This window comes from Mauremys mutica, chromosome 9 (assembly GCF_020497125.1).
Source record: "Mauremys mutica isolate MM-2020 ecotype Southern chromosome 9, ASM2049712v1, whole genome shotgun sequence".
Classification (NCBI taxonomy): Eukaryota; Metazoa; Chordata; order Testudines; family Geoemydidae; genus Mauremys; species Mauremys mutica.
In genome coordinates this window covers 74,369,615-74,657,972 of record NC_059080.1, presented here as the reverse complement: position 1 = coordinate 74,657,972, position 288,358 = coordinate 74,369,615, and the positions used below count along the sequence as shown (strand labels likewise).

General features: G+C 41.4%; 1 long non-coding RNA gene across 3 annotated transcripts; it reads right to left on the bottom strand.

The window, feature by feature from the left end:
* Positions 1 to 101,883: 101,883 nt before the first annotated feature.
* LOC123377759 lies at positions 101,884 to 281,314 on the bottom strand. 3 transcript variants are annotated; one of them, XR_006582316.1, is made up of 4 exons: positions 280,796 to 281,314; positions 169,968 to 170,083; positions 140,726 to 140,810; positions 139,757 to 139,880 (listed from the first exon to the last, which is right to left on the bottom strand). It is a non-coding gene; the product is annotated as an uncharacterized LOC123377759 (long non-coding RNA). The 3 variants fall into 3 exon arrangements; XR_006582314.1 differs by lacking the exons at positions 139,757 to 139,880; positions 140,726 to 140,810 and adding an exon at positions 101,884 to 103,129; XR_006582315.1 differs by lacking the exons at positions 139,757 to 139,880; positions 140,726 to 140,810 and adding an exon at positions 101,884 to 103,126.
* Positions 281,315 to 288,358: the final 7,044 nt, after the last annotated feature.

The following is a 288,358-nucleotide window of genomic DNA, read 5'->3' as shown; positions in this document are numbered from 1 at the left end:
ACGGAGCCCGGAGGGGCTTTCACCCCCCACTTCCCCCGACCATTCCCCTCCTTCCCCCATTGGACCCCTCCCCAAATCCCTGCCCTGGACCTGCCCCAACCCCGCCCCTCACTGCCCCATTGGATCCCTCCCCAACTCCCCGCCCTGGCCCCACCTCTTCCCCAAGCATGTGGCATTCCTCCTCCCTCCCAGGTTTGCACACGAGCCATGGCCGGGGCTGGGAGCACAGCACGGAGGCTGCTCCAGCCCTGCAGCCTGCAGGGCAGCGCAGAGCAGGCAGGGCCTGGGTGGGGGGCGGAGACACATGTGGGGCAGACACGCTCCTGCCAGGAGGGGCCCGGCTGCCTGGTTCGCCCCCTGCCCGGGGGGGGGGTCCCCGAGTTCCCTGCAGCCGGAGCGGGGCTGCCCGGGGTGAGTGTCCCGGGCGGGGCAGAGTGGAGCAGCCTCTGCTGTGGGGCTGGTGCAATGAAGCCCGGGAGCGGCTGGGCCGGGAGCTGCAAGAGGGGTCCGGAGCGTGGCTCGGCTGCACAGCTCGGGGCCCAGGAGCGAGGGGATGGGGGAGCTGGGAGTGTATTGGGGGTCAGAGCTGAGAGTTGGGTGGAGACGGGGCTGTGCCACTGCCGCCTGGTGGCGGGGGGCGCTCTGGCTTTTTTTTTTTTTTGCTCCTCCCCCCCCCACGTCCCGATATTTCATGTTTGTCATCTGGTCACCCTACAAAATGGGTGAGGCAATATCTTTTATTGGACCAACTTCTGTTGGAGAGAGAGAAACTTTTGAGCCACCCAGAGCTCTTCGCTCTGGGTGGCTCAAAAGCTTGTGTCTCTCATGAATAGAAGTTGGTCCAGTAAAAGATATTGCCTTGTCTCTCTATGCAGATGAAACTCACTCTAACAGATGGGAGAAGAGAGCTCTAGAGCTTCAGGCCACAGTGGTTACGTTATCAATCCTAAATAGGCACATGGGTCAAGTTACAGCATTTCCACCAGCACTCACCTTCACCTCCTCCCAGGGCAAAAGGAAACAAAGTTAAATGCTCAGAATTACTAAACCAAATAAATTCACCCAAATAGCCTTAAACAACAATTAGAGTTACTGATGGACATCCTCAGTGAAGGAGACCATAAAACAGAATAAGCCTGACTATCCCAAATGCCTTTGAAGGTCATAAGGCAAAAGATGGTCCTGAAGTACATTGAGCCTTGACTAACTATCCTTTAAGAGCAATACTGATATGGGGAAAGGAAGCTGTTTGCCAACAAACTCACTGCTTCTGGATGTGGGGGGGAGAATACTATGATGACCCTTCAGGTCACTTCTGGGTACCTTAATAACCCTCCATCCCCTGAGCTGGAGGAAAGGATCTAGCCAGGAGAGGGACTTACCCAGCTCAACATCTAGCTAGTTCAGCGATCCCTGGAGTGCAGACAAAGAAAGCAACATCTTGAAGCTGGGTAGTGAGCCAGAGGCTGTCAGAGCACAGGAGCAGCAGCTGTGGGAGCTGGCTGTGGGAGGGAAGGCCAGATAGCAAGAGGTCTGAGTAATGGGACTGAAAGCCAAGAGCTGAGCAGGGAAGCAACCTGTTGCTGGCAACTGGTCAAAAATTGCAAGAGCTTCAGGATACAGTGTGGTAACTGGTAAGCAGGAGAAATGGCACAACTGCACATGCAACATCAGGAGGACAATGCAGACAGGCCCTCTACAAGTCCATGGAAGAGAGAGCTGGTGGATTTACAGGCCAATGTTAATTGCCTCAGAGAGAAGGTGGGCTGGAGGGGAAATCTCTCGTGCACTAGGCCTGAGGAGCATCATCTTTATATCCCCGTATCCTTTAAATATCCCTGAGTTTGGAACTACTGGACTGATCAATGGTCCAAGTGTGACAGTAATTGTACCTAGAGTATTTGATTTATTTCTAGAAACTTAGTTCTGTTACTTCCTCTCAACGTCACAGTGCGAATGAGAACCCATCAGTCTAGACCCTTGTGTTTGGAGCATATCTAGTGCTTGCTGTCCCCAGTTCATGCTACCAGACATCTAGTAGGGACTGTACTACATCAGTGCTCTGCAGTGGGTTCAGTTACAGAGATACTCTTCTGGATTGTGTCATTCAAACTCTTCCTATGTTTGAGGCGTGCATACCACAGCCCTCTATGGATAAAAATTCAGACCTTCCCAATTGTTGTAATTATGTTACCCTCTAATAGCGGACTCTCAGAGGATAAAAATTCTAATACTCCAACGGCTAACAGATTCTCCTTTTGTTTAAGAGATAGTGGCAGATATCTTGGAAACGGTCCCAAATTCCACCTCCACTGATGATCCTGAAATCTATTTAGCCTTGTTGATTAGCTGAGTTGGCCAATGATGCCCATCACCATATAAAACTTCTGACATTCACTTCATTGAGCCAAATAGCATTCCACAACAACATTTTAAACCATATAATTCACAATATTAACTCAACTCCCACAACTATTTATAACTCACAATTTATGCTATTCAAAAATGGACAGTAAATAAGGTTAGAGAACTGGACTCAGATAAACACAAGGGTGAGGAAAAAGAACGAAGAGTGAGAGCCTGATTTAAATTAACCTTCAGTAATAATCTCCCTTTGGATACCATTTGTCAGCATTTACCAGCAAGGTGAAGTGACTTGTGCAAGGTTACCCAGCAGGCCAGAGACCAAGTTGCGAACAGAACCCAGTTTAGTGCTGTATCCACTAGACCACATTGCCACTTTTGCCTTAAAGATTTAAATGAACAACAGTCAATATCAATTTTTTTTTCTTATGGCCTAATCTTGGCCCTGAGTACGCTGGCTGTTTGCTGGGATCTCACAGGATCTAGAGAATAGGAATCTTTGTTCCTCGGGATGAAAAAACAAAAGCAAAGCTGCTCCCAGGCCACTACTATAATCTCAGAGCACTGATATGCTCTCACTCATGGATGAGGAATGCTGGTCAATCCACATGACCATGTAATGGCCGGGCTATGCCCCATTTCTTCCTAACATAGGTCTGCCCGCAAAGCAGAGAGCCAAGCAGAGGTCCACTAAAAGCAGGGCATAATGAATCTCTGCCTATTCTCTTTGCAGGGGGGGATAGCTCAGTGGTTTGAGCATTAGCTTGTTAAACCCAGGGTTGTAAATTCAATCCTTGAGGGGGCCACTTAGGGATCTAGGGCAAAAATTGGCCCTGCTAGTGAAGGCAGGGGGCTGGACTTGATGATCTTTGGAGGTCCCTTCCAGTTCTAGGAGATTGGTATATCTCCAATTATAAAAAAGATCCTGAACCACATTCCATAATTGTCTGGCAACTGCTGAGGAAGAGGTAATACTGGGCCCACACTGCAATAGTTAGTACTAATGGATTATAGAGTATCACAGAACACACTCAACAAATGCAGCTAGTTCAATCTTTCAGGCTTTCCTGGCATTCTTTTTTTAAACTTTATTTTACATGCATTCATAATTTTAATTTAATGGTTCAATTAACACAAACATGTGCCTTTTTTGAACAGCTTGCTGTTTTCTTTTCAGGAATAATATAAATGTCAGTTATTGTTCAATTCATTTTACAATAAGTTCTCAAGTTAAAATATTGCAGATAGTCCTCTCGGTCTTATAAATTGCAGTGAACATTACTAAGCCTCTAAAAAGGAATAAAACTGAATAATACCCAGAAATATCTTGTGCAATAATCATGCATTATAGAGATTGTAATCTAATAAGCAAAATAGAATTCTTGATAACCACACATGGCTGAGCAAACTCGCTAAACATGCATATCATATCATTCAAGTCCGACAGTTCTTGTATTTTCCTGCTGCTTCTTGGTAACACCCATCTATCTTTCAGTGATATTGTACTTCTAATCAAGCTACACAATCCCACCATCCACAGTTCTAACAAAAAGCAGTGCTTCTAAAGTTGTGACACCCAATATTAATTCATTGGTTTCATTATCATATTCTGCAATGTAACTAATTACATGTTGACACCTACAGTCAGTGTGGGTGCATTTTATGTATGGTGAGGAAGGCTCTGGACAATAGCTTTCAAATACAATAGACTAACTATCAGTATGAGCAATGGATATAAATACTTAATTTCCTCATGACCACAATGATATTTGACAGATGGATAATGTTGTGCCAATATACAGGGTTGCTAAAGCACACAATGCATGGTTTGAGGAGATAAGAGGAAAGCTGGCATCCCTGGTGATGAAATTTGGAGACTGGGATCCCTCTACACATTTTTCCCCAGCATCCCTCCATGATCTGCTTATGGATAATTCATTAGTATTTATCTTTCTACTGTTTACAATTCAGATGAACAAATACCAGATCAAGCACTCTGGGAATTTACAAACATGTTCTAGTTCAACATAGCAGAAACATGGGAAGTGTGTGTGTGTCGGGGGGGCGGGGGGGAAATAAAGAGGATGAGGCATGAAGAAATTTAAGATGTTACACATATAGTTTCTATGGCAATCTCAGGGGATGACAGATGCCTTTAGCAAGTAGGGTTTCAGATTAAAAGGGTCCAAACAGGGTTAGGAGTAACAGTGCTCTGGTTTCCAACCCTAGTAGAATAGTAGTCTTCTGCTGATTGACATTAGGTAGTCAATACACAGTGGAGAGATATTGGCTGGCTTTAAGGATCAATCATATTCCAAAGGATTATACAAAATCCAGAGAGGGCATAGCCAATTTAAGTTAAAACGTGGGATTTAGCTAAGTGGGGTGATATTACAATTATTTGTGGGTTTACACTTCTAACTGCAGCTGTAGTGTAATGACAGGTATGAAGAGCGAGAGCACTGGGTAAAATCCTGGCTCCACAGATAAAGGACAAGACACCCATTGACTTCTGTGGGACCAGGATTTCACCAGGCATTCATACACTATGCACTCAAAGGCCATTTACAATGTTTAATTAACAAAAAATCCTTATATATAAAAAATAGACATGATATATCGTAAACCACCTCTATACTCAGGGAAGAAATTGCAATACCCTGAAGCGTAAATTCTCTGCCAAAATAGCAACCTCAAGGTTCTTTTATGAACTTTAATTTAAACACATATTTAACATGGAAAATATATAGAGAGAATATTGTAGTTCTTGATTCAGTCAGTGTTTCAGGTTTAAAGATGAATTAATGCTTTTGTTTAGCTTCTCTTCCAGCATGTACCTTTGCAGTAGTGTATGTGTCACACTATAATGAAACCAAGATCATTTCTAGAGACTGAAGTGATTTGTTGCAGATGAGATATAGCTGTATTCTTAAAGTCTCACAACCATTAAAGAATAATCAGAATATTAAGAAAATCTAAATTACAAAATCAAAATAGCTAAAAGCTTAGAAGCAAAAGAAAAACCAATACCAATAAGAAAAAGTAAAATATTCAACTTTTTCTATTGGTTAAGTGTATGGATGCTTGTCATTGTCCATAAATTTGCAGCTAATTTTCAGTTTATTTTAAATCAATTCGGGGAAGAAGTGTAGTGTGAAAAATCAAAATGCATGAATAGTTTTTAAAATAAGTAACAGATAAAAGCATTTCATAATGAAGTGGAATTAAACAGATTCTCTTCTCAGCTCTGAGCAGTTATTTCCAATATTCCTTTAATTGATGTACAGTATATCAGGATAAAATAGGAAGAACACTATAATTTTTTTCTGATATATTTCAAATGTCATAACATACTCCGATATTTTTGATGAAAAATATCGGATTATGGCTCTTAGTCTCAAAGATTTGTTTTAACTTCTGAAGATAAAAGGCCATATTATGTTGCACCCTAGCTTGCTTGCAGCTAATGTAATGTTTCCCTTTGATTTGTTGAGACTGTTAGGTTCACTGAAATCATGAGGACTAGAACCTTAAATTTCATTTAAAAAAACAAAAACAAAAACACTTCATAACCTCCAGATATCATGAGACTCCCAATGAAGTTATGATTTGGCAGCACTGCCCCGTGGACATTAAGATCTGCCAAGACAAAACAGGTCCTGTGTGGGTCCAAATCATAGATCAGCTTGCTATCCTCAGGGCTGTTCAAGCCAGCTTGGAGGTCCACAATATGGGATTAAGAATATTACATTCACTTCAGGATTTGGCAAAAGCTGTATTATAACAGAGCCTAATTCAAAGTACTACCCCCTTTAGATTTCCAGAGTCTACATTAAGCGTGAGGATTCAGCTTACCTCTCCAATACCTGGATACAGTCAGACCTCAGTTTCTTCTCTACAGTGTCTCAGTCACCCTACACTGGTCCACATTGTCCTTCTGGTACTGGGACAGTTTGGATGATTTTTACCTCCAGCCAAAGCAAGAGTCCTCCCATTCTGTGACGAACAGTCCAAATGAAAAACAACAAAGATCTTCTCACCTTCGCAAAGTCCTTCTCCACCTCTGAGCCACGGCCTTCTGTCCGGGGTCTCAATATTCTCCCCTTTTGGCAGTGGCTTATAACAGTCCTTTCCCTTTAGTCACATGGGTACCAGCTCACACATCCCACTTCAAGTGGCACATCTTAGTTAAGGAGGAGTCATTGGCTACCCTCTACTCCCCTGTTCTGTCCCTGTTTAGAGGAACAGCCATTTCTTCCAGTCTGAATGTACCGCTCCACTCACCAGCGAGTGGCCATTTTCTGAGTCCATCCCAAACAGGAACCCAGCAATCCCTGACTCTCTCCAAGAGTCACTTTTTATATAATTCTGCTATCACATGAGCGTTCCTAGTCATGTGACCCCTTCAGCTACATGCACTGTGAGGAACCTAGGCAAAAGGTGAGAGATGGCCCAGACTCCCATGTGAAGGGCCAGAGCACCCTGTGCCAAGGAAGAGTGAGTTCACAAAGAATGTTCCAGGGAGGGCCCATTTGGAGCATATATGAAAAAACACAATGTGTTTTTGTGTATTTCTCCAGGTAATTTGCTTGTCAAAAAACTTCATTAGGATTTCAGAGCACAACCCATCCCGCTTTGATCAATTATAATAAAATTTAAAAACAGAAGAAAACGTGTTCTCGTTTTCTTGCTTATGACATTAAGAGAGGCTATATATGGAACCACTTTCTTTCAATACAGTGTAACAACTATTTTCTCTGTACAGTACATGTCATTCCCTAAACACCTGTGTCCAAACACTTGGAATATAGCTTGTGTCATTCTACTGTCATTGTTTTAATGGTATTCCACCATTCCTTGGTGTCTGAGAATTAGCCTGTTTTCACAGAATGCCTGACTTATTTTAAATGTCTCAAATCAGTTATTTAATACAGCAATCATTTGAAATTTCCTGTTGTGTATGGAGAAACTCGGGGCCAGATTTTTAAAAGGTATTTAAGTGCCTAACTCCCACTGGGTCTCAGTCCCTATTATATGTAAATACATTATTATACAGGTCAGCAGTATTCTAAAAATATTCCAAAATTCTGACTACTCAGAGTAGAAAGTTTGTAGAAATGTTAACAGTGAAAGTGATTCGTTCCATAAGGTACATGTCTGAGCACTCCTTTTCCAGCACATTCCAACTTCTGATTACATTTTATTGTAGTGACACAATCTATTTTTATTCTAGCTTTTTACAAAGTTGGTTCCACTGAAGACCAATAACTTTATCATAAAGCAAAACAGGATTTACCAGAACTGCAATGTTATCTCATCCTTGTCATCACAACAGAAGAGTTATAAGCAAATAATCTTGCAGTTCTATCGACTCTGAACCACTATAGACTGTAATAATTGCATTTTTAATAAGTACAGGGTTCTGCCAAGTTTCTGCTCACTGCAAACTCTTCCTGTAATTTGCTGCATAAGCAGATGTATATATTCCAAATTATTACAGGGGAAAATGGGGGGAGGAAGCACATGGAAAATAGATGCATAAATATTTTAATGTAAATATATATACATACACACACACACAAACACATGATGGTAAAAGATGCAAGTAGTAAGAGCTGTGATATCTCAGAAAAAAAAAAATCTTCCTAACAAACAAGGTCACCTAAAGAAAGCTTAATTAATATTAATAGAAAGAACGTTCAAGGAAAAGAATTATATAAATATGCTGTTTTTCACTGGCACAGGAGAAAGTCTTGTCCTCTAGGAAAGTGACTATTATTTGATTGGGCTACAAGGTAAGCACACACAGGCAGAATAATTGTTTATAGGACTTCAGAGTAGTTTATGGCTTGATTCTGCACCACCTAATAGGATCTTTGACACTGACTGCAACACGTACATACCTGGGCCCTTGCAAAGTAGCAGATTGTAAGCTTCCATATGCCTTTCATTTCACTAGATGTTCTGTAGGCAATAATTTACCATTTACTGCTTAGACGTAAATGTTCAAAATCCTAAAACAAAACAACCTGGGACATTTTAGCACACACTTTGTGACTGAGGGGCTTGGTAAGATCTGAGTAGTACAACCCTGTCTTGACACACTTCCCTATTTGTATCTACACTGGTTATATTACACCTCTCTTCTATTGGGCATCCATCATACACAAGTCAGAAATGGCCTAGTGCAAACTTTGAACTCTACGCAAACCACATGGGCAATTAATGCAAAAACCTCCCCTATCCCTCAAGGCCATAGAGCTCAGACAGCAAGACCTCTGTGTGAGTTTTTCTGTAACATGGCCTTAACCTATAGAAGTGACCATTCCAATTAGTGTGGCTTGTGCCCTCCATCCCTCATACAGCCTACTTTATCCATATGGCCCAAGGGACTTATGGATTTTTGCAGAAGGGGAAGGTGGCCAAGCAGAGAGGAAGGAATATCCCACTTAGCCCTTTTTTACCTCTCCACAGGTCCTACTGGGGGCAGATGTGGTGGAATACAGGCCATTAATGTTCTTTGGGGTCAAGAAAGGCTCAGAGTTGTGGATAATTTGGATAAGCAAACACAGCAGAGAGACATGTTTCTCAGACATTCATTTGGATTTCTAGTGAATTCACTCTGGTCAGTCTCATGTTTTAGTCCTTACTTTCCATTGAAACATAAGAAATTGAGATTTACTGACATTAATGTTCATGCAAATAACATGTTAAAATTGCATATACAAGTATTTACAGAAATCAAATTTTAAAAAAGTCTCACACTGAAATATTTGCATTGGAAGCGCTTACATGCTCTTCCAGCCAGGGAAACACAGTAAGCTCTCTGATTAGGAATATGAATTATTGAATACTTGCAAACTGTTATGAGCAACCCATCCAAAGGATACAAATTCTCAACAACATAATTTGATGAAACAGGATGATATGATAGTGGATAGTTCATGAGCTGAAATTCAGTGCAAATTCTTCTTCATCCTAGCAATCACCCACATACTTAGTCACTTACGTATGTTCAAAAGTCAACCTAAGACATAGGAAACAAAAGTGTGGGCACTCAGCAAGACAGCAAGGCTTAGAAAGGCATCAGACAGAGACACAAAAGAATAAACACGAGTTTGAAAAAAAAAGATGAAAAGCACCTTGCAAAGTCAGAAGATGCTAATAGGAGTAATAAATTGCTCATATTGTAAGACAAAAAGACAGAAAGAGTTGTACTTAAAATGAAATGGAGAACAATGTGGGGACATGCAACAAAAGTCATCTTTAGAGAAGACAGGGTGTTCAATAATTTGCTAAAAACTCACCAGGGTCAGAATAAGGAGGAAGATACAGACATCACTATGAGTTTTCTTTACATGGGGAGTCCTGCTAGCCAAGGCATGATATTTCACTGAAAGCTACTCCATGCTGTTGCCTCTGAACACAATTAAAATTACTCCTGGCAGCTGCCAGCCACAGAATTCCTGAATGCAAGTTCATGACCCCAGCTGACCAAAAGAAAGATAACCTGGTTTTACCGAGGAAGAATTAATGTCATTTTTGTCACTATGTGTTTGGATAGTTTCTCTTCCTTTTTATAGTTCCTCCTCTGAGTTTTTAAAACGAATAATATTTAATGGATTCTAGACTTTCTTCCAAATGTCTGACCAAGTACTAGAGGGAGTGTATTTCTATCCCTAACAATCAGATCTTCTCATAGAGATATTGTCAGGAGTGCAAGTAGGGCAGTACCCTCCAATATACAGTACTGGCAAGAGATTTTTAGCAGGTATGGGGTACCGGAAAGACTTGGGGCTAGCCCTCCGTTGAGAGGGTGGGTGGGTCTGCGCTCTGCTCTTTAAAGGAGCAGTATACAGCCAGGGAGGGCATTCATTCTTTAAATGGCTTTAACAGCACAATACATATGCTAACAAATTTAAACAAAGACTTTATTTACATCTGTTAGCATATGTATTGTGCTGTTACCTTGGTCAGGAGTCCTCAAGAGGGAAGGGTTTAAACAGTGTTTTTGATTCTGTTTCTCCCCATTGGTCTGAATTATCCATGACATCCATAGTGCATCACATCAAATCCAAATCATTAGAGGAATGCCTCTGCTTGCACTGACCAGAGGATATTTGGATTCTGATGTCAGCTGTTTTTCAGCCTTACAGGAATCAGGTGTTGTCGCCAGTGTACACAGAATTCTTCTTTGCAGGTAAACTGGTCTGACATGGATTTTGTTATCTGGAACTGGAGCAGCAAAACAAAGAAAACAAACGTCTCATTTTCCAGCTTTGTGGGTGAGAGAATTATAAGTGAAGATTATAATGCCAGATTATAATTATAATGCTTTTGCGAACAGGGGCTGCTAACAGGGAGTTTCGCAAGGGAGTTCTCCAGGTGAACGAGGAGCTAATACAGCATCTGTGGGGTAAGTGACTGTCTGTAGTGTGTGTTTGTTTGTGTTTGGGGGTTACTTGCTGTGTGCTGAGCTTGTGTTTGTCAGTCTGTTTGTTTGTTTGGTTGTTTGAGGGACCGTGTGCTCTGGCTGGCAGTTGGAGGCAGGTTTGAAAGCTCGAAGCCTCTGGTAATTGGCTGAGCCTTAATCAGTGGGCGGGGCATTCACTCAGGCCAGGGCTTTATAAAGCCGCGCACAAGCGAACAGGGGCTGCTAACAGGGAGTTTCGCAAGGGAGTTTAGAAGGGGAGTGGGAAGAGAGTGGGAGCCCCTCGCCAGCCCTAACCCCTTCCCCGTGGCCCCCCCCTAAAACCTATAAAACGAACCACATTCCAAAACTACTTTCCGTAAACCACCCTTTCACTAACTAGGAGACAATGCAGGCAGAAGCCCAGCAGCAGAGTGGGGGCTATCCAGTTTATTGCGCTGACTGTCGCATGTATGATTACCTGCCCTGTGGGCGGGTGGCGTATGTGTGCAGTCGGTGCAAGGAGCTCCTGGCCCTCAGAGACCATGTACGGACTTTGGAGGCCAGGGTGGCGGAACTGGAGGAGTTGAGAGAGGCAGAGAGGTATGTTGATGAGGCTTTCCGGGACACTGTAGAATTGTCCCACCTCCGCTTAGACAGCTCCTGTGCTGTTGAGGAGGAAGAAGGGCCCAGGGAAGTAGAGCTGTCGATGGGAGCAGAGGGAAACCTTCCCGTAGTTGGGACCCTCCTTCCAGATGGTGCTGGGGTTGCCTCTCGCACTGAGGTTGCCTCTCCGGGGGAGGGAACTCCAGTTTCTAGGAAAAGGCAGGTGTTAGTAATGGGAGATTCAATTATTAGAAATATAGATAGCTGGGTCTGTGATGACCGGGAGAACCGTATGGTGACTTGCCTGCCTGGTGCGAAGGTTGCGGATCTCTCGAGGCATCTAGATAGACTTATGTGTAGTGCTGGGGAGGAGCCTGTGGTTGTGGTACATGTAGGTACCAATGACATAGGGAAGGGTAGGAGAGATGTCCTGGAAGCCAAATTTAGGCTGCTAGGGAAGAGACTGAAATCCAGGACCTCTATGGTGGCATTTTCAGAAATGCTCCCAGTTCCACGCGCAGGGCCAGGTAGGCAGGCAGAGCTTCAGAGTCTCAATGCGTGGATGAGACGATGGTGTAGAAAGGAGGGGTTCACATTCATTAGGAACTGGGGAAACTTCTGGGATGGGAGGAGCCTATACAGGAGAGATGGGCTCCACCTAAACCAAAGTGGAACCAGACTGCTGGCACTAAACATTAAAAAGGTTGTAGAGCAGTTTTTAAACTAGGAGATGGGGGAAAGCCGACTGCTGCAGAGGAGCGTGTGGATCGGACACAGACTTCTCTTAGGGGAGAGTCTGATGATAGAGAATCTCCAGGTTATAGTCAGGAGCAGAGGAATGAGAAGTATAATGTAAGGGCCGGATCAGATGATAAACAGTCACATAAAAAGGAATCTGGCACATCAGAAAAAGGCAGGCTAATAAACAGGGACAAGTTTTTAAAGTGCTTGTACACAAATGCCAGAAGTCTAAATAATAAGATGGGTGAACTAGAGTGCCTTGTGATAAAGGAGGATATAGATATAATAGGCATCACAGAAACCTGGTGGACTGAGAGCAATCAATGGGACACAATCATTCCGGGGTACAAAATATATCGGAAGGACAGAACAGGCCGTGCGGGGGGAGGAGTGGCACTATATGTTAAAGAAAGTGTAGATTCAAATGAAGTAAAAATCTTAAGCGAATCCACAGGTTCCATAGAGTCTCTATGGATAGAAATTTCATGCTCTAGTAAAAATATAACAGTAGGGATCTATTATCGACCACCTGACCAGGACAGTAATAGTGATGATGAAATGCTAAGGGAAATTAGAGAGGCTATCAAAATTAAGAACCCAATAATAGTGGGGGATTTCAATTATCCCCATATTGACTGGGAACATTTCACTTCAGGACGAAATGCAGAGATAAAATTTCTCGATACTTTAAATGACTGCTTCATGGAGCAGCTGGTACGGGAACCCACAAGGGGAGAGGCGACTCTAGATTTAATCCTGAGTGGAGCGCAGGAGCTGGTCCAAAAGGTAACTATAGCAGGACCGCTTGGAAATAGTGACCATAATACAATAGCATTCAACATCCCTGTAGTGGGAAGAACATTTCAACTGCCCAACACTGTGGCCTTTAATGTCAAAAGGGGGAACTATACAAAAATGAGGGGGTTAGTTAGACAAAAGTTAAAAGGTACAGTGACTAAAGTGAAATCCCTCCAAGTTGCGTGGGCCCTTTTTAAAGACACCATAATAGAGGCCCAACTTCAATGTATACCCCAAATTAAGAAAAACAGTAAAAGAACTAAAAAAGAGCCACCGTGGCTTAACAACCATGTAAGAGAAGCACTGAGAGATAAAAAGACTTCCTTTAAAAAATGGAAGTCAAATCCTAGTGAGGCAAATAGAAAGGAGCACAAACACTGCCAACTTAAGTGCAAGAGTGTAATAAGAAAAGCCAAAGAGGAGTTTGAAGAACGGCTAGCCAAAAACTCCAAAGGTAATAACAAAATGTTTTTTAAGTACATCAGAAGCAGGAAGCCTGCTAAACAACCAGTGGGGCCCCTTGACGATGAAAATACAAAAGGAGCGCTTAAAGATGATAAAGTCATTGCGGAGAAACTAAATGGATTCTTTGCTTCAGTCTTCACGGCTGCGGATGTTAGGGAGATTCCCAAACCTGAGCTGGCTTTTGTAGGTGACAAATCTGAGGAACTGTCACAGATTGAAGTATCACTAGAGGAGGTTTTGGAATTAATTGATAAACTCAACATTAACAAGTCACCAGGACCAGATGGCATTCACCCAAGAGTTCTGAAAGAACTCAAATGTGAAGTTGCAGAACTATTAACTAAGGTTTGTAACCTGTCCTTTAAATCGGCTTCGGTACCCAATGACTGGAAGTTAGCTAATGTAACGCCAATATTTAAAAAGGGCTCTAGGGGTGATCCCGGCAATTACAGACCGGTAAGTCTAACGTCGGTACCGGGCAAATTAGTTGAAACAATAGTAAAGAATAAAATTGTCAGACAGAGAGAAAAACAAACTCTTGAGCAATAGTCAACATGGTTTCTGTAAAGGGAAATCGTGTCTTACTAATCTATTAGAGTTCTTTGAAGGGGTCAACAAACATGTGGACAAGGGGGATCCGGTGGACATAGTGTATTTAGATTTCCAGAAAGCCTTTGACAAGGTCCCTCACCAAAGGCTCTTACGTAAATTAAGCTGTCATGGGATTAAAGGAAAGGTCCTTTCATGGATTGAGAACTGGTTAAAGGACAGGGAACAAAGGGTAGGAATTAATGGTAAATTCTCAGAATGGAGAGGGGTAACTAGTGGTGTTCCCCAAGGGTCAGTCCTAGGACCAATCCTATTCAATTTATTCATAAATGATCTGGAGAAAGGGGTAAACAGTGAGGTGGCAAAGTTTGCAGATGATACTAAACTACTCAAGATAGTTAAGACCAAAGCAGACTGTGAAGAACTTCAAAAAGATCTCACAAAACTAAGTGATTGGGCAACAAAATGGCAAATGAAATTTAATGTGGATAAATGTAAAGTAATGCACTTTGGAAAAAATAACCCCAACTATACATACAACATGATGGGGGCTAATTTAGCTACAACGAGTCAGGAAAAAGATCTTGGAGTTATCGTGGATAGTTCTCTGAAGATGTCCACGCAGTGTGCAGAGGCGGTCAAAAAAGCAAACAGAATGTTAGGAATCATTAAAAAGGGGATAGAGAATAAGACTGAGAATATATTATTGCCCTTATATAAATCCATGGTACGCCCATATCTCGAATACTGTGTACAGATGTGGTCTCCTCACCTCAAAAAAGATATTCTAGCACTAGAAAAGGTTCAGAAAAGAGCAACTAAAATGATTAGGGGTTTAGAGAGGGTCCCATGAGAGGAAAGATTGAAGAGGCTGGGACTCTTCAGCTTGGAAAAGAGAAGACTAAGGGGGGACATGATAGAGGTATATAAAATCATGAGTGATGTTGAGAAAGTGGATAAGGAAAAGTTATTTACTTATTCCCATAATACAAGAACTAGGGGTCACCAAATGAAATTAATAGGCAGCAGGTTTAAAACAAATAAAAGGAAGTTCTTCTTCACGCAGCACACAGTCAACTTGTGGAACTCCTTACCTGAGGAGGTTGTGAAGGCTAGGACTATAACAATGTTTAAAAGGGGACTGGATAAATTCATGGTGGCTGTCCATAAATGGCTATTAGCCAGGATGGGTAAGAATGGTGTCCCTAGCCTCTGTTCATCAGAGGATGGAGATGGATGGCAGGAGAGAGAGCACTGGATCATTGCCTGTTAGGTTCACTCCCTCAGGGGCACCTGGCATTGGCCACTGTCGGTAGACAGATACTGGGCTAGATGGACCTTTGGTCTGACCCGGTACGGCCTTTCTTATGTTCTTATGACACTGATGGCCTTAAACCAGCTGCCTCAAGAAACTGCCAAGAACTTTGCTGAAAATATGTTCCTCATCTAAGAGCTTGTCTACACTGGCACTTTACAGCACTGCAACCATCACACTCAGGGGTGTGAAAAAACACCACCCTGAGCACTGCAAGTTTCAGCACGGTGAAGTACTAGTGTAGACAGTGCACCAGCACTAGGAGCCACATTCCCAGCACTGGGAGCTACTCTTCTCATTAATGTTTCTAGCAAAGACATGCCCTTAGCAGCAGAATTAAGACTTATCACACATCTGCCCACCTTTATTTGAATGAAGCTTCATTTCTGATCTGACAGATCAGGGATTGTCAGTTTCATCCAGAACAATTTACAAACTTGGAACTTAATCCTGCAAATCCTTAATTGTTTGATCAATCCCATTGAAGACAATGGGACTATTTGCATGACTATGGACCACTTTTGTGGACTGGTATGAGTCTGTTCCTATAAAGGAAGTTGAATCCTTCATTGAAATGCAATGTTTGGGTACAATACCATAAAGTAGTTTAGGATACAGTTGTATTTAAAATAGGTCTTTTAATAAGTCATACATATGCTGAAATGGCTCCTCACCCGACTCCCATATTCCATATTAACAGATCGAATACTAGATATTTGGGGGGGAAAGTGAGCACTTAAGCATGTTAATGTTTGTATATACAAAAGGTGGGTGTCAGAGGGGATGGGGAGAGCATGGAGTCCCCGGGCTTGGGAGGGGAGAAGTCACATGGTGGGTCAAGGGGGGGGGCACATGCCCCCCTCTTGTGTCCCTCCCATGAGTGAAGTACCCACAAGAAATGATTTCTACTTACACCACTGGATATTGTTAAGATTAATGTAGAAATGCTCCAAGGAAGAAACCTTATGGAGAAAGTGATCAAGGATGTATATTATATAAACACACCTTCTTCTTGTAATATAAATTGTGGATGTATCATAGACCTTCTTTGTCTTTTGCCTGGATGAATGTGATCTTAGTTTCATTGATTTTTACAGACTATATTGCATCTTACAGACTTAAACTTCACAGAAAAGGGTCAGTTTTGATTAATTTCTCATTTTGAAAAAAATTGGAAGTGAGTTTTAAAATTGTCAAAACACCTCATTTCAGTTTTTTTAAACAAAAAATGGTTTGTCTTTCAAAAACACCTTTTGTTCTGAATTTTAAGCCAATTATAGTAAAAAAGATTAAAGAAAAATATCAAAATCCTAGACAAAGTACTTGGATTGACCCATACCCTTCCTTACCCCAGACTTTTAGTTCTCAAAAAATTTCAAGATTGACTTTTCATCTTGATTTGGGATGAGAACATTTCCCGCCCCCCAAATCATTTTTTTCCTCCAGATATGGGGAAAAAAAACAAAAAACATGTCCCATCCAGCTCATCCCCACTTTCACAAAAAAAGAACAGGCTGCATCATCTTTTAGGGTATTGCAAACCTACTCCCCCACAATATAGTCAATGAAAAACATACCTCCTCCACATTTTCCCTCTCTCCACTCCCTTTGGTGCAATCTATACTGGTGGGGGAATTCTGCACCACTGTGCGTGCACAGAAATCATGTCCCTTGCAGATCTCTTTGCTTACCTGCCAAAACATGACTTTCTGACACAGAAGCCGCAAGAGCAGTCACATGCCCCCCTCCCCCACAGCAGTGCAGGCGCTTCATTTTGGGTACCCAGAGCAGCCAGAAGAGGTAAACCACTGCGGGGGAGGAAGGTGGGGCTGGGGATGCCCCAGCTGGTGTCTCCTACCCTGTGCCAGGTTCAGCTGCTAGTCCCTACTGGGCTGGGGAGGACAAGACTTCCTCTTCCATTGCAATGAGCAGTTGGGGCTGGGTCAGACCCACCACCCAAAACCTCCCCTCGCTGCAGGAAGTGCTGCACCCCACCCCCATTGCTCCTCAGCCACAGGGGAAGGGGTTGCCCTACAAGGACCTGCCCCTGACTGCCTAACCCCAATGCACTCAACCCCCCACCCTAATGAGCCCCATCCAGCTGCTCCTGGACCTTCACCCCCCAACCCCAACACCCAGATTGCCCCACAAGCCCCCCAGATCCCTCCCACCATGCTGAGACCCCACCACCTTCACCTGGACTTCCCCTGCAGAATTCTATTGCCCTTATATCTGGAGCCCCAAGTCTCTGTGCAGCCAGATCCCCCTCGCACCTTCATTTTTGCCCCCTTAGCACCTTCATTGCAGACCTATGTAAAAATCAAGGACAAGCTGAGCCAGCATGTTCACAAAATCTGAATGCATACGTATCTTTTTGTCAAAAGGCAATTGCATGTGTTCCCTTTTGATGATAGTATTTAGTGAAAGTTTAATAAGTGCTGCTCTACATCTTCGTTCCGGGCTCAGTGAACAATTAACAACCTTTACTGCAATTATAATGTAGTTTGTTAATTCGTGTGTTTTTAAACATCTACCTCATCTGTGTTCAGAAACATTAACGCTCTGGTGTTAAAAGTACGCCTTTCAGGAGTTAGTTAATCCTGTGCTAAATCTGAAAAGTCAACTCAACAATTTAGAAAGAGTCAAAAGGAGGACATGTATAATTTCTGTTATAGTTTATTTAAACACATTTCTCTAAATTGTTAAGTGGCCCTTCCTGGACAATGTAGATAATTAGGTTATATTTTCCCCTTCATTTCATAGCATCTCCGCTTGCATACAATGTACCTGGGAGAACAAGCTGAGGGGAAAATACCATAGTGTAGTAATTAGGGACAATAGCAATGCAGAGTTGTGAACCACATCAGGAACATTAACATGTACACAGTGAAAGGTTTCCACTAGAAAACAACTAGCTAATGACTATTGAAGAGACTTGCCTAGAGTCATACTATTTCTTGTAGAGGTGCAGACTAAAGCACCCAAGGATGAACTGGTACCATTTACTTCAATAGGACTGCTTGTAGAGTAAGATACTGCTCAACAGTAGTAAGTATCTCAACATCTAGCCCTTTTCAAGCATCATTACAAATATTCATTCTTTTAGCCAATGCATAAATTCTGAAGGAATAATTAGACATACTGAAAAAATGAGAGGCATCCTTAATTTCAGTAGGTATGATCTGAATAACAGAGAAAGTGCTCCAGCTTCAAATTACCCCTCATCTATAAGCTCTCTCCATGGAACTTTCAATTAGTATTTTATTCAAATGGCACAGATGCTCAGTTATGGTGATTGGGGCCGGAGTTGGACCTAGAAAGATAAAAAGCTAAATATAGGTGGGGTTTTTTGTTCCAAAGAAACAACTCTGTTCCATTGTTTTGTGATTGTACAAGTTATAGCATAAGGCAAGACTTGGCAGTGTAAAGAAACTGGTATGTAGCATGGCATTTCTGAGCAACACATTTCATAATTTTACTGACATGGGAATAATAATTTGGAGACAATGGGATAATCGAATACAGCTCAGAAGAAATGTCTTGATAATTAATGAGTTAATTTTTAATACAGTCTATCAGAAATTGCACTGCCAGATTTTACATAGATTTCTTGGTGTGCAGTTGTTTTAACCACTATAAGCTCTCTTCTCTGAGCTGGAATGGACCTGTAGTCTCAAAAGCCCAATAGAAGAACAAATTGAAGACCTAATCCAAACCCACTGAAGTACTCCTGTTGGCTTCAGTGGTGTTTGGATCAAGCTCTAAATGGTCATCTAACTTTATAAAACTGTTATTTACATGTTTTGATTGAGTGTGAGACTAGCAAGCAAGCACATTAGTGTGTCATTTTAGAGTTCAAAAAAGTGTGTCAATACAAATCATTCAGTTATTACTCTGGTTATTGTTAATAGTCTTGTTTGTCTAATCAATACCATTTCATCGGGAAACATTTTTAAAAGCTCCTAAGACACCCATTGACTTTCAACAAAACTATAACCAGCTTTGGAAAGGTATTGCTGTATTAATCTAGATGAAATAAATGAGCCAAAGATGTTAACATAACCCAGTCACTGTCCAACATTAAACAGTGTTACACAAGGTCTGCGGTTTGGTATACAGAGACTTCAGCCTGCTTAGTACCATGGCAAACAACTATTAAAAATTCTTTTATCTTTTTATTAGAACATTTGAAATGTAAAGTACCAGATAAGACTTTCATTTTAACATCCTTTGTTCTTTCCCTTTAGCTGGAGAGTTTATAAAAAAGGAAAAAACAAAACCATGTTTGACAGTCTCTTAGATGGTATCAAAGATAACTAACTTTGCTCTTCCTCAAAAGGACAGTTGAGATAGGCTGGAGATGTTATTGCTGTTGTTGTTGTTTGAGTCCGATAATTCCCTTTCATCCCAGGTAGTGTTTGGGATTCAGCTGGAGCCACAGAGCTGGTGATGTCATCTGGGTCCATCTCTCTGGTCAGGACACCTCTCAGGACCAGAATGAAGGCAGCCCAAGATCCGAGCAGACAATGGGGGTAGCAGACATGATGGTCTACCAATTAGCCCTAGTTTCCAACACACCAAATTTTGGCTCACTGATTTATTTTAACTCACAACTTTTCTTATTTACCAAGCATGCTCTTTACACAGTCCTTGAGTTCTATCAATAGCCCTTTTCGTTTGGACTAATTCAGTCCTTTTCCAATCAACATTTATTATAGATTATTGGGGCATCTTACAAACATAACTGCAAAATATAAAGGTGAGCTCACAATTAGAGTAAATTTGTAGGCCCGATTACAATACTCTTTTAGGAGCGTAAAGATGCAGATAGAGGCCTAGGGGAATTGTTTCACAAGTATCTGCATCTTCAGGTGCCTAAATACCTTTACAAATCCACCATCTAGGGCAAGACATCGTTAACAAATACTTCCCAGGTACCTTGGAACTTTTGGGGAGTGGGGGTGGGGGGAGGCAAAGCACTTAGATCATGTGGGGGCAGGCACTATGGAAAATCCAGAGAGAGAGAGGGGAAGTGGCAAGAATAGGGGATCTACCGCTATACGAACACTAGGAAATGGCAAACTGAAAAATAACAGTTTTGCATCCACATTGGTATGTTTTGTGTATACAGCTTACAAACATTTTTGAAAAATGTATCCCTCAATGTTGAGGGTAGCTGTGCTAAGGTTTGAGTAAAATTCAGATTGTGTGGATGTGTTATTGAACTTTTCGAAGTTCACTTGTCAGAAGAATTAACTTAGAAAACAGTTATACAATCAGTCCCATTGATGGCCAACCCCCATTGCCTCTAATGGGAGATTTACCTGAGTAAGGACAGCAAGATTGGGCATTCAGTATGTTAAACAATTTAAGAAAGATTTCACGATGTGGGATACTATAGTATCCATAGACTCTGGTATGTTGTACTCACTATGCCAAACAAAACAGGCCACTCTTTCAACTGGTCAGTGTTCTTGTTAAGAACTTGGTCAATATCTTGGCAAATTCTGATAATTAGGCTAGGATAGTATTTTAGTTCACATAGATCAAAGGCTCTATTTTGTCATCTTTAATACTGTATACTAAACAGTACTAGAGAGGGCTGGGGAAGATTCTTTGCTACCCCATCTGCCATGTCAGAGAACTGCAGCTATAGGAACTTCAGGGCATTGCAGCAATACCTGTAGGTATCATCAGATATAGTTGTTGTAAAAAAAGGTAGAAACAAACATACAAAACCCTAACAGACAAGGTCAGGGTTGTTTTGTTCACTTAAATAAGTCAAACTACTTTAAAAGTCTGAGTGGATTTGTTTAGGGATGGATGGTCTTTACAATTTCCATATACACCAATCTACTTCCTAGCACCTTCACAGTTAGGCCCAATTTCCATTATAGTCCCTAAATTCAACCCCTAGCCCCCCCCCTTTGCCCCCAATAAGTTGGCATAGGAAATGCTTTTCTAGTTACTCTCAGGTTACACTCTTTTTGTTTGTTTATAAAGGCCGAAGGCAATCGGTGAAAAGTTTCCCTTTGTAAATCTGGAACACCATGAGATATCATAATTCAAAGCGGAGACATGGTTAGCTATAGAAAAGCAGGTCCAGACTGAGTCTTTCCCATCCAACTTTGAGAGAATAGGAAACCTCTCTGGCAAGTTAATATAGTCTAGCAGAAGCTGCTCTCGGCTTTGGGATGTTAGAAAACAAACGGAGTTGGATTAGTGGACACAGCTGTGAGGTGTCCAAACATGCACAGTACATCTACTACGTAGGTCTGCCATTTATCATATCATACCACCTCCACATGTGTTATCTGTATTATATGTGTATACAAATGCACATTAAAAGAGGCAGTTGTGGCTTGCAGCAAATACACTTAATGACAAAAAGAGTTGGACTTCTCTAAACTCAGCATTACATTCCCATTCCCAGACATTAATGAGGTGGAAAATTAAAAGAGATAACAGTATGTGAAATTTGCTCTTTCCAAGCACTAAAGTGCCTTAGTTTACTAGTCTGGTTCTAAGATTCTCCTGGCCAGAGTTTATCATGCACCTGGTTTAAGTTCTTTTAAATTGTGAAGGTATAAAATGATCAGATATTTTCCCCTTGATTGCATCTCGGCTCAAACTTGTTTTGCTCATCTGTGAAGATACAGGGGATGATTTTATTGTGTTAGAATAATTTCCATGGTGAGATATGGTGTGTGCAGGGGCGGGGGAGGAAGAGCATGAGAAAGGGGGATGATGCTGATGCCATTCTTACGATACTCTATTCTAGTAGTGCTAGGTCACCTTGTTAATGAGAAGATGCAGCAAAATAAATCCAAGGCCAACTAGAGCATAGAATTTGTGGGTGGTTGTTTTTACCTGCTGCACATTTGAAACTAGATTTGCAATAGGTCCTGAGGCAAAGATCAGGAAACGGCAGCATGTATGTTTAAATTTTACATCAGCAACCCATAAGAAATGGTCATCTGCAATTGCATATTTAAAGACCTGATCTTACAGTGATTTCACAGAGGCAAACCAATGGGGTTTCAGACTTCAGGGGCCCCTGTGTGAGTCATTTGTATATTAGAACAAGACTCATAAGTTGCAAACAGGTGATGAATAAATACACACTGACATAATTAACTAGCAATAAATGCACCTTTTTCTTAGTTTGTTGTCAGTTGTCTTGACCTGAAAGAATTGAAGTGTACAAAATGACCCATACCCTGATCTAAAGCCCATTGAAGTAAATGGAATGATTCCCATTGATTTCAGTGGGCTTCAGATGTTGATCAATATAGTGATGTGGTTTCATGTCTAAAACCAAATAATCTTCCAGCAGAAATGAATGGATTAAAGGAAAAGATCTGCATTACTATAAAATATGCTGTTATTGCATGAATGATACTAACAGAGGACAAATCTTTTGACAACTAATTTTAAAATAGATTCCAGAACTTAAGAGACTGTCCCAACCAAAAGAATATATTTTGCAGAACAAAAAAAATTGACACCTCTAAGTGATATGCATACAAGTCAACAGATCCATCTCTTTTCTACCTACAATTAATTTTTTCCATTATGAATTATATTTCTACCTTCAGTATCACCATTAACAAGTTAATAGCTTCCACTAGATACTACTCATTCACCACACTTTGTATGGGGGAAAATTGTGATCTGATACAACAGCATTTTTTATTTATTTATTTTTTAGGGCCAGAATTTCATATCGTTATCCATTTCAAATAGTAACTTACACCACAAAAAAATCCCATTGATTTCAGTGAGACCACTCACAGAATTAGCCCCTTAACTGATATATTGATGTATCTAGTATGCAGGTAATTGGGGACAAAAAAAATAATCTTAGGGTTTTATATTGTCACCCATCACCAGTCTCTAAACGTCTTCCACATAAAAATCAATAGTAAAGTCCCTAGGGAACTTCAGCATTTCTATCACTTCTCTTTTCAGGGTAAAATTCTGCTTGGGGTGAGGTTTTGCATTTGTTAGTAGGGGTTTGGGGATAGAAAGGAGATTGAATATTGAGAGTGACATTCTAATGAAAAACAGAAAATAACAGCACAGAAATCAGAGCTAGACAGATACAGACAAGAATGTCACCAGTTAAGACCAACATGCACTTTTAGGTGTTGTTTTTTTTTTACTTTTAGAACTCTGAATAAGGTTTCTAATGGAAATTCTTGCAGAATTATGGCTAACATTGGACTGTTGGATGCCCTTACTATTATGTGCTTAGATTCCACAAACAGCATCACCACAGTATTTTTAGTACTTCCTTCTTAAAAGGGAGCACTTCAGATTTGACAATTACTCCTTTTAAAACAGTAAAACAAATCTTTGGTTCCCTACATCCCTTCGTTTACTTGCTGTTTAAGAGGCCACAAGCAGTAACAGGAACCATTATATATAGTCTGCATTATATAATCTCCTACGTAATCGTAGAGTGCTTTAAAGCCCTTTGGGATTCTTTTCTTTGTTTTGTTGTTGGTTTTGTTCCTTTGTGCTTTACTTTGGGTTTTCTTTTGCACATTGCTTAATGACTATTTTGGCTGAATACTGGCTTATCACTACTAAAGCATTCCCCTCCTCCCCCCCCCCAATCACTTTTAAGTCCACATGATCTGACCTCCTGCATAATTCAGGCCATAGATTTTCACCTAGAAATTCCTGCAACAAGCCCAAATGTATTAGGCTCAGTTCTGTACATGGTTATGCTTGTGCACAAGGATGGGAAGAGGGTTTAAGAGGCCTGTGTAAATGGTAGGGACAAGTATCTCACAGAGGACATGAGCCTATGAAGAGATGGGGCCTAGCAACAGTGTAATAATCCCAGTTACCACTATTAGGCCACATGGGTACATGGTCTGCAGATTAGGATACATATCCAGTCGCCACAAATCAGCTACTGAATACAGTACACGCCCATCAGAAGTTAATGTTAGCTGGCAGATGGTGGAAATGTACAATGCAAAGCATATCCCACACAGCACGGTACCAAAAAGTTTCCCCAGATCATCCTCTTTAGTCAGCAGCATTTCTGCGTCAGAGCGTGCATGGGAAGAGGTACCAGCTCTCATATTCTGTGCCAGCCAGGATAAGGATTAGTGCTTATCTTCTGAAGTGACAATGCCTTCCCGTTTAGGTTTTCCTTTGCAATTATAATTAATCCATTTATAACAAATGTTTCTTCTTCCTCTTATTTGATGTTATTTTTCTTAAATCTATAAAGTAACTCTTTGAAAAAGACAATTACCTGGCAACTATATCTTCGCTTTCAACTCCCAATCTCTAGTCCCAGGGACAATGCAGGAAAACAAAGACATGCCAAACACAAAGAGTCATTAAAAAAATCCTCGCCAATTAAAAGAGAACCAGGGTGGAGGAATAGTGCTGGCAATTTGTAGTACATCCTACCAAGATGTTGTCTATCCTTTTGATAATATATTAAAATAAAAAGTCAATGATTCAACTGTAAAAAGCCTTCAAGACAATTTTTTTAAACTCATCACTGCTTTTAACTCACTACACTCAACTCATTACAAACACATGAGGTTTCAATTCTTGCTGTTCTCTAAATTCTGTAGTAGGTGGGACCTGGTCCAATGCCCATGTAAGTCAGTGGGAATTTTTCCATTGACTTTTTGGGGAGTTGGCTCAGGGCCCTATCCTACATGTCCTTGTTTTCTTATTCTGCAAATTCTGGACTCCTGTCCATACCCTGAGTAAGCAGGTTTTATACAGCATGTGAGGAACCGGAAGACAAATAGGGGAGAGGTTTGGAATCAACAGTCTTCCCATGATTCTGCAGCAGGACAGAGGACGCTGGTTCCAGCCTCCCTGAACTTCCTTTATGCAAATGTACCCAACTCTGCAGTCCCAACCCTCTCCTTCTATCACTCATAGGAAGAGCTGTGTTCCACAGTGGTTCTAGGCCAAACAGGGTAAAGTCTGAAATCCCTGCGCACATCCTCTCCATGGCCTGTTTTTCCACAGAGCAGAACTACACCAACTCTACTGCACTTGGGCCTATCTGTTTCTGGGATGGCTGATGCAAGAAAAAGTGCATCTGCAATGTCTCTCAGATATGCATTTCCTGTCTTTGTAACTGACCTGTTTGACTGCTTTCAAATATACATGATAGGTCCAGATGTTCTAATGCTCTTCAATATTTGTCAGCCTAGGAGCTGAATCATGGGAACAGCAGTGGTTAAGTCAGATCCAAAAATATTACTTCAGCTACTGTGTGTGTTAAATTTTTGCTATTTGAAAACAGTACAATTCTAAAAAGCATGCGACATTTTTCATTGACATTGTATACCTTCCAAAAGCCCTGCAGACACAATACAACTTATGGCACAGTTGCTATTTTTTTTCCCTTCCGAGCAATCATGATCTCAGTGGAAGTGACACTAAGAGATGCTGCCACCTAAATTGTATCTCTGGAGACAAAGATTTAATGGAACCAATTCAATTTACCTTTGCCACAATGAAAACACTATTAAAAGTAACTAAAGTGTATTCATAATAGTAGCTGCTTTTCAAATGTAAAATCCTCAGTGTTTTATTCCTCAAAATAAGCAAAGCAATCACGAACGCTTAGTCCTCACAATTTTTGCTAAATTGAGCTGTGAATTAACAGGACTGCCACTCTGACTTTACAGGTTTGTGGAAGAGAAACCTTCACTGTACACAAGTAAGGCAGGGCAAACAACTTGATTCAGACCCAATCTTTGTAACTGTGACCGCAGTAACCAAAGGTTATTTCGTAATCGCTGTTTCCACTGTAGCCGAATAGGGCACATGGCACAGGAGTGCCTCAGTAAATTTCCAAGCATATAAAATTAGGTTTGGTCACTAAGAAGCAATCAGCAAACCAAGAGAAAAATAATCCTCATAACGGCCACACTTCCTTGGCATGAAGAAGACTGGATGCAACTAATGTCAAGGTTATTTTATGGGGGGAAAAGGAGGACCACCATCCATTTTGTCTGTCTGCAGGGTGCTATGTCTGGTCTGCAATGGAATGATCCATAACGATGCAAATGGAAGGTTCAGAGATTTTAGCAGCAAGACACTTAATAGGCTGTACTCAGGGGCAGCTCTATAAATTACGGCACCCCAAGCAGGGCGGCGCGCTGTGCCGCCCTTCCCCGGTCCCGCGGCCGGGGCAGAAGTGTCTGCGGCGGGTGCGCTGGTTCGCGGCTCCGGTGGAGCATCCGCAGGCATGCCTGCGGGAGCTCCGTCCAAGCCGCGGGACCAGCGCACCCGCCGCAGTCATGCCTGCGGGAGCTCAAGCGGAGCCGCGGGAAGAGGGGACCCTCCGCAGTCATGCCTGCGGCAGGTCCGCTCGTCCCGGGCTCCGGTGGACCTCCCGCAGGCATGACTGCGGAAGGTCCGCCGGAGCCAAATGCCGCCCTGCCCGGACAATGCCGCCCCACGTGCCTGCTTGGCGCGCTGGGGTCTGGAGCCGGCCCTGGCTGTACTGCACACATGCAAGTTTGCTCCAGTTTATAATTTGCGCAAATCTGAACATATTTTCATGGAGAGAGCAAAAAAGGATCTCTGTCTACAGTATTATTTCCCCTGCTGCCTTTCAAGTGTCCATTCCAAATCGTTGACACACCAGAATACTTCAGTAGCAAAAAGGGGCTAACAGTTTCTATTTTTCCCCTGAATCTGATCTCAAGAACTATGTTTTTTTTTGTTGAAACACATGTTAAGAAGAAATATAAATAAACCACAGCCCTATTCCAAGAATAAATATGGATAAAACTTTAGCCTGAACAGTTAAAATTTGGCAAAGTTATAAGGAATTGAAAATTTATGCTTATAACGGCAAGCATTAGACAACCTTAACTTTGGCATGACTACTAGCCCCCATTATAGAATAATACACTCTCTTATCTATTCAGAACTGGTGAAAAATCCCAATATTTCACATTTATGAAAAACTTCTGGTGAAAATCTTCATTTGGCTTTAACCCTCATCATGCTCTCTGAAACCTGACTGTATTGTGTGTGTGTTTTCTTCACTAAAATGTGTTGTGATGTGCAGGACAGGATGACTTATCAGACCTGGTGAACAAAATGAAGAGCTGGTATGTTAAATAAAGTTACTATAGTTCCCTTCAAAACTTGCTAAATGAACCAGTCACCACTGCAATACTAACTAAAGACAAAAAAGTTGCAAATTCATAAATATTGTCATTGCTTTTCTTTAGCAGAGCAGCAAACACGGAAGGTAAAATCCTAGTGCTACTGAAGTAATTTGCCATTGACTTCTGGGAGGCCAGTATTTTACCATAAGAAGCATACAATGTGTTTTGTTTTCCTTCAGTTTGCAGCTTTGTAGCATCTTTTCCTAGTAGTTATAACACAAATACAAGCAAACTGGAACAGACAGCATGAAAAATCTTTTGACAAGACCATACTAATATAACCCTCCTGCCAGGTGCCATCAGCAGCAGAAAGTGCCAGGTTCAATTTTCCAGGGGGTTCCTTAAAGGCTTAACTAAACTAAATTAACCTCAGAGTCTCCATCCAGAAACCTGTGAAGCCACACACACGCCACACACACACAAAATCCTGGGTGCCATTGATTGGCATTACTTACTTCCCCACTTGCAAGCACTGCATCCAAGATTTGAAACAAATAACTTTATGGGGGCAGGGGGAGGAGAAGCATTGAGGAGAAGACCCAGAGTGTCTTAACAGTAGTCCCAACGTCAATCCTTCTTCGGCCATTGTGTCTGAAGTGTTCTGGCCACTTCCCTCCTCCGCACTCAAAGTTCGCTGTTCTGGGTTGGGGAAATTCCAGGATTGTAGCAGATCAGTGCTGCCTGGGGATTACACTACCTGACCTAGCTGCAGTGAGGTCAGCTTCAATTGCTAGGTAGGGAGGCCCACATTAGAGTCCCTTGAGTAGACTGCTGCTTTCTCCGTGGCTTCAACCCAAGGTGCTTTGCTCTGGCACTACCCTGCACCATCCATCTCCTTGAAGGTACCACTGCTACTCTAACCCATCTGTCACCTCAGAGAAGCTGGTGCCACCACTACCACTTTGCACCACCTTGGAGCTTCTGCTGCTCCTCAACACTACCCAGCACCACCTTGAAACTGCCATGGTCTTGGAACTGCCAAGAACCCGGGTTGCCCACTGCTCAGCACTCCCAACTTAGCGAAGAGTAGTGTCTTCCGCCTCATAAATGCAATCCTCACAAAAAGCAAAGGATCTTTCTTTCAACTCTCAGTTCCATCCAGGCTTCCTCAACCAACTGTGCCTGACAACAGTATTGGTCAGGTTGGCAGCTGGCACACTCAATGTCAACATCTCATCCTCATTGTTCCCCAACAAAGTCAATTGCATTTAATTGCCCCAAATACAAAATGTAGTTGAATTTTAACCAAAATACCCCAAACCATCACATAAAACAAATACAAATGAGGCCTGGCCAACAGATGCCAGCAGAGAGCTCCCTCACCAGTGGAGCTGCAGCTGACATGCTGTTCCTAAGCAGCTCTGGGCCCTCTTCTCCTACTTTACCAACAGGTGACAGCATTGAGCTGCATTCCCAGGCTTCAGAACCTTCACTAATTGCTTCCAGTCTGTTGACTCTAATGTCAAAGGCTGATGATCGGAGTTATGGTCTGGGCCCATTTGCCATCACAGGAGGCAAGGCACATTTTATGCTTTTAGGAAAATAAAAAAAATGGACACTAAAGCAGGAAAAGGAAAAATAAAGGATAAGAAAAATATTAGTGTACATAACTCTGTGGCCAAGGTTTGCAGCTCAGAGGGGAAGGTGCCTCATGCTCTAGTCTATGCCATCTTTGAGGTCCCTCAGATTCTGGGGCCAGTCAGACTGGTTAGATGTTCTTGTGACATGAGGAAACCCAGTGTTTCCAGCTCCACCTGTCTAGTGCCACATTTATTTCTCCAAATCAGAGATTAGTACAGTCCTGGGGAGGTTAGAGCAGCCTCCAGCCTTCTCTAATTTATACCTGGTTACCCATGGCCCCATGAAGCTATTCCTATAGCCAGGAATAGCTGGAGAACAGAGGTGCCATGGGCACGCCCACTCTTTCCTGGTTGTACTCCCATAGTTGTGGCTCAATGAAATCCAGAGATTCCATTTCACCAGGGAATTCCCAGGTTACTGGTTAAACAAGCCCTCCAAAGCAATGAGATCTGCCATCTAGAATATGGCTCTTAGTATTTTTCTATATGTAAATATCAGAGTGGCTTTGAATAAGATTCATGATTTTGCATATGTAAAATTTTTGCTTTCCACAAATTGCAAATGCTTGTGCAAATCAAGTACAGTAAAACCCTTATTTTATGAGCTAATGGGAGATTGAGTGTTGACTGAAGTCACATTCAGCAGCAGCAAGATGACTTACACAGTAGAGAAACAGTTCATATAACCAATCAATCAGAAGATCAATGTTCATTTTAAAAAAGGAGGGGTGCAGGAGGGTGTTCTACTGCAGTAAACTGTATAGAGAAAAAAAATTTTATATAGTGATGGTCAGCAAAGCAAAATCTCAGTTCTGTATCCCCCAGCTTTGCAAAGCTCAATGAAAACTTGGGCTTGGAACAAAGTTTTGCAGTGGGTTCCTATTTCTGTAATAGTTTAAAACCCTGGATCTGAACAGCCCCAAATATTCAAGTGTTGGACATAGAGATCTACACCCAAATTTAACATCTCATGTTTCTGTCTACTTGTGGGGCACCCCCTTCACAAGCTCAGTGCCAGGCTCTGACTGACTCCTTGGGGCTACACACACTACCTCACTGGAGCAACACACAAATTGCTTTCTCTCTGAAGGAGCTAACATCCACAGCAGCCAAACTACAGTTGTAATGCAACGTGAGACTCTCCTGGCTGCTAAAGTACATCTTTTAAGTATTTCACACTCTGTTGCCTTGTCTTCATTTGTGTACTGCTCCACATCACTACATAGTTAGGAGTCTCCTCTCAGGGAAAAATCCTGAAGCTGCATTGTTTACACACATTCTGAAACAAAAGCCACAGAGAAAATAAGACAACCTCCTCCTGTGGTCTTGATAATCTAAAATTCCCAGTGCCATCTTCTGGTATTTTATCTTCCCTTCCACTCCCTCTGGCTCCTGTTCCATTTTCAGATCTCCCTCCCGCTCTCCGTGGCACAGTGAGGAACATGAACATAAATATAGACCCAAAGCCAAATAACTCTCCAGGAGCCATCCTGCATTTATTGGTAGGGAGGAAGAGTACTGCAAACAGATAGGCTCCATCTGCTTTGGAACCCCAGCTCATCCTTCCAATAGGCCAACTATGAAATGCAAAACAATATGGGTGACGTTTTTAAAGGCTAACACAATGCGTGTTTGCATGCACAAACTGGGTAACAGCATGTACAATGATCCATGCAAATAGCTGACATGCATGGAAGTGTTGTTTGCAGCAAGCAGACATGGAGAACTGAAGACAGTAATTACATTTTGCACTGATCTTTGAAAGTTTTTGACTGTGTTAATTTCTGGAGGACTAAAAAGGTGTTTTTGCAACATTCAACAATATTTCCACTCTACACAGTGTTACATGCATCCCACACAAGAAAGTAATATTTTGCAATATAATTCAACATTATTGAAGCAGCTAGCAGTCACATAACTTTCCATCTGGCCTGTGGAATAATACCAGGAACTCATCCTACAAATCTTGAATCTTATGTCCAGGCCATTTAATAGGGATGAATATGGCCCATTATATCTAAAGGCAGGTTTCTGAGAACTGAATGCAGACTCCTGAAGCAGTCTGTTTCAGCCTGTTCTATCAGTGTCTTTTGTTCTCAGATGTGCCCAAGAATCTTTTGAGAAAGAATCCTGGCTGCAACAGTGCTTCAAAGGAAGAATTGCAGGATCTACACGGAGTGCATCTGCACAGTTCACAAAACAGCCACAATTAAGAGACTGGGAAGGTTCTAAGTTACACTACTGGGCAAGAAAATATGTGATATAAAATAAAGGATGATAGTAGGTGCAAGAGTTGGTATGGCATCAACACTTCCTGTGGTGCCAATACACTCGAGGCCTCCTCTTCCAATTTAGATGCATTGGCAGCAAAGCCAGGTCCCCAGTGTTAGACATTGTATAACACTTGCCAATACACTGATAAAAATGTTAATGTTATAATTATCAAAAGCCTTAGTAGTAGGCTAAGGAGAGCAGGTGGTTCATATTGGAAAGCCCACATCCAGTATTTAGCATTGTGAAGACTGATGTAGTCAACGATTTAATTTTTTTTTTAAATAAAGTGCTTGATACTCAGCTCTCAGCGACATTTGGATTCTCAACTGAATTCTGCTGTCAGCGGATCCTGCAGGAGTTGTGCATGCCAGTTTTTAAGTCAGTGGAGTGGTCTAAAGCAGCTGGGACCATGGCAAGATTTGGCACTGTCTCTCCATGAAAACTAACATACATGCATATTTCGGCTACATTTTGGCTCTCAGAAGTTAAACAAAATTCTTTGCTCTCAGGGTTAGATACAGAGTTGGCTTTAGGGATAAGCCAAGGACACTATCCCACGAGTCCCCGAGAAAGGAGATTAAAGAACAAAAAAACAAAACAAAAAACTACTATTGCAAATACTCCTAGGCACATTTCTTCCTGTTGTCTTAACTGCTCATGGCTCTGTCACCCATCTGAGTGGTACTTCTCTCAAAAAAGAAAGAAAGGACTTTTTAGACCCCACCTGGGGAGTCAACCTTTCCTATCCTTCCACACCCTCAAAAAGGCCAAGGAATATTCCATTCTTATCCTGAGCCACCCTCTGTGGGAGGAGGAAGTCTGATGTGCCTCGGTCCCTTCCTGAAATTTTGGGGGATGGCCTAATTAATGTTGCCAATTCTAGCAATTTTATCATTAGTCTCACCATAATTAATGTTTTACTTAGAACCCCAGCTCCTGGAGACAATTACTTGAGAAAATTAGCTTTCATTTTAAATAATTTTTTAGCCCTCATGTTCATAGAGAAAAGCTTGAAAATGGGACTCAAGTGCACGACAAAGGCTTAAAAAAATAGAAGGACAATAACCCCCCCATATTATTAATTTTGAAATCCCACAATTTATAAACTAATCTCATGGTTTTGGGGGTCTGGCTTGTGATTTTTGAATGTTTGGGGTTGGCAAGTTTTGGACTCTGAGTATCTACATGGCCTGCTCTCCATGCTGTTTCTCGAAGTAGGCCAACACCCTGCATCTTAGAGACGCCTTCAGGGAGCATCCCCCCTTGAAGCAAGACTGAAATTCTCCTGAACCTACTGCTGTACACTGGCCCTTAAAATGCAGCAATTTTCAGTTTAACAAATATAATGAACTCAACAGATGTTCTCAGCTGGTGCTCATGTTATTTGCACATTCAGTTTTGGCCACCCCTGTGTCTGCTGCTGTCTGTGCTGTAACAGCTGAAGCCAAATGACAGCATCCTGTTTTTCTGAAGAGGTCTCCAAGACAAGTTGGAGAGACCTTCCCATTAGGTTCAGAGAAGTAGGCTAAGGAGAGCAGTAAAGATGCCTCACATCGGAAGAGTCCAAATCAGTTCTCACTATGGTGGCATGTGTGCATTATAAAGTGAGGGGTCGGGGTTTTTTTTTTTTTTTAATACAAGACTGTGTGGGGAAAAAAGCAACATGCTAACAGGGAGTCAGCGGGGTGATTTTTTTAAAAATGGATTTGCTTGTTCAAATCCATGTTAAATGCAGATGTTAGCACTGCATTGTTTCCACCACTCTCTCCCATTTCCAAAACAAGATTCTTCAGCTACACTCACTTTCCAAGACCACCATTCAAGCACTATCACCTGCTTTGGGCCAGACCCTTGTGCTACTTTAGGAGATTCTAAAGTATTTCCTTGGTGTTTCTCATCTTCCTCCTTGGCAATGCTATTAAACACAAGGGGGCGGGCACAGGGAAGGAAGTCCAAATTAACCAGGATATGAAAGTAGAACCAGTTAGGAATTTTCCTCATCCCCACCACCAGATGCATTCTCTTAACCAGGCTGTCTGTCTGTTTCTCCTCTGGGCCCCGCCATTGATTTTGCCCTCTAAATGTCATATTAGCAATGACATTCCTAGGTGCCCTACTCTCTCCCTGGGCTGACATTTGAGCAGCAGATCACACTACTGGTCATATGTTTTCAAAACCAGTGTCAGTAAATTGCCAAGCAGCAGACTTCTCACTGCAATGTATTGGTACATGTGGCTGCTTATTTAGAAACCAGCTCTTTGTCTGTAAAATGTGACTCTGATAATTTGCATTCTAGATTATCTCCTTTGCATTTCTCAGTGCCCTTTAGGACGGATTCAGATCCTACATCCCACAGTACTTTATACCTGACTAATTCAATTAACTTTTATTAAGGTACTTCTGATTTGCCCCAGTTTAAGTGAAATCAGAATTATCCCCTCTGTGGGACTAATTCAGTCATGATTGTGTTTTATATCCACTTTGTACTGGTATAAATGACTTTGTGAGTGCAGAGCTCTGATGAAGTGGGTTCTGAGTCTTCCCAGCATCCTTTCACCTAGACACTACCACCGTGCATTTTCAGAATTAGATCATTCTCCAGTGCCTTGCAGCTTGTATAGACATTTACAGCTGTGCAAAGTGTAAGGAAAATGCCACCAAATCAGAATGGTAGTATATTTTACCCTGAGTTTGCAGAGGTGTAAGTAGCCACACAAGGTACAGTGCAGTGGAGAATCAGGCTCGATCCCCTTTACAAGCTCAGTGATTTTTTGAATTAGTTACATCCTCTACACGTGCCTAGTGGTTTTTTGTGGCTGAGATTACAAGAGTATATACCACGGCAAGCAGCGTTCTGAAATATTACCCTCCCTCCAACAGTGGTAAATTATTTCATTCTTAGCAAGTTGTTTCTGCACTAAGGAGGAGTAATGTCCATGTTTGTTTAGGGGCAGGAGGGGGGAATTAAAAAGAGGCAGAATGGCTCTTTGGTGTGGTCCATCACTAGTCTTCTCAAATTGCTAACCCGCATTGATACTGTGCTTTTTGATATATTGGTTTGCTAGAAATTACTTGGGGAGAGTGGAAAGTGCAGCAGTAGTAACAATTAAAAAGACAGCACAGCGCTGAAGATTGGGTTTACAGCCCATGGAAGTGTAAACAAAGAACAGACCAGCTATCTGTCCAGTGATTTTACCATTTCCATTTGCGTTTGGGACTGAGTTTGCAATATGGAGACAGTGAAATGAAATTTTACTAGCACATGGAACATGTAGAATGCCCAAGGTCATCACCTTTTCTACTAGGCCTCCACACACAAGCCAGATGAATCCTGTTCTAAGATAGGCTGACCTCTCGTCCTCAGGAGGAAACACCAGGTGAATACGTATTTATGGCTTTCCAGCAAATCACAAAGCAACTCCAGGGATGCGCTGTGGGAACACTAGGCTCCTCAGGCTTCATTCCAAATCACCACAATGTCTGCCAATGACAAAATGGAAACGACAGGCAAATAATTCTTCATTGGTAGTTTAGCTTCCTTTTCAGTCATTACTAATACTTCCTAATTCTTATGTAATTCAAGTTATTGGTCACAATTTTGATTTGATCTTTCTGCAGCCATTTTTAAACCACCATTAGAACAGACTACCGGTAATTGACCTTCAACACTGAAGGCTATTTTTAAGCAGCACTGCCTACAGAGACCAATAGGGAGTTCTGCTTGAAAAGAGCTAGGTCAACATGATGAAGCTTCCGCTGATGCCCCTGTATCCCATCCACCACCCTTCTTTAATCGGGAGCAGATAAGGAGTTCTCTGCGGCTCAGGAACAAGGGATAAAGTTGTAGTTTGCCCAGGCACATGCTAGCAGTGTCTAGAAGCGACACAACTTACTTTGCAGCAGAAATTGGCACTTGGCTCATCCTTCATGTATGGAAATGCAAGGAAAGTAAGAAAGTGGGTAAAAGTAAAAAATCCAAAGAGAAAATGGATATAGTGTTTGCTTCTAATTGTAGCAAAATGTAACCCAGTCTGATTCTCTGCACAGTCTGTGCAAGACAGACAGTGGTGTAAGAAAACACACATTACTGCAGGAAAAAGCCCTATGTTTTCTAAGTTACTAGATGCATTCCACACAAGCGACAAGAACCCCCAACCCCCTCTCCTGCATCTGACAGTGGAAATGCCTGTATCACGGACATATTAACATGGCTGAGGAGCAGAAGAAGCCTACAGAGAACCTATATGAACAGAAGGGGAAGTGTATTCTAAGGCCTGGACCACACTAGGACTTTAATTCGAATTAACCGTGCACCCGTCCACTCCAGGAAGCCATTTAATTCAACCTAGAGGGCTCTTTAGTTCGAATTCGGTACTCCACCCCGATGAGGGGAGTAGCGCTAAATTCGACATGGCTATGTCGAATTAGGCTAGGTGTGGATGCAAATCGAACTTACTAGCTCCGGGAGCTATCCCACACTGCACCACTCTGTTGACGCTCTGGACAGCAGTCCGAGCTTGGATGCTCTGACCAGCCACACAGGAAAAGTCCCGGTAAAATTTGAATTCCTTTTCCTGTCTGGACAGTTAGAATCTCATTTCGTGGTTGGACATCGGGGCGAGCTCAGCAGCACCGGCAGCGATGCAGAGCTCTCCAGCAGAGGAGTTCATGTAATCTCTGAATAGAAAGAGGGACCCAGCATAGACTGACCGGGAACTCTTGGATCTGATTGGTGTGTGGGGCGAGGAGTCTGAGCTTTCGGAGCTGCGCTCCAAAAAACGGAATGCAAAGACCTACGAGAAGGTCTCCAAAGCCATGAGAGACAGAGGATACAGCCGGGATACAACGCAGCATCGCGTGAAAATCAAGGACCCCAGACAAGGCTACCAAAAAAATCAAAGCGGCAAACGGACGCTATGGAGACTGCCACCACTGCCCCACCAGTGACCATGGACTCTGACGATGGGACAGTGTCGACGGCCAGTTCCTCGGTGATGTTCGCGGACGGGGAAGATGAGGAAGGGTTTGTGGACGACGAGGCAGGCGACAGCGCTTACAACGCTGGTTTCCCCGACAGCCAGGATCTCTTCATCACCGTCACGGAGATCCCCTACCAACCGTCCCCGGCCATTAACCCGGATCCTGAATCAGGGGAAGGAGCAGTCGGTAAGTGCTTTAACCATGTAAACTTTTATTCTTAATATAACAGGAATCTGAAGTATGTGAAAAGGAGGTCTCTCTATATATGGGGATAGAACAGAAATCCTCCTGGGAGATCTCCACGAAGCTCTCCTGGAGGTAATCAAAAAGCCTCCACAGGAGGTTCCTGGGGAGAGCTGCCTTATTGGGTGCTCTGTGGTAGCACAGTTTTCCGCGCAAGGCTTTCATGAGCTACTCAGGGAGCATTGCCTCCCCGAGCATGGCTGCATAGGGCCCTGGTTTGTGCTGGCTTTCACACAGCATGCGCTCTCTATCTCCTTCAGTGACTGTCCTCAGGGTGATCTCGTTCGGAGACTCCTGCATCTAATTAGGGGAATTACTGTAATGTTACGCCTGGTCCAAAGTATTTATAAAAAGCGTAACGGAAAGCTAAAGATTCAAATGGACGCTCATGGAGGGAGTGGGGACTGAGGACGCAAGGTATCCCACAGTTCCTGCAGTCTCCGAAAAGCATTTGCATTCTTGGCTGAGCTCCAAATGCTTCTAGGGTCAAAAACAGTGTCCGCGGTGGATCAGGGCATAGCTAGGCAATTTATGCAGCCCCCCACCCGCCCCCAGAAGTGAAAGGGAAAACAATCCTCTCTTGACTCTTTTACATGTCACCCTATCTTTACTGAATGCTGCAGATAGACACGATGGTGCAGCACTCAACACCAACATCCTTGCTCCCCCCACGCTATGGATGGCTGATGGTACAAAATGACTGGTACCCGTCCTCATCATCAGCCTATTGGCACATGGGGCAGTGCAAAAGGACGGGTAACCATGCCGACTAGCATCGGTAAGGTCAATCAAGGGCGCCTGGTCCTAATTTTTCGTGGTAGATGGTACAGTATGGCTGATAACCATCGTCATCATAGCAACAGGGGGCTGAGCTTCATCAGCCCCCACCCTTCATGTGTAAAGAAAAGATTCAATTGCCCCTGGACTAGCAGCAGGATGCTGGGCTCCTCTCCTCCACACTCCTTAATGTCCTATCTGGACTATCATAGCAACTGGAGGCTGCCTTCCACTCATTTCTCACTAACAAGTCACTGTGTCTTATTCCTGCATTCTTTATTACTTCATCACACAAGTGGGGGGACAATGCTATGGTAGACCAGGAAGGCTGGGGGAAGAATGCAATGAACAGGTGGGGTTGTTGCAGGAGCACCCCCTGTGAATAGCATACAGCTCATAATCTATGCAGGATCTGACACAGAGCAGCTGTGCTCTCTGGTTCTCTGATACAGTGGTTCTCTAGTACACTTGCCCATATTCTAGGGAGGACTGATTCTATTTTTAGATACCAAAAAGGAGGGATTGACTCAGGGAGTCATTCCCAATTTTGGCTTTTGCGCCCCTGGCTAAGAGCAGCCAGGGGCACTTATGACAGCAGCAAATGGTGCAGTGCAAAAGGACTGGTAACCATGCCCATCTTATTACCAATTTATGGTATAGTAGATGGTACAATATGGCTGATAACCATCTCTGCTATCATGCAAAAGCAAAAGCATGCTGCTGTGTAGCGCTGCTGGACCGCCTCTGTCAGCGGCATCTAGTACACATACGGTGACAGGCACAAAAGGCAAAACAGGCTCCATGGTTTCCACGCTGTGGCGTCTGCCAGGGCAATCCAGGGAAAACGGGCTTGAAATGATTGTCTGCTGTAGCTTTTCCGGAGGAAGAGATGACTGACGACATTTACCCAGAACCACCCGCGAAAATGGTTTTTGCCCCATCAGGCACTGGGATCTCAACCCAGAATTCACAGAGACAAACTAGACTGTGTTCATTCTTCGCAAAAATTTATCTTTGCAAGGAATTCACTCCCTTTTTCCCATCACACAGCTTCGACTGTCTCCAGACCTGCCACAGCATCCCCCTCACAGAGGCTGGCAAAGATTAGGCGGTGAAAGAAAAAGACAGGGGACGAGATGTTCGCTGAACTTATGGGGTGCTCCCGAGACGAGGCGGACCAGCAGAGCCAGTGGAGGGAGACCCTCTCTCTGTACCAGCGCTCACACAGCGAAGGGGAGGAGAGGTGGCGTGAGGAAGACAAGCAGGCGACTCAAACGCTGCTTGGACTAATGAGGGAGCAAACGGACATGCTCCTGCGCCTTGTGCATGTTCTGCAGGACCTCAGGCAGGAGGACAGAGCCCCCCTGCAGTGTATCTGCAACCACCCTCCCCCGCCACAAAGTCCCATACCCCCCTCACCCAAAATAACCAGAAGGAGGGGTTTTGAGAAGTCCTTTCCTTCCCGCCTCACCCAAGCCCCCATCCCAGTTTCATCCCCTAACTGTCTAGTTGATAATAAAAAATACTTTTCTGTTAATTACTGTTTCCGTCATGTTCTTTTAGAGGAGACTGTGTTTGAAGGGAGGGAAGGGGGTTGGTAATTTGACAGGACAATCACCTTTACCAGGGTACAGACATGGGGGCAGGATCAGCAGCAGGTCACACACACACTGCTGTCAGTACGCACCCTGGTCGGTATGGGAGGTGGTTTGCAGGTTCTGTGTGGGTGGGGGGGTACGTGACTTTGTAGCGGGGGAGGGGGGTTACAGATCTCATGCAACGGTCCCTGTCCTGGACCACAGAGCCACGCAGCAGAGGAATCTGTATCCGTCCTCCCCCGCCAAAAGGCCACATAGCCCCCCGCACACAGAGTCCCAAAAAGGAGGGATGGCAGGCTCCGTTGAAACATCCAGTCCGGCACTGCAGACCGCTCTGGGAGCGGGAGCCTGTCATTCCTCAAGTTTACAGGCGGTCTTTACATCACTGCACACCCTACCCAGCACAGTCCGTGTCCCGGTTTCAACCCTGTAACGCAAAGTCATCAATAAAGAAACCTTTGTAAAGTTACAGTGGAACATGTATTTTATTTTTAAACGTGTGTTGGAAGTTGGGGAAGCGGGGTGGGCGGGGTATGTAACTGCAGATGCTAGTCAACAGTCACTTGGTAAAGAAACAGGGGCAGGTTCAGCTTCTCTGTAAAGAAACTGAACAGTCACAGGTCACGCTGCTCGCTGGTACTTGAAGAGTTCCTTGTCGCTGTGCAAGGCGCCTGCACAGAGCTTCACGAGCCAGGGCATTAGCGGGTAGGCTGGGTCCCTGACGATCACTATAGGCATCTGCACATCCCCAAGACTTATTTTGTGGTCCGGGAAGAAACTACCTTCCTGCAGGCATCTAAACAGACCACAGTTCCTGAAAACATGCACGTCATGAACTTTGCCTGGCCACCCGACGTTGATGTTGGTAAAACGTCCCCCATGGTCCACCAGTGCTCGCAGCACCATTGAAAAGTAGCCCTATTTCTCAGCAGCTGACTGTGGAAGAGGTGGACGATAAGGTGCGAGGAGTTGACAACGGCCATAACTGCAGCGGGATCCGTGCTCAAAGTGCTGTGGCGCCCGCACTGTCACTGAGCAGAAAAGTGCACGAACAGATTGCCCGCAGGCGCTTTCAGGGAGGGAGGGAGGGCGTGATTGACGGTTCAGTGATGACAGTTACCCAAAACCACCCTCGACACAATTTTTCCCCCCAGCATGTATTGGGGGGAAATCCCAGAATTCCAATGGGCAGCGGGGAGTGCGGGAACTGTGGGATAGCTTCCCACAGTGCACCGCTTCCAAAGTCGACGCTGGCCCCATTACTGTGGACTCGCACAGTCGAACTAGTGTATTTAGTGTGGATACACAACTTCGACTTCATACTGTCGATTCCACAAATTTGAATTAAGTTGATTCGAAATAGTCTTGTAGTGTAGACATACCCTACGACATACAAAAGGTCTTACTGCAGCAGCTAACTGTAAGATCCAACCATCTCACTTGGTCGTAATCAGCAGAAAAATCAGATAGCAAAATACATGTCCTTCTTTCTGAATCGAAGGTTCAGAGACACCTAGTTTATTAAGTTGGTTCAATCAATCACTAATTAAAAAGGAACTCCTGCTCAACAGTGCGCGCACACCACACACACACCAATTCTACACTCAACACCAGAGAGATACAGTATAAAATCATGGCTTCATTTAATGTAATCAGAGATTTGCCAATGGCTTCTGTGGGACCAAGATTTCAACTCTAGTTCCTAAAATGCATATGCATAGCAGGAACAGAATACAGCAAAGAGTGGTATGGCAGATTCCTGTATGTTAACAACTAGCTTCCAGCAAATCACATTGAGTCAGCCTTCCTTTCTCCAGTGCCAGATGGCACAGGCCTTGGTGAGATATTTCTGGACCTATTGGTTCCATTTCCCATGTGACAACCACAGAGCCATTCTTTCACATTTTGTTCAGATGAGTAAGCGTGTGAAGTACTGGGCCCTAAATGAGACACAGAGATATCTGCATTCAGTGTTCTTTAGAACATTACGCACATTGTTGGGAGAAGAGACCAACTGCTGTTGTACTTACAAGGTGATAAAATGAACTGATTGCAAAGCAGCAAACATTCTTTACAAAAAAAAAAGTTTAAGAGGTTTCTGAAAGTTCTTTTCAGGCATATTAGTCACCAATTCAATACTATGTCTACTACTATTAGTGACAGTTTCACACACCCCTCATGTAATACACACTGAACAAGACAAAGAATGAAATATAGTTTATACTGCTGTTATTATAGATTGAAAATACTGCCTTATCCCATGGGGCATCAACTCTGCCAACCCAACATTCATAGGCCATATAGTACCTTTCTCTTCCACGAACACTGGGTGTGGAATCTGATGTACAGAAGTCCATACGGTTAGTCTCTCAGTTTGTATTGGGAGCTGCATAAGTATGGGTTTTGTAGAATTACCAAAGAAAGCTGTGCATGATATAGGAAAACACCTACATGCTGCAAAGAGAAATTTTACACAGTGCAACACAATCAGCAATAAATAGAATAATTAGCTCCAGTGTGGTGGCCTTTGCTTGCTAAAGAAAAAGAAAAAAAAATCAGAGCCAAACAGAATAATCTTCTGTTTTACTCTTCTTATCCTCTTCCCCCCAGCCAGACCCAATTCCTTTCATTGTATTGTCCCCTCATTCAGTTAAAAGGTCAAGCTATTACAGTGACAGAGAGCAAGATGTGTATACCAAAATGTTTTTGAGTTACTTAGGCATGTCCCAAATCCTCAGGCCCTCACTCAATACCTAATCAGAGAACTCCCACTGAAATCAAAGTTGTAGTTGAATATTTGAGTGTCTCACTTGATTTTTCCACCCAATGTAACAAATATAATTGTGGCTGCCCTCAGCTCAACATACCTGTAGGAATACCACTCACTGGCTAGTGATTCCCCATCCTGGCCAGGCATTCAATAACAGTCTCTTCAACTCTGGCAGTCACAGTCCACAGGGACTCCAAACCACAGGCAGTTGGTCTCTTCTCCCAACTCAGTCCTTCGGCCAGGTTGCTTATAGCCCTGCCCTGTGCTGTGCTCAGTAATCCTTACCCCTTTGCATAAGGAGAGCTTTAATCCCCTTCCTTGGAAGCAGGTAGGGGAGTTCCAGCCCAGGGACCCTGTACTAAGCAGCTAAGGTCAGGTCAGATCCCTCAGACTCACTACTGCTTCCCTGGGCCCCTTGCTACCATTTTCAAATCCCTCTCAAAGATCAGCTCATGCCACTGCTGTACCCTTACAAGTTCCAGCTGCTCGCACAGATTCCATTTTGCAGCTACTGTAGAATGCTCCTTAGGCTCCCTGAGAGTAGCTCCCCTCCCTCCCTCTCAGCTGCAACCTTTTATCCCAACTGTTGCTGGTCAGATAATTAGCCAAAGTAGCTGCTCTGTGGGTGGCTGTTGTAGAGTAGGTTCTATAAACTCCATCACAATACCATACGCTGAAATGGTTACCACCAATATTAGAACATGACTGTGGCTCAGTAATATCATTAAATTGAGTACTACTCGCTTTGGCCTGGATTCAGGTAAGCAAAGCCCATGCTTAAATGCTTTGCTGAATTAGGGCCTCAGCAAACAGTCCCACTGAAGTCAATGAGACTGCCTGTAGAGTAAACTGGGTGCTAGCAGAGACTGGGTCAGAGACATTACATCTCAAATGAAGGGGAGTTTTTAAATAAAGAAAAGTCTCTAGCTTAGATAGTAATGGGTGAGAAATTCCTAAACTATCAGTGACAAAGAAGGTGGCTGACAGACTGATGACAAATATCACCCAAAATTCAAGCCCTACCAAACACTGAGTTTTTAAAATGACTATTTTTATTTTTATCTGCCTGGATCTGCTTATCTGCCTGGATTCTGATATTTCCACACCAACCAAATCAAAATCAATAAGTTTGTTCTTGCAAGATTTCCAGATGAATTTTGCCAATCCCCTCTGAAACCTGGATAGAGTTGTCACCTTTGGGGGAAAAAAAGGGTGGAGTAAGATGGCAGAATCTGACCCAAGGTAGCCAGTGGAAAGCATGATTATTTCTTAAAGCAAAGAAACAAATAGAGAGATATGTAAGCTTTCTACAAAGGTATGTCCTTTCTACAAAAACAGAAGCAGTGAAGGAACAAGTTAGCAGATTTGCAGACACATACAGTATTTAAAAAGAAATATGATGCAATTGAGGTCATGGAAACTTGGCTTGTTCAGGAAACTGGCTAAGATACTAAATTGCAGAATATAAAGCCAAAAAAGAAAGACTCAGCAGGATTGTAGGAGGATGTTGCAAAACTGGGATTTTACATCTAAAGAAGACATTGCATATTGTAATTTCTGGGTGAAATGCCCAGTAGTCTGTAACATTGGCATTAAGGTAAAAGATGTGCCAAATGTTGGGCAGTTATAACAGCACCAGGACAGAGAGGGAAGGCAAGAGGATTGATTCTCTATGATGCCCAGTCTCAATTCCCATTGAGTCTCCCCAAATTCTGCAATGTCCTGAATGCTTCCCAAGAAGTGTTAATTGCCCTCTACTGTCCCACTTAGGCATAGAGAAGTGAAGTGTCTTGTCCAGTATCACCCAACAGGTCTACAGCAGATCCACGAATAGAACCCAGGTCTTCTAAGCCCCAGTCCTGTACCTGTTCCACTGTACCATGCTGCATCCTCTAGTATAGAGGCTGATAATCTGATCAAAATCAGAGTCACCTTATCCACAAACAAGAATGAAAATTTCTCACAGCCTGAAATATTTGGCTCTGAAAAACAAGGCTGCCCATTGCTTAGAAAGGGTCTGCTGACTGCAACTTCACATTTACTATAGTGGCAGGGGCGGCTCTACAAATTTGGCCGCCCCAAGCAGTCATGCCCGGGAGGCGCCCCCGAGCCGCGGGAGCAGCGGACCTCCCGCGGGCATGACTGCGGAGGGTCCGCTGGTCGCGCGGCTCGGCTGGACCTCCCGCAGCTGCGGGCGGTTCGCTGGTCCGGCGGCTCCGGTTGAGCTGCCACAGGCATGCCTGCGGGAGGTCCAGCCGAGCCGCGGGACCAGCGAACCGTCCGCAGTCATGCCTGCGGGTGGTCCACTGGAGCCGCCGGCCGAGCGTCCCCTCCGCAGTCATGCCTGTGGCAGGTCCGCTGCTCCCGGGGCTCCAGTGGACCTCCCGCAGGCATGACTGCGGCAGGTCCGCCGGCCCAGCCTGCCACCCCCCTGGGAAAGGGCCGCCCCAGGCGGGTGCTTGCCCTGCTGGGCTCTGGAGCCGGCCCTGTATAGTGGAGAGGCCATCACCTGCACTTTGGTTCAGGCTGCACATAGGATAGCAGTCAGTGGAACAGCCATTCCATAAGACTTCAAAAAGGTGTTATGCTACAGCACATCAGGCTCTAACCATCACACCCAACGCCAATGCTCTAGTTGTCTCCCTTCCTGAACAATCCATCAAAAGAAAGCATTTATATATACTACAGAGACCAGTGATTGTGACAAAGTAGAGAAATATTTAAGTGTGCTTGCCTGGACAATGGAAGACAAAATATTGGGACATTCTCTGCTCATATAAATGAGTAAAACTCAACTGAAGTCAATGAAACAGCCCATTTACACCAGCAGGGTATATGGTCCATTAGGTCCTACCAGGCCACTAATAAAATAGCCCATCCCACGCACAACTGGACTAACCAATGTTTGGAGTAGTACTTTGCAGTTTCTTTTTACAGTGACATATGGCATCCAGGAATCCATTTCTATGAGAGACTCGAAAATCCATTTCAAAGTGTTCTTGTTCTTTTCTTCCAGCGGAATTAACAAATGTAGAACATATTTTACCTGCCTGGCACTAATATATATCGCATTAACTAAACTTTTCAATCACACATTGGAGTCTGGCCAGCTCTAACTCCAATTCTCCAAGTGTAGCTGGCCCCCAGTTCTCAAGAACTCTGTCTTTCAGAAAGTGGCTGCAGTTTCCTCAGTCTTGTGTAGGGCAAGACACCCAGGAAAATCACTGACTTGTTAGACACTTAAAATAAAACAAAATGAAACTCTAGGAAAAACAATTTAGGAAAGCAGAGCATATGGGAATCCAGTTTTAGCTCTGGTGTGAGCCTCAAAATTAATAGTGGTAGAGCATCACAGGAGCTGAAGAACATCCTGTGCCCTCTGCTCCCTCCTCTGGCCCCTCATCTGCATTTCATTGCCAGGATATCCGGAGAACAGAGCTTCCTGTGACAGAGCAGATGCACACTCCAGAAAAGTAAGCCTTGCTGAATGCTGGAGTTTGACTTTGCAAAGTCACAAAATAAAGAAGGAATGTGACTTGTTGGATTGACTATTGGTTGCAGGGAAAGAAAATGAAGGAAAGCACAGAGAGAATTCATTCAGGCTGGAAAACTCAGTATCATCTGAGCCACTCACTTGTTTGTATTTTGCAAGGAGAAATCGTATATGGCAAGTGCAGTGACAGCGATCTGGAGTTCAGCCTCAGGTTTTCCAGTGCTTATAAACACCACAAATGTTCTGCCTCAGACAGGAACTTCTCTCTTGTGGAGCTTGGAAAGAGGAGGAAAGCTCTGGCCCACTGAAGAACAAGAATTGAAGGATGTTGGGCAGTGGAACTCAGGAGTAGCCAGTCTTCCTGTGCTCCCATCAGTCCCTAGCTTGCCTGCACTGATTGTGCATAAGTGGATTCTCACTAGTGATTTTCTGGATGATTTGTTGGGGACTGAATGGGCGTTAGAAGTGTCAGCTTTGTTCCATTCATAGAAAAAATGGAAATGAGAGTTGGAAAGAACATTAAAGAGGAATAAAGAATCACTAAAATATAGAAGATCTTCAGGCACTTATACACTATGCTGAAATACAGAGTAAAATCTTAACTCTGTTGAAGACAACTATAAAACTATCTTGCAATCAATGTGCCAGAATTTCACCCACAGTCAGTCTGAAAACCTTTGTGTACAGTTAGTGTTGAAATCCTTTATTTCCCCAGACTTTTCCCTGAGTTTGCACATGGCAAGTGATTTGTGGTATCAGATGACAAGCAGAATAATGATTTCTTTCGCAGAATCATAATTTTTCACACAATAAATAAATGAACAAAATGCACTCTCTAAATCAGTTCTAAAAATGAAGGCAAGAATAATATTTAGGTGTCTAAAAACTGAGGACTGATATTACCTTGCCCTTGAAAAGCCATTCACAATAGGTAATACTTTGCTTATTATTATCAGCAAATGTGATCTAAAGTACCTTCTGAAGAATGGAATAGCAATAGGCAAAAAGATAATACATAAATTGAGTATTTTCTGAATTTGAAGAAACTAGATATTTGCTAATGACAGGGCTCAACATAATATACAGGCAAGAAATATTAGATAATAATTCCTAAAGAAAAATTATGGAGTGAAAAGTAGTGATTAAACAATCACTTATTAAATTTTAATGTAATTAATATTTAGCTATCTGAAAATTTATAGTATTGTATTTAATATTTTCACTTTTTTTGTTGCATCAGGTGGCCTGCTCTCAATGTCCATTGTACTATAAGGCTAGATTTTCAGAAGTGTGCAGATTTTCGGAACAGCACAGCATGTTGGATACTGAGCACTTTTGAATAACTGATTATGAGTGTCACAATGCGATGCTAAACCTTTGTGAATGCTAAACCCTTTTGAAAATCTGGCCCTTGTGTATGTGCCTAAAAAGGAACAGAGCTTTTCTGATAATCTGGCCCCAATTGTGGACGCTGAATACTTTTGAAAATTGGATCTTGAGCTCTTTTGAAAAAAATCTAGCCTATAGCGAGAAAGAAGTGGGTATTCACCCACAAAAGCTCATGCTCCAAAACATCTGTTAGTCTATAAGGTGCCACAGGACTCTTTGCTGCTTTTATAGGGAGAAACTGTTAGTTTTAACACCTGCAGGGCCATAATTCCATAGACTTCCATGTTAACAGTGTAACCGCAGTATGTAGCACCCAAGTATCAATCTCACTATGGCATCATCCCCATCCTTGTCCAATTATGAATACAATAGTTCAATGATGATAGTTAGCAGTTATGAGTGAGGTTTAGGACCAGTTTTACAATGGTACACCTCTACCTCGATATAACACTGTCCTCAGGCGCCAAAAAATCTTACCGTATTATAGGTGAAACTGCGTTATATCGAACTTGCTTTGATCCACCAGAGTGTGCAGACCCGTCCACCCGGAGCACTGCTTTACTGCGTTATATCCAAATTTGTGTTATATCAGGTCACGTTATATCGAGGTGTATTTAGCAGCAGAAAATGCAGCTAGGCACCTAGGGTTTGCCGCTCCGGTCGCCCTGTAGGGGGCAGCAGTGCGGAGGAGGGGAGCGCCCTGCAGCAAACTGGGCAGGCTGTTCTTCCCTCTCCGCCGACTGGAACGGAGCGGAGCCCTCCCGGCAGGCGGCACAGTGATTGGGACCGCGGGACAAGCGCCCCGCTGAAGCCCTGGACGCCCCCCTGCTCTCTCTCTCCCCTGCTCCCTCCCCTTCCTCCCCGCTAGACTGGGTGCGCACTCCACTGCACGTCTGCAGCACAGGGAATCCCCCTGCAGCCCGGCTCCGGCTGCCCGGCAGGGTTTTTTTGTTGTTTTTTTCCCCTTGCTTTGCTGCTCCGGCCATGCCCCAGGCTTTTTTGTTTTGTTTTGTTTTGTTTCCCTGCTTTGGCTCCAGCCGTGCTGCAGGTCCCTCCCCCCCCCTCCCCCGCTGCTTTGGCCGCACCACAGGTTTTTTGTTTGGTTGGTTTTTTCCCCTCCTTCTTTGCCGCTCCGGCCGCGCCATAAGTTTTTTTGTTTTGTTTTCTTTGCTGCTTCGGCCGCACTGCAGGTGTCCCCCACCTCGACTTTGTTGCTCCGGCCGCGCCACAGGTTTTTTTGTTTTGTTTTTTTCCCCTCCTGCTTTTCCGCTTCGCGCCCCCCCCCCTTTTTTTTTTTTTGCTTGGGGCGGCAAAAAAGCCAGAGCCGGCCCTGCTGACTTGGTATATCTTATAGAAGAAGCATCACCATTTAGGGGTGGATCTGCTCCATTTCTCAGCAGTTTGTTCTGAATCTGGTATTCTCAGCTGTGACTCACTGAGGCATGGTGACATGGCCCTTTGGCACTTTTGATAGTATTACCCATAACCCTTTAAAACAGATGAACAATTGCCTACCCAGGTATGAGAACAGTACTCTGATATACACAAGAATATGCGTCTGATCCAGTTTTCCACTGCGTTCAGTGAGAGTTTTTCCATTGACTATAGTGGGATCTGGGTCAATTCCAATATGTTTGCAACTTTGCGGCTCTTGAATAGAAGGCATGAAAGTTGTAGCAGGTGGTTTGTCACAGAGGAGTCTATGATCCTTCCACGGAGAATGTCAAAACTGATCAAGAGTATGCAGTTAATGGGTGGTATTTTTCTGCTGATGCCATGTGCTATTTGCCACCTACACTGTAAATTAATTGGATTACTTGTTTTATTTCTTTAGACTTAACATTTTTTAAGAAGTCCATACCAAAAAAAAAAAACCTCTGAGCACTTTGATTAGATTTACAAGAACCAGCCACAATAATATTAGCAACATACAAATAAATTGAGTCTGCCAATTAGTTAGTGCTAATGATGTGACTCCCTTATTTTCATGGTACTGGATGATCTTGATTCAGGTTTTTCAACCTATTAGGCAAGTTAAGATTTAAATTAACTATTTGATCATCGTCATATTACAGCACTGGGCTTGATGTTTCACTGTTACACCTGTTTTATGGTGCTGAAACTCCATTGATTTCAATGGAGTAGCAGCAGGTCTGTGATGTGTCTAGGCCTTCAAATGCAGTATCCCCCTGTGATGGGTTCGGTCACAGAGACCCCCTTGGGACTATCACCTGATGTGCTGAAATTACTTTTGAGCCCGTTTTCCATGCCAGCTTGGGACTCCAGAACCCTGTCTTGTTGAGCCAGACACACTAGCCTGCTGCAACACAGACCCAGGGCTGAACCATGCCCCCAAAGCTGCAGGCTTTAACTGAAAACCACTCAGCAGGTTACCTATTTCCAGCACCCAGACACCCAGTTCCCAATGGGATCCAAACGCCAAATAAATCAATTTTACTTTGTATAAAGCTTATATAAGGTAAATTCATAAATTGTCCGCCCTCTATAACACTGATAGAGAGATATGCACAGCTGTTTGCTCCCCCTGGTATTAATCACTTACTCTGGGTTTATTAATAAACAAAAGTGATTGTATTAAGTATAACAAGTAGGATTTAAGTGGTTTCAAGTAATAACAGACAGAACAAAGCAAATCACAAAAGCAAAATAAAACAAACTTGCAAGTCGAAGCCTAATACATTAAGAAACTGCTTACAGGTAATATCTCACTCTCAAAGATGTTCCAACAAGCTTCTTTCACAGACTAGACCCCTTCCTAGTCTGGGCCCAATCCTTTCCCCGGTACAGTCTTTGTTAGATCCAGCAGACATCTCAGGTGGTAAACAGGGCTTTTCTCTTGGCTGACAGCCCCCTTTTTCCTGCTTCACCCCCTTTTATAGCTTTGGCACAAAGCAGGAGTCTTTTTATCTGTGCTTGCCCCCACCCCCGCTTCATCAATGGAAAAGTACAAGGATTAAGATGGACTCCAGCATCATGTGACATGGTCACATGTCACTGTAAGACCCCTAGTCTCCATTCTTCCTGGGTTGGCCCACATGTACCCAGGAAGGTTTGCAAATAAACAAAGCCATTTACAACCAATTGTCCTAGTCAATGGGAGCCATCAAACTTCCAAATCCCATTAATGGCCCACTTTTTGCATAATTACAATAGGACCGCAGAGTTATGCTTTATATTTTTAGCTTCAGATACAAGAATGATACATGCATACAAATAGGAGGAATATACTCAGTAGATTATAAGCTTTGTAATGATACCTTACAATAGACCTTTTGTATAAAGCATATTCTAGTTACATCATATTTACACTCATAAGCATATTTCCATAAAACATACGGAGTGCAACGTCACAGTGTAAATCAAAGTGAAGTGAGTAGAGCTACTGATTTATAGAACATGACGCTCTGGCCCAATATTTTTATTTAAATAAATTGATCAGGTGAGTTTAGTTATGAGTTGTTAATGCATTAATATTGCAAAAGCCTTTTACCAATCCAGAGCTAGTTTTTATATGGATTTAGGACTCGTACTGTGATTATTTTATTTATTTATTTATTTAGGAGGAGCAAACGGTATTTGTAGTCTGTCAGTGATCTATTCTTTCATGGTTCCCTTTTTCTATATATCTTTCTTATTGCTTCAGTGTGATATTGTATTATGTTATTTTTCTATTCTGTGAGTCAGATCTTCTGCAGGTATGAATTAGGGTAGCTCCATTGATTTGCATGGAGCTATACTGATCTACACCGCCTGAGGATCTGGCACTTTTTACCCCTTTTCACCTTGAGTGGCTTGTCAAAGTTTAGGGGACGTTCTAGTTGGGAGTAGAAATTGATGATGGAATTTGGTGTTTTCTTTGATGCAGTCTTGTTTGTTTACAAGGAATTTACAAAGTCCTGCTTCTGTAAAGGCAAGAGGAACCAAAAGCAAAAAGAGCAGTTTCTTAGCTTACAGATCCAAGCTTCTTTCAGCTAGCTTCCTGACCCAGAAGCTTCCTCTAGGCTTCTCCCAGTGTCACACTATGCTTACACACTGCTTCTTCACTCCCCCCACCCCGGGTCCTTCTCTGTTTCTTACCTTCACCCTAGCTTGTCTTTTTCACTTTCTTGCACATACATCCACCCCAGTCAGAACAATAATGAGTCAAACGCTACACACACATGCTAGGTTCTGAGGAAACACTATTTGGCCTTGTTTTAGGCATGGCCCCTTCACTGTCTCTCACAGCAACTTAACAGAAGATAGCATCCACACATCAATTCCAATAAGATTTTAACTCCTACCTATAAAAGGTATAACTCAGCTCATAACAGGTGCTATATATATTTTTAAGTGGAGTCATAGATGTGCTACTCATTTGTAGCCAGTTTCAACCAGCCTTTCTATATAGTATTTTAAGACTCTGTCTTTAATAATTATGACATGATTAAAACACCTTAAGGTTTATATCTGAGTGTTCAGATACAGAACATGTTATTGGACATGCTTTGTGGCTGAAGAGATTGTCCTGTGAAGCTGAGAATATTTTTCAATTCCAGGAGGAACTATTGCCTGATTATATGGGTTTACTCCCAGACCTCTTCATGTTTCATGTATTTCTTACATTAACTGCTTCTTTCTCAAGAGTTCTGACCTCCTCCTCAGTCAAAGGTTCCTTGAGTAATGGAAATGGATAAAAAGGTATCTTTAGAAAAAAAAATACCACAGCAAATGGTATTGTAACAGGAAAATAAGATTTTGCAGTAGCATAGACAGAGGATTAAGATGATAGAGAGTTTAAAATGCTAACAGGAATTCGATGAGCAAATAGGAGAAGAAGGGCTGGAAAAATATTTGGCTACTGTGGACGGTTTATAAATTGAAGATCACTTGGTGAAAGTAGCAGCTGATAATGAAATGGAAAATGGAAGTGTCCCAGAAGTGCTGGAATCTAACATTAAAATAGAATGAAATAGTTTTCAGCAGAGCATCTAAGAACATTTCTCTCTCATTACACTATTAATTCAAATCGGAAAATATAAACATTGTATCTCACAGACTGAATCTAACATTTGTCAAGTTTGCAGTGGAAACTTCAATGTGTAGTGCTTCAGTATTAGCACAAGAGTTAATAAAAATAGAATAAACATAGGGCCAGATTCTGAAAGCCTTACTCACACTGAGTAGTATTTTAGGGTATGGCTACACTTGCAGCTGTATAGTGCTGAGAGTTAAATCTGTCTTCGTACAGCTGAGTAGGGAAAGCGCTGCAGTCTGACCACACTGACAGCTACCAGCGCACTGTCGTGGCCACATTTGCAGCATCTGCAGCGGCATTGGGAGCAGTGCATTATGGGCAGCTATCCCAGCGTTCAAGTGGCTGCAACGTGCTTTTCAAAAGGGGGGGTGGGGTGGAGTGTGACAGGGAGCATGGGGGAGAGACAGAGTGGATTTTTGGAGCTGACACTGTGTCAGCTCCCTGCCTTGCAAGTTCCGACCCCCTTCCCCACCCCTCTCTCACTCACTGAAAGCAAACAGCTTTTTTTCCCTCACAGACCAGATAAGCAGCCGCTCCGAAATGGACCCCCACCCCCACCCCGCCACTTCTCTCCTCAAGCAAACACTAGCTGTTGGCATTCTAAAGGGAGCCCCCCTGCCTGCCTAGTCACAGCAAACAGTAGCTGTATTTTTTTTTTTAGATAAGCAGCTCCAGGAGCCCGGAGTTGACAACAAAACAAAGAGAGGCATCGCAACAAAACAAAGAGAGTAATCTTTACTTAAAAGCATAATGGGAAGGTTCCGGAGGTCAGTTACAGCATACTAAGATTATTCCCTGTTTACACTGGCACCCCAGCACTGCAGCAGCAGCGCTATTCTCTTCATCTCCATGAGAGGAATAGAGTACAAGCAGCGCTGTAGCTACGGAGATACAGTGCTGTATGTGCCTTGCCAGTGTGGACGGGGAGTGAGTTACAGCGCCATAAAGCCACGACCAGCGCTGTAACTCTCAAGTGTGTAGCCAAGGCCTTAGTCCTTGAGCAGTCCCATCAATTAAAGTCCTACTTGCTGAAAATAAGGGTATCAGGAGCTAGCACTTAGTTTTGCTTTCCTGAAGACTACATGACCAGACTAGCAATCTATTTTAAATGCAACATTTATTTTAATTTTACTCCACACAAACTCTGGTAATTAAACTTGACTTCATTTTTTATTTAATGTTCTCAATCACCTATTAGTTTTTGCATCTCAATTTGCAATTTTCTCTCTCAAAGCATGTTTGTGAACATGTAAAATGGAATACGAGTGCTGTTTAGCGTTTCACATATTGCTTTAAGAATAGATCTGTTGCACTGTCTGGAGTGGTTCATGATTGTGAGTGTCAACCTCAGAGCAGACTGTAAAAAGCATGGCAGAGACCCCCAATGGGTGGTATATTCTATTATTAGATTTCACCAACCAGTAACAAATGTGAACTCCTAGATCACTATAAATGGTCTTACCATGGAGTCACAGACAGTCCCTTTGGGCACTCCAGTCTATCTTGCCACCCAGGCAAGTTGGACTTGGTGATAAATGGTCACTTACACCAAAAAAATCACAAAATATTCAGGTTGCCTCCAGTCCCAAGAGACCAGTCACTTACCCTGATCAATTTGTACCTCAGATCAAAGACAACACCTGTAGCCAATCCAGTAATTAACTAAAGGTTTATTAACTAGGAAAAGGAAATGAGAGTTATTTACAGGTTAAAGCAGGCAACATATATGCACAAATGAGTTCAGTCTGTGGTTCCAAAAGGTAACAGAGGTATAGTGATCTGTCAGCACTGAATGCCTTTCCAGGTCGGCCCCGGGGATCTCTGCTTTTTTTTTTTATTTCTTAGCTCCAGCCATTGCAAGACTCCAAACAGCAAAGAGATAAAAACCCTTCATGTTAGCTAGTTTTATATCCTTCTTCCAACATTCAAACTGATGGGATGAGGCCTTCTGCATGTACTGCTCCATGAGTGGATGGGGCAATCAGCAAAGCTTTTGCCCTACAATGGCTCACTTAATTTTTGATAATCCTCTTGGATGGGCAGTGGGGAGTCACTCTTCCCATCTGAATTCACAAGTTCAGAGCAGGTATTTTTACAATAATAAAACAAAAATATATATTTTACCTTGTAGCATGGAATACAGACATTACAAGTGAGATTAATGCATGCAATGACTTACAAGCATTTCATAGAGTCTAAACACTAAATACATTCTTAGAAGTCTAATAGCTATTTTGAACAAAACTAACACACAGGTGAGCTAGTTTGGTTTCCAGCTATGAGTTTGACCGTTCATAGCTAATGCCTTTGGCCTTGGCCAGAGCTGGCTTTTGATTTACTAGTGTCACAAGGTCCAAGAATGATTTTGGACTAATTTTCCACTTTCAACTCTCCAAGTGGAATACTGTAAAGAACAAAAAGCCCATGAACCATGGTAGTCAAAAATAATTGTTACATAAGTATTCTTTGCATTCTTCTGTGTGTGATGTTTGTGTGTACCCTCCTCCCACAAAAAGAATACAAAGATACTCATTTAATAGAAATAAAAAGTTGAAATGAACTGACACATGCTTTGCCTCTTGGTTTTCTCTCCTGTACCACCTGTCCCTTGATCCCCATGCACCCCTGAACACATGCACTAATTAAAATTTGAACCCTGGACTAATCAGTGAGAGATTTCCCAAGTAAGAAATACAACATGAAAAGAAGCACGTGCACATGAATGAAACACAAAGAATAAGCAATGATTTGGGGGTCAGATGCCTTAGAACAGAGGAGCAAAGATTATGAGTGAATATGTAGGTAGGAAGAAGAAAGGATAGCTGGAATATGAATGGCAGGAGAATATTATGCGGGGGCTGGGATGAGTGGATTAGCTCAGTGGTCAACAGAACAAATAGACAAAAGATTATTGCGAAGTTGGTTTGTAACAGTTTCTGAAAGCTGTTGGAGATGATGATTGATGGTTACCTTTGCCCTTTGAAAAGTGAAATATCTTTCCTGTTTGCGGGTGATATTTAAATAAGTGGTTCTCTCTTTACAAAACCAGTTAGACATGTGGCTCGGGATGATTACATGACTGTTGTTTAGCTTTTTCACATATCACTTTAAGAACAAGTCCAGGAATTATTTTTCTCCTTATTTTCTCTTTTAAGTCTCCAAGTAGAACACTGTAAGGACCAACAATGCACATGAGTCATGGTAGTGAGGAAGACTGTTCTGTAGATACTACATGGAAAAAGAAATGTTATGGTGTAATAAGTTACTAGTCAAAATGCAAACTGTTACATTTGGAACACTGCAAAGGTATGTCAAATAAGTCAAAAGCAGTGCAGAAAAGAGATTATTCCAATATCTCATGATACCAGCAGCTCTTATTGACAGAAAGACCACAAAATTGTATTGTTAAACTGAAGTCACAGGAAAAGTGTTAATTCTTTAAAGAAACTGTAGTGCAGGCTGAGCTATAAAATGTTAGGATAACAGTCAGTCATATATTTCCCTAGCAGTTATATATGTAGTCCTAAAACTAAACTACTGAAAACAGTGATGCAATAATAATAAAGGCAATGCAGCATAAGCCCTAGACATGCCAGATATATGAATAGGAGTATCTTCCATAAAAGGACATATGAACCTAAGTTAGCTGAGAAAAGATTAATAGAAGTTTCCAATGTCCAGCAAGGAGGCTACCATGCAGATAATTAATCTCACCCTAAACAGCTGTAGTTTGATTCCCCAGCAACACCCGGGGGGGGGGGGGGGGGAAAACACAATTATGGTAATTTGGACCAAGTTTCCGCAGCTTCATGTAACAGCAAAGATTATCCCTATTAGTATTTCTCATTAGAAAGAAAGAAATGGACAGGGAGAAAAACGGAAGAGCTGTCTACAAACAGCCAAATCAACAGGAAATATTGATAGAGCTCCTGCTTTTGTACTGTCAGCTTACCATGATAAGTGGGTACTTTTTTATATTGGAGGCAATATTGGGAAAAGAGTCACTGTGCAAGGTTTGAGTGGGAGTTCTGTTGGAGGAGAAGGCATTTGTAGAGGCTGGACTTAGGTGGGAAGGCTAAGACAGAAACAGAGGCAGCAGTGGTAGTGACTGAAGCAGTGGAAGACACAATGAAGATGACTGGATGTGGAAGCTGTGGTATGTACATATGAGGAGAGATTAAAGAGGCTAGGACTCTTCAGCTTGGAAAAGAGGAGACTAAGGGGGGATATGATAGAGGTATAAAATCATGAGTGATGTGGAGAAAGTGGATAAGGAAAAGTTATTTACTTATTCCCATAATTCAAGAACCAGGGATCACCAAATGAAATTAATAGGCAGCAGGTTTAAAACAAATACAAGGAAGTTCTTCTTCACACAGCGCACAGTCAACTTGTGGAACTCCTTACTTGAGGAGGTTGTGAAGGCTAGGACTATAACAGCGTTTAAAAGAGAACTGGATAAATTCATGGTGGTTAAGTCCATTAATGGCTATTAGCCAGGATGGGTAAGGAATGGTGTTCCTAGCCTCTGTTTGTCGGAGGGTGGAGATGGATGGCAGGAGAGAGATTACTTCATCATTGCCTGTTGGGTCCACTCCCTCTGGGGCACCTGGCATTGGCCACTGTCAGTAGACAGGATACTGGGCTGGATGGACCTTTGGTCTGACCCAGTACGGCCGTTCTTATGTACATGATCCTGGAGGGGGTACCTGAAAAGAGTTTTGACTGCATGAAGTGTCACCTGACAGAGCTAATGGAAGAAAAGATCAGAAGACTGGAGATGCAGGTGGAAATTCTGGTTGAGTTTAGAAGGGGGTTCGAGCAGATGATGGAGCAAAGGCATAAGGATGCTGAAGGGAAAAGCTCAGACTTGCAGATGGAAGCAGGACTCTGAGGGGAGACTGCTGGGTGAGTAAAGTGGACAGTGGAAGCATCTGACTAAGAGAACCAGGTAGAGGAAAAGACGGGCTAGTGAAGGAGAAATAGAGCTCAGGAACAGGTTTGCAGAGTTGGAAAATGAAGAACAGGCACAGCAGGTGGTCACTGAAGGTGGGAGAGAGGAAGAGTCAATGGAGATAACACCAAATATGAGCCCCAGGAGGATACAGGATAGGTTGCAGAGGTTTGCAAGGGAAAATATGAATCAAGGGGACTTTCAGCCAGATGGAACTGGGGACAGACCGGAGAATCACACCATCATCAGGAAAAGGCAGGTCTACATGATTGGGAACTCCTTACTGAGAACAATAGAAAGGCCTGTAACCAGAGCTAATTCAGAGAACAGAAGGGTGTGATGTCTGCGAGGTGGTAAGATACGGGATGTGGACCTGAGGCTGAAGAGGATCCTAATGGGAGCGGGAAAGAATCCACTGATTGTCCTTCATGTGGGAACAAATGATATGGCTAGATTCTCGCTGGAACGTATCAAGGGGAAGATGCTCAAGGAAATCAAGGCTCAGGTGATCTTCAGTGGGATTCTGCCTGTTCCTAGAGAAGGGCAACAAAGATGTGACAAGATTATGATGATCAATACATGGCTCAGGCAGTGGTGCTATAAGGAGGGCTTTAGGATTTTTGGCCACTGGGAGGCATTCATGGACAGAGGACTGTTCTCTCGGGATGGACTTCATCTGAGTAGGGAGGGAAATAGATGTCTAGGATGGAGGCTGGCACAACTGATTAAGAGGGATTTAAACTAAGAATTTGGAGGAGATGGCTTGGAGATGTCCAGGTAATCTCCACAATGGAATTTAACATTGAGAGGGAAGAAAACGAAGTAAGAAAGAATATAGCCATGGGCAGGAGAATGGACATAAGGAGGAAGGATAGCGTAGATACCACTCTTATAGGTGATACTGGCGGTAGAATGTCTGTGCCTAATTGGGTAAAGAACGTGAGCGAAGCCAAACAGCAAAAATTAAGATGTTTGTACACCAATGTGAGGAGCCTGGGTTACAAAATGGAGGAACTAGAGTTACTGGTGCAGGAAGTGAAACCAGATATTATAGGGATAACAGAAACATGGTGAAATAGTAGTCATGACTGGAGTACAGGTATTGAAGGGTATGTGCTGTTTAGGAAAGACAGAAGTAAAGACAAAGGTGGTGGAGTAGCATTGTATATCAATGATGAGGTAGACTGTAAAGAAATAAGAAGTGATGGAATGGCTAAGACAGAGTCTGTCTGGGCAAAAATTACATTGGGGAAGAAAGCTACTAAAGCCTCCCCTGGGATAAACCTCCCCTGGGATAGTGCTTGGGGTGGGCTATAGACCACCGGGATCTGATTTGGATATGGATAGAGACCTCTTTAATGTTTTTAATGAAGTAAATACTAATGGGAATTGTGTGATCATGGGAGACTTTAACTTCCCAGATAAAGACTGGAGGACAAGTGCTAGTAATAATAATAGGGCTCAGATTTTCCTGGGTGAAAAAGCTGATGGATTCCTTCACCAAGTAGTTGCTGAACCAACAAAAGGGGATGCCATTTTAGATTTGGTTTATGGTGAGTAGTGAGGACCTCATAGAAGAAATAGTTGTAGGGGACAACCTTGGTTCGAGCGATCATGAGCTAATTCAGTTAAAAGTAAATGGAAGGATAATCAAAAATAGATCTGTGACTAGGGTTTTTGATTTCCAAAGGGCTAACTTTAAAAAAATTAAGGAAATTAGTTAGGGAAGTGGATTGGACTGAACAACTTGTGGATGTAAAGACAGAAGAGGCCTGGAATTACTTCAAGTCAAAGTTGCAGAAACGATCAGAATCCTGCATCCCAAGAAAAGGGAAAAAATTCATAGGCAGGAGTTGTAGACCAAGCTGGATGAGCAAGCATCTCAGAGAGGTGATTAAGAAAAAGCAGAAAGCCTACAAGGAGTGGAAGATGGGAGGGATCAGCAAGGAAAGCTATCTTATTGAAATCAGAACATGTAAGAATAAAGTGAGAAAGGCCAAAAGCCATGTAGATTTGGACCTTGCAAAGGGAATTAAAACCAACAGTAAAAGGTTCTATAGCCATATAAATAAAGAAGAAAAAGAAAGAAGAAGTCGGACCACTAAACACTGAGGATGGAGTGGAGGTTAAGGATAATCTAGGCATGGCCCAATATCTAAACAAATACTTTGCCTCAGTCTTTAATGAGGCTAATGAGGAGCTTAGGGATAATGGCAGGATGACAAATGGGAATGAAGATATGGAGGTAGCTATTACTACATCCGAGGTAGAAACCATACTCGAACAGCTTAATGGGACTAAATTGGGGGGCCCAGATAATCTTCATCCAAGAATATTAAATTGCAAGCCCATTAGCAAGGATTTTTAATGAATCCATAAAATCAGGGATTGTACTGTATGACTGGAGAACTGCTAACATAGTTCCTATTTTTAAGAAAGGGAAAAAAAGTGATCCGGGTAACTACAGGCCTGTCAGTTTGACATGTGTAGTATGCAAGGTCTTGGAAAAAATTTTGAAGGAGAAAGTAGTTAAGGACATTGAGATTACAACATGGTTTTACAAAAGGTAGATCATGCCAAACCAACCTGATATCCTTCTTTGAGAAGGTAACAGATTTTTTAGATAAAGGAAATGGATCTAATTTACCTCAAATGCAATGGATCTAATTTACCTCAATTTCAGTAAGGCATTTGATATGGTTCCACATGGGAAATTACACTGGTCTACAATTTTTGAGAAGTCATCTGCTTCAGAGATAAAATGTGCTATTTATTATGTATTTTGATGTGCCGAATTCAAATATGACAATTAAAACAACTGATTGGCTACTGTTTCTAAGATATTTAAGTTTTTACATTTTATGTCTATGTATATTGTGTAGATAGTAGAGTTTTAATCATAAATTGTAAACCTAGGTTTTTCATGTGTTTTTGGTTGCTTTACATGATAATATTTCACCTATCCTGTTTATGTAACACTTTAAAAATCAGTAAAAGGGTTATATAACTAAAATTTATTATGAAACAAAAGGCAAAAAACTATTATGTACATAGTTTAGTCCTATTCAGTGTCTACTCGGCACTTCTTGGCTTGTCTCTTGTATTCATTAAATGGAGCATCTCTTGTCACTGTCCAGCAATAGTCTGCAAGCATTGATGGGCTCCATTTGCCCTGATAGCGTTTCTCCATTGTTGCAATGTCCTGGTGAAATCGCTCGCCGTGCTCGTCGCTCACTGCTCCGCAGTTCGGTGGAAAAAAAATCTAGATGAGAGTGCAAAAAATGTATCTTTAGTGACATGTTGCAGCCAAGGCTTTTGTATGCCTTGAGGAGGTTTTCCACCAACAACCTGTAGTTGTCTGCCTTGTTGTTTCCGAGAAAATTTATTGGCGCTAACTGGAAGGCTTTCCATGCCGTCTTTTCCTTGCCACGCAATGCATGGTCAAATGCATCATCTCGAAGATGTTCACGAATCTGAGGACCAACAAAGACACCTTCCTTTATCTTAGCTTCACTTAACCTTGGAAATTTTCCACGGAGGTACTTGAAAGCTGCTTGTGTTTTGTCAATGGCCTTGACAAAGTTCTTCATCAGACCCAGCTTGATGTGTAAGGGTGGTAACAAAATCTTCCTTGATTCAACAAGTGGTGGATGCTGAACACTTTTCCTCCGAGGGTCCAATGACTGTCGGAGTGGCCAATCTTTCTTGATGTAGTGGGAATCTCTTGCACGACTATCCCATTCGCAGAGAAAACAGCAGTACTTTGTGTATCCAGTCTGCAGACCAAGCAAGAGAGCAACAACCTTCAAATCGCCACAAAGCTCCCACTGATGTTGGTCATAGTTTATGCACCTCAAAATTTGTTTCATGTTGTCATAGGTTTCCTTCATATGGACTGCATGACCAACTGGAATTGATGGCAAAACATTGCCATTATGCAGTAAAACAGCTTTAAGACTCGTCTTCGATGAATCAATGAACAGTCTCCACTCATCTGGATCGTGAACGATGTTGAGGGCTGCCATCACACCATCGATGTTGTTGCAGGCTACAAGATCACCTTCCATGAAGAAGAATGGGACAAGATCCTTTTGACGGTCACGGAACATGGAAACCCTAATATCGCCTGCCAGGAGATTCCACTGCTGTAGTCTGGAGCCCAACAGCTCTGCCTTACTCTTGGTTAGTTCCAAATCCCTGACAAGGTCATTCAGTTCACCTTGTGTTATGAGGTGTGGTTCAGAGGAGGAGGATGGGAGAAAATGTGGGTCCTGTGACATTGATGGTTCAGGACCAGAAGTTTCATCCTCTTCCTCTTCCTCGTCTGACTCAAGTGAGAATGATTCTGGTGCATCAGGAACCGGCAGTCCTTCTCCATGGGGTACTGGACGTATAGCTGATGGAATGTTTGGATAATGCACAGTCCGCTTTTTCTTCTTCGACACACCTTTCCCAACTGGAGGCACCATGCAGAAGTAACAATTGCTGGTATGATCTGTTGGCTCTCTCCAAATCATTGGCACTGCAAAAGGCATAGATTTCCTTTTCCTGTTCAACCACTGGTGAAGATTTGTTGCACAAGTGTTGCAGCATATGTGTGGGGCCCACCTCTTGTCCTGATCTCCAATTTTGCAGCCAAAATAAAGGTGATAGGCTTTCTTAACCATAGTAGTTATACTGCGCTTTTGTGATGCAAAATTCACTTCACCACAAACATAGCAAAAGTTAGCTGCACTGTTCACACAAGTACGAGGCATCTCTGCTCACTTTGGCTAAACAGAAATGTGTCCCTTTGCAAAATCAAACACTGACAAATAAGAGAGCACGACACTGTTTGATTTCTAGAGCTGATATAGGGCAATTTGTTCAGCAGAGTGATGTAAGCTTTGTTATGATTGCATCATCCATGACTTCTAGGAATAACATGAAGCAATTCATATCATGCATGACGCAATACCAGCTTCAGATTGCATCATTCATTGTTTTGCCTAAAAAGCAAATACTGTCCAAACCCAGTCATAGATTTATTCATAGATCCAGTCAAAGATGTATTTTAATCATTTCTGGTTTAAATTGAGATTCCTTCCCTTTATAACTCACTTATCCTTTGCTATTCCCAAGTCAAGGGTCATATATACTGACCCAATAGCATATCTTGAAAACTAGAGCCAATCAACAATTTTAAGCATCATTTTCATTCTCAGTGACCCAGAATTAGTAAAGTTTGACTACATTTATTTCATAATCATTTTGCCTGTAGAGCAGTGGTATTAGTTAAATTGGAGAAGATGGGATCAATATGAAAATTAAAAGGTGGATAAGGAACTGGTTAAAGGAGAGACTACAACAGGTCATACTGAAAGGTAAACCGTCAGACTGGAGGCAGGTTACTAGTGGAGTTCCTCAGGGATCGGTTTTGGGACCAATCTCTTTATTACTGACCTTGGCACAAAAAGTGAGAGTGTGCTAATAAAGTCTGCAGATGACACAAAGATGGGAGGCATTGCCAATACAGAGAAGGACCAGGATATCGTACAGGAAGATCTGGATAACCTTGTAAACTGAGGTAATAGTAATAGGATGAAATTTAATAGTGAAAAGTGCAAGGTCATGCATTTAGGGATTAATAACAAGAATTTTTGTTATAAACTGCAGACTCATCAGTTAGAGGTAACAGAAGGAGGAGAAGGACCTCAGAGTATTGGTTGATCACAGAATGACTATGAGCTGCCAATGTGATATGGCCGTGAAAAAAGCTAATGCAGTCTTGGGATGCATTAGGCAAGGTATTTCCAGTAGAGATAAGGAGGTGTTAGTGCCGTTATACAAGGCACTGGTGAGACCTCATCTGGAATACTGTGTGCAGTTCTGATCTCCCATGTTTAAGAAGGATGAATTCAAACTGGAACAGGTACAGAGAAGGGCTACTAGGGTGATCCGAGGAATGGAAAACCTGTCTTATGAAAGGAGACTCAAAGAGTTCGGCTTGTTTAGCCTAACCAAAAGAAGGCTGAGGGGAGATATGATTGCTCCCTATAAATATATCAGAGGGATAAATACAAGGGAGGGAGAGGAATTATTTAAGTTCAGTACCAATGTGGAGACAAGAACAAATGATATAAACTGGCCTTCAGGAAGTTTAGACTTGAAATTAGACAAAGATTTCTAACCATCAGAGAAGTGAAGTTCTGGAACAGCCTTTCAAGGGGAGCAATGGGGGCAAAAGACATATCTGGCTTCAAGACTAAGCTTGATAAGTTTATGGAGAGGATGGTATGATGGGATAGCCTAATTTTGGCAATTAATTGATCTTTGATTATTAGCGGTAAATATGCCCATGGCCTGTGATTGGATGTTAGATGGGGGTGGGATCTGAGTTACTACAGAGAATTCTTTCCTGGGTGTTTGGCTGGTGAGTTTTGCCGACATGATCAGGGTTTAGCTGATCGCCATATTTGGGATCGGGAAGGAATTTTCCTCCAGGGCAGACTGGCAGAGGCCCTTTTCACCTTCCTCTGCAGTGTGGGGCATGGGTCACTTGCTGGAGGATTCTCTGCACCTTGAAGTCTTTAAACTATGATTTGAGGACTTCAGTGGCTCAGACATAGGTTAGGGGTTTGTTGTGGGAGTGGGTGGGTGAGATTCTGTGGCCTGCGTTGGTCCCTTCTGACCTTAAAGTGTATGACTCTATGATGTAACCCCTTTGGGGTTTAGAGAGCATGGCCCCTTTAAAAAAAATTTCTAGGGGGGAGGGGGAGAGTGAGAAAAAAAAGAGGGAAACTTCAGGGCGTGGCTTTGGAGCTTAGAGGGAGATAGCAAGTGTAACTTTAGCGCCCTCGTGGCCAAGATGGAGTCTGCTCTGCAGGCAGCTCTGGCCAGGAGACGGCGCGCGCAGGAATGCAGCAGGAGAAATCCCTTCCACCCCAGGGGCTCCTGTTCCAAACCCCCCAGAGTGAACACCCACACCCACAGGAAAAGTACAATGGATATAAGAAAGGGAGATATTTATTTACAGAGGGATGAGAGGAGAAATACAACAAGGGGAAATATAGGGGGAGCAGTAGAACAGGGTTGCATTTAAACCAAGGCCCCATGGGCCCAGTGGTAGCACAGTCTGGAAGGGCAGGCACTGAGCAGTGTGTCTGCACACAGAGTTCAGGAGTCCTGAGCAAAGTTCCAGTCCAGTGGTGAGTCTTGGGTGCTCCTGGTCATCTTTGGCACCAGTGAACTTTCCCCCAACAAACCCCTCCGGTGCCCTCTTCTGCCGCTCTCTGCAAAGCCCCACAGAGCGACCACTTCCTCACTTAACTATTTAGCAACCTCCCTCCTCATTCCCAATGCAGAGTCACAAGCCCCAGTACTCACAGCCCCATGCAGCTTTGGGCAGCCGTAATCCTGGGTCCAGATCTGGCTTGTCCTTCTCTGGCGATTCCTCCCTGGCACAATGCTCCTCCTGGCTTCTGTCCTGGGGTGTCCCCGATGGGCCGCCCTGCCCTTCCCAGGCTCCAGGCAGGTTCTCTGCTGCTTCCTTTGCTGCTGCCTCTCAATCCCACCGAGCTCCAGAGCCACCCCCTGGAGTTTCCCTCTTTTTTCCTCACTCTCCCCCTCTCCACTAGGAAAAAGATTTAAAGGGGCCATGCTCTCTAAACCCCAAAGGGGTTACATAATATGGAAGAATGTTAAGAGTGGACAGGGCATCAGAAAATTAATTACCACCATCCAATTTTGCTGCTATTAATGTAAGTTTTACTAGCTACAATTTGTTTCATGTTGAGTATTAAAAGAGGCAGCAGATACCAACATGCTTTCCCAGGCACCCTGTGAACCAAAAAACTTTTTGTGGGCAATTGAATATACCAGCCTGCAACTATGGTGACAATTCTACAAAATCAATCAGTACAACTCCCCATCCAAAACTTCAGCAGTACTGTGAAGAGTAATTATCCATACAGATACAGCTTATACCTAGATGCCAGTTATCCCTTTTTTTTTTCTTTTGTAATTATTTTAATCGTCCAAATTTCACTTCTGACCATAATCAAGGCACTTTATTTTGCTTCTGCCACCCTGCAACATTGCAATACTTTTGCTGCTCCCTTCCTTTGTAAAGTTCCTGAAATGTTGTTTTATCAGATTCTTAATAAAACCTAAGCATATCAGTAATTGGCATCCTCTCAAATTAAGGAAAACATGAAGAAGAGATTTTCAGCTGATTCATACTGGCCTAGACTCTGGTTTAACAACTGGACTACCTAGGCCTGAGTAGTCCTATTGACTTAAATTAGACTACACATTTGAAGTTAGGCAAGAGCGTACGTACTGTGCTGAATGATGGGCCTCATTCCTCTTTGATCAAACCAAGTGGATAAAAACAGCGGGGGAGAGGAAATCTATATCGGAAATATTTTGACCATCCCTATCTGTCAGAGCACTGAGCATATTAACATTCAGTAGGCCAGATCCTGAGCTTTATTGAATTCAATGGAACTATGTTGATGTAGGTTAGCTGAGAGTCTGGCTTTTTCCTTTATAGTGAATAGGTATTTTATAATTCCTTTGGAATTCTATTGTAAATTGCATCAATAACTCATCTTCTGCTGGGGTTAGTACAGGCAGCTGTGGTGTAAGAGGTTCACACAGCTCTGCCAGGGCATCTCATTAGTCATTTCTGACTGTTCTTCCTAGTACTTGAACTCTTTGCAGAAGAGGCTGGTAGTTATTTCAAACTGCCAATTGTGCCACAGGGTCTTGAGATATTATAGAAAGTGTCAAATACTCACTTTGAAAATCTTGATACTGGCTAATCTTGCAATTGTGACCTAGGACACGGTTTGGATCCAGAGATGAAAAACATTAAAGCACATACAGTACCTTTAACTTCTCATGACTTAGAATCATTTTAAGAATGGAAAGAACTTAGACTAATTTTGTTGCAGTCAAATTAAAGTTATTAGCCAAGGAGCCAAATCACTTTTCCTCATATGAATTGTCTGAGTGCAGGATTAGATCCTAAAAGGAAAATAAAATCTTATCTCTGCTATTTAATTGCCACTCTTCCATACATTTGGTGATATTTGGAAACCTATTATATATACTCAGCAGACCAGCATCTCATGTAAGAAATTTTGCTTCACAGAATGAAAGTAATTAATATGGAAATTACCAGAGTAAGCACCAATCAGCTTCAGACATGTTTAATTGCAGGTGTTAATAACAAACTATATTATTTTGATTTATATTCTCATTGCATAAAAGGGAGTGCCTATCCTTTATTTCTTGAGATATTTTAAAAACACAATAATACAAAGACTGCACCAGTAACCTCCCTTTGTCCAGTAATAAACATATGTACAAATCCAGATCATGAAATATATTTAAGATCTTTGCAATCTCCCACCAAGATCACCTCAACTGCCTCAGAGCTAGGGAAAGTAAACAGGCCATAAGGCATCCCCTGAAGTTAGATATGTTAGGCCTAGTTCATACTGGGTTGGGGAGAGGCTCTAAAAGTGTCATGGTTAAGGAAGAAGAAAGAAAGGGCAGTAACTGGCCAGATTGTCAATGTTAAATTATCTTGATTGTGATGTTAGTTACCTTGTAACTCCACTGAAGTCAAGGGTGTTAGTTGGGGGAGAGATAGCTCAGTGGTTTGAGCATTGTCCTGCTAAACCCAGGGTTATAAATTCAATCCTTGAAGGGGCCATTTAGGGACCTGTCTGGGGATTGATCCTGCTTTGAACAAGGGTTGGACTAGATGACCTCCTGAGGTCCCTTCCAACCCTAATATTCTACATTAAACTGGTGTGAGAGCAAAAACAGACCAATAATTTTTTAATGTATGGTATGTATACCAATTGCTACAGAGTTCTACCCCCTATCTTCAGCTAAATTTGATACCTAGCCTGACATCAATCACCCACTGTCAACAGTTTATGCAGTTAGTATTACCCACCAAAAACTGCAGGGGAATAATGTATAATCTGTAAACGCTTCCCTTTGCTCAGAATCCATTCCCTGTTGTGTGGAGCTTCTATCTAACTTCCAAGAGTTTGAGCAGCAATTTCATTTTATTTCTGACAATGAGCTAAGATATTACAGTTATGGTTTCAAACGCAAAGAAAAAAAGGCCATCAAGAATGGCCCAGTCCTCACAGAGAGGGTTTTGTCCTTGTTTTGTTTTTTAGTGGCAGACAATTTTCTAGTTTATTGATTTTTTTTCCTTCTGGAAAGAGCTAAGGGTTACACACATACACACACACACACATACACACACACACACACACACACACCCCCGAGAGAACATGCCTAAAAAGGCTTAACCACAACAGCTGGATGCAGTGGAGGTGCCAAGTTTGGGCATTACGTTTAGTACCATTATTCTCAGACTTCAGGGGCTAGTAGACTTTCTGGCTGCATTGGAGATAAATATTTCACAGAACAAGGCAGCACGGGAAAAGTGATTGCAAAACACTGGCTTTGCTATCTATATGCAGTGTGTGGGCAGAGGTATTTTTTCTTTCTTTTTCTTTTTACATTATTATTATTATTATTATTATAAATCCCTGCAATTACTCTACAAAAATCAGTAAGGAGCCTGAACACAAAGTGTGGGTGTGGCGGGGGGAGAAATCCAGACTCATAAAAGTCAGAGGTAGAAGAAAGTTAAGATGGGTGAGGTAATATCTTTTATTGGACCATCTTCTGTTGGTGAGAGAGGCAAGTTTTCAAACTTATGCAGAAAGAGTTTTGTGAAGCTCAAAAACTTGTCTTTCTCACCAACAGAAGCTGGTTAAATAAAAGATATTACCTCATCCACCTTGTCTCTGTAATATCCTGGGACCAACGCAGCTACATCATCACTGGATAGAAGAGACCTATTAGGTTATCCACTCCATCTGCCAATGCAAGATAGCTTTATGCTGTACATTTACAGCCGCTCCCCGGGTTACACAAACCCGATTTATGCAAATCTGCACTTATGGAAAAAGTTCCATAAGCTAGAAAGTTTTTTGTTTGTTTGTTTGTTTTTTGTGTAATGGTCTGGTATACATTCCTGACTTACGCAACTTTCAAGTTACGCAAGGCATTCCAGAATGGAACACTTGCATAAGTCGGGGAGCGTCTGTACTAGTGTTGTGCCCAGTCTTGTCTTAAATGTTGCAAGCAGTATGGCATCCACCAAGGATTCTATTCAAAGAATAACTGTGTTTCCTTTAAGTTCTGTAATGTCTAATTTAAATTTCATTGGGCAACAGGGCATATTAGGCATCACAACACATTTTAATTTTATTACGTTGCACTGACAACAAAATCTGGTAATTTTAACCCTCAGGAAGAGAGCTAATTCTCAGGTGTATGTAAAATGGGATCTGGCTAATTTACAGTTTATGTTGGCCACTGTGTTTAGTTTGGCCTTGTCTGCTCTAGATAGTTGTACTGCTTTGACTATAGTGGTACAACCCCCTCCCTCCCAGTGCGGATGCCGTTATATCAGCGTAAAGGGGTTTTACACCAGCATAGCTTTTCCTCTATAGGAGGAGTGACAATGATAAAATTTTCAAGCACAGACCAGGTCTTAGAGAAGGAAGTAAATTTCTGTCTGTGGGGGATGAAGATAGATTTGGATTCTAGGCTGGGCCTAATCCTACTCATTCCTTACTCAGAGCCCAATTCTAATTTACAGGACAACCTTTTTTACACCACTACAGTGGTGTAAACAGGCCACAAGGCAGTTGTATGTGTTTTTTGGAAGTTTTTAAATTTAAAAAAGTAAACATGTATTGAATCATTATGAACATTTTAACTTAAAATTTTCATCTACAAAAACTAAGAATGCTTTTTAAGCTTTGAAAAAGATGGGGCATTATTATTAATTATTCCAAAAGGAAAGAAAATGACACTGTTGACACATATATGGAAAAGGTCACTTTTTATTAAAAGTCTTTTTGTTAAAAAAAAAGTCCAGTTCTAAGACTGGGACTTCTGCTCTTGTTGGTAAATATCCTGATTTAAGCAGATCTGACTTTCCATGTTATGTCTGAGTTACTACAGAAGCAAACAAAAAAATAAACAAAATCAAGAAATACGGGTATGGTGCCTCAAATATGGAACATATTTCATTATTTCAGTTCTAGGAAGCCAGTACGTGAAAGACAGGAAACTAGCTGTTTTGTAAGGCAGTTCTGGAATGTGCATCTCAGAATTAGCCCCTCTAATTCCACTAGAATTATATTTTGTCTACTTTAAAAGTTAAATTCCAGTAGCAGTTTAAAAAAGTAATAGATACCAACCACTGTATCAATATCGTTCTTTCCTTCAAACACTCCATTCAGACTAGAATATCGACTTTTATACTGGTTCCCAAAGAGCTCTAAGTTATGGTGTAAAATGGCATTTTCTTTAATAAGAGCAGAATTTTTTTCAGGCTGTCCCTTAAATTTTTAAAACGATCACTTTGAACATTCTTACCTGAATGAGCCCCTTCAAGCATTTCCATTTATCCTCTAATTTTTAGCAGTCGTGGAGTATAAGTGTCCAATTTAGCATCACATTTCCGTTCCATGGATTTAATAGCACTTAGTTCGGTACTTATGAAAATTTCATAGGTAGAACCAATCTCTCACAGGTTCCCCAGGGTAGAAATTACAGGGTGTGGGAGAATATGAAGCCACTGAGGGAGAACTTCCTGGAGAGACCTCCCCACCTCTTTTTCCACAGTATATTAACAATAATTTCTGCAGTGCTATAAATATGCTTGGGACTTTACTGACAAAGCTAAGTGGAGAAAGTAACATCTTACAATCTAAAAGCTCAGTCCTGGAAACTCTCACTACCATGAGTAACTCTACTGTTAACAGTGTTATTTACGACAGAATCACACTGTCCAGTAGTAAGTATTTGCAAGACTGGACCATTAATTATGAAGATGAGATACAAAGGAAGAGGATGCCTTTTCCACAGCCATGTAATCATTACATTCCCCAGCATCCAGCAAAGTAACTATTTTTATTTTTCCGATTCTTAATTTAATCCTATCACTGATAGTTCTATCCAAAGCCCCATGTTCCCCACACAAAACTGGTCCTAAATTTTATGGCAGGGTCGCTGGTTTCTGTGGCAACTTCATTTGCATTATAAAGGAAGCTTTTTAGTATAAATGTGAAAATGAATAATGCAATCAGTACATGTTATTTATTTCGAAGTTACCTGTCCTCACAGTTTTAGTTTGATATGTGCTGCAGCTTTTTTCTCTTGACAAAACATAGCAATCTTGCAGAAATTGTTAGCGGAAAGGAAGCTAAATATTTTGGCAGATGGTCCCTTACCACGCAAAAAACATGAGCTTGTAAATCAGCCATCTTTTCCCACAACCTTGACAACATAACAGGAGTAATATATACCAGATACCCATCCAGTGTAAATTGATTTCTGTGGAGCCACACTACACTCATTTATAACAGCTGAGGATCTGGTCTACAGCATTTAGTCTAATAAGAAGACAATATTTCAGAGACTATATTATAGAATATAGGAATTTCTAAATTGAATCAAACCATTGAGCCATCTCAACCTGTATCCTTTCTCCAACAGTTCCTAATATCCAGTCCTCAAAGAAAAGTATAATAATTTATGTAGTGGACAGTTATGGAATAAATTGCCCATAGAAAACATTTCCTTCTAACCTCTGTCAGTTATTGGTTGGCTTGTGCACAGAAGCATGAACATTTATATCTCTTATATTTTTAATCCTAGCTAATATAACTACATATGTAAAGGATTTAGTGGGCAAGCAACTCAACATGACCCCCAACCCCCTGTCAGGCTTACAAGATCCGTGAATGTATAACTAGAGAAATAAATAGGAGTAGAGCATATGTATATGGCATTGGTGAAGCAATTTACAGGAATACTGTGTTCAGTTCTAGTGTCCACACTTTAAAAACAAGCCATCAAAATATTCAGAGAAGTTCAGGAAGTGCTAAATGATTCAAGGTCTGTAAAATCTGCATTAGAGTGACAGACTTAACAAAACCAGTATATTTAGCTTATCCAAGAAAGGTTAAGATCATAGCCTATAAGTACTTATCTTGGGAGAAGATTTATGATAGCAAGAGAGCTCTTTAGTCTAGTATACAAAGGCATAACAAGATCCAACAGCTGGAAGTTGAAGCTAAACAAATTCAAACTGAAAATAAGGTGTAATTTTTTAACAGTGAGCGTCATTAATCAGTGCAACAACTTACCAAGGAAAGTGATGGATCCTCCATCACTTCAAGTTTATAAATCAAGACCGGATATTTTTCTAGAAGATACGCTAGATATTTTTCTAGTTCAGTCTGATGTTTTGGAGAAAGATACAAGAATCTATAGCCAGTGTTATGCAAGCAGTCAGCTTAAAAGATCTCAATGATCTCTTCGGACTTTAAAATACATGAATCTATCTAAGGTATAAATAATTTCCTATCAGTTTTAATTTTAACTGAATTTCCTTAAATTCTAGTATTATGAGAAAGGAAAATTAGTAGTGTCCAATTTATCTTCTCCATATCTGTCATTATTTTGAATATCTCTAAATATTCCATCTCTAAATATAACATTCTCCTTTCAGTCACTCCTCCTATGGAAATCTCTCTATAACTTGAATCAGTTTAATCACCCTTCTCTTTGTTATATCATTTCTGGGAAGGGTGACGATGCTCCAGATGGGGGTTATCTATTGATGTAATGACCTAAATGTTCAGTAATATTTTCTATCCCATTTTTGTGCATCCTAAGGAGCTCCAGGAGCTCCAGGAGACTTCTGTCCCTCTGGCACAAGACATCACTCTGCTGGCATACGGTTCTCCACACAGCTCCTTAACACAGGCTGTTCTAAAAAGTCCTTCCCTTACCTGAGCATATCCATCTCTTGAGCATTTTCCAAACCTACTTTTGAAGTACTCACACGTCGGTTAAATAAAAACAAAATTTCTTCTTAAATATGATAAAATGCAATACAGAGAATTATTTTCATGCCAGGCTTAATCTATGAAGTGTCAGCCATTTTTGCTATAGGGTGGGTTTTTTTTTTTAAAGTCACAATTTCTTTTAGGGTAGGAAATATTCCCTCTCCTTGTACTCAAAAACTGTTTAAAATCTTTCCCTCTCCCCGCCCCCCCCCTCCCCCGGAAACGTCAAAATATAGCACACCTTCAGGCAGAGACCAAGCAGAGAAAATTCCAGCCCAAAGGAGAAAAGTTTCAAAAAACTTCCAGACAGAAATCAGGGGCTTATAATAGAAACTGTTATATATCGTTTATTGTGTTCGGTTCCGGTTATTATATATCTCTGATCCAACTTTTACTCTATTCTGCTGAGGTTATTATGCCAGTCATCACCAGAGTAGCTGAGCACCTCACAGTAGTGCATTGAGCAGTGTGATTGACATCTATCACATGCAGTTTGTTCTTTCCATTATAGCGGATTATGACCAGTTCCCATTATTTTTAATTTAGTTTTGTGGTCATCACTGTAAGAATGAGAATGTGCAGAGAAGAGTCACAAAAATTATTTGAGGGCTGGAAAAAATACCTTACAGTGGGAGATTTAAAGAAGTCAGTCTGTTTACTTTATCAAAAAGAAGATCAAGAGGTGACTTGATCAAGGTAAACAAGTACATTCACAGGGAGAAAATACCAGGTATTAAAGGATCTTAGAAAAAAGACATAATAGCAGGAGCCAATGGCTGAAGTTAAATCCAGACAAATTCAAAATTAGAAACGAGGCATACATTTTTAACAGTGAGAGTGGTTAACTATTGGAACCAAGTACCAAAGGAAGTGATGAATTCTCCATCTCTTGATGTCTTCAGATCAAGAGTGGATTACTTTCTGGAAGATATGATTTAGTCAAACACCAGGCTCAATACAGAGGAAACAAAATGAAATTCTATGGACCTGAGTTATAAAAGATGTCGGACTAAATGATCTAATAGTTCTTCCTGGCCTTCAAATCTATGAAATATGAACACACCCCTTCTCATAACAGGTAAGATAATTCAACTTCCACCTTCTTAAAATGTTACAAAAAGATCTACCAGAACCTGCAAGGAGAAGCTTTTTAATAGTACCAAGCGGGGTATCAGAGGGTAGCCATGTTAGTCTGTATCCACAAAAACAATGAGGAGACCACTGGCACCTTAAAGACTAACAGATTTATTTGGGCATAAGCTTTCATGGGTAAAAAACCCCCACTTCTTCAGATCCATGCATCTGAAGAAGTCCGTTTTTTACCCACAAAAGCTTATGCTCAAATAAATCTGTTAGACTTTAAGGTGCCATTGGACTACTCAAAGCTTTTTAATAGGCACACAATCCCAACCCAATCTGCACAAGCATTTTGTTCAACTTATCCATGTTTTTTCTTTCAGATGTGCTAAAATTACTAGTTTTGGTTCAGTATTCAGGCCTTTCCCAAAGGAAAATGTAAAAACAAACCAAAGCAATAATTAAACAAAATAATACATTTTATGTGTGTTTCATGTGTCTGTGAGTGCCGCGGTGTTGTTGATTTATGTTGTTGATTCCCCATCTCTTTTCTTTCTTGCACTTCAAATAACAACCAGAAAGTTAAAGAATGTACAAACACCATACCCTTAGTCTGCATTTTACAGCTTTCTGGCAGAAGATCAAAGAATGGAAGCATAAGAGCTTTAGATAAGGCTTAAAAATATGAGGCTTGCACTAAAGGCGTGAGAATTGACAAGTCTGTTTGTAGTAGAAATAACTTTAATAACAACCATTGCATCCATGGAAACAAGGCCTCAGGTCTAGTTTGAATCTGAGAGTCAGAGAGAACAGCAACGTTTAAAGGTTTTATAAATGTATATAGAATCTGAAATATCATGATCCACACACATTGTATTATATAAGTACACTGCAGTATACCTTCCAGTATAGAATATATAAACAAAGTTTGGGAAAAGTCAAGCAAACTAATTATTAGCAATTACTTAACATTTTAAAAAGAAAAGATCAGCATGAGTTCCCTGGGTTGAGTAACATACAAGTCACATGATATTAAACAGAAAGGCTAGCTTAGTATTTTTCTAAAGGCAAATAGAAAAATAAACTCTTAAAAGCAATTGCCTTATAAACAAAACATGAGCCTGCACAGTACCGACCCTGCCCAGACATCTGTCACTTAACAGATGTCACCCTAATAACTCACCCATTCGACTCTGCTCTCCAATCAGCAAGAACAATGGATTTGCTCTGATGGATTTGCAGGGTGATTTCTGGGAAAAGATGCTGGTGTCTGACTGCTATACATAATCACTATTTAGTTATGGCATGATTTTTCCTAAAAGGTTTTCCCTTCTAAAGATTTCACATTTTGCCATAAAGAATTATAGTATTTGACAAAATTAAATTTCCCCATTTTCTCCCATCTAAAATGGACAGTAAATCCCTTCCATTTCTCTTACTCCTGCCCACCATTTTTCTGTTGTGGGTATTTGTTGTTGTAAATAATTTATTGGAGGCAGTCACAATACTGGTATCCATCTTTAATTCCTGTAAATCAAGACATTTCCCCAATACTATATTAAGAGGAAGGAACAAACTGTCAACAATAAGTCATTGCTATAACTTTTCTAATAACAATATGTGTATTCACTCTAACCCATAACTTATAACTCACTGACACTGCAGTGTGCCCTTACCTTGACTATCCAATATCTACTGTCTTATTGCTTATGTAGGAGAATAGTTTGTACAATCAACCTTTGGGCCCAATTCTTCCCTCCTTATTTGCACCTACCCTGTGACTAGCTTTATAGTAATACACTAGTCCACATTAATAAGGAAGGCAAAATAGCCCCATTTAATTTTAAAATGTAAATATTTTTCTGTAATTAAGTTATACAACATATTACTTATTTCTTAATAATAAGATTTGCCAATTTAATTAGTCTTTTGTTTGAAAAGTGTAATTGTTTGGCTAGTAATCCCATCATTTCAGCATAAAACAAAATAAATCTGCGAGAACACATTTTTTATAAACCAAGGACAATAATCCAGGATTCAGCTGTGATTAATTACCTCTAAAACAAATACCTTTTACTGCACGTTATATAAAGAAACCCTTTATTCTTGTTGGTGCAAATTTGAAACAAGAGGGTATTTATAAATGAAGTGTCGGTTATTTTCTGTGTTCACTTGCTATTGTTTTGTTTTTGAGTAACAACATTCACCCCTACAGCCTGGCTTGACTTTCTCTTTGATCTTGCTGCAGAAGCATAACCAAGGCTGCTAATTAGGAAGGGCAGGGAGTGGGGGGCAGTGGCACTGTTAAATAACCATGTGCTTATGTCCTCCCAGTGTGTCATTGTGAAATGAATGTCATAGCACCATTTTTACACTGTGATTTTACTGCAGGATCAAGCAGGTGGAGTAATGAAGGCAACGAGGAAGCAATTGTTGTTTAACAAAGGAGAAAGGAAAACTATGAGAGACACGGAGCATTCGCTGCATTACATACTTGTACGTATGATATACAGTTGAATCCTTTCCCTGCATCAAGTCCAAGTGAATGAATTCACTGGAGAAAGGTTCTGTGTTGATGGAAGGAAGGAGATAGCAACCTTCCCCCCCCCCCAACTATTTGGAGCAGCAGCCCAGCTGCTCTGCTACTCCAGCCTCAGCTGCTGTTCCTCTTCCCCTCTCCCAGACACGAGGGGAGCAGGGAAGAGATTGCTTGGTGTAGCCGTACCATCATGGATCCACCAGTCACGCCTGCTAAAATCCCCGTGCTCAGCCAGCGCTCCTGTGCAGCACAGATTCCTAGTACAAGGGGAAAACAGACTCTCCTGCACAGACTTCGTTTATCTTGCACTCCCCCACCACGCAGATATTGGAATCACCCTAGTTCAGTGCTTAGCAGCCCTTCCACAGATGCAGGGTCCAAATCTGCCCCGAGTGAAATGTTATTTCTTTTCCTCAAAGCAAAGTGTGTGTGTGTGAGAGAGAGATTTGCCTACAAGCAGAGCTTCACAACAGTGGGAGAGGACCTACCTCTGAAACATCCCATCCTCTTTACACCAAAGTGCTGGCATCGAGTGCCTGCAGCTAGAGGTGGCACTGGCAGCTGTGTGATTCTGTGGGGCAGTCAGAAAGGCTCTCGGAGGGGAAGGCCAATATTTCCACTCCCATTGGAGAGCAGTTATATCAAAACCAAATCCCTTTAAACTCATATTGAACACAGCTGCAGATAAAGCAAAAGCCAGAGGTCTCATTTTACCCCTTTCTCCGTAGTTACTGTTTCTCATCTGATTCCTATGCTCATCAGGATAGGAAGTGATAATTTCTGTGAAAAGCAGTAATTAACACCTATCTGGTGGGCTTTAATAGCTACACTGTAAGGGGATAGGCAGTGGAATTCACTTATATTGGAGTGACGCTTCACAATAAAAAGGCTGAAGCTTTAGTAGAAGAAGAGTGAAAGCTCATTCAAATATAATGAAGCAATATGGTGCTTGTCTTCCATTCTGGAGAAGGCCTTCTGCACCATTCAAGCCTGAGTAACCAGGGGCTCCATAATGGGTCTGAATCGGGTGGATAGCAGTAACCACTAGGAAAAAAGGAGGTGATGAATTCACATGTATGCAAATCAACTGGTCCAAAACCCAAACGTAGCAGGCATGAAAGGGGCTATGCTGCTATCTACCTATGGGTTGCGGATTCTGATTCCATCCTGCCCTATTCTGGCAGAGGTCCCAGAAAAAATCCATTTGTTAATAATCTGGGTAGGGGGATCAGGGAGCGGACTGAATTTCACCCTAATGGTGAAGTTTCACTATAACTGAGATTATAAGTAGTCCCCTTTATCCTGGATTTGAATTTTTTTTCCGACATGAAAGTCCTTTACAGCAATATATAGTGGGACTTAGAATTTAATCATCTTCAGATTGCTCAGGTGCCAAAAGCATGAGAGAAAAGATTTCCAGGAGTGTGGTTTTGGGTACATATCTTACGTAAATCACAGATTAACATATATCAGCAATTCACAATAAACAATGTCCTGTTATGCAGCAATAATTTTTCAGAGTTTTGCCAATGGTTGAGCAAAAGCTACTCATGCTACAATAGTGAGTCTTTCCATTCATAGTTTGAAAGGTGCCATAGTTTAAGAGGTGTTCTGAAACCTGGAAAAATATATGATTTGTAGAATGAAAAGAGTTGTTGTCTACAAAGAATATATTTTATATTTTGTAATTCTAATACACAAGTAAGCACTAGGAAAACTTGTATGGTGTGTTACACGAGGAAGATAAGTTGTGTCCACCTAACTTCCCTTGCTCACCCCTTACCCAGAACTTCAAATAGATATTAGTAATGATTTTGTGGGGACTTCTGTCCAACCCACGGGGAAGGTGAGAGTCTGGGCAGTACATTTCATTTTTTAATTGCACCATGCTGGCACTGGCCTATTGGTTTTACATTGCCAACAATAAGTGAAAGGCCCATTTAGTGTTTACTCCCAACAGGGGCTGTCCAGTTATTTTCTAGGTTTCCTCCATTAGCGGTTAGTGTACTGGCAGCTGGGTTAACTCTTTGCAGTTTCTGTGGAGCTCTACATCACAGAAATCAGGAGGGTATCATGGCAAACACTGTTTGTGCTTTCTACTGAACTTAATAAAAGAACATTATGTAAAATTCTACCTTTGCCATTTCAACAAAATTGCAGCTGAAAATTGGCTCTTAAAGGACAACCTCTCTTCAATGAGGCTGCTTTTTTTTGTGATTACAAACAGAGGCCTATATTTTAACTGAAGAATTCCACTCAGACGCTGTTTGCACTGTAATACGCTACAAAACCATTGAACCCAACACTCAGTGCTAGTCAAACATCAGAAAAAAGTACTAATCTAACATATCACTGCACAAATTTCACTGCGTTTATCTAATATAATTGCTATGAATGGTCACAGAATGGAAAATGGGCAGTGCATTCACTCTCACATCCCTTTAAGGGTGCAGCATTGGACACTGGGAGGGAGGGGCAGGAATAGGCTTATTCTGCACTCCCTGTCCTCCATGTATATCCACTTCAGAATCTGACCTGCAGTGAGGAGATTGAACATTGTCATCTGAATGAATGAAAGATTTCGTCACATACTTTTGGAGTTGGTTATGTTTATCACGTACGCCTCCAAGGGCTTAGGCAGACAGGCACTGTGTTCATATGGGTTCTCATTTTTGCTTCTCTTAATATTAAAGGACAAACATCATTCTTCTGGCTCATATTCCCAGGTTCTCCAATAGTACTGAGAATGTTCTGAACAAATTATTGTTCTTGATGTTTCCTCTCTGAAGGCCAGAATCTTAGTCTTCGTAAATTAACAATTCTCTTTTCACCCTGAGAGCTGACTGGCAAAGCTCTGGTATTGTTTTAAAGAAATTCAGAGACTGGTTTATACATTAAAAGGATGGGTCTATAGAACTATTTAAAATGGATTTATTTTTCTAACAAAAAATATGCCAAGAATCAAATCTCCTCAGGAGCAGACTCTCCCCAAGGTCCAACCATCCTTCAAATCCTCCATCTGGTAAGATGGGCAGACTTCTGTTTGCTTTTAATTTTCATTTCATTGTTGATGCCTGCCATTCAAATATTTCAAGATGCACATATAATGAAAGATGCTAGAGTTAGGATAACTAATGAATAAGATACAGTTGTGATGGGACTCTCTTCCCAGGAACTCCTAGAGTTACTTAAAATATTTTCTTGATACTGCCAGTCTGACTTTTCAACAGTTTTTCAAAGCAAAACCAAGTTGTTGGGAACTCTGGTATGTCACTGATTTTTTTGAAGTAGAACTCCCCAGTGATTTCAATGTGCAGCTCTGCTTAAAAACTGATGGCACAATATGATGTAGGATTTTGATTTTTCTCCTGGTATATAGTCTTGATTAATTGAGAAGAGTCAAGTTCTGTTCTCACTTACATTAGTGCAATACCACTGGTTTCAGGTGGGGTTGTAGTGGTGTCACTGGAAATAAAATTTTGCCCTGAAAGTTTAAATTAAGGGGGATAGGAGTTGAAAAAAGAATTAAACCTCACCTTTTCCCACCCGCTTTTATTCATTGTCTTCGTCAAATCAGGCCAATTCTGCCCTTAGCTATTCCCATGCAATCCCATTGACTTCACTGGAGTTGTATGCATGTACCTGAGGGCAGAATATGGCCCATTATTAGTTTTCAAATTTCTGTAATCCTATAACTAAATTGAAGTGTGAAGGAATAGGAAGCCCAGTTACAAAAAAGGGGAAGAGGTGCCAATGTCTGATATTTCCCTACAGTCTATTGTCTAAGTGGGCTTTTTTCTGTTCTAGTTTTAAATAATTCAAGCAAAGAAACTTCCACCATTTCCCTTGGGAAACTAACAAATGGGACTAAGCCAAAATGCTCCTTTGCTCATTTTCTTCCATTTCTGCTAGTTGCAAATTCTTGGATCACTCTAAGAACATTTCTCTCCTTGCTTTCTCTTTGTACCTTTCGAACACTTCCTGAGCCTGATTCTGACTTTGCTTACACCGCTGTAAACCAGGCGTAACAACAAGAATCAGTGGAGTCCCAGCAGTGTAAGCTGATGTAAGTGATAGCACAACTAGACCTTTTAGTTATTTTAATGATTCTTTATGCAAGCCCAGATCTCTCTTGCCATGTGCAGATCTCCCCACTTCTGCAACAAAGGGAAGATGGTCAGCCACTTCAGCGACATCTTCGCCTGTCTCCCACCAGCCTTCTTTGGACATGAAGAACATTCCACAGATCCATGTCCACACAGGAAGAAAGACAAGGCAGAAATCACACAGGACATGGGCAGAAGCAGATGGGCCATGAGTGAGAATGTGGTAATACAATATGGGGACATATTATCTATTCTGTAGAGGTCATGGAGGCAGGAGCCCCTAAAGCTGCTGAGGGCCAGACACAGGTGCAGAGGCACAATAGCCCGTGACTCTATATGGATCCCCCACAGACACATGCACTTCCAGAAGGAACTGCTAGGCGTATGCATGGGCTCAGTGGTCCATTTTACATGTGGATGTTTTTCTCAGGGGACACTTACTCCTGGGATCTACACTGAAGCCCCAGTGAAGTGTTCATTGCCAAGATTTCTTCCTCCATAATTCCCTTCTGTGGGTTTTACTGCAGGAGGGGATGATCTAGGCCATAGCAAATTAATCCTGTAATAAATACTGCTCTTATTATCAATAGATCTAGATAGTGACAATGTAGCAAACATTAATGTTAGGGCATTTATCAATAGACCATTAGCAGGATTCTGTTCTGACTTATACCAGTGCAAATCCGGAGTAATTCCATTTAGACTTCAGTTGAGTTGCTCTGAATTTGCAGAAAAGAAAATGAGAGTAGAATCCAGCCCAGTATTTATAAAGGCTGCTATGCATGACAGCTTCACTTTAAGGAAGGGGAATACTTAAAAGAAGTATAAGAAGATATAAGTGTCAGACCATAGCATGAGAGACAGACAGCACAGAGAGGACTGAATAATACAAATAAGCAGCGAAAAGCATATTAAAGAAGGGATTTCAACGTTACTGACTTCCATTTCCATATTAAACTCTTTTCTTTTATAAAAGAAACAATACTGGGAGAATGATGAATTCCTGACTAATTTATTTTTGGCAGAGTTAAAAATGAAATGACAGTAGCACTTTATATACCACCAAAAAGAGAATCAATGCACAGCTACTCTCCAGCTTCCCTTTTTTACCTGCCACCCTCCCAGTTTTAATTGCTATGGTATGTTTTCATGCTTGAATCTGGAGATTAAAGGGCAGATTCTGACCTCTGTTGTACTGAGGTAACTACAGAGCAACTCCAGTAAAATCAATGTGGTTACTCTGAATTTACAGCAGTGTAATTGAGGGCAGCATTTGGCCTTAGTTAATTCTTACATTCTGGATTTTGCTAGGTAAATTTTGAAGTGAACACAGTAGCAGACTATGGAGCTTTATTAGTAAATGATAGTAGCCTGATTTACCAAGTACAATGAGCTAGATCCTCAGCAGATCTAAACTGGAATCATTCCATTGAACTCACTGGAACTACGCCGATTTAGACAAACAGCATCTGACCCACTATGCACAGAGGGATTCCATGCACCAAGTTCTGCTCTAATGCCAGCATAAATCCCAGGTAACTCTCATTAAGTTGATAGATTTAATCAGATGATGCTTCTGTTACAGCCAGTAGAATTTGGCCCCATTAGATCAAATTTCACCCAAATCCTAGCTCTTCTTTTCCCAGTTTCAAGTCAATAGCTTTGTTAGATATAAAACTGCTTTGGAAAACATTTATATAATTTCATGGTACACCAGAGCCTACTGTACAATCCTATACACTGAACAAAATCCTTGCATTTTCCATCAGAGGTTGTGAATGTCAAGTGTTGCAGATGGGGATAATAAAAGGTTGCAATAGTGTCAGAAGTGCCAGGATTTCTTGTTGACTGGCCCATTGTAGAGCTTCTCTAATCCAGATCTGGGAAGGGAGAGGAGGAATCAATCAGATGGTTTCCTACAGCTCTGGAATAAACAGTTCAGATGCTCTGTCTTCCTTGTCAATGTTGTAGGGTTCTTTGAGATATTTGCTGTCTCCAGTCAGAGCTATGAATCAGTGAAGGAATGTGTTTTTTCCATTGCATATTTGTTTAAATAGCATTATCACATGAAGCCATATTAAGTTTCAACTTGACTCATTCGCTAAGGATCCCTGTGAGATACAAGGATGTGCCCTACTGTATGTAAATAGTCACTGACAAATGAAATCTCTATAAAGGCTGAGACACAAACTGACAAAAGCAAAGAAATACAAAGTTAGTACTATCACTGCAACCTGTAATCATACTCAGCTGAGAACAACAGGATGAAATAATGTCAACCTTCACCTTGAATTACAGTCAATTTACAAGTTTGCTTCACATCAAGATTAAGCATACTTTGTCATTGTGATTTCCCATAGGTATTTTTAAAGACAGTTTAACCATCTTTTCAAGGTGCAGCTCTGTAATGGAATAGTTGGGGCGTACACGTGCAAATGCTCCTCTTCTGCCCTTTCACGTCACTAGGGTCCCAATCCCATTAATTGGGTCCCTGTGCCACCTATTCTATTGCATCGCTTTTCAGTTTCAGGGCCTTATCTGGGGAATTGCAGCCACTCCTACAATTTTTGAATAATGAGTTGTTTTCCCGACTCCGAGGGCCAGAGCTGGTATAGCTCCATTAAAATCCATGGAGCTACATGAATTTATTCCGGCTGAGAATCTAGCCTTGTCAGTCTCTACATTAAAACTAATCATGAGAAGTTAAAATGACTCACATGTAATTGTTTGGACTCCTATCTAATCAGAAAAGAAAAACATTACTTCAGGGTTCAGTCTGGTGCCAGATTTCAGACTGAAGCCAAATTTTATGATTGAGTTATAAGTGCCTGGAAAATAGGCTGCCTAATGGACATGGTGCCACACTGTTAATTAGTGCATTGTAAATGGGAGCATTGTAACAGATAGCCAGAATATCCATTCCAGTGGATATTAGCCATACTGGCTGCCTCACTAGGATCCAAGCTTCATTTGGCGCAAGATATATATATATATATTGTCTCATCTCCCTTGGATTTATGCTAAAGCTCAAGCCATCCACTGAACAGTCATTCTAGTTATCATCAGTTACTCTGCCTAAAAATCTACTCTATCTGCTGACACTTTTTGAACTTGTAGCTAAAATAAGAAATAATGCTGGCAAACCCCTTAAATGCTCCTCAGTTGCTAAATATTTGACTTTCCAGAGTTGCTAGTTGGTTTGTTATTTATTTTCATAATGTCCTCTTCATTAAAAAAAACAACATATTTCTAATCCCCCCCACCCCCAGGAAAATATATATAAATCCAAAAATGATACTAATTTAATCAGAATCTATCACCACTTCAGTTGGACTACAATTGGTTCCAACTGCCTGAGCAATACAAAATAAATAATCCTGGCAATTAGATTTGAAGGTTCTACCAACTGGAGTACCAATATTCCTCCTTGTATCCAATGCTCAAGCCATTCCAGGGACTAATAAAATCTTTCTGAGGAGGCCAACAACTAGCTTCCAAGACAACAGTAATGGAATGCTACTTGCTGTAATTTTGATTAAACAGACAATGGGTAAGGAGTAGAAAAAGGAAGCATATCTGGCTTGTGCTTTTGTATAAAGCAACTGTCAAATGCTGAACACAGAAATGTTTCCTCCTAAACTGTAAAATTCCAAAAGCATTCAATTGATTTCAGTTTGATTCAATCTATTTTTAATTGTAAGTGACTGAAAAAGGTTATAGCATGTTCACATATGGAGATATAGTATTTACACTTTCAACATTAATTCAGGCTGCAGCAAAACCAAGGAAAATATTCATTGAACAGTAAAGGTCACCAGATAACCAATATAGGTAAAATTGTTGTGCTGTATTCTACATGTCCTGTGGGTACAGTCCATCTTGTTGTCACACTACTTTTTGTAAAATGGTCTGATAACCGTTGTAACACTCTCACTGAGAAGCAGCATGCTGTACTAGAGTAGGTACACATTTTAAGATCTTAATTCTAGTCCTACTTTTCAAGCATCCCAGATTTTGTGAAATGCTTCCTTTTCCTGCAGTCACGCTAGCAAGGCAATGCTCCATGGATGAGAGAAACAGACTCTTTGCCTTAGGCAAAGTTGTTCTGGGCTGAGAGACAAGAGGCCATGAGACTGGAGCATACCTCTTCCACTACCTAGTGTTTATATTTCTGTGCACATTAAAACATTTATTATTAAGCATGGCCTCACAGCTGAAGACAGAGGCAGTATCTATCACCTAATCTTACAAATGAGTGATTGCACAAGGTGACTTCTGGCATAACTGGAAATAGAACCAAGGTACTTGACTAACCTATTGCTAACTATTGCTCTAACCAGTAGACCACACTCCTCCTCCAAGAACAGAACTCAGGAATCCTGATCCCCAATCTTCCACTACCATCTAGAAAATAGCTGGGTGACTCATTGGCAAAGTGTATGTCATGTCCCCCTCTTGGGTGCTTGCTGGCCCACAGAGAGGCTAACCTTTATTCCTTTAGCTCAAGTGGTAGATGTCTAAGTTAGGAATGTGAAAGTCTTGGATGCAAAGCCGAGGACTGACCGGCATAGGGAATACCTGTGTTTGCATGCAGTACAATTTGTGTTTTGCCAGTTTTCTTTTTACAACTCATTTATTTAAAAACAGTTTTTATAGTTAAAAACCATTATAATGTCAATTATGGCATGAAGTGCAACAAAGCATAGGGTGTTCCCCATTTCAGTCATTTGTCACACGTTTCAGTTGCTTCCTTCACACATTGGCAGGTTTGAAGAATGAGAGGTATGGTTCTACTCCTGGGTCTGCCACTGTCCTTGGAGAAATCAGAACCTCTATCAGTCTGTTCCACCATTGTACCGCTTACCTCCATTGGGGGTGGGATTGGAGGGTTAATTAATGTCTATATTGATGCACATATAAATGTTAAGGCTTATACCTCTTTTGCACTACAGTTCTAAGCACAAAGGGACACCTTCTGCTCTCAGTTATACTGGTGTAACTATGGAGTACAGATCTAATGAAGTCAATAAAGTTACTCTGGATTTGCAGTGCTGTTAGCAAGTCAGCTAGAGCAGAGCGAGCATGGGTACGTCTCCATAAACTGCAAACTAAACCCACAGCTTCAGTGTAGATGTACCCTAAGATGCCCACAGGTATCAATTCTAGAGATGGTTTTTATGCTAGGAACTTGATAAGAACATAAGAATGGCCATACTGGGTCAAACCAAAGCTCCATCTAGCCCAGTATCCTGTCTTCCAACAGTGGCCAATGCCAGGTGCCCCAGAGGGAATAACCAGAACAGGTAATCATCAAGTGATCCATTCCAACTCATTCTGCAGAAACCCAGAGAGATTGCAATGATTTTTTGTCACCACTGAGTCTGACCAAATCTGAACCAGTAAGTTCTAGATGAAAGGCTCCATTATCCCACTACTGAATCCTTAAGCCATGCAGTCCCCTTTACTACATATTTACCAGCATGGCAAAACCTGCCAGGACCTTTGTGCTCCTACTTGCTCCTCTTAAAAGTGAGTGTTTGTTTGTCTGAAGACCTTATACTACTGATACATTGACTGATGGAGGATTTTCCACTTCCTGGATGATGGTAGTGGTTTATCATTTAAATCTGAAATATATGAGGCTTAAGATATGTCACCTATTTCCCCCTCTACTGAAGGATCAAATGTAAAAGTCATATCAATAAAAGCAACTGACAGTCAGAAAGCATCTTAAGAAGGTTTTCTCTATATATCAACAAGCTTATATGTTCTCTCTCTCTACTAGCCCATAGACAAGCCCTTTACATATATGAATCTGCTGGTAATCTCTCCAGAAGGCAATATGCTTGTATAGTGCATTTAGCCAAAGAGAGGGAATAAAGCAGAGGCAGTCAACATAGATAAACAACTACTATATTGCATTCCCTGCACACACATACTTGATAAACATTACTGCTGGTCATAGCTATCCAGTGTGTAAACAATGTGCTATGAGACTGAAGAAACCAGCTGGAATCCCTACTAGGCAGGGAAGGAAAAGCACTTCTTCTAAAATTTTCATAATGTTCTGTAACACTAGGTTGGGCTGCAGAGGTTATGATGCAGTTACATGGTAACATGTAACTATCACAGCCCCACAATATGTGTAAAGATTATCTCTAAAAGGAGTCTTATTAGATTTTTCTTGTATGGGTGAAAGAAAACTAATTCATTCCCTGAAAAAAAGACCTTTCAGAGATGCAGCACTTGACAAACAGAGGCATGTTGAAAAATAGTGTTGTAATAAATTAAAAGCAATTGGAATCTGAGGATCTCATTTGAATTTAGTCTCAGGCACTCATTTTTTCACCAAATCGTGTTTTGAAGATCTTCAGGAACACATAATACAGTCCAGAAAGTTACTGTTAAGGAGACAGAAATCTGGACATCCTTTACATTCTCAGTTTGTTTATCCTACAACAAAGCTCCAAACCTAATAAGCACTAATTAGACATGCAGGAAAGATATGGTCCTCATTTTGAAATAAGAAGTATATACATTCACCTGCACATGCAAAACTATCCCCAGCTGCCCTAGCCATTGCTCTTTCCTTAGGAAATTGGCCTCCTCCACACTTCCTTCTAAGCATGCACATTTATTCTTAAAGAAAAAGCATTACAGAGAATGTATTTAAAACAATAAAAGAAGCTAACAAGCTCACCAGAGATCACCTCCAAATCCAACATAGGGCCCTGTTAGATGTCAGTCCTTCATATCTACAAGTGGGTTTTCCCTGTGGTTACAAGTTCACATCCGTCTTTAGATCAGGAACCAGAACAAAGGCCGTGAGTCAGTTTAATTTGGGCTATTTATCCCAAAGTCCTTTCTTTGTCCGTTGATCTCTGGAGAATCTCAACTGAACCAGAATCTGTGAGCCTCCACCACTGGGAGAGGAGGGGGTACCTCTCTGGAGATGTTACAATAAGCTGAGTGATTTGCTGGAATCATCCCCTATTGTTTTCACTTCCTGGGGGAGCTGTGGTAACCTTATCCCCATGGAGTGCTTATAGTCCATCCACAATGATACACAGATTATTTGTACACTTAATACAATATTATCTCCCAAAGATATTGAAAGAAGTTGCCTTGTCTGTCATACTTCAACCCTCATGCAGGTTAATTATTAAAATTACGCTAATCTCAGAGGCAGGACAGATGACATTCAGTCTTGGACCAGGTGCAGGTTTGAAGTCTGATCAGTCTCATGACCCATCAGATGCTTTATATCATCAGAAAGAATCACCTTTCTTAGATTATAAGGGCATTCGCTGGATTATGAGATATTTAATTTTACAGCTGTCACACTGTTATGTATACATGGAAAGTCATAGCATATACTTAAGAGGTTTGAAACATTTATATTTATTTATTTATTAAGTCCTGTATAGCTGCATACAGGCTAGTGACATTCTTAGCTTTCCAGGTGGAGGAATGTGAACAAGGGTAAAGATAAGCTTTTTAGAGATTTTAAATATTTACCAGTACAAATTTCTGAGGCTAGTAGATAGTAACTAAGGCACCATGGCTCTAACTGTGGAGGAATACAAAAGATATTAGTACTAATAACAATTGTAAAATTTAAAGGAAAAAACAACTAAAGTAACTTTTCTCTAAAATGTGGCATAAACAAAATACAAGGTGGTGTAGGGTGTTATGAAGGTTTCATTGACATGAATTTGGAATAGCAACATTACTCATCTGTGTGTATCTGTACATAATTCTTATATTAATTATTCCTTATCATTAGGATAAATGCTTCTTAAAATAGTTATTTTTCTAAAACAATTATTGCCTATTAATGTGAAATTATCTTATCATTCTCTATTTTTTTCTTAAGCCAAATTTCCATTAGAAGAAACAGACATGGGCAAAAGAGTTTTTTTTAAGCACAGTTAGACCTCTTGCTGGGTTTTGTGGTAATTGCTGGAGCTTCCTTCATTATCAGTTTGGACTTTAATAACAAATGAAGACAAGTGTAGAGCCTATTTGGTTTGAGCTAATTACTAGCCATTCCCCGTTCAGTTTATGTTCAGAGGAGTGCAATAATCATGACACAGTGCGTTAGCTCTCTCACTGCCAGAGACTACCATAGTGACTGCTAATTGGGAGGGCAGATTCTGGTGAGGAATAGTATTTCACTATACTAGTTTAGCACAGTATTAGTGGTATCTGCTCATGAAGAAACTTTCACCGCTATTTTTCCATGCAGTGCTTGGTATTTAACTGAAAAGTGCTAGAAAGAGAACTGTCCTTTTTATGTGGAGGGGTTTAGGAAACTAAATTTTTTCCACTTTATTGCAGATGCAAGTGACATAGCTCTGAGCTGCTTGCAGTTTAACAGTGTTTGTAATTAACATTTCAGCTGCAGTTAATTAAAAAAAAATTGACCAGAAAACGAAGAGCTGATGAGGATGAAACAAATGGATCAAGTCACCTGGAAAGAAAACACTGTAGTGTCAGTTTTGTTTATTAATATATATATACAGTAGAAGTATAACACCACAACTAATCCAACATATTGCATTTCAGCAAAACCTGTAAATTAGAGTACATATGCTTATACTCTATTGTAGGGCTATTTAGTGGTGCTAAGCAATTTGATCCTGATCCAAAGCTCACTGAAATCAACACAGTACTAGCACATACACTGGCAGGGGTGAACAAAAATGTGGAAAGTAATTTATACTAATTCTTTCCACCAAGTCCCAAAGAGTTGTGATGGGGGAAGCTATTCCTGCCTAAATACTCCAACACAAAGGGCCTCACAAGACTCAGTTGTGTCACTTCTTTCCTACAATATGCACAGAGGTAGGAAGTACTCTGATATGACATGTGCTGCCATGCTAGTAACACACCACCGATACACAGCCCTTTCCATGTGATATCTCAGAGCACATAGGACAATGGAACCTGAAAGAAGAACACCTGTCCTTGAGGTGAGCCTTGGTTGACTGACTGAGGTTAGATGAAAGAGAGAAGTACTTCAGTGAAATAGCGAGTGCCATCACCTCACCCTCATTTGAGGGCATTTGATCCTGGTAGTTAATACAGTGAACAGCCAGGGCTCCTGTAGGACTCATTATTTAGACACTAAAGTCACTAAAAGTGCCTTCTTCCATGGCTATCAAGAAGACTTCTTTCATTTTTTCAGATGTAGAGCTAGCCATAGTAGTTAATACTTTTGCCATCTTCAGGCTTCATCACTGTAATTCTCTCTACCTGAGCCTAAAAAAAATCACCAAGAAGTAATAGCTGGTGCTTAATGTAGTGGCTTATCTCTTCAGCAGGTAAGCTCAAGATAGTACGTTATTGCCAGTGCTCCTTGATCCGATCCACTTTGCAGTTCTGATATTGATCTCTAAAGCTCTTAAAGAGATACAGTCATTCTAGCTCAAGGAGCACCTCTTTTTCTGAATAGAGCTGGGTGAGAAATAGTTTTGAAAAAATTTCCCATCCCAAATCGGGACAAAAGTCAAAATATTGGAAAATTTTGTACAGTGACGAACTAAAAAAATTTCAGTTTGGGTCAATTCAAAATATTTTGTTTTGATAATTTCTAACTGCTTCACTTCACTTGACTTTTTTTAAACTATAACTATATCAAATTTCAAAACAAAAATGTGTTTTGATCCAGGAAACTGGAATTTTTAATTTGGAAAATGATTTGGTGTTGACAAATTGACATTTTTCAACAGGAAAATGGTTCACTGAAAAATCCCTGACCCACTCTACTTCCAAGACCTATCACCATGGCAGCTCTCCTCATCCCACGCACTATGACTAACAGGGTCCAGGTTTAAAACTTGATGGAGGTGGCTCTAAAATTTATCAATAGAAGCCCGTGGCTTTAGAACACTCTCCCAAAATAGACCAGGAACAGTCCTTCCCTCCCCATACTGAACAACAAATACTCAATACTTCAAAAAAGAGTTCCTCAGAGAACCAGAACAGCAGAAATTCTGCAGTGTGCTCTGAAGTAGAATGATTGAGCAAAAAGATTAGAACGGAGAAGTATCCCTTCTATATAGTTCCTGCTGTTTTCCATAATTCATTTTTCCAGAACTTAGATAGCACATAGGGGGCTTGTCTACACAGTGGGGTAATGTGCGCTATGGGGGTGTGATTTCTAAAGAGTATTAATGAGTTGCACATTAATTGGTCCATGTAGATCCTGCTGGTACACACTAAAAGTTCCAATGTTGGCTTTAATGTACCATGTTGTATCACACCTCTGTCGTGCATGTACTACCTCAAAGAAGACTAGGAAACTTCTATTGTTCATCAGCAGGGTCTACACAGGCCATTTCATGTGCAAGACATTAGTGCACTTTACAAATCACAGCCCTGTAGTGTGCTTTACCCTGCAACAAAACACCACTGTAGCTCTACCGTGTAGAGGCACTGCAAATGTAGGTAGGTAAGTAGAGAGAGACTTACAGCATTTGCAGGCCCCAGAGTGCCATCACAGATTGACATTTCTGTTCCTGATGTCCTCTGCCTGTTTACAAGTGGAAGTCCTCTCCAATCAGAAATCAGACATCCAGTCCTGCTGTCACATTAGTGAACAAAATCCAAGTATGAGACACATAAAAACATTTTATTTGTTCCTTACACTTTTAGTTGTTTGCTCACCTGCATTTGTAAAAAGATATCCAAAAGTTGTATGAAAGCAGTCGTTGCTGGCGTATCAGCAGTTTCTTTGCCACCCAATAACACTGGAGAAATGTGATATCTCCATGTTAAAAAGTGCATTAATGTTTTGCTAATGATGGTAGCATCTGGTACATGCAATATGATTGCATTCAGATCCAATAATATGTAGAATTTTGGGTGCCAGAACAACAGTTTCCTATCATTCACGTTCCCTTTGTTTTATCGCTTATACCTGGATAAAGTGCTGGGTTCTTCCGTTGCATGTTTATTTTTAGGACTTCTTTTGGAGAAAGTGGACTTCTTACCCAGAGGCCTATCATTCTTCATTTGTTGTAACAGCTGGGATCATTGACATGTTCATTAATTTGTAACATAAAAGCAAAGGCAAGTGAAACCACTAATTACCATATGTGTTACAGGTATGCCAAACAAGTGGCATTTCTATGCTCTGCAACAAAACACCACTGTAGCTTAATATCTTAAATAGGTCTCTTTGTTTGATACCGCTGACTTGCGCCATGCAGTCACATTGTATGACTTCAGGGATAGCACAGCAGGAGAGGTACCTAATAACAAATGAATCATCAGAGCTCTTCTGAGCTCTGAAGCCTCCATTTTCCTAATTTACATTTCAAAAGAGTATATGGTGGTGAAAAAGTAAAGAAATCACTTGCTATTGCTAGATAAGTGCTTCTCCAAGCAGGAAACTCAATGCCAATTCTGAAAAGTGTTCTGATTGTAATTTTCTTTCTGTGTTAGGACAGGCACAAAAGACATTTAAAGCTTCAGCATTAAAAGCTGTCCAGCATTTCTGCAATCTTTGACAGTTAAAGCACCAAGTGGAATAGCAGGTTGATGGGCTCAACTGCCCTGAATCCTTAGCCCAAAACTAGGTGCCCTATAAATAAATGCTGGCTGGCTACAGTACAGTTAATAGAAGAGAATAAAGTGGATTCCACGAACCTTTAAAAATGACTTTGTCACAAAGAGCATTCTTTTACAAATCCCATCTGCTGAAACTTCTCCATAGAAGTTAAAGGGTACAGCAACTTTTAAGTGGACCTTCAGGTTACAGCCATATTCACCAAACCTGGCAGAGGGAGGTGTAATTCACACTTTCCCATCCCCACCTAGTCCCTTAGACAAGAAGTTCACTCACCTTGATGGGGGAAGGGTAAGGAATATTATAGTCCCCTGTTCTCTTAAGGGGTTACCACCACATGGGGACCTTTAAAATCCATAGCAGCCCCATCAATGGAGGTCCCTGAGGGGGCTACGCTGGCTGTGTCTCCACCCTGGACATTGCTTCCCATTTGGGGGGCTATACAGACTCTCCTCAGTTGAGGGAAGGGGAGGTTGAGGCCATTATGCATGGCCTCAAGTTTCCCCTGACAGATTTTCTGCTAGTGGGTGCCACCACATGGGATTATACCAGTGGAAGCCAGCATAGATCTTTGATTGACTGTAGCCCTATAATTTTTCAGTTTGCATTGAGATGCTGGGGAAATTGCAGCATTCCTATTTTGCATTTTTTTTAAAATGAGAATTGATAAGCCTCATAATTTTGAGCTTTTAAATATTCCCTCTTTGAAGCTGCCATTGATGCCACCTCTCTTCTCCATAAAATGCCAGTGTACTATTACATATTTTTATTATCACTGAAGCTCCAGTTGGGGTGGGGGGGGCACAGGAACTGCCAAGGAATCTCATTACAGAACAAATGGTAATGCTTCCCAGCAGATAACTAGCATTCATTATGTTACCTCATTCTCGTGACAATGTCTGTAACGAGAATGGGGAATTGCAAAACATGAATTCATTCCCATGATGATGACAGGGATACAAATTGAAAGTGGTACAACTTTAAACCATTGCCATTAAATGTTAAGGCTCTCAACTTGTGCTGATTCTCAAATCATGTGCACGCCCAGGCTAAACTTTCTCATCGCTGAATTATAAAACCCAGTAGCCCCTGGCCTGAGTGACCTCTCTATCACCAGTTTGATGACTATTTGGGAGAGAGATAATTAATCTTTGAACCCAGTACTGGCCCTCGCACCTCCAAGTATAAAGGCAAGCAGTCCAAGGCTGCCTCTGTCCTGTGAAGCTATGTTATCTGTTCATCCAAACCCATGCATGTGGTGAAGCAATTATGAGCATAATTTAGTAACCATAATTGAAGTCACCAAGTAATTCAAAGATTAATTGCCATGTAATTTGAAGGTTTTAGATCTCAGTGCCTAGATAGTTTCTCTGTGACTATATGTTGCTAATGTAGAAGGTGATATTAAAATAAAAACAATATAAAAAATTGCCATGTTCAAAGTAAACCTCTTGTTAAAAACAAGTCCATCTGCTACTTTGTTACATAATTTACAATATAAGCCATTTCACAGACCTAGTGAATCAAGTGAGACAGCTTATTTCAACACTGAAGAATTCCTCTTGAACTACAGTAAGAACTTCACTAGATAGGAGGCATGTACTAACATTATCAACACACTCATATCAAACACAGTATGGAACAGCCTGGGTGTTCAGAAGCTGGGAAGGTCATAGCTCACAGATACCTCTTGGGTGTCCTGGTATTAAGGTCTGACACAGATTGCAAGAAGCTCAAACATTAGTTTATAGTTCGTATGGAATCAATAGCAGTTTAAGTACAATTAAGAGGTCCAAGCCAGAGTCTCTAGAAACAGGGTTTATAACTTTGCCGCAAGCAGAATTCTGAAAGAGACACTATCCTGTTCCTAACATTCCAAGATCAAGGAAACATGGCAACCTGAACTACCACCCCAAGATAACAATGTACAATAGTGTTATTATTGCTAGCTAATGTGGCTTAAACATTTCGGTCATCATTGTTTCCAAGGAAACAACGGCTAACCTCTCTCAGGTGATAAAGTCATAGCAAGAACAGCTTTATTTCCTCACCACACTGGCTCTGGAGTCACCGAAATGAGCAGGTATTTCTAGAAATCCTGACTTACATTTGAAAGCGTGCCTGTTGATTTTGTGAACCAGAGATGGCCTATTCTCAATTTTAGTGTTCGTCGCCTTCTAACATTGCTGCCTAAAAGATTTTGCACGAAGCAGAGCAAGAGCCCCAGAAGCTTGTGACCTAGAGGTCATGCCCAAGCCTGAACACAAAGTACTCAGGTGTTTGGTAACGGACTGTGATTAAAGTGACTAAAGTGATTGTAACCGACAAAGTATGATGAAGTTCTTTTTGTGATTAGATGTTGTCTTCAGATTAGGGATGAGCATCACCTGAAGGGATTTATGTTGTAAAACAAGAAGGCTGGAATCCCACAGGTTTTTGGCTAGTAGGATGCTGTACTTTTCTCCTCTCATTCCCCATAATTTTTGTCCCTACCTGTGATTTACACTATACAGTCTCCAAAATCCTATTTTCACTAAGTCCACTCCGTGAAATTAGTTGGGGGTAAATTTAGAAACAAAAGGCCAGACTCAAAGCCCCTTACTTAGTTTTTACTCAGCCAAAGGCCTAGTGTGGGGCAAATCTGGTTTCTGTTACTCTGGTGTAAAACTAGACCAACAGCACTAAGAACAATGGGATTATAGTGGATTTACATGAGGATAATCAAGATCAGAACTTAGTCAAATGAATCATTTTGGGATTTGGCTATTGACTTAAATAAAAATTATGCCTGACTAAGTACTGAGAGGACTCTATCATGCTGATTAGGCATCATTCCCAATTTGGGATAGTGCAGAGCTTCTTACAGCCCTCAGATGCACAGGAGAAGTGTACCCAGAGATATATCTGTGATTAATGTGCATAAATCTTGTCAAGTACTGTTAGGCCTCAATCTTCCAGAAGTTGTAAGAAGCAAGTACAGTTGAATCCTGCAAGCATAAGCATAATCTAGCTAGTAAGCTTTATAGACTAAAAAGGAAACTCTGTAAAGGTAGATACAGACTTGTGGTTACTGTGCTCTGCAACCAAACACCTCTTTAAGCTGATTCGAGCATTTTTTAGTCTAGAAAATTAACCACTATTAGCCGCATAGAAAAGAGATGAGCTGAGCACAGGTGCACAGTTCATAAGATCAAGGCAACCACAAATACCACACTGAAACATTTGGCCACCTTCATTGGTTGACCTGTTTTGAAACACGGACAGCAAATACCGTATAAATAAGATGCAGAGGCGCAAGTGTGTGTGTGTTGACCTAAAAGAGATCACTCTTTGTCAGGCTCACATACACCCCCTGAACTAAAGGGACTTGCGCTTCACTGATTATCTGTGCCTGGCCAGTGCAGGAAATGGTCAACTGAAGGTAATGTATCTTTGGAAGAATGCAGGGTAAGATTTTGGACTGAAAAGGTCTGGTTATGCTCGAGCTGGTTAATCTTAAGTCTGTATTAATACTATAGTTTAAGTATATTAGTAAATTGTTTAAGTTGTTTAAAAATAGTAATAGTCAATAGTTAATCAATATATAGTAACTGTATATGTTTTGTGCCTTGCTGGAAGCAGGTACAGCGCTGGTCAAGGTAGTAGTTTATAAATCATAGTGGCTTTACAAGTTGCTGTGCCTGTCTTCAGTATAAGTTACCATCAAGTTTATCGTAAAAGTTTATAAGTTGTTAAATAAGTTAATAGGTAGGTTAAAATTAGGAAACTATAATTGGTTAATGTATCAGTATTGCATATGAATTTGTGTTGGTTGGGGATGGTTACAGTACATGTGAAGTCGCTAGGCACATTCTGTCTGTGTTACCTTTATAGTCATAAGTCATTAAAAACCTTTCTTGAGGAATAATTAGTTGTTCAGTTTCTCTTTTGCGGACACTACTCAACCTCATTACATCTGTGTTGGGTGGTGGGAAGTAGCGATCACCTAGAGCCCCATTAGGGTCCTGATGTGTGCCTCCTTCTTCCATTAATCTCCACAATACCCTTAAAATAGCACAGCATGCACACCCCTCCTTGGTCAGCTAGCTCTGCCTTTTCCAGGGTAGCTAGCACCCATGGGGTCACTAGTGAGGAGCAACACTTTTCAGCAGGTGAGGACAAAGACAGCAATCAGGGCACAAAGGACGGGGTTTCACTGCATTCTCCCATCCTTTCCTGTGCATCCATGCAGAGATCTGGATCTAAGTAATGACTTCAGGATTTGGCCCCATTAAAAACAAACAAACAAACAAAGAAACAAATTTTCTTCACACAGCATGTAGTCAGCCTGGAATTCACTGCCCCAAGATGGAGCTGACTGGATGTGGCTATTAGAAAGGACTGGATATTTTAATAAATAAAAATAACATTTGTAGTTATGTAAATAAGTTTAAACAAATCTCATGCTGCAAGACACACACATATAACATTGCATCGATCCGGAGGAAATCCCCTCCCCTGAATCATAATTGGCTAAGGAAGGTGAATTATGGAAGGTTTCACCTTGCTCTGGAACATCAAGTATTGGCCAATGACAGAGACAGGATGCTGGAGCTGATGAACCAACAGTCTGATTCATTAGGACAAATGCAATCTCTGTTCCACCTCAGTCACTGGAGATCACTGTACCACAGTGACTATTCTAAGGTAAGTACATACACATTATTTGTAAATCATATGGATTTGGGGTTGGGACTGTTTTGAATCTGCAGTTTGATGCTTTTTAACTCAGCATTAGATTTACCAATTCACTTTGCCCCAAGGTTACAGCTGATGGAAGGGAACTGCTTTCAAGTGATTTATTAGCCTGTTACTGATACACCTATAGTACCATGAGGGTACGCCCACTGCATTCATGCAGTGTTTGAGATGATCCATTCTTCTTATGATTGTACTATTGTCTAGAAACCCACAGGGGAAAAATGACTTTTAATGGTTTTACGTGCAAAATATTGCAATTTTTAACAGTTAATAAAATATGAGCCCCATTTATTTAGTTTCAACATTTCTTTGGACCTCCAAAGTCTCTTTCTCATATCAAAAGTTGGTCTCTGTTGTCTGTTATATTGTTCACAAATACTGTGACATGAGGCTGAGTTCATTATAATCAAGCTGCCTGGTGTAAGTTCAAGGCAATAGGTAGCTAAAAAATTTAAACTACCTGGTTCTACCTGTACAGTATGTTAATTGCAGCTAATGATACTGGAATACCAGGAAATGGATCTTGAGGAAAGCCCAAATGAGCCTTTATTTTAGGGATTTAGGAGCCTTAGGGCAGAGTGAGCAAACGGCATTCTCCCTATGTGCTAAAGAGTACAAGGATACCCTCTGAGAGGGATCAGGCAGTGTGCAGGTGACATCAGTGACCACTGATGGGAAGGGAAGTCACCATAACTCTCAAGAATCCCAACCCACTTCTTCTTAGCATAAGTGCAACGTGCTTCAGGTGGCAGGATTCATCACTGAATTTCGTCTGCTGGTTGGATCATCAGCTTGCCCAGCCTGGGCTGGGTACAGATAGGGACAACCCACTAGCCAATTGGTGTCTCTGCTCTATCTGCATAGGGTGCTCTACTGTCTCTCACTAACTGTGAATTAAGACAGCAACTTTACTGCGTTTTAGCTATTGTTTTCCATCTCAACACTTTCAAATGAAATCTAGGGAAGTGGCCCATTTCATTTCCTGCTTGGCACTGCCTGAGTTTCTCATAACACAGAGTAACTGAATAAATTAATCTTCAGATAAAGGTACAGATCACAGCATGCTCCCTGGTTTAAGCCTATATTATAGTCTCAAGAGAAATGATAGCAGTAATGAATAATGTCAATTCAATTTGAAGTTGCAGTTGAAGTAAATGGATTGTTAATGAAATGTTGCTATTTGTCTTTTTTTTTGCATTGCTTAAGTCGATAAAGATAAGTATTTTAGACTATGAGAAGAGAGATTTGGCCTGTTAGGTTGGGAATCTAATTAAAAGGTTTTTCTCATCATAGATTGCAATTGTGAAAACACAATTAGTTAGGAACAACTATAATTCAAACCATCCTGGAGGAAAAGAGGGAATGTTTATTTGTTTGTCAATAGACTATTGTATAGAATTACCACACACAAAAAAATCAAAGCTGCACTAAGAAAAATGGCAAGCCTTTTTGTTTAGATAGTGGTTTGAGATTCAAGAGTGAACCCAAGTACAGCAAACTACAGTTTGAGCATCTCATTCAGAGCATCCCAACTTACGAAGCTTTTCACTGTCCCAATGGATTTTTATTTCTCTGCTAGTCAGGGATTCCTCCAAGCCCGGGGAATCCTCAACTAGCTGGGTAAGACAACTGTACAATCCTCTTGTGCCACCAGCACAGCACAAAGTGGCCATGGCGGGGATCAGAATCTGTGTGTAGTGGCAAGGAGCTGCTGTCCCTGTGGGAACCATGCTTTTTCCCCCTGGGGTATGGGGGTGGGATTTTCAGAAGCTTTCAGTATTAGCCTAATTCTGCTCCTCACTGAGATTAAATTCCATTGGCTTCAGTGGAAGCAGAGTTATGCCAACACTGAGCATTTTTGAAACTCCCATCCATAACCTTCCTATTGTATTAAAATATTAGGAGGTTGTGTGCATAATAGAAACTGCAAAACAAACTCAGATAGACTCAGAGGGCCAAGCAGCATGGTCCATTGAAAAGTAGTAGGAACCTGTGAAGAAATTAATGGAAGATTGACCAATTCTCACCAAGTTTCCACCTAAGGGATAACAGTTTAGCAGCTTAGCCTTTACCGGAAATACAAGAAAACAGCACACTCTACGAGCTACATATTTTGTGTTCACATTCCACTTGCCAAGGCTACACTACCCAAAGCAGATTAGCATCATGAAAGATTCTCATACTCCAAATAAAGCGAACTGGAGAAGTGGGTGGTACTCTGTATTCCTTTCCATTCTAGTTGAGTTCAAATGTATGCAGTTTCGATGAATTATTAAATATAAGAGTTTATTAGTAGTGGCTGAACAATTGTTTTCTGAGGCAGAACCACAATACAATGCATTGTGGAAATGGAAATTTTATGCTAATCACCAAAGGCAGAGTGAAAAAGATTGAGCCTGCATAATTTCTCATTGCTAAAACTGTTAGCCAGCTGTTAATGTCAATGATCCTTTTACAGACAGCGTTACTTTAGGCATCAGATCTAAATTTGCAACAGACCACTACCTCAAAATAAACTTAAAATCAATCTCACCTCTGAATGTTCTTTTCCCAGCATGAACTTAAACAAACATGATATGGCTGTGAAAGTGTATCTAATGGCCTTTTTCCATTTCTAATTATGATAGGCCAAGTTTACCACTGCTATTCAACTTCAGCAAAACATTCCTTCATTAAAAAGTCCTAATAATTTCAATGGTTCAGCTCATAGAGGAAGGTGCTAAGGAACGTGGATAGGAATGGCTGAATCTGGCCTTCTGTTTCTATAAGCTACAAAACTATACATTTGTAACTATTTTCAGAGGCGAGAAGCAACGTAAAATCCATCTTACTCATTACTAGAGCTGGGTGAGCACTTCATAACAAATCATTTCTTCAGTTAATTTCACCTTTTGTCTGTTCTCAAATCATCTGCAAGCATTTTCTCAAAAGGTATTTCTTCAAATTAATTTGCTGTGTAATTTCAGTGAATAATTTTTGGTCTGCAGATAGTTACAAGTGTTCACAACACATGAGGTAATAGTTAACTGATTTAGGTATGATTGATTCCTCCTCAATGTAGTTTCTAAAAAAGAGTCAGTCTCCCTTGTCCATTGCAATTACACTAACCATGCTTCTTCAGCAGTTATGTTTCCAAATGTTAAGATGTGTCTGCTACCTACTTGCCTGTAGTTAAAGACCAAACACTACAGTTTATGTGAAGCCACTTCCACCTCAGTTAGGTCTTCGAAGTCTAACTAGACCTTGAAGTTGTGTGATTTTACTTATGTGATTTCTTGTGAGGAAATGAGAAATAACAGCTTGTGGGGGGCCAATATACACAAGACTAAATGAGTTGTTTTGGTCTTCTATTATTTAGATGCCTACTCGTCCATGAAGGATCTAAATTTGAAAAACAAAAACAAAGCTTGGCTAGTGTTCAGAGTAAGTGATTTTAATAACTGGCATCTTCTGCCAGCGGTAGCCAACAGTCCAGACAGATTCTGGAATGGAACGAAGCTAAATATAAGCCTTTGGTGCCAGCTACCAGAAACCAGACCACTGAAAACAATAAAGATAATCAGCAGTTTGTTTAGAAACCTCATGCTCATGCCTGGCCATGAAAGATATAGCAAGGAGCAAATATTTCAAAGCAAAACCCCACAGCTATTTAGCAGCAGCAACTGAATCATACAACTGCCTATTAATTACTTGAACTTATCAGAACAGATAACCAAAGAAACAACTATGGAAAAGAGCTTAAAAAATTCAACATTACACAGGACACCTGTTCTTTTTCACCCTTTGTCATCATCTAGGATGCTTAAAATAAAATAAAAAAAGTCTCCAAATCTTTCATGGCTAAAATATATGTGGGCAATGACAGTTTCCATTTACATATAGCTGCAGCTGCCATACAGATTTTGCCATTCAAAACCCCAAATAGAAATATCACTCTATGGTGCCTTTGTTAGTTGCAAAGTTACAGGAGCCTGCAATACTGCCCCCTCAATTACAGTATTCATCATCTCACAGCTCCACCTGCTTCATTGATCCTATCACAAGCAATTGATTGATTTGCCATTTCACAACTTCAGCATCTAAATCTGCCAAAGTGCATTGTTTGAAAGTCTGTATTAACCATCAGCCTTTCCTTGTAACTCCTTGTCCTATTACATGGCCATCACAACTTTTAATTGCTTCCCCACCCATGCTTCTCTCAATCATTTTCTGAATCCTGTATTCTTCACCTATTTTTTAGCCTCCCCCTCCCCATTCCTAGATCATCTACCCTTTGGTCCCCACATACTTTTTTTCCATCCAAAATGTCTTTTTCTCCCGTCCCACCACTTCATTATTAGTAATTCTTCAACTTCTCCATACACTCATAAATCCTGCTCTTATCTCCACTTCTTCCTCCATACACTTCTCTTTGTCTCTGGTGTTACAATCTTCATACCACAATCCACCTCCTACTCCCAACCCAACCTTCATCCTTCCTTATCAGCCTTCTTTGGGCGACTGTTCTTCCTATCCCATGCCTTTATCCTTCCCTGAAATGCATTCCATCTATTCTTCTCTCACTCTTCATCCACGTGGCCATTTAAATGTGGTCACAGTCCCATTGTGACTAGACACCTCTCTATGTAGCTGGCCTTCTCCTGCCACCAGCACACAGAGGATGGTTTCCTGGAAAATTGTCTCTTTTAGGCAGATATGCAATATGAAAGTGTTGTGATGCCACAGTCATCATGTCATAACATGAGAGTGCCATGTGACATAATGTTGCTGGCATACAATGTTGCCAAACTCAACTAGTCCTTAGTGAAAACATTTCTATGTAATTTTGTTGGGACAGCGACCCATTTCAGATCTAAAAATGCAGGACAAATACAGTATTTGGCTCAAACTCTACTTTCATTTTCAACAGCATCCCTAAAACAAGAATATAAGACATAAGGATGGAAAGAACTTCCTGGGTCATCGAGTTGGTCACTTGTCACAGGTAACCCCATCATAACTCCTATTGGAAGACTGCTCCATAATCTCACTCCTCTGATGATTTTTAATCTTCATCTAATTATCAGCCTAAATGTATTCATGGCCAGTTTTTACCCATTTGTTCTTGCGCCAACTTTGTCCTTTAGCTTAAATAGCTCTTCATCCTCTCTGGTGCTCACCCCTGTGAACGTATTCATAGACAGCAATAATATCCCCTCTCAACCTTCATTTTCCCAAACTAAACAATTAAAGACCTTTTACAGTCCTCTCACAGATAGGCTCCTTAGTCCTCTGATCATCCTCTTAGCCCTTTTTTGCATCTGTTCCAGTCCAAATTCATCTTTCAAGTTAACTCTCACCTTTGGATGTCCGTGTGAATCTTGCTTTATATGGGCCAGATTCCAATACTCTTACTTTACATGTGGCCCATTAATGTCAGTGGGCCTGCATGTGGAGTGAGGTGATACTCAAGGTGAATAAAGTAATTGGAGTTTGGCCCAAGGGATGTGTAGTGTAAGTTCTTCAGGGCAGAGATAGTTCAGTACACAAGTATTAAGACAGAGTCAAGTACATGCTCAGCACTAAACAAATTATAAGCAGTAACAGCAACAACTATTGCGATCTTATGTAGCTGTCAGCAAAAACGTTGCTCTGTCAATACAATTAGTGGGCAAAAATAACAAGTTGTTCAAAAGAACAGAAATTATGGCCAATAATTTAAAAATTTAAAAATTCTAATAATTTTATGTGCTCAACATAGGACAGCATAAAAGGAACCTGATTTTCTGATGGCTGTTCTTCAGCACTTTCTGAAAATCAGGTCCCTTTATGATACCTTAGGTTGCACTCCAAAACTTGAGGCACCCAAATCAACAGTCACTTATGTTTCACCCTGGAAGGATAACTTAAATTAATAAGTAACTCAGATGAGCAGAGTTATCATGTTATTTCCTTTTATTAAATACTGTCCCTTTAAATCTGCATTTCCAAAGTATCACAAAGACTTTTTAAGTGTACACGCCCTATTAAAGACAATGAGATTTGAGCAGCTAAAAACTAACACAACTTTTGAAATTTTTAGTAAAATTCTAAACCTACAAGTTAAAAATCAAGCTGGCAACTATTTTTAGCCCCCTTCCCCCCGTTTCAGGTTTGGTCAGTATAAAATATTCTTAATCTTTGGAAATTATTCTTAACTATTTTTAACAGATTTCTGTTGTCTCTTATATCTTTTCATTTCCTTTCATTTAAATATTTATCTCAATTTCAAGATTTAATAAGGATGACCAAGATTAGGGGTAAGGCTCAATAAGGTTTACTAAATAAAATCTTTAATTTTAAAATAAAATCTTTAATTTTAAAATATTTTTTTTTAAGGCTTAGCACATCTTAGGTACAGTCTGACACCCAGTATCATAATTAAAGAGTACGGAAGTGCTCACATTATTGTGAAGACACCCCTCTGTTAACACCCATGCCATATTAATGCAGGTATTTCATATCTTCAGGCTATCTACAAAGAAAATATTGTCCACAAAATCAGTTACATATGACACCTTAATTTCCTTTATAGAGTCTAAATGAATACTTTGATTAAGAATTAAAAACTACAACATCAAGGATTATTTTACAATGGACAATATAAAATGTATTGGCTTTGGCACAGAATTTTTTATTAAAAGCTGTTTTATAATTAGTTTTATAGCAAACCAAAAAAAAATCATTGCTTTCATATAATTAGTCTGTCTTTTATACTTCAGTGATGGAGAGTTTTGTCAAACCATAATAAGATCAAAATAGACTTTTCTCGTCCTTTGCCTTGAAGTAGTGATTTTAAATCGAGAACTTAGAATTTCGTATCTGTTGAGATTTCTTGCTGCTCGTTTACCTATCTTCTTTGCCACCCATTTCTCTTACAGTACCTGGAGCTCCAGGCTACTCATCAATCCAATTATAAGTCTGTCAGAAAATAAAATATACAGACTGTTGCACCACTCAGCTTACTCTTGTAACTGCTTCTTATTCAAATGCATTAGATACTATTCGCATTGCTAAGCCTTGAAGACCCTAAACTGCTGTTCATTTAGTAAATTCCTCTAGGTTGCAAAGTAACTGTTACTGAAACATAAACATTTCTGCTATTTCCTTTTTTCATGTAAGCAGCGTTGCTTTCCAGAGCTAATGTATTTTTAAGTCAGTGAAATCTGAATTGGCAGTCGGACTGTTTCCCCCCCAGAATTAGCGATCTGCAACAGAACCAATAATGTCTCTTCAGTTCATGGACAAGAGTTTAATCTAACAATTACTTTAAACAAGGCTAGGGCTAATCCACAAATTTTGGATTCACCTGGGTAATGAATACCCACTATTACTGCCATCAAATACCAAATAAGGATCCAGGTGCTGATAGCCATCATCTGGAAAGCCAGTGAGAGAGACTGCAGATGGATGGACTCAGAGGCTGGAGTGGTGGGAGGTAATTCGGAAGAAGCAGCTAGAGAGCTCTGCATCCAGTAAAATGGTTCCTGATCAGGTTATCTCCAAAGCAAGCTGCTCTCAGCCCTCTTCCTGATCGTGCTGTCTCTGGAAGAAGTAGATGGTCACTGGCTATTTTTCAGTACTTCTTTTTCCTGTGATCCTGCTGGTTCCAGGAGAGAGAACCACATTAGCAAATCTGAAGTAAGGACCAGCAGCCTCCCCTATATATTTCTATTGCAGCAAAATCTAGGGGTGGACACTACTTGAAAAGTACAAAACCTTGTTAGTTTTCTGTGTGTGTGTCTGTGATTGATCATGCCTGAGCACCAATCTGTTAAAACAAGTGAGCCAGATTTTCAGTTGGGTCTGTATAATTGTCCAGGTACTAGGCATAGGCTTAAATTATGCATTCATAGGGCGGGCGGGGAATCAGACACATGCCCAAACATGTAGATAGAAAGGGGTCTGACTGTGCAGGTCAGGCACAAATACCTGACTTGTGTGCATTTGATAAGCATATGCAAATGTTTGAACACAACTGCTAATTAATATCTAACTCTGATCATCTGACCCACAAACCTACAATGATATAATTCCTGCAAGCTTGATGTCTATTGGCAGTTTCCATGTTTAATATGATGTTTAATTTCATCCATTCTATTATCTTGAATGCTGTGAGAAAATGAGCCCCTTAGATTAGCTTCCCCTGATGCTTTTAGTGACCATATACGTCTTATGTGGCAAATCTTGATTAGCATTTTCCCATTCATTTTTATAGAACCTTACTGAGTTTGTTTGCCATAATCAGTTAAACAAGAAACTCTAGTGTAATTCAATAAAATGTGCTTAGGAATATGTTGGCCGACAATGGGGAAAGGGAAAGATACATAGGAACCTGTTTGTCTTAACTATTACTTCAGAAAAAACTGGGGCTAAAGTGTTGATCTAAGAAGATCTTCCAGCTGCCCTCATTACTGTGCTTTTTCAAAAGAATAACTTGTGTTCTATCATGTCATAAGAATGAGTTATGATCTGTTAAAATCCATTCTATTCCCGTTGTGGCACCTGTGTAGTTCCATTTTATTTTAAATGGAAAGAGCAAATTATTCCATGAAATGAAAAAATTGTTGTTAAATGGGTTGAGGTTTTTTGGCATTCAAAAACAGAATACACCCCACAGACTGCAAAATTATTTTGTTGAATGCTTATTCAGAGCAATAGTCCTGCAAAACTCCTTTAGAAAAGAGAAAGAAAATAGACACTCTTTCATTGCAGCTGTATGATGGTTTGTTTTCTATTTATAGTGCCTCTTCATGTTCCCGTTTTTGGAATCTACAGTACTTCTGTGGCTTGGAGTATTTGAAAAACATTATTATAACTTAAGAGTAGGTCAGCAGTTTCTTGAATACTCCCTACTTTGAGGTTTAGAACTTTGGCAATATTTGTAGATACATATTTATTTATTTATTTGCGCTTGAACATCACAGTTTCTCAGGAAGTGAGAAATAAAGTTTGATCATAACAGATGCTGCTTTATTTCTTGGAAGAAAGATCAAAAAAGGGCAATATAGGTTTTTCATGCTCTTCTCTGGCTAAAACGGCTGAATGGGTTGTCTATATTCCAAAGCTGCAGAGGTGAATGTTCAATTTCAGCAGCCACAGAATATCTAATTAGTGGTATTCCATGCTGTTCCCTTCTCTAAGGCAGAGTTAACAGGCCAAATCGTGTGGTCAGCTACACTCATACAATTTCATTGATTTCTATAGGGTTGCAGGAGCATAACTAGAAGGAGAAATTTGTGTCTTTGATTCAGGGCCGCCCAGAGGATTCCGGGGGCCCGGGGTCTTTGGCGGTGGGGGGCCCTTCCGTTCCGGGACCCGCCGCCAAAGTGCCCCGAAGACCCACGGCGGGAGCCCCCCACTGCCGAATTACCGCCGAAGCGGGACCCGCCGCTGAAGTGCAGCCCAGTCTTCAGCGGTAATTCGGCAGGGGTGGGGGGTCCCCGCCGCGGGTCTTCGGGGCACTTCGGCGGCGGGTCCCGGAACGGGGCCCCCGCCACCGAAGACCGGGCTGCGCTTCGGCGGCGGGTCCCGCTTCCCCCTCGCCCCGGCCCCAGCCTCTTACCACCGGCTCCCTCCTCACCCGGAGCCTCAGCGCCTCGCCGGAACAGCCGCAGCGTGTGGCCGGCGAGGCCTGAGCTCCGCCCCGCTCAGAGCCGCGTGGGGAGGGAGCGGGGCTCAGCCTGGAGCTCCCAGCCCCGCCCCCTGACCACGCGGCTCTGAGCGGGGCGGGGCTCAGGGGCCCCGGCGGAGACTCGGCGCTTGATGCGCTGAGGCTCCAGGAGCGGGGCGGAGGCGGGAGCCTCCACTGTTCTCTTGGGGGCCCCTGCGGAGCCCGGGGCAAATTGCCCCCTTTGCCCCCCCCTCTGGGTGGCCCTGCTTTGATTCAACCTTGTCCTGTAACATATTAATCTTTCTTTGTTCTGGCTCACTGGATTTTAGTCAGCCAGATATAAGCCAGATAAAGTGGTCCATTGAGACCAGAGGGTTCTTCATAACAGCGGTATAGAGCGTACAAACTGTGGGACCGATTATACTGTCTCTGACATTGGTATAGGAGCTGACCTCCATTATAGTTAATGGAGTTACACTGCTGTAAAATGTTCATAAATGAGAGGAGACTAAGATTCTGTGACTGTTCAGATGAACTGACAATCAGTCGTTTAACTTCCTGTTCTCCTCTGGGCACATGAGATCCAGGCACTGAACAGAGCATCCCTATGATTTCACTGGAACAAATCTTGATTGAATAATTGTTTGTTAAAACTCAGAAAGAATGCCAACTCCCTACTGATATTCATAACAATGTACAACCTTACTGGGCTTTCTTTGTTTGATCAGTATGTTATGTTACGTCTACAGAACCATCCCTAATTTAGATGGAAAGTTGGAAACAAATGAATGCAATAAATGGTTTTTCCCTAGCTGACCTTAAGAAGAGTCTATCAACCAGGAATGGGTAGTAAATGGTTATGGACATCCTGAACATGTGTTTAAAACACAATTAGAACTAGCAATCAAATGATGCCTCCCTCATTCAATTCCTCAGGCTTATTTTTGTTTTATATTAAAAATATTAGTTGAAAGGCTCACAGGGTGCTGAGTCCATCTGCCCCCACAAGAGACTAAAGAGACTAATTGCAAGATAAATCTTAAATAACTACAGTGCTACATTGCTATAAGTATGAATGGCTAAAAACTTGAGAATCCAGGCATGTGCTCTCCAGCTCACAGTCAACTCCACAGCTTTTCAGTTTTATTTCATTTTATTATGTGCTCCAGGCAAGTCTTTCTATTTAATACATTTTCCTCAATCATGTAGCCATAATCTATGACCTTTTGGATGAGTAGCACACTGATGTTAATGGCTATTTTCTTATGGCTGAATTGCCGCCACCTTAAACTGGGTGTCTTTAAAAGATGGTTTTAATATGTGCAAGAAGCCATTGGCCAAATTGTGCACTCCTTTACACCCAGGCAATTCAACCACTTGAGAGTGTTTTGAATACAAATATGGTGGCTATGTCGATTATTGTCATTGGTGGCTCCTGATAACAAGTAGAAGTAAGACTGTGTCAAGTGTCTTCCACTTACATTATGCACAAGCGGGCAGAGAGCTGAATATAGTTCTCAATGGTCAGCGAATAAAGCGTAATTCACATCTGGTCTATCTAGGTGTCACGCTGGATAGAACTTTCCCATATCACGGCCATCTTACAAAGACAGCGACTAAGGTCAAAATGCCAACAACGGGCTTGGAAAATTGACCTGAACGACATGGGGCTCCAACACCCAAACTTTACACACTTCAGCCTTGGCACGCTGTTACTCACCAGTGGAGTACTGCAGTATGAGATCACTCAGCTCACTCAAAGATGATCACCACACAACTTAATTCCATCATGTGTATTATTTCAAGCACACTTAAATCTACTCCTCTACCATGGTTACTGGTTCTCTGCAATATTGCTCCACCCAGTGTTTGCAGAGAGGAAAGCATAGCAAAGCTTGTGATGAAATTTTGTGCTATGTCACATGTCCCATTAACTAAAGACTTGTTTAATCCACAGGTCTGCCTTCATGGCACCTGCTGTGGATAAGTTTACCAATTGAGGGATTTGTAGTAGGTGCATGGCAAGTTTCATAGTCCAAAGAGAAAGTGACAAATAATTATCTTGTCTGGGACCCCCACTCAACGGCAACCTGAGTTTGATTTACCACAAAGGCAGTGGACCCTTCTCAAACAGTTTTGTACCAGAAATGCAATTTGTGCTGCAGCAGAATTTCAGTGGTGTTTTAGAATCAGTCCACTATGTCAATGTGGGCAGCCACAAACCATGACACACATTGTTGAGGACTGAAAAATGATTTGACTTCCTGGAGGTCTTCATGCCTTGAACACTGTTGATAACAACATTGTGGCTTGGCTTGACCAGATATGCCAAATAAGTAATCCATCTGCTGTTAGCCCAAGTCACAATTTTGTTCATTATTTATAAACGAAGTCCTGCTGCTGTACCAATGCAGTAACTATATTTTTAGAATCAGAGTGGTAGCCGTGTTAGTCTGGATCTGTAAAAGCAGCAAAGAGTCCTGTGGCACCTTATAGACTAACAGACGTATTGGAGCATGAGCTTTCATGTCATGCATCTGACGAAGTGGGTATTCACCCACGAAAGCTCAGTCTGGTAGTCTATAAGGTGCCACAGGACTCTTTGCTGCTTTTATATTTTTAGAATATTTTACACTTCTCCAAGCTTCAGCAGAGACATCTGATTTAATCCTCCCTCACTCAAGGCTCTCATTGTGCCTGATCCAAAGTCCATTGAAGTCAGTGGTAAGACTCCCATAGAGTTCAATGGACATTGCATCACACCCATATTGATTAGACTAGAACTAAATCTGATCTGAACAGAAAAACTGTAATATAACTCTTACTTAGCTGTGAAAAGAAGAAAGATAAGGAAACACAGGCACACTGACAGAAAACAGATTTGTTCTGCAACACCTAGACTCAGCTTTAGTGCTTGACCCTGGAATCCTTAGTCATGCAAATCCTACAGTGATGTCAAACATTTAAACCTTGGGACAAATTCAGCACTGCTGTAGTATACAGTGTTGTACCCCTACACACTAACTAAGGATTGCAGGGTGAGCTCCTTAATGAATTTCTAATGAGCCTCATTGTGCCTTAGATCATGTTGGAGCACAGATATTATGTCTTACCCTTAATTGTGAATTTTCTTGGTTTATAGCACAACCACAATGTTCCTTTGATGTATAATAGATACATGGAAAGACATAAAGGCAAGCCTTGAGCTCTCTTGGTTTAAATATACTGAGGCATGCAACCAAATCCGTTCTCCTAATATTCTTTATCACACTTGCACTACAATTATAATCTGAATACTATAAAGTAATGTAGAGTGCTCTTCCAAACTTTTCAAAAGACTTTCTAAACTTCATCAAAGAGATGCCCTCAGGAGCGAATCATTTTCAGAGTTATAACGGATTGAGTTATAATGACTATGTTTACAATGGAAGTCATGTCAGAAATAAAATCCATTCTTCTCCCAAGCAGAAAAATATATATCCAGTTCTTCTTTTCATCTCAAAGTACAACTCACAAATATTCCTCAGTCAATTATTCACTACCTGACTTTACCATTCTTATCTTAAATTCCACTCTGATAGTACAATCCTAGGTTTTTATTTTGAGTGAGTGTGTTCATTTACCTTCTGCATCTACTGTACATGGTCCAGCCGCTCAATATGCCACAGTGCTCAGCCTCATCTTTTTGTTTCCTTTTAAAATATTTACCTTCTCTGCTACAATCTGATACAAAATTTCATTAGATTCTATCACATCTCCCTACCAACCCCCAGGTACCTCTGGAACAAACTCTAATACTGGTAGAGAGGTGGGTGAGGCAATATCTTTTATTGGACCAACTTCTGTTGGTGAGAGGGACAAGCTTTCAAGCCACACACAGCTCTTCTTCAGATCTGGGAAAACTATTTCCAGAGTCACAGAAAAATCATGGACTCATAGGACTGAAAGGGACCTCGAGAGGTCATCTAGTCCAGTTTCCTGCACTCGTGGCAGGACTAAATATAATCTACACCATCTCTGACAGGTGTTTGTCTAATTTGCTCTTAAAAATCTCCAATGATGGAGATTCCACAGCCTCCCTAGGCAATTTATCCCAGTGCTTAACCACCCTGACAGGAAGCTTTTCCTAATGTCCAACCTAGAACTCCTTTGCTGCAGTTTAAGCCCACTGCTTCTTGTTCTAGTCTCAGAGGCTAAGAAGAACAATTCTTCTCCCTCCTCATTGCAACAATCTTTATGTACTTGAAAACTTATCATGTGCCCTCTCAGTCTTCTCTTTTCCAGACTAAACAAACCCAATTTTTTCAAACTTCCCTCATAGGTCATGTTTTCTAGACCTTTAATCATTTTTGTTGCTCTTCTCTGGACTTTCTCCAATTTGTCCACATCTTTGCTGAAATATGGCTCCAAGAACTAGACATAATACTCCAGTTGATGCCTAATCAGCACGGAGTAGAGCAGAAGAATTACTTCTCGTGTCTTGCTTACAACACTCCTGCTAATGCATCCCATAATGATGTTAGCTTTTTTTGCAACAGTGTTCCACTCTGACCCCTAGATTCCTTTCCAAAGTACTGCTTCCTAGGCAGTCATTTCCCATTTTGTCTGTGTGCAACTGATTGTTCCTTCCTAAGTGGAATACTTTGCATTTGTCCTTATTGAATTTCATCCTATTTACTTCAGTTTGTCCAGATAATTTTGAATTATAATCCTATCCTCCAGAGCACTTGCAACCCCTCCCAGCTTGCTATCATCCACAAATTTTATAAGTGTACTCTCTATGCCATTATCTAAATCATTGATGAAGATATTGAACATAACCAGACCCAGGACTGATTCCTGCGGGACCCCACTCGTTATGCCCATCCAGCATGACTGTGAACCACTGATATCTACTCTCTGGGAATTGTTTTCCAATCAGTTTTGCACCTACCTTATAGTAGCTCTATCTGGGTTGCATTTCTCTAGTTTGTTTATGAGAAGGTCATGTGAGATAGTATTAAAAGCTTTATTAAAGTCAAGATATACCACATCTACTGCTTCCCCCTATCCACAAAGCTTATTACCCTGTCAAAGAAAGCTATCAGGTTGATATGACATGATTTATTCTTGACAAATCCATGCTGACTGTTACTTACCACCTTATTATCTTCTAGATGTTTGCAAATTGTTTGCTTAATTATTTGCTCCACTATCTTTCCAGGTACAGAAGTTAAATTGACTGGTCTGTAATTCCCTGGCTTGTCCTTATTTCTCTTTTTATAAATTGGCATGATATTAGCCCTTTTCCAGACTTCTGGAATTTCTCCCATCTTCCATGACTTTTCAAAGATAATTGCTAATGGCTCAGACATCTCTTCAGTCAGCTCCTTGAGTATTTTAGGATGCATTTCATCAGGCCCTGGTGACTTCAAGACATCTAACTTGTCTAAGTAATTTTTAACTTGTTCTTTCCCTATTTTAGCCTGGTGGAATAGGTGGGATAGATTGTTTAGCTTAAGTAGTTAGCACATATTAGAAGGGATCATTCAAGATAAAGTGGCCTATTAACATCTCTGCAGTCATAGGAAAAAAGAGGGGGTTAGTGGGTTACAGATTGTCGTAATAAGCCATAAAACCCACAAAAGGAACCACCTCAAATGAAAAATCAACATGTTCCCACCAACTGGAGGAAAAAAAGCCAGAAAGTTATCTAGAAAGCATGAAAGAAATCCAAAATAATTATTAAAAAAAAACACCTGACGACAGCCACCCAAACACAAACAAAAATTAGAACCAACTACAGTTACTCCACAACCCTCAGAGCACCACCTCTTGGACACTACATGACACCTGAATATCATCAATTCCTCACCGGAGATAAATTATCTGTATTTTCTAAGGTACTGAACTTCTCCCTTTGAGCAGTATATCCTCCAGCAGTCACATCAAGTTCAACAGGACTACTTGGAGTAAGGTACTGCTGCTCAATGTGCTTAAGAGTATCAACATCTGGCCCATTGTGATTTGTTGGTAGGCTGAGAGGCAATCTTCTAATTATTGTTTCCATTTTCATTGCTAGTATTTATAGATTCTTTGATTCTAAGGCCAGGTCAGACACTTTTGATCATCTAGTCTGGCCCTCTGATTAACATAAAAGTTCCCCCAAAATAATCCCTATAGAGCAGATTTTTTAGAAAAACCACTAATCTTGATTTTAAAATTGCCAAGTCATGGAGAATCCACCGAAACTCATGCTAAGTTTTTCCAATGGTTAATTACCCTCACCATTAAAAATTGACACTTTATTTCCCATCTGAATTTGTCTAGCTATTCAAAGCCATAAAATTAGATACTCTATAGAGAGAAAAAAACAAGCTCTCTCAGTGAGGCTAGTATCTTAAGACTCATCATGAATCTGTGTGAGAAATATATCAGTATAGAAATATGGATGCTTGTGAAGAGGGGGACATTTTTTTCCTTTTCTTTGCTGATGATTGAAATAAGGACACAAAGACTGAATATTACCCTGGCCATTCCCTTTAATTGTGAGCCATTCTATCTCCGATATACTAGAAAAACAATTATTTTCATATTTCATTCATATACTAGATGAGATGTGAAATGAGCTTCATGGATGATAAACACCACAATGGCTGCTATGTTTTACGCTATGTAAACAGTAACTTCTACGCTTACTGCTACACAAAATTAACAATAAAAATTTACTGTGGAAGTTGGATGTAAAAATCATTGCATCTTCAGAATAAGAGGGTCATTACAGAGGGAATGAGATGGAGACAGTAGCTCCCCATATTTTCCTGCAGCTGAGGAAGGATACCATTTGCTCTCCTGGATAATCTAACCTTCATGCAAAGTTTTTACTCCAAATTTTCTTTTTGTTTATTTTTGCTCACAGATTTTTAATGGAATAAAAACAACTGCATCAAGAATATGAGTTTGGGGAGAAATATATATATGGGCCTTGTTCTCATTTTACATTGATCTCCCACTGCAAGAGACCTACCTTGTGGCTCTTTAAGGGCTATACCCACTATTTTTTTCCTCTGTTATGGTTTGTTAACTATTTTTCCTAAACAAATAAAATAAAATAAATAATCTATTTGTTTAGGATTTCAGAACAAAAAAATCACCTGCTACCAACCAAATTCCTTGAAGTGGTTAAGCGTGATTAAAATATTCCCTTGATATCAGTCAGTTGAATAGAGCAAAAATAAAAACTAGTGTTCCTGAGTATGCTGTATAATAGGTGTATGTTGTATGATGTTTCGCTAAAAGCAATGCAGTTCACATTGCATTTTTGTTTAGGGCTAGATTCCAACACCCTTCTGCATAACCATACCGAGTAGATAATTTCAGTATGGCACCTCCTAACTTATTTTCATCATCAAGCCATATGTCCTGGGCATTACATCCCAGATTCTCTAGATCAGCCAAGTTGTGCTCAGTGCTGAAGGTTTTAGAGGACAAAGCTAGCTTTAAACCACTGTTGTAATGACCTGATCCTAGGTACTGGCATGGTCCCCGGTGTGAAACAGTGTAGTCTGAAGGCTGCCTTCTATTAAGCCCATTATCACTGGCCTGCAGGGACCATTCCAGGATCTCTGGGGATAGAAAGACACTCTCTTTGTCCTTGGACATATGCTGTAGACCAGATTGTAAAAGGTGCTATGGTGGTTCATAACACCAGAATATTCCCCTACATAAAGGAATTCCTCACAGGGCTCAATCTTGTCAAAGTTGATATATATATTTTTGATGAAGTTTGGTTGATAGTGTTGATGTAATAGCCTTAAACTTCTGGAAGGCATTTGACTTGGTACTGCATGACATTTTGATTAAAAAACTACGATATAAAATTAACATGGCACATGTGAAATGTATTAAAAGCTGGCTAACTGATAGGTCTCAAAATCTAATTGTAAACAGGGAATAATCACTGAGTGTGTGTATTGCTAGTGAGATCCCCCCAGGGATCTCTTCCTGGCCCTATGCTACTTAACATTTTTATCAATGACCTGGAAGAAAATGTAAAATCATTACTGACAAAGTTTGAAGATCACAAGAAAAACGGGGTGAATGGTAAACAATGAAGAGGACAGGCCACTACTACGGAGTGATCTGGATTGCTTGGTAAAGTGGGCACAAGCAAACAATGTGTATTTTAATATGGCTAACTGTAAATATATACATCTTGAACCAAAGAAGCTTATAGGCCATACTAACAGCATGGGGGACTCTATCATGGGAAGCAATGACTCTGAAAAAGATTTGGGGGTCATGGTGGGTAATCAGCTGAACTTGAGCTCCCAGAGCGATGCTGTGGACAAAAGGACTAATGAATAAACAGGGGATGCATAAGCACAATGGATGCATAAACAGGGGACTCGAGTAGGAGTAGAGAGGTTATTTTACCTCTGTATTTGGTTCTGGTGTGACTGCTGCAAGAATACTACATGCGGTTCTGATGCCCACAATTCAAAAAAGGATGTTGACAAATTGAAGAGGGTTCAGAGAAGAGCCACAAGAATGATTAGAAAACATGCCTTATAGTGATAGACTAATCACCTCAATCTATTTGCCTTAGCAGAGAGTAGGTTAAGGGGCGAATTAATTACGGTCTATAAGTACCTACATGGGGAACAAATATTTAATAATGGGCTCTTCAATCTAGATCATGTTATACGTTTCTCTGCTAAAGGCTGGAAATAGAAGCTAGACAAATTCAAACTGGAAACAAGGCTTAATTTTTTAATAGTGAGAATAATTAAGCATTGGAACAATTTACCAAGAGTCATGGTGGATTCTCCATGACTGGCAATTTTTAAATCAAGATTGGATTTTTTCTAACAGATCTGCTCTAAGAATTATTTTGGGGAAGTTCTCTGGCCTGTTATACAGGAGGTCAGACTAGATGATCACAATGGTCCCTTCTGGCCTTGGAATCTATGAATGTATAAGCCACATTTATGCTGCTTGACTCATCCAGAGAGGAGTGGAGGATCAGGCCCTACATTTCTAATATGGATAAAAATAAACTGTAGTGAGGATACTGATATTTCAGAACCATCAGTTTTTCTCTCTAATTAAATAAAATGCAAAAACTAAAAACCTACTGCACCAGCTTACTTTTCAGAACTCTCAGTCTTACCACTCAGATCTCACAGTGATGGGAACTGCAGTGATATGGGTGCTGCAGAATCCAAGCAGATCGGATTAGAGACCTTATTTTAAGAAAAAAAAAAGATGGAGGGAAATTATGTGGGGAACAGAAATTTCTGTAGCAAAAGTATAAATTTCTAGCTAAGAAAACTGTCTCTGGGAATTAGCATTTACCAGCTATCTAGAATTTCAGACAATTTCTAACTATGAGTAAGAGTCATGAAAGACTGCACCTTTTATAGAGGCAACTCTCCAAGATAAAAGAAAGCAAGTATTTTATCCATACTGCATGCAGGATTTTTAGAATTCATTGTTGGGAAGTAGGCCAGTATTTAATGGTAAGTAAAATGTGCAGCAGATGATATATAAGAGTGCATTTGGTAGGCTTCATGGTTGATTATAAAGTAGCAAAATGCTGAAACGAGTGCTTTTTAAAAGCATTGATTGAAGTACACTGTAATCTGAGCATGGCCCCTATTAAGCAGTGTAGAAAAAGAAATAAGGTTAAGGAATGAATGGATACCATTGTTGGGTTGGGGGACAGAGATCAAGAGGTTGGGGTCATGTTTAAGTCTGTTCACTACAATGGTTTTTCATATTATTCAAAAGCAAAGAAAAAATCTGTCCTTTCCCCCCCCTCTGGATTAGCTTTAGGTTTTCTATGATGAAAAGAAAGCACAGTCCTTAAATGTGCTTCCTTATGCCATGTTGGAACTCAATTTAAAGTATGAGAACTTATCTGGAGGATGCATTTTCTAGGCAGGCTTTGCAATTTTACAGGTGAGACATCTGTTTACACCTACAGAAAAAGCATAAGCCTCCAAAAACTCTCCTAGGAAAAAGCTGGAAAATACTTTGCTCTTTCAACCCTTCTCTCTCTGTTTTTGGTTTTGCCTTTTAAAAATAATATTGTCACATTTTGCCCACAAACAGAAGTATCCAATAATAATACATTTACCCACTGAATAGTATTTCAGAATTACTATAGCTTTATTGATAGTCAATAACATAAAGTGTATTTCAACACAGTGTTTTCATCTCAATGTTTGAAGAAAGAAAGTTTTTGATGCAACAAAAAAGTTGCAACTGAAAAGATCTGTTCCCAACTGATTTACAGAAGAAGCCTTTGGTTTACTTTGTAACATAGAATATCCATAACAAATATTTTTGTTCCTTTTTCTCTAATTATTTCTGTACTCGTGAAAGTAACTCCATACATCCATACTGATGACTCCCGTAATCAGTTCTTGTGAAAGAAGTCAGACTGACAGTCCTGGAGAGAAGTCCTCTCTACAGAATAGACACAGCACAAGCTGCAGCAGTGCAAGCATCCCAGCACCAGTCCAGTATGTGCTGTGTCCCAGATCTGCTAGGATCATCTCTACCAGTAAAACAATAATCTGATTCCTATGTCCTTCCAAACCTTAGCCTCTCCTCTGAGATTGCCAACTAGCAGAACCAGCCTTAGGGTCATAATCTCCCCTTTGTTCTGACCTTTTTTACTTGCTCAGATGATGCAAAGAGATAAGGAAGACACAGGATCTCCCCAGCTGGCATACACGGAACAAAGTTAATTCACACCCCACACTCGTACAGGCCCTCATGGAGGGAGAGTATTGGGGCAAGAGGATGTGATTGGAATGCTAGTACTCTGCTATTTTCATTTGGCATAATAGCTTCTGGGGGCCACAGCCAGCCAGCATACTTTAAAACTAAACAGAGCTGGGGATAATGCAGATCTAACCTCAAGATCAAGAAGTCACACAGCCAGCTCATTTGTGCCTGCCCTCAGTTCTGTGCCCAGCAGACATTGGGTACAGGTGAGAATTAGAAGTGGGATTTTCAAAAGCACCTAAGCAATTTAGAAACACATGTTCAGTGACTTTCAATGGGACTTGTGCTCCTAAGTCTTTTAGAAGCTTTTGAAACTCCTGTCCTTGACTTTTACTAAGTTTTTTGTCCTCATCTCACTTCATCAGCTCCAGTCCCCTCTGATCACACCACAATATACAGGGCCAGGCTGATAACTCTTCTGGGCTCTGTGCATTAACAAAATTATTCTCAGGGGCATCCATCAATGTATCTGACTCAGACACCAAGTGATGAACATGGTACAAGAATCAATTTAACGTAGCTTATTTTATAGAAAATGGCAGCCCTCTTTCTCCTGAGAAGTGGAACCTGGCTGCTTATGCTGTGTAGTTACCAGCATCTAGAAATATTTTGAAAGGAAGAATTATCAAAACAAGCCAGGGTTCTATGGTGACTCAGTGAATTCTGTGGAATTCAATTAAATTAGCACTGATAAAAATACTTCTAGTGCTTTACAAATACCAATTCACTGTCATGATAGTCCTCTGAGGTGGGCAAGTATATTATTATTATTATTCCTGTTTTACTGATAGGGAAACTAAAGGAGAATGGTTAAGGCCAAAATTGGGTGACTGAATTTAGGCACAACAGGTCATATTTAGGCACCTAAATAAAAGTGGCCTAACTTTTAAAAGATGCTGAGCAGTCACAGCGTCCATTGACTTCAGTGAGAACTGTGGATGCCTAGCCTCTCTGAAAAATCAGGATACTTATTTAGGAGTCTACAAATGAATTGGGAATCAAAAAGCAATTATCGAGTGATCCACCCCCTGTCTTCCAGGCCCAGTTTCTGGCGGTCAGAGGCTATGAGTTTGCATCCCTGACCATCTTGGCTAATAGCCATTGATGTACCTAAGTTCTGTGAACTTCTCCAATTCATTTTTTTAACCCTGTTATACTTTTGGCCTTCACAACATCCCCTGGCAACGCATTCCAGAGGTTGACTGTGCATTGTGTGAAGAAGCACTTCCTTATATTGATTTTAAATCTACTGCCTATTAATTTCATTGGGTGACCCCTGTTCTTGTGTTATGTGATGAGGTAAATAACACTTCCTTATTCATTTTCTCCACACCATACATGATTTAATAGACAACTAAGTGGGATATGATAGAGGTCTCTTTTCTAAACTGAACAGTCTCAGTCTTGAAGCTATTCCATACCCCAAATCATATTTTGTTGCCCTTCTCTATACTTTTTCCAATTCTAATACATTATATCTTTTTTGAGATGAGTGACCAGAACTGCTTACAGTATTCAATGTGTGGGCATACTATGGATTTACACAGTGGCATTATGATATTTTCTGTCTTATTATAGATCCCTTTCCTAATGGCTCCTAACATTGTTAGCTTTCTTGACTGCCTCTGCACATTGGACAGAGGTTTTCAGAGTACTATCCACAATGACTCCAAGATCCCCTTCTTGCTGTATAGTTGGGATTATTTTTTCCAGTGTGCGTTACTTTGTATTTATCATATTATATACATTCAATGTTGATAAATATACTACAACAATCTGTTGTTGAACTGAGAACTGATTCTATGACTAGATGATTTGTTTCATTAACAGATAATAAGGCAGTGTAAATCCACCATATGTTTCAATAAAACAGGGCATTCCCTATGAGGCACCCTCAGTTCTGGAACTCACATTCCACCCTCGTCCCCAGAGCCCAGATTAGGTGACCTTCAGGAGTCTCGTGGTTTCCTATGCTTGTCCTAGGAGCGGAGACTGATTGGGGTTATAGGACAGAAGGCAGGAGTGTAGTTGGTTTGGATGGTCTTTTCAAAGAGATTCTTTTTAGTGTCTTATTGACATTCTGCAAAGTGACTATTATTTGTGTTTGAGTCTTTATATGTTCTCACCTCAGAGCTCTTGATAGGTGCAATGTATAGTAACCTAAATACTCTAAATAAAAATAATAAATAATATACAAGGCTATGCTGACTAAATATACTAAGTTGTAGCATGAGTGAAAAGATCTTCTAACATGAAAATTTGATGAAGGAATTCTAAGCTTAATTGCGCATTTATGATCTGATTAAATCAACTTGAGGCTTTATTCAAAGTTCATATTTATCTAAATTATCGTGATTCCACTTTTCAGCAGCTAATTTGATCTGATAAACAAAATTTTCTTTTGCCTTAGCTTTTTCTTTCATATACATAGAACGGACAAGAAAAGATATCTCAGTCCCACATTAATTATTAACAACACCCAAATTCTTCCTTGAGGACTGATTATGCTATTTTGGTGTGAGCTCTGTTAATAAGATACCAAATATTAGATGGAATTTATTCAACTAAATAGCAATTGTCTACAATTATGTCATTTCTGAGTTTCAAAATATTGGAAGAAAACTTGTCACTGGTTTCTAATAGTGCAAAATATATATACCTGATATACAAGGCCAAAGTATCTGATTGCAAGGATGGTATTAAGTGCATATTAGCTTTACCTAGCTAAATTAGTGGGCATTATAGGTAGGTTCATGTTAGTGAGTAGCTACAATAAATATATATTTCTCAGTAGTTAACCACTCATAATATATCCATCCCTTTAATGATGCTTCCTGAAAAGAGGCCTCATTAGTAGATAGGATAGGTCTGCTTTGGGCCAAATTCTGCTTTAACTTACAACTCATGCAATACAGCTCAGGTTAAAAGCGGTTTCATCATGATTTATGTTGACATGCAAACTGCCACATAATTTTCCTTCTCTTTAAATTTGCTATATGAATAGACCCCTGAAGTTAAACTTTTGTTTAAAGAAAACTTTCAAGTTCTTATGAATGCAAAGATAACCTTCAAAATGTGAAACAAAGGCAAACTAATGCAAACAACTTGAATTCTTCTCACTGGATATTAACTCTGAGGCTTTGTGACAACACATTTAATGCCCTCATTGTTTTACTGTTGATGGTTTTAGAAGAAGCATAAAGTGAATGTGCTAAGCCATCATTACTGTCTGTTTAACGTAGTGGAAGAATACTGGACTGGGGTGCAATTGGACAGCAGTGCTTTTAAGATTTACGGGGGAGGGGATGATGAAATTCAGCTCACTGAATTTAATGTCACTTTTGCCCTGCCCAAAATTGGGAGGAAACACACCCTGTCCCCAGTTCCAAAGGTCTCAATTGCCACCTGCTTTCCAAACAAAACCAGCTTCCCCTACCCAGCTGTCTCCAGTTCCCCTCTCTCCTGCCCCACCACGATAGCTTGCATGATGCATTTCTGTGTTTTCAGTTCAAAAATCTGCAGCACACTGAAAAATCTGGGGGCTACATAAAATACTGCAAATTGAATGTACAATAATATCAAAATCAACCAGTTGGAAAGAATACTATCCCAACTGGAATAGACTGGTATTGAGAGGGGCAGAGCTTGTGGGGGCAGCATGACATAATTCTGGGGCACATGCTGAATCATTTGGATCTAATATGCTTACATAGAACACAGATCTTGGGTATAATCCAAGATAAATTTGGCCAAGTATATTTTGGTTTTCAGCTTATATTTAAGAAAGTAATTTACCTCACACTCCAGGAGTCATGGTGATGCAGTATTTTAGTTTATAGATCAGCAAATACCACTCTAGTTTGTGCAAATGTGGAGTGAGAAAGCGTGACATTTAGTAGCCAGATGAAGTAAGTGGAACGGCCTCCAGTGAACTAATCCACGAAAGAGGCTTTGTCAGGTGACAGAATCCCTCTCACCCCCACCCCCTCTTCCTGCCTTGTCTCCCCGTGTTCCATTTATATGGCTCACTAGTGCTCAAAATAAATTTAAAAAATATTCAGACCTAGGAAGAAAGTAGCTGCCCCTCCTGAGCAACTGTGACAGAGATTAGAATTCCCAATATAGTCATTCGGTGCAAATGTGCTCTTAAACTGCTACTTCCCCGGGTTTATGTCTGAGTGCCACTAATAAAATTAACTGTGATGGCTGCAGTAAGCTGTTTAGAGAGATGAAAGACCTACCAAAAGAAGTTTCTGTTACAGCTTATAGAGTTGAATACCATTAAGCACATAAACACTCAGTGCACAGCAAATCTGGGACTTTTATTCTTTCTGCTGTTACTCACTGAAGAGGGTTGAGAATGAATGTGTGAATGTTCTTTTGCCAACTGGGGCAAGCCAAAATCCCTCTTCCAACTGCTTCATTTTTCATATAACAGTCTAAATATTCTGGAAAAAAAATGCATTCTTCATCATTTGTCATTTCAATACTTTTAATGTTATAGTAGATAATCTGCAGTTTAATGAAAAATATTAGAGCATTAAATGGTACAAGCTCCTTGTAAGAACTGTAACAACTGCCCTGCTAGGAAATAGTACCCGCTATGTAAAGAAGTCCCACTGGCCTGATCCAGAGCCCAGACAAGTCAGTGGAAGCCTTTCCATTGACTTCAGGGCCTGATCCAAAGTGTAGAACATATTGGGCCAGATCGTCTCCTAAGAAGTAAAAATAACAGGCGGGGAAAATGTTCCAGCACAGGGATTGCAAACTGGACCCCTGAAATACTGATACATTTTTAATGTGAACAGTAACCAGTAGGTGCAGTTACAGTAAAAACGTGTGTTTCGTATAGGAAAGAAGTGACATCACTGTGAGCCCAGGCAATCCTGTATTCACATCCCACATGCTACTGCCACGATGTTTGTACAAAATATGCCTTGTAAGGTATAATTTGAAAACTAATAGCACACTGGTCATTAATATCATTGTAAAATGCAAGTGTTAACCTTACGTGTGAAGTTATCAATCCCCTCAGTATAATGTTACTTGAATAGGCGAGAACCTGGCCTACGTAAAGGTGATAAACAGGTCTCACAAAGGAATGTGGGTTTACCTCAACTTACATATTAGCTGTAAACAAAGCTACAACTACAAGCAAACCACTGAGGGTTGTCTAAGTTGAGCCTGAACTTGAGAGAGAGAGAATTAAAATGGCTTCTGCACCACAGAGAGAGACACAGGGCACTGAATTCCCAGGAGGCCTTCCTAACTTTGAGAACAAAGACAATTCTTTGGGAATATAAGGAACAGAGAGAGACTCCATCTTTAGCTTTCACCTCAGAAAGCTAGGGAAACCAGCACCTTGTACTTCTGACACAGGCAGTCCTGCTGAGCAAAATCATCTTAAACAAAGACTGTGCCTTGCTAGATAAGTTTTAGATGCATATTTCATTTTTATTTGCTTTTAACCATTTTTACCTTTATTTCTTTTACTTGGCCTCACTTAACCTGTGTCCTGTTAGTAAACTTATTTGATTTTAATTCAAATCAACCCAGTGCTGTGTTTGAATTGCAGTAATTGTTGATGCCAAGTAACATGGCAAGCCGGTGGGTATTATCTCTTTAAGGGAACAAACACACCTTATTATTTCTCTGAGTGTTCCAGGAGAGGGATGGACAATTTCAGGGCAGACTCTTCTGGGGAAATTCAGGACTGGAAGCTCATAGGGGTCATCTTGCCAGGCGTAACCAATGCTGGCAGAAACCAGGGTGGGGCTGTTGTGTTTGTGGCAGGTAGAAGCACATGGAGGTTCCTGGTTGTCTGCTGACTGTTGCTGTCTGGGCTGTGAGCCACTGAAGCAGAGTATTTAATGTATCCAAGATTACTGGGCAGGCAGTGACACAATCCTTGCTAGTCTGGATTGCATCCCAAAATCTGACAACATCTATCCAGATTCCACATAAGCCCTATTTACAGTTCTAGGAGATCCACACAGCAGATTCTCTGTAACCAATGCAGTTGGATCAGAGGCAATACAAAACAGGCAATCTAAATCAGTGGATAGCATCATCAAGAACTGATATGGAAAAAGACTCAGGCTTGAGCTCTCCCCAAACTTCAGCAAAGCTGTGCAAGGGCCAACCTTGATGTAGCTTATAATAGATGCCCCACTGTATGTATTATGGACATTGAACATTATCCCCTTTTTTTTTTAAATCTACTCAAAAAGAAATGCCCCCCTGGTGGGTTAGCAGTAGTTTCAATATGAGAAATTCATAGGTGCAAAGAAAAAGGGCTGAAACAAGCTGAGTATTCTGAGAACTTGTTAAAAGTTAAAATGTTCTCTCTGTCCCTCTTTCCCACTAGTTCATCAGAAAGGCACAAAAAGGGTTTTATTTTTAAAAATAGTAGTAGGTATTTTGCTCTCAAGTCTCTCTGATAAATCAGATTAGGCATAAAGCATGAAAATGAGAACTGAATTGCTTGTGAATCCTGCAGTCCTTGTTAAGATGACGTAAAGACAATATTATACTTAATGATGGGGCCCAGTTCTTCCATAGCTGCACAAGCAAGCCCAAACTTGGGAAATCCCAGAGGTCCTTCTATATTAGTATAAACTTTATTTGCAGCAGAAAGGGGCTGGTGCTAACCGTAGTTCTTCAGTACTGTAGCTCTCGGCAGAATATTGCCCTTCATAACTGTTTTCCATTGCCTTCCATAACTACATAGTATTCTTTCCATATTTGTATTGTTCCCTAGGTATTCCTCATAGAGGGTCAAATCTTCCGCTGGTGTAGCTTCAGTGAAATAAATGAAGTTATGCTAATTTACACCAGCTGAGGATCTGGCCCAGTAAAGTACAGGGAACACTGAAGAAATGTTATTTTTAAAAAAAACTGGAAACATGTTCATGGTAACCCCTGTGAACAGAACTTGTTAAAAGTTAATAGTTGTCAAATATTCCTAATTTCAAGCAGAGGGGAATGGAAAATGGATACAAATTTATGCAAGATCATCACAATTATAGTAGCATGTGAATTAGGATCAAACACCTACTGACCATAGAGTTATATTTTAACTAATCTAACTATGCAGAAGACATTTTGTCTTGCCACTGGTCAGCCAGCCAATCTTGATGTGATTTCATTTTTTTAGTTTTAGCCTTTAAATGCGTTCATTCCTAAACACGTGTCATTCCAAAACTAGAGTAATTCAGATTTGAAAGCAACTCTACAGACTTTACAACTATGTGCAGATTTTTTTTCCAGTTCAGCACAAACTTCTAACAATGGGTACTTTACCAGCACTTTCCCTTTCATGATTTTGCTGCATAAAATATTTTGCTCTTAGGATTTATTCTACCAGCTACATTCTTATATCAATTGGGCATGGACCTGTGAAATATTCACTTCCATATTGTGCCAGTGTATCTTGGAGGAATGAAATCATCTGTGATTAGAGATGTAACAAATAGAAGCATCAAGAGATCATTGTACCTTTTAAATATGGGGGTGCCAGGATGGAACTCCCACAATACAGGAACATTAAGGTGTCCATGGGACTTCTTTGAACCAACCTTCTGCCCTCCCCTGACCTTTTTAAACATTAAGATTGGGATAAAAAATAAATATGAACTATTTTCACTATAAATTATGTACCAGACAAAGATTAGCCCACATGGGTCTAACTAAAAACACTGCAAAACTTTATATGCCTAAAATATAAATGGAGAAAAATAGTTCTAAAAACTTCAGTATGGACAAAAGTTCAACAGAATAGACAGTTTCCTATTCACACATTTCTTTCAGTACAACTAATGAAGCATAGCTAAATAGCTGGATGTATCATTCTTTAGAATAGTCATTTCCCCCCCCCCCACCCCCCATGGCTAAAACTTACCAAGTTTTTGCAAGGTATCTTTCCAGTTTGGTAGCATGGCCATTCCCCCACCGACTGCCCAACCAACCCATGAGTGGCAATAGTAATCTAGTTAGCTAATTAAAAAAAGGCTTAAGAGCTATTTTTGCACAACATTAGAAAAAGCATCATCTGCTATTAACTTAAAAGTCTCTCTCAAATAAATGTTGGCTTTTAATAATCAGAAGTGTCAAGCTCCTTACACTAACATGCTGCATTATGGGGGTATTAAGTGAAGTGTTGATTGTGCATGACATACCACCCCAACGACTTGAGGAAGAGATCTCTGGCTCCAGAGTTTGTCTCTCTCACCAAGGGAAGTTAGTCCAATACAAAAAAAATTACCTCACCCCCCTTGTGTTTCTAATATCCTGGGAGCATCATAGCTATGACAACACTGCATATATCATCCTAATGACACATCAAACCAGAGACTTTTGGAATTAGTGCAAGTTACTGAAAATTACCTCTAAAGACCAGGGCTTTGTATATTGGCACAAGATATTAAAATGTGTATTAATTTAAAGATGTAATTTTAATTGTAAGTAGCAAATGTATTTTGTACTTACCAATCCAAAATACAAGGTATGTCAAATCTTACACGAATATAATGTGTGTACAATAAGACGCAGATGCTGTTACTGTAACAATCTTCATATCCATGTGCTAGATTTTAAGTGTTGCTTAGGAAACTTTATACTTGGGGGAAATGAATTAATTATATACCAACTTGCGGCATGAAATATCTGAATGGGAGATGAGAAAAGGGAGATGTGGCTAGCATGGCATGAACTGTGTAAGAAGCATGGGTCATTATGAACTGAACACAATCACATAGCCTCTGTGATTCACATATCACTAAACCATGAGCGAGGAAGAACAAGCTGACATAGGCACAAGAAGAAACAGGTAATACTGTATGTCTCTACATGGGACACTGGCAGAGTGTGTATATCAGGGCTGCCACTCAAATACTTATTGATGTCTCAGTAGCATCTTTTGACAAGCACTATATAGAGCCCATAGATATTAACAATTGTTGCCGGGACCTGTGTGAAGTATTACAGCAGGGGTAGGCAACCTATGGCACATGTGCCGAAGGCGGCATGCGAGCTGATTTTCAGTGGCACTCACACTACCCAGGTCCTGGCCACCAGTCCGGGGGGCTCTGCATTTTAATTTAATTTTAAATGAAGCTTCTTAAACATTTTAAAAACCTTATTTACTTTACATACACCAATAGTTTAGTTATATATTGTAGACTTATAGAAACAGACCTTCTAAAAACATTAAAATGTATTACTGGCACACCGAACCTTAAATCAGAGTGAATAAATGGAGACTTGGCACACCACTTCTGAAAGGTTGCCGACCCCTGTACTACAGCATGCTAATCCAAGTCATTCACTATGCAGGGCCAGAGTCTGGCTAACCCTTACAGGTGTGCAATGGTGGGGGAGGATGTAAAGAGACCTTCACCACACACTTTCATTGCCAATGTAAGAGTGTGCTGAAGGTGGAGCTGTAGCTTCACTCCCCTAAACAAGGGCTCATGGAGCTGTGTGGGGGAAGGTAGCTACATCCACTAGTGAAAGTAGATTGACATAGGAGGGGGAGCTCTCTCTGCACCTGCTGAGATGGGGTGGGGAGCTATAGCACTGCTCACACAAACCAGGGAAAGGAAGGGGAACTTGGGTCTTCCTCTACCTAGACCCCTGGCTACTCTCCCCTCACCCCCAAAAGAGCAATGTAGTAGCAGGCACATAGTGTCTACACACGTGGGCACTTCAGGCGGCATTTGGCCTATCTGAGCCATACTGCCTCCCATGACATCTTTTGGGGAGAAGCATCTATGCCTAACTTATTATGGGCTGTACCTAAATAACACAATCAAGTTCTCAGATGTTACCAAGGTGAAAAAATGAGCAGGCCTTTGAATAAAGCTATCCCGATGCTCTTCATCATTCTCCTGGTGATATTACTGAAAGTACCTGCCTCTTGTGGGGGCAATGCTGGGTTAGGGATTGCTCCATCGATCACACAATGTCCAGACAGAGCTGGATTGCCTTTTTTCAAGTGTTTATATATGTAAGAAAATAGGGCCAATCCCAAACCCCTTGAAATAAGTGGTATTTTTCCATTGACTCCTTTAGGCTTTGGATTAGGTCCTTAATGTACAGCTAATTGGCTACATTAAAATACCATATGTTTTTCCTCCTCTGTCTTTATCTCTTTCATGTAAGGGGCAGAGTATGGGGGATGCACATTTATTTATATATGCAAGTATAGCCTTTTTCATTATTTACAGCTAGTTTTGTAAAACCCTGGCAGCACATTCTAGAGCCGTTGTATTTATTAGCAGGCAGCAATACATTAACATATCCCTCCTTGTGACTGAAATTTAGTTTTTTGGTAGGGAAAGTACATTGACATTGTTACAGTTAATAAGCCAGTTTACCAGGCAAGTCACACTGAAGACGAACTGAACGTATTAATAGTCTTACTGAACAATGCAAATAACATTGCACATATGGTTCCGCAGTGTCCTCAAGCAGCAACTTTGCTGTTACATTAATGATGTTATGGTGACTCTGCCCTTTCAGATAGTAACAACCCTTTAAAATTATTCCTTAAGGCTAATTATACTACTGGTTATAAAAAGGGTCTTTCCTGTGAAGTTTCTGGGCCAGGTTCCCAAATGCTATGAACTAGTATAGTTTCACTGGTTTCAATGGGGCTAAGCCAATTTATACCCTGGCCCTACATCTCTACATTGCACGCTCATTTCGTGGATAGTAAAGAATGCAAGACAATAAAGGGTGATGGAATCAAAAGGATTCATTTACATGCAGGGAAGTTCCTCCTACAAGCATAATAGAAACATGTTTTGGCCCCAGTCCTGCACTCATTGAAATCACTGAGAAAATGTACACACAAATGAGTGGCAGTGGAATTGAACTGAAGCCCAGAGCCCTGAATGGGTTGGGGGTGGGGAGAGGCACTCCAAGAAATAATCTCTGAGAAATTAAGCCTTGCATAAAAACAAGCACTGCTTAAGTCTTTGCAGGATTGGGACCCTAGGTTCAATACAATTTGTCCTGGCACAAAGCTTCTAAAGCTAGTGGATCCAGCGACTGGAAGATTCCCACTGCATCTACCCTGCCCTTCAAACTTGCCTATAAGCAAGAAAAATGTTGCTAAGGGTGTGCATTTGTGAAGCCCCAAAAGCCCTATTTAGTAGTGAATTGGATTCTACTTGAGAGACGACAGGACCATTTTTTTAAAAGTGAAAGTGGCTTTTGCATAAAAACTTCCAAATATCTAAAGCTATGGATATATGTTTTAATATGCCAAACTGTAACCGCTGTGAAAGTGATCTGGTGCAAGATTGCATAAAATGAAGATGCATAACTCATCAGATGAAATTCAGTAAAATAAAAGTTTCAAATACCACACAGGTCCATTCAAGCCTTAGGTGCACTGGTTTCAGCGTGAGAACTCATGGTAGAAACCACTATGCCTAGAACACTTGTTTGCAGGATTGGGCCTACAGTTCTTTTGAATAGCTTTTTCAGCCTACACTGTGTTTTAGCATGTCCTACCTCTTGCTGACTAAGCACTGAAATCTGCTATTTACATCCAAACACTGGCAATTTTAAAAATTTATGTAACTATCCCACGGGCATGCTAATCCATTTGCATCAACCCTCTAGAGCTCCTGCCTGTAAATCCATTTTATGTTTGCTCTATGAAACAGGAAAACCTGACTCCCAATAATATGGGGTAAATAGTCTTAGGCCAGTTTCAGGCACAGAATTGTTAGGTGTTACATACCATAATGAAAAAATCCATGATAAGATAATGCTTGGGTCAGAAGATTTATTTTCCACCAGGAATGTAGGGCACAAGAAAGGGGCAAATGCTTTTAGGCAAAGTATATGTTACAAAAAACACTTCAGCCAGAGCCAGTGTACGCAGACAGGGCTGGATCAGGATCCTGAAATTTAACTTTAATTGACCTCAAAAAGGAGAAAAGAATCCATTTAACACACCTTGCAGAATGTTTATTATGGAATCATTCTGTATGATGCAGCACTGCTATAAAATTACTCCCACAAAGTCAGCTTTTATTAAGGCAAATGTAATTGTTAAAAACAATCTGCCACGGATGAAACTGAACTAGAACAGGAATTTCTTTGTTTTCCAGAACTTCAGGCATAAAATATAGATAAATAGAATGTTTGATCTTCTAGCTACCAGCAGAGTTTCCTAGTTACTTTTGTAAATTGGAGCTCCGCTAAACTCCTACCTATTCCCAGTGATCAGTTCATACTGGCTTATTAAATAGTCCCTTGGTTTATCTGAAGTCTCAGTGCAGCAAGGATTTTTAGTTACTATGGCCCTAAGCTTGGAACTTGAAAGGAAGGAATATCTGGGATTCTCCCTCTACATTTGTCATTTAAAAACAAGGCATGCAAGCCTTAGGCATGTCCCCAGCCATGTTTAGTTGCTTTAGAGCTCCCATTTCGGAGCAGCATTCACGCTATGTGATGTATTTCTATAAATTATTTATTGAAAGAGACATATCTAAACTATGCAGATCTGTAATTCTACTTCAGATAAAGTTCCCATTATGCAGGGATAGAATAGGGGGCAAGAATTGTGCCAGTTTTATTAAGGACTCTCTCCCAAAATGTAGCACCCTATTTATGTTCCTGGACTTTCTGCAGAATCACAGTAATAATCAGCAGTGTTTACTTTCCACAGTTGAACTCATTTTCTGCTCATACAATACAGCACTATTACACTAATTAATCTAGTTGCAGTCAGAAGCCAAACAAGAGCCAATAAGCCTGATATGTTACATTAAGCAAAAGCAGCACAGCAATAGAGCAGTTCATTATATTAACAGAGTACAAATATTTGCCTTTTTTTTTTGCACTCTTTATATAAAAATTATCTTTGCAAACCCATTTAAATTAGTTTGTTTGCATCATGTTAGGTATCCAAAAAGCTAAAAATATCAAGAGAAGAGGAACTTATCAGACTACACATTAACCAGCACAAAACAAGTAGAAGCATGTCAAAGTAATTGTTTGCTCTCATTCAATCTTAGCTACTTACAAGTAAGAGCAGGCACAGAGATGAGCTGAACTGGCTCAGGTAGTTCCCTTTGCTGAGGATGAAGTTACAGATTCAGGTACTACAGAATTTAGACAGTGCCTCCAGGAAAGATGGCTAAATGTGGGTGGGTTACTAGCAAAATGGTGAACTCCACAGATTTCCCCAGGCTTTGAGAGTTGAGGATTTTTTCCAACATAAGGGAGTCTCCATTGGCACAGACACAGCATAATCAGATCTGCTCCCTCTCCACCCTTCATTCCTCCCTCAGTGTAGGTGACACACTCAGCACATGGCCTGCGTGTACTGTACTTTGGTATTCTCTGCCTAGCACAATGACCCCTGGAGGGCCATCACAAACTGGCAGAGATTAGAGTAGCTCTGAGGCTGTTCTAACTCATGCCCAGGTTAAACCAACAGCAAGAAAGTCTCCTCTTCTCCTAGGTCATGTGCCAAGTGTAGATCACCTGAAGTCAGTGATTGGGGTCATAGTTCCTGCTTGGATAACACTGAGGTAAAATTATCATAATACTCCTTATATTAAGCATATGAATAGTTCCATTGGCTTGTATTCACATGAGCACAAAGGGGGTGATAGCATTGGATACTATGTTTCTCTGTTAATCTACTCTTATGTGCCAATTCATAGCTAAGGGTTAGATCCTGGTTAACTCTTACTGATGAAAGCAGTTCTTACTGTTGGGGTCAAAGAGACTGCCCATGTAAGTAAGGGTTTATAGGTTCATGCTAAAAGTGTATTAGTAAATAAAATATATTGGAGACAGTTTTCCCTCCATCTGTTCATGGGCATATTGGTATTATTCTACCTGATCCTGCACCACTGACATCAATGGGAAATTTGCCATTGACTTAATAGTAAAATCAGATCAGGCCCCATACGAGTAGTGTCTCTAATAACATATTAACCTTTAGGTACTGTGATGTCAGCGTGTACTAGATAGAGCCTTCACCAGTATCTGGGGCTCCTCCTTTGGTAGAAAGAATATTATGTGTATTGTTGTGTATTTGGTTGTCATGGGTTTTGTTACTATGGCAACTGAGTTAGACTATTAAGGGATAGCTCAGTCGGTTTCAACCGGCTGAGTGAGCTCTCTGTTTCTGTAAATAAAATGGAGGTTTTGGTTAGCTGTCTGCTCTCTGGCCTCAAGTGATTGCTTCCTACACCGGCTGCCCCTAGGACATAACACTGGCGACGAGGATGGGATCCTGGTGCTGCTCCAGTAACAGAAGGAAGTAGAAGTCAAGGTAAAGACCAAACAAAGAAAAAAAACTGCTTGTTTGCACTGACTGTGAAAGTGAAACTAAAAATCATGGCTACTCTGACCAGGCCCCTGGAGCCTTTTGATGAGAATACAGAGCAGTGGCATGTGTATACTGAGCGTTTTGAGCTTTTTGGTATTGCAAATGACATTACAGAAGTGAAGAAGGTGCCAATATTCTTAACTGTTGTAGGGGCTAAAACCTACTCTCTGCTACGCAGCTTACTACACCCTGTTAAGCCTGAGACTAAATCTTACAGTGACATTGTGGAAATCCTGGGGTCTCATTTCTCCCCAAAACCACTGGTAATTGCTGAAAGATATAGGTTCCACAAAAGAGACCAAAAGGAAGATGAAACAGTTGTACAATTTGTAGCCATTTTAAAAAAGCTAGCAGAACACTGTGAATTTAAAGAGATGTTAAATGATGCCCTGCGTGACAGGTTAGTGTGTGGCCTCTGCAGTGAAGCTATACGGAAGCGCCTACTGACAGAGGCTCAGCTTACATTACAGAAGGCTGTTGATATTGCTGTCTCCATGGAACTGGCTACAAGGGAGGCACAATACATCGGTGCATTCCCTAGGGTGCAAAAAGTGTCACAAGAACTGACCCACAAAACGGTGCAGATTCAAGAATGTTACCGCTGTGGTAAGCTGGGTCACCAGGCATCAGAATGCTGGTGTAAGGACCTGGTGTGTCGACACTGTGGCAAAAAGGGACACATTGAGTGTGCCTGTAAACAAAAGAAAAAGAGGCCTGTGGTCTGGCCGACAAAAAGAGGAACCTTGCATACCCTAGAGCAGACCCAGGATGATCAAGGTGACACCTCCTCACAAGAGGAAGTGCCACTGCATGTTTTGTCTTTGGCAGCGGGCTCACATGAATACTGGGTAACCCCCTTATTGGAGGGCAAACCTATACGCATGGAACTAGACACCGGTGCAGCTGTCTCGCTGGTTCCTGAGACTGTGTATAAGGAAAAGCTACAGCATCTTCCGCTTAAGGCAACAAAAACTGTTCTGAAGACGTATACAGGTGAAGCTGTGCCCATGTTGGGCACTATTGATGTTAAGGTGGAGCTCAATGGACAGGCGGCTAAATTGCCACTGTTTGTGGTGAGAGGTGACTACCCAGCCTTAATGGGTAGGTCTTGGCTTGGGAAGATTCAGCTGAACTGGGCAGAAGTGCACCGGATGACTAAAGAAGAAACCAGTCTAACCCCTATACTAAGGAAACATGCTGCTGTTTTTGGAGATGATTTGGGAAGTATGAAGGGAATCACTGTGACATTGAACATTAAACCTGGCAGTCCACCAAAATATCTGAAAGCCCGAACTGTGCCATATGCCATCAGGCCAAAAGTTGAATCAGACCTGGAGCGCCTGGTCACCAATGGAGTCCTAATACCAGTTACCCATAGCTCATGGGCCACTCCTATCGTTCCAATCGTGAAGAAAGATGGCTCTCTCCGGATTTGCGGTGATTTTAAAGTCACTGTCAACCCAGTGTTGTGTGCAGAGCAATACCCGCTTCCCCACATCGATGACCTCTTCGCAGGCCTGGCTGGGGGACAAAAGTTCAGTAAGATTGATCTGAGTCAAGCATATTTACAGATGCACGTCGATGAAAAGTCCCAAGAGCTGTTGACTATTGTGACTCATAAGGGGCTTTATCGATACTGTCGCCTACCCTTCGGAATCACATCGGCTCCCGCCCTGTTCCAGAGGGCTATGGACCAGATCTTGTGTGGCTTGTCAGGAGTTCAGTGCTATCTGGATGATATCCTGGTCACTGGAAGAAATGAAGAGGATCACTTAAAGAATTTAGAGGCTACCCTACAAAGACTGGAAGAGTATGGCCTACGAGTTCGCAAAGACAAGTGTGAATTCTTCAAGCCCTCTGTTGAATATTTGGGACACATCATCGATTCTGCAGGTCTTCATAAGGCCCCTGCAAAAGTTAAAGCTATTGTGGAGGCTCCCCCACCTCGAAATGTAAGCCAGCTACGCTCATTTCTAGGATTACTGAACTATTATGGAAAGTTCATCTCACAGTTAGCCACACTGCTAAAACCACTTCATGAGCTCCTTGGGCAGAACAAGGCCTGGAAGTGGACTGAAGCCTGTGATGTTGCATTTAACAAAGCTAAGGATGCATTGTTAAATTCTGAAGTTCTAACACACTTTGATCCATCCTTACCCCTGCAATTGGCCTGCGATGCTTCCCCTTATGGAGTGGGAGCGGTCGTGTCACACATTATGCCTTCGGGAGAAGAAAGACCTATTGCTTTTGCTTCACGCACTCTAAGCAAAGCAGAAACTAACTACGCCCAAATCGAACGTGAGGCATTAGGAATTGTTTTTGGAATTCGGAAGTTTCATCAGTACCTGTTTGGGCGAAAGTTTACTCTTCTTACAGACCATCGACCTCTGACATCAATTTTTGGACCCTACACAGGCATTCCCCCATTAGCTGCTAGTCGTATGCAACGTTGGGCATTGATACTTTCTGCACACACATATGAAATCAAATATCAGAAATCCACTCTGCACGGCAATGCAGATGGCCTCTCAAGGTTGCCTTTACCGGTCAAACATCAAGATAGTGCCCAAAAGGAAATCTTCTACTTTGAACAGGTAGAGAATACACCCATCACTGCTACTCAGATAAAGAAGGCAACCCGCGTTGACCCAGTATTATCCCAAGTTATGGACCTGGTGATGCATGGAAAATCTCGACAAACCTCTCCGGTCTCACCCGACCTTGTTCCCTACATGTCCAGGCGGACGGAGTTATCGGTCCAATCTGGTTGTTTGTTGTGGGGGAGGCGTGTCATTATTCCACCACCCCTGAGATCACAGATGTTAGAACAGCTACATTCCGGTCACTGTGGAATAGTGCGCATGAAGGAAATTGCACAAAGCTATTTTTGGTGGCCTAGATTGGACAGTGCTATTGAAGAGAAGGCAAAAGCTTGTATGTCATGTCAGAGTGTAAGAAATGCACCCCAGTGGGCACCCCTACACCCATGGGACTGGCCTGAAAACCCGTGGCAACGTATTCACGTTGACTTTGCTGGCCCCCTTGAAGGAAGCATGTCTTGGTGGCAGTAGATGCCCATTCTAAATGGCCAGAAGTCTCTATAATGCAGTCCACTACTGCAGAGAGTACTATCCAAAAACTACGAGGACTCTTTAGTCGTTTTGGTCTGCCAGAACAACTTGTGAGCGACAACGGACCGCAGTTCGTCTCTCAGGAGTTTCAAAATTTTATGAAGGCAAATGGGATACACCACATCACATCAGCACCATATCATCCATCCACCAACGGATTAGCTGAAAGATTTGTGCAGACAATGAAAAACGCTTTGAAATCAGCAAAGGGACAACACTCCATTCAAAAGCGTCTGGATACCTTCTTACTTTCCTATAGAAACACACCTCATGCTACGACCCAGGCTTCCCCAGCCTTTCTAATGATGGGACGACAGCTGCGCACTTGCTTTGATCTGCTGAAACCTTCTGAACCCAGACAAACTGTGCAACATCAGCAGCAATATCAAGTAATCAGACGGGCACCCAGAGCAAAAGACTGAACCTTTAGCCCAGGGCAGCCAGTTTTGGGTCGGAATTATACTTCCAGAGCTAAATGGGTCCCGGCCACAGTCATCACTCAAACAGGACCTGTTTCCTATACAGTCCGGACTGCAGAGAATCTTACCTGGCGGCGACATGTAGATCAGCTGTTGCCAGGTCATGCCAGTCTTCAGGACCCATCTGCAGTTGAGGGGTCTGACTTCACCCCTCCTGGTGAGACACCGAATCATGAGTCACCTGTTCCTGACTGTTCTCCTCCATTACTGCCGGCAGCGGAGATACCCCTTTGCCCAGCACGAGCTGATACCACCTCCTCACCTATTCGTGCTGCGGACCCTGAGCCCTTAGTACTTTCGGGTGCAACAACACCAGAAGTTCGCCGTAATCCACCTAGAGACAGAAGGCCTCTGCATCGGCTGGATCTTTAGTTAGGGCGAACCCACGGTTATGGGGCAAAATAATCCCCAGGGTTTAGCCGGGAATGGAGGCAGTCTACCCTCCTTCTCTAGTTTAGTGTGTGTTTTATTTAGGGGATGTTCTTATTAGGGGGGGAGGAATATGTTGTGTATTTGGTTGTCATGGGTTTTGTTACTATGGCAACTGAGTTAGACTATTAAGGGATAGCTCAGCCGGTTTCAACCGGCTGAGTGAGCTCTCTGTTTCTGTAAATAAAATGGAGGTTTTGGTTAGCTGTCTGCTCTCTGGCCTCAAGTGATTGCTTCCTACACCGGCTGCCCCTAGGACATAACATGTATGTTACTCCAAACCATGGTATTTGACATTGTCTCAACCTCAGAATTTTTCAACTTCCCTTTTGAGTTCCAAGGAGCATTATTTATAAAGAAACACAAATGTGTGTTCAATGAAATATAGATGAAAATGCTATGCTGTGCACCCCCTCAAAAGCACACAAGAATAGAACTCTTCTGCTCTATTCAAAATGTACTGCCCCAGGGACTGAAATTCTAGTTCTCTTTCCAATCGCTTTTAGAGAGCCATAAAAGGACCTTGAAGAGACAGTGTGGGCAGATAACCTGCCAGGAAGGCTGTTGAGAGGTAATGAAGAGAACTAGGATTGTCTTCAGGGGAGGAAACAATGAGGGAGGGAGGCTGAAAATTCACAGCCATATCCAAATCCACATATATGCATGCTGCAAAACCTTGTGAGGACTGTGCAGAAGATTATTACACCATGAAACAATCCCTTTGGAAATCCTAATCAACTGAGTCACTTGAAGTGATCAAACTTTAGACACAAGGAGAGAGATCTGACCTAATAGGCCATTTCTAGCTCCAATTTCTGTAATTGTATGGAAACTTCTGGCTCCCACTTATTACCACTAATTGTCAATTACTATGCAGTTCTTCCTCTGTTCTGTTCTGATTGGATGGAGGATTTTCACAGGCAATTCTGTTGACATTAACTTTACATTGGGAAAGGCATTCTGAAATCTGTTTTTGTACTGCTGATTTTCTTGTAGTCCAATTATGAGAAGGGCAAAGACTGTTCATATAGATTTCACAACACAAGAAGCCACTAACTCTTAGGATGGAAACAAGAAAAACTTAACAATAATGCCTTTTCTGGTATGATCATTTATATATTTATAGTGCCATTCATCAAAGCATTTCAGATACACTATTTCTTTATGAAAGTAGTTATAACTGACAAATTATTGTTAATAGCATGCATTGTATGGAACTTTTATCTGAAGATCTCAAAGTGTTTTATTAAATAAAATCCCTGGCCTTAAAGTGGGTTAATTAAGCATGTAATTGCTGCTCAGTGTTGTGGTACACCAAAACTATACTAGCCCTGGTGGGTCCCAATAACCACTCAGACAATTGGCTAAATGAAGGGATATTTTACTAGGGATGACAAAAAGGGGAAGGCTTCCAATACCATGGGTATAGCATTTTTAACAGGTGAAATGTAGTGTTAAACAGCAACAGATAGTTAATTGGGCCAGTGATTTTTAAAGGTATTTAGGTGCCTAACGATGCAGATAGGCCCCTAGTGGGATTTTCAGAAGCACCTAGGCACCTTAGTCCCATTAACTTATGCATCTTTAAGATCCTAAATACTTATAAAAATCTGATCCTGTGTCCTTTTAATACTAATTGAATTAGATGGAGAGAAACAAGGTTTTTTTGGGTTTTTTTTTCAAATTCTGTCTCTAGCATTTTTTTTTCTTATTAAAAAAATAGGCCTTCATATTATTCTGCAATCAGATGCTCCTTTTGAATAGTTCAGGTGCTGCGTCAAGCATATTTTTCTGGTAGACACATTATCCCCAACTCAGGTATGTGATCTGCCTTTTCTTATAGTAGCGGTTTTGTAATTTTTGAAAAACAGAGCAGGTGCCTGGATGTAGGGCTCAGTTGCAGCTAATTGAGAACAAGCAACCAATGTTGGTTGAAACTATACTCAAGAACGAAATTGTCAGACACAGATGAACATAATTTGTTGGGGAAGAGCCAACATGGTTTTTGGTAAAGGGAAATCAGGACTTACCAATCTGCTAGAATTCTTTGAGGGGGTCAACAAGCATGTGGACAAGGGGGATCCAGTGGATATAGTGTACTTAGATTTTCAGAAAGGGACAAGGTCCCTCACCAAAGGCTCTTAAGCAACGTAAATTGTCATGGGATAAGAGGGAAGGCCCTCTCATTCATTGGTAATTAGTTAAAAGATAAGAAACAAGGGGTAGGAATAAATGGTCAGTTTTCAGAATGAAGACAGGTAAATAGTGGTGATCCCCAGGTCTCTGTACTGGAACCAGTCCTATTCAACATATTTATAAATGATCTGGAAAAAGGGGTAAACAGTGAGGTGGCAAAATTTGCAGATGATACAAAACTACTCAAGATAGTTAAGTCCCAGGCAGACTGCAAAGGGCTACAAAAGGATCTCACAAAACTGGGTGACTGGGCAACAAAATGGCAGATGAAATTCAATGTTGATAAATGCAAAGTAATCCACATTGGAAAACATAATCCCAACTATACATATAAAATGATTTGGTCTAAATTAGCTGGTACCACTCAAGAAAGAGATCTTGGAGTCATTGTGAATAGTTCTCTGAAAACATCCACTCAATGTGCAGTGGTGGTCAAAAAAGCAAACAGAATGTTGGGAATCATTAAGAAAGGGATAGATAATAAGGCAGAAAATATATTGCCTCTATATAAATCCATGGTATGCCCACATCTTGAATACTGTGTGCAGATGTGGTCGCCCGATCTCAAAAAAGGTATATTGGAATTGGAAAAGGTTCAGAAAAGGGCAACAAAAATTATTAGGGGTATGGAATAGCTTCTGTATGAAGAGAGATTAATAAAACTGGGACTTTTCAGCTTGGAAAAGAGACGACTAAGAGGGGATATGATTGAGATCTATAAAATCATGACTGGTGTGGAGAAAGTAAATAAGAAAGTGTTATTTATTCCTTCTCATAACACAAGAACTAGGGGGTCACCAAATGAAATTAATAGACAGCAGGTTTAAAACAACACACAGTCAACCTCTGGATCTCTTTGCCAGAAGATGTTGTGAAGGCCAGGACTATGACAAGGTTCAAAAGAGAACTAGATAAATTCATGGAGGATAGGTCCACCAATGGCTATTAGCCAGGATGGGCAGGGATGGTGTCCCTAGCCTTTGTTTGCCAGAAGCTCAGAATGAGTGACAGGGAATGGATCATTTGATGATTCATTCCCTCTGGGGCACCTGGCATTGGCCACTGTCAGAAGACAGGATACTGGGCTAAATGGACCTTTGGTCTGACCCAGTATGGCTGTTCTTATGTGACTGCAAGGACAAAGCAGTGTGCATTCTGTAAACAAAAGATGTTTTTTGTTAGAATCACCCCAACAGGGCACATGGGGCATTTGTTTTTTCACTGATTTTTAACAGAAGACTTCTTTATCAAAAGAGAAGGTACAATCTTACCTCCACTTCCCAATCAATGTACCCCTAACATTTTAGGGAAGACTACTTTTAGGTATAAGAAGGTAGTTTGGTATCTATGTTTATTCAATCCTTTAGGCCAGTGGCTCTCAACCTTTCCAGACTACTGTACCCCTTACAGGACTCTGATTTGTCTGTGAACCCCAAGTTTCACCTCACTTAAAAACTACTTGCTTACAAAATCGGACATGAAAATACACAGCACACCATTACTTTCTCATTTGTACCATATAATTATAAAATAAATCAATTGGAATATAAATATTGTACTTACTATACACTGAAATGTATCTAGAGCAGTATAAAAAAAGTCATTGTCTGTATGAAATTTTACTTTGTAGTTTAGTTTTGCTAGCGCTTTTTATGTTGCTTGGTTTTACAACAGGCTAATAGCTAGATGAGTTGATATACCCCCTGGAAGACTTCTTGGTACCCCAGGGCAGGGATCGGCAACCTTTGGCATGTGGCCCACCAGGGTAAGCCCCTTCACGGGCGAGACGGTTTATCAGCTGTGTCCACAGGTTCGGCTGATCGCAGCTCCCACTGGTCACGGTTCACCGTTCCAGGCCAATGGGGGCTGCGGGAAGTGGCGGCCAGCACATCCCTTGGCCTGTGCCACTTCCCGCAGCCCCCATTGGCCTGGAGCGGCAAACTACAGCCAGTGGGAGCTGCGATCGGCCGAACCTGTGGACGCGGCTGGTAAACAAACTGGCCCGGCCCACCAGGGAGCTTACCCTGGCAGGCCACAAGCCAACGGCCAATCCCTGCCCTAGGGGTACACGTACTCCTGGTTGAGAACCACTGCTCTTGGCCATGTTTGAATCTAGGGACCAAAGGCTAGCCAGCAAATGTTCTATAGCCATAGCTTAGAACACTGTTCTGTATTATCTCACTGTTACTTTAAACTCCTCCTTTCTATCTGTTGTATCTTTGGGACAGGGTCCATTTTATTTTATTTTGTGCCTGTACAGCACCCAGCACAACATCTGAGCCAGGTTGCTGATTGGGACCTCGGGGCACTACCCACTACTGAAACCACTAATGCTAATAATTTGGAATTATGTATTTAGAATCTTAAACCCCACTTGCACCTGAGCACCTTTCAAACTTATAATGGACCCCTGGAGTTGAAGGCTATTCACAAAGCAGCTAGTACCCCACCATCCTTCTTAGAATTCTCACAGCAGAAATTCCTTAAAGTACTGAAGAAGATCTAAACTACTTAATGAAATTCTGACCCATTTTCATTCTGTCTGGGGAAAGACAGTGAGGACATCCTAGGCCATTGGTAACAGAGATCACCAATGCCTATTTTCAAAATAAGTCTGCCACACACCCTAAAATATGCAATAATTCAGCTGATGCTCCAAAATCACTCAATTCAACAGACTTCAACTATCTCCTGGTATCTCTTTTCCCATCTCTGAGAAGGGAAATTGGGAAGCTTTCCCATGATAAACATGCACCTCTCAAAAAATGTAACTAAGCCAGAAGTAGGGGAAAGGAGAGGGGAAAGAAAAAATGATCTACATGAACAGGAGTAGGGGACAGAGAACGTCAGTAGCGATACTTTTGTTGACTCTGATACCATGGTGATACACCTACCTATTTCCCATTACCAGTCTCTGGAGTCCACCACCTCCATACATGATGACATTTCAGAATTTGTTATTCTGAGGACCAGTTTCTCTCTCTTTTTCTGTCTACCTCTCAATACTATGTTTATCTTTCCTCCCTCCTCTGATGACGCTTTAGCAGAAGTGTACATCTTCTTCTAAAGGGTTAGCTCATTAAATAAAATGTACTGTATTTGTTTAAAAGAAGAGAAAGAAAGGAAAAAGGAAGGCAACTGTGGGTATCATGCAACTGACATCAGGATGAAAGGACTCTAATAAATAATTCCTCAAAGCAGTTAGAAGCAATAGGTTGTGAATTTGCTTACTTTATTCCTTCTTCCAGCTATATAGCAACATTTTCAATTTGCTAAATTGTCTTTAGGCTCATGTTCAAGATGACTGTCAGGGAACAGACTCCATCTCAAAGGCAGATTAATTATCTCAGTGGCCAAAGATCTCAAAACTTGAAAGTGAGAGAGAAAAATTAGAACATGAAAGATTCGTTGCCTGCTTATTCTGAAACTGTCATTTATATTCTCAATATATAAGTGTATTTGATGAGCTGATTTAAATACTCTGAAGTGAAAGGGGCTTGATTGCCACAATCGTTGATATAGTTAGGTCATTTATGGTGGTTTTATATCACAAATGCACTTTATATCCATAAGAATGAAAATCTAGTCTTCTAAAGAAAGCCTCTATCACTGATATTCCTTTGATTATATTGTACACTGTATATGAAAACTCTTATAGGCAATTGATGAAATGGTTTAAATCACTTTTACAACAAAAAGCATGATTATATAGTGGGAAGCTGCAGTCAGACTCAGAGTGATTTTATATATATTAATAAAATCAAATTTTGCATTCATTGGATAGAGGGAAGAAAAAATATTTTTTACTAAAAATCTCAAAAGGAATCTATTAATAATGTAAAGTCCTCAGAGTTATTCCTAACCAGATGATAAGCATAATTCAAATATAGGATTTGAATGATGCCCTCAAGTGTCATTACTGATGGCATTAATTAATACATTCTAAGCATCATCTAAATAATCAGTTCCTGCATTGTGAATAATTGCTGAAGTCACAATTTTGCAGTTATTGTGAGAATAAATTATTGTTGAGTTTACCCCATCAAGTTTACTGCAGTTATACAATGATTTAATAATACTGCTTGCTTTTTGAACAGTTTCACATTAATTTTTCCACCCTTAAGTGCTATGTTGAATTTCAGTTTTAACTGCTGTCATAAATCATAAAGGATTATACCAAAAGTAACACAGAATGGAAAACTCAGAAGCCTACCTGAAAGATCTTCTAGGATGAGACTCACATTAGGTTTAGTAGTGTCTGACGGTGTTCTATCCTCTGAACTAATAAAGATTTCTTTCTGCACATTAATCAGAGAGGAAAAAGAGAGAAAATGAGGGGAAAAAAATCAGAGATTTGGCTTATTCTAATGAATGAAAAGATGTGCCATTTACAGATGTGATGTTTTCTTTTAAATAGAAACCATGAAAGGAAATGTACTGCTATTACTGTTCTTAGAAGACGTAAACCTTTATGTTGCCAAGAAAAATAAATGGAAAAGTGCATCCTTTGTAGTGGATATTAATAGACATTCTAAGAATGGTGATAGGCCATGAAAAGCAGTCCAGAAACCATAGTTGTTGCCTACAGAGGGGTTAATAGTGTAGTGTAGGCTCAGCTGTGGTAAGGGTTGTAGAGCCTTTCATCCCAGGGGAAGAACTGGGAGGCGGAATTCCTGCTGGTTGCAGAGAAGCTATGGCCTCAATTCCCACGGATTTAAATTTGGGGACATTCTTAAGCACTTTGTGGAAATGCAGCCTGTGTGTTCCAACTAGCCCCCTTAATGGATACAAATTATATTCCCCAGTTCCAGTGGCTAGTGCGTATAGTGAAGAGTAATGGCACCACTTCTTCTGAGACTCAGTGCACCCTTTGGAGGGTAAGGATTCTGCTTTGTCCTTATGACAAAGAACAGTGGGGCACACAAAAGGCTAACACCAGAGTAAGTGAAAGGCAGAATACGGCTCAGTATGATCAATGTAGACATTGACCAAACCCAATCTTTCTATTGGAGTAAGGCATATGTCACCATAGTGATTCAATCAACATAGAGTCTCTTAAAGAAAACCCCTCATTATGATGGGCTGGACTTTTACTGGGTCTTGCTTGGGCAGTTTCAGAGTCTCCTTCCCTTCCAAAGCCCTTTCCCCATTTGGGAAACTTACTCCAGTCTTTCTGGATTCACAGATGCAGTAATCTTCAGTCTCTAAATTCTCCTTTAAGAGGGTCTCTGGATTGTTTAGGGTGGCTATGTATGGCTAAACCCCAGATCTGAGTTTATCTTCAATCCCTCCTGGTAGGGTTGATAGACCTCTGATGCTGGCAAGGACTTATCAGCTGTCTTTCTCCCCTGACTCTGTTGCAAGAGTCAGATAACTGAGCTACAGCAGCTTTCCCCCTGGTTGTCTCCCCTTCCTGTTCCCTTTTAAGCATGCTTCCTCCAAGTGGTGCAGGCTCTGCAGGCCAGGTGTGACTATTTTGTACCGGTTGTATCCAGGGGAGCTTGTTAGCCTTCTTGTGATTGGGACTGAGGTATGCTCCATCATACACAGATATAGATTACCCTAAAGTTTGTGAAAATGTGGACTCAGATTGTTGTATTTCAACCCACCTCTATCATCAGTAGAATCAAAATCCTGAATCGCAACATTCCCAAACTTTGGGAAAATCTGACCTATGTGTAAATCTGACCTTTGCTGCTAGGACCGCTATCCATCTATGTATTCCAATTAGTGGAATTTTTTAGCTAAATCCATCTCTATATATGTACTATATAGGGCTATTTTTTTGTTGTTAGTTTATTATTTAGATAGGATCAGGCTCCAAATACAGAGAGGTGATCATAATTTTTTTTATAACTTCTATTGTCTGCTGTTTACCATAAGATTTAACATACTGCAGAATTCCAAGTTTGAGAACCTAATATAGATTATGGATTTTTTTTATTTTCAGTCATGACACAAATTCATCACATGAAGACAAAGATTAAGAAACGAAAGTAAAACCAAAAGCCAACCCTGTAAGAAACTCTAAGTAATAACTCTCATTGTAAACTACATTCATAGCACAGACAAACATTTTAATCTTCAGACACACAACATAGAAGCAAAATGGCCTGAGTATTACCATAAAATTCCAAATGAGACTCTACTTGTATTAAACAATAATTTAAAGCTCATGACACAACAAGGAAATAGAACTGAAGAACAAAAAGGAAATAATTGATATGGATACAACAGCAGCATCTTATCAGACTGGCCGGGTATTTTAGATACAGAAACTTGAATAGGCAATAGCCACCATTTAACAAGCTGTAAGCTGCTTTATACTTTTCATTGCATTGTTCATGTTATTTGCAATTTTGTCTCTCATTTAGATTAAGTGTCCTAGGATATGTCCTTTAAGACCCTGTGGATATATGTTTTATAATCCGTAAGGCACCAAATCCTTTAGACCATATTTATCTTTGTCATAATAACACAGCTCTTTAGATCAAAGAGCTCAACTTCAAGGAATGCAATATTAGTATGTAGGTAGCAAGACCTCTGAAGACATTCAGTAGCATGTTATTTACTATAGTATGACTAATGCAGAAAAATGGGGGGGAATTACAAAAGAATAAAACAATCTTCATAGTCATTAAGGTCAAAATTCTGCTCTGATTTTGTGAAACCACATAAGTGAGGTTGCAAATAAAGCTAAACTGTAACAGAGAAGCCAATGGAAAGATTTAATGGGATCAGGATCCCATTTCTGCCCAGGCCCACAGTATGCCACAACCTTCCTTCATTTTTTAACTCTAATCTTGTTAATGTAGAGCTACACTCAGGCCATGCAGTGCTGTAGAATACATCAAGATGAGTGAACACATTGCGTTTAGATGCCTAATTACAGAAACGTAGGGCTGGATCCTTAGAGGTGCTGAGTGCTCAGAACTGCACCTGAAGTTAGTGAGTGCTCAGCACCACTAACGCCTCCAAAAGAAACAAAACCAAACAAGTCCCCTAGATGTTCTAAATGTGCACTCAGATATTTGAAGGCATTCCAAATTAGTGGAAATTTCTGAAACTAGAGCTAAATGTCAGAAGAAAAACACAAAGGAGTTTATCATTCCCCGTCTCCCCGCAGTTCAGAGCACTCTCTAGCTGCCTCCTGTTGAAACTTTGCTTTAACATAGTAGGAACATGTGAGTGGATTGGAGGCAGCAACTGTTTGCAGGTTTGTAGAATAAAGTAGTGACCAGTATGAAGTCTAATATATCCCTTAAACTAGACCCCTATGTACATAAAGCTGTTGCTACAGACAAAAAATATTTAGCCTGCAATTCTATGCATTATGTCATTCACAATACAAAAGTAATGCATAATATTCATCCACTTACTCTTTGCTCAGGCTTATTGTTTCCCAAACCCTAGACTCTATGACATTGACCCAGTATTACCAGGACAGTTAACAGCGGAACAATATTTACTCTCTCTATTTTTTTCTGTTGCAGGAGGAATAAACACACATCATGCCGTATCCAGTTATACTGGTGTAAATCAAGAGTGACTCCCTTATTTACAAGTGTGTAAATGAGATCTGAATATGGCCTGTTGTCTATTGTAAATTTAAAAAGCTGTGAAGTGATTCATTAAATTGACCTTTAAATGCCTTGGAAAAATAAGAGAGCAGCTTAGTTATGTTTGTCTTGGGTGAAAAACAGCTGATTGATATGGACAACTTCTAGACAAGCTACTCACAAAAAGAATAAAAATAATCTGACTTCACAAAAGTGCTGTAAAATTTCTGGACTCCAGCCAGATTTTGTGTGTTAAATTTAACATTCTTTGCAAAAGGACCCAAGGAAAACAATTTTTTGCTGCTGCTACAGGGCTGCTGCAGGGGAAATGCATTCTGACAGTCAGAGATGACGAGTTCAAATGCTACTATCAGCTTTTCCTATGTACAGCAACTGAAAGCATTAAATGCTTAGATAACCAGAGGAGCCACATAGCTTAGTATCTGATAAACCTCCAAAGTAGAAAATTACATATTTCAGTTCAACAATCCCTCCTCTCCTTTCAGAATGGACTAACCCCAAGAAGTCACATCTCCCAATGAATTAAAAAAACACATAGTATATCATAGAATATTAGGGTTGGAAGAGACTCAGGAGTTCATCTAGTCCAATCCTCTGCTCAAATCATCCCAGTCAGGGCTTTGTCAAGCCAGGCCTTAAAAACCTCTAAAGGATGGAGATTCCACCACTTCCCTAGGTAACCCATTCCAGTGCTTTAAATAGCCATATGTTTTAAGTAGCCATATGTTTTAAATCGCCACTGAGCTAACTCAAGTGGATTAGTGAATAATAGATTGCTTTCAAAATACAGGAAGACAGAATTTCCTTTTTAACTTAGAGCTCATAATGGAGTTAGAAATGAAGAGAGAATCATTTTCAAGCAGCTTCACCAATTAGGTGATCTCGAATAGTTATAAGGACTTATTAGGCCTCTCCAGTGTAACTAACAGAATCGCTCTGCTGCAAAGATTACTGCAGCTGTCTCAGACTTGGGCCTTGGTTACTGGAATCCTTTCTGTGGAATGGATGAAAATTTGTACTAAATGGAAAATATATGTCACAAACAGATTATGAAAAACTGGAGGCAAACAGACAACTGCTTTGGTGGGTGTTGTATGTAATTATGCGACGCAAGGGAATTTCACGCAAGAAAAGAAAAGCTCAGGATGTGTGTCTCACACACATTTGATTATATAAAGGCAGGTTCTGCTATGCTTATTCAGGTCAAGTAGCACCTGTGGCCACAATAAATCTTATTTACTTCATTCCATCATGAAGAATTATTTGCTAGACAAGAGTAGAACATTTGGTTTTCCCAGCAAATAGGCAGTCAGGGCAAAATCCACCCGCATAAATGAATGATAGTTGGGAAGGTGAAATCTTCCCCCAATTGGGGACCAATGTGTGAGTCTTCAGCACAGCCTCCTAACAGCTGCTATTCCAGCTAATGGGTTTGAATAATCTTTTCACCAGCAATGTACTTTAATGGGAAGACTATCCTACCTCCCACGTCCCTGATCTAATGTATTTCTGTATGCATCTTGTTCCCCTGAATGGTATTTTGCACAAAAGGGGACAATCTGGCACAACATCTGTGTTTTAATGCCTTTCTTCACATTTGGGAGGGCCTTTAATTGTATACATTTTATTCACATGAAGGATTTCATGAATTATCAATAAAATCTGTCATCATATGTGTCACTGGAGTGGAGAGAGCAAATATGTAAGCCACAAGAACAAAAAAAATTCCTTGTACCTCAGTGATTACACTTTAAATATCCTCAGGCCCTACCTGGACTTTTAATCTGTCCTTTCTATTTTCTGTTTGATATAATGGAGTACACAGAAGTGGAAAAAATAAAATGTAACCCTTTAAAGTGTTAAAGTCTTTTGCATCTACTGAAAGGGCTTTCATATTGCTATGCTAGGAGGTGCTGAATGTGATAATCTGAAAACAATACAAGTGCTTTTACAAATCATGACAAAAGCAAGTGGGAAAGGAATATTGGGTTTTTTAACGTGACCTACAAAAATCATGTCCTTTGTTTTATATGAAATAAACAAAACATGAAGCAAAAGATTAAACACAGGGGTGAGCTCCCATTTCTTCTGGCATGCATACACCTTATTCAACTGCTTTGCCACTGTTTTTGCTTGCCAGATAGTGGGCTTTCATACCAATTGACAAATTACAAAAGAGCAGGTCTCTGGTTTGCCCAATCTGTTTCTCCAAGATATAGATGGAAGGAGTAACTAAAGAACTCACTGCCAGAGACAAGTAGTAGAAAGAAAAGGCAACTGTATGTTGAGCAGGCTACTCTACGTGCTTTCATAATAGAATGTAAGCTGGCATTCCACAGTTGTGGAGAACCACAAATATGCTAGCTTAATAGAAATTCCCTAGATCTTGCTTTGCTGAAATTTTAGCCAGGAGTACAGTACAGCACAGCAACTGTAAGGCACTACAGTGAATTGATTTATGTAAGGAACAGGTAAAGTACTCAACTGTATGAGGGACAACTGCTAAGGTGCAAGATTACCCATAGACACGGGTAAAATTGCATTTAAATTTCAGGCACCTCAACCCAGTCGTTACCCCTTTTACTTGGTTTTATTTCTAGAGGTGTCAGGGTTCTAAAATATGCAATCAGTGAATAAACAATGGCATTCTAAAACCAACTATATTTTGGCATTAATAGAATCACAGATACTTTATCAGTTTTTAAAAGACTACTGATATCTACTAAATAATTGCATTGCACAAGTCTTCAACTTTTTTAACCTCCAACCGACCTATTAATATGCATTCTAAATCACCAGAAATATAACCGATAACATCAAAAACATGTAAGCCTTTCCCTAAGGTCACATGGACAGAAAAAATAGGTAGCCGGGGAAGGTTCTTTTCAGTGTGAAGACTTGCCTCTGTGAAAAAGACACAGCTAGGTTTGTGATGGAAACTTCTTACACTGAATGTAATGCTGCTCCAATTGACTTCAATGGGAAGGCTTGAGCAAACTGCACATGATCTCTTGGTCATCTCCAAAGTCCTTTTCAATGGCTCTTAATTTCTAGTTAGTCTCTCTTTGGCTTCTAGGATGGTTGATTACATTTTTTTTATTGGTTGCGCTGGACTTTGCCTCTCCTTGGCTTCCCCATGTCACATGCAAAAGCAGACTGGCAGATTGCTGGCACTCAAAGAGTCCAACTTTACTGTGTAATAGTGTATTCCATATTAAATCTGCATGTGACTTGACAAATGTGAATCTGAGGATTTTGCCAAGAGCACAGTGGTTAAACCCACACATCATTCTCCATGGGTTTAAGGATTTGGGATGAACACATTAGAAGACTATTATCTCTAATGACAGAGTCTTGCATATAACCTGATGATTCTAGCTAGGACCTCTAATCTTCTGAAGGCACCAAAAAATCCTTTAAAATAACCCCATAACAATGGAATTATGTGCCCATAAATTTACTAATAAAGCACTCCCCACATCCCAAGAAATCATGTCAATGTCTTCATATTCTTCAATATTTAAAAAAAACAACTAACTATAACCTTACATGGTTAAACAGTAATATCTTTACCAATTCAGGGCCTCTCTAGTGATTTACAACTCACTGAGTATAGCTCAAAATATTCTTGTCTAATATACGTGTCGATAACGCTCAGGTAGTCAAATGATGACATCAGCCCACTTCCAAGTGAGAAAGTAAGATTTCTGCAGCTAGCAATCTTCTGTTATTCTATCACAAATGAAGAAAAGTTTCAATTTTGTTTTGTCACAAGTATACACTATTCAGTCTCTTATGCTGGTTTATGTAACATGCTGGGGGAGATATTAACTCTAAAATTTTTTTTTAAAAAAAGCTATTTTAGTTCTTACCAATTTTGTACTAAATTAAAAAAACATACATTTGCTAACTCTACTCTGATTAAACTAATTATTTGTATTGTAGTATGCTTTGAAGTGCCTAGGTTGTCATGTTGTTAGGTACAGCAAGTACTTATAATAAAATACATAGCACCTGCCTCTAACAGATTATAATCTATCATTAAGACAAGCCACAACAAGTAAAGAAAGCAAACATATCATTTCCTTTTTATCATATGCCAAAAAGACACTTCATTGTAGAACCTTAATTATTCAATTCTGCAGAAGATATTTTTGGCAAAATTAGATAGTTATAGTTATTCCTTTTAGCATGAGCCTTTCTTTATCCAGTTTTATCCCATGAGGTATTGTGAGATCCCCAAACTCTGAGAAAGCTGAATTATATTAATGGACTTTTTTTTGTACAGGCAATTAATTATATTGGAAGTACATTAAAGCAAATAATAAATCAATTTGTTCAGCTATTTTTTCTTGCAGACTATAAAACCCGTCCACCACCATACAACCACAGCTTTCTCATAAGCATTATTATTTTTGGGGGTTATTCAAGGACTCACCCATTCTCCATATTTAGATATTGCACTGCTCAGATAATTTAAGACAGAAAATGAAGTTCCCCATACTAGCTCAGTAGTCTCAGTAATTTCATAGAACTGCACTCTCACAAGAACATTTTATTGTAACCATAAATAAATACTTGTAGTATACTGCAGATAATTGATGTTAGCAGTGACTAACTGTTAATAACAGCTCCCTCGGATGGTCTAAATAAAGTTTATTTATGGACACAGGGGAGCTGTATAAAACATAGTATACGCAGCACAGACATCAAAAACAGATCAAATAAGTGATGTTTCAGTTATGTGTGAAGGTAATAAACATGCTTGCATTTGCTAAATTTATATGTATCTTACCTCACTCCTTTGCTCTTCAGTGGCACATAAGCCTCCGCATTTCTAGGAGTGTTATAGCATTTCCTGACTCTTCCAAACTATATTTTTCCTAAAGGCTTAAGGGTTTTTCTTCCCCTGTGGAATCCCTAATGTGTTGGTCGTGTAATAGCACTGAGTGCATCATGAACATTTTTTTCCACTCTCCTTTAAAACATCAATAATAGTGTGGATGGGTCTCGTCACACTTTCTATTAGGAATACATTCATCAATACTTTCTAAAGAATTAATACATTATTAAGACATACTCTACGGTTGTTACAGACATGAGTAGTATGTGTTCTCGTGTAATCCACGTGCCTAATGGGGCAATAACTCTTTAAGAGATCTATTGGTGGGGAGGGTAGGAATGAGTTGTATCTGGGTCATTGTTGCTAGGCTGATGCACAATTAGCTCACCACACTCAGAAGTTTTTGGAATTGGGTGCGGTCATTTTGGGGTATGCTCTATAGTTCTTTGCTGCTAAACTCAGACTCCATGAGGGCAAGTAGTCAGAGCAGCTGCTTTGCAAAAAAAGCCATGTGCACTGTGAAAAGCTGAGCCCCAAGTGCAAAAAGCAGTCTGTTTCCCCAAACTCTGATACATTTTGAAGCAGAGTTGGGTTTTTTAAAAATCTATGCACTTAACTGAGTAGTAGGTTAATTGGTTAGCTGCCTAGATATGTGATTTTAGCAGAGGAGAAAGAGTCTGCATGATTGGTCCCCAAAATTTTGTCTCATCCCTTCTTACCTGTAATCTTTCTGTGTCCCCTGGGACCAGGAGCCAGGGATCGAGGCTGGGGCCGAAGCTGTGACTAGAGCCACAGCCGGAGCCAGGAGTGGAGCTGTGGCAGGGGCCAGGAGTCGGGCCACAGTCGGAGGCCAAGACCGAGGCCGGGCCGTGGTTGGAGCCTGGAGCCAAAGCTGAGGCTTTGGCTGGGGGCTGGACTGGTCGGATGGTGCTCCCTCTCCACCCCCATGGGGGGTTCTGCACCCTGCCATGCCCCCCGAACATTCCTCCATGTCCGACTAGGGGGCACATTCCACAGTTTAGGGACCACTGGTCCGCATGGATTCCAGCTGAAAAACTCTACAGGCAAGAGGAGGGAAGATGTTGCTTGTGACTCAAACTATACAGATTTGGTGATCAAAGACTCAGAATCATGTGAGCTTAACCCAAGCTTTTGGAAACTGGGATTTCTTCTCACTGTGTTTCTGTGGGGACTGTCCTGTTTAGATTTAATTTTTCTTTATGTATAATGCTGAAGATAATGTACGTGGCTTATAAGATAACAAATAAATGTTATATTGTAAAAAAACAGTTTCTTTATAAAATTTTATAATATTGGTACTTTAAGAATTAAGTTAATCCCTTTTGTTCTTTTGGACTTGATTGTGGGGAGGCTGATCCTGTGCAACCCTTGCTGAAAATCCTCAATGCCTGAATTTTGGGTCTCCAGGTGCTTTTTTATGGGAGTTGGGTTTTTAGGCACTGGAGAATGGCAATGACAAACTCTAGCCCACCTAAAGGTTACAACAGCATATCAGCAGAAGGTATTATACATGTTTATAAACCATTGTTTTAAGTAACCTATTGACCTACTGGACTAACAATATATACAATCGACTAACCCTTTGTTAAAGAATGTTTGTTAGTTTATGAAGGGCTAATAAATTATATATAAATGTAACCTTAATATACAATGTGACCAATGTGGATATTTTTAAATATGAGCTCCATGGGACTATTGAGGTTTGCAGCTCTAAAAACAGAATTTTTAGGGGTAAAATCCTGTCAACAATGAAATCAATGTTAAAACTCCCATTGTCTTCAATAGGGCAAGAATTTCACTGTTGGTACTTCAGTTACAGTGGTGGTATTGATGGCACATTATCATCATAGTATCTTAGTGTATGCATTAATGAATGTGTCCTCCTGACCATGTTCAGAGGCCTGCCAACAGAGCATGCCATCCACCCACTTTTGCATTCAGGGAGTGGAAGTAGCCACAATATGAAAATCTGATGTCTCATTGCTTTAAGGCGTGAGAGAAATGGGCTCATTGTTTCCTCCCTTCCCAGGGGATATACGGAGCAACAGTCATATGGGTCCTTATATATAGAAGAGGAGTCTCAAACAATTTCATTCTTAGAAATAAATAAATATAGTTTTATGTTTGGGGTATTTTTCCCACTATAATGCTAACAATTTCAAAATTAAATCTGTTTTTGAAAACCAGCATTAGGTTTTGAAAATAAATATTTTTTAAAGAAATCCTTGTTTAAATGTACTTATAATGCACTTATAATGCTCCTTGAATAGGCCCATAACCTCTGGCTGAGTTACTGAAGGCCTCAAATCTTGGATTTAAAGACTCCAAATTACAGAAAATCCACCATTTACTGTAGTTCAAATCAACAAATGACCAGTGCCCCAGGCTTCAGAGGCGAAAAACTCCAACGGTCTCTGCCAATCTGACCCAGGCGATCAATCAGTTAAATTCTAAGTCTGTAGGCATGACCCACCAGACCAGGAAAGAACTCTCTGTAGTAACTTGGAGCCCTCCCTGTTCAATGTCCCATCTCCAGCAGTTTCATCATACCATATCCTCCATAAACTTAACTCGTTCGGTTTTTTACACCGCCCTGTCCCCTCAGAAGACTATTCCAGAACTTCATTTCTCTGATGGTTAGAAACCTTTGTCTAATTTCAAGTCGAAACTTATTTTGGCCAGTTTATATCCATTTGTTCTTGTGCCAAGATTGGCCCTTAACTTAAATAACTGCTGTCCCTCCCTGGTGTTTCTCTCTGATATATTTATAGAGACCAATTGTATGTCCCCTTATCCTTCATTTTGTTAGGCTAAACAAGCCAAACTCCTTAAGTCTCCTCTTGTAAGATAGTTCTCCATTCCTCTGATCATCCTAGTAGCCCTCCTCTGCACCTGTTCCAGTTTGAATTAATCTTTCTTAAACATAGGACACCAGAATTGCACAGAGTATGTCATATAATGTCTCATCCTTGCACTGTGTAGTGGTAACAACACTTTCCTGTTTCTTCCAGAAATACCTCACCAGATGCATCCTTGGATTGCATTCGCCTTTTTCACAACTGCATCACATTGGCAGCTCATAGTCATCCTGTGATCAACCAATACACCCAGGTTTTTCTCCTCTTCTGTCACTTCCAACTGATACATCCCCAGCTTATATAAAAAATTCTTGTTATTAATCCCAAAGCATGATCTTGCGCTTTCCACTGATACATTTCATCTCATTTATATTACTTCAGTTTTCAAGATCATCCAATTCTTCTTGTGTAATATTCCCATCCTCTTCTGTATGGGCAATATCTCCCAACTTTGTGTCATCTGCAAATTTTATTACCACATTCTCACTTTTTATGCCAAAGTCATTATTCTGTACACTATAAAGATTTCAATCAGTGTGAAGATAATTTACAGGTTCAGACAAGAATTTGTTCGGTGTTTCCTATATATAGTTAAATATACCGACTTTGAGAGATTAAACCGCACAACACAGGGCCTAAAGGTTCAATATCTTCAAAATAATGCAAGTTTTCAATTTATTTTTGCATACATATACACCTGGAATTTAATCTCTGATTTGTGTTACAGACAGGCATCCAAAACAATTGTGCAAAACACAATGACTTGTAGGAATTTGTAACAGCAGTTTCCAAATTACAGCCTATGGCCCCTGATGGTCCATGGAGCACTTGCTGTTAGTATGGAGAAAGTTGACTGGTGATATCGTCCTAGCTCATTCTCCTTGTTTCCAACTGCTAAATTGTACTGAAAGAAGCTAAAGCTACATAAAATGTTTTCCTATTATAACTTTCCCAAGTAAGCCCTTACTGTAGTTTCTACAGGGATGTTATGCAGTCAAAAATAGGAGGGCAGCAGGTCTGCACTAGTTGGAATGGGAGGAGAGTACTTATCCAGGAGGCACTCTTTCAATTACATTTTGCTTTGTGCTTTCAAAGAAGTGTAAGATTTGCATAATGTATAATACTATGACTCCAATATAGAGAGCTGAAAAAAGAGTCATCTATGCCTGAAACAGGATGACAATGAGAGATGGATGGGGGCATTTGATGATGCATGTGTGCATTTGCACACTGCTTTATTTAATGCTGTTGAAATGAAAGGGTAAAGTAATGTCAGCAAAACCTTTACTGCAGCATAGTTGCTGTATGTTAGCATATATCTGTGGTAACTCTGACATCAAGTAGTTGTTTAAATTGCAAAATTGATTGAATCCACAAGAGACCCTATCCCCCTTGGCCATCTAAAGAGGGGCAGAATCCATAAACTGTGCATTCTTGGTGGTATCAGGGTATTTAATTATTTTCCTATTAAAATAATCAAAGCCTAGAATACATCTAAAGAGAAACCATATGCCCTGAATATTTCAGAGTCAGACCTTTACTCTTAAATAGGTAAAATGCTACCTCCCTTCTCAGAGTTTTGATTAGATTAAAATTGGACACAGCCAGAGTGTGCAACTCTTAATTCACAACTTCCCAAGTATCAGAAAGGAAGAGGGTAACAAGGAAGTATTTTCTTGAAAAATAAAATCATCAGGGAAAATGGGCAAGGTGCTGCATGATCTCTTGGGACTTCTGAGTGGTGCATTTGCAAATATATTCGCAAAAATCTCAACCTTTATTTCAACATATGCATACGAAGTTTCTTTAGTAAGTTGTGTAAATACATACTGAAGCTCCCATGCTTGTCTGAATAGAAATATCTTGCACAGGGGAATGAAAACCCACATCGTTTTCTTTCAATTCTTTGTTGGGAGTAGGGCAGGAGTTCTTAACCATGGCCCAGGGTAGAGAGCATGCCTTGGCTCACTAACACGAGGTTCTCCTGGGATCTACCAGAAGCCAAGGGTATTGCAGAAAGATGTGTTGTCTATCCCCTTCCTGGTTAATGGCTCTGACTCCCAGATAGCTCACACAGCACCTGTGCTGCTGAGGCCTCCCCCAGCTGCAGGTCCCCTGGAACCTCACTGGTGGGGAGATTCCAAACTGCAGAGGGCAGAGCAGCATATGTTACTACAGATCCTTTCTGGAATAATTTATGCTGCGCTTTTATCCGTACCTTAAGCAGTCCATAGGAAGGATAATAAAAGTTCTGAAGCTCTTACCTTATGAGAGAAGCCCTGCATCATGCACAATGTATCTTACAAATGGTGCAATGAAGGAGGCTACAGTTCCTGCCTCATTACCTTCTTACCTTCCATGCTTTTGTATGCTTGTCTTAAGTAAACATCAAGCTTTTTGAGGTCCTCCCACCCCACTCACACAAATTATATGTATTCTCCCAGCACACAGGCGGGTTTACTGCACACTCATATTCCTTTTTTGCTACATTGACACTGCTGTTGTACATGGCATTTACTTTGAGTCACTCAATCCTGGAAGAAAAGCAAAAAGGAGATTACTTTTTAGGAGTCCCATCTGAGCAGGGGGATTTTACATTTTCCTATTTATGGCATTTTGGAAGTGACATGTAGATTCCTACCGTAAATCTGAAACCAGAAACAAAGCCCAGCACACATCAATGGTTGCTTTTGTATTTAAATTGCTTGAATAAAAAATGTAACTGTGCATCTTCCTAGGGAAATGTTCAGGTGTTTTGGCCCAAAATATGCGCTATCTTTAAAATGGTCATAATCTGGTATGTTACCCCATTAAGAAAAAAGAATCTCAGAAACATAGGGCTAGAAGGGACCTCAAAGGGTCAGCAAGTCCAACCCCTGGAGTGAGGCAGGACAAAATAAACCTAGACCACCCATGACAGGTGTTTGTACCACCTGTTCCTAAAAACCTCCAGTGGTGGGGATTCCACAACCTCCCTTGGAAGTATACTCCAGAACTCAACTCCCTTATAGTTAGAGTTATAAGTTTTTCCTACTATCTAGCCTCAATCTCTCTTGCTGTACATTAAGCCTATTACTTCTTGTCCTACCTCCAGTGGACATAGAGAATAGTTCATCTGTGTCCTATTTATAATATCCTTTAACATATTTGAAGACTTATCAGGTTACCTCTCAGTCTCCTTTTCTCAAAACTAAACATGACCAGGTCTTTTAACTTTTCCTTATCTGTCAGGTTTTCTAAACATTTTATTATTTTTGTTGCTCTCTTCTGGACTGTCTCCAATTTGTCCACATCTTTCCTGAAGTGTGGTGCCTATTACTGGACACAGTACTCCAGCTGAGATCTTCAGTGCTCAGTAGGATAGGACCAGTGCCGTAACAAGGGCGAGGCGAGTGAGGCACTTGCCTCGGGCGCACAAATCTAAGGGGCGCAGAAAAAGACAAATTAAGTTTTAATTAACAGGGAACAGGCACTGGGCGCGGCAGCCCCGAGCACTCAGCTAGGCTGGGCCCCCCCGCTGTCTGCACCCGAGGCCGCTTCAGGCCCCTCCCCCACCCGCCCGCTGCTCTTTACCCCGTTGCGGGGTGGGGGGGTCCCGTGCTCCAGGTGACCAGCAAGTGCCACGGGGCAGAAACGCAGAGCCGCCGCCATGGACCCCTCTCCGTGGCTGGGTTTCCTGCCTGAGCTCCGCGCTGCCCGGCTAGCATCATGGGCAAGCATCACACGGATGGCTTCTCCTGCAGGTACAGCCCCTGCCTGCATCCCCTTGCCGCCTGGCGTGGGGGACCCCTCTGCCCGGAGCACTCCTCCCGGGGTGCCGCTGGGAGCATGTGGCTTTTGGTTCCTGCCTGCTGCTCCTGGTGCTGGCCCAGACCACAGCCTGGTGGTGTGAAGGGGCCTGATTCCCCTCCCCCCCCCCCGCAACTCGGCACCTGAGCGCCGCCGTCTCCATCTGCCCAAGTCAGGGGCAGGTGCGGGGCTCGCCCAGCCGGGGCCAGGGCCTCTCCCGCTGGGCTGCCCTGGAAAGTGAAAACAGTGGCAGCCGGGGCTCCTATTCCTGCTGTGTAGGGAGGGGACCGTGCAGGGTTGGGGGGCACAGGGGCCAGGAGCCCTCCAGCCTCTCCCCCAGAGCCTGGGGGGTTCGTGCCCCTCCAAGCAGGAGCCTAAGCAGGGTGGCCTGAGGCTCCAAGATCAAGCTGTCTCAGTCTGGGGTGGGGGGCCCAGATCTGTGTCACTGGCCACGAGGTGCCCCCCACATGTCTGGGCCCCTTTTCCAGCAGCTAAGCCGCCTGGCTGCAGGCTGGGCAGGGCCGGTGCAAGGATGTTTCGCGCCCTAGGTGAAATTTCCATCTTGTGCCCTCCCCCGTCCCTGAGCCCCCGCCCTGAGGCGCCCCTCTCCCTCTGCAGCAGCTCCCGCCTTGAGATGCCCCCCCTGCAGCAGCTCCCCACCCCCCACCCTGAGCTGATTGGCGCCGCAAGCCTGGGAGGCGAGAGAAGTGAAGTAGCCACAGCATGCTCGGGGAGGAGGCGGGGCAGGGGTGAGCTGGGGTGGGGAGTTCCCCTGCATGCCGCCCCCCCCACTACTTGCTGCAGGCGGTTCTCCCCGCGCTCCTCTGCCCCAGCTCCCTCTGCCTAAATGCCAACGGCAACTGGGGCGGCCGAAGATCTGACAGCTGTGGTCGCTGCCAAAGAAAATGCCGCCCCCCAAATCCTAGTGCCCTAGGCGACTGCCTACGTTGCCTAAATGGTTGCACTGACCCTGAGGCTGGGACTTTGGTACGGGTGATGGATGGACAGTGCCCCGGGGTCTCCAGCCTGATCTCCCGGGCAGGGTCACCCTGGGACAGCGCCAGCCTCAGTCCAGCGAGGCAGAGGCCAGGCTGCCCCTCCCTGCCTTCACAGCAAGGGCACCGAGAGCAGGGGCCGCCCCCAGGCAGATCAGCTGGACCACTGAGGTTGGTGGATCACAGATCCCAGCCCTAGGTGCTTCAGATATGACACTTTTCCCCCTTTTTTTTTTTTAAACAAAGTTACTACTATAAAATTATATGGAGGGGGAGGGCGCAATTTTATATTCTTGCCTCAGGCGCAAAAATAGCTAGTTATGGCTCTGGATAGGACAATTACCTCCCGTGTCTTATATATGATATTCACGTTAATACATCCCAGAATGATATTTTCACAACTGCATCACATTGATGACTCATATTCATTTGTGAACTACTATAACCCCCAGATCCTTTTCAGCAGTACTAATCCACCTAGTCAGTAATTCTCCATTTTATAGTTGAGCATCTGATTTTTCCTTATTAAGTGTAGCGCTTTGCACTTGTCTTTATTTAATTTTATCTTGCTGATTTCAGACCAATTCTCTAATTGGTCAAGGTCGTTTTGAATTCTAAACCTGTCCTCCAAAGTGCTTGCAACCCTTCCCAGCATAGAGCCATCCACAATTATCCATTATCCAAGTCATTAATGAAAAAATTGACCAGTACCAGATCCAGGACTGACCCCTGTGGGACCCCATTACATATGCCTTCTCAGATTGACAGTGAATCATTGATAATTACTCTGAGTATGGTCTTTCAATCAGCCATGCACCCACATTATAGTAATTTCATCTAGACCACATTTCCCTACTTTGCTTATGTGAATATCATGTGAATCCTTACTAATAACAAGATACATCATGCTTACTGCTTAGAACCATGCATGTACTCACAAAAATGTCCTTTGACATTTAGTTTGTAACTCTTCTATAATGTTTTGCTTCTGGAGTAATACTATTAGCACTGAGCTCAGTCTGGTAGTAAAATTTCCCTCTCTTTTAAAAATAGAGCCCCATAACTAAAAAATTTGAAAACTGGCTGAAAATTAAGCCAAAATGAGTAATTGGCAGCTTTATGTCTGGTCATTGGAGAAAGCACTGAACATCGTGTTGGCTTGTATCTTATCGCACTAATACTTAGTGACTGCTGTAAAAGACTTAATGAGCTTTCAGATGCTATGCTGTGTGTGTCAGGAAGCTTCAAGAGAGATGCTTCTAGCTCTGATTTCCACTTTTTTCCCCTCTATGTTGTGTTATCCAATGTTTCTTTTTGTACATTTGAAAGACGGAGAATTATCAGTGTCTCTGGATGAGATTGTGTATTTTAGGAGCAGCTATCATTAGATTTCAGTACATTCAACTCCCCTTTAATCCCAGTTATATTATCGTGTAGTACTTCACAAAGCAATACAAAGTAATGCTTGATGGTACACGGAACCCAGAAAACCCAGAATTTTCAAAGGAAGTTTGGCCGAGAACACAAATAAAAGCAGTGTAATTCATAAAAATCACAATCAAATGCTGATAAGAAGCATGGTTTAAGAATTGTTTGCCTTTAAGAGTAGTTTTGGTCCTTCTTATTTCATAGATATTTAAAAATATAATTAAACTATGAACTATTTTAATCTTTACGAGTACAGCTGGCACCCACGAATTCCTTGATTGAAGAAAAAAACAAAACAAAACAACCAATCACCTCCTAAAATGCATTGGATCTGAAAAAAGCTCCCATGGGATATTGATATGAATTATAACAATTTCTGCTTTACAACAAAATTCATGTAGAATTTAAATTAAATCACACACCAATTAGCAACATGTTAATGAAGTAAACCAGAAGCTTAATAGACAGGAAAAGGATAACTGCCTCCAACAGTTACACTGAGTGCAATTTGTTACAAAAGTTGCCTGCAGGTAAATACGTTATCCTAAACAATATATTTCAGTTTGTGATGACAAACTGATTCCTATTTGCAACAAATTACATTTTTTGCAATAAACAGACTAGGAATATGCAGTAGATCCTGCCATGGATAATATTGCCATTTTACTTTGTGAGAATGGAGCAAGACTAGCACACAAGAGGTTTCTTCACCATTTGATTGCAACACCTGACATTATTAAGATGCAATATAGTGGGTGAAATTCTGGCCACAGTGAAGTTAATGAGACTTTTGCCACTGATTTCGGTGGGGGTCAGGATTTTACCCAGTGTGTGTATGACAGAGCTCACAAAACAAGTGATAAAAATACACTGTGCATACTAGGTAGACCAGTGTTTCTCAAACTGGGGCCGCTGCATGTGTAGGGAAAGCCCCTGGCAGGCTGGGCTGTTCTGTTTACCTGCCCCGTCCGCAGGTCCAGCCGATCGCAGCTCCCACTGGCCGCAGTTTGCCGCTGCAGGCCAATGGGAACTGCTGGAAGCGGCAGGCAGCACGTCCCTTGGCCTGTGCTGCTTCCAGCAGCTCCCATTGGCCTGGAGCAGCAACCGTGGCCAGTGGGAGCTGCGATCTGCCAGACTTGAGGACGGGGAAGGTAAACAAACCGGCCTGGCCCACCAGGGGCTTTCCCTACACAAGCGGCGGCCCCAGTTTGAGAAATACTGAGATACTAGGAACCATACCAGATAAACCAGCTGTATATATTCTCATTTTCAAGTCTTCCCTCACCTGTGTTTCACCAACAGTCATTTTTCATGATTCTCACTTGTCTACCTAAATATTTTTCTCACCACAGACAAAGATTAAAAAATAAACCTATTTATGCCATTTTAGAACAGTCAGTGTAACTAATCTTTTTTAATGGGCCTACTGTTTCCCCGAACTACTTTTTTTTTTTTAATCTCTGGGTAGAAGCCACCTGTTCATTTGGCTACCAATAACTCATTCTGTTTTCATGCTGCCCTCCTATACATTTGTTTACATAAAGCATAACTGACCATATATTATAAATTGGGTGCTTTCCCACTTTTCCATTTCCACTAGAGTTTGTCTTGCAATTTATTGTTGAAAAATGGATCTAGTTTGTTCTGGGAAGTGACTCATTGACCTAAATAGATATTCCATTGTTCTTTCACATTTATAGTACCGTGGCACCCTACCTCCTCATTCTGTACCATGCAAGCACATGATCTAAAAAACCTGAAAATCTAAGAACTTAATAGGATCATACATGTGCATAAAAGTCTGCAGGATCAGTTCCTGGCTAAAGGAAGACAAAAAGACAGAAAGAAAGAAAAACTTGTTTTCCAGACCAATTTTCCAGACACAGAGGGCTGGAATAGTTCAGAGAATAATCAAATAAACTTCCAAATTTTTGGGTGCTTTCCCAGACTTGGTTAATTCAGAATATTTTCAAGCTCATTCACCTTTAGTCAATAAGGGCAGTATTGAGATACCCTTATGCTCATTGAGTGGCTCCTTATTCCAGGAGTAGTCTATTTGACTTCAACAAGAATATTCACAGAGTAAGGTTGCTATGCCAACAGTGTTGAAGTACCAGAAGCTCCCCTAATTTAAGTAATCTAGAGCAGGGAGGGTCTCAAACTTCATTGCACTGTGACCCCCTTCTGACATAAAAAATTACTTCACGACCCCAGGAGAGGGGACCGAAGCCTGAGACTGCCTGAGCCCCACTGCCCCAAGTAGGCAGGCCAGAGCCCAATCCTCATTGCTCTGGGCGGGGGGAGGGGAGAAAGCTGACGCTCAAGGGGTTCAGTCCCAGGCAGGGGGCCTGCAACCTGAACCCCACTGCCCGGGGCTGAAGCCCTCGGGTTTTGGGGTCCCAACCCACAGTTTGAGAACCACTGATCAGAACACTGTACATTGAGATCCACAACTTAATTGTAATCTCAGGCCATTTTTCATTCTTTAAACACAGAAGATCACCTGTGCTCCATCCACATTTCATTTATTAATTTATGAGATATGCCGTATTTTTCTAATTATTTTTGTCAGTAGGATTTTATCAGAAGTGTTTCATCACTTGGTCTCCTGCTAGAATAGATTTAGGTTTGACTTTTACTCACAAATGATTGCATATTCATTTGCATCCTTTCATAGTCCATTACATTAAGCCAAAGTTACAGGAACACTTCTCAGAGCAGTTAAATATTTAAAAAGTTTCTCCTTCTAGTTTCTGAGTAGCTCTTAAACAGTCATTTAAAAAAAAATCAACTAGCACAGCATTCTTCATTACCCTCACAAAGGCAATTGCAAAAATTCATTGGCGTATGTAAACACTTGTGTCTTTCACCTTCAGCTGATATTCTCTCACATTCTTTTTTTCAGAGAAGGAATGACAAAATAGAATACGAAAAGAAACAAAGCCACAGACTTGCTCTAAACCCACAATATAGTTATTAGACACAGTGGACTACATAGTTTAGGGGGAAAATATTTTGCCTCTACTGCCCATAGAGAGAAAGCACTAGAACACAGTATCTCTCAGCTGGAGTGGGAGAGGTTTTCACAGATTGTAGCGTGACCTACAATTAAGCTGCAAATACTTTTAAAAGTTGAACATAATAATCAACACGAACAACTGAATTAAAATAAAGACACAAACTACAGAGAAAAGGGAGTTGCTGTTCAGTCTAATACTGCGCCTTGTCAAAAGCAATCTCCATTTCTCACCCCCTAGTCAGAAGCACGCATAAAATCTGTTGCTTTATCCGTTAATAGCCTCAGGATTTCTGCCACCTTGCTGTATCTAGCGTCACACTGGAAAACCAAAGTTCCTCTGAAAGTGCAATATAAATAAGCATCTCAGAAAAGGGTGCATGAAATCAAAGGGATCACTGCATAATTTCCCTCAGAACTCAATTCTTGTAGTACAGAAAAAGAAAATTCAAGATTGAGCAGAAAGAGCCACGGAACACAGTGTTAGTGAAAGAACAAAAGGTAGATTGCCCAGTCTGCTAAGGCCACTTTGCAGCATAAAGAGGTCATATTCTAGCCAGCAGAGAATTCCCCTTGTGTTAGGAAGCATCTGCACTATGCTATACTCATCCTCACTGGTGTTGGGTCGCTAGGAATATTTGCTCAAAATCTCATTTACACCAACGCCTCTGGCACTAGATGGATGTAAAACTCAGAGGTCAGAACCAGCCCCAGTATCACCACTCTTACCTCTTTCCCTCTCCATTTCTTCCTGGGTGTTGGAGGGAATCCCAGTGACTCACCTGGGCTATTTTCCATGTATCAGGAACTATGGGGAACATTTCATTTACTGGCACATTTTTTGCACTGCCTGAGATCAGACAGCTTCAGGAGTATCATTCATACACTTGGACTCCAGGATAGCCACAGATAGCACCCCAAATAACTGAACAGCAGCTCTGGAATCACAGGTTGAGAATTACTGATACAGAGCATCAGGGAAAGGATCACATTTTTGGAGGAATACAACAACGTTAAAGCCAAAGTCACTGAAATCCACAAGTCCCTCAAAACATATTTAATGAGTTCTTAGTAGAACCAAAAAAGTACAGACAATATCAATGCGGTTATTGTTGCTAGCATAATAAGAATAAAATCAGTATTTAGTCTATGGAAGTTTATGTTAAATTTTATGTTAGTTGAGCTGTGTGCATGTTTATAAAATCTGTCATCTAATCAGACATTTACATTTATATAGTATTTTACATATGAACGATTTAGGAAGTCTGGAGAAATAACAGAATAAAAATTGGAATAATATGAATGTTTGCAAACAAGTAGGGTTCTTTTAAGTTCACAATTCAATGTTGTGAATGATTGCCAGGCTTAAGTACAAGAACTAAACATCAAGGTTCCTATATGAGATGCATCCAGACACATTGGCAGCAGCTCAGCAAAGAGAAAGCCGAGAGGTTGAAAACAGGGCTAGCATAACCATTGGAGATCTTTTCTGTTGTGTCATACCATATATGATCCAAATGGATAACAGTACTGGCCTAGATCCTTGACTGTATTGAGGAGTACAGGTGTCAGTTCAGGAGGACAAGTGCAAAAGATGACTTTGAGATACTTTTAGACTTCCTGTCAAGGCTGATTCCCCACTCTGGCACTTCAAGTGGAGAAGGTGGGGGCCCACAAGGATTCTAAAAATTAATATTGGCCACTCCAGGCTTGTATTAAACTTCCAAGGTTACAGCTTCTCTCTGACCTTGGATGGATGGGTAGATGCTGCCACCACCCAAGTGCATGAAAAAAAAACAGCTTTCAGAGCCCAGGAATTCCTTCCTGTGGGGTACTCTCAAGCCCCTTCACTCCCCCTCTGGGGAAGAGCTGAGAAAGAAACAAAGGAAATCAGCTGTTGCCACCAGCTAATTAAACAATATATGCACAAACCTCTTAGGACACAAAAATCCAATCCTGTTCTTTTTAAAAAAAAAAAAAAAGGTAAATTTTATTAAAAACAGAAAGGAAGAAAATACATTTGGAACTTAGGCTTTTTGCTAGATTTAAAAATAACAATTACAAAAATTAAGCATCAAGATAGCTCTCTTGAGGTCCTGCTTAAAAACCTTTAAAGCAAAGCAAAACAAAAGCACCTGGGGTTAGTACAGAGGAGTCCACAAGCCTTACAGAAATAAAAGAGATAAACCTAATCACGTATTCCTAGACATTTCCTGATCTACTTACATATCAGGGGTTTCAAATGAGTAGTGTCTAGGTATGATTTGATGATTTTTCATACCGGGCACAAGCTTTTACAACATAGTTCCAGCCCTGTCCCTGCTCTCCGGAAGAACAGCACAGACAGACAAAATAGGAGTCTTGTTTCCATTTTAAAAAAAGTTCTAGCCTTTCCATTGGCTCTTTTGGCCAGATGCCCACTCCCTTCCTTTTACCTATACATGCAGTCAGACTTTTTAACCCTTTACAGGTAAAGCAAGTAGAGAACAGCTACCAAGAGGGATTTTATAGCTAACTGGCTGGGTGGGTCCATAAAAGGAGCTACCTTCCCCCTTCATTTATCATACTTCCCCAATCCTGGGGCCACTCAAGGACCTCCAGAGCAAACTGTGCCAGCTGAGAACAGTCCAAAATGACTGAATTGCTGGGGTATGCAGCGTTGTTGTAGCTGTGTTGGCCCCAGGATATTAGAGAAACAAGGCGGGTGAGGGAATATCTTTTATTGAACCAACTTCTGGTCGGGGAAACAGTGTCACAGCTAAATACAGCAGGGAACAGATTGTTTAGCATAAGCAGTTAACGCATATTTCAGGGACAATTCAAGGTAAGATTGCCCGTTAACACCCCTCCAGTCATAGTGAGGAAAGGAAGGGGGAGAATTGAATTGCTGGGTTGCAGGCATTCCCTGTTCCCCAGCCATGCCTTCTGTGCTGGCAGTAAGGAGAGTCAGTGGTCCAGAAATCACTACAGCAACTCTGTACCATTAGAGAATCTTCCAGGGGGTTCATAGATTCCAAGGCCAGAAGACAATTGTGATCATCTAGTCTGACCTCCTGTATAATGCACGTCATAGAACTTCACCCCAATAATTCCTAGAGAACATCTTAGAAAAACATCCAATCATTATTTTAAAATTGCCAGTCATGGAGAATCCATTACAACCCTTGATAAATTGCTCCAATGGTTACTTACTCTCAAAGTTAAAAGTTTATGCCTTATTTCTACTCTGAATTTGTCTAGCTTCAGCTTCCAGTCATCAGATCACGTTATACTTCTCGCTGATAAACTGCAGAGCCTGCTATTAAATATTTGTCCCACATGTAGGTACTTACAGATTGTAATCAAGTAATCCTTTACCCTTCTCTTTGTTAAGCTAAACAGATTGAGCTCCTTGAGTCTATCACTATAAGGCAGGTTTTCTAATAGTTTAATCCTTCTCATGGCTCTTCTGTGAACCCTCGCCAACATATAGGATCCTTCTTGAATTGCAGGCACGAGAACTGGACACTATATTCCAGCAGTAGTTACATCAATGCCAAATACAAAGGCAAAATAACCTCTTTACTCCTACTCAACATTCCCCTGTTTATGCATCCCAGGATCGCATTAGTTTTTTTGGCTACAGTGTTAGAGGAGGAGCTCATGTTCAGCTGATTATCCACCACACCCCCACAATCTTTTTTTTAGGAGTCCCCATTTCCCAGCAAAGAGCCCCCCATCCTGTACGTATTGCCTACAGTCTTTGTTCTGAGATATACACATTTAGACATTTTAAAATTCATATTGTTTGCTTGCACCCACCTTATCAAGCAATCCCGATCAGGGCCAATTGGGTGAGGGTGGGGGCAGGAGGGCCACTTGGCCTGGGCCTCAAGCTCAAAGGGGGCCTCAAATTTAGACACTTGTTACTTTTTTGGCATTTGATAAGTTTTGCAACTTGTTTTTATGCGCATCCCTATCGGACCAAAATGTGACACACACACTCAGCTTAGAGCTGCAAATGTAAGCAAATAAGAGATGTGAAAAGCATTCGTTAAATAAAAAAAATATTCAAATTATGTCTCGCTCTTTTTGTGGTGCCTTTTTGTTTTCATGTGTCATCATTTTTTATTTTTATTATAGTAGGGGCCTCAAAAGCTGGAAGTGGCCCGGGCCTCGCTGGACCTGTGAAAGGGCCTGATCCCAATTGCTCTGTATCAGCAAAATCACCTTCTCAATATTTACCACTCCCCTAATGCGTGTGTCATCTGCAACCAACAGAAGCCCAGGATCTGTTTAATATGAGCAAATTGTATTCACTTCATAGATTGAAAAATACATTGCCGCCAATCCTTGAAGAACTCTGTGCTTTAAGCATTGTTACATTGCTTACCTTCTAAGTACAAAGATATTTTAGAAAATTTTAAATCACAGCTGAATATATTAAATAATTTGTGGTAACTTTTCACATACAATTTCTGTTAAGTAATAGAACATATTAGTTTTAGTATTATTAAGCAGAAGTTTGATAGTGAGATTTTCAGTCCTATTCCATTGACTTTAAAAGGGTTGTATGAGTGTAAATAAGAAAAATTATTTCCTTTGGAAAGGCTAATACTAAATGCCAGCAATGCAAAAAAGCAGCTGGCATCCCAAATAAGAAGAGTCACAGGGCTGCAGTAATGGTGAAACAAAATTAAAATTAAACAATTGCCCGTGGAAGGAACATGCATAATGAGACATTGGATAAAAAGCATCTGTACCTTCAACGTCAAAATTGATTAAGGGTATGGATGCATGTATCCCAGTAGAATATCTCAACTCAGAGGTTATCAAAAGAAATTAAGGAAAAGATGGACTTAGCGTTGAACTTAAATCTGAAATAATTTCTTTGGTAAAATGTTATTGTTGATTATCTATATAGTTCTCCATATTGTTTTATCTAAAATCAACCAAGTACATTATGTAGGTAAGTGAAAAGTGACTTTAAAGAAAGGCATTGAGAGGCTCTGTATTTATTGTTTTTCAGTTATTTCCAGACCAGTGTGCTTACTTCACAAGTAAAAAGATGGATGTTTAAAATTGCCAGTCCTGCAGTCTCAAAGTGGGCTCTCAAAATGAAACTAGGTTCTTTATTCCTTCTTGAGCATCATCACTAATAATAAAGATTTGAGGGTGAAATTTTTCATTTTTATTATTTTGTCCAGAGGAGATTTTGAAAAAGTCTAAAGAGAAATCTAGTCAGCCAACTTGAACTTTTGCACCTGGAAAATAATATGTTTGTTCTAAGTTTAATTCAAAAATTCTCCAAATCCATAACTAAACAATGGCCAAAACAGATTGTGCTCCAAATTAGCTTGTTTTGTAAGTCACAGTAAACAGATACATTTGAAGGAAATTGGTTCAGTAGTGTCGAGAGATTCTTCATGCTTGTGCACTCAAATTTTCTGTTCAGTTTGTTGGCTTGGAACACATTAGGCAATTTGTCGTGAGAATGCACAGGAGACCTTATTAATCTGGTTTTCTGATCAGTTAACAGTGGTTGCAAGTGTCAGGAATGTTTGGATGTACTTCATCATCACATGCATAAGGATTCTAGGAAGTCTGGAATACTATAAAATCCTTTATAGAAATATGAATTTCCTCTTAACACCCAAAAGTGTACCAAGTGCTTTAAAGACAAATGTGCAGACAGCATCCCTGCTCTGAACATGCTCCAATCCAAGAAATGGATGGGGGATGGACTGCAACAGAAAGGATTATTTGATACAATTTCTAATGATATAAAACAGAGTATATTTTAAGGGGAAAACACCATTAGCCTGCTAAATCCAGGGTTGTGAGTTCAATCCTTGAGGGGGCCATTTAGGGATCTGGGGCAAAAATCTGTCTGGGGCTTGGTCCTGCTTTGAGCAGGGGGTTGGACTAGATGATCTCCTGAGGTCTCTTCTAACCCTAATAATCTATGATTATTTTTATTCTGGTAATATCTAAAGGCCCCTATCAGTGTGAGTGCATCATTGGGTACATCTACATTGCAACCAAAAAAAAAATACCCAGCCCATATCAGAGAGTCTCAGAGTTGGGTCAACTGAATCAGGCTTGCAGGGCCCATGCTACAGGGTTTAAAATAGCAATGTAGATATTCCTGCATGGGCTGCAGTCTGGGCTCTGAAACCCAACAATGGGGGTGGGTCTCCAAGCCTGAACTTCAAGGCTGCCTTAAAGAGCTTACATTCCCCAAACAGGGCAAACTAGTAGTCACAAAACAACTAACAAGCAATCTCTCAATTTTCCACTTCCTTCTCCATCCTCCTCTCTGACCAGCTTCCAATCAAAATCTTTCACAGCCCTTGTTCACCCTAGGGGTATGTCTACACAGCAAAGAAAAACCCGCAGCTGGCCCATGCTAGCCAACTTGGGCTCACAGGACACCGGCTGTGGGACTATTTTATTGCTGTGTAGACTTCCAGGCTCTGGGACCCCTCTAGAGCCCAGGCTCCAGCCTGAGCTCAGAAGTCTCCGTACAGTCACAGGTGTCTAGTTGCTTTGTAGACATACGCTAAGTGCCCTCCTTCCTTTCACTGTAACTGACCTCACACCAAAGCACTCCACCTTCCTCTGGTGGAAGGAGTTGACAGGATGGGATGGGATGGAAAAGGAAAGAAGACAAGATGTGTGGCCTGAAAGTTTGCTCCTGGCAGCTGCTCCCTGCAGGCGAAGGGAGATAGGACCCAAGTGCTCTCTCCCTTCCCCCATATTTATGAATGTAAAACCTGGAGTGTAAACCATTCAGCGCAGGGACCTGTATTATTCTATGTCTGCAAGCCACCTAAAAAGCATTGGGTGCTATGTATAAAATAAGGCATAAATTTAATTCTGTGTCCTCATTTTTTTAATTCTCTCTTGCTTTCTTAGGAAGCTTCTAAATTTAATAAAAATGTGATGGGGTGGGAGCATTCGGAGTGTGAACCCCTCACACCTTCATCTACCAACAATACAGGCTGAGTCATGAAGCAACAACCATAACCATATTTTAGAATTTCTGGGGAAAACAAATCAGCATTGACAGGTTTATGAAATATTGTGCTTTTATTCCTATATGTGAAAACACAAACAGTCATTTATCTATCTAGTCACCGATGTGAGTTATTTATGTGGGTACACTGTACAAATGGAAATACCATGAGTAAGTTAAATTTCAGTCCTGGACTGGGAAATATGCTTCAGAGATCTTTGAATAATTTTCTCTTTAAAAACACTGGCTTGGCCAATTAATTTAAGCACATCAGTAAATATTTGAGATCAGGAGACTTTTACAGTTAAATTATTCATCAATCTTAAAAGGTTTACAGTTTCAGAGGTAAGAAACTAAATGACAAAATTAGGCTGGTCAAATGTATCATCTTTTAAAAATAATTAGAGCCAAATCTTTCTGTATGGACATGCACAAAGGAATCTGCATGACGGATCACCTTCAGGCAACCCGTTTTAAGTGATCACTTTAAATTAGGGGTGGGCAAACATTTTGGCCCGAGGGCCACATCTGGGTATGGAAATTGTATGGCAGGTCATGAATGCCCACGAAATTGGGGGTTGGGTTGAGGGCTCTCTCTGGGGGTGCAGGCTCTGGTGTGGGGCCAGAAATGAAGAATTCAAGGTGCAGGAGGGGGATCTGGGCTGGGGGTTGGGGTGAGGAGTGCAGACGTGTGGGGCTGGGGATGAGGGGTTGGGGTGCAGGAGAGTGCTCTGGGCTGAGACCAAGGGGTTTGGAGAGCGGGAGAGGGATCAGGACTGGGGCACGGGGTTAGGGCCTGGGAGCGGGGCAGGGGGGCAGGCTCCGGGCAGTGCTTACCTCAAGCAGCTCCCAGACACAGTGGCATGTCCCCCCTCTTGCTCCTATGGGGAAGCGCAGTCAGGCAGCTCTGTGTGTTGCCCCATCTGCAGGTGCCGCCACTGCAGCTCCCATTGGCTGCAGTTCCCAGCAATGGGAGCTGCAGGAGCTGCGCTTGGGGTGGGGGCAGCATGCGGAGCCCCCGGGCTGACCCTACATATAGGAGGGGGGACATGCCACCGCTGCTGGGAGCCGTGAGGAGCTTTTTATTTTGTGCAGAATATTTCAGAACTCCATCACATGGAGCAGGGCCAACCCCCGATCCTACTCCCTCGCTGGAGCGCCAGAGTGGGGCAAGCCCTGGACCCTCCTCCCCAGTGGGAATTTGAGGGCCGGATTAAAACGTCTGAAGGGCCAGATGCAGCCCGTGGGCCATAGTTTGCTCATCCCTGCTTTAAATGATCCAAAAGGTTCTAGTAAAGCTCTGTTCATCCTGTAACAAGGAGAGGCAATGCTACTAGGCAACCAATTTGTTCTGGTTCCAAACACGGTCACTTAACTCATGTTCCACTAATTGTATAACAAATCACTGTATTATTATTATAGTAAATTCTGAAGGAAGTTACACCATGAGCTACATCATAAGTCATATGTAAGGGGCAAAAAATGGATGTAAGAACTAAGTGTTCGTGAAGTATCCTGTGGAAGGGCACAACTTTAAGGGCTCAGTCCTGCAAGGTACAGAGCACTCCAGCCCTGATCCAGCAAAGTTTTAAGCACATGCTTAAATTTGAGCATTTGACTAATGGCGTTGACTTCAATGGATCTGCTCACATGCCTAAAGTGCTTTACTAGATCAGGGCTAGAGTTCTCAGCACCTTGAAGGACAGAGCCAGCCCTGAGTACAGAAGATGTAAAGAGAGGCAGTATGGTGGGGAGTAAAAAAGTGAAAAGCGGGCATGGCCAAATGAGGGAGACCAAATTCTTCTTTCAGTTGCAGCTGATGCTGAATGAATTCATAGCAAATCATTTATTCAACAAATCTACTTACTCTCTTTTCTACTCATGGGAAGTTTATTATTTTCTTAAATTTGTTATTAGAAACTACTTACAGAACATTTTCTTCAAATACTTCTTGGTCTGTAGATTGTTCACAAGCAGTATTCAATAGCCAAACCATCTGTTGTGTTAGCTCAGCTTGGACAAATAAATCAGATGGTATTGTTATCTGGGAAAAGAAACGTGTGCATAATGTTCAGAATTAGGTCTGTGACTGAGTTCAACATTTATTTTTTCCATTAATATTTTCCAATATTTGCTTAAAAAGTTCAGTTTCCATGAGCCTTCTCACCAATAAAGTCATTCACTAGGGTATTTGGGGAAAGCAAACTCAGTTTGTCATTTCTCTCAGTTTGTTGTTGCCATTTTTAGATGTATTTACGCAGCTATATTACAACCAGGCAACTCCTCTGAAATAATTGTAGTTGCATGGACATAACTGAGAGCTGAATTAGGTCCAAAGATTTAAAACATTTAGGGCCTGACTTCATCTTGTAGGTACTGTCTCAGAAGCACTTAGAGGCATTTTGACTCCTAGGGTGAAATTATGGCCCTATTGAAGTCAATGGCAAAAATCCCACTAACATCAATGGGTCCAGGATTTCATCCATAGAATCTTAATGCTCCCAGGTACTTAGACACTGAACATCACTTTATGGGATGCAACTTATTCTGACTGGCTGATTGAGGGAGGGGAGTCAGAACAGGGATCTCTGCTCACTCCCGACCCCTCCATCAGCTGAAGCATTATGCACCCCTGTTACTTTGTGCCCTCTCCCCCACTGCTCAACCTTAAAAAATTGAACAAAAATCCAAGAAAGTCACTTAATACCACTTAGGCATCTGATAAAGAATAATATTTTTCCTTTATTTTCTAATTGTTTTAAACCCAATTATCAGCTTAGAGAGAATTTTTCCCCATTTGAATTCTACTTTGCAGCTGAAAGAAAACCTGCTTTTTATTTTGTGCAGAATATTTCAGAACTCCATCACAACTTGCAAGGGATGTTTTAAAAATCGTAATAGCACTGAACTGCTGCAAAGTTGGAGAAAAGCTAGGGAGAAAATGATGTTTAGAGCCACAAGCAGAAAGAGTGTTAATATTTTATCATTAGAGCTATTCAGCAATTGGATATAAAAATTTTTGGGGGGAGGGTTGTTATTATTTACCAGGGTGTGAAGGCTACATGAATGCACTGGTTTAGGGTATCTGGACATGAAAACAACTTCTTTCATTCTGTATCACCTTGCCAAAGTCCTTTCAACCTGTGCAAATGGTTCCACTGTTTAAAGGAGTTAAAGCAAGTTTAATCTTTCACCTTCTGCTTCATTATAACAAAACTACACTGTGTGATCATGAGTGAGTTCAATTTGAGTGACATATGTTGGAAGTCTTATGCTGCCAATACTAAAACATCCTTTGAATTTCTAAACATTATAGATAGCAATTTCCTAACTCAAAAAAAGGTGTTGCATCCAACACAGGGGAATTCTATATTCGACCTTTTCCTAACAGATAAAGAGGAACTGATCAGAGAACTAAAAGCCAACGGTCTCTTAGGTAGAAGGGATCATGACTTGATCACATTGATAATGTGCAAGTGGAATAAGTCCAAATGAGTAATATATATACTTGGAAGTTTAACAGGGCCAAATTCATAAAGCTGAAAACAATTATGAGCCAGATCAGCTGGGAGGAAGAATTTAGTCAGAAAAATGTGAACAATTGGGAAAGAATACACTGATTGTCCTACATGTGGGAACAAATGATACGGCTAGATTCTCGCTGGAATGTATCAAGGGAGACTATGCCAGGCTGGGGAAGACGCTTAAGGAACTCGAGGCTCAGGTGATCTTCAGTGGGATTCTGCCTGTTCCAAGAGAAGGGCAACAGAGGTGTGACAAGATTATAATGATCAACAGATGGCTCAGGCAGTGGTGCTATAAGGAGGGCATTGGGATGTACGGCCACTGGGAGGCATTCATGGACAGAGGACTGTTCTCTCGGGATGGACTTCCCCTGAGTAGGGAGGGAAATAGACTTCTAGGATGGAGGATGGCACAACTGATTAAGAGGGATTTAAACTAGGAATTTGGGGGAGATGGTTGGGAGATGTCCAGGTGATCTCCACGCCAGATTTTAACATTGAGAGGGAAGAAAAAGTAAGAAAGGATACAGCTGTGGGTAGGAGAATGGACATAAGGAGGAAGGGTAGTGTAGATACCAGTCTAATAGGTGATACTGGTGGTAGAATGTCTGTGTCTAATCAGGTAAAGAATGTGAGCAAAGCCAAACAGCAAAAATTAAGATGTTTGTACACCAATGCGAGGAGCCTAGGTAACAAAATGGAGGAACTAGAATTACTACTGCAGGAAATGAAACCAGATATTATAGCGATAACAGAAACATAGTGGAATAGTAGTCATGACTGGAGTACAGGTATTGAAGGATATGTGCTGTTTAGGAAAGACAGAAATAAAGGCAAGAGCTAGATCATGCCAAACCAACCTGATCTCCTCATCTCATCAGTTGGAAGTAACAGAGGAGTACCACCATTGGAATATTGGTTGATCACAGGATGTCTATGAGTTACCAATGTGATATGGCTGTGAAAAAAGCTAATGTGGTCTTGGGATGCATCAGGCAAGGTATTTCCAGTACAGATAAGGCGGTGTTAGTACCGTTATACAAGGCACTGGTGAGACCTCATCTGGAATACTGTGTGCAGTTCTGGTCTACCATGTTTAAGGACGATGAATTCAAACTGGAACAGGTACAGAGGAGGGCTACTAGGATGATCCAAGGAATGGAAAACCTGTCTTATGGAATGGAAAACCAGTCCATACAAGAGATCCACTTCCTGGACACTACAGTGCAAATAAGTGATGATCATATAAACACCACCCTATAACGGAAACCTACTGACTGCTATACTTACCTCCAGCTTCCATCCAGGACACATCACACAATCCATTGTCTACAGCCAAGCTCTAAAATACAACTGAATTTGCTCCAGTCCCTCAGACAAACACCTACAAGATTTTTATCAAGCATTCTTAAAACTACAATACCCACCTGGGGAAGTGAGGAAAGTGAGACGGGTACCAGAAATCACCTACTACAGGACAGGCCCAACAAGGAAAATAACAGAACACCAATGACCATCACGTACAGCCCCCAGCTAAAACCTCTCCAGTGCATTATCTACGATCTACAACCTATCCTGGAAAACCATCCCTCGCTCTCACAGACCTTGGGAGGCAGGCCAGTCCTCGTTACAGACGACCCCCCCCAACCTAAAGCTAATACTCACCAGCAACTACACACCACACCAACCCTGGAACCAATCCCTGTAGCAAACCTCATTGCCTACTTTGTCCCCATATCTACTCTAGCCTCACCATCAGAGGACCCAGCCACATCAGCCACCTGCATGTCTACTAATGTGATATATGCCATCATGTTCCAACAATGCCCTTCTGCCATGTACATTGACCAAACCGGACAGTCCCTATGTAAAATAATAAATGGACACAAATCGGAAATCACGAATGGTAACATACAAAAACCAGTAGGTGAACACTTCAACCTCCCTAGACATTCTATAACAGATTTAAAAGTAACTATTCTTGAACAAAAAAACTTCAGAAACGGACTTAAAAGAAAAACAGCAAAACTAAAATTCATTTGTAAATTTAACACCATTAATTTGGGCTTGAATGGGGACTGGGAGTGGCTGGCTCATTACAAAAGCAGCTTTGCATCTCCTGGAACTGACACCTCCTGATCCATTATTGGGAGTGGACTACATCCACCCTGATCAAATTGGCCCTGTCAACAGCGGCTCTCCACTTGTGAGGTACTCCCTTCTCTTCTCATTATATAATGCCTGCATCTGTAACTTTCACTCCATACATCTGAATAAGAGGTGTTTTTTTACCTACGAAAGCTTATGCCCAAATAAATCTGTTAGTCTTTAAGGTGCCACCGGACTCCTTGTTGTTTTTCTCTTATGAAAGGAGACTCAAAGAGCTTGGCTTGTTTAGCCTAACCAAAAGAAGGCTGAGGGGAGATATGACTGCTCTCTATAAATATATCAGAGGGATAAATACCAGGGAGGGAGAGGAATTATTTAAGCTCAGTACTAATGTGGAAACAAGAACAAATGGATATAAACTGGCCACCAGGAAGTTTAGACTTGAAATTAGATGAAGGTTTCTAACCATCAGATGAGTGAAGTTCTGGAACAGCCTTCCAAGGAGAGCAGTGGGGGCAAAAGACATATCTGGCTTCAAGATTACGCTTGATAAGTTTATGGAGGAGACGGTATGATAGGATAGCCTAATTTTGGCAATTAATTTATCTTTTACTATTATGGCCTGTGTTGGGACTTGGGATGTTAGATGGGTGGGATCTGAGTTACTACAGAGAATTCTTTCCTGGGTGCCTGGCTGGTGAGTCTTGCCCACATGCTCAGGGTTTAGCTGATCACCATATTTGGGGTCAGGAAGGAATTTTCCTCCAGGGCAGATTGGCAGAGGCCCTGGGGGTTTTTCGCCTTCCTCTGCACTGTGGGGCCTGGGTCACTTGCTAGAGGATTCTCTGCACCTTGAAGTCTTTAAACCATGATTTGAGGACTTCAATAGCTCAGACATAGGTTAGGGGTTTATTACAGGAGTGGGTGGGTGAGATTCTGTGGCCTGTGTTGTGCAGAAGGTCAGACTAGACAATCATAATGGTCCTTTCTGACCTTAAAGTCTATGACTCTAGGACTCTAATTAAGCAATGCTAGTTTTATTTGTCTGTAAGTCTCTTTTGTATAAATTATAGATCACAACACAAAGATATATGAACTGAGTGGTTTCCTAGAATGCCAGTTTTGAAGATGCAGGAAAGTAGAGACCACAATTTGAGTACACAGCTATGTGCATTAACTTTTAGGATATAACTACACTGCAATTAAAGACCTGCAATTGGTCTGTGCCAGCTGGCTCAGGCTAAGGGGCTGTTTAATTACCATGTAGATGTTTGGGCTCAGGTTGGATCCTGGGCTCAATGACCCTGTGAGGTGAGAGGATCCCAGAACTCAGGCTGCAGACCTAGCCCAAAATGTCTACACCACAATTGAACAGCCCCTTAGCCCCAGCCCAGTGAGCCTGAGTCAGCTGGCACGGGCCAGCCATTGGTATCTAATTGCAATGTAGACAAACCCTCAGTGCCTGGATCTGTTATATTCAATTTGCATGGCCTTTGCTTTGTTTCCAGCATATGCTGAGGCTTTGGAACTGCAATGAAAAATGTAAAGTCTAAGTTTTATAAGTTTATCCTCCCACTTCAGTCTTGATTTACCCAGCCCCTTGAAAATCTATTTAATACATTTCTAAACCTTCATTTTATTCTACTCTTTTTGCCAAAGTCTACCTAGACTCAGTGACTTTCCAATGGTGCATTCTCACTTTTGGAACTAAGCCAGGAGTTCCTTTCCATATGATAGACACTGGTAATGTCATCAAAGGACATCAATTTTCTCTGACCATATAGTTATTCTATGGACAGTAATAGTTTATTTACATTCATCATTCGCTGCTAGTATCTCCCTAGGAGGATATGGATTCTAAAGAAAAGAATTTCATGTTGTTTGGGATGTCCCATTGAAGATCTTTATCTAGGATTTCACATAATTTTTTCTATATTGCTCCCTTGTGGGAACCTCCATCCTTGAGGGTGTAGAGTGCTCGCTCACTCAACATTAAACAGAGTTCCACATAAGAATACAAATTTAGTTTCCAGTTCATCTATTGAACAGGGCAATGAAAAAGGCTGCTCAGTGTCAAGTCCATATAAAGAACACTTACCTCTGGTAATTTTTTAACTTACATGCGAAAAGATGCTAGAAACCTAGAACCAGCACACTTCAAGACCACAGATAAACATTAAAGAGCATCTTTGTTGATGCTAAAATCTGTATTATTTTGTATTTTATCACTAACAAAGAATGCTATCAGGGACCACTGACATTTGACAGAGTTCTTAGGTATAAATTCCTTGTGAATATAAAAATGTAAGAATGGCCATACTAGGTCAGACCAATGGTCCATCTAGCTCAGTAGCCTGTCTTCCGAAAGTAGCCACTGCCAGATGCTTCAGAGGAATGAATAGAAAAGGGTGATTTAATTGAGTGATCCATCCCCTGTTGAAAAAAGTCAGAGCTTCTGGCAGTCAGAAACTCGGGGAAACCCAGAGCATGGGGTATGTCCCTGATCATCTTGGCTAATAGCCATTGATGGACCTGTCCTCCACTATCTTAATTTTTTTTAACCCAGTTATACTTTTGGCCTTCACAATATACACTGACAATGAGTTCCCCAGGTTGACTAGGCATATATGAAAGAGTACTTACTTTTTATTGTTTTAAGCCTGCTGCCTATTAATTTCATTGGGTGACGCCGGTTCTTGTGTTATGTGAAGAGGTAAATAACACTTCCCTATGATTTTATAGGCAATTATCATACCCCCCCCCCATCAATTTCTAAGCTGAACAGTCCCAGTCTTATTAATCTCTCCTCGTATGGATGCTGTCCCATACCCCTAATCATTTTTGTTGCCCTTCTCTGCCCTTTTCCATTTCTAATATATCTGGCCAGAACTGGATGCTGCATTCAATGTGTAGGTGTACCATGGATTTACAGAGTGTCATTATGATATTTTCTGTCTTATTATCTATCCCTTTTATAATGGTTCTAACACTTAGCCCAGTTTTGTGAGATCCCTTTGTAACTTCACAATCAACTTTGAACTTGACTATCTTGAGTAACTTTGTATTACCCACAAACTTTGTTATCCTCCTGTTTACTCTCCTTTTCCAGAATGTTTATGGGTATGTTGAATAGGACTGGTCCCAGTTCGGGGACCCTGCTATTTACCTCTCTCCATTTTGAAAAATGACCCCTTACTCCTAACTTATGTTTCCTTTCTTCTTCCCTCTTATCACCTGACTTCTTACTTTGCTTAAGAGCCTTTGGTGTGGAACTTTGTCAAAGGCTTTCTGAAAGTCCAAGTACACTATGTGAACTGGATCATCCTTGTCCACAAGCTTGTTGACCCCTCAAAGAATTGTAATAATTTGCAGGCATGATTTCCCTTTGCAAAAGCTGTATTGACTCTTTGCCAACATATCAAGATCATCTACATGTCTGATAGTTCTTTATTATTATTTTGTTCTTTATTATAGTTTCAACCACTTTGCCTGGTACTGAAATTAGGCTTACTGGCCTGTAATTGCCAGGATTGTGTCTGAAGTTTTTGTGTTGTTTTTTTTTAAATCAATGTTACATTAGTTATTCTCCAATCATCTGGTACAGAGGCTGATTTAAGAGGCAAATTTGTGATCTCAAATATATTCAAAGGTTTATCTACTATCAAAAGCCTCAGCTGGAAAGTGGCGGGGGGGGGGGGGGAAATGTGCACACAGACACAAACAGACAGTCTAATACATAAGATAAAGTACAAATGCCAAGTAAAAATCAAAATTCTCTCTTTTGTGAGATTGTGAAGATCAAATATCTTAACTCTCTCATTTCTGATCTTGGGAGGTACAAAAGGGCAGGCAATAGAGATGTTATTGATGATCTTGTCTTTCTATAAAAAGAACAGGAGTACTTGTGGCACCTTAGAGACTAAGGCATTTATTTGAGCATAAGCTTTTGTGGGCTACAGCCCACTTCATCGGATGCACAGAATGGAAAATATAGTGAGGAGATATATATACACAGAGAGAACATGAAAAGGTGGGAGTTGCCCTACCCACTCTAAGAGGCTAATTAATTAAGATAAGCTACTGTCAGCAGGAGGAAAAAAAAAACTTTTGTAGTGATAATCAAGATAGCCCATTTTAGACTATTTGACAAGAAGGTGTGAGGATACTTAACATGGGGAAATAGATTCAATGTGTGTAATGGCCCAACCATTCTCAGTCTCTATTTAAACCTAAATTGATGGTATCTAGTTTGCATATTAATTCAAGTTCAGCAGTTTCTCATTGGAATCTGTTTTTGAAGCATTTCTGTTGCAAAATTGCGACTTTTAAGTCTGTTACTGAGGTCACTGAGCATCCGATGGAGTGGGCTGTAGCCCACAAAAGCTTATGCTTAAATAAATTTGTTAGTCTCTAAGGTGCCACAAGTTCTCCTGTGCTTTTTGCGGATACAGACTAACATGGCTGCTACTCTGAAACTTGTTTTTCTATATTACAGGGGCCAAATTCTGCTAACTCTCACTTATTTTGAGCAGTACCTTCCAAGCAAGCAATCCTAACAATCTCATTGAGACTAAGGGCCTGTCCACACCTAAATGCTGCAGTGGCACAGCTGCACTACTACAGATGCACTGTTGTCGTGCTTCAGTGAAGAGGCTACCTATGCCGATGAGAAGGCTTCTTCCATTGGCATAGGTACTCCACCTACCTGAGAGTCTATAGCTAGGCTGATGGGAGAATTCTCCCATTGACCTAGTGCTGTGTACACTGGGGTTTAAGTCCGTTTGACTGCATTGCTCACAGGCATGGATTTTTCACATCCCTGAGTGACAGTTACACAGACCTAATTTCCTAGTGTATACCTGGCCTAACTCAATATAAGGGTGACAAAGTTGGAACATAAATAAGACTTCATTTTCAATAGCAGAATGCAGTATTAACGTGCAACATCTAATCACCACAGAAGCTTTTCCCCCAACCATTGGTTGCTTAGAAACGTGTACTGTACAAAAAGGGCAGAATAATTCTTTGTAGGAACCTCCCACTGTGAATTTGTCCTTGTTCTTTGCAAAAGTTTCTAATGAATGACAGATACTGGAAAAGAGAGCTGAGCTGAACAAGAAATTGGCTGAGCCTAGCAATAACATTAAATACTCATATCAGAAGGCGACTCTACTCACTGTGTTTCTGACGCTAATAGTATAAACAACGAAGTGTGTAGGAAGATAAATACTGTATTCAAATACAAATTAATTCCTTCATTGCTGGTTGAAGAGGAATATACCTGGCAGTTGTTTCCAACTCACCACAAGAGGAGGATGAAATCCTTTGGCTACCTTTTTTCACAAACTATAATTAGGAAAGAAACTGGTAGAATAGAAGTCATAGTCTATCTGCATGCCAAATCTGGGCCAGAAGACAACATATTACTTTAGTTCTCTGACCATGATTTTAACTAGAATTTAAAGGGGAAAGCCCAGGGAACAAAAACCCAATATTCTCCTACACAGATTCTACACGGTTAAACAAATATATTTTAATGTCTTTTCTCTTCATGAGTTGTATGACTTGATGTAGTGGAGTGGCTGCAGAACAGAGGTTAAAAGCAACCCTGGAGAGGACTATGGCTGGGATAAAAGGAGTGAGAGCAGCTGAGGGAGTAGCTGACCACAGGTGTGGCCAGCTCAGTCAGGACCCAGCAGGTCCTGATAAGAGGGCTGAGGGGCCAGGAGCTGAAGGTATCTCACTCTAGCCCTGGAGTGGGAAGGGCTAGCTGCCTGGGAGCAAGGTACCTGAAGCAGAGCAGTGCTGGGAAAAAGGGGAAGAGGAGCTGGGGAGCTCCAGCCTGGCAACTCCCCAGGCTGAGGCCTTGGTTAAGGCCTAAAGAGGTACTGCGGCTGCAGAGGTGTAGCTTGGGGTTAGGCAGAGGCAGCTGGTCCAACCCCCTTGTCAATGATGAGTGGCCATTACAGACTGCAGTTTGCCCCTGTGAAAGCGGGCTAGATGATGACTGGCAGTAGCCGCGGATGCAAGGTGGATAGAGAGGGCTGGGGGTTCCCCGGGGAGGGGAGACCCAGAGACTGTGGGAGAATGGCTGGGGCAGAACCCTGAGGTAAAGGGGCACTGGGGTCCGGGAGGGACATGGGGCGTGAGGCAGGCAAGCCACCAGCCAGCAGAGGGCACTCCGAGGCTAAAAAAAGAGCTAATTCCCAGACGACCAGCAGGAGGCACTCTGCTGACGGGTCTCAATTGCTACACTTGAACAACAAGATAGAGAGGAAGAGTCAGTGCTCTGACAATTAGCAGTGTGACAGAGAAAGCATCTGACTGGTCACAAGGGATTTGTAATAAAAAATGGTATTTAATATCTAGAGAACAGCAGGTGTGGACAGGACCATCAGTGTTGGAAATTTTTATTTGCTGATGCTTTCTTAGTACTGAAAACAGTCACAACACAGTACAATATTACAAGAAATGGTATGGTTTTGAAGAAGTATGTACTGTTTCTTTAAATCTACAGCAGAAAGCCAGCCAGGAGGGGATCAGGGAATTTCTAGGCTCTGTAATGAAAGGGAAGGAAAGAGAGAGAAGGAGCAGCTTTAGGATAATTATATTTGCCTTATTCTATTCAAGTACCCTGTTCAGTGTTAGAAGAAAGCAACTATGACAGTATCACATGACAGAGTGTGTGGATGGGGCATCAATACCTACATATAGAAAATAAGAAGATACCAACATCTCTGATTTGAGTTCAACTTAGTTACCACTCAAAAGGGCGGAGGTTTCAACTTCATCCATTTGTCAAGTGCAGGCTCCCAAGACTATTCCTGCTGCAAGATTAACAAATTAATAAGCAGAAATTCCATGATTATGATGCAGTAAGAGCAGCACACACTTTATATCAAGTGCTGAAAGCAAAATGCTGGTATCATTTGTCAGGACTTGATTTTAATTCATTGTTTGAAAACTTTCATGCTAACGGACTTTCAATTCCTCAAATCACACTAATTTATTATTAAGCCATTACCATTGCTGGAGGACTATGTAAACTGTTATGAATTGGCTTAATATCAGGAGTAATCAATTAACAATATTGTTCAGAGTGAATTGGACTATTTGGTTTCTTTTTAAAAAATTACATGATGTTTCTCAAGAAAATAACTATTCATCAGGTTATTGCACTATAATCAGTTTGGGATTCTGGATTTAAAGTACCATTTATCAGCAGGAATCTAGTATTGAAAGCAGAATTAAACTATGTGCTTTTGTTTCCATGCTACATCGTATCTGTGCAACGTCCAGTTTGCAAATTCATGCCAGTTTCAGCCAATTTTTCACTACAAGCCAGAGGGAATGGATAAAAAAAAAATGCGCAGAACTCCCATAAATATTCAGCAAATAAACGGCTTTAAGACACAGTATAAGATATTAGCTTTTATTTATATTGCAGTAATAAGGAGGGAGCTTTCATCATAGAATTTTTTAGATAAAGCAAAAATATAAAGTGCTGCAAGGTTATTGTATGCAATGGGGATCCTAAGGTATTTGTTATTTTAAGTTCTTATTTGACTTAAAACAGATTAAAATATACTGCGTAACTTTGCCTGAACACGCCTTCACTTTCTGATTTTAAATTTTAATATGTTGATCTTAAAAGAGCAGAATATAAATGAGGACTCCACAAATTTGACATTTTGGGGTTTGGGTTTTTTTTTAAAAGTTATTCAGGTGACAAGAGACTATGAAATGATGATATGTACAGGCAACTTTATATAGGTGGTGTGAAGCGGAGCTGGAGACAATTACAGACCGATGTATTTGCTGCAGGATGACAATTTCCTGGCGCTGACAGGCTATGTTCTGAGTGTCATCTTTCACTCACTTTTTAGGGCTTGTTCTCTTTCCTCTGGTTCTTTTACTCTGAATTTTTGTACAGCACAAAGCAGTGAACAAACATAAGAGATGATTTTACGATAGGATGAAAATAGCTTGATAAGTGCTGCTTTGGGAAAATCAATGTAGTTGAAATTGTTAAAGTTCAGTTTTCCTTTCATACAATACAAATATTTTAAATGTTAATATCAATAACTACAAATCAGCACAAAGACCAGGATCTTTGGCCCCTGTTCTGGTCCATTTGTAGCACTCTGGCAGTACAAAGGACTGGAAAGCTTCCTGAAAAGGGCAGCTGGGAATTCACCCTTGCATAGGAGAATCCTTGACTGGTATTGAAGGGACTCTGTGCCATGCCATCCTGACCCGCCCTCCCATAATGGGTGTGTAAGGAGTGCAAGGGGCCCCTGCAAGCTACTGCAAGTTGTAGAGAAGATTCAGGGCTGCTCTGACTTGCACAGGGGGCTTGAAGCCCCCCTTACACATCCCTCAATCTTCATGTGCCAATCAGATATTTGGGGCACGTAAGGAACTGGACCAACCTGGACCAAAACATATCAACAACAGATGTGCCTCATGCTTATCTAACAACAATCTTTCTTATTTTAGATTAAAAAATAAAATCTAAAAGGTTACCTACAGAACGGTTCACACAGCTAAAACTCATTTAACTCACACAATAGTATGGGTTTCTAACTTATTAAGGCAGGCAACTCAGAGCACGTGCTCCACATCCCTGTGCTGGGATATTAAGCCACCACACACAGAGAAGTTCAAATTCAATATTTTTATTAAATGAAGCCAAGACAAGCAAAATCCATAATTTCACCCAGATCAGGTTCTTTGGAACAGTACAAGAACAGCTACTATTTTATTTCCAATCTTTTTAGAATTTATAGGATTCTAGGATGTTGGTGTTTGAGACCCTGAAAGAGAGAAATTCGAACTCTGAAGGGTGAAGAGGAAAAGCCTAAGAGCAGAATGAACGAGGGGAGATCTGAATAGGGCATCAGTGAAAGAAAGATTTGACCTCAAGAGATCTATGGATCCTCCTGCACTCAGGTGCATAGGGCATCCACCAGTTTCCACCATTTATTTCATTCATGTGCTACTCTGTTCAAGCTTCTGAGTATCATCTTGATTAATTTGGCTTCTTTCTTTATTATTATGGGTAATGATTTTCTAGGTTGCCCTCTTTCTCTTTCCATGTGGTGTCCATATTATCACTTGCCATAGAAGCCGTGTTGTTTGCATTCTTAAATCGTGTCGTAAATTCCTCTATTTCCTTACCATATTTGATGCTTTACATTGGTTTGCTCTACTTAGAATTTCTGCTGTTGCAAGAAAGTCTTTCCAATGGGCTCTGAAGATTTTCTGCAGTCATTTACTTTGGAAATAGTTGATCTTAATTTCTGTTGTGGATTTCCATGACACTGCTCTATACAGGTGAACAAACATGATGCCAGTGTTAAAAAATCGAATTTTTTTGTCCACATCAGTCATGTTACTTTTCCAAATCTTTTCAAATTATAAAAAGTTACTTGCTGCTTTTGGTATTCATTGCTTGACTTTTAGCTTGGCATCACCATTACTGCACACCTCATTCTCTAGGCTGATAAAATGGCTTTCTTCTAGTGTTTCTTCATCTACTCCAGTGGTTATGTTTGGAAGAATGATAGCCATATATTTATTTGGTCTTCCACTTGATGAACAAACCAAACCTGTTTTGTAGTATCTGCCAAAAGCTGGGTCTTTTTTCCATTAAAAGATGTGTTGAACTAAACAGAACAATGTCATCAGCAAAAAAACAAGGTCATCCAATTGTGTTTTATCATTTCTCCATAAAATTTCTTGGTTTCCTTCTGTGGTTACTTTTCCTCACGACACACTCACAGTTCAAACAACAGTGGGGACACCATACACCCTTGCCTTAATCCAGATGTCATTGCAAACCATTGGCTGATGATATCTCTGACTGTATATTCGGCATTATTGAGATACTGGATTGCTCTATTTGTGCTATGGTCTACCATAATTTTCTAAAGATTGTCTCTGTCTACGCTGTCAAAAGCCGTCTGGAAATCTACAAAACATATCACCAGGGGTACTTGCCACTCCACATTTTCTTCTATAATATGTCTGAGAATAACATGGTCTGCATATGATCTCAGCAGTCTAAAACTTGCTTGATTCTCTGTAAGTTGAAGATATAGCTGTTTCTTGATACATTTATAGGACGATGTTGCACATGATTTTCCCAGGCATGGAGAGTAATGTGATTCCAGTTATTACAGTTGGTAAGGTCTTTCCCAATTTTACTGTAAGGCCTCTCTACCACTTGGTTGGATTCCTTTCTCCATTCCATATTCGAACCAAAAATGCAGGAAAAGTATGGAGGACTGTTGGTCACTTGATTTAAGCATCTTCTCCAGCTGCTTTCCCATTTTTGAGTTTACTGAAGTATTAATTTCTTCTGCTGTAATATCTCCTACATCAACATCAAGCTCAAGTGCTAGTCTTTATTGTGTATTTCTGATAGTTAGCTTGGGTTTTATCTATTTAAAAAACAGTCTGAACATGTTCTGCTCATCTTTACCTTTGTTCTTCTTCTATATTAAGTCTTTTCATTTGAATCTTTAATATGGTCTTGGGTATTGCTAATGTTCCCTGTTAGCTATTTGATAGTCTCATTCAAGGCTATAAAGTCACCTCTTTGACTAGCATCTTCAGCCTCTTGACATTTTCCGTTATCTTTTTATCTTTTCTAGCACTCCTTTTTTTTAACCTCTGTCTAGATCTTTGTATTCTTCATGCCACTGTCTCTTCACAGGTCTTAGCAGACATGAGTTTTGCTTTACAATTCTCTTTTCCACTGCTGCTCAAGTAGCATTGCTAATCCATTCTTCCCTTTTCAATTTCATTATTAGAACTGTCTTTGCACTTTCTAGACAGCACACGCTGAAGTTTTCCCACAGAGTGTCAGTGTCTTGGTTTTCTTCAGTTAACTCCATTAGAACACTGAACTACTTCTGTTCAAGCTGAAAAGCACTTTTAGTATTTGGGCCTGTGACTGCCACTGCACAGCCAATAGAGTTTCAATTTTTAGTAACCCATTGAATTTAGTGTTGCCTAGTGGTAAGAGCACTGGACTGAAATTCCCAAAACCTAGGTGTTATTTTATCTCTGTGCCAGTTTTCACATCTGTAAAATGGGGATAATGATACTTAACCTTATAAAATGCTCCGCAATCTACTGATGAAAAGTGTTGTAGAAAAGCAGTGTATTATTTTAGCTCCAAAATATAACCCCATAAACAAACAAACAAAATTAAAGGTGGATTATCCCAGAAATGGAGAAAATGACTCAGAGTAACTACAAACATACAGCGACAAGTTGAGTGAGGTCCAATCTTTTATTGAACCTGAAGAAGAGCACTCCAAGTTTGAAAACTTGTCTCTTTTGCCAACAGAAATTGGTCCAATAAACAACAACCTCACTCACCTATTTCACACATCCTGGGGCCAACATGGCTACACCAATGCATGTAAACACCTCAATTTTTTAAAAACTTGCCTGTGTATTCATGCCAGCAATTATTTATCGGTGCAATAAATGTCACTTAGATGTCTGAATGGCCCAGCAAAATTTATGTATTCTTTAAACATGTAACAACTCTAAGCATCCATCTGGTGTGACACTTTGGGTATCATTACAATAAAATTTCCACTTTATCAGATACATAACAAATCGATGGACAAATAGCCATAATCGTTACAAAACCCTACCCAGCTACCCTATACCTCTCACCAATCTCTTCTTCGAATGCCCAGAAAAAAAATGTGATGTGCAGAGATTCCAGAAGGAAAACAAACCCAGGGCTTGGCAGATGGAGGTGGTGTAAGGGTTAATTCCAAATTCCAGGATCAAAGTTCCCTTGAGCATTCATAATGAACGCTCTGCCAGCGGCTTCCTTGTCTTTAAATCAGGTACTTAGAACTATAAAGGATTGACTTTGAACCTACAAATAATTGTGGGCACAAAATTGTCTCTGTACTTACAAAACTACAAATATAAAAAAACAGAGATTGAGGCGAGAAGAGAATCAGAATATGGCCCTTGCTCTCTAATGAGATACTATACTAAGCTTTCAAACGTAGCCTTCAAGGCCCTGATCTTGTAATCTGCCATATGGGCCACAGCCATTTCAGGGTCTCTCTCTTGCAGAAGAGGGCCAGAAGTGGTAGACAGTCTGCCAGGTTGTGGCAGCCTAAAGCAGATGAAACTTGTCAGAGGAAGGGCCAACAGGGACAGCAGATAGAGGAGGTTTAGTAAGCTAGGGAATACACTGAGACATCAAAGCAGATGAAACAAAATGAATTATTGAAGAAAGAATCATTTAAGAAAATTATCCAGGGAATTCTAATGAATAAATACTTTGAAAAAATTAGCCCAAATATGTTTGCAAGAGCCAACATTTCTTTTTGCCTCCACTTTCTTCCTTCCCCACTACCTTGTTCTCCCCTTTGTTTTCACACTTCAATCACTCTTAAGACACACACACAGGATTTAGAGAGGGGCCCAAATCAAAATCCTCATTCAAATACCCCGGAACTTTATCTTTTATAATTTCTAATATGATTTGCCTTACTGAACTAAATGAAAAGTACTGGAATCTTATATCCAAGAGTGACCAACATGTGATACAGCCCAAGAAAATGCCCTCAATGTGTCCAGGTGACCAGGGACATGGGTATATCTGCTGGAATCACGAGGTCTGATTAAAGAAGGTTTTATATACTTGTGCGTACACAAAGACAGATTTGTAAAAATAAATAAAAATTCTACAGAAGATCATAAATCTCACATGTTCTGCTAAAATTACATGACAAGGAGAAGAGACATTTTGAAAATGTACCAGATTGCTAGGTCATATTCCAATGTCAAGTCATAAAGGTAAAGGTTGGAATAAGCTTTCATTCCAGGTTAACCCTGAAAAAAGCAGAGACCAGCTTGAGGAACCCAAAGGTGGTAAATCTAATTGGAGCAGAGCTATAATATCACAAGCCACATATAAGTGCCACGTTGCCAGGGCATCCTGAAGCAGCAGAGGCAGCCCTAGAAGCAGTCAATGTCAGTCTGGGTGAAGCAGGCTAGGCTGGCTGATGCACTGAGTCAGAACTGCCACCTCCAGGTGAAGCCCATAGATGTACACATCTCTACTACAGTTACTTCCATTGATGTGGGAGGGGGATGCCAATTGAAATATGACCAAACTGACTTTATTGTGACTTGAGGAGAAGGAATGGGAACAACGTGAAGGGCATCAGAAACAGGTTGTTATATCTGATTGCAACACATGTTAATAATAGCAATGAAAGTAAACTGCCAGTTTATTACCTCTGACATTTACATGTACCTTAACCAGTTCTTGAAGGGCAAACCCTGAAATCTTTTCTCTGGCACTATACCCACCGACTTCCTGCTAAAGAAAATTTCACATACACTTATATTAACTCATGGAGCACAAAAACTTACCACCTACCCATTTACTTCAATGGGAGTTTTGCCTGAACAAAGACTGCAGGGTTTGTAAGTATGTTATAAATATATATCTAAGCACAGTGTATTATGTTCAATTACTGCAGTTTTCCTTAAGTTCCTATCCTCATAACTTCCTACATCCCTGTTATTCACTTTAAGATAGTCTATTTACAGTAAAAAAATGCTTAGTTTTTCAAACCAATGCAGGTGAGTAATGGTTCCATCAAGTAAGCATTGGAGCATGTCAACAAGCAATAGAGCATGTACTAAAGCACACAAACAACAACAACAGAATCCACATGGCAATAAATTACAGTCATTTTGCTACTGAAGTTCCCTGAATTGTGCAGGACCACCACTGGAATTATAATTATGGTGCACAGTAATCATAACACAAACACTGTCACTGGGGCTCTTTAGCAAAACACCTGTTTTCTTATCCTGCATGCACAGTATAGAACGTCTACATATTAAGTAGATTGGATCAAATACTGAAATCAATCAAATTGCACAGTTCTAGCAGAGGGCAGAATCTTGCCCACTTTGTTTATGACATTGCAGTACCGACAGAAATGTCTGTTTTTCACATTTAATTAAATGGGAAAAGGCAAATGGGTGGTTCTACAGTTCCTAGTATTGAACATGCATGGATTTATTAATTCAATTCAAAGTCCTGCTCACTGAGATAGCAGACTGGGCTACAGCTCATGTTTTTATGGAGGTCTTGGGGGAACAGCAATCATACAATTATAACCCAGGAGGACATAATACAATGCAAGACATTTAATCTAAAAATAGTAGACAGCATTGGAAAGTCACAATTTAAGTTCATTCTTCACTGACGAGGCTTCTGAAGAAATGTAAACATTTAGACAGAAATGGTTAGGGAGCCCATTCTGACTATAAGACAATTCTTATATCAAGATCCTTTTTAGAACACAAACTTATTCAGGGATTGGATTCATCAAGGAATGGTAATGAGATATAGTATTTTTAATTCTGTGCTAGGTCTCTGGTTCAAATCCAAATCTGTGATTGGCAGTGGTTATATTTAAATGACTGACTATCTAGTAGTCTATGTGAAATGTCATAGTATCTCAACCCAGTTTCTAACAGAGATGGGTCTCACCAGTACTGCAACTAAATTAAGTTAGGAGATCTGATTAGACCATTGTTATCCTGTGATCCACAGTTCAATATAGCAGTGTAGAGTGGATCCAATTTTTGCACTACAATTTTTAAGCATAGTGTAATGAGCTCATGTGACAACCATGTTGTGACTGGTCACTTGATTTGGTTAAAATTTTAATGTCAGCAAAGCCTTAATTCACATTCACAGCAGAGATAGACAACAGCTAAATTGTACTCTTCCATTTAGACATAGTCCATAGAGTCAGGGTTGATGTACTTGAATAGCATCATGTGAAGAAGCTTGCACAGCTGCTGACTGGCAACCCTTGTTCTACAGATCAGTAGAGGATTTCAGTAACTGAGATCTCTCTCCAGTACGTGAGTTGTCAAATATTAAATGACCTGTACATGTTTTAGTGGGAAAAGGGAAGGTAAACTGACCGTCGAAGGGATCTCAGATTATTACTCTCATCTTAAGGCCTATTTGTGAGGTAGTAATTATATGATTGACCAAATAGGGTCCTAATAAAAATACTGGTTTGACTTTGCTACTTGTACTAAAAACCCGGTTTTCATGACCCATCTTAAAGGGGCCCGAGGGTGAGATGGCTGGGGGGAGCTCTGTGCAAGAAGGTAGTTCTCTAGGACTGGGTAATCCTAGGTCAGGGATACTGGGAACAGGGATGAGATTTAATATTTATTTTGATTTGTACATGTAAGAATGGCCTGTTCTGGTCTGTGGGTACTTATAACTAAAAACACAATACATCCATAAAAACAACAATACCGCATTTCCCAGCCCCCGCCTCCAAAAGTCAGTCTAAAAAGAAAAATATCCTCTCTTCCCATGTTCACAAAGTCCTTCCGATAATTTTAACTCTCACCAAACGCCAAGCGAATAGAAGGGCTTTCCAAGATGCTTGATCTATATATTTAGGGACTCAAGTGGTGTCACCTCACTGTGCTGAATGCTTCCTAAATACATAAAAATAGAAATATCAACAACAGTATATCTCTGCTCCTTTCCAGCTTGTAAAAGATGAGATGTTTTCTGTTGTGCATTTTTGGTGGGGAGCATATTTTTTGTTCATGCATGCATGCGTGTTGGGAGGGGAAATTACGCGGTATACATGAAATGTACCTGTTTGTGTAGACCTGCCTCAAGGTACGGAATACTAAATCAAAGAGATGAGTTTTGCATTTAATTCTGAATACAATGAGGCATGTGGTCAACAGAGTTGGGTTGTTTTGTACTGGCTTGAGAGAAGCACACTGCATATCAAGGGGGTCTCACAGAGAAAGAGTCCTGCCAGCTGCCTCCCCTCTTTTAAGCTGAAGATAGAGTATCAAAACAAAAGTAAATGAATACTCTCTTTGGCCACACTGACTATTTGCTCAAAGATGGCAAGTAGAACGAAAGAATTTTCCAGACCAAGCTCAAGTTTTCCAGGTCAGAAAAGATGCCAAGTAATAATAATGAAGAATTAAAGCTTTCAAAGCTGTTATGTCTTCACCCTTTAAAGCTCTTAAGAAAATTGCACAAGATTACTCCTATTAATTCAAGGAACAGCAAACATACAGCTCTTGCTAACCCGTAGCAAGTATTTACTTACCCTTAGAAATTGTTATCCATTTCTGGATAAAAAGCATTTTTGTACTAGGGCAATTTGACATGTTACCTTTCCAACAAGTTAGGTGATGTGTTTGACCTAATGGCCAAATACAAATGCATTGTATTTTAGGCTAACAGGTATATCCGTTTGTTTTTTTCCTCAGAAATGTTAGAAAAGTTACTGTAAAAAGCATTATTTCAGGTGTCACTGGTAGATTCATGTAGCGCTGGCATTCTCCTGTACTGAGTCTAGCATTAATTTTCTACAATTCACTTTTGTAAAGCCAAGTTTCATAGGGCCACATTGTGAAACCTTTACTTCACCAACGAGCAACTGCTCACACAAGTAATCTCATTGGTTTCACGGGGACTACTACTGAGTAAACGCTCACTATTCATATTGAGGGATTCCCAGTCTGGTCCTAGCAAGCTCCTAGTCTCTAAAGTGGTCTGTTACATATTATTCAAATTTAAATAGTCTGGGTCCACAGGTAATGATTCACCTCTAGGTTAAATTGCTTTTAAACTGATATACCTCTATTGACTTCAATGGAGTTATTTACATCAGTATAAGGAAAAAGGTGATCAGGCCCAGAGTATTTTTCCATTAGACTTTCCTGCTTCATTCCACTTCATAACCCCAGTAAAAGAAGGTTTAATTGCTACCAGGAACTTCCTATGTCAACTATACTTCAGATTTAGCAAGTAGAATCAATTGTATCATGAACTGCCCAAACTGAGGCGGTCTAAGCACAAGCCTCCTGTAGGGCACAGACCTACCATATATCTCAGAGAGCTGATGAATCTAAGCTCGCTGTGTGTGAAGCCACATACAGCCATACCGACTAAATATTTGTTTATAGACAGAAAAACCAATCATATCTAAAAAGAGCTGATTGCACAGACCAGTATTTTTCCATTCATACACTACTCTGAAGTTTCTCCATTTCTTAACATATTGACTCATTTGTCACCTTTTTGTATCCCCACAACAAACCATAAAGTAATTGCTAAAAACAATAAATACTTTTTTTATGGGATCTGAGACAAAATGATTCATGAGTTAAATATTTCACTAAATTCTTGGAGACCAGTTTCTGGTAACCATATAAAATGGCTTGTTGTGGCCAGGTGATGTTTTTTCAAAGCACAGTAATTATGTTTTTTATTAATTATTATTATTATTGGGAGCTAGTCTGCTCTAAAGGTGCATCCTACTCAAAGAATTACTTAGGTATCTTTGATTCTGACTAGATCTCCCTATATATATATTTTTTTTAAAGGGTGCCCTGTACTATAATCCTCACTCCTCTTCCTGAGTCACTATCACAGCTCTGGCAAGTATTTGGCACAATATATTGGCAATGTTAGGTAGATTTCATTTGCTTAAAGAGCAAAAATATATCTGTCGTAACCTACTTTTGCAGCTGCTTAAGATTGTTTTGAGCTGAATGATTGGCTAGCATTACTTGAACAGCAAGTTATCCCTTTTGTGTGGTTTTGGTTAAGTAGGTAGACACATTGTAAAAGGAGAGAAAATTCTAGCAAAAAGATAACGGATGTAAAGCACCTTGCAGGAAATGTTAAAATTGGGTATGTAACCAATTTCAAGGGCAAAATGAAATGATTGCTTAAGACTTTTGTTCTGAATCCATGTTAGTGTATTGTTAAATAAGTCAGAATTGTTATGATCTTCTATAACTGTTTGGGTATAAACCGCAGGTTGACATTTAATAATACTTGGGCAATGCTAAATTATGCAGCTAACAGCAAACTGTAAAATGAGGTTAAAAAGTAATTTATAAAAACACATGAAAATGGTAACAATTTGGATCAGTGCAAAAGGACAGTATGCGATCCCAGATCAGTATGTATTACCTTTCTGTATGTGCTGTTCTTTGGTAATTAGAAATCTGAAATTAGAGAAATCTGTCTTAAACAACTAATTTGAGTTAGCCATTTGATGTCTCATTGATCCATACTCTAATAGAACCCATTTTATTATACGCAAGGGGCCAGAATCACAAAAGAAACTGGGTGTAATGGAAATTATTTAGGAGTAGAAATTTCTCAATAAGGATCTCAAAACACTTAAGCCTTATAACAGCCTTTTGAGGCAAATAGTAGTGTTTACATATTACCACAGATAAAGCAGCCACTGATTTGGGGTGCTTCCCTTTGTGGGAACCTATATCACACACTCCTTAGACCCAGTTTTCAGAAATACTCAGTATGGCAACTGCAATTAGCTCCAGTGGGAGATGTGGGTACTCGTCAACTTTGAATGACAGGCCCTAGGTGTTCCAATTTATAAGCCCAAAGACTGGGCATCCAAAATCAGTGGCTACATTTGAGGGGAAAAAATGGGTCTAAGTGACTTGTCCATAGTTCCATGGAAAATCTGTAGCACAACTGAGAAGAGAATCCAGATCTCCTAATTCAAAGCGTTTTATGGATAAGACAATCCCTTCTCCCTCCTCAACCAATCAAGTCCAAACTATTTTGTTAAGTTATTCTGATTAAATGGTTTATCATTTCAAGGAGTAGTACTGAAAATACAGCAGAAATTGATGAAGTATGTTCCCTACAGTTAAATGACAATGCAAAAAAGTTGGCATTAGTAATGTAGGAAGTCTGTAACTTTTACATAAATTGTCATAAAATTGTTAACATACGCTGAATTCAAACAATTCCTTTGGCTTTTCACATGGCTCCTCAAAATGCCATATTTCAATACTATACTACTTCCATAATTATTGCACAGGGAAACCTTTCCATAAAGCTATCCTTTCAAGTGCAAAATTCAGAAGGTTATGGTATAATAAAAGTCTTACAATGATGGAGTTTGTAAAGGGATTCAACACACTGAGAGGAATCAAGATAAGTTTATCATGAAGAACCTTACTGGAGGAATTTGCATATTCTTATTCGCTTTTGTGAACTTGAAGTATGTTGAATGTAGCCAAGAGAACAAAATATTAGCCAGTGGGATTTTTCAACTTTTATAAAGTATTCTACTGAATATAAATAAAAACCTCAAAGAGATATTTAATACTTTTGCTCATCATTTAATACTTTTGCTCATCAATGAACCTGTAATTATTTAAAACAAAGCCCCTGGAGGCACTTTTCTCTTGACAAATTTTGGCCCTGATCTTCCATATATTCTATGTGCGGCTCTTCCAAAGACTTCAACAGGAGTTCCTCAAGCAGAACACTTGCAGGTCAGCCTCATTAGTAATTTTGGGTTGGATCTTCAGGTAGAGCAAATCGGTGTAACCCCTGACTTCAACCCAGCTATGCCCAATTACAACAGCTAAGAATCTCATCCTTTAATCTTGTTTGGTTTGCAAAATGGAAAGCTTAATGCAATGGATCTAGAAGCAATAAAAGAACTATGCAAATCAGAAAACATACAGCAATCTCCTGGGGAGCTTGGAAGGATTTGCAAGCAAAAGGGACAGATTCTGTCCTTACGTGGGGGAGATGCAAGGTACTGCATTAGTGTATGAAAAGTAGCTGAGAGTTTACATAAAGGTCTTATTTTTTTTAAACAAAGAAGCATTTATTTAATACTTGCTGTTATATTAGAGAGCATAGGTCTTTTCTCTATATTACTTCTGTGCCTTTAAGAATAGCCTTTATTGAAAGCTGACTTAGGCAATCAGACAGAGGTAACACAATATATCAATAATTTCCCAGAACATGACTACATACAAATGCAAAATTCGGCTGTGTATGTGTTAGTGTGGTAAGAAACACAGCCCTACCCATAAGGGATTTCTTTATCATTCCTAATAAGACGCCTACTCTAACATTCTCACTGGATTCTTTTGGAGTACGTATAATCTAGGATAGTAGTGAAAAGCAAGGACTTCCTAGCAATGAAGAGTAAATTTATTCCAGGAATAAGAAAATGGAAAAATAAGTTGGATTATGTTATTACTTGGAAATATATTAATGGGTGTAATAAGTTCCTATTTTCAAGATAGAAAGGACAATACATTTAACCTTAACAACTATACCTTCTGACTATGCCAACAGGGCCGGCTCCAGGCACCAGCCCAGCAAGCAGCTGCTTGGGGCGGTCAATGGTGAGGGGCGGCACGTCCCAGTCTTCTGCAGCTAGTCCCTCGCTCCCTCTCAAAGCCAAAGACCAGCCACCGAATTGCCGCTGAAGACCAAAGCGGCATTGGTAGAGCTGCAAATTGCGATCGCGGCTTAATTAATTAATTTATTTATTTCCTTTTTGCTGCTTGGGGCGGCAAAAACCCTGGAGCCGGCCCTGATGCCAGCTTCCTACTTGCTATAACTAGATATCTAATACAATACATAGTCACATTCCAGATCCTCAGCTGGTGTAAATCAGTGTAGATCCCTTAATTTCAGTGATGCTATACCAAGTTCACACACTCGCTGAGGATCTGTACCTGACTGTAATTTAGCTAGAATAAACATCAATATGCAGAACATACAAATATTGTCTCGACTCTTCAGAATAATCATTCCACAAAACAAATTCTTTAGCCAATACCAGCTTTTCAGGTGGAAGGAGTTTAACATTCAGTTGGACAACATAAGCAAAAAACGAAGAAAAATTACTCAGTATTTAAAATGTATATTGAAATGTGAAGAGTCTTAAGTATTTTTACAACAAACTATTCTAATTGAAAAAGTAAAATGTGTCAAAGTGCTCTACAAACAGTGTGTAATAACTACTAGAGCCCCAAGGAGCTAATTTAAATTTACATTTTCAGTTTCTCAGAAACTCATTTTTTAATGGACTGCTGTAACATGGTGTCATTCTTCAAATTCTGAAGTGCCCCCTTTTTACTCCCCTCCCCTTCTTTGCTGCTGTTAGAGCATTTTTCTCTGTCTCAAGAAATTTTTGAAATAAGTTTTAAGAGAAAACTGGGTGATAGGAGATGGACTGATTGCTCTCAGGAGAGTGTCAGGGATTGTGTCAGTCTTTACTAGCATAGTAGGTTGACCCTCCCATTATATAGCATAAGATGCCAAGCATGGATAGCCTTTTTCTAAACAGAGACAGCTGTTCGGCTGCTTAATCTGAAGCATGAGTTCAAAACTCACCATCTTTGCAAGAGCAATGAAAATATCTGAGCAGGGAACATCATAAAATACAGACAAAGCAAATAACTACTCAGTGCTTAACAGCTGCCTGAAAAAGCCTGACAGTCTTGTAAATGAGCTATGGGATATTGTGACAATGACTAAAAGCAAGTGACAATGACCGCAGATTTGAAAATGTTCGGTCACATTTTAAAAACTAACAGTCTTTGAGAAGCAGGGAGAAAATGTGCACATTTGCAACACTATGGCAGAGAAACATTATGTCCTTTTTTTTTTTTTTTTTTTTTTAAAGAAATGCCAGTAAAATTAGGAAGCTCATGGAAAATTCTACTAAAGTGGTGCAGCTATCCAGTCCTCTGAATATATAGCGTGCCCTAGAAGCATACAGAGCAACTTCCCAATCACTGGATTGAAAGTCTCCATGGAGTAACCCCACAGACCATCACCACTCCCTTCCCCTACATATCGCCACATTTACTGAGCTGATGTTTATCCATTAATGTCACAGGCACAGATTCAGCAAAGCACTTAAGATCATGCTTAATTTTAAAAGCATATGCTTAAATCCAATTGAAGATGGCAACAGGATAGAACACGCCATGCCCCAAATTCCAAACATATGTGAACATGCAATCATTATATGAGGGCTTTAAAAAAAAAAAGAGAATGGAAGAAAGGACGTTTCACTTCACAAACTAATTTATTGGGGGTATAACTCTGTTCCCAAAGATCAGAGGGAAAACAGGACTGGGCCTATCGTGATTAACAGCTGTGTGTGATATAGATCACACAGAATCAAATCCTTCCTTTGAGTAAGGACTATGAGATTGTACCATGAAGTTGTCATTTCCGCTATTCTCCTGCACTCTCAACCTTTTGGTTATTGAAAAAGAAAGGACAATTCCTGCAATATCCTTGAAAGCCTCTATTGCATTAAATGTATATATCACTCTGGGCTGGGACTATATGCAACCTCTCATGGGGGGAGATGCGACAGTTGCGAGACTTGAGAGTTCAAAAGATTATATTGAAAATGTGCCAGACAGGGCCAGCTCCAGGGTTTTTGCCGCCCCAAGCACCAAAAAGAAAAGCCGTGATCATGATCTGCAGCGCTACCACCACCGCTTCAGTCTTCGGCGGCAATTCGACGGCTGGTCCTTCGCTCCGACAGGGAGTGAGAGAGACATCGCTGAATTGCCGCCAAAGACCCGGATGTGCCACCCCTCACTGTTGGCCGCCCTAAGCAGCTGCTTGCTGGGCTGGTGCCTGGAGCTGGCCCTGGTGTCAGACAAGCATAGACCTTGGGACCTTAAGTGTATTTCCTGAACAATCCCTAAAGAGAGGTTAATCAAATTCCCCACCCCCAACTCCGGTAATGCAAAAACCCAGCATTTCAAAGCTATGCCCTGAGGAAAGGGTCATTGTCCACTGACTACCCATTACAGAGGGCCAAGATTAAAGGCCCAAGCTGTATAAAGAAATGAGACTGGACAGATGAGTTCTGGAACTAAGTTAAATGAACTCAATCACAAGGAAAACCCAGTTGTGGGTTTTGAAGACCTAAAACCTACCAGAGCTCTAGGCTGGAACTGGAGGTGACTGCTGGTAAGCTTTTCATCATGCGTGTAAGTTGCTTTATTGTTTTATATGCTCTCTCTGTAACGCTTTTACCTTATGAATAAATGTGCTTGCTTAGAAGGAGCTGTGTGGTAACTTGTATCTGCTGACAATACACTGGTCATAACTAGGGACAACCAAATTCACAGCCATGAAAAATGCATCACAGACTGTGAAATCTGGATGTGTGTGCGCTTTTACCATATACTATACAGATTTCACAGGGGAGACCAGCATTTCTCAAATTGGGAGTCCTGACCCAAAAGGGAGTTGCAGGGGGTCACAAGGTTATTTTAGGGGGCATCATATTATTGCCACAGTTACTTCTGCGCTGCCATAAGAGCTAGGAGGCCAGCTCTGAAGGCAGTGCCCCACCAGCAGCAATACAGAAGTAAGGTTGGCAATACCATACCATGGCATCCTTACTTCTGCGCTGCTCTCTTCAGAAATGGGCAGCTGGAGAGTGGCAGCTGCTGACTGAGGGGCCAGTTCTGGAGGCAGCAGCGCTGCAAGGTGACAATAACATACCATGCCATCCTTACTTCTGAAGGCAGAGCTGCCGCTAGCAGCAGCACAAAAGTAAGGGTAGCAGTCTCACAACTCCCCCCCTATAATAACCTTGGGACCCCCCCGCAGCCCCCACAATTTCTTTTTGGGTCAGGACCCCTACAATTACAACATCATAAAATTTCAGATTTAAATAACTGAAATCATGAAAATTTATTTATTTTAATACCCTATGACCATGAAATTGACCAAAGTGGACCATTAATTTGATAGGGCCCTAGTCATAGCCCTCAGAGAGAGAAAAAAGCGAAGGTGCTGGCCTTTTAGACAGACTGACTGTCTGGGGATATCACAGTCTAAGGGCATGTCTACACTTCAAATGCTGCAGCAGCACAGTTGCACTGCATACTACCAATGCCAATGGGAGGGATTATCCTATTAGCCTGGGTAATCCACCTCCCCAAGAGACGGTAGCTAGATTGATGGAAGAATCCTTAATTTAACTACACTGCTCAGGGTATGGATCTGACGTAGTTATGCTGACCTGATTGTCCTATGGCAGGGAGCTATATAGCCTTAAAATCCCCAGGCAGGGCTGAATGAGATGCAGTTCTCCACTCAAGAGAGGTGATGGCTGGGAACCAGTAGGCTAAAGTGGGTGCCCTTGATGAACCACAGAAGAGGAACGCAAGTGCAGTTGCCCTGAAACTGTGACAGTTACTGTAACACATTGTTGTTACTAAATGTTATGGGAAGTCTTATATGCTTTACTTTACCACAAACTTATCACAGCAACTCTTATACAAGAAAGCTACTATACTATATGGCACGTTCAACACAGTACAATTAAGCTGATATTAACACTGGTGAGGGGAAGAAGAAAAAGGTTAGACCAACTTTTGATAATCTGTATTTAATAAATAATCTCATGAGTTCATGCCCACGACTCATTTTAGAAAAATACAAGGCTGGTATATCGCATACAGGTGATATAATCCTATTAATTGCATACAATGATGCATCTTTCCTCTGCTTGAAATATTCTGGCTGAAGTAAGTGAGATTATGGACTGGAAAAAAATGGAAACACCATAAAGCTGGCATCTGTAGGGCAGAAAGCTACCCCACTCTCTTTTTGGGATCTAAAATTAGAGCCAACAGTCATTTAACTATATCACAGTATCATGATACAAAAGAATTTTTTAGATGGGTCGAATGCCAATATCCTTATACATAACTAAACAAAAGTTGAGCTTTGGTTCTATGAAATGTTTGGCCTAAGTGCTAAATGTATTTTTGAAAATTGTGTGTATACATGCGTGCACACTGTGATACAGCATGGCCAGAGGGCAGCAGGAGAGTGTTAGCAGGGAGCCTTATTCCCTGCAAGGGGTGGAAGGTTTGCTATAAATTAACTAGAGCACCTGAAGCCAATTAGAGTACCACCAGTGAGTCACATGATATAAACCCCTGCTTCAGGTCAGACAGTGTGGGTTGTTGGAGCAGGAAGGTTTGGTTGGAGCAGAGAGCAGTTTGAAGGAATTGAAGCAGAGAACAGTTTTGAAGAGAGACAAAAGGAAAGTTTGGAAGAGTGCTGTGGTGGGCTGAGAAGTCCAAAAACCCTAGGTAAGGGGCACCTGGCTTGTGTAGAAGGAAGGCAAGAAGCTCCTCCACAAGCTGAAGGGCAGGAGAGGGAAGTAGCCCAGGGGAAGGAACCACCAGTACAAGTGGTTCACCACTAACCTCAGGGCCCCTGGGTTGGGACCTGGAGAAGAGGGCGGGCCCAGGTCCCTCCCTCTCCACTCCACTCCTTAAGGACACTAGTGGGGTAATTAAAAATACCGGTTCAGAGGCAAGCAATGGCGCCCTGAACCTTCCCCAATGAAGAGAAAGCATGAGACCCAGCATAACAGTACCGGCAATTTGCCACCCACCCCCCACACACACACACACTAAGATCCCTTTCCTTTCTTTTACTGTAAGATTTAACACCATGAAAAAGGCAGAATGCCCAATACTGATCTGGACATACTCTCTTTCAAAGCATTCCTATGATGTGCTGGCTAGTTTTTCTTTAAACAGTTTAATGGGCTCCTGACCTCCTTACTTTAGGCTAGATGTGGGATAAGAAAAAAAAATTGCCATATGACAGCTGATTGGCATTTACCATTATCGCAGCTAGCCCTGATTCTGGCAACTAGCTAACACTTTGAACCCAGATCTTGCCTGTGGGTTCACATTGATATTCAACTGAAGAAAGCTTTTTAATCCTTAACTTTTCCTAATTTTAGGAGTTTGCATACCTATGCAAACTGGTTCTGCCAGAAAAGTGTGTGCACCCATTATGAGAGGAAATGAAGATGGCTTACACAGCTCTAGTTTTCTTTTCTTTGCCATCTTCTCCTATATTGTGGCTTGCTTCTTGCATTTTGGTTCTGAGGAACTGGGCAGAGACATATTAGACCCTAATTTTTAACCTGAATCATTTCAGGCAGAGCATCCTACTCTACAAATGACACCCAAATGTACTAGTCACTTTTGAAAATGTAGGCTTCTTACTTTGTTTGGGTTGAGCACCAAGAATGCTTCTGAGTACAAAGAATAATTAAAGATAATTATGTTGACCCAAACAATGTGTACATAATTACTAGGAATCGTATACATTAGAGATGGAAATGAAGATCTCTAGCCTAGTCATCTAACCCAACCTAATAAAATCCAACAAAAGAGGTTAGAAAGAAGGGGGGGAAATAAAGAAACAAGCCATAAAATAGTTAGTGAAGTTTGAGATTGTTTCTTTGATACAACAGCAGCAAAGTAAATAGGGAGGCAATGTTAGTTAGCATATTGGGCACTGGACTTGGACTCCAACAGACCTGGGTTTAATTTCTGGCTTTATCGCTGGCTTGGGCAAGTCATTTACCTACCTGTGCCTCAGTTTCTCCATCTGTAAAATGGGGTAATGACACTGAGTCCCCCGCTTTTGTAAAGCACTTCGAGATCTATGGATGAAAAATGCTATATAAACATTAGTGTATTTCAGCAAACTGCTGCTACCACTAGGACAAAATACGTTTTCTCTACCAAAAAGATTAACATTTGCACTTCCTTTAAAAATGTAAGTCTGAAAATAAACAGTTCAGGGATCCTGCTGCATGCCTGGGAATTCTGTGAGGCATTGTGTCTCCTTGACGTACAATGCTTCCCAAAGCTTCCCCGTGGAAAAGAGATCTTGGAGTCATTGTGGATAGTTCTCTGAAATCATCCACTCAATGTGCAGCGGCAGTCAAAAATGCAAACAGAATGTTGGGAATCATCAAGAAATGGATAGATAATAAGATAGAAAGTATCATATTGCCTCTATATAAATCCCTGGTATGCCCACACCTTGAATACTGCATGCAGATGTGGTCACCCCATCTCAAAAAAGATATATTGGAATTGGAAAAGGTTCAGAAAAGGGCAACAAAAATGATTAGGGGTATAGAATGGCTTCCATATGAGGAGAGATTAATAAGACTGGGACTTTTCATCTTAGAAAAGAGACGACAAAGGGGAGTATATGGTAGAGATAAAATTATGAGTGGTATAGAGAAAGTAAATAAGGAAGTGTTATTTACTCCTTCTCATAATACAAGAACAAGGAGCCACCAAATGAAATTAATAGGTAGCAGGTTTAAAACAAACACAAGAAAGTATTTTTATCATGCAACACACTGTCAACCTCTGGAACTCCTTGCCAGAGGATGTTGTGAAGGCCAATACTATAACAAGGTTCAAAAGTGAGCTAGATAGATTCATTGAAGATAGGTCCATCAATGGCTATTAGGCAGGAATGGTGTCCCTAGCCTCTGTTTGCCAGAAGCTGGGATTGGATGACAGGGCATGGATCACTTGATGATAACCTTTCATTCCCTTTGGGGCACCTGCCATTGTCCATTGTCAGAGGACAGGATACTGGGCTTGATGGACCTTTAGTCTGACCCAGTATGGCCGTTCTTATGAGATACCATCTCACACCAGGCCATTGACTAAAAGCCACAATCGAACCCATAAGTACTCCATTTTTATTTCTACAGACATTTTAAAACAGGTATATCTTTCAGGGCACTCAAATGCCCCTCTCCCCCTAATTAGAAGCACTTAGAATACAAAGACAGGAGTTCCTGTGCTATTTTGATACTTCCACAATTACAATTGTTTCTATCTATAATGACCTAGGTAGTGTTAATATAGTGAAGCTAAAAGTTCCTGTGGCGTTTTGGCACTAAAATAAAGCTCTAGGAGCAGAATTCTCTGAGTGTTGCTGCAGGAAATGCCTGCAGAATAAAGTATCCTTTATAACGCTAAACTGGTGTTCAGGCTGCTTATTCATTTTAATCTGTTAAAAGTATCTTAGCCAGAAACATCTTAAGAACAATTTTATCAGCTTATCTGTGCTGGTAAGAAGTACAGTTTAGGACAACTTCTCTGGAGCACTGAACATTATAATAGCAGAAGAGGATAAATATCTTTACCCTAAAAAGCAAGGAGAAGCCTTTGCTCAGAAGGATGCATCTTTCCAAAAGTACTGTGTCTATCTGTTAATGGATTCTCTAAATCTTTGTTCAGAGTGGGGAAAAAACAATGATTTATTTTAGAATCAGCTATGAGGCCAGTCATAATTCATCCTGCTGCAGTCAGTGGTTACTGGAGATTTATTTATGGTAATTTCTTAGTTTCCTAATGAACAAGAGATTTGTTCTCTTTAAGCTTCTTCTTAAGGTGCCTTGTGAAATAAGTTGCTCAAGGGCTGAAGTTTCCCTTAAAGCCCAGAAATCACTATAAATGGAAGTGGATGGCTAGTGTGATTTACCCAACAATACGTTTCTTATATTAAAATGTTTAACCACTGGTCTAATGCAGAGACTTATTAGGAAGATTAGGCAAATAGATTAAATTTGTTATGTGCCCATGACAACTAAAGATGTTAATAGCTAATAATGTGTATTATTTGCAGCCAGAAATATAATGAAATAACACTAACTTGTGTGTTAATGGCCAAAAAAAAATACCACAAATGACTGCAACTCTCCTCCCCCTTTGCTAAAGTTAAGTATGTGCATTTCTCATCAATATATAAATGGCTTTAATGATCTTACTAGTTTCACTAATTCAGAAAATCTGATCAGGTGGTACTAAGTGAATGGGGGAAATCACAGTGAGCTAGTTGCTTTCATTTCTTTGATGAGGTTTTCCTGATTTCTATCCTTTTAAAGTAGGAAGAATATATGATGAAGTGACTCCCTTTATGTGGGAAATGTTTTTGCTTTCATCTGAGACAGACAAAGGCCAGATCCTCAGGTGGTGTAATTTGGCATAACTCTATTGAAGTCAATGGCTCTGCTGATTTACATTAACTGAGGATCTGGGTATGGAGTATGCTCTTTCACTTAGGTGAAGGGTGCCACATGTAACCAATGTAAAATTTGACAGATATGTCAAGCAAGCTCCTTTAAAGCAGGTATTTGGGAACTGGATGCGGTAGATTTGTTCTGGAAAACTCCATGCAGAGCATATTGCTGTGCTCTTTTTAGTATTTCTGTGTACTATGCAAATAGAAATCATTGTATCATTGGGAAAAACAATTAAAATACAAGAGGCACGTATTTAAAAATATATTTGACAAAAAAAGAATGGCCCTCCTCTAAACGCAATATTGGTAATAAAATCACTCAGCCCACTGAATATTTTTGCAGAAAAAAACAGGAAATAGGAGAACGGATTGAACAGCAGGTGCATTTTACAGCTGCAATCTTCTCCCTACAGCTGACAGAGACGGCCCTACATTACATCAGTGTTTGGAACAGAATTCAAAGTCTTTAGATTATATCAGAATAAAACCTGGCAAGCACTTATGTCTTGTTCATTGTCTCATTTATCTTGCACATGCATACAGCGATGAACTGCACAGAACCAGGAAGCTTTAGATTTCTATGTAATGATACACTAGGAAGAATATGTTCTTACAACCAAAAATTATAATGCAGTTATAGGAAACCCATATAGAAATGCACTTTTGTGATATATATCTGTCTTAGGGAAATGTTTTGTCTTTCATAATCCTTGTTTTCTCTTCTTTCAATCAATATTTTACTCAAAAGAAAAACGCCCTTGCACCCGTTAGGATAAAGGAACAATTTCCAAATATTCCTTTCAAAAAGACGAAAATTTCCCTCAGAGCTAAAAAGTTAGTGGGGAGAAACTGAAGCCTATAAGACACCATCATGTGCTTAGAATAAAGCATGTGCTTCCATCCTTTGTTTAATGAGGATCACAATAAGAAGAACAAATAGGACTTGATTCTGCAAACACTTATGCACATACCTAACTTTACTACCACCAGTAGTCATGGAACTATTCACAATAGTAAAGTGAAGAATATGCATAATTGTTTGTGGATCAGGACCTTCAGGCTTAATTCACATTACTGCAATGTCATTAGCTTCAGTGGATTTACTCCTGAGTTACACTGGCATAAGTAAGAGGAATATGAGGGCTTTACTATACTACTAGTCATCAGTCATATCCATTGAATTAATTTTTAAATTAACATTTAGTAACCCATAACCAAAATGTAGGAATAAATATGATTATGCACCATAACTTGAGCCACGATACCTGGATTCAGTTCATTGCTCTGTTATATGAATGCTGTGTTGTTTTAATCTTTCTGTGTCTCAGTTTCCTCATCTATAAATTAATATTTTATCTATATTACAAAAGTGTTGCAAAGTTTATTTCTTTAATGTCTGTAAAGCAATTTCAGATCTTTGTCTGGAAGACATTACGTTAGCCCTTATATAATATTTATTATTTGTTTGTTCTTTATGATTCCCTTGTAGTTTATGTAAGATCATCAGAAACATAAGATTAGCCATAAAAAAAATCTGAATACAGAAAAGCGTATGGAAACCGATCAATTTGCTCCAGGCCAGGCACATTTCTTTATATGTATCACCATTTGGAAAGCACAACTTTTCTAATTCTCTGTTAAAATTTCTTTTAACCAGGGACATCATTCATCAGGATACTATACAACATAGTGGGTATTTTTGGTTCTGGCCATCACGGTGACTCTGAAACTAATGACTATCAAGATAAAACTTTCTTTAAAGAAAATAGTTTCAGGTGTGACTGAAAATTATTATCTGAAAAGTTAGCCAAGCATGAATTCCCCCAAAGGTATACAGACATTCTGACTGCACAGAGAAATGGCACTGATTATCTTCAGACATAGAAGAATGGCTTCATGAAAGTAAAATCTATTAAGACCCTAGAAGAAAAAATAAATGGGAAATTGTCCTCTAAGATCTTATATATACAGTATTAGTAAGATATCAAAGGCCTAGGGTTCACTGCCATGATAAATCTCATTTCTCTTGATAGATACAAATTGATTATATCACTATACTTCAGAGATACATGTAATAAAACATTTTTTCAAAGGTTAAATAAATCTTAATATATTGGACCATGAAACAAAGAAATTAGACGTTCACATTCATGTTGTCTCCTGTGGATCCTGTGACACGCACAAGGTCTGGGATGGTAAAACCATAGCCTGTTTGGCCGGGGCAAACTCTACCCCCTCAGTGAACTGATTCAGGACAAATTCTTCAGGGGCAACCTTGAAGTTTTCCTGCATCTTTGCAGCTTTTACTTTGTTTGAAGGTTATCTAGGCCCCAGTTCTTAGTCAGTCCTTATTAAGGCAGAATACCCATTGAAGTAAATGGACATTTTGCCCAAGTAATGACTTTGCCACTTGGCCTGAAAATCAATTGTTTTAGAGAAACACAGAGAGAGAACAAACCATTTCTGTATTGACAGACTGACTGTCTCATGGACTCTAAGCCAATTAGACTGCCTTTAAACCAAATAAAAAATAAATTAAAAAAAACCCCAATACCAGGTCTTTTAGAATTGATCAGGAATGCCTGTCTGTTTAAATTCTTTGTATTGACATATTCAAATTAATCTCAGCCATATTTGCATTGATGATGGATAAGGTGATTTCCAACAGACAGCTATGACTTTCTTTAGATGAGAGGCATGTTCTCCCGCAAGCACGATAGATATATCCATCTATCCTCCTTATATGACAAATATTGACATATTTCCCAAAATTCAACTTCCAAAAAGCTTTTAGGTTATGGTTGTTTATTTTAGAGATAAAGACCAGTTTACAAATCCTTCTTTACAATGGCTATTTGGATTTTATCAAATTAACATATCAAGTAAGATGTCTTCTTTTATATATACTTTATTCCCCTGAAACTTGAGTTATTTTAGGGTAAGCTGGTGTCAGCCTCTATATTTAGGTTGGCTAGCACTTTGAGAAGCATAATCATAGAAAGACAAAAAACTTACAAGAATGCATTAACATCTTCATTGTGAGCAACAGGCTTTTGATATATGGCAGGGAAAATCTCTTCCAACTACAGAAGTACCTTTTCTTTGTCCCATGAAATTCCATTCAGCTTAAATAAAACACCAATTCCCTTTTCTAGTCCTGAGGAAATCTTTTGCAGCCTGTCAAAATTACTGAACATTCTGAAAACCTAGCCCATAACACTGCCAAAAGAGCATCAGCAGATATTGCTAGGAAGGCCTGGGATCTGCCAAGGAGCAGCTGCATTGGGGGACCTAGATAGAGCTTCCCTCACAACACTTCTCCCCCCTCCCCCGCATGCTCTGGAGATGGCACTTCACCCATTGTCCCATTCCCACCCTCCCTAGAAGTACGGCATGGAATAGGAGTTCCTCCAACTCTTGGGAGGAGGGGTGGAGAGGAAGATTGCCAAGTCCAATTCCCCCATAACCTCAGCCCCTTACCCCAGACCCCAGCACAGGGCCCACAATAGCCCATAATTCTCCTTTGGTGGCACCACACGGGACAGGAATCCCTCAGCTCTCCATTCATCGTATTACACACCATCCCATTCTTATGCAGCTAAATATCATGTTCGCTTTTTCTGACTGCAGCTGCACACTGGTCTTCGTTGAGCTGTTACAATGACACTCACCAGGTCCCTTTCTTGAACTGATATAGTTAGTTTAGAACCTTATTAGGTGTATGATTAGTTTAAATGTTTTTCCCTCCAATGTGCATTAATTTGCATGTAAATGACATTGTGTCAATAAAATCATGTGGCCCATTCACTTAGCTTGTTTAGATCTCAGAAATTTCTCTCTGGTCCTCACTAACCTAATTCTTGTTTGTTTCCAGACATTAATGAATATATTTAACAACATGGGATCTTTATGTGGAACCCTGAGGTTTTAATCTTTTGCCACCAAAAAAATTGACCATTTAACCCTACTCTTTTCTGTCTGTCTCCGAGGGTGTCTGCACTGCAGAGTTAACTCAGGTCTGAACATCCAGGCTAACCTAGTGTAGTGTGAGCAGCTATACTGCAAAGCCCAGTGTGAGTGATTGAGTCTGCACTGCTGTTTCACTCACAGCTCGGTGTCACTAGGAATTTTGGTGACATGGAACTGGAGCTGCTTTGCAATAAATGTATTTGCAGTGTATGCTGAGTTGGTTATTGTATGTTTATATTGTTTAAGAATGGGGTTGTCAGGAAAAAAGAAGCAGAAAGGGAAACAACAAATCAAGATAAGACACCCCTCAGTAAACACCGAGAGGTGTTAGTTTGGGCATTGTTTCTTATCAGCTTTGAAGATTTCACCTCCAGCTCCAGCCAACTGACAGAATTGGTTTTGACAAATGATGGTCTACTCCCTAGACCTTGACCCTAAGAGGAGGGTAGCAGTCTAAAAAGGAACACTCTCTCAAGGAGGGAGAGAGGGAGGGGCACAGGTAGCTTTTTCAAAGAATTGTTCAGGAGTACCAGACTAACACCTGCAATCTGCTGGAATGTCTGAAAACTTTACGCCTGCCTATGTTACATAATGTTCAAGGGATTGTTAACCTTTAGGCAAGACAGACATACATGGGGAATGGTTGATGTTTTAATTTTTTCTGTAAATGATTTTTTCCTACTGCTAAAATAAACAAGACAACACCATGGTCTCTCAGACTCTCAAAAGGGAAGAGCCACAGCTGTCCAAGTTCAATAGGACCCCCAGGAGAAGCACAGGTGATACACAGGGCACTGCAGACCAGTGCCTGATCTTAAGGCCTTGGGAGAACTTCAGAATGCTACACCAGGAGAGATAAAGGCACAAGACACAAGGCCTGAGGGGTTGTGGGGTGAGGGAGGAGAAGTGCACTCAGAGACTAGGAAGGGGACAGAGGGTACTAGCCCTGTAACTGTGATACCATAGTTCTTTGCACTGCGGTCTGCAGCATAGTTCTTTGCAAGTGAATTGTGGGAAAACTTGTCTGTTCTTTTGGAGAGAATTGTGGGAAGGCATTGGGGGACTATCAACACTCAAGCAGTTTAGCCTGAGTACTCACTATGAAGTGGGCAGTTTACCAGCCTGAATGAAAGTGGCCCTCCAATTTTCAGTCCCTAGCTAGGCTGGCTAGCTAGCTAGGGTTGAAAGCACCACCAAAGCCACAAGATAATACTTTTCTTTTCACCCCACAAACCTTCTTTAGTGAATTGCTGTGTGGGACCTTGTCAAAAGGCCTTTTTGAAGTTTAAATAAATGAGAGAGACAAGTTGGGTGAGGTAATATATTTTATTGGTCCAGCTTTTTTAAAGCTTCTCTCTCACCAACAGAAGTTGGTCCAATAAAAGATATTACCTCACCCACCTTGTCTCTCCAATATCCTGGGACTGACATGACTACAACAACACTGCATAAATAAATTATGTCAACCAGTTTTCCTTTATCCACTACTTTATTGACACAGTCAAAGAATTCTGACATTCTTCAAAGGAAAATTGTGTCTCATGAAAGTGTGCTGGTTAGATCCTCTGGGTATGTCTTCACTGCAATTAAACCCCATGGCCGCTCCATGTCAGCTGACTCATGATCATGGGGCTCAGGCTGCAGGACTGTAAAATAGCAGTGTAGATGTTCAATCTCAGACTTGAGCCCAATCTTTGGGACCTTGTGTGAGGGGAGGGGCCCAGATTTCTGGCTCCAGCCCAAAACTGAATATCTACACCACTATTTTACACTCCCGCAGCCGGAGCCCTGTGAGTCAGTCTCATCTGACTCAGGCTAGCTGTGGTGGGTGTTCAAGTGCAGTGTGGACATACCCTATGAGAAAGTGATCTGTCAGGTGTTGTATTTTATAAGACATGCATGTGGAATGGTGGTTGTTTTAAATGTCTTGTTTATTTTAGCAGTAGGAAAAAAGCATTTACAGAAAAAAGGCAACACCCTGGTCTCACAGACTCTCAAAGGGAAGAGCCACAGGCTGTTTGTACTAAAATAGTCACTGATACCCATCTTTTCCCCTCAATGCGACGGAAGCAGTCTGCATTCTATTATTAGGAAAAGGGACAGGAAACTGAGGGGACAGATGAAAACTGGGGAGGTGGATAAAGGAGAATGTGAGGAGCAGCAGTGAGACAGAGTTGGGGAAGAGAGGGAGAATGTGAGAGAGGTAGGAGACCTTGGTGGAAAATGGAGGGAAAGTAAGCATGCAGAAGTAGGTGGGAACAGGAGGCTGTTGGGGAGCACAGAGGGGAAAATGTGCATGAAGCAAGGAGGGAAATGGGAGAGAGAGTATTTTCTTGGAGTCTACCTTTTAATTTTTGTCAAGTATCAGAGGGGTAGCCGTGTTAGTCTGGTTCTGTAGAAGCAGCAAAGAATCCTGTGGCACCTTATAGACTAACAGACGTTTTGCAGCATGAGCTTTCGTGGGTGAATACCCACTTCTTCGGATGCAAGCAGTGGAAATTTCCAGGGGCAGGTGTGTATATATAAGCAAGCAAGAAGCAAGCTAGAGATAACGAGGATCGTTATCCAGAGACATACCCAGAGGATCGTTATCTCTAGCTTGCTTCTTGCTTGCTTATATATACACACCTGCCCCTGGAAATTTCCACTGCTTGCATCCGACGAAGTGGGTATTCACCCACGAAAGCTCATGCTGCAAAACGTCTGTTAGTCTATAAGGTGCCACAGGATTCTTTGCTGCTTTTAATTTTTGGATGTTTGGGCCTGACAACTGTGCTTAGCCATGTGTGACATCAGCACTGCATAAAAAACTCACAAAAAGCATTTGTCTTGTACAAGATTGCATGGTTTAGAAGGGATACAGATTTTTAATTAACTGGTCTCTTTAATAGCCGAAGAGAAGGATTTGAAATAATAGCATCTCACAGCTACCACAGGCTTTAAAACTATCCTGATAATTTAAAAACACCTACAATTTCTAACTGACCCTTGCGATATATATTAAAGCTTCTGCTAAAAAGAAGTTGCTCAGTATTCATGGAATCAGTGGTAAACAAAGAAAATAATCATACAACATTAAATAGGTAACTAGAGCTTTTTCCTCATCGTGAAAAATGTGTAGCAGCTCTTTTTTGAGCAGTTCTTTACATTTATGAGTGCACACATGCATTAGTATCCTTCCAATTAAATTCGTAACTGTTAGGTTCTCCCATTAAACATTTTTCCTACTGAAGTAACCTGAACAAGCCATTGTGACGGGTTCGGTCACAGAGACCCCCTTGAGACTGTCATCTGATGTGCTGAAATCACCTCTGAGCCTGTTTTCCCTGATGGCTTGGGACTCCAGAACCCTGCCTTGTTGAGCCAGACACGCTAGTCTGCTGCAACACAGACCCAGGTCTGAACCACGCCCCCAAAGCTGCAGATTTTAACTGAAAACCACTCAGCAAGTCACTTATCTCCAGCACCCAGACACCCAGTTCCCAATGGGATCCAACCCCCAAATAAATCTGTTTTACTCTGTATAAAGCTTATATAGGGTAAACTCAAATTGTCCGCCTCCTATAACACTGATAGAGAGATAGGCACAGCTGTTTGCTCCCCCAGGTATTAATCACTTACTCTGGGTTAATAATAAAATCACTTTTGTTTATTAAAGTATAAAAAGTAGGATTTAAGTGGTTTCAAGTAATAACAGACAGAACAAAGTCAGTCACCAAGTAAAATAAAGCAAAAACACGTAAGTCTAAGCCTAATACATTAAGAAACTGAATACAGGTAAATCTCACCTTCAGAGATGTTCCAATAAGCTTCTTTCACAGTCTAGACTCCTTCTTAGTCTGGAACCAATCCTTTCCCCTGGTACAGTTCTTGTTAGTTCCAGCTCAGGTGCTAACGAGGGGCTCTCTCATGACTGGCAACCCCCTTCGTTCTGTTCCACCCCTTTTATATCTTTGAAACAAGGCAGGAATCTTTTGTCTCTCTCTGGGTTTCCACCCCTCCTTCTAAATGGAAAAGCACCAGGTTTACTGGATTCCAGTATCATGTAACATGTTCACATGTCCTGTCAGACTTCATTACTCACTGGCTGACACCCACTTGTATACAGGAAGGCTTACAAGTAAACAGACCCATTTACAGCCAATTGTCCTAGTTAATGAGAGCCATCAAGATTCCAAGCCACCATTGATGGCCCACACTTTGCATAGTTACAGTAGGACTTCAGAGTAATACATCATATTTCTAGCTTCAGATACAAGAATGATACATTTATACAAATAGGATGAACACACTCAGATTATAAGCCTTGTAATGCTACCTTACAAGATACCTGTTGCATAAAGCATATTCCAGTTACATTATATTTACATTCATAAGCATATTTCCATAAACATATCGAGTGCAATGTCACAGCCATGTAGTGACTGAAAGTTACATTAGATGAATTTGAAGAACTATTGTTCACCAACTGGCTTGGCTGACAGGTCAGGGAAAGCATTCATGTTCAAGAGTTTCCTTAGTAAAACTGAATACTGTAAGAAGCTTAAAAAATTTCCTACTTTGGATAAAATTATTCCAATTTAAGCTTTTCATAATACATGTTGCATCTGGTGCTATATTCCTAAAATACAGTGTGCTTTATCTAAGGTTCCCCTAGCCCTCTGCTTTGTTTCTCCTATCTCATATTTGATTACATCTATTACCTAGATATACTTAAAGTTTGTGAAAAGTCCAAAAGCATTAGGGTTGAAAGTGTTTCATTACAGTCCAGCTATTACATCTATATTTCTCTTTTGTAAAAGTTCTACACCTTTTAAAAACAAAACCCATTAGCATGAACTAAACATTTAAGAAACTTAGCCTGTTCTTTACTTCCTTATAATCCTTCATCACACTTTGATACGCCACTCGATTTACCTCAGTCTTTATTGTGGTGGACAGTGTAAGTGGGCATGAAATTACTGATCTCTCATGACAGGCTGCAGTTATGTGCCCCATTTTGCAAACCTTTAACTCACATGAATATTCCTTAGGCCTGGTCTACATCTAAAACTTAGGGTCGATCTAGCTACATCGCTCAGGACTGTACAAAATTTTGCATCCTGAGCATCAGTATAGATGCAGCTATGTTGACAGAAGGATTCCTCCATTGACCAGCTACCACCTGTGAGAGATGGATTACCTACTACAGTGGAAAAACCCTCTCTGTCAATGTAGAAAGTATCTACGCTACAGTGGCATATCCTGACACTTTTGTGCAGTTCCTTTGATTTCAGAGGCTAGCCACTTAAGTAGTCTCAAGATTGAACTATGTTTGTATTCATTGAAGGGACACTTTTATACAATGTTTCCTCCACAAGGAAAGAGAAATTTCTATAGGGAATGAGCTCAAGAAATTGTTGCCTGGGACCCTTTAGTACTAAGGTGTTGTCTACACTAGCACTTTTGTTGGTAAAACTTTTGTCAGTCAGGGATGTGAAAAAAATCCACCCCCCAATTGACAAAAGTTTCACCAACAAAAACACCAGTGTAGACAGCACTGTTGGCAGGACACACTCTCCTGCTGACATAGCTAGGCTGCTTGCTAGGAATGGTTTAATTATGCCAGAAGGAGAGGACTCTCCTGCCGGCATAGAGTGGCTACACAGAAGACCCTACAGAGGCACAGCTGCAGCAATACAGCTGTGCCAAGTTATGGTCTGTAGTGTAGACCAAGCCTTAATTTTACATGCTCAATCAGCAGTCTGATCACAACATCTGATAAGAGCTAGTAGTTGGTGAGTTATGATTACTGCTATTGATTGGCCAGGCTAAGAACTGTACATACAGCTAGTCTGTCCTAAAATCATAGAATTTTCATTATCCCTTCCTCCGCAATCACTTATTTCTTTTCTTATGTCTTGTCTTTTAAATGGTAAACTCTTTGGGGCAGAGACTGTCATTTACCTTGGGTTATTACAGTGCAGAACATGATGACTGAGGCATCTAGGTGCTATAGCAATGTAAATGTTAAATTACATCATTGCAGCAATCTTGACTCAACACTGTATGAAGTCCCGCAAGACTCAGTCTCAATTGCTATGCTTTCAGAGAGGGCGAAGACACATCTTAGATTCCATTGAAGGCTATGAACCGGAGAAATGAAACTAATGAAGAGCACATTCTTTTTCTTCAACCCCCTCCAGAATACCAGAAATTAAAACCCAACGTTTCACTGACTTACAACATTCTTTTATTTGTCTTGTCAGATTTATTGTCTCTGTATAACAATTCCCACAGTAGATTAAGAAGCCTTGGAGGCTCTTGCTCTGACTAAGCAGCAGCTCTTATTGTAAGCCTCTTATTCTCAGCTTCTCTGCTGTCCACATGATTAGACAAACAAGTATATTATATCTTTCTGTACATCTGTTACTTTAGATCTCATCAATTTCTCTCAACTTATTTCTGAAGTGCCCACTTCATGGATACTTTGCCTGCGTCCTTCACCTCAAAAGTGCTTTAAGTCTGGCTTGTAAGTATTCTCAAGGTATAGCCATAGGAAGCAGTGTGTCTATTCTACTTCACTAACATCTGGTAAACAAGAACTGCGGTTTGTTGCTTTCTGTAGCCTTTCAGTACAAAGGTCTATAGTGAGGTGCCATACAATTCCATTACTGAAATTATAAGTGACACTAGATGGATATGTTCAGTGAAGCAGAATATGCTACCTAAAGGAAAACTCAGCATCAATCTTCATTTTGAAGTACAATGTGACCATTAGTTTTATGCCTCTATGTTGCCATGGAAAGTAGACATGATCCCATCCAAAAACATTCAATAGGCTTCCAGCATATCTAGATAAATGGAACAGTGTAGCAAACTCTTGCACACAAATAGAAAGGGGGTTAAGTGCCTCAGATAAGGAGGAAAATAAAATACTGTAAATGAATACTGCAATGCATTGCTATTTTTCTCTCTTTTCCTGCCTGACACCCAGCAGCTGGATAAGGAGATCAAGTAAGGAATAATACAAGGAGACATGCCTTGAGTGTTTTTCATTAAATATATCAATGTGCCAAGAAAATATTTACTTTTCATTTGGAACAGATCTATCTGCATTTTTCCCATTGCAATTTTAATTGTTTGTATTTATTTCATCGGTGCCAATTACAGGATACAACCATCTCTGACTTTAGGCTATATCAGGTTAATTCAGGGATGCTGAGAGCCATTGAACCAAACTGTAAGTATTGTATAAAATGGACTTCTCTTCAAGCCAGGGGGTGCAGTAGCACCCCCAGCACTCCTACTTCCAGCATCTATGGGTTTATGTATAAACCTACAGCAGCTTGCAGGACATTAACCACATCTAACCAAACTGTGCTAACTTTGGGTCCAGTCCTCAAAGACGTTGGGTGTTTTCTGGGATGGGGGTGCTTGGGACATAGGGTACCTTTTGGGGTTCACACAGAACCAACACTTCCAAGTGACTCTGCAAGGGGTATATCACTGTCAGTGGATAACCCCTCAGTTTTCCCCATGTGCCTTACAGAGCACAAGCAGCAACCAGGTAACCCCTTTGCAGAAATGCCTTGGGTAAAGTGCTTCAGCTTAGGTACTATTCAATCCTCCTATCAGAGGTCAGAAGTTTAAACCTGGGATATTCACTATGGATGGTTCTTAAAGACAATGAAAACAGAACACTACTACTGAAAGTACCATAAAAAAGTGAAGTTAAATTGAAAGAAAAATAAAATTAAATGAAGGCGATGCATTATAACTATTCCTCAGTCCAAGAAAACAACAAGCTTCACAAAAGCCTAAGAGTTTTCTGGGATGGGTTTTCCCCCATAGGCCTGGTCTACACACAGTTTTTATGCTGGTATAACTATTTTGACTAGGTGTTTAATTTAAAAAAAACAAACTTTTATACAGCACATTCTCTGGTCTGGACCCAGTTATAGTGTTATAAAAGGTGCATTATAGCATATTTCCCTTCTTATACAGAAATAGGCTCTCTTAGAGCATGTCTACACTTAAAACAGTACAGCAATGCAGCTGCAGTTGCGCTGCTGTAGTAATTTAGTGTAGACACTACCAATATAGACAGGAGGGGTTCTCCCATCAGCATAGGGTTCTCCCATCACCGCCCCAAGAAGTGGTAAATTGACAAAAGAATTCTTCTGTTGACCTTGCACCGTCTACGTCAAGGGTAGGTCGGTATGGCTACAGTTTTCAGGTGATGTGGATTTTTCTCACCCCTGAGAGATGTATCTATACGATGCAAGTGCCTAGTGTAGACCAGTATAAACACTTTAATACCAGCATAACTGCATCCACATTAGGTCGTTATACCACTTTAACTATGCCGATACAGTTAAAAGCAACAAACTTTCTTATCTAGACAAGGCTTTCGACTGAAAGCCCTTTTTGTTCTGTGTTTGTACAGCGCCTAACACAGTGGGATCCTGGTCCATGACTACGGCTCCTACAATACAGGCAAACAACAAAACCATCAGAAATTCAAGTCCAATCCATGCTAAAAGACTATGGCTATGTCTACACTGTGGACCTTATAGTGGCACAATTGTACCACTGCAGCTGCGCTGCTGTAAGGTCCCCTGGGTAGCTGCTCTATGCAGGCAGGAGAGAGCTCTCCCACCCTCATAATTAAACCACCCCCAGTGAGCGGCGGTAGCTATGTTGGGTTTTTTCCCCCACATCCCTGACCGATAAAGTTTTGCCGACAAAAGTGCTAGTGTAGACATAGCCTATGATATATGGAGATCTAGTGAAAATATATCACCAGAGCCAAGAGAACAAACATTGAGCAACTGAGAGGACAGTGGAGTTTAAGACTGTCTACAATGGTTACCAAAAAAAAAAAAAAAAAAAACTTGTGTCAGTTGGGATATGAAGGGGAAAAAAAAAACAAAAAACAAACAAACAAACAAACAAAAACCACACCACCACACCCTGAGAAGTTTCAAACAAAAGTGCCCATATGGACAGTGCTACATTGGCGGGAATGGTTTAATGTACACAGGAGACCTTACAGCGGCACAGCTGCAGTGGTACCTCTGTGCTGCTGTAAGGTCTGTAGTGCAGACATAGCTCTAGTCAGACTGTTAAAACTGTCTTTTTCTGTTTATCTGTTTGCACTTATTTATGCCTAGTTAACATTTTAAATAAAGAAAACCTTTGTTAAAGATTCAATGCCCTTGTCCTTTCCACTGACATGACAAAGTCCACAGTAAATATCCCAGATATAGTTGAGAGGTTCTCCAGCAAACAAGAGCAGAAAACCTTAACTTTTCAGGCTGTCTTTACACATCAAAGAGGCAAAAAAAAGATGCATGTCTAATTTTAAAATGTAAATTCTCTGTAGGTCACCTTTAAGGTTGCAATTGCATTAAGGCAAATAATAAAGCTCCCGACATTTTGTGTGTCAATTTCTCGGGCTGTCAAGATCTCTGCATCTCTTCTAGCATCATAGAGGACAAATCTATCAGTAAGACTCTGTTCCCATTTAAAAATCTTGAGTCTTCAAAGGCCCTAATTCCATCTGGGGAGGATTCCCTGGTGCTGGCACTACAAAGATGACAGGGGTAAGGTTGCCCTCAGAGGACTCCATTGCACAGAATACCTGCCAGCCAGGGCAGGGCTAAGGGCAGGAGGGCCATGGTGGGGAAGCGGCAGCACACAGGGCTGCAAAGATTTTGGGCAGCGCTGTGTAGTAGCTAAACGCTATAGATTTCACCAGCATGAGCAGAAACCAGGGGAGACTATAATGCAGTATATTGCTTCCCTGAGGAGTCTGACTGTAACTTGTGACTTTGGGAATATGGCAGAGTGAGTTACAGAGGGTGCAGCAGCAGCTTGGTAAAGAGGTTTCCACTTTATTTTTAAAGTCCTGTTGAAGTTTGTTAGTACCTTGCCTGGTTGATACAACACGCTGCAACCCAGAGAGGATCCAGTTCCCCAGGGCCATCTACATTGAGCTAGGGAACCTACAGCCTCGGGAGCAGACCAGGATTGGGAGGGCACAAAGAAGGTATAAAGCCACCCAAGCCCCCATTTTCCCTTGGCTGAGAGTTCTGTGCTGTGCCACTTAGAGCCACAATGAGGAATCTCAACCATGAAGCCATCTTTGGCACCAACACCTAGAAAATATTTCCGCAGTTTCAGTATCTTCAAATGACCATATCTATCAGTGTTTCCCCTTTTCTTCATATCCTACTATTGTCTTTGAAGTGTTTTTCCCCAAATCAAGTTCAGGACCCACTCTGCATGTGAAACATGGACCAGATCAAATCTTACCACCTGGCTGTGCAATTAAGCAGTCTCTACGCATTACCTTGGGCCTTGCCACACAATCGCATCTCCCCTACTTGAGTATAGTCCATTAATATTATAGTCATTCTTATCCAGACTGTTGTGTTTCAGACTTAACTAGCATTGCAGCAAGCCCCATGCAGTTCACTACTGTCTTTGCTTGTATCCATATATCATAGGCTGTCTACACTCGCACTTTTGTCGGCAAAACATGTGTCTGATGAAGTGGGCATTCACCCACGAAAGCTTATGCTCCAATACATCTGTTAGTCCTTAAGGCGCCACAGGACTCTTTGTTGCTTTTTACAGATCCAGACTAACACGGCTACCCATCTGATACTTTGCTTGTAGTGTTGGACAAAAAGGTGCAACTTTAAAAAGAATAAATCTTGGAGTCCAATTTTCATCATAATTTCAATTTACCAATATGCTTTGCCTTCAGCTATATTGCAGATAGTCACAGAGGTTATGGCTAGATAGAGACTATATAAAAATGGAACCTTCTTATTAGTCAGCAGATGTGTGTGTGTTCAGAATTGTGCTCTGGACACAAAAATAAGCTTTTACTACTTAGTTAGTAATGCAGAACCAATAGCTATGTCATCTCTCACCCTCTCAATTGGATTGTTAATTTTCAGTTGCATAACCTCTGTTTAATGATGATTATGTGAGAACCAAAAAAAGCACAGCTTGACTGTCAGATCCCAGACTGAGTTTGCAGTGTGGAAAAGTTAGGAGTTAGCAACAAATAAATAAATGTAAAAAAAGAAGATTTAACATGTAAGTCAATGAGACACATAAAAGTACAATCAAGCTCTTATTATAATTCAATAGGTGTTTTCCCGTTGGTTTTAATGGGAGCAGGATGACCCTATTCAACTCCAAAATGCATTTTACAGGCACCTCTCAAAATAGAACTAGGCTTAGAAGGATTAGATTTTTCTTGATAACTGTTGGTAAAAGTAGATTTGATAAACACACAAGGGCAACACAAATCATCAGAAAATATTTCCCCAGATAATAATGAAAATGTACAGATAGGCAAAGTAAGATAGGTAAATGCTGCTTGAGAATTTAGAGTCAAAATCCAGTGATTTAAACTTCTGAATTAGGCTGGTTAAAAATAGACTAGCAAATGAACAGTAAAAACAGGTAAGATTTACTGATTTAAGGATATTTACTTGATTTATCTTGACTTGTGATGTTGACTATTTTAATGGTTTATATGACGCTTTATCATTTTGAAGCTCAATGTCAGTCATTAAATAATACTCTGAGTCCCCCCTATAAATTTCCACAATTGTGAAAATGTAAGTAGATAAAAATTTTAAAAAAGACTAAAAATAATCAAAACCAGATAAAAATATTTTAAAAAATCAAATTACATCAAGCCTAAGGGCATGTCTACACTGCAATCTTAAATCGACCTAGGTTAGGTTGATTTCCAGTCACCATTTGTCCACACAACCCTCCTTCTGTCAGTGGCATGCATCCTCACCAGGAGCGCTTCCACCAACTGAAAAGGAGTGGGGGGGGGAGGCTGAGTGCCAGGGCTCTCAGCTACACGCAGCTCCCAGCCAGGATCAGGGAGAAGCCAACCAGGGTTTCTCCATACCCAGAGTCCAGTCAGCTGCCATGCTTCCGATGGGAAGCAGAAAGCCCAGGGGGACAGCCGGGCTCCAAGCTGCCAGCAGTGGTCCCAGAGGGGAGCCTGGGTGGCAACCAGCTTGAAGCAGACACCTGGAGGGCTGGGGAACCTCACCATGAAATTGAAGCTGTAGTGTGGACACTGACATAGTTAGGTTGACATAAGCTGCATTCAGGGCCGGCTCTAACATTTTTGCCGCCCCAAGCGAAAACAAAGAGTGCCGCCCTGCCTCCCATGTGTCACGCCGCCCAAGTCCCCACCCCCCTGAGCGCCGTGCCGCGCCGCCCAAGTCCCCACCGCCCTGAGCATCGCGCCGCCCAAGTCCCCACCCCCCCCCCGAGCATCGCGTGGCGCTGCCCAAGTCCCCGTTCCCCTGAGCGCCATGTCACTGAAGCCCGCCCCCGCCAAGCGCCGCACCGCCCAAGCCCCCACCCCGGCACCACGCCTCCCAAGCCCCGCCTACCCCCAGCACCACCCGGCCGAACCAAAAAAAACCAAAAACAAACATTGAGTGCCGCCCCATCCCCCGGTGCCGCCCCAAGCACGTGCTTGGTAGGCTGGTGTCTGGAGCCGGCCCTGGCTGCATTGTGTCAACCTGTTTAGTGCAGACCAGGGCTAGATATAACTGGACTTTGGTTTTAGAGGTTGTAGAAGAGTGGACTCATTGCTGGCATGTTGCCTTGTGGCTGTGTGTGGTGTAGGAGGCTTTCCTCATCTGGCTAGCCCTGCTGACAGCTGCTCCAGACCTGCCGAGCACTGGTTCTTCTCAAGACTCAGCCCGCCAGCAAGTTCCACCCCTTGTGGGGTAACAGAGTTCAACAAACAGAAGTCCAATGTTGTTAAAACTGGTCTCTGGGCCCTGTGGTCCCTATACTTACATCACATCTCAAGGTTTTCAGAAGACTTATATCAGGGAGTTTCATGCCACCTTCCCTGGTGATTGATAAGGAAATCCAGGCCCTCCCTCTCCTCTAGATTCAAGCCCAGGGACCATAAAGCAAACAGGCACAGTCTTCCTAGGGTTTTTGCTACCTCAGTCTGTCAGTACACCTTTCCCCACAGCTCTTTCATGGGTCCACAGTGTACATGTGTTCCTCTCAGGCTTCCTGAAGCCTAAGACTTCACCCTTTCTTCAGAGCTGTGACTTGCAGGATTCTTCCCTGGAGTTCAAAAACCCTCAAACCAAAAATACCAACTTAAATCACTTCCAGCCTTCCTCAGGTTCAACTTTAGTCCTTCACCAATCTGCTTCATTATTCCTCTCCTCAGCTGAACACTGGCTATCCCCCTGGAGTCCCTATTTTCAGACCCAGGAACTAGCTCCTCTCATGTCTTTTCCCAATCTCCGATCTCGATTTCTGTCAGACCTGTCTCAAATAGCAAGAACTCCCAAACTTCTTCATCCAACTGATCTCTTTCCATTCTTTTAATGAAACCTGACTCCTTCCTGCTAACTGGCCTATTTAACACCCGTCCTGGTGGATTAATTGAACCCCTCAGTCTTCTGTAAAAACCATTCAGTACTAGTGTGGTGATTACACCCAATCAGAGATGCAGTATTTTCATGCTCATTGTAATGGAGAGTAATTATATATACCCTAATACCAGGCTTCATTCATACTACATATAAAATCATCAGGATTCAAACTAAAGACTTACAGCTCCAAAAGGATAGTTTCTGCCTCCTGGTTCAGATGGAAGTTTATAAACTGGCTCAAACAGATTTATATATGTCACTGTACCTAGGTAGGCCCAGCAGGTGAACAGGCACACTAGTGTACATACCAGCTCTGGAGCACCAATGGAAAAAATTAATAGGTGCTTCACACCCACCTGAAGCCAGCTCCCTCCACGCCCTCACGCCGCCCATCCACCGGCAGGCCCACCAATCAACTCCTCCCAGTGCCAGATTTACAATGGTGCCAGTGGTGCCATGGAGCCGTGCCTATGCTTAGAAGGGGCCCCACCCTGCTCTACTTGCACTGTGCCCTGAGACCCTGCTAGCCCACTGGCTCCCCCCACCCTGCCCACCACTTGCTCTTCTCAGCCTGCCCACCAAGGGCTCCTCTTCACCCCCTGGCCCCACCCACCGGCTTTCTCAGGCCCCTGGCCACACCCCAGTGCACCTCCAGATCCAGGCAGTCTCTGCTTCCCACCACCTGTGGGGCCCCACCTGTCTCCCTGGAACCGAGTCATCTGGGACTGGGGCAGAAGCCTGGCCAGTCTTGGCCAATTGGGGGTGGGCTTAAATGGGCCCCTCCAGGCAATTGGGTCCTTAGGGAGCCCAGCCGGGGCAGGCCTTGGCCTGGCTGATTGCACCACTCCCGAGGGGCTGGAGTGATTCCCCGCCTCAGGACCAACCCTGGCTGCACTGGCAGCTCAGCTTGGCAGACAGTTGCCTCCCAGTAGGGCCAGTGAGTGCAGCCTGGAGGCAGGGTATGAGGGAGTGGGTGTCAGGATGGCATGGGGGGGTGTGCTGGGCTGTGAGGGTGTGGGGAAGATCGGTCTGTGCTGGGGCACTAGTGAGTGGGGGGTTTGTGTGGGATGCTGGGAAGTCATGGTGGGGCTGTGGGCAGAGGGGTGCTGGGCAGGAATGGTGTGGTGCAGGGCACTGTGCATTTGTGGCAGGGTCTGGGGGGGGGGGCGCACTGGGCATAGTGGATCTGGAAGGGGCTCTGGCCATAAGGAATCAGAGGGTTGTTCCAGTGTTGGGTGGGGCGGCTGTGTACCATGGGCCCACCCCCGTGCGGAAGGGGCATGCTGGCAGCACAGGGCTGAGCGGGCCACTGTGCATCTGGCAACTGCTGGTTTGTAAACAGTGCCCTCGCACTGCACTGGGCGGAGTAGGCCCACCTCTGCCATGCCTCGCTCCAGGGACCAAACCCTCCTGCACCATGCTCCATTGCCCCCATGGGGCCCACAAATATGTTGGGCGCTGAGCAAAAGGTTAATCCATCTCTGACTCCTCCCTCTCGCCCACCGCGATCAGCTGTTCCATGGCGCGCAGGAGGTGCTGCGGGGAAAGACAGAAGCGGGTGGGAAGAGGTGGGGCATGGGTGGGAGCTGGGGTGGAGTGGGGGATTGAGCACTCCCGGGGCCCAGAGAAAGCTGGCGCCTGTGCAGTAGAAGACTCCTCTGATCAGGGCTGAGCCATACTGGCAGTGTAAGCCAATTCAATAGCTCTGTCATGATGATGCCTGTCACCAGCACTAAATCCACATCATTTTTTTAACCTGATGTTTGTGGTTATAGGCAAAATATTTTATAAGTAAATTAGCTCAGTAAGTAATTGGCATAAGGTGTCACATATGCACTACTGCCAACATAATCATTCAAAAATCATGAATTTCATAAGTTTTTAAACCAGTTTTTTTCGGGGGGGGAAGGGGGTGAGGGGAAGAGAGGAGGGGATATCACTTTATTTACATTGTTTTTTAACCTCTAGGTTACACTCGTGTCAATTTTTCAAACTTCTCTGCACAACTGAGGGCTAGAAAGTTACTTCAACCAAAAGAGGAAAAAAAAAAAAGAAAAGAAAACTGAAAGTCTCATGTATTTTCAAGAGTCTAGGAGCTGGGGCTTTAAGCAAAAACACCAATGTCACAAGACTTGCAATGAAACTGCAAATTTGCGCATGGAGCTTTACAACACATGGCAGCTTTGGTGAATCCCTTGGTTAGCTTCTTTCTGCATAGCTCCTTCCTTGGTGTTTCCACCATCGTATCCGGAGAGCTGCAATGCTGGAGAGCAATCTAGGCTATAATTCCATGGTTATGGTTTGCTCCAAGACTCTAACCATACAGTTCCCAACTAGAACATTGGCCACAGTTGGGTTCTGAGACTCAGACCTATGGAAAGAGTAGAGTGACATTTCTAGCCATATCTCTATGGCCACCAGCTAGTTGGGAACCAAACTCTAGGTACTGTTTATACAGCCTGAATCCTGGGGGGGGGGGGGGGGAAGTGTTCAGCACCTAAGTACTCAAATCACAGATGCGCTATACACAATGCCTCTCCCACAGAGTTGTTGGAGGAGCCCTGCGCTCTCATAATATCTCTATGGTCAGTGGGGCATTTTAAGAGAGTTACAAATTGCTTTTGCAGACTACAGGGTAGCAGGGTCACTTTCCTTCAGCGGCTCTGAGTGTTGCTGAGGAGTGTGGTTGGATCTAATTCCAGTGTTAGACTCCAGCATTTGGAAGGTTAAAGCAGGTTCATGGGGCATCTCACAGTGGGAATTTGCTATAAGGTTGAGTTTCGATAGTTGGAACACTTCTGTCATTTACGTAAATGAGACAATACCTATGAGATATACAAATTAGAAAATTAAGTAAAATTAATCCCCAAACCCAACATACCATCTTAACATGTCTGAGAATGGTTGCACATTCAGCATTGTGATCTTTGGCTCACTCCAAGATTAACCTTAAATCAGCGGCACACTCTTAATTTTTCCATACATCAAATTTCAACTGTTTCAAAAACTGCAAAGTGTCTAAACTTGGCGGTAGAGAAACAAACCTGTCATTATATTTATATTACTTATTTATATTACTATTAGTAGAATTTATTATTCTAACTGAAAGGGCAAAGTGTAGAATATTTTAAATGGAGCTCGATGTGGTTTGTTGTATTTGCATGAATACATTTTAACGGTTTATTCTAATCCTCAGATTTATAATTAGGAACTAGTTTGGATTTTTAAAAATTACAAACATTGATAGGCACTGAAATAATTCAAGTGTAAGAATAGTACCCGACATCATCGTAGCTGCTGACAGACAGACTAGCTTTCAAAATTCCTACAGGGGGCTACAAAAACGGAATTTAGAGAAAGTTAGCAACTGAAACTGCACATAGCAACATGGTCGTGCTCCATTCCTGGTTAACAGGCAGGAAAAGAGGTATGTCATTGTCACTGTGTGAAGAATCACTGCCCTCTGAACAAGGAAAAATTAGCATTCACAATCCTCAGTGAAAACACTAGAACTTGGACAACAATCTGACTGACTCGATGTCTACTACAATGATACTCAGACAGTGACCAGGAGCAACACAGTGTCTGCTTCCTGTAACCTATGCCCTCCTTAGGTGCCTGTTAAAAGTGTTTGTCCCAGACTAGTGAATATTTGGAACTGGGGCAAATTGCTGAAATCTCAAAGAAACAACAACAGATGGCTGTGAAAGCTGCTGTTCATGTGCCAGAAATCCCATATGAATGCAGCTCTGTGTTCCAGCACATAGCATTATAACTCATTTCCCCCTACCCCATCCCACCCCCTCTTTCTTCCAGGTACATATGGTAAACGCTACAATTTTTGTAACCAAAAAAACAAAACAAGCAAACAAAAATCTTCTATAGTCAGAAATAGGCGTGAACTAACGCCTTCACAATTTCATCCTGCTGCACCAAAATGTTTGCCCCAAATTCACAATGAAACTTAACTCATCCTTACTTAAGATTCAAAAAAGTTTATAAATAATATTTTTCCCTCATTTTTGCACACCATTAAAAACTTTCTTTCTTGTGGCTGCCAATGCCAAATTGTCCCCCGTTTTATTTCCAGCATCACCAAAAGTATCAGAAACCTTAGCACAAAAAGGGTTTGCAGACCCAAGAGGTTGAAATACAGTTCAATGATCATCATAATGTATGAACACTTATTTGAACTGAAAATGTGTCTTAAACTTTTGAAATTCACCAACCACTAATGATTATGGAGCAAATTCTACAGCTGCTAATGAGGCAAATTAATTCCCATTTAATTCAATGAGATGTTTGAGTAAAGGTTACAGGTTTTGGTCCCATGTTAGCTTCTACAATAGTATATATAGCTTCCAACACTATGTAAATAAGCTGTTGCTATGTTCCAGGAAAGCTAATTTAAGGGAGCAACTCTAAATGTTTATGTATGCCCCCAATAATGAAACACTTACACACATGCATAACTTGAAGCACAATTGAAAAGCTCTGTTTGCAACATTGAGGCCCCTTTGAAAAACTCCCACTGTGCGTAGAGAATTACAACCATCAACAAGTGCAATGGAAACGTCTTAAGGATATGTTAACCAGTTTGGGTCAAATAAGCAACACAAAAGACCTCACTCAAATAGCTTCTCGACTCTTTGTATTTTTCTGAGCTTTGAAAAATGTGATTAATGTGTTGGACTGGGTTTTTTTGTTTTGGTTTTTAACCTTCCCACTTCCTAGTTCTGGTTCACAAGAGTTTGTTTTTGTCCAGTAGATGCAAACAGTAGTGGAAAGCTACTCAAAATAGAAAGAAATATCTGTACAAACATGGGATTTTTATTAGTTTGCAGTTATTTCTTTAGGAAATTTTATCTTGTTCCTGTGGTTGAAATTGTTATCTGGGTTTCACTCAAGTTATGAAAGAGAAATCATAGAAATCATATGGAGACAAAAAATAATGTGCATCCCACAAATCTTTTTATAAACAACAAAGGGAAAAGACAACAATTCCAGGGTACCTCCTCATACATCAGCTGGTATATATGTGTAGGCAGTCACAGCAGAGGTGCCTTATAGAGCTAACTTTAGAGATGATCTCTCTAATATTGGGGTGAGAAACATTTGTGGCTCAATTTCAGGATTATTATATTACTAGGCTCCAGGGTTGTCAATTCAGCACCTTTCAAGAGCACAAATGTCATTTAAAATATATAGCAATAGAGTGTAATAAACTGTCTCACAGGAGTTTTATCATTTAATTATGAAAGTCTGTAGATTGTCCTATTGAGTAAAATAGTAGCTTGCACATAGTACATAGTTTCCTGCCTGTAGTTAGCTACGTGTCTGAGGAAATAGGAAAGGAACAAGACAATACAAACAAACGTTCATTTTGTGGCATTGACTTAGGGAATAAGGTTTTAAAATATTAATTGAATACATAACAATCCTAGAGTTTTTTAATTGAACTCAGCTGGCTATGTATGACACTAACTATGTACTTGTGCAGAGATTCAGCTTTAAAGAGCCAACCTAATACTATCTACTGTAATTATAGCAAAGCTATGTACTCAGCACTGTGTAAGGCCTGTGTTATGCAACAAATCAGATTAAATGATCACTAGATCCTTCTGGCCTTGGAATCCATGAAAGACACAAACAAAGAGAGACAGACCTGGTGCTGGGGGGAGCAATCCTGTAAGGTGCTAACCCAACTTCTGAGAGACCCTGAAGTGGTTTTCAGGGTCAGAGTGCTCAGTACCTTGTATGACTGATTTCCTAGTGCAGAGAGAGGCAGTGTAATGGGGTCACCACTCATGGCTAGTGTACCCCCTGGTGTCGGAGGCCTGGTCTACACTGGGGGGGAGGGGAGAAAGCGATCTAAGATATGCAACTTCAGCTACGAGAATAGTGTAGCTGAAGTCGACGTATCTTAGATCGACTTACCTCCCATCCTCATGGCATGGGATCAACGGCTGTGGCTCCCCCGTTGACTCCGCTTCTGCCTCTCACCCTGGTGGAGTTCTGGAGTCGACGGGAGTGCGTTCGGGGATCAATTTATCGCATCTCATCTAGACGCGATAAATTGATCCCTGATAGATTAATCAATACCCGCCGTGGACGTACCCTAAGTCAGGGAATGTAGCTCTAGGTTCACAGGGTGCCCCCTTTCTGCTCATTGCTTGTTCTACAATCAACCTTTCTTCTGTTAATTTGGTTCTCCAGCCAACTCACCATTTAGTCCACCTCTTCCACCCACAGGACCATTGCCCTAATGCTGAGACAGTATTCAGCCCCTCCTTGGGCTCTGTGCCACTATACCAGTGGCTGGCAGGGGAACTTGGGCCCGCCCACGACACCAGGTTCCAGCCCACAGACCCTATACCCCTCAGTTTAGGTCCTCAGTCCCCATTGCTGTTGTTGCTTACCTGGCACCCTTCCTACTGAGCTTCCCTGTCTTCTCTTATTGACTTTTGGGTTTACCAGAGGAGCCTGCTGCATTCCCCTTCGTTATTTCAACCCCTCCTAGCTTCCTGTCAGACTTCTGACTCCAGGACAGATTCCCGCTGCTTACTCTTCCCCGGGCTTCCTCCTTGCTCCTGATGACCTCCCTCCTTCAAGAGAGTGACTGCAGACCCCTTCCCCTGCGGCTCCCTTCTGTTTTCAGCGTCTTGGGCTGTGCCAAATTGCCCACCTATTTATTAGATGCTTTCATGCCTTGTGACACAAGAAACCCACTGTTTCCACCTCTGTCTAGTGCCACATTTATTGCTTGCTCCATTGTAATCTGCTTCCAAGACAGTGCCATATTTCTCAATGGTTTTCTTATGTGTCACCTGTTTTTCTGCTCATTTCCATCTTCCACCAAGTGGTATCCATTCAGGGGCTTGTTGGGGGGGTGGGGGCATTCCTACTTACCTGATGCTACAATTCCACTGGTTTTCATAGAGCAATCTATGGCCAGCAGAGTTAAGAAGTTGTTTTTAAGTATATTGGGAACAAAAAGAATCCTACCAGTATTAGTCCTTACTAGATTGAAATGGTGGAATTATCAATAATCATGCAGAAAAGTCAGAAGAGTTCCACAAAATATTTCTGATCTGTATTTGGGGGATGAGGGGAAAAGCCAATGGTGCAATCTCATCATATAGTGATAACACTCACTAATCTCTATGGAGGATGATAAACAGAAGCTACTAAAGTTAGACATTTTTCAAAATCAGCAGCTCCAGAAAACTTGCATCTAAGAGTTTTAGAAGATCAGAGTGAGTAGCTTGCTGGGCCATTAATGTTGATTTTAAATAAATCCTGGAACTCTGGGGACATAGGGTGGGAAGTAGGGGTCCAGGGGAGTGCTCCAGCACCACTAAGTTTTATACGGAGCCAATGGCCCTGTCCTCCACTCCCCAGCCACTGACTCCAAGCAAAAGCCTGGGGGTGCTTCCTGCACCTATGCCCTGGCCCGGCCCTCCGCCCACACTCCACTCCCCAACCCCATCAGAGTCCCGGCCACCAGCCCCACTCCCTGGCTGCTGGCCCTGTGCCTGGGGCCCCATATCCGGCCCCACTCCTGTGGCTCTGCTCCTGGGGCCTCAGCGACCAGCCCTGCTCCCTGGCCACTGGCCCTGTGCCTGATGCCCCATATCCGGCCCCACTCCTGTGGCTCTGCTCCTGGGGCCTCAGCGACCAGCCCTGCTCCCTGGCCACTAGCCCTGTGCCCGGCCACCTGCTGCCAGGGCTCCACTCCCAGGTCCACGTACCTGGCCCCACAGCCGGGGCTCTGCTCTTGGCCCTGCATGTGGGGTCCCAGCTGCCAGCCCCTGCCCAGGGCTCCGCTCCTGGCTCCATGCTCATCCCCAGCTGTAGCCTCAGCCCCTTTACCCCTGTCCGGGTCCCCCCGCAAAGCACAAAAGCACAGTCCTGCTCCCAGCCTCAGCTGGGGGGGAGGGGTGGACGGGGTAAGGGGGCTAACTCTTAGCACCCCCACTACTAAAAATGTTCCAGCGCCTCTGACTGTGAAAGTTCCAGAAGACTGGAAGAAAGCAAATGTTGTGCCACTTTTTAAAAAGGGTAAAAGGGATGACCCAGGTAATTATTGGCCTGTCAGTGTACATCAATTCCAAGCAAAAAAAAGGGAGCGGCTGATATGGAACTTGATTTATAAAGAATTAAAGAAGGTTAATAGAATTAGATACCAATCAACATGGATTTGTGGAAAACAGATCTTGTCAAACTAGCTTATCATCTCTTTTTGATGAGGTTACAAATTTGGTTGATAAAGGTAATAGTAATTAGACTTTTGTAAGGCATTTAACTTGGTACTGTATGACATTTTGATTAAAGACAAAAATATAATATTAACATGGTACACATTAAATAGATTAAAAACTGGCTAACAGATCTCAAAATGTAGCTGTAAACAGGGAACCACCATTAAGTGGATGTGTTTGTAGTGGGGTCCCACAGGGATCAGTTCTTTACCCTACAGTATGTAACACTTTTATCGATGACCTGGAAGAAAATAAAATCACTCACTCAAAGTTTGCAGATGGCACAAAAATTGGGGGAGTGTAAATGATGAAAAGCACAGGTTGCTGACAAAAAGTGTTCTGGATCACTTGGTGAGCTGGCTGGAAGCAAATAACATGTATTTTAATATAGCTAAATGTAAATCTATACATCTGGGAACAAAGAATATAGGCCATACTAAGAGGGAAGCAATGATTCAGAGTTGGTGGTCACAGTGGATATTATGAGCTCCAAGTGTGACACTACGTCCAAAAGGACTAATGCAATCCTTGGATGCATAAACGGGGGACTCTTGAGTAGGTGTAGAGAGACTATTTTACCTCTGTATTTGGCAGTGCTGTGACCACTGCTAGAAGACTGCATCCAGTTTTGGCAGACAGAGTTCAGAGAAGAGCCACGAGAATGAGTAAAGGATTATGAAACATGCCTTAAAGTGACAGTCTCAAGGAGCTCCATCTATTTAGCTTAACAAAGAGAAGTTTAAGAGATGGCTTGATCACTGTAAGTACCTCTAGGGGGAACAATTATTTGATAAGGGTTCTTCAATCTAGCAGGAAAGATATAACACAATCCAATGGCTAGAAGTTGAAGCTAGACTATTTCAGATGAAGTAAAGTGTAAATTTTTAATAGTGGGGGGGGGTGTAATTAACCACTGGAACAATTTATCAAGGATTGTGGTGGATTCTCCATTACTGGCAATTAAAAAAAAAAAAGAGAGGGGGATTTTTTTTTAAATATATGCTCTATAGATTTTGGAAAAGTCCTCTGGACTGTGTTATAGGTCTGATTGGACTATCAGAATGGTCCCTTCTGGCCTTGGAATCTATCCATATATTTTGTGAAGCACCTAGGAAGAAAGATCTGATCCATGATAAATATAAAAAAAAATAACTCTCCCTTGATTTATATTGCATAGAGACCATCACAATGATGGCACAGATGAAGAGTCACTTGGACCAACACTCATGGCAGGTCTCACTGCCAGAACAGAATGAAATCTGGGAAATCCCAACTGCAGGTGTTGTGAAGTTTAAAAAAAATAAATAGTTTACCATGCAACACCCATTTGGGTTCTTAAAGTCATCAACTGGCATACACTAAACAAACAAGCATCTTGATGCTATTTGGACTAGCTTTTTCACTTAAAAATAAACATATAATCACCATCTCCCTGAAAACTTGCTATCAGGGAAGGATACAAAACACCGGAACCAGCTTCACTACATTTGGTCATTTACTGGAATGCACCTCTGCATGAATAAGTCATAATTCATTGTGAGGCGATCTGTTTTTAAAAAATTATTATTTTAATTTCATGGAACCTAGGTGGGTTTTATTCTTGTTTATTCGTAAGACAGATTCTTTAATATAAATTCTCTTTTGTTGCTCTCGGTTTCTTAGAAAGCCTTTGCTTTATCCTTTGTTCTGTAGCAGTGGTGCACATTAAAAACTGCATTTTACATTCTGTCCCAAAGGTTTCACAGCTCCATTTTTTAGTATCCTGCTGATAGTTCTGACAGAAGTAGTCTTTGTCAGGTAGTGAGTTCAGGTAGCAAACCACCAACCCAAATGTTCTTGGTAATTTGCCAAAAGCAGCAAATTCTTCAGCACCAGTGAATATAAAACTGCAGCTGGCATTTGCACACCAATATTTTTTAGCTCAGAAACTAAACTATATCAACTATGCATACTAATTAGAACTCATTTAAATAGTTAAACTCACATGAAAATGTTTGGGGGATGAGCAAAAGCACCCTGTTTGGTTTCTTGAAATTTGTGAGGTTGTGTTGTTCATTAGTCACAAATATTCACACTTCTACAGGGTGTTCAAGATTATGCTAATGAATCCCAAAAATTTCACTAATGTTAGCAAACATTATTGTTCACCCCAAAAAACAAACAAACAAACAAACAAAAAAAACACCCCACATCAGATATGTGTGTTAGACCTGGGATTGATTCCCGATTCTCCCGCTGGTTTCCTGAGCGACCTGGGGAAAGTAATTTCCCTCAGATCCCACTGTGCCTCCATTTCTTATTCTGTAAAATGGGGTTAATGAAACTGACCTCCTTTGTAAAGTGCTTTGAGATCCATGGATCTCAAGTATGATGTAGGCCTCATCTACACTAGATGGAGTTTGCCAGCATAGCTTCTCAGGGAAGAAGCAGTTCTTTTGTTGGTATAGCATATACCAACAAGTTCAATTAATGAAATAATGCCACATGACTTTGATAATATACCAGTACAATAAAAAATTTTAAAATAGTCAAGGAAAAGAATTTCAAATAAACCAGAGAGTCTGAAAAAAATATTCATCCAGACTATTGGTGAATACTTACAATGAATAAATAAATGCAAAGATCATCAGGATCACCAGTCATTCATTTACCAGAATGAAGCTAAATTTGTTATTCATAAGTAACAGTTTAAAATTCAGACTAGAGATCACTGAAAGATTTGGAGTACTGGGGTAAGGGAGAAATATTCCCCAACAAAAGTTAACAGCTAGTGGACCAAGATTCTGATCTCAGTTACACTGGTATAAATTTGATATAAGTCTACTGAGATCAGAATCTGATTTTTACAATCAGGTGAAGTAAGAAAAATGTTTAAAAATGTAAAAAAGCTGTACAATGGTGAAAATGACTTCATTTTCAACTTTAAAACCAAGAAACCCCAAAGATAACAAGACTTCAAGGCTGTTCAGAAAAATTGTTCCAGTATAAAATTTTCCTAAAAGTACATGCATTCAACCAAAGACCTTTATAAATTAAATACATACAAGAACTACCTTCCCCTACCGTTGAAATGTAGCCACCTCTGGGGTTGAAGGCAGCAATTTAGCAGACAGCTAGCTAGCGAATCTCCTGCACTTCATATGCAGCAGAGTGAAGGGAACAGAAATTTTGTCAAGGACACCACTGGTTTTTCAGGCCTTATGTAAGACTCTCACATAAATTCAGTTCCATACAGTTTACTTAGTTTTACATCCTTCTAAGTAAGATAAGTTAAACCTGCTGAGATTCAAATCTGTGATACCAGCAAATGTAGGCATTGCAGACTTGATGTGTTTAAATCACTAATTCATCCCCTCTAGCTATGTGAAAATCAAGCATTGAAATAAATCCACTGTACATGTAAAATTTTGAACATCTAAAAAGAAGTTGATTGTTTTTCGTTATCTAAGCACAAAAAGATCTTCTGAATGATATTCTCAGGCATAAAAAAAATGTCCCATCAGGAAATTCATCAATGGCAAAACTAAGTTTGATAAAACTTTTGTAAAAGATCTCTTTTTGGTCAAGCGCAAGCAATGCAGATTTTCAATGCAATTTTTTTCAGGAAATTATGAACATCTGAAAAGATGGGCTCTGAATGAAAGTGACTTTTCCACCATAATTATAGCAGAATGACAATTCTACCATCACCATGAGTGGATTCAACTGTGCTGCTATAATTACAAAGCCAGACTCAAAACACTTGAAAAATCAGTCAGAAGACAGAACGGGCATGCAAAATTAATGCCTCAAGAGCAGAGCAAGCAGCATCCTGGAGAAAAGCTATAGTCATGGTGATGTATCCTCCTGGATGTTTCATTAGTTGTTGGTAGTAGATGATGTAAGTTATTGTCCACCCTCATTAAGAGTTTGTAAGGGTGGGAAGGTTTGGCATTTTGAAAGGGGAGGGATGGTCCAATGGTTAGAGTACTAGCCTATGGCTCAGGAGGTTCAATTTTCTTCTCCTCCACAGACTGTGTGACACCTTAGACAAACCATTAACCTCTCAGTGTCTCAGTTCTCCCATCTGTAAAACAAGGATAATATCACTGCATTAACTCACCTGGGTGTTGTGAGGCTCAGTGCATTAAAGATTGTGAAACACTCAGATACTACAATGATAAGGGCCATTAAAGTACCCAGGACAGATAGGACCTGTTCCTGCAAAATCTAAGAGGAAATAATTAAGGCCTGATTGAAAATCCACTGAAGTCAGTGGAAGTATTGTCAATGAGTTATTTGGCCTTGTGAGTGATCCCTTAACGAACACTCTCTTACCAGAAGGGTATGGAATTTTTTTTGTCACAGTTACTAGTGTCCTAGGAAAAAACCTAATGCCATCACTACTATTTAATGAAGTTTATAGGTGCAGTAGAGCTTGCATTGCCCATGTAAAATCCAATTTTGAGTAAAACAGCCTTATTTTATTTATTCCCTTTCAGCCACAACTTTTGCTACACAATATAAGAAGAGTAAAGGAAAAGGCCAAGTGAAGTGTGTCTGTAAATATTTCTCCACTCTTCCATTTTTATTTTCCTCTGCACCAATTTCAAAGATACCCGATAGAGCCAAATTGCATTTTTTATTGACAACTCATGATTCCTGCACTAATAGGTTTCTAAATCACCTACTCTTTTAGAAAGCTCTTTCTGGTGTTCACTGTGTACATCTTAGCTTCATTTGAGATCGAAACTAATTAAAAATAGCTCTACACACACAATATGACAATGAGTCAAACTCCATTAAACTACTGGAGCTTGCACAGTCTTTGTGCAGCACTGTCCTCATTACTAAAGGATAATAAATGTCACAACATATTATAAAAAACAGTCATTGTTAAGGGAAAAAGGTAAGTGATCCAGTCCCAGATTTTAGATTACTTTCCTTGCACTTGTGCTGGCTTTTAAAGAGGAATTTGTATTTTAAAAAACAAAAAAAATGCTTTCACAAAATGCCAGATTCTGCCTTTAAATATATTATATAGGGAGCATACAGTAAACTGTGGCTTCAAGTTTTCTGGTGAGAAAGCACAGCAATCTGGGATATGAAAAGAAGAGGAGGAAACCAGCCACATGTGAGACAGAAAGTGGGGATGGGATAAGAGGAAATGGAAGGAGCAGGAGAGGAGACATAGGGGACAGGAGCTGCACTATATCATTTTTAAAAATTGTATGCCCAACTGCCATTGCATTTCAGGATTCTCATTAACAACCATCACTCTACGGATTAACGAGGTTGACAGTGACAAAGCTACTCACTGGAATTCCAGCTTCATAACAGTTACAAGTCCGTAATTCTTTTATCCCCTCTGAGCAATCTTCTATTGTTTTTATGAGAAACATTGGGAAGCCATTTCCCACCATTGTACCTGCTGCTCATAGAGTGTTGTGCTCACAGTCACCATCCATCCTACCACATAAGGACTCTTCAAGAGTTGGAGTGGCTGCTGTACAGCCAGGATACTGGAGGTCACCTCCAACCCACCAAGAGGCCTCTGGTGATCCAGGAAGATTTACAATGCACAAATCATTAGAGACCCAGCACATGAATCAGAGCCTCCTGCTCTCTAGAGTGCTCTATTTATTTTTCATGAAGGAGGAGCAGCTTTGATTTAGATATTTCTATACAATGTAGTTTAAAAAGAAACAGAGGGATTTTCCAAACATAGCTGGGCACCAAAGGCCAGTTCACCATCAGTCCACAATCAATGACTAAATCTTTCCAGTACTTGCAGATGACCACAAAGAGGACACTGCTTGTTTTGGCAAAATTTGATGCATTTTGCTAGAATGATGGTCTCCTGGGAGTACTCATTTTAATAAATGCATAAATCTCACTAATGAGAAGTAGCCACAAAGTGGAGAAGAGACCCCACGCCCTAGGAAACAAGAATGACTATAGTGCCAAAGATATGTACCATGCACAGTTTTGATATGTGTCAGATATGCCAGATTTGATATATGCCAGGCTAAAGATATGTGCAAATTTTAACTAAGCATGAAGCATGAAGCAGCTGGTATTAAAGAGTGCTGCATATTCAAAGGCTACGAGCTTGAACTGGGCCACCAATTAAGCTCAAAATTCAAAATGACTATTAAAAATTGAGTGTTGTAGCCGTGTTGGTCCCAGGATCTCTCTCTCTCTCTCCCCCTCACCTTATGTGTGTGTGTGAGATAATATCTTTACCTCACCCACCTTGTTAAAAATGTACTCTGAAAAGTGATTACTTTCTGTGACAATTTTCCTCTTAAAAGAGAAAGAAAATAGGAATTACTGAATATGATTTTCAGGCAAACAGCTGAGTCATGAACCAGAATGGGCAAAATGGGATTAAGCTGGGGATATGCCTTCTTGTGAAGGCCAATGCTCATCATGCTAAAGAGAAATGAGGAAAAGAGGAAAGAAATAATACAGTTCTGCTTTCTTTTCTCTGCAGAGCAGCCAGAACAAAAGTAGGAGTTCTACTATGCCAAACAGCAGCAGAGTTACAGGTATGATATAAGCAGAATGATTTGATCAGCTCTAGTTGTCAACAACAGCTTCTCTACTCTCCTTCTCTCCATCTGAATGGGTGTTGAAGGGATAAAACTGGTTTTAGCCTTATTGTGGGAAGTGTGGCTGGGACCTGGGGGCATGCTTTCTGTAGCGGTATAGGCAGGCTTGTCCTAGCCACATTATTAAATGTTGAAGTAGTGCTCACCAGGTAGTAGGTGCTGCAGACACATAGGGGACACAGCTGGCATGCCTCAAAAAGCAGCTAAACAAAGAATAAGGTAGGTGGTTAATCCTTAATCCAGTGGTTAGGGTGCTAATTTAAGACCTGGGTTCGATTCCTTACTCTCCTACAGACTTCCTGTGTAACTTTGGGCAGGTCACTTACTCATTTTACTGAGGCCCAGAGAGGCTATGTCACGCTGTCTGGAGGGCTCACAACTGAGTGCACCTTTCTCAGGGCAGACACCCAGAAAACAAGGGCACACACCCCAAACTGGTGGTATGTTCTATAATTAAATTTCACCAAGCCAACAACAACTGTGAACTTCTGGATCACTATCCCAGTCTTACCATCAAGGTCAAAGACAGTCCCCTTAGACTCTCCAGCCTATCTTGCCAGCCAGACTTTGTGATAAAAAGGTCACAAACCAAAAATCACACCACATCAGGTTTCTCCCAGTACCAAGAGGCTAGTCACTACCTCCAGATCAATTGGTACTCTGGATCTTACACCAAAGACTACTGTAGAATTGGCTGCCCCTGTTAACTAAAGATTTACAGAACACAAGCTGACTGTCCCTATGTCATTATTAACTATGAAAAAAGAATGAGAGTTATTGAGTATAAAGGAGGTAAAATATATGTATAGGTGAATCACCGTTTGTAATTCCAAACAATAGCAGGGATGTAATAAACTTCCAGTTCCCCAAAAGTCTCTCAGGATACCCAGATTGTCTCTGGGCATCTCCATTTTGGATCTGGCACACTTCCCTGTAAGACTTCAAACAAACAGTCAGAGATAAAGGATCTTTCTTTGAATCCATACTTATATCTTCTTCACACAGAACACAAGCTGACAGTCCTTCACCTATGTGGGCTTTTCCTTGATGAGGATGGGTGAGGAATGCACTGTGACTCTCTGACCTCATGTCACCACACACAATGGCCATTTGCTTTGGAATTAGCACATTTTCTGATAAAAAGCAACTAAAGTGGGTATTGACCCACGAAAGCTTATGTTCCAATACATCTGTTAGTCTATAAGGTGCCATAGGACTCTTTGTCGCTTTTTACAGATCCAGACTAACACAGCTACCCCTCTGATACTTTTCTGATCAAGTCCTTCATTAACATTCCCCAAAGGCTTCTTTGGTGTCTGATTAGTTATTTGGTAACAGGGATATTTACAGCGTAAATATTAGCTATTACATTGTAACAGGAACAGAAAAGTGAAAATACAAAGTAGCAATCCATTAGTTTTCATAAAGTTTAACATCTGAATACATTTAAATACTTTGATCTATACCAACACCCAGGTGAATTGGCCTGTAGCCCTGATCTGACCTAGTCTGGCAGCATCACAGGGTACATATCACTTCCCTTCCCCAGAGGAGTGTTGTGCAGATTAATGCATTGAACAGTGGGAAGCGCTCAGATACTAGGCTAATGAGGGCCATGTAAGTACCTTAGATGGGCAGTGACTATTTCAACATCAGCTTGGGGAAAGTGAATGAGCCATTTGCTGGTAACGGCAGCAATGTTTCCCTTATGTCTGTGAGGCCTAAGATTATTGCCTAAATACCATGGAAAAGTAAAACGTATGAAGAGAATGCTGGTACAGTTTCAGTTAAGCCAATCGGGGGGGGGGGGGGGAGAGAGACTTTCCATTCTGTCTGGCAACACAGCAGCTCCACATCCACAACTATCCAGCAGAGATATCAACTTGCAAATACATCAGAACTAACCCTGATTTGCTGATCACACTGGAACTGCCTCTACACTGAGCATTTTCTCAATTTTTTCTGTGGCCCTAGCACGAGTGCTGCTCCATAGGTGCTAGCGGTGATGGGAGTGGTAGCACAGATTGGCTACCCGTATTTTTTATTACTGTTGCATTTAGCCCTGCTTTGTAGTGGTAAAAAAAAAAAATCCTACCGCCTATGCCAGCACCACAACCATTGCCAGCACCAACAGACCTGCACCAGTACTGGGAGAACTTCCAAAACATTTCAATGTAGACAAGGCCACACAATGGGCATGACATTGCTATTAGTTCCTCCATGAGGTGTCACATACAGCACATGTACCTTTCTGATTGAATAAACATAGAAATTGCCACAATGAATGTGACCCACAGCTCTTCTAGTCCAGTATCCCGCCTCTGACTGTGGCCAGCACCAGTTGTTTCAGAGGAAAGTGCAAGAAATCTTGCATTGGGCAGATATGGAATAATCTGTCCTTTCTCCCTCCATCCTACACACACAGTCCCATCCCAATCCCTAACAAAGATGGTCTTTAACCTAGGAACATGAGATTTAATACCTCTTCCAGAATATGTTAGCATTAATTCTCATAACACTGGATATTTTTTATTATTTATATAAATGTCCAATCCCTTTTTGAATCTCACTAAGTTTTTGGTCTCAACAACCTCCTGTGGCAATGTGTTTCACAGTTTAACACCACATTGTGAAAAAAAGTATTTTCATGTATCCGTTTTGAATTTGCTGTCTTAATTTCATGGATGTCCCCTTGTTCTCATGCTGTAAAACAGGAAGAATAGAAGTGCCCGATCTACCTTCTCTAGATCATTTATTATTGTATATATTTACATTTTGATGACCCTGGGGCTTATATATATATAACACCTTCCTTTAAAGTCCTGATATCAAGCTGGGAATAGAAACGTCTTCCTTCAGTCCCAAAAGACACAGGCCATTGTCATTTGAATTAAAGAAGATTTCCTTCAACTGCCAATAGAAAATCATCCCATAACCTCTCATTGAGCTAGCCAGCTGAGGGCAACACTACTCCCTCCTATACATGGAGTTGTTACACCACTTATGCCAGCATGATCACAAACAATCCATTGTAATGTAACAGGCACATTGTATCACAATGGCTTAGATATTTAAAGCACATCTTTTCCTATTAACGAGTTTTAGTTGCTGATAGAGTTAAACAGCCAGGAATTCTGCTATCATTAAGTGAATTACTTTATTATTGAACCATCTGTATGGATTTTGCCTAAGAAGTGCAAGAAGGAAGGATTACTATAGCAATACTGTATCTTCATGAATACTGACAGTACAGGAACAGATATAAGGGTACGTCTTCACTACCCACCGTATCGGCAGGTAGCAATCGATTTCTCGGGGATCGATATATCGCATCTCATCTAGACGCGATATATCAATCCCTGAACGCGCTCCTGTCGACTCCGGAACTCCACCAACCCAAACAGCGGTAGCGGAGTCGACATGGGGAGCCGCAGACATCGATCCCGCGCCATGAGGACGGTAGGTAATTCGATACAAGATACTTCAACTTCAGCTACGTTATTCACGTAGCTGAAGTTGCGTATCTTATATCGATTTTCCCCCGTAGTGTAGACCAGCCCTTAGAGATTTATAAACAACTTTGTATTAAAGGAGAATTAGAGAGTGGGTCTAATGGCCTAGAAAAAGATTAGTGCACTAAAGAAAACCCTGGTTCACACTTCTTACCTGGCCTCTCACTCCCCACACAAGTTTTGCTGGAACTAGACACATTGGAGGAGAACAATGTTGGGGTTCAGAAAGAGTTTACACCAGCCACCCGAGCATTATTATTATCCAACAGTGAACTCTAATTGCTGAGGGGCTTTGCTATGGGGGTGGTTCATGTGTGGTCAGTTTAGAGCGAACCCACAAGCATTCTATCTGTAGTGTGGTGCACCCAACAGGAGGGAGGAGGAGATAGTGATTTTGTACAATGTAGGTTTGACATGACATTTGTCTCCCTTGTCCTTAATTCATTCCTGATTTTATTGGAGCAATTAGTTATGTGTTGTCATCATCAGTCCGCCGCCCAAGGCTCGCCTGAGAAATGTGCAAAGAAGCATGGGCATAACTCCTGAGCACTGCTCCCTACCCCTACTTGTCGTATACAAGTGCTGGTCAAAACTCATCAGCCACTAAGAATGGCTAAGAATGAAGTGGGCTGTAACCCATGAAAGCTTATGCTCAAATAAATGTGTTAGTCTTTAAGGTGCCACAAGTACTCCTGTTCTTTTTGCGGATACAGACTAACACGGCTGCTACTCTGAAACCTAAGAATGGAGATATTACTGTATTCCACCAGTTAGAGCTCTTTCCTCACGTCGTCAGCCAATCACTGGAGTTGCATGGAGGAAACGACAGCACAACACTTGCATCACACTGCCAGTAGTTGCAGGACTCCAACTCCCCCACTGATCTCTGTGGGCTGCCCAAGGGTGATACACATTTGGAAGGCATGACGGGTAAATGTTTGTGTGCACATGTGTGTACACAGACCACAATACACTTGCAAAACAAGACTTTGAAAAACACTTCTAGGGGTTTTGCAAAACACAACCAGAGAGTCTCCTACCCCTCCTAATGAATACATCTCAATTAGTACAAAATATATAAATACCCATTAGGCCTGTGAAAAACTTTGTAGGGTCCAGTCATGGGAGATGTCAGCAGATCATTATTTGCAGCTTCATTTGATATCTTGGTACACTCTTTGTCCTAGTATCCTCACTAGTAAGGCACTTATATGGACCTCATAAATCTGATACCTGAGTGCCAAATACTTTGGGCTGAGATTTTCCATGCTTGTTCTCAGATGGGTTCTTCTCTTTTTAAGTTGGAGAAAAAATAATTCAGCCACATTTCTATTGTTCAGTCATGAGGAAACCACAATTCCTGTCTGTGACAAATCACAACTGGGCTTTAATAAGCAAAAATGGCTGATGCTGGAAACTTTTTTTTTTGGGTTGGGGGGGGGGAAGAAATCAATGAGACTTAGGCCCAAGTTGTCTGCTGGTATACACTGACATAACTCCTTTGAAGTCAATGGAGCTGCACTAATTTATGCTAGCAGGGAATTTGGTCTGCAGTTCAGCCAAGCTTTTGAACATGAGTAGTCCCACTGAAGTCAACAGACCCCTGGTAATGCTGGAGCCACCTCAACTCATGACGTTTCCTGACTTCTGAGTGCTTGATTTCTTAACCTTAAAACATTGCTATGAATGCCAGGTTTTACATTATATAGCAAGGTACAGTGAGAGAGCGCACAAATATTAGAAAGATGAGCCTACACAATCAATACAAATTAGATTCATAGCATTCTGGAATCATCAGCATACTGAAGTCAACCACCATCATTTCTTCTTTTCTTCATAAATCCAACTCATGACCTTTCAAAGTTCTCATTTCTAAACAATAAAGAGGGATGAGATTAGCACAGTTTAAAAATCAGTCTTGTGTTGGGAATGTTATTGCAAACTATTTGAGCATTGCTCATGCTATCATCAAAAGAATGCTGCATTCCATCATTCACTATTCCTTACCATAAAGTGGGTAATTGGTATCATTAACATTCTCACTGGTCAGTAAAGAATGAGCTTGTACATTGCAGTTAAAATATCACCGGTGCCAATGCTTCCTCAAACTGGTTCATTCCATCCCTACAAAAGAAATGTAAACCTCCCATCTGTGTTCTGAAAACCCCTCGCTTTTCTTTTAGATCATGATGGTACAGAAATATCTAAATCAAATCTCCTCCTTCATGAAAATGAAATATTTGATTTCCTTGATATTGCATTCTGTAAAAGCAAGAAAGAAACCTACACTCACAGGCTAATAATTAGAATTCTGGTCTCTGTGCATGAGACATCAGCCACCCCACTACCCATAAGTATTAACAACATCTTGAGAATATAAGAATGTTAACATCATAAGTTTAAAAAAAAGCAACCCGCAGAACATAAGCCTCTTTAGACATGGAATGTATAGTGGAATCTAATAAGCGACAAAAGCTTTTTTTCCCCCCCTTGACTAAATTTTCTGCATGCTGAGGGTGTGTGTGTGTGAGAGAGAGAGAGAGAAAAGCCAGTTCTCTTTATATAATTAGCATTAAGGAGCACTTGAGGCAGGAAGAATGTAATCAGCAATAATTACTTAAAACAGAACTGAGAAAGTTTTACTGTACTTACTACTACCACCTAGGTTAATAGTTGGGGAAGAACAGTTTTGATCTTAAGTAACATACAAAAACCATTTGGGGGAGGAACAGCTTAAACTACAGACATTCTGCCTATTTCTTGGCTGCATGGATGAATGGTTGGAAAGTTGACAAGTCCTCCCAGGCATGACTGAATCCAGTCCTTGACTCAGAAGTAAATGGGGCATGAAGCTTTGGATAACCGAGATCACTAAGTGTGAATGAAAATTGAAACTAGCTTACCTGCACCAGTTATGTTCATGTAAAAAATATATCTTTTGACACAGTAATTGGTGATGACAATGTTAATTGTTCAGCACTGAACCTTTGCTACTTAAAACTACTGTGCATTTTAAATTGTATATGGGCTCATACTCTTCCCATTTCCAACCAGAATTATCCCAGATTGTGATCAGCCCCTACACAGCCATACATGGGTGAGCAAGAAGCTTCCTCTCCATGGCTGCAACGGCACTTCTCAGTCATGCCCACCTCCTGTCATGCCCACCTCCTGGAGTGAGCTCAGGAGAGCACATGGACTGCTTATCCTGGTTCGCCCGTCAGGCACATGATGAAGGAAAAGCGAGTGGCGAGGGCCACTAAGGTAATGTGGACATGTCCCCAGCCCCCTCAAGAATGGCCTGTGGAACAGGGCCAGTAGTGGGGAGAGTAGCATTCTGGTCATCCTCATGAAGCACAAATCTCTCCAGTGCTCCATCGGGATTCCCACACTCAGAGCTTCCAGCTACAGGCTACAAACTAGCTTTCTTTCAGTGTTACCAAGCAGAGATTACAATTAAAAAAAAAAACACCCCACAAATGTTTAAACAAAAAAGTTGCACTTTTTAAATATTAACGGTCACAAGAAAAAAATTATGGGGTTTGAATTTTAAATAGTCTCCAATCCTGCAATGAATTAAGCATGAACAACTTTACTCACATGAGTAGTCCCCACTTACTTCAAGATTTACAATATAGTTCACATCTTGTTCTATATTTTCAAATGAAAATAAAATTTTGCAGATACATTATCTTAAAAAAAAAAAAAACCACACAAACAAACAGGGTTACCCAGGAAATACAGATGAAAGACAAAACCACCAGCCCCATCTCATACAGCTGGCCTCTTGTGTAGAATGATGTAGATGCAATCTTACTCCTGGAAAACAGCGAAGGGAAAAACTGGTTCGGAAAAGAAAACTGGAGTTCTCAGCCATCAAAAGCAACATGCAAGTGAAACAGCAGAATTATGAGCAGCCTTTTGGCTGAGTTCATGCCCGTGATGAAAGACAGGAACAGCTACGGAAATGTATAGTTTTAAACCTTGGAAAATACAATAATAAAAAAATAATGGGCAGACTGAGTGGTTCAGAGTCATAAAGATCATGACTATATACATAGGCAGCTTCACCTTTAAATCAGTAGTAACATATTCTTCTATTTCAGATTAAGATTGCTCAAAGCAAGGAATGAGAGACTTTAGTCCTTGTGTATTTGTCTTAATGTACATAAGACTTTTATCACAGCTCAGTGCAACTGCACTTGTGTTTCCCCATCAGTGGGCCAACAAGGACATCCACTCTCAAGCTTCCAGCTCCCCAGCCATTGCCTTTCTGGGTGGAAAAAAACAAACACACACACACACACCCCTCCCTCCCTTCTGACTGAGGCTGCATGCTTCTCTGCCTATACTGTGTTATTCCCAGCACAGACTGGATGCCTAAAGACTCCTGCTTGCTTTCTCCTCGGAGATGGTTAAGAGGTGTAATTATGGTACCTTGTATGGTTATAAGGTACCATACAGCACTTCTTTTGGAAGCTTGTTTATTCTTCAGTAAAAAGCATTACAGAGAAAAATATATTAAAAACAATAAAAGAACCTGCATGCGTACTAATAAGCTTACTAGAGTTCTCCCTAACATGGAGTCTGGCAAGAGCAACCCTTCAACTCCCTACCCAAAGAGATTCCTTGTGGTTACAAGGTCATCACTGCTTCAGCTCAGAATAAGCACTCAGACTTATGATGCCTCAGTAAGTCCAGTCCGTCTAACCCTACCCTAAGGATTGGGGATCTCCATGGACTGGGATCCTGTCCAAATGATGGTTCAGGAAGAAGGTCCTGAGTCAGGTAAAACCAGACTATTTAGCCAAAAGCCATTTCTTTGTCCCTGGAGAATCCAGTTTGAACTAGTATATGCACCTCTTCCTGCAGAGGTGACCTCAAAGGACTGATAAGGAAGGAAGTACATTAGCATCCTCCTCCCTACTAAAGAAGGTATATACAATGCCACAACAACACATACATGACTGCTGTTAATTTTAATTAACCCTAATTCAGTAAAGTTTAATAATTCAAAGAAGTTTTTCTTAAATTCCATAAGGTTTATTCAGGATACTGTGAGTCTATCACAACATCAACACTGGGAAATTTTCCAGTTGCCAAACACCCTTTCACTTCTTTTTTCCAATTTTTCTTTGCAAGGTCTATGCTTCTATGTTTCCTCGTTTTCTCCGAAACTTGGAGCAAAAGTATCAATAAATTGAGACGTTCATATGGTGTGGTATGTTTGGCCTTGCAAGAACAGCTCACAGACAGCTGCAGACACCTCACAGACAGCTGCAATGGCACAGGAGCCAGCAAACACAGCTGTAAACAGGGGAGTTTGAGTGGGAGTTTGCAAGGGGAGTTTGGGGGAAGGGGGGCCGCGGGGAGGGGGAAGACTAGGAGAACCAGGCAGAGGAACAGACAGGCTAGTTAAGGGAGTGTGTGGTGTTCTGGCAGTGTTGTTCTCACTGTGGGTTTGTTTTGGTTTGGTTTGGGTTTCCCGGACTAACAGGACTTAGAGGGAAAAGGCTATGTCAGATACAGAGGCAGCAATGGTAGTGACCCAAGCAGAGGAAGACACAATGAAGATGACTGGATGTGGAAGCTGTGGTATGTACATGATCCTGGAAGGGGTACCTGAAAGGAGTTTTGTCTGCATAAAGTGTCACCTGATGGAGCTGATGGAAGAAAAGATCTGAGGATTGGAGATGCAGGTGGAAACTCTGGTTGAGTTTAGAAGGGGGTTCAAGCAGATGATGGAGCAAAGACATGAGGATATTGAAGGGAAGAGCTCAGACTTGCAGATGGAAGTGGGACCAAAGAACTATAAAAGGTAATAAAAAGGTAATAATTGGAGATATACCAATCTCCTAGAACTGGAAGGGACCTTGAAAGGTCATCGAGTCCAGCCCCCTGCCTTCACTAGCAGGACCAATTTTTGCCCCAGATCCCTAAGTGGCCTCCTCAAGGATTGAACTCACAACCCTGGGTTTAGCAGGCCAATGCTCAAACCCTGAGACTGCTGGGTGAGTAAAGTGGACAGTGGAAGCATGTGACTAAGAGAACCAGGCAGAGAAAAAGACAGGCTAGTGAAGGAGAAAGAGAGCTCAGGAACAGGTTTGCAGAGTTGGAAAATGAAGAAGGGGCACAGCAGGCGGTCACCGAAGGTGGGAGGGCAAGGAAGAAGAGAAGAGCAGCTAGTTCTATAGGTAGAGGGGAAGAGTCAATGGAGATACCACCACCAAATATGAGCCCCAGGCAGTGGTGAGCTGGAGCCGGTTCCCACAGGTTCCCAAGAACCGGTTGCTAAAATTAGACCTCCGTGGAGAACCGGTTGTTAAAGGGCCAGGAGGTGGGCAAAGAACTCCGGTCCGCGGGCTGGACCATCCTGTTGCTCCCAGGATTCCCAGCTGGGGAGGCTGAGGCTTCCCTGGCCCTTCCCCCGCTTCCCCCCAGCTGCAGCGGGGCCAGCCGCCAGCACCAGCTGGGCAGCTCAGCTGAGCTCCTGAGTCGTCCTGCTGCTTTGAGCTGCCAGCAAGGTAAGAGGGGAGGGGGCTACAAGCTCTAGGGTTGCTGGGGAGGCAAGTGGGGCAATTTCCCCCAGGCTCTGCAGGGGCCCCCGGCCCTACGGGTATGTCTCCCCCCCAGCCCCTCCCCCACTCCCCTCCCCAAATCAGAACTTTTTATAGGGAACCGGTTGTTAAGATTTTGGCAACTCATCACTGGCCCCAGGCAGGGGTGAAAGTAACTTACAGGACTTACCAGTACTGCCGGAGTCCTGAGGGGGGCGTGGCTTCATCCGGAAGAGGCGGTGCCTCTCAAGATTTAAAGATCCTGGGGCACCAGCTGTGGCTGGGAGACCCAGGGCCTTTAAATCACCCCGGGGCTCCCAGCTGAAGAGGTGGCTGGGAGCCCCCTGGGGCTCAGGGGCAAATTAAAGGGCCCAGGGCTCCAGCCGCCAGGGGGAACCCCGAGCTTTGTGGGGCTGCAGCTGGGATTTAAAGGGCTCAGAGCTCCCCGCAGCTGCGGGCAGCCTGGAGCCCTTTAAATCCCGGCTGTGGCTCTGGCGGCCGGGCCGGGCTGGGGCCGGGATTTAAAGGGCTCTGGGCTGCCCGCAGCCACGGGGAGCTTTAAGCCCTTTAAATCCCGGCCCCAGCCCAGCCGCTGGAGCCACAGCTGTGATTTAAAGGGCTCTGGGCTGCCCGCAGCCACATGGAGCTCTGAGCCCTTTCAGTCCCCACTGTGGAAGCCGGTGCGGTCCAGCACGGTGTACTGGCTCTTGCCGGTACGCCGGACCGGACCAGCTTACTTTCACCTCTGGCCCCAGGAGGCTACAGGGTGGGTTGCAGAGGATTGCAAGGGAAAATAGGAATCAAGAGGACTTGCAGCCAGAGAGAACAGGGGATAGATGGAGAATCGCACCATCACCAGGAAAAGGAAGGTCTACATGATTGGGGACTCTTTACTGAGAAGAATAGACAGGCCTGTAACCAGAGCCGATCCAGAGAACAGAAGGGTGTGTTGTCTGCCAGGTGCTAAGATACGGGATGTGGACCTGAGGCTGAAGAGGATCCCAACAGGAGCGGGAAAGAATCTGTTTAGTGTCCTTCATGTGGGAACAAATGATACAGCTGGATTCTCGCTGGAACGTATCAAGGGAGACTACTTGAGCATCTTCCCCAGCCTGGCATAATCGAGGCTCAGGTGATCTTCAGTGGGATTCTGCCTGTTCCTAGAAAATGGCCACAAAAGGTGACAAGATTATAATGATCAACAGATGGCTCAGGCAGTGGTGCTATAAGGAGGGCCTTGGGATGTACGGCCACTGGGAGGCATTCATGGACAGAGGGCTGTTCTCTCGGGATGGACTTCCCCTGAGTAGGGAGGGAAATAGACTTCTAGGATGGAGGCTGGCACAACTGATTAAGAGAGCTTTAAACTGGGAATTTGGGGGAGATGGTTGGGAGATGTCCAGGTGATCTCTACACCGGAATTTAACATTGAGAGGGAAGAAAACAAATTAAGGAAGGATACAGCCATGGGTAGGAGAATGGACATAAGGAGGAAGGGTAGTGTAGATACAATTCTAATAGGTGATACTGGTGGTAGAACATCTGTGCCTAATCGGGTAAAGAATATGAGTGAAGCCGAACAGCAAAAATTAAGATGTTTGTACACCAATGCGAGGAGCCTAGGTAACAAAATGGAGGAACTAGAGTTACTGATGCAGAAAGTGAAACCAGGTATTATAGGGATAACAGAAACATGATGGAATAGTAGTCATGACTGCAGTACAGGTATTGAAGGGTATGTGCTGTTTAGGAAAGACAGAAATAAAGATAAAGGTGGTGGAGTAGCATTGTATATCAATGATGAGAAAGACTAAAGAAATAAGAAGTGATGAAATGGATAAGATAGAGAGTCTGTCTGGGCAAAAATTACATTGGGGAAGAAAGCTACTAGATCCTCCCCTGGGATAGTACTTGGGGTATGCTACAGACCACCGGGATCTGATCTGAATACTCTCCTTTTGCTTTGGAGTACCCTCTGTGCCCAGGTGGATACTCACAGCACAAAGTCCATTCTGTGTCACTGTGTAGCAGACTGACTTTTCATGGGCAGCAAATTAGCTTTTAAACAGAGATCTATCAAAGCCAAGTTTTCCCTAACTAAAATGGCCTTGAAAACACTGTATTTTCCAGTTTCCTGGATGCTGCATAATGTTATGCAGGGTCAGTCACATCACATTATGTCATGTTATGTAGCAGGTCAGAGGAACTTCCATGTTCAGAGATACCTGATTTTTTTGCCAAATCATTTGGCACATCTCATTCTCATCAATTTGAATTACTTGTAGATCATTTCAGAAGAGAGAATTATTGGCCACCATTCAGAATATGATAGGTAGCCAGAAAAAGCACTCAGTGGGCTCTCTCATTTGTTTATGTGTTGCAAGATAGACAGTTTTACATAAAAAACAATATAAATGTCAAATTCATGTATGCGCAATTTTAGCTTACATTTATTTACTATCTTAGCTACATTTTGCAACCCTTATTCATACAAAATAGTACTTGACTTTGCAAATAGTCTTACTGTTTTCTGTGGTGCTACTCAGAGTAAAAGACAGCACAGTATGAGTAAGAGAAGTAGATTCTGATTGTTAGCAAACTGCTATGCAATCTAATCCTAACTGATAGATTCCAAAATATATACTATTGATTTGAATCACTCTCCAGCAGACATTTCATCTTTTCAGTATTCCCACACCAAAATATGACAGTTACATTAATGTAAGTATGGATTATTCTTCACATCTAAACAGATGCTAAAGTATCTGATTATGATTACAGCATATCTATTTTATTAAATCCCATTTTAGAATACATTGTATAAGAAAAGAGTAAGTGATCAGTCTAAAATATACAGCAAGTTGCCAAGCTTTGGTTAGCAAACTAGCAATTTGTCCAGAAAGTAATATTGGGGTTTTCCTGGTTAGGAAAATTCATTTTTTCTTTTTAGGTGTACCCTAATTAAGGGTAGTAATTTATTTAGAAAACTTGGTTTAATTTCTTATCAGTGTGTTATATTTGTATAACAATCTTTGGTCATTGTCTTCTCTGGGCAGGTTAAATAGACTTTTTTTCCCAGAACATTCTATAAAACAGACAAGACTCATCTACGCTACCCTGATTTGGATTTTGAGAATTTGAGTTTTTACGAGACCCATCAAATGAGCCATCTGATGCACATCACAAACTTTTGCCAGTGTCAAATGCGATCAACAAACAGCATTGTTTAAGAAATAATTGGCGCATGTCATGATACCAGGGCAGATGCCTGTACTCCTAATGAGGAGAGTACAGGTACTCCTAATGATGAGAGGAAAGAGCGTCTTCACAGGAAGGCTAGCTAACCTAGTGAGAAGGGCTTTAAACTAGGTTTGCTGGGCAGGGTGACCTAAGCCCAGAGGTAAGGGGGGGGGGCGGGGGAAGTGAGATATTGGGAGGAAACACAAGGAGGACGGTATAAGATGGGAAGCCTCCTGATTCATACTGAGAAAAGTAGGGCAATCGGCTTATCTTAGGTGCATGTACACGAACGCAAGAAGCCTGGGAAACAAGCAGGAAGAATTGGAAGTCCTGGCAAAAATCAAGGAACTATGATGTGATTGGAACAACAAATTTGGTGGGGCAGTTCACATGACTGGAGCACTGTCATGATCGGGTATAAACTGTTCAGAAAGGACAGGTACAGGAGGAAAGGTGAAGGAGTTGCATTGTATGTAAGAGAGCAGTATGATTGCTCAGAGCTCCAGAATGAAACTGGAGAAAAGCCTGTTCAGAGTCTTTGAGTTAAGTTTAGAGGCGAGAGCAACAAGGGTGATGTCATGGTGGGTGTGAGCTATAGACAGGGTGACTAGATAGCAAGTGTGAAAAATCGGGATGGGGGTGGGGAGTAATAGGAGCCTATATAAGAAAAAGACCCCAAAATCGGCATTGTCCCTATAAAATTGGGACATCTGGTCACCCTAGCTATAGACCACTGGATCAGAAGGATGAGATAGACGAGGCTTTCTTTGGACAACTCACTGAAGTTTCCAGATCATAGGCCCCGGTTCTAATGGGGGACTTCAATCACCCTGACATCTGCTGAGAGAGCAATACAGCAATGCACAGACAATCCAGGAAGTTTTTGGAGAGTTTTGGGGGCAACTTCCTGGTACAAATGCTGGAGGAACCAACTAGTTGCCGTGCTCCTCTTGACCTGCTGCTCACAAATGGGGAAGAATTGAAGGGGAAAGTAGAAGTGGGTGGCAACTTAGGCAGCAATGACCATGAGATGGTTGAGTTCAGGATCCTGACAAAAGGAAGAAAGGAGAATAGTAAAATACAGACCCTGGGTTTCAGAAAAGCAGATTTAGACTCCCTTAGGGAACTGATGGGCAGGATCCCCTGGGAGGCTAATATGAGGGGGAAAGGAGTCCAGGAGAGCAGGCTGTATTTTAAAGAAGCCTTATTGAGGACACAGGAACAAACCATCCCGATGTGCAGAAAGAATAGCAAATATGGCAGGCACCAGCTTGGTTAACAGTGAAATCTTCGGTGAGCTTAAACTCAAAAAGGAAGCTTACAAGAAGTAGAAATTTGGACAGATGAGTAGTAGGAGTATAAAAACATTGCTAGAGCATGCAGGGGTGTAATCAGGAAGGCCAAAGCACAACTGGAGTTGTAGCTAGCAAGGGATGAGAGGGTAACAAGAAGGGTTTCTACATGTATGTTAGCGACAAGAAGTTGGTCAGGGAAACTGTGGGCCCCTTAATGAATGGGTGAGGCAACATAGTGACAGATGATGTGGAAAAAGCTGAAGTACTCCATGCTTTTTTTGCCTCAGTCTTCACAAACAAGGTCAGCTCCCAGATTACTGCACTAGGCAGCACAGTATGGGGAGGAGGTGAGCAGCCCTCAGTGGTGAATGAACAGGTTAAGGACTATTTAGAAAAGCTGGACATGCACAAGACCATGGGGCCGGATGCACTGCATCCAAGGGTGCTGAGGAATTTGGCTGATGTGATTACACAGCCACTGGCCATTATCTTTGAAAATTCATGGCGATCGGGGAGGTCCTGGATGATTGGAAAAAAGCAAATATAGTGCCCCTATTTAAAAAAGGGAAGAGAAAGAACCCAGGGAACTACAGACCGGTCAGCCTCACTTCAGTCCCCAGCAAAATAATGGAGCAGGTCCTCAAGGAATCCATTTTGAAGCACTTGGAGGAGAAGCAGGGGTGAAAGTAACTTAAAGGACTTACCAGTATGCCTGAGTCCTGAGCAGGGGGCAGGGCCTGAACTGGAAGAGGCAGGGCCTTTAAATCCCCAGGCCCTTTAATTATCAATTTAAAGGGTCCGGGACTCCAGCTATGGTAGCAGCGGCTGGGAGCCCTGCACCCTTTAAATTGCCCCATGAGCCCCGCTGCTGGAGCCCTGGGGTAGTGGCGGCTGCTGGGAGCCCTGGCGGCAATTTAAAGGGCCCGGGGCTCCCAGCTGCCGCTGCTACCCTGGGGCTCCAGCAGCAGTTCTCTGAAAGCAATTTAAAAGGCCCCGAGCTCCAGCCACCACTACCACAGCAGAGCCCCGGGCCTTTTACATCACCACTGGAGCCCCAGGGCTCCCGGCTGCCGCCCCTACCCCAGGACTCTGGCATCAGGGCTCTGGTGATGATTTAAAGTGCCCAGGGCTCCACTGCAATAGCGGCAGCCAGAGCCCCGGGCCCTTTAAATTGCCACCGGAGCCTCAGGGCTCCCAGCTGCTGCTGCTATCCCTGGGTTCCAGCAGCAGGGGTCCAGTGACGATTTAAAGGGACTTGGGCTCCAGCCACTGCCGGGAGCCCCGGGCCCTTTAAATCGCTGGCCTGGAGAAGCTGCCCTCTGCTAGTACAGTTGGCTGTGTACCAGCTCTTGCCGGTACGCCATATCAGACCGTACCAGCTTTCTTTCACCTCCAAGGAGAGGAAGGTGATGAGGAACAGTTAACATGGATTCACCAAGGGCAAGTCATGCCTGACCAACCTGATTGCCTTCTATGATGAGATAACTGGCTCTATTCATATGGGGAAAGCGGTGGATGTGATATATCTTGACTTTAGCAAAGCTTTTGATATGGTCTCCCACAGTATTCTTGCCAGCAAGTTAAAGAAGTATGAATTGGATGAATGGACTACAAGGTGGATAGAAAGCTGACTAGATTGTTGGGCTTGACAGGTAGTGATCAACGGCTTGATGTCTAGTTGGCAGCCAGTATCAAGCAGAGAGCCCCGGGGTCGGTCCTGGGGCCAGTTTTGTTCAACATCTTTATTAATGATCTGGATGATGGGATGAATTGCACCCTCAGCAAGTTTGCAGATGACACTAAGCTGGGTGGAGAGGTAGATACGCTGGAGGGGAGGGATAGGGTCCACAGAGAGACCTAGACAAATTGGAGGATTGGGCCAAAAGAAATCTGATGAGGTTCAACAGGGACAAGTGCAGAGTCCTGCACTTAGGAAGAATCCTATGCACCACTACAAGCTGAGGACCAACTCGCTAAGTGGCAGAACAGGGGATTACAGTGGACGAGAAGCTGGATATGAGTTAGCAGCGTGCCCTTGTTGCCAAGAAGGCCAATGGCATATTGGGCTGTATTAGTAGAAGCATTGCCAGCAGATTGAGGGAAGTGATTATTCCCCTCTATTCGGCACTGGTGAGGCCACATCTGGAGTAGTGTGTCCAGTTTTGGTTCCCCCAGTACAGAAGGGATGTGGACAAATTGGACAGAGCAGCAAAGAGTCTTGTGGCACCTTATAGACTAACAGACGTTTGGGAGCATGAGCTTTTGTGGGTGAATACCCACTTCGTCGGATGCAACAGAGTCCAACAGAGGGCAACAAAAATTATTAGGGGGCTGGGGCACATGATTTATGAGGAGAAGCTGAGGGAACTGGGCTTATTTAGTCTGCAGAAGAAAAAAGAGTGAGGGGGAATTTGATAGCAGCCTTCAACTACCCAAAGGGGGGTTTCCAAAGAGGATGGAGCTAGGCTGTTCTCAGTGGTGGCAGATGACAGAACAAGAAGCAGTTGTCTGAAGTTGCAGTGGGGGACATTTAGGTTGGATATTCGGAAAAGCTATTTCACTAGGAGGGTGAAGCACTGGAATGGGTTACCTAGGGAGGTGGTGAAATCTCCTTCCTTATAAGTTTTTAAGGCCCAGCTTTACAAAGCCCTGGCTGGGATGATTTAGTTGGTGTTGGTCCTGCTTTGAGCAGGAGATTGGACTAGATGATCTCCTGAGGTCTCTTCCAACCCTAATATTCTATGAAGTAAGGTGCTGCTTAGTGTAAGTCCTACCAATATCATTCAACATGATCAAGAGTGGCACAATCTGGCCCTGTAAACAAGCTATTTATTTTTCTTTATTTTCTTGACAGGAAAGGGATGTTTTGTTCAACACTTTCATCATGAAGTATAAGCTTTTTAAAAACAAACAAACAAAAAACCATTTTTCACTCCCATGTTTCCCTACCACCATTGATTATGATTAAGGCTAAGATTTCGTCAGACATATTTTTAGCAAAAGTCACAGACAGGTCACAGGCAATGAAGAAAATTTTACAAAAGCCCATGACCTGTCCTCATATTTTTAGCAAAAGTCAAACTCAACTCATCACTTTATCCACATATACTTTCTTCCAACAATGAAATGACACTGGGGTGAATATCTACTCAGTTGTCTCCTGGCTTCTTCGGAGAAGTTACTCCAACTTGGGACACTTGGGGCCTAATTTTCAATGGTGCTGAGCACTCTCAGCTCCCATTATTTTCAGTTAGTGTGGCTGCTCAGCACTTCGGGGGCAAGGGGTAGAAACAGGCCCACATTTTTCTCAAGTTCGGCACCCAAGAATTGAAGCAACCAAAAATCAGCACCTACTTTTAAACCTTGGTTTAATTGACTTACCCAAGGTCACAGAGATAGTAAAGTGATAAAAGGTGAGTAGTTCTGTCAACCTATGCTATTCCAGCCATAAGCATGTGACACTGAGGAAAGGGAAAGTTGCACATAATCATTAAAATGAATGACTATTTAAAACACTTAAAAAAATTCATTGAGGGAGTGAGTGCTCAGCAGAGGGTTCCTGAAAGCCAACCAGTATTCTGACTCTTTACCATTCTTATCCTCTGAAGAGACAATAATTGCAGTAAATACACCACAAAATTGATCAGTGCTAAGAAAGGTCTAATGAGTTGTGGACCATTGAAAGAAACACTGCAGCAAAGCAAGGCAGAGTAAGCATATACAAAGAACTACTTGGGGTGTGGAGAACTGTGGGGAGCTGTCAACAGATTGCAGTTCATCCATAGGAAAGCCTAAGAAATGAGACAGGAGCAGCATTCACTATGAAGAGTAAGGAATTCAGGCCTTGCTGGCCTAGCTGTAAGGAGGTCTCTACAGGCTGGTGAAATATTGAAGACAGAGGTGGAGGGAAAAAAGGCAGATTGGAGGCACAACAGTCTTAGTGAGTCTGCACTGATAAAAACCCTGCAGGCCACGTAGACAGTCTAAGGAACCGAAGTCTGATGGATCAGACAGTGTATTGGGGATAGCACAGAAAACTTACAGATGCCAGCAGAGTAGTCTGAGGGTAGCCAGGGAGATTCTAGAATAGCTGTCAACATAGTAAAGCCCAAAAGTGAAAACACAAAACCGTGTATGACTAGAACACAAAATGAGGGACAATTCAAGAAAAAGCACAGGATTTTCTTTTTATTATTATTTTTGCATGATGGTGTTTTCTGCAAACTCAGTTTAATGAACTAGAAGACTTGATACCAATAAATCACAATTAAATAAAAAAAAACCACACACACACCACAACACGGGGGGTAACAGCAGATCTCTGAAGTAAATGTGTGTCTAATACCAGGGTCCTCAAACTGGGGGTCATGACCCCTTAGGGGGGTCATGAGGTTATTCCATGAGGGCCGTGACCTGTCAGCCTTCACCCACAAACTCTGCTTCACCACTAGCATTTATAATGGCTTTAAAGTGTTTTTTTAAAAAAGTGTTTAATTTATAAGGGGCGAGGGGGTCACATTCAGATTTGCTGTGTGAAAGGAGTCACCAATACAAAAGTCTGAGAATCACTGGTCTAATATGGCCTGATGCAAAGACCACTGAAATCAATAAGACTAATTATAGCCCTGATCCAGTATACAATATGAAGTGGTAAGGTATTTATCCTTGATTTCAGAGTGAGTAAAAGCTAGTCACTTACTGGAGAAATCAGGGAAGCTAATTGAGTCATATGAAAATCAGCAGTTTCAGTTTCAGCAGGTCTGTACAAACTGTTGGGGTTTTAATGTAAGGAGATAGACAAACTCAGGCTGTGTATGAGCTTTGCACTTCAACAAGCATCCCTGCCCTGACGTCACGTCTCAAAAAAGCAAAGATTAGTTGAAATTGCCATTTTTTTTCCTCGGATTAGGGGCACATCTACACTACAAAATTGAGTTAAGTTATGTTACGTTGACTTACAACCACCACAGTAATAAAATTGATTTTTCATGGCCACGCTACGCTCCTTCTATTGGTGGTACACGTACCCACCAAGAGTGCTTCCACTGATTTTGGGCCATTCTGGGGCAGCCAGCAGGGCCGCCCAGAGGATTCAGGGGGCCTGGGGCAAAGCAATTTCAGGGGCCCCTTCCATAAAAATAAATAAAAAAAAAAAGTTGCAATACTATAGAATACTATATTCGTGTGGGGGCCCCTGTGGGGCCTGGGGCAAATTGCCCCACTTCCCCACCCCCCTCCGGCAGCCCTGGCAGACAGCCTGGAGCCCCGGTGCGCCAGCTGTCAGCCAAAGGCAGCAACACATGATGTAAGCAACACAGGGGCTACACTGACACTGCATCAACCTAACTACTTCAACTTAAAGTGTTACGCTCTCATGGAAATGGAGTTAAGTCAATATAGTGGGTGACATACATCAGTGGGAGCACCATTGTATTTGCTTACTTCGAACTAACTCTGTAGTGTAGACCAGACCTGAATTGCTCAGATGTTATGGCTTCCAATCAAAAACAAATTCTACCCCAGCATGCAAATATTTAAAATAAAAGTTTAGCAAACATGACCTGAGTTACAGGTTTGCAACAAAAATCCAAAACCTATATGGCTTCTGGGTTTATTCTGAATGTTTCTGACTGCTTATACAGATTCCCTCAGTTAAACATTGAATATCTCAGTTGTGGAAGCAAGAAAATAGAAACGGAGGCAGGATGTGGTTAAAAGCATGAGGCTGTCTAGTCACTGACAGAAGTGCTGTTTGAGCCAATTCAAGACAAGTCAGCATTTTTGTTTGTGGAACAAGTGAATCATTACTGTTATATAGTGTTAGAGGTGAGGCCTCACCTCTGAGGACAAGCCTTTAATTTATTTGCATGCAGTTGATCAGGTACAAACTCCTGTGAATCTTTGCATAGGGGTCATAGTTTCAAATTGTGTTGAGACATGAAAGAAGAGAAGTCTGAAACACAAATATTAGAGGGGTCATAAGTAGAGAAACGGACCCAGTTACATATAGAGACCACAAAAGGCACATGGACCTCCTCAGAACAGAAGATAGAGAAGAGGAAGGTACAGAGTCCTGAGGGATGTCACCTGAGAGAAGGCGATAGAAGGATGTGGAGATGCTGAAGGAGTAACAAGTAACATGGGAAGAGAAAGCAGCAAAGAATCCTGTGGCACCTTATAGACTAACAGACGTTTTGCAGCATGAGCTTTCGTGGGTGAATACCCACTTCTTTGGATGCAAGCACGAAAGCTCATGCTGCAAAACGTCTGTTAGTCTATAAGGTGCCACAGGATTCTTTGCTGCTTTTACAGAACCAGACTAACACGGCTACCCCTCTGATACTTGACACCATGGGAAGAGAAGAGAGACTAGGTCATGGAAGTGTGGAAAGAGAATGAACCACTTTGTTAAAGGCAGCAGAGAGATTAACAACTAATATCTGGCAGTCCATGTCATCAATAGATTTCAAAGCACTTTACCACAGTTTCCTATATGACCTCCATTGTACAGAGATGGGAAGGGGCTTATCCAAAGTCATCCAATAGGCCACTGGCAGAGTCAGAATAGTATCCAGATCTCATGAGACCCAGTCCAATATTCTACCCAGTAGACAACACTGAGAATATGAATTAAATGTTCCTTACTGGACACTTAGTGGAGAGGAGAGGGTGGAAGCCATGTATTAATTATGTTGGTAATTTATAATATAAAAAAGTCAAAAATGATGATAAAGGCAGAACACTGATAGTTTCCCAGCAAAAATTGCATCTATACTATACGTACCCATGAAACATTTCAATTTTATGGAATCAGTGTTTTCTAACAAAAGCTCTTCCATCAGAAAAGTTCTAATATATTAATCTGCATGATTTGGTCTGAACGATTAGTTTTGATAATATTATCTTTACAAGAAGTTGAGATACACCAGAGGTTTTTACCCTGGGGAAAAATCACAATCACGTGTCAGTTGCCCCATACCTTATATTGCTAAATGAAAGGCAGGTCCCAGATCTGTCCTAGCTAGGTAGGAGGATGAAATACTGAGGGTGAAGGGGAAGAGCATGGAAAGGACTAAGAAAGAGTGAGATAGATACATTCAATATTATTGCAATGATGGTACCCAGAGAAACAGCTAATAAAAACAAATGTTAATTTATATGCAATCTCCTTAATTAGAAATACAAAAATCTAAATTGAGTCTATTGTTTCAGTTCCCTTGGATAAGCTAGAAAAAAAAATTAGACACATAATGGGTCCTTTATTTTTACCATATCATAGTGGATTCACTTAAAGCGAACTAAGATTCACTTTTGTTTGATTATCCAAAATGAAAGCAATTCCTGTCTTCCTACAATGTAAACATTTGTGAATGACTCATGTTTTGATTGTGCATCACACAAACAGTCCCAAATGCCACAGAAAAAACAGGAGTCTGTCAATGCATAAAATAACACTCAATAAAAAACAAATCCTACATAAGAAAAAAAACATTTTAGTTTTCTAACTACAGTAAGATGTTAGACTAAGGAATCTGGTTAAGGCACTTAAAAATAGCTCTTTGGTTAGCTCTCAGTATTTAGCAAATTCATTGTCAAAAGATATTCTAAGATGAATCTTATGGGGGTAAAAACCTGAAAACAAAGTTCTTCACATGTATTTTTTCCTAGTCTTTAAACCAAAATAACCCTCCAAATATCACAATAGATGAAGCAAAAAATTATTATTTTTAATTACCCAGAAACCAATGCAAGAGATTATAAAATATTACATATTAAAAAGAAAAAACATGACTTGGGTTTTGCCACCAGTATTGTATTGCAGTATTGTAAAGAAGCCAGATAAATAGAGTTGTGACCAAATTCTAATTTAATAGACAGTAGAGTGAAACAGTGTGGGCTGACATCCTTGCTGAATCAAAGTACAGGCCAAATTCCCATGCCCTGATTCTCACAGAGCAGTGCATGAGTCCAAAAGAAGTTCCACTGAAGTCAGTGGGATTTCTTTTGGAATGAAGTGCTCATCAATGTGACTAAGGGTAGCAGAATCAGGTGCGTAGCCAGGAGAATCTAGAGGTGTGGATTGGAAGTCTTATGTGCTTAGAAACGGAGGCTCCCAACAGGCTGCAGAGTCATTGCTGAATCACCAAGGTCCCTTAAAAAGAATAATTTTTGTGAAGGGCCTGTAACCCTGCTGTCATACCGGAGCAACAGTTAAGTTAGAGTTTGTAGGGAGAATACGATGCTTTCCAGCAAGCACTGACTGGGCCCCTTAGGAACAGCCACTGGCCCATATTGGATACAAGTCTTGTGGCCAGGTGTCTCTTTCCTCACCTCAGAGAATGCTGCAAACATTCAAGCCTTAACTAGCAAGCGCTGCTCAACTTCACTGGCAAGACAGAAAACTATATCACTGCCTTTTGTAGTTCTTTTTCAACAATAGCAAGAACTGCTTGAGAATTATACGAGGGATCAATGGCAGCAGGATTAACCCCAAGAGGTGACTGAATTCTCTTTTTATACCATCACCAAGCCCACATAGAGGAGGAGATTAGATTGCCCCCGAGCTTCTGTCCAGCATTCAGATCATACAGGGAAGATAACCCACATTTCCTGTCCTTCCACTTCTATAGAATACCCCAGTTTTCTCCCCTTCCCTGCCATTGCAACGGCAAGGGTTAAGGATCCTGATGATGAAGTTCCACAGGAAATCCAGGAAGCCCCAGTAATCCTTTTTCCCTGGTATGTATAGGGAGCCACTCCCTTGAATCAGTTGGCACCAATTCTCCTGCATAAAATGCTGGCCATTATAAAGGACTCATGACTGGGCTCATGTCTGTCCAATGGTGACCAGATAAGATGAAGAAAATATCGGGACACTTTGGGGAGGGGGGGGGGGGGTCTGCTGGCAGAGCAAAAAAAACCAAAACACCCTGAGTGCTGCTGGCCAAGTCTGTCCTCAAGATTCCACTGACAGCTTGAGATGTGTTAGGTAATTGCCTGGCACACCATATTCCAGGTAATGACAAGACAGGAATCATCTCCTGAACAGTAGTGCTTTTTCAGGACAAAATGAGCTTTTTTTTAGGTCCATTTGCTATTTGGGAGTCACAAATAGCAGGGAAGAGAGGCAAATTGCTTCCAGGTCTCTGTGGGGAATAGTGTTATTTATGTCAGTGGTTCTCAAGCAGGGGTACGTGTACACCTAAGGGTACACAGAGGTCTTCCAGGGGGTACATCAACTCATCTAGATATTTGTCTAGTTTTACACCAGGCTCTATATAAGGCACTAGTGAAGTCAGTACAAACTAAGATTTCATATAGACAAAATGAGAACGTCAGCAATTTTTCAGTAATAGTGTGCTGTGACACTTTGTATTTTTGTGTCTGATTTTGTAAGCAAGTAGTTTTAAGTGAGGTTGAACTTGGGAGTACGCAAAACAAATCCAACTCCTGAAGGGGGTACAGTAGTTTGGAAAGGTTGAGAACCACTGATTTATGTCCCAAAGACCCAATAGGAGAATTTTTCACTTGCTGGAGTTGTATATAGCCTTAGCGACTCTACAGCTATTTTCTTCTACATTTAAGCATGATGATGTCAAGATACTGCCAGCTATGCCTCTTCAAGCCAGATTCTCAAATCCTAAATTTGAATAGTCGTTATCTCTGCAGTTGTCTTCCAATCATTCTGGTGTATGTAATCTTTCCTTTAACACCCTGGATAACACTGGAATAATTTTGAAAGAAAAGATTTGAGTACTCTCCCTCCTTTCCTCCCTCTCCCTTTTCCAAAGTGGTGATTTATCTGAAAAAACAGGCGCTCTTTGTGGATAGAAAAGTTTCCACATTTTTATTTTGATCGTATTTCCTTATTGTCATCTTAATCAATGTGATCTGCACATTCCCAAAATTGTTCCACGGGCCCAGTCCAAAGCACACTGAAGCCAGTGGAAAGACTGTTGATTTCAATGAGCTGTAGAGTGAGCCCTATGATGTCCATGAAGGTGAGAGAAAGGAGAAGTCATGAAGAAATCTTGTGACTGTTGGTCAGTTTTGGAAAAATCAACAAAAGATCCAGAAAGGTTTAGATATTTCGAGGGGGGGGGGGGGAGGGAGATATTCTTTGCAAGTGGGGAGAAGGGGGAGAGAAACAGTTTCTAAAAGGTTAATTTAGTGGTGAGATCATGAACCTGTTATCCGGGTTACAGTGATTTTAACAGTCTCTTGCATTATAAAAAAAGATTTTCATATCTCAACTGACAGGTTCACTCAGTCTAATTAGAGGAGCTATTGACAAAAAAACTTCCTCCTTTGAAATATTTTTAGTAAATATTATACTCATGACTTCATTGAAAAATTTATAATATTTTCATTTTTAAATTAATGAGTCAAGTTCTGCAGTGCTTTCTGACTCAGAACACCCAGTGAAGTCACCACGCTGCTTTCTTTAAAAAGTTCAATATTTCTTCTCAGAAAGAACATTTGTACTCATGCCATGCTATCAGCCATAGTGACAAACTGTAAAGTTTCCAAACTTCTAAATCAGAATTTTGCTTTGCTCACAGAGGAAGCCAGAGAAAGTAAGCCCTCGTCTACCCGGTGGGGGGGGGGAGGGGAAGAGGGTGAAATCAATCTAAGTTACGCAACTTCAACTACATGAATAACGTAGCTGAAGTCAGCGTACTTAGATCAACTTACCATGGTGTCTTCACCACGGTGAGTCAACTGCTGCCGGTTCCCCTGTCAACTCTGCCTGTGCCTCTCGCAGCGCTGGAGTACAGGTGTGGATGGGAAAGCGCTCGGAGGTCAATTTATTGAGTCTAGATTAGATGCGTTAAATCGATCCCCGCTGGATCGATTGCTGCCCGCCAATCTGGCGGGTAGTGAAGACATACCCTAAGGTTCATTTCATAATAAGTAGGGTTCCAATTTTTGGTAAAAACACAGCCCTCTGCTTTATTCTGGAAGAATGAGCACATCCCTTCAACTTCAGTACAAGTGTTGGAAAATAAAAATATGATCCAGTGAATCTGGCTCTCTTTTTCATGTAGTAATTTTTATTGCTTTTTCTACATGATAGTTAGTGAACTGTTGATTGCCAATTTTATACTCAGATTTATAAGATAAACAAGATGTTTATAGGACACCTGGCTGCCTTTTATTACTATTTAGTTGTATTGTGGTAGTGCTTAGGTCCACAAATCAAGATTTGGGCCCCATTACATAGGCATTACACAGGTTTCTTGTACAAACACAAGAGAGTACCTGGCCTGAGGAATGTACAGTTTAGGATGCTAGCCCTGTAAACCATTCTGCACATGGACATCAGTTTGCAGAATCAGGGCCTAAGCCTCAATTGATTTAAATAAAGGCATACATGAAGGTAGACAGTAAGTAGCTTGCCGAATCTGAGACAGGCTACAACAGGTTACCATGACAAACAAAAAGAGTGTAATGAAAATAAGACTGCATAAACTAGGTATTGCACTAGTTGATGGTTCCTGAAGGTACCAATTCCTTTTAAATAAATAAAATCAGCTGATTGATACACTTTGCAGGTCCCCCCAGTAAGGGGCTGTGTCACCCCCTGCCCTGTGCAACTTTGGCTGAGAGCCTTGCCACCAGTAGCATGGTCATAGCATGGTGGTCTCACCCTGGCTTCCACTAGCCTAGTTACGCCTTGCAAGGTGACATCAACAGTGCCTCCAGTCCCAAGTCTCTCCAAAACCATCTCCCCTGTGGTGTTCAGCCCTTCTCACTAGACCCTCATAGAGGTTATCTAATTTGTTGCCTCAGAGACACACAATACACACCAGCCTACTAGATTAGCTGAGGATTTTACCCTTTAATGTATTGGTCTCCTCAGATGGGGGGAGGGATAGCTCAGTGGTTTGCACATTAGTCTGCTAAACCTAGGGCTGTGAGCTCAATCCTTGAGAGGGCCATTTAGGGATCTGGGGCAAAAATTTGTCTGGGATTGGTCCTGCTTTGAGCAGGGGGTTGGACTAGATGACCTCCTGAGGTCCCTGATAATCTATGATTCTGTCTAATTTTTTTTCCTATCTCCTCAAGGGGGGCAATGCCCTCTTAACTGGAGCACCCTCTCCTGGTGAATTCCCATGTAATGTTTCCTGCTGCATTTTTACAATGCAAATGAAGTCTTCCCCCATGCCTGCAAGGTGATTGCTGGTGTTTATTGCTGATGTGTTCCCATTGCCCATGGCTGGCAAGGTAGATAAACAGGATTTCTTAGACAAAAGAAATTCCCCCATCAACTTTTCCTGACATGCCTGGTTTAAAAAAACATTTTAGTCACATATTTCCAGCTCATCTATATAGTTCTTTGCATGTTAACCATACAGACATCACACCAGAATATTAATGATTGGTGAATTACTAGTTTTCCATTGATATATTACAAGTCACCTTTGAACTAAATAGGACAACAGTGTGTGGGGTGCACAGAGCTGTTCAGGACAGCTGAGATTCACAGCTACATACCAGGGAGCCCCTTGCCCTCAAGTAATGGAGTGCTCTTAGTGTCATAAGTGCCAAATCTTTTTAAATAAATAAAAAGTCAACAGACTGATAAACCAGCTAGCAATGGTTTAGATGTGTATTTCTTATAGGTCTTTAGGAGGAATTTGTTCCATATTTTCCTTTATCACCACAAATTTAGCGATCAGCTTTGTTCTCTCCTAGGGTGCAATTCAGTGAGGCTATTCATGTTTTTATAGTTCAACACATATTTAAGCACTCAGCACTTTGCAGGATTGATCCCATAAAGAACAGACAGCCCAAAATAAATACATAAATAAATATTATAAAAAAAAAGGCAGAATGAGGTAGAGTCCTTAATAACAGATTTACTACTCATGGGAGAAGTTCTCACAGCAATCACATTCACATCCTTTGGCCACTATCAAACCCTGGCCCTCATTCTGCAGAGCAAAACATGAGCTTAACCCTTGAGCATGTGCAGAAGTCTTCGCAAGATCAGGATCTATCAGAGTAGCTCTATTTAAAACTTGAACATATACCGAACCCTCAGTCTGAAGATAACCGACCACATAGTCCAACACGATAGCTATGAACAGAACGCTGCTCTGTATAGTTAACCAGAGGAAGGTAAAAGGAACCCTGCTACGTATAAAGGCAGATGGCCTCAGCAGGCTTTCATGTTTAGTCAGGAGTTATTAATCTATGATCAAAAGAGCAGGTGGCTGTCAAATATAGCAAGAGTATTCCAGAAATCACGCAACACTTTAGCAAAGAAACTGAATACCTTTTTAGGATTTCAAAAGTGGAAGATTCTGCCCAACTACACAGTAATTGCACTATTTAGACAGTAGTAAAGAGAACTGGAAATGCTACATCCCACTGACTTCTGTCACTCATTTTCTATTAAAAAGTACTATTACTTTATGTATGTATATTCAATGTAGTAACTTCACTTGCAGGGCAAAAGAAAGGAAAGAGCTTAAAATAAAAACTACTTCTGTAATATTGGATTGAAAGTATTTAATGGCCAAACTCCTACTCCCCTAGACCATTATATTTACAGTTTGTATTACAGGAGTATCTGCAGGCCCCAGCTAATCACTGTACATACTGTGACAAAGTTCCTCCTCTGCCTTGGTGGGTCCTGCGCTTATTGGCGGATTTGCTTGCCTCAGAGATTCATGGCAGCCCTCAGTTTGGCCACTTTTGCTAGTGGCTCAAACCTGCCATCCACTCAGCTGACCTCATCACTGGCCAGCATTGGGGAAACAGAGTACAATCCCTGCAGTCTCTGTGTCCCACCTAGTGGGTCGGGAACAGGCCAGATCCCTTTCCAATTTAGACCTTCCCTTCTGATGTTTCTCACAGACCAGGTCAACTCCTCCTGTGTCCGATCAGGAGTTGGGGGGGATGGGAGGAACCCAGGCTCACCCTCTACACCTGGTTCCAGCCCAGGGCCCTGTGATAGCAGCTGACTACAAATGTTCCCTGTATCAACTGAGTGACAGCTACAACTCCCTGGGCTACTTCCCCATGGCCTTCCCCAGCACCTTCTTTATCCTGAAGCCTGATCACGCTTGAACTCTTCACTCCTCCAGCAGCACCTTCTCACTCCCTGCTCCTTGCACACACCCCCTACTAACTGATGGGAGGTCCTTTTAAAACCAGGGGTCCTGATTAACCTGCCTGCCATAATTGATTCTAGAAAGTTCTTAAGTGGTTCCAAGCGGCTTGATTAGTTTGCCTGTCTTAACTGGTTCTAACAGGTTCCTGATTGCTCTAGGGCAGTCCCTGCTGTGGTCACTCAGGGAACAGAAAACTGTTCATCCAGTGACCTGTACATTTGTCTTCTACCCGACTCCTGTACCCCACTGGTCTGGGTCTGTCACAATACACATAATAGGAGCTCATCTCCTGCTCAGGATTGCTTACAACCTGAACAGACTGAGGGTGGGATAAGTAGTAACGTTACATCTTCCCCATTTTACGGATGAGGAACAGAGTCACAGAGTGTGTGATGGTCAGATTTCCTAGCGCTCAGGTCCCATTTAGGCACATAATGGAAGTAGCCAGATTTTCAGATGTGCACTGCACCCAGCAGCCCCCATTCACAAAATTACATAAGAGGTCTGGAGCTGAGCCAGACACTTAATCCAGACCTCCTGCGTTCCAGTCCAGTTCTTTAACTGCAAAAGCATCCTTTGGTAGTGTTGCCAGGTGTCCTGTTTTCAATAGGAATGCCTAGTCGAAAAGGAACCCTGGCGGCTCTGGTCAGCACTGCTGACTGGGCCGTTAAAAGTTGGGTTGGTGGCAAAACAGGGCAAAGGCAGGCTCCTGGAAGCGGCTGCCATGTCCGGCTCCTAGGCACAGGAGCAGCCAAGGAGACTGCCCCCACCCCGAGTGCTGACTCTGCAGCTCCCATTGGCTGCGAACCATGGCCAATGGGAGCTGCGGGGGTGGTGCTGCGGGCACAGGCAGCATGCACAGCCGCCTGTCTGCCCCTGTACCTAGGATCTGGACATGGCAGCTGCTTCCTGGAGCCACACGAAGCCAGGTCAGGCAGGGAGCCTGCCTTAGCCCTGCTGCGCCACTGATTGGGAACCACCTGAGGTAAGCGCCGCTTGGCTGGAGTATGCAGCCTGAATGTCTCCTGCACCACAAATCCCTGCCCCAGGTCGGAACCGCCTCCTGCACCCCAACCCCCTACCCCAGCCCTGAGCCCCCTCCCACAGCCAAAGTCGCTCCTGGAGCCTGCACCCCAACCCCCTGCCCCATCCCGAATCCCTCCTTTCTGGCCCCACCATTGAGCCTGCACCCGCTGCCGGAGCACTCACCGCCGCCTGCATCCGAACCCAGTGAAAGTGAGTTAGCGTGGGGGTGAGTGAGTGACAGAGGGAGGAGGGATGGAGTGAGTGTAGGGTGGGGCCTCAAAGAAGGGTTGGGACAGGGTCAGGGCAAGGGTATTCGGTTTTGTGTGATTAGAAAGTTGGCAACCCTATCCTTCGGCTTGGATGCCCATTGATATCAACAGCAGCAGCAACTGGGCCCAGCATGCCCAATCCAACATTGTTACAGTAATGCCTGTGATTTTACTGAAGTGTAACTCAAATATTAAGTAGGAAGATACAAGTCACATAAGTACTGTGCAGACGTGCTATTGTGCTAAGCTTCCAATTAAAATATAGTTGAATGCAATTCAAATATATCCCACTGCAAATAAAAATTGTCCTTGAAGCTGTTGAGTCTTTTTGTGGTCATTAAAAAACAGCTACACTAATTTGCACAAGTGATTTAACATGATTTTTAAATCCTGGCATGTAACTATTGGTGTTTTATTAATCAAAAGGCATTCTTCAATTTTAATTCAGTTTGGCTTAATTGTTAACAAAAACCATGGTGAAAATTATTCAACGAAACCCCTTGGCAAATAAAAATGGAATCCTTATGTTCGACTTCAAACTGGATAAACTGAATCTATACACCATTAACACAGAAAAGGTGGTATGTGAAAAGAGGAGGAAGTATCCTAGGGGCTGTCAGGGTAACAGGTTTATCTGATTTATGCATCTGGTGCCTTAATTCATGGAGCTCTAAGAGTCTGGAATTACAAGTCATAACTCACTGCCATCAATATGCACCTATTATGCAATAAATTCTGTAAAAGCACAGCAAGAAGATAATAAACTAAAACTACTGGAGCTTACAAGAAATATAAGGAGCTAACATACATACAACCAGGAATATTGTTCTTTAGTATTCTGGGGAAAGTAGCTGTTTAATATCACTAAAAACTCATTAGGAAAAAATGCCATAGACTTTCCTAAAATGTTATTCTGTTCTAGATCTAACTGTTTTGAAAATAAGATCCCAGTATGAATTATCCTACTTAAAACTTGCTAGTGGCTAATTATTTGTATTTCTGATGTATGACATGGTAGTAATATAAAAGATAACTCAAGGGAGCATAAAAATCCCTCCTATTTTTCGTTGTTACATAAAAATGAAATTGTCAAATTTGTGCATGTCAGGAGCTTTAGCATATTACTAATTAGGTAATTTTTATACATGAAAGGAATAAAGTGAATGGTGCTTTAATGTAAATTTTTTTGGTGGGAGGAGAATGGAGGGAACAAATATTCATTATGGTTGGTTTCAGAAAGTAAAAAACTAAAAGTGTTTAAAAATAACCAAAGAATCTGCTGTAGCTCAGGGAATTAGTCCTTTGTCTCTTATTCTTATGATTCCATTTTGAGTCCAGACCAATGTATGTCTCCAAAAATCTCATTTGATTCTATAATCTCAGATAATTAAATGGCTGGAAAAGCACCTAAATGAAGTTTCTTTCTCTCATTTCGTATGAAAGGAGACTTGAGGAGCTCGGTTTGTTTTCCTTAACCAAAAGAAGGATAAGAGGAGATATGATTGCACTCTTAAAATATATCAGAGGGTTAAATACCAGGGAAGGAGAGGAATTATTTAAGCTCAGTACCAATGTGGAAACAAGAACAAATGGATATAAACTGGCCACCAGGAAGTTTAGACTTGAAATTAGATGAAGGTTTCTAACCATCAGATGAGTGCAATTCTGGAACAGCCTACCAAAGGAAACAGTGGGGGCGAAGGACCTCCATGACTTTAAGATTAAGCTAGATAAGTTTATGGAGGAGATGGTATGATAGGATAACGGGCTTAGTCAATAGGTCAATTAAGTGCCACACTGGTAATTAGTACAATGGGTCAATGATAGGATATTGTTAGCCTTTTTCCAGAGGGTATGGCTGGAGAGTCTTGCCCGCATGCTCGGGGTTCAGCTGACCGCCATATTTGGGGTCGGGAAGGAATTTTCCTCCAGGGTAGATTGGCAGTGGCCCTGGAGGTTTTTCGCCTTCCTCCGAAGCATGGGGCAGGGGTCGCTTGCTTAAGGAGTGGGTGGATCGGCTTATGTGGCCTGCATCTTGCAGGAGGTCAGACTAGATGATCATAATGGTCCCTTCTGATCTTGAATTCTATGATTTCACTTTTAATGCAAAATTATATGCTTGTAAAATGACAATTTTTCTTCTAGGACTTGGGTTGGCCTAAAGCTAGTCCGGCAAGCTAGTTCTTATCTGTACAATGGCTATACTCTAGAAGTTTTACTTCAAGAAAAACTTTAAGCCAGTTTCTTCACAGGAATAGGGGGTAAAATGTGTTCTAAGCTGCAGTTACAATCATCACTGAGAGCAATTTACAGAACCACACAAAGACAGCAAATGAAGGTAAGGAGTATGAATGATCATGAAATGGGCAAGATAAACAATTTATCATGGTAAATGATTAATCTTACAAGCTATTGAGCACATCCTCAAAAGAAGCTTTGATTTTAGAGAAGCTCTGTCAGGTTAAAAAAGGATTGTTTCAAGAACTCATCAGACTATTAAAGCAATTCAAAGATCTAGTTTCCTTTTCATTATTAATATACTGGATTACTTTTTGCTTCGGTCAGTTTGGACAATGAAAATAGACTCAGTTTTATTTTATAGCTATCAGGAACTAACACAATGCTATGTTTGGGTTTCAAATAGGAAGTTATTGTTTTGCCATATACCATAGAATCAAGAAGACTTTTCAGAATTCTGCTTCTCAGCTATATAGAGAGTTGGGAGCAATGCAGTTCCAGAATATGAACATTGTGCTACAGTAGAAATCAAGGGCTAAATTCTACACCAATTTATATCCCATGCAACACGATTGGCTTCAATGACACTGCATGGAGTATAAATCAAGGCATAATTTCCCCATAAATTAAAATTTTAAGACATCTTTAATTTTGTATATAATTATAAAGATCCAATTGATGTGACATTTAATTATTCCATGCCAGATGTATGAAATTTTAAATACTAACAACTTTTAAACAGTAATTATATTAAATTCAGAAAGTTTGTTAGATGGATTAAGTTAGTCAATTTCCATTTCTTCTGTATCATGAAAGATCTCTGATATACATACCCATTATCTTTTTCCTAACACTAATTCATGTTCTAAGTTTTGCTATCTGTACAAAAAGAAAGGAGAAAACAATGAAAATGACAGTGTCACACACTATAATAGACAGCTGTATGAAAAGGACAGAAAACAATTTCATCCCAAAGAAGCATGCCATATGCACTGTTTTGTCATCTTTCTCCCCTCCTCCCCCCGAGGCAAACAATTCCAGAAATCTTTAGAGAATAGCTACTAGTGCAAACACAACCAATAGGACTGATGTAGCATCATCCATTGTACTACATGCATGTTTAAACAGAGGCATCATTTTAGTAAATTGCTTTCCAGGCCCACCAATTTGGCACAGGAACACTGAAATCTGGGTGTCCCAAGGGTCATCGGAGTCTTTTGGGCTAAAGCCACCCTCACTGTGACTGCCTCAAGATAGACATTAATAAATAAACTCAAGATCTCCTTGCTAAATACACTTTAGGAAAGACATCAACATTGTCCTCTAATAAATCAGCAGCGATGGTTCGAGTTAAAGGAGCTGCATGGTCTTTTTCATTTACAGTCCAGCAACAATCAAATGATTATTTTTTTCTTCCTGAGGCAAAAGGCAATATTTTTTTAGTCTTCAAAAAGGTAAATCAGTGTAGCAGTAAGAAAGACAACTTCAGTACCTTTAATTGTGTTGACTACTTCTGTCAGCAAGGTCATTCATTAACTGTAGCACCACAAGAACTGTGCACATTGTTCATCACATTCTTTCCGGCTAGTGATGTTCTTTTACTGAAGTATTTTTTATACTGGGAGAAGTTGACAAATTTTCAGCAAGCTAAACAAAGTTTATAAGGGTATTGGTGCTGCAATCAGTCAACCACTGCAAACTTTAACTTGAATTACTACTACTTACCTGTTTGCAATACAGCCCATGGTAGGCATTTTCCAGATATAAAAGAATGGATCATCTCCACCCCATGGAGCTCATAATCTAAGGACAGACATGAGAGACTAGGGAGGGGAGAACACACCACAATTTCCTACAGAAATCAATAAGATGCATTGTAAGCAACACTGAAGAAGTGTTGCTTGTAAGAGGGATGTAAAAAAAATGGAGAGGGTTCAAGGCATCACGGATGAGCTCAGGGAGGTTGAAACGGGTAAGGGAATGTGTGGAAGAACATACAGAGACAATTGCCATGGAATTCTCTCCCTCCCTTGAGTCAAAAAAACCCCACCAATCTCTGAGGAAGTGTGAAATTGCTATAAAGCATTAGGATTTCAGCACTGCAACCAATTTCATGATTCAAAAGAAGTAATATTTTATCAAACTAAAAAAATCTGTGAAATAAAATGTAACACGTAGAACATGTTGTCTTAAGGGTCTGTGCACAAGTCTGGTGGATAACAAACACAAAATCCATTGCGCCAACTGGCAAAGAGTTTACTGTTAATTACAAGTAACTTCTTTCTCAAATGGGAAAAAACGCCAAACACACTGCTGTCATGGGGTTTATCCACAAAGGCCATCATCTAAGGTCTCTACTGAAATCTTGTAACTGATCAATACTAATAAGCATTATGGTGTATGTATAGGTAATATTTAAGGAATAATGTAACTATATTGAAAATTATGCCCTTATGGTCTTGGAGGGAAAGAGAGTCACCAGGGAATCCTAGGTCTCAGTGATGGCCCATTCAAGTGGGAGGGAGTTCTCACCCCTCCCTAGCTAGCAGATTACGTGATGTATTGTTCAACTGTCCACTGTTGCAACAACCCAGAAAAGTCAATGGAAAACCATCAAAGACAAACTAGATCAACTGAAACCACTTGGAAGTGAAAAGGAATCGTCAGTAAGGGGAGCTCCCCGACTATGAATAAAGACAAAAGACAAAGTCAGTGTACCACAGAGTGGAGAAAGATACTCTCCATCCATTCACTGAACAGCTCCAATAAGGAGTAGTAGAGGTGCTTTATGAAGATGGGTCCTGGCTTCTTAGGGCCAGCAAAAGCTGCAAAAGACTGAACTTTGGGGGAGCAGGAGTCTAAGGTAAAACTGTTACCCAGAGAAATCCCAGCCCCTCCATTTCCAAAGGAACAGTGTATCCAGTAATCGGGGGACTCTTTGAAGGGACTTGGGGGGAGGGGGGGGGACACATCTATTGTCAATCAGCGGGGCTGGGATAGCCCAGAGAAGAGTGGCTGACAGGCTGTTGTGTTACAGAGCTAACTCCCAGCTGGCACAGGCAAAGCTCACACACACTGCAGGCAGGTGGCAATAAGGTGACTCACAGCCTGGGGTACCCTGAAATGCATCACATGGCTACTTTACTGGGAGGGGGTGTTAATGATGAATTCTAACTTCAGTGATTTGCAACTATGGGTATGGCTACACTGGCAAGTTGCAGCGCTGGAAAGCCTCCACCAGCGCTGCAATTAGTAAGTGGCCACACCTGCAGGGCACTTCCAGCGCTGCAACTCCCTGGCTGCAGCGCTGGCCGTACACCTCACTCAGCATGGGGAATAAGGATTCCAGCGCTGGTGCTGCAGCGCTGGTCATCAAGTGTGGCCACACACCAGCGCTGTGATTGGCCTCCAGGGTATAAGGATGTATCCCAGAATGCTTTTATAAATTACTCTTTGTTTTGTTATGCAGCCGCTCTTTGTTTTGTTGTGAACGAGCTCCGTTGCCGTTGCTGCTTATCTAAAAAACAAACAGAGCTCCTGTTTGCTGTGATCATCTGTACCTGGCTGAAAACAATCAAATGAGAGGCAGGCAGGGAGCGAATGAAACAGCGGGGAGTCGTGTTGGCTGCAGGCTGTTTGCAATTAAGAGTTAAGACTAAGGGGTCGGAAAAATGTTCTGATTTTTCAAGGCAGGAAGCTAAACACAGTGTTGGCTCCAAAAATCCACTCTCTCTCTCCCCCCGCTCCCTGTCACACTAGACCCCACTCCACCCCCCTCTTTTGAAAAGCACCGTTGCGGCCACTTGAATGCTGGGATAGCTGCCCATAATGCATCACTCCCAACAGCGCTGCTAATGCTGCAAATGTGGCCACACACCAGCGCTGGTAGCTGTGAGTGTGGCCACACACCAGCGCTGCTCCTACACAGCTGGATGACCAGCGCTGCAAACTACCAGCGCTGCAAACCGTAAGTGTAGCCATACCCTATGGAGTCCAATCCTGTAGTTGTTACTCCGAGGCAAAACTCACAGTATAGCTCCTCCCCAGCTCAGTACGATACATTGTTCCTCACACACTCCAGGTGTCACCAAGTGGGCCAGCTGAACCCTCAGACTCCCATTAACGCTGTCACTGCCAGTGTGCACTGTATATACTGCATCACAGCACCTGATCAATAATCGGCAGTCAGATGATTCTCAACTTCAGTGTCAGCATCCGCCACTCTTGACTTATTGAGTCCCAATGGAACTTGCGCTCCTAAATCCCTTGGCACTTTTGAGACTCTCTCCGAAGAGTTAAAACTTTGGGTAGGCACTAGGCACACTACCCTTGACCATAAAGGTCACAGAAATCTAGTAATATTTTCACCTCTTGATATACTATCAGTGGTTACAAACCTCTACCATGGTCTACTTTTTTATGGCCCCAATCCAACAGAGCATTTAAGCATGTGAATAGTCTCTGCCGATTTCAATAAAACTACTCATGTTCTTAATGTTAAGCATGTTCAGTGCTGGATCAGGAACTAGGTCGCCGGCTTCCTTAAAGGCTGATACATCTGACAGCTGAATGAAAAGGCAGCAAACAAAACACTGTATTAAAATAAATGTGGCTCAAAAAACACTCACAACCCATGTATTCAACATAGTATGTCCATGTACGTTTGAAAGGAAAAAGTAAAATGCTTTGGTGGGCACTACCAACTCCATTATATAAAGCTTATTTCTTCCTAAAAGAACCAAAACTCAACGCTTTTGCAAAAATAGCCCACACAGCCTTAAAATTGTAGATAACACGGTGTTTAGATGAAGAAATTTATATTATTGATGGTTCTCTTGACCTGTAAAGAACTTTTGGAATGAAGGACAATTCCAATTACTATGCCATTCAGCACTCTGATAGCATCTCCTTTCTTCTAAGTAGGACTGTAGGATTTGGGAAACTAGACCTAAATGAGGCCTGAAAAATACATCAATGTAAGTGATTTTTAGAACCCACCGATGTGAAAGTGCTTCTGTTTGGGTCAGAAATCACAAATCAAGAAGTGGCAGTTTTCCAGATTGTGACATCGCAACTTCTCCCTTAGGAGAAATGGAAGTGGGAAGGGTGGCTGAGTGACCTTGGTGCACTGAGCTAGCATAGCAAGGCACAAGTCAGCACTGCAAGATTGTGCTGCAGGGAAGCTGGTGATGTTATTAAAGCCAGACAACAGGAGGAATATTGCTAGAGGCATTAATATTACAATAAGGCTTTGTGAGAGCAGGGAAAACTGAACAAACAGAAACAGTAGCCAGGGGAGGAGTAGGATCCGAAAAAAATATATATACATGCCCTCTACAACACTTACAGTCTTACAGAGAATGCAGTTTCATCTGTCAAGTATTATAAAGGTTGTTAAAAGAAAGTATATTCAGAAGATTCTTGAAAGTCACAGTAGAATGACAGTCAAGGTATCAGAGAGAGAAATGCATCATAAGTGTTATGCTTGTACTGAATGTAGGATAAATTACTCTGAGCAGCTACAAATTATGAAAACCAGAGTAAAAAAAAAACAAAAACAAAAAAAACCACCTCATGAGTTTAAAAATCTTGAGAACTGTCAAAAGCAAACAAAGTGCAGTAGAAGGGAGCAGGACTTTACTGCCTTGTCCTTTTAAAAAGTTAAATACTGTGTTACTTACTGGCTGTATCAAGAGGGTGTAAAAAAAGCATGTTGTCATACACACGAGACAGATTAAAGGATACTCACAGGCTGTATTTGCTAACAAGTCGGGTGCAAAATTCAGTTTCCAATCAGAAAGACCCTGACGTAGTTTCTCAGAAAGCAGACAGAAATAAGAATCTGAACCTAGGACATCTGGTGAAATAAAGTGCACACTACCCTTATTCCAAGTAGTGTTTTTTCCAATGAATCACTGTTTTTCTAGGAGTTTACCAAATAGTGGAAGAGGTGTTCTGGCTATGGCATGTTGCCTTTTTCTGCACATAGGAATGAGCATATTTCCAATTTATTATTCTCTAATCTTATACCACATGATTTAGGAAGGTAGCTGAAAATGAGGACATTCTCAGTTAACATTCATTTAAATTAGTTGTTTTGCCTTTCATGATCTATTGTTGTGACTAAAGACACTTCAGTTTAACTAAATAAATAGAATGGACCTAGATGCTTTCACTTTTGCATGGGTCCCAGCCTGAGCCTTTCATTTTGAACTAGAGAACTCTTTACACCATTTTCCCCTTCTGGGATTTTATTCTGGGGGCAGTGACTCCTTTAGGCTAGGATTATCCTTGTATCTCACCAGCAACTGTCTCTGTAGAGAGGCATTTTGGTTTCCAGGCTGTAGAGGCATTATTTCCTGTATTGTCAGTGATTTGAGGAGTCTTTATCAGGTAGGGAGCCCTAGTCCAGAATCGATCTCCATCCTGAAAAACACACCTCCAACGACTGCTTGCTTCCTGATGAGAGCTGGGCAGCCGCCCAGGCTCCTAACAGGGAGATCGGTGCTCAGAGTCTCTTGTAGAGGTGGAGTTATCACGTCGGTGTGATGGGGCACCTACATCAGTGAGAGCAAGGCCATAACGTGTACACTGACCTAATTAGGTTGACGTAAGCTGCTTTACTTCAACCTAACTCTAATGTAGACCAGGCCTAAAACGCCCTTGCTCCAAATTAAGTCAATTAGTTCTTGTCCTACCCTCAGTGTACATGGAGTACAGTTGATCACTGTCCCCTTTATAACACCTTTTACATATTTGAAGACTTACATCTCCCCTTAGTCTTCTCCAGACTAACATTCCCAGTTCTTTCAACCTTTCAGGGCATAGGTCTTGTTTTCCCAAACTTCTTATAATTTTTCTTGCTCTCCCCTGGATTCTCCAATTTGTCCACATCTTTCATAAAACATGGTGCCAAAAACTGGACACTGCTCTCCAGCTGAGGCCTAAATGGTGCCAAGTAGAGCAGAATAATTACTTCCTGTGTCTTACATACAAACACTCTTGTTAATACACTCCAGAGTTAGATTTGCCTTTTTTCACAACAGCGTCACATTATTCATCCAAATTCATTTTGTGATCCACTATATCCTTTTCTGCAGGCCCACTGCCTAGCCAGTTATTCCCCATTTTGTATTTGCGCATTTAATTTTCCCCATCACACATGTAGTGCTTTTCATTTGTCTTTATTTAATTTCATAATAAAAGATTTCAGACCAATTCTCCAGTTCATCAAGCTCATTTTGAATTCTAATCCAACTCCTCCCAGCTTGTCATCTGAAAATTGTATAAATGGGCTCTCTACTCCATCATCCAAGTCATTAGTCAAAGTACTGACTTGTATTGGACCTAGAACAGACCCGTGAGACCCCACTTGATAGGTCTCCCTAGTTTGACAATGAACCATTGAAACTACTCTGAATACAGAAGTAATTTAATCTACTGGGGCGGCTCCAGGCACCAGCACGCCAAGCACGTGCCTGGGGCGGCAAGCCGCAGGGGGCGCTCTGCCAGTCGCCACGAGGGCGGCAGGCAGGCTGGCTGCCTTTGGCGGAATGCCTGCAGTGGGTCCACTGGTCCTGCGGCTTCGGCGAACCTCCCGCAGACGTGCTGCCAAATCCACGAGACCGGGGACCTCTCGCAGGCAAGCCGCCGAAGGCAGCCTGCCTGCCGTGCTTGGGGTGGCAAAATACCTAGAGCCGCCCCTGCTCATCTAGACAATATTTTCCTAGTTTTCTCATTAAAAAAAGTCACTTGAATTGTGTCAAAGGCCTTACTAAAGTCAAGATATATCACAGTTACAGCTGTATTGAAATCAATGGAGCCACATCCATTTTACACACACTACCTTGAGGAGAGTACAGGGGAGTAGATAGGAGTTGATTATTTTCCATTAAACAATGGAGAACAGTCCAATGCTCAGTTCATGACTGCAAGACAATGACATATAAGCCTGCCATCTTGAGGCCTTATCCATGCCCGTATGCACACTTAAGTTTCAAAATCTTGTCAAGCATAGCATCACACCAACTAGACAGTTTTCTTTTATGAAAACATATGGAAATTCAAGTAATATATTCTTTTCAGAATGAGTGGTAATATTTATTCAAACAGATAGCAAAAAGTCAGAAACTTATCTCTAGATTATAAATGTCATATTTGAAAGTCTACATTTTTTTGGATGCAAACACAGCTCTATGCAGAAAACATGCTGTTTTCAAACATCCTGTGCAAGTTTAAAGTGCATGTGATTGTTTTATATTCTTTGATGTTTTCAAAACTGCATTGAACTACCAAAGCTCTGGCATAAATAGATGCAATATCCATCAGAGCTAGCAAGAGTTGCATTTGCTCATGGATTGAACAGGGCCCATTATATAGTAAAACACCAGAAGTCGTTTTCCATTTTAAAAGTCACCACTCCTGAACATGTCAGAGATATGTTCTCACAGAGTTTACAAGACTACAATTCTCTACAAGACTAAGGTCTAGGATACATAGGTCTTTACTGATAGAACTATTTAACCTACACATTATTTTTACCCAAGTAGTTCTACCAGTAAAAACCCTGGTGTGGAAGGGGCTGGACAAATTGATCTTTCACTTTGCTGGCAGTTGGGGGAGGAGCAATGACTATTCCAGTATTTTATACTAAGAGGAACAGCTTCAACAAGAGAGATTGGAACTCTGGAGCAGGGATTTGAACCTAGGTCTCCCCCCTCTGTGGGCTGTGTCCTGACTACTAGACTAAAATGATAATGGAGAGCACCACCACCTCCTCCTCTGGCCCCCTTGTGAAGCTAAGCATCCCCCCCAAAATTGTCAAACTATTTGGCAAGTCATTGTCAAATTCACAAATACTTTCAGGTAGACTGTGAGCATTCTCACAGCACCCAGGACTAAGTCCCCTTGTTATCCCCTGCCTCCAGCAAGAGTGAATCTTTCTTGTCTCTCTCACCAGCAGAAATTGGTTCAATAAAAGATATTACCTCACCCACCTTGTCTCTCTCATATGCTGGGACCAGGACAGCTACTGCAACACTGCAAACAATCACCCACTCAAGACAGCAGCAAGTTTCATGGCTGAACATGCTCCCAGCAGCATTCCCCAAGGCATTCTGCCTGCATATCCTCTACAGGCACAATGCCTCAGGCACCTTCACTCCGCTACTACAGCTCCACAACCCTCTGCAAGGAGTGGAGTATTTACCTGGGGAACTGTCAGATTACTATGCTGAACTGATTTATCTTTTTAGAAGCAGTTTCTTATTTCTCATCGCCAAGGCCACATTTTAAGCCTATATTGTGAATGTTAAACTATGTGATTTGGGATAGGCTGTGGGGTCCTGTCACATTTTAGAGATGATCTCAAATCAAGACCGAATTTTAGCTTTCCCAAAGCTCAGGCTGTTCTGATTCTTTGATCCGAGTCTGCCCCATATGAAGGCTGGCCTGTACTGCAGTGCTGCGGCAAGTTCACCTCCAATGTATTTTATAATCAGAAATGGCCTGACCTAGTTGGATCCAGATGTGGACCCAGGAATTGTGATAGTTCACACACAATTTGGATTTTTATCCAAGCCCTTTAGATTGGAATTCAGGTCTGGCATCTGTCTTGGATCCACAGGATCAGTATTATGCCCTGGCTTTTTAACAGTCTCTTGGAGGAAAAGTCTTCAAGGTTGCAGACCCCCAGGGGTCTCACCAGGGGTGCCAGAACACAGGGGGCCAGGTCCTCATCACTTTTAAACGTGATGGTTTGGGCACTGGTGCCCCCCCCCCACACACACACACACTTCTAGGGAGCTTCCAGCACTCCTGGGTCTCACTCTTCTTTCAGGATAGGCCACACAGCCTCCCGAGACTGAACCTGGAACTTTGGCACTCCTGAGTCACACCATGAGCGCTGTTCAGCAAGTCCAACTGAGACAGACTCTTGGCAGAGACTTATACACTCCCCAAGTATTTGCAGTGACGCTCAAACAACATTTTCAAAACAGGAGGGTTTATTGGTCAATTGGACCACAACATAGGAAGTCCTTAGGATAGCACAGAGAAATGAAAATTAAAGCATCATCCATTCTGATTAGCCCATTGTCAGGCTCTCATTCTGACCTCCTTAGTCAGTTCCCTAGTAAGAGAGCTCCCAGCTTCCTCCAGAAGCCCACCCTTCACCCGCCCAGCTTCAAGTCCTTTGATCTCAAGCTGAGGTCTTCCCTCAGCTTCCCTGAGGAGAGGTGGGAGAAATCCATCTCCCTCTAGGTCATAGGTTGCTAGGTGTCAGTGTTCTGGTGATTGGGTTTTCCATGGTCTTCTTGGATTTTCCACCGATATGGGGTCACCCTTGGACAATCCTTTTTAATGGCCCATTTGGGCTCGGACAGCAAGGCAACACAAATACCTAAGTCGTTTAGCCTGCCCTGAAAGTAAACTTAGACCTTCCCCTCTGTTCCTACTAGGTAGCCATGCAAAATAGAGGAGGAAATGAGGCACACATCTGCTTTATTAAAATATTACAGAAAATTCTCACTTTGCCACAGCAGCCAATGTAGGAAATCTCATGAGAAGAGCTAGGAGTGAGATTTCTAACACTTCTGCCTTCTTATCTTCCCCTTTGTCCCACTGGAGCTCCTATTCTCTCTTGCAAGCCCCCATATGCCTCCATCCCTTGGGCACGTCACATAGTGCTGACTGACTGATTCTCCCCCTCCTTGAAGCAGATAGTAAGTTATGACTCTGAACCCCAGTCCAGAATAAGTCTCCTAGGATGGTGGTTTAGATCAAAATCTGCCCCTTTATCATAACAAGATCCAGCAGTTGGAAGCTGAAGTTAGAAAAATTCAAACTGGAAATAAGATGTACTTTTTTTAATAGCGAGGGCAATTAGCCACTGAATCAACTTACCAAGAGATGTAGATTTTCCAGCAAAATTCGATGTCTTAGTAAAGGATCTGCTGTTGTGATTGGGTATGATTCAGTAATTACATTAAAATGCTGCAACCAGTGTTATGCATGAAGTTAGACTAGAAGATATCTTGCCTTCAGGGCTTAAAAAAAAAAATCTATGGACCAGATCCTCAGCTGGTGTAAGTCAGCAGAGTTCCATTTACTTCAATGGAGTTGTGCCAGTTTACACAGGGTGAGAGTCTGTCCCTGTGTATGTTCAGGATCCTATGACACTTTCCAGATGAAAAAAGGTTGCCCTGGTCAACATTCCTTCCCTTTACTTAAACAAGTTATTTCCAAGGCTGTGGCTTGGCTATTGCTGAATGTAATTGTAGCACAGGATTCACTAACTCATTACATTGTAAAATGTTTTGATACATTGAGTAAGAAAAGAATAGAAAAGAATCTGGCATTATATTATTCCTAACCATCTTCTTGAACAGTATTTTACAGCTCATTTTGTTCAATTTTTTTTTTATTTAGAAAAATATACATTTAAAAAAAAAAACCACCCAAGAGGGAAGCTGAGATGAAGTTACTCCATTACAATGTCCAAATCCTGTCTCTGTTCTGTCCAGTCCCTCTCTTTTTCTGAATACCAGTTATTGAACCTAGACACCAAGGTATGAAAGATCCATTTCTCATGGCAGCATCTGGCTTTCCAGCAGACTGCAGTGACACTTGCATTTGAAGCTTTCAAGTTATTGCCTTAGGGTTTTCAGAGCTTGGGCTGCTAATAGGCTGCCTTACATCTCTGAATGCAATTTTCTGTCTATGTCACCTGTGATTCTATAGAATCTGTGCATTTCATCTATATAAGGATTAAGATTCACCCCCTTCCTCCACCCACCCTTCGAATAAGTGTGCAGACTTTTAATGTAAACAATTCCCCCCCCCCCCCCATGATCTTGTTTTTTGTGAGACAAGGTAGGTGAGGTAATTTTTTTTAAAACCAGCTTCTTACCAATAAAAGATATTCCCTCACCCAGCTTGACTCTCTAATATCCTGGGACCAACAAGGCTACAAAAACAACATTTGTTTTCTATGGCCACTTGAATATATGAATCTTAGCCACCCACACACATATCCTGCTAAGGTACTAAAAATTAAAATCTACAATTTGGCCCAGATCTGAGCACCTCTGGTATTTACATCCAGAACAGTGGGTTCAGATCCAGCTCTCTTAGGTTCTGAATCCAAGGTGATTTAATTCCAGAAAAACTCAATTTCCATTTCCAGTGTTTGGAGCAGGAAATTATACTCCACTTAACCCCTGACTGCATAATGGAGGGGAGCACATAGCAAGCTGTATATTTTATACAAAGGAAAAACTGAATATGCCAAGACAATAAGAATTAACATGATACTGGAAACACTACTTATGTTTCCTAAAAATTATCTGCCCCTAATACACAACATAAAATGTACAGCCTTTTATAAATTGGTACAAATAGTTCCAATTCATTAAAATTCCTCCTTTTCGACCATCTGCTTTTAAAAAAAACAGTTTGGAAAAATTACTAGCAAGACACATGTTAAGATGAGGTGTCTGCAACCCAACACCCACATCATTGGTAGAATGGCCACAGGGTAGATCGAGTCAGTACTGAGTAGTATGATATACTGACATCTCTCTGATGGTCCTAGCAGTACCACACAGGTGGAAGTTAATCAATTCAATTCTATTTCATCTGTGGGGAGGAGATAGTAGAAACAAATGATTTCATTCTCAATAATACTCTTAACAAAAGGGATTTTTGCATCTCTCAAACAGGTTACCCGGTGCAATACACAGTAATTTGATGTAATCAGATTTGACACACTGTATGTTTTTATGTTACAAGTTTACAAAGACAGGTTTGGAAACAAAACAGGCTAGAAGACCCTTTATATATATATACACACACAGCAGTCAGAAATACTAGCAATTTTTGGAGAGTATAGTAAAAAGCAAGGACAATTCTTTTCAAATTTTGATGCTAAAACTAAAAGGCATTTTCTATTTTTCAGGCAGAAAGGTGCATCCATTTTGTGACACAACATGTACAAAATAAAATCTTGTTAAAACCTTGAGGGTATATATTTACTTTACTCTGGATTTCATATATTTGCTGAAATAAAATATTGTTTTTAAGAGCATTTTTTCTTAAATCTGTCAGAGAAATAACTTGGGCTACACAGCGAGTGTACAGCTAATGAACAGCATCATACCCGCTTTAGGCAAGCATCTACTTAGCTAACGCACCACTCTACCCTAAGGTTTGGGCAGGCTTGCCGCATATTGCTTCAGATTGTCAATTCCTCACAGTTGTGCTGCTGCTAAAAAAAAACAACAACAAAAAAGCATACACAGAAGGATAGTCATGTTCTTAAGGCACTGAACAGAGATCCTGGAGACCTGGATTCTATTCCTGAATCTGTAACAGATTTCCCTTGTGACCTTGGGCAGAAGACACACAGGCAGATTTTTCATAATCTACTGAGTTGCAGGTGCCTAATCTGAGGCACTTTGGGCAGGATTTTCCGAGCTGCTGAGCACCTTCCTCTGCCATTGACTTCAAACATCAGTTTTGTACTTTAAATATCTCACTGATAGTTTAACAAACAGATTGAGTAGTGGATGAGATTAAGGTTACTATACTGTAAGGTTTTGTAGGATATTTTTAAAAAACTATGGATACACTACTAGCAATGTGTATCAGTGGAATAATTGTGCCCTCAAAAGTTGGGGAAAGGGAAAAATAGAGAAATTCCCCTACATCACTGGAATACCACCACTTAATTGCAAACCAGAACAGGTTTTAACATATGTTCCTTTCCCTCCCCTCCCCTTTGGAGAAGAAAGAAAGAAAAAAAAGGCTTCCATCCCTTACCTCAGTCTCCTTTTGCTACAGAGCAGTCTTTGAAGGGCTCCATATCCTGGTCTGGAACAGCATTCAGATAGTCTGTTCAGTGTCAACCTCCTACATCACACTCCAGCCTCTCCGCTTTCCCTTCCAGACTTCTTGCTATATACACTCTTCCCAGAATTCTCTGTTTCCCACAGACCCCTCCAAGGTCTCCCACCAACACCTCTTCTCCAGACTTTCCTCTCCCTTTCCCCAAACTCACCAGCTCATTCTCCCCAGAACTGCCAAGTTTTGCACAGCTGAAAGTGCTATATTTCATGCCAAATTATTTAATGAGCTAATGTTCCTGTTTGCTGGGGGTTAGTAGCAGAGATCTCTGTAGATGTCTGCTGCTAAAAGCCTTGATGTGAAGCGGGGGGATATTCTGTGGTCTGGCTGAGGGAACCAGTGCTAATGTTGAGGCCCTATGTCCTCAACAGCTGGGCCACCCACACTGCTGTTTTCCTATTCAGATCCAGCAGGGGTTGCAGCCTGACGGGAGGTAGTCAGGCCACCCAGATACCCCAAGTCAGTCTTCTCAGTGGGAGCCTTTAAGTGCTAGCAGGGGGAACTGCAGCACCTGATGGCAGCTCAGTGGGATGGGTGACAGTCAGGCTGACCTCTAAGAAAGTGTGGGAGGACTGCCAAATGCACGACAGGGCTCTTCCCCAAACCCCTCATTTCCTTCTTTCCTACCTTGCTTTTGACCCTAGCCTCTCCCTCCCCTCCCCTACTTTTTGTCTCTTTCCTCCAGTTTCCCTCCTGGCTTTCCCCCATCACCCTCTCCTACACTCATGCCTTTGTCTCCTATAGCAGTGCCACCATGTGTGGTTAGCCCTCCAAAGGAGATGCTGCTGCTCCTGCTCTCCAAACACTCAGAGCCAGCAGGTGAGGAACCTAAGCAAAGAGTTGATTATCAAGCTGCAGAGTCCTGCAAGCCCACAGTAGAGCAGACCTTAGTGGCCTAATGGAGCTTAACAGTATATAGGAGATAGGTGGGCTGAGAGAGTCTGCTCAGTTCAGCTGCCTCTAACTCCTTTTCTCAGTCAGCCAGAAGTTAGGGAGAAGAGGGTGTTGTCCCCTCAACTATAATCACAACTGTAATCCCCTGCCCTATAATCACACACATGGGTGACATGTGATCCCTTCATTGCCCTCTTTTGGGTCTATTCTTGCGAGTCACCAGAGCTGGAAGGAAATTTGTTCATTTCTACCCAAGGTGAGTTCAAATATGACTCTGGCAGCGGCAATCCACTAGGCCTCTGTGATACCCAGAGACTCAACAGGCTGACTGTGGAGGGAAGGGTGACCAAGTTGAGCAGTTAGGAATTTGTCTGGTGGAGCTCTCACAGTGGAGAATTGATAGTAAAAGAAAACATTACACCCCAGGAGGACATGTTAGAATTTCAAACATGCCCTGTCACATTAGCTACAAGTGGCTACACTTACAAATTTGCAGTGCTGCAGCAGGGTGTGAAAACACACCCTCTCCAGCGCTGCAAATTGCGGCGCTGCAAAGCGCCAGTGTGGTCAAAGCCCCAGCGCTGGGAGCGCGGCTCCCAGCGCTGTACGTTATTCCCGGTGGAGTACGGACAGCGCTGGGAGAGCTCTCTCCCAGCGCTGGCGCTTTGACTACACTTAGCGCTTCAAAGCGCTACCGCGGCAGCGCTTTGAAGTGCTAAGTGTAGCCACAGCCTCATCAGATTTGAGTCTTTGAGCTCTGTCAGCAATTATTCTTGACCCTTATTTTTTCCATGATTATGTATCTAGCTTTTTACACAGAGCTCTTCCCCACAGTATCCTAGTGTCAATAAAATACTTTAATCACAGATACTAGCCTTAATCGCCAGGGAGGGTAGATCATTTGTGAAGTAGAAGTTTGTGTTTTATGTATCCTGGTGAGGGCTAAGCACTTACACAATACCAGCAACAAGGATCATTCTCTGAGAAATAAATCAAATGGGAAGGGTGTGAGAAGCATTTTATTACTGCTGGGGAAAATGTGTCTATGCTGTCTTTTTAAAGTCACTTCATTGTTAAACAGTAACCATGGTGCAATATGAATGTAGATGGAGGGAAAGCAAGTCACATTCCTTAGGTACCCTGGGGTAGAATGAATAAATATAAACAGAAGTTGGATACACATTTATAAACAGCTGCCCAGCTTGCCTTAAAGGTAACTTCTGCTTTTAACTAGGTAGCCATCAAGCGTACACATCATCTTCCCATAATTTTACACATATAAGCAAGTAAACACTTGACTATACATTTATTGTAATAATTTTTTCCTTTGTAGTGATGAATCAAATGAGCTTAAATTCTGAAAAGTGAAAACTGTCAATGAACGGTTTGCCAAAAGAAAAAAAAAGGCAACAGAATGAGAATTTAGTATTTGTCACTAGTATTGCAGTAGTAACCAGGAGCCCCAGTCATGGATGAGGATCCCTTGTGCAAAGCACTGAGCAAACACAGCACACAAAGATACAATCTATGTTCTTTGGGGAGGGACTAAGTATAAGACGAGATGCCAGGTGGAATCCAACAGGGGCAAAACATTTTGAAAAGCAAAATAAAATCTAAGGAAATTATGATTTTTTTCATGCCATTCATAAGCAGCCGAGGTAGCAGAATTTATCAGATTGTTTGGTCTGCATTATCTACCCATTTCTAATAATAAAACTACTAACTTGGTGACTGCTGAAGCTTTAAAAAGTGACACCTTCAGTGTAAACATGCTACCCTAGAAAGTAGCCAAGTCAGTTCAATTAGCTTCTGAGGTAATGGTGTCATAAAGGAAGTCAATCAAGAGACTTATCAGAATATATATTTGTTTTTATTTAAGCTTTCCCACCTTTTGAAATCAATTTGATATGCCAAAGTATTATTTTCTGCTTTCCTGTTACAATACAGTGCACATAAATTTCCAACCTGGAAATAAAATAGATGAGCTTGCCAGGGGCGGCTCTATGTATTTTGCCACCCCAAGCACTGCAGGCAGGTGGCTTTTGGCGGTACACCTGCGGGAGGTCCGCCGGTCCCACACCTTCGGCGTACCCACCGGCAAAGCCACGGGATGGGCAGACGTCCCACGAGCATGCCGCCGAAGGCTGCCTGACTGCCACCCTCACGGCAACCAGCAGGCCGCCCCCCACGGCTTGCCGCCCCAGGCATGCGCTTGGTGCGCTGGTGCCTGGAGCCGCCCCTGGAGCTTGCATTTCTAATTAACCCTTCTTGGAATCCTAGACATTGCATGAAGTGTATACCTGGATGGGAGATATGTTAATATGAAAATGAAAAGTCACTTCATTAAGACCACAGTAGTAAAAAGCAAGGCAGGATCCATTTGTCTGATAATTTTTATACAGAAATGATAAATCTCCCAATAAATTGTCTCAGTAGTTTTGGTTTATTTTTTCTTATTCACAGTAATAATTCTGCAGCCACACCATATTGACTTGTGTCCTGGTGGATCTCACAAACTGCAGGGTCAGGACTTGGCAGGGAAAATGTTTGGTGGGGATGTAGGCCCCAGTCCTGCTAGGTGCAGACCATTACACCCGTTGACCTCAATGGATCACACAATGGGGGCCTTAGCTGGTAGCATTTCTTTTCTGTATCAGAAATTAACCAAGTCTAAGCACAAGGCTACTGAGCACCATGCTGTTGGAATTAAATGCTGCTCCCCTGAAATCAATGGGATATGGGCTATTGACTTCAGTGGGGCCAGGATTTCACCTGCTCTTTACAATGATGAAATCTGCTGTGATGAACATTTGTATTTGTTTAAAATCCCATGGCAATTTTCACATTAGTCAGCATGTCGGCCCTATTTCCTAGCTAAATTCAAATTCTCATAATTACATCCCATCTATCTGAACCTAAATTCACCTCACAGTATAAGTAGGTCCGATCTTCTGCATCTCCAGCCTTGCACAGGCATCTAGTGATCCTGAATACAGTGAAGCAGCTGCATTCCACCCCAGAGGTGGCTGATTTCACTCTAGTATTTATTATTCATATAGTGTAATAGAAGTGTTCATCACTTTATAAATGATAAAATCAGCTGTACATACTTACTAGAGCGAAAGTGTGCTTTCCTGGCCCAAACAGCTTATGGTCTAAAAGGACAAATGGCACCAAAAATTGGCATGAGATCATTGTAACTGGAAAGATTTGCAGAACAGATGGGTTTTCCGATAGTTTATGAATCAGAGGGAGGAGCCTTGGAGTACATTAACTGGAACACTGTTTCAAGCCAAAGGGGCTGAAAGGTGGAACTGAAGGAAGGAGACAGAAGGAGCATGTTCCCTTGGGATTCAAGGGGACTGATTCTATTTTACTCTACAGTCGCTTTACACTGCTTTGTAATGTACTGTACATCCATTTTAAGGACGTCTTATGTTACCAGAGTGCTATAAAGTGGCCATCTTAATGTAAAAGAGAACCAGGCCCAGTGAGTATGAGACATGGTAAAAAGCTTTTGGATTTTTTTTGGGGGGGAGGGGAAATGTTGTGTAAATATAATTATTTATAAATAGGTGAAAATCCTTCCCTTAAAGGCCATGGAAGGAAAGAAGGACACTGCATTTATGTGATGGAGTGACATGGGCACTAAAGTACAAAAAACACAGATAAAAGCAATTACCTTCATAGGAGGTAAATCAATTGATTTTTCTGCTTCTATTAAGCCTATCCAATGTGTCTGCATCACATTTTGTGCCCAAACCACTTTTTCAAACCAAAGTATAAAGTAGGCTAGATTCATTTTGGTTTTTATTGCAAATGTTTATTTTTCAGACACAGAATCATCTTAGCCTTACCAGAACTCACAAAGCATTACAGTGGCAGGTTATGCTGCCTACTATGGTGGGTTCTGTACTGTGAACCATTTCTTCAGCACATGCCCAACAGGAGCCATTTCTAAAGATATTTTCAAGCATAATGTGATGATTAGAAATGATTGACGGACTTCCTGGCATCTTACCATTTAGTTGCTCCTGATTTAGTACCTAGGTAGCCTGCTGTGTATAATAAGGATAGTTAGACTGAGTGCAGGATTGACAAAACATCATTTCTTTCCCATTCACTGAGTAGGATTTTTGTAAAAGCTCTCCCAATACTGTACAACTGAAGCATACTGGCACAAGTTTGTACAGCACCTCCTACCTTTGCTTCATAGGCCTGCTGTATTTTAAGCAGCATTGTCTTGCTGTACATAGGAAAAAATTCATGTGAACCTTTCAGAGGAACAGCATGATGCACTATACTGAAATATACTGTACATTTGGAAGACAGATTATCTCAGCTCTTGGTAACAAGATTCACATCAGCCTCAGGGTTAAACCCTGGCAAAGACCCTCAGGGCTGAAAAGACTGTTGGGGAAGTTTGCAATGGCAGAAAACAGCCACAAAGTCCCCTCTGTCGGAAACCCTCACAGCCTTAGCAAGCCAACTGATCCCTAAGCACACCCATCAGCAGCCTCCCCCTGCCCACAGACTGCAACTTAAAGCTATCATCACACCTTTCCTGGCAGAAAAAACAAAGGAGAACAGATGGTGGCAATACAACTTGGGATGAGTCCCACCTGGGGCAGAGGGAGGCCAGCTGACACAGTGAGAGGTAATTTATGCCAGTCTGCAACAGCATGGGGTACTCCACCTGAAAACATTAAATATGCAGGAGCTATGTGCCTATCATGGCACAAACTAAATCGTCTCTAGTCTGTTTAGCAACATGCGTCTTTCAAACAATAACCCATGGATGCCATTTTAAGGCAAACAGTATGTTTGTTTCCTCTAGCTGTATAGCAGGGGCATTGCTGAGCTAGAGTTTATAGAGCCGTCATGTCATATGCTGCTGCTGGTCATCCTTTGACTTGCACTCACCCGTGCTGGAGTCTGTGGCTAAGCATGCTAATTATAAGCAGGGAGGCTGGTGCAATGGGGTCAGGCTGATACTTAGGATTACGCTGATCACTGCATAACTGGACATCAATAAAAATGATGATAGATCTGGTAATTGAGGAGACACTGCACTCTCCTTGCATCACCCAGATCAGTGTTAACATAGTTAACTCCTGAACTACTCTGAACTGCACAAGGAGGTGTAGGTGACAGCATATAGCCATTTTAAATCAGCTATGCCCTGCAATAGCAATTAAAGCATAATTATCGTTATCCAGCTCAGGTAAGTGGGCAGGCCCAGGGCAAGCCAGCAGCATCAAACCAGGGCACCCTCTGCTGGAGGGGCTCCTCATGCAGCCAGATGAAATCCAAATCTACCCTCCCCTGGGGAACCTCTAGTAGTGATCAGCAATTGCATGGCTGCCACCATCACCCCAGCTTCCACTGCAGACATGAATTGTTCCCCTCCCCGAAAGGCATCTACAGGGTTGAATTTAGCCCCAGGAGTGGTGAATATATTTATAACAGTCATTAATCCTCAGTTATCAATTTAAGCACATACAGCAGTCTTTCATCACCTGTATTTAACTCACTGAGAACACATATCCCAAGCTGCCTCCTTAGATGCTAAGCAGTCCCCAAAGCTGTTAAGCCAGACTTGTATCAAAAGTCATTTTCTCAGCAAGACATGTTTTAACTGAATGCACTAAATGGGATTAAAGGGAGTAAAACATAGCCAAATATAACTTGTAGCTGTGCTGCGCCTGCTGAAAGCGACTGATTCCTGTAAGCACTTAGGAACAGCAGACTGCTGCGCTGTTCACTGTAATCTGTGCCGAGAAGAGAGAGGTCCTTAGCCTCAATTAAGTTCTTTTAGTTCATCACTCCCTGTGATATAAGGCAGTGTTGGTAGGTGTACAGTAAAAGAACAGGTAGGTTGAATATCAGGAAAATTTCCTACCAGTAACATCTGTTAAACTATGAAAGTCTGTAAATGGAAGTGGTGGATGTCCCATTGCTTGAGTTACTTAAAACTGGACTAGACAAAACACTGGCAACCGTACAATAGAGAGCAATCTCTATTGGCAGGGAGTTGACCTAGATGTATTGGGCCTTTTCCAGCTCTAGTTATCATGATTGTGTGTTTACTCCATATGCAGTAAACCCAGTTTGCCTTGTTAAATCACAAAGTGACAGCGATGTCTTGCTGTGATGCATTAAACTGCAGTTCTACTCTGCAAAATGACTGTAAAAATGAAATTGTCAGATCACATATTGATTACACACGTTCTCATGCACAATCACCACCAGTAGTAAAAATGCTGCAGGCCAAATTGTCCTCAGTTAAATCTGTGCAAACCCTTCTGATGACTAATAGGGTTGGACAGATGTATCTGATGGCATCATTTGGAGAGAACGGGGTTGCACAACTGTAAATGAGGACATAACTGAGCTTGCAGAATGGTGATGATGTGTGAAAAATAAAGTACCCAGCTTGACTTTCAGATCTCAGGTACAGGTTAAAGGGTTGAGAGTTGGAGGAGCAGAGGTGGGGCAAAATACTTTTAGGCATACAGTGAGCACATCTGATATAGAATCAGTGAAAAACAATAAACACAGGAACCCTCATTGCCATTTTTTCTC